The 288,358-nt window shown below is 40.3% G+C and overlaps 9 protein-coding genes and 2 long non-coding RNA genes across 14 annotated transcripts; 4 read left to right on the top strand and 7 right to left on the bottom strand.

The window, feature by feature from the left end:
* Positions 1–13,468: 13,468 nt before the first annotated feature.
* Positions 13,469–20,855, bottom strand: si:dkey-56m19.5 (protein bangles and beads). The gene is made up of 2 exons (XM_056248456.1): positions 20,647–20,855; positions 13,469–15,929 (listed from the first exon to the last, which is right to left on the bottom strand). Exon 2 carries the CDS (start codon positions 15,921–15,923, stop codon positions 14,133–14,135), a length of 1,791 nt encoding a protein of 596 aa, XP_056104431.1. The 5' UTR covers positions 15,924–15,929; positions 20,647–20,855; the 3' UTR covers positions 13,469–14,132.
* A 318-nt stretch (positions 20,856–21,173) lies between these two features.
* Positions 21,174–22,581, top strand: LOC130083443 (uncharacterized). Its single transcript, XR_008806835.1, has 2 exons — positions 21,174–21,316; positions 22,035–22,581. It is a non-coding gene; the product is annotated as an uncharacterized LOC130083443 (long non-coding RNA).
* On the bottom strand, positions 22,582–23,227 carry LOC130083442 (uncharacterized). The gene is made up of 2 exons (XR_008806834.1): positions 23,070–23,227; positions 22,582–22,657 (listed from the first exon to the last, which is right to left on the bottom strand). It is a non-coding gene; the product is annotated as an uncharacterized LOC130083442 (long non-coding RNA).
* A 1,531-nt stretch (positions 23,228–24,758) lies between these two features.
* On the top strand, positions 24,759–47,596 carry dync1li2 (dynein, cytoplasmic 1, light intermediate chain 2). 2 transcript variants are annotated; one of them, XM_056248460.1, is made up of 13 exons: positions 24,759–24,914; positions 25,555–25,628; positions 26,189–26,305; positions 26,594–26,824; positions 32,967–33,133; positions 36,846–36,939; positions 38,291–38,426; positions 38,575–38,686; positions 38,781–38,840; positions 40,680–40,721; positions 40,978–41,095; positions 41,722–41,856; positions 46,410–47,596. In XM_056248460.1, the coding sequence occupies exons 1-13, from the start codon at positions 24,820–24,822 to the stop codon at positions 46,424–46,426; spliced, it is 1,398 nt and encodes a 465-aa protein (XP_056104435.1). In that variant the 5' UTR covers positions 24,759–24,819; the 3' UTR covers positions 46,427–47,596. The 2 variants fall into 2 exon arrangements, with proteins under 2 accessions (XP_056104435.1, XP_056104434.1); XM_056248459.1 differs by having other exon boundaries at positions 46,405–47,596.
* Positions 47,597–51,406: 3,810 nt separating this feature from the next.
* cmtm4 (CKLF-like MARVEL transmembrane domain containing 4) lies at positions 51,407–84,449 on the top strand. The gene is made up of 4 exons (XM_056248467.1): positions 51,407–52,073; positions 64,235–64,411; positions 73,234–73,332; positions 82,294–84,449. Exons 1-4 carry the CDS (start codon positions 51,888–51,890, stop codon positions 82,456–82,458), a joined length of 627 nt encoding a protein of 208 aa, XP_056104442.1. The 5' UTR covers positions 51,407–51,887; the 3' UTR covers positions 82,459–84,449.
* Positions 84,450–89,009: 4,560 nt separating this feature from the next.
* cmtm3 (CKLF-like MARVEL transmembrane domain containing 3) lies at positions 89,010–95,682 on the bottom strand. The gene is made up of 5 exons (XM_056248468.1): positions 95,335–95,682; positions 90,334–90,489; positions 90,140–90,235; positions 89,881–89,995; positions 89,010–89,165 (listed from the first exon to the last, which is right to left on the bottom strand). Exons 1-5 carry the CDS (start codon positions 95,449–95,451, stop codon positions 89,137–89,139), a joined length of 513 nt encoding a protein of 170 aa, XP_056104443.1. The 5' UTR covers positions 95,452–95,682; the 3' UTR covers positions 89,010–89,136.
* Positions 95,683–96,335: 653 nt separating this feature from the next.
* Positions 96,336–97,655, bottom strand: LOC130083441 (chemokine-like factor). The gene is made up of 4 exons (XM_056248469.1): positions 97,446–97,655; positions 96,918–97,073; positions 96,727–96,822; positions 96,336–96,548 (listed from the first exon to the last, which is right to left on the bottom strand). The coding sequence occupies exons 1-4, from the start codon at positions 97,515–97,517 to the stop codon at positions 96,435–96,437; spliced, it is 438 nt and encodes a 145-aa protein (XP_056104444.1). The 5' UTR covers positions 97,518–97,655; the 3' UTR covers positions 96,336–96,434.
* Positions 97,656–99,661: 2,006 nt separating this feature from the next.
* On the top strand, positions 99,662–103,359 carry tk2 (thymidine kinase 2). 3 transcript variants are annotated; one of them, XM_056248462.1, is made up of 10 exons: positions 99,665–99,912; positions 100,189–100,226; positions 100,338–100,412; positions 100,518–100,571; positions 101,406–101,495; positions 101,663–101,736; positions 101,838–101,926; positions 102,017–102,096; positions 102,278–102,358; positions 102,520–103,359. In XM_056248462.1, the coding sequence occupies exons 1-10, from the start codon at positions 99,759–99,761 to the stop codon at positions 102,598–102,600; spliced, it is 816 nt and encodes a 271-aa protein (XP_056104437.1). In that variant the 5' UTR covers positions 99,665–99,758; the 3' UTR covers positions 102,601–103,359. The 3 variants fall into 3 exon arrangements, with proteins under 3 accessions (XP_056104438.1, XP_056104437.1, XP_056104439.1); XM_056248463.1 differs by lacking the exon at positions 101,406–101,495 and having other exon boundaries at positions 99,662–99,912; XM_056248464.1 differs by lacking the exons at positions 99,665–99,912; positions 100,189–100,226; positions 100,338–100,412; positions 100,518–100,571 and adding an exon at positions 100,663–100,742.
* A 98-nt stretch (positions 103,360–103,457) lies between these two features.
* On the bottom strand, positions 103,458–106,615 carry si:ch211-189a15.5 (uncharacterized). The gene is made up of 2 exons (XM_056248458.1): positions 106,087–106,615; positions 103,458–105,209 (listed from the first exon to the last, which is right to left on the bottom strand). The coding sequence occupies exons 1-2, from the start codon at positions 106,423–106,425 to the stop codon at positions 103,956–103,958; spliced, it is 1,593 nt and encodes a 530-aa protein (XP_056104433.1). The 5' UTR covers positions 106,426–106,615; the 3' UTR covers positions 103,458–103,955.
* Positions 106,616–115,030: 8,415 nt separating this feature from the next.
* bean1 (brain expressed, associated with NEDD4, 1) lies at positions 115,031–179,983 on the bottom strand. The gene is made up of 5 exons (XM_056248466.1): positions 179,872–179,983; positions 178,872–179,000; positions 144,520–144,720; positions 142,136–142,277; positions 115,031–116,615 (listed from the first exon to the last, which is right to left on the bottom strand). The coding sequence occupies exons 2-5, from the start codon at positions 178,894–178,896 to the stop codon at positions 116,258–116,260; spliced, it is 726 nt and encodes a 241-aa protein (XP_056104441.1). The 5' UTR covers positions 178,897–179,000; positions 179,872–179,983; the 3' UTR covers positions 115,031–116,257.
* Positions 179,984–219,877: 39,894 nt separating this feature from the next.
* Positions 219,878–231,834, bottom strand: cdh5 (cadherin 5). The gene is made up of 12 exons (XM_056248455.1): positions 231,511–231,834; positions 228,239–228,463; positions 227,758–228,040; positions 227,316–227,429; positions 226,669–226,836; positions 226,379–226,563; positions 225,257–225,513; positions 224,987–225,123; positions 224,050–224,162; positions 223,849–223,951; positions 221,961–222,203; positions 219,878–220,959 (listed from the first exon to the last, which is right to left on the bottom strand). Exons 2-12 carry the CDS (start codon positions 228,461–228,463, stop codon positions 220,475–220,477), a joined length of 2,313 nt encoding a protein of 770 aa, XP_056104430.1. The 5' UTR covers positions 231,511–231,834; the 3' UTR covers positions 219,878–220,474.
* Positions 231,835–288,358: the final 56,524 nt, after the last annotated feature.

Below are 288,358 nucleotides of genomic sequence, written 5' to 3'. Positions count from 1 at the left end.
GGTTGCAGGAGGCTTGATAGATGTGGATTTTCCTCTCTGCTCCATCCTCTGCTTTGCTCTGTGCACCTGGGGGCACGGCTGTGTGGGCATATGGCTGGGTAGCAGAAGAGGAGGTAAGAAGTGTGTGAGGTTGAGAAAGGAAGAGGGAGTGACAGAGAGAAAGGATTTAATGAGGCCCAACCACCAGACTGGTAATCAGTGATCGCACTCATAGTGGGCCTTTTTGTTTGAAGCTGCACCGCAGGATCTCCCTCCCTAATGTGCCAACTGCCTTCCTCTCCATTTATTCACTATACTCTCTCGCTCTCTATCCTGTTTCTTCCTTAAACCTCTCCTTCCTCAATGACACTGTCTCTTCCTCTCTTTCTGTATCAATAATGAGACATACTGACATATATTCCAAATACACTCACCTAAAGGATTATTAGGAACACCATACTAATACTGTGTTTGACCCCCTTTCGCCTTCAGAACTGCCTTAATTCTTCGTGGCATTGATTCAACAAGGTGCTGAAAGCATTCTTTAGAAATGTTGGCCCATATTGATAGGATAGCATCTTGCAGTTGATGGAGATTTGTGGGATGCACATCCAGGGCACGAAGCTCCCGTTCCACCACATCCCAAAGATGCTCTATTGGGTTGAGATCTGGTGACTGTGGGGGCCATTTTAGTACAGTGAACTCATTGTCAAGTTCAAGAAACCAATTTGAAATGATTCGAGCTTTGTGACATGGTGCATTATCCTGCTGGAAGTAGCCATCAGAGGATGGGTACATCCTGGCCATAAAGGGATGGACATGGTCAGAAACAATGCTCAGGTAGGCCGTGGCATTTAAACGATGCCCAATTGGCACTAAGGGGCCTAAAGTGTGCCAAGAAAACATCCCCCACACCATTACACCACCACCACCAGCCTGCACAGTGGTAACAAGGCATGATGGTTCCATGTTCTCATTCTGTTTACGCCAAATTCTGACTCTACCATCTGAATGTCTCAACAGAAATCAAGACTCATCAGACCAGGCAACATTTTTCCAGTCTTCAACTGTCCAATTTTGGTGAGCTCTTGCAAATTGTAGCCTCTTTTTCCTATTTGTAGTGGAGATGAGTGGTACCCGGTGGGGTCTTCTGCTGTTGTAGCCCATCCGCCTCAAGGTTGTGCGTGTTGTGGCTTCATAAATGCTTTGCTGCATACCTCGGTTGTAACGAGTGGTTATTTCAGTCAAAGTTGCTCTTCTATCAGCTTGAATCAGTCGGCCCATTCTCCTCTGACCTCTAGCATCAACAAGGCATTTTCGCCCACAGGACTGCTGCATACTGGATGTTTTTCCCTTTTCACACCATTCTTTGTAAACCCTAGAAATGGTTGTGCGTGAAAATCCCAGTAACTGAGCAGATTGTGAAATACTCAGACCGGCCCGTCTGGCACCAACAACCATGCCAAGCTCAAAATTGCTTAAATCACCTTTCTTTCCCATTCTGACATTCAGTTTGGAGTTCAGGAGATTGTCTTGACCAGGACCATACCCCTAAATGCATTGAAGCAACTGCCATGTGATTGGTTGATTAGATAATTGCATTAATGAGAAATTGAACAGGTGTTTCTAATAATCCTTTAGGTGAGTGTATATATTTATACACTACAGTTCTAAGGTATGGAGGCAGTAATGTTTGTTTTAGAAATGAATACTTTTATTAAGCAAGGGTACATTAAAGTGAACAAAAGTGACATTTATAATGATGATGTTATTTTGAACATTATATTAAACAAAGAATCCTAAAAAAAATTATCACAGTTGCCACAATAACAATTTCCAACATGATAATAATAAGAAATGTGGCCCCCAGAATTGTTGTAGGCTATCAATATCTGAACATGCAATAGGCTATATCAAAATAAAGAACTGACCCTTTGCTTAAAAAAAAAAAAAAAAAAAAAAAAAAAATTTTATTCTAGCTTCATGGATTCTTTTTTAATCAACATTTGAATGTGGGTAAATTTCATTTAAAAAAACACAACCTACATTTTGAGGAAAAAGCTTAGAAAATTTGGTTGTCAAAGAATATGCTGTGTGGATCGGTTTTAGAAGGATGAACATAGATGGAGTAAATCGAGTCCATCACCCCTTACGATCGCATTATTTTACATATCTGCACTTTCACTTACATATCGCTTTGTTTCTGCTTCTTCTTCACCTGTGTTTTGATCAGGAGATTCAGTACTCTATCTGAAGGGTGGGGAAGCTGTGGCTGCATGCAAAAGGTAACGCTTTAGATTACAGCCCGGAAAGCACTGCGTAATTAAGATGAATTTATAACGTAACTTTCGGTAATTATAGTGTACCTATAAAGTACTTACATGTAAGTATAAGGGAACAATATAAGTTTGGGGAATAAAGGGAAAACAACCTTATAGAAGGGGTACATATTCTACTATTATGATACAACAATCTTACTTTTTTTCATGTTTCAAGGCAAGTAAAGCTAAAACGATTGCAATTTTTTTATAAATACTGGGAAATATACTCTTGTTCCATGTAAGTGGTGCTTGTTGTTACCCTCTTGTTTCATGTAGTTACAGGGTAAGCAATACAAATACATACACACAATCTAATATCACTGACTCGGAAACCTTTATTTGAAAAACAACTTATTACAGTTGGTCTGAAGCAATAGTCTACAGTTTAAAATATTGTACTTTTTCTTACAAACACTTATCGTTTCCCTTCAGAAGACATTGATCCATCCATTGGGGTCGTATGGATACAGTTATTGCAGTATATGCTGTATGATGCTCCAACTTTTAGAAACACATGAGCTTGCATTATAAGTATTCCCAGAGATGTATTTTTTATTTTTCTAAAAACCTTCATTTGTGTTAATCTGAAGAAGGAAAGTCGAATACATCTTGGATGGCATGAGGGTAGAAGATGAGTAAATGGTGAGGATGTATTTCTGGGTGTACTGCATTTTCTTTTAATACATAATACAGAATAGCAAGAGACGTGATTTATTCTTCAGATTCATCAGTGGAAAGAAAGAAAAAGAAGAAGAGAAACAAAAGGAAGAAGCCAAGCAATAGAAAAAAAGGGGGACAAAACGTGCTACTTAAGACTTAAAGGACAAGTTCGGTATTTTACACTTAAAGCCCTGTTTTAAGATCGTTTCTGATGAAATAGAACGGTTAAGATTAAAATTTGGACACATGCTGCTGGCCCGAGAATTTTCAGTTTCTGTGGTTATTTTCAGCTTCAGTTACTTCTGTGTAAAATACCGAACTTGTCCTTTAAGCATTTGAAATGAATTGTTGATTAAAAAAAGCAGTTTTAAACTAAAGAAATGTGTTGTAAATCTGTTTTGAATTAAGTTGTCAGTGATATAAGATTGTGTATGTATTTTTATTGTACTTACCCTGTAACTACATGGAACAAGAGGGCAACAAGCATCACTTTAATTTACGGCCCGCAGTGTCACACTTACCCTGTAACTACATGGAACAAGAGTGTATTTCCCCAATATTTAAGCAAAAGTTGCAATAGTTTTATTGAGCTCTCAAAATGTATGATTGTTGTATCATAATAGTAGAATAAGTACCCCTTAGTTCTATACTTACAGTATAAATATTTTTTTTATTCTCCTGGGACCTGGGTGTTACCCCTTTATTCCCCAAACTTTACATATTGTTCCCTTATACTTACATGTAAGTACTTTATAGGTAGGCCCACACTATAATTACCAAAAGTTACACTGTAAAATCACTTTAATTACGCAATACTTTCCGGGCTGTAATCTAAAGCGTCACCGACAAAATAATTACGTCCGAATTCACAGCACTCATAAAAGAGTTAAAAAAATATCCGGATAACCTTATTCTTCCGCTGAGATTCTGAAGTGTGCATACGATGGGCACTTTACTATCACATGAAGGGAGAGGATTTGTGACTGGCTACGCCCGAAATCGCATACTCTCTTGGGTAAGTTAGGTACTTATTGTGAATAAGTAATTACTTCATGCCAGCTAAAAAGGTATGGTCTGTAGGCCTATATTATGAATGTGTGTAGTATGAATTTAATATTCGGCATGTTGTCATGTGACCTATCAGCATCAGTGGCGTCGCTTCACTGCCATTCACTAATCCTCTCCCGTGGCCTCGTGAGATAGTACAGTGTCCATTGTATGCACACTTAAGAATCTCGGCGGAAAAAGTCATCCGGGTACTTTTTAGCAACTCTTTTATGAGTAACTCGAATCATACTTTTGTCATACACTGATTTTTTTTTGTTTTTTTTTTTGCCTATTATAGTAGGGAAGTGTGCGATTTCAGATGCAGCCAATGGCAGTGGCGCGACGCAACTGATTCTGTAGGTCACGTGTATAAATACACATTTAGTAGATGTGAAAAATACTAACCATGATTATCAAGATAATTAAAAATGAATTATATTTTATAAATAGAACCCCTACCAGTCACACTGCTATTTATCTCATTCATTGGTATGGCAATGGTGAAATTTAAGGTAGTTTATTTTATCGTCAACAAACTTATCTTTTCTTGCACAATCTAAGGGGAAGAAAGAGCATCACACAATACTTCAGGTGTGTGTTTCATGGAAAAACATGATCCTGTTTTCTCTCTTGAGACACATTTGTTTGTCTGTTTATGTTGAGTGTCACTGCAAAGAGCGCTCTGAGCCTGAAAGACTGTAATCATCTAATGGACTGCGGTTAATATAACCAGAGGACATTACAACTCACTTTGAGGTTTGTAAACATAAATATAAGAAATATGCTTTCTGTTGTTGCCAGTGTGTTAGTACTAACCCTATAGGTGGGGTTGTCACATTCATTTAAAACTCTTCAGAATCAAATGTCTGCTGACGTTTCAAACACAGATTCGCTTTGAGGAGGTGAGAGCTTCAAATCCAGCATTATATCTCATCTATGTCTTGATGTGTTGTTTCTATACACAATCAGGGGCATCACTAATATGAACATCTAGATTGGACGAAATAAGGAAAGACTGAAATCTCCAAAACTGATAACCAGGAAATTTTCTAATCATAAAATGTAAAATTAATAATAATAATCTGTCAATGGCATCGTAAATTTAGCTTCTTAAGCTTAAATCATGGTAAATTGAATGTTTTCGATTAATGCACGATTGCACGTGTAGTTGGGGGAAACAAAAATGATCAAAAAGGCAACTTTTAACTGTAAAGGTTTGTGAAGTTGATTGTAATGTCGAATTGCTGGAGTGCAGAACAGGGTTTGCAATGGTGTACGAGGTCTCATGATCTGACCGACAGCTTTCTGTTTCACTCAGACTCCGTTAGTGATGGTGAAACTGATAGCGTTGTTGAGCTGTAACATCCCAGCTTTATCAGCGTCAGTTAGTGTCTATGTGAGATTATGTATAGCTTGTTAGCATGTTAGCTTAGACAGGCCACATTTGTTCTGTCCTAAAGGCCTTTCTCTTTCTCTCCTCCCCACATCTACACACACACACACACACACACACACACACACACACACACACACACACACACACACACACACACACACACACACACACACACACACACACACACACACACACACACACACACACACACACACACACACACAAATACAAAGAAACTCTGTACATTGTACCTGCATCAATGGGAATTAGCATGTGTGTCCAATGACAAGGTGTGACAGACCATAATAAAGAAAAAAAAGCCCTGCAGAACAGATAACTGCATCACACACCATACAAACAGACATGAACTCTTATCTGGCAACACACCCGGACACATATTTCTCTCTCTCTCTCTCTCTCTCTCTCTCTCTCTCTCTCTCTCTCTCTCTCTCTCTCTCTCTCTCTCTCTCTCTCTCTCTCTCTCTCTCTCTCTCTCTCTCTCTCTCTCTCTCTCTCTCTCACTCACTCACTCACTCACTCACTCATAGACTGTTATTTTGCCTTGTCTCCCTCGACTCCCCTCAACTCTCTTCTCTCTGTCCCCGCCATCTAGTTGATAAATAATTCAGTGCGACAGGTTCTCTGGCAGCCCTGTCTTAAGTAAGCAAAGCCTCTGATTTAGCAGTGTCATCCTCATGCTTCTAAAATCCAAGGTCATCTCTTGTAAACTACAAGCGCTGCTGGACAGAGTCATACTGCTGTTGCTTTTTTATGGCTAAAGTCAAACTGCTAGTGCTTCATGTTCAACAAAGGAGACTAGTGAGTTTGCTCAGAAATTACAGTATAGGCTACAAACATAGTCTTATTGGAAAAACATGCAAAAAACAAAACAAACAAATACCTCCGGTGTTTATCGACCCGGGATGTCATTCACTACCCTTCTCCTCATTCATTTTTTTAAAGTTAGCTATCAACCTTCTTAGTATTCCTCAATCTATTCATTGTTTTCTAATACATTTTTTGCAAAAAGTGTATAGGGTCGCTGACGTCCCGAGGTATGTAGTAGTGCAAGTCTATTTTTTTTCTGTGCAACAATAATTAAATCTCAGATTATTTCTTTATTCCTCAAGGTGTAAATGTCTGATACACAATAATGACATAACGCATAATTCAAGTGCTTGGGTATGATTTCGGAGACTTGTAGAAGCAAGCTAAAATAGCAAGTTCCTTTTTTATCTCCCATATGCTTTTGTCAACACTAACCGTTTAGGGTAGGGTTTATGGTAGGTTAAGTATATTATTTTCAGACATTATTAAGCATTAACCTTTTAGCGCCCCTTACTGGAAATTTAATTTCCAAACTGCCCCGATACCTACAACAATTGTATCTTACTAAATGTAACAAAACGTTGCCAAAATCTGTTTTGGATAAAACTGAGCATACTTTGAAAGTGTCGCAAAATGTCCAAATGTTCTTTTTATTGTATGGGCAAAAACAGTCTAAAAATTCTTTAGAATTTATTTTATGTTCTTCAGAATTATACAGGTTCGGAACAACATTGTCTGCAAGATCTGATACCATCCCTGTAACTTATAGGTAGAGCTCACACACACACAGGCTAAAATAAACAATTATGCATTGTTCTTTATCTCACTCTTTCTTGCTGCCTTCAGGCCATGTTGAAATGATCTCATAAGAAAAGCTCACAATGTCATATTTACCACTGGGAATTTCTTTAAGCCCAGACTTTTCAAGCTGTTTCTGTGCCATGTATGAATCATGGCGGAAGTGAATTTGAATTGGGAAAAATGTAGTTTCAATTAAATGTAAAGTTTTTGTGTATTTTTGATGAATAATAGTGATAAAGCCTGCCAAATAAATATATTTAAACTGAAAGGCTTGTGTGACATTTCAGTCTTTGTGGCAGCACAAACACGATATAATTCGCATATATTGCAAAGTTATGCAGAGCTCTTTATATGCATTTGCTTTTTATTTTGTTGAACAAGTGCCGAAAAAAAAACCTTCCTGTCTTCATCAGTAATTGAAAAGGTAATAAAGAAATATTTTTTAAACCAAAATCACACCAGTTCTGAGTTTATATGTGAGTATGATCTTTTCAAGATGACTTCACAAAATTATTTTTCATTGTGTGATAAATTCAGTTTGTCTGGAATAATCTAATCACTGGCCCTGTTTACACCTGGTATTAAGATGTGTTTTGGTCGATCGGATCACACGGAAGACACATAGGCCTACATGTTTATACCTGTTTGTATTTTAATCTGTCTGTTTTGTCCATTTTCAACCACCTCTGTCCTGATTTCTTTGAGGGGAGGGTCTATGGGTGGGTAAATGTATGTGATCTTTCAGATCTTTCGATCTAATGGACAAAATAAGCTTGTGCAATTTACATATGTGCCTCGGAGAGAACAGAAAAACATACAGAGAGCAGCAGCTTTCATTTAGAAACACAGGAATGGTGCAAGAACATTGTGCTTGGTATGTTTTTTGTCTTCAAACCAAACTTGGGTCTCCAGCCGGCAAAGTTAGAATCCCGTCCGGCTAGCACACTTCCCATAATGTTTACGTGTTAGGTCAGTAGGCGGAGAGCAAGCAGTCTTTTGTGGCTGTTTGAACACATTTTGACCACATGAGCGTTTACACTACAAAAGCAATCCGGTGAAATGGTTTTTCGACTATACCTCTGGAAGTGGTCGAAAGTGGAGAAGCTCAAACTGTTTTAGACCACGTTTAGACTTGTATTTAGCGTCATCCACTTGTGATCCAATCGACCAAAATGCATCTTAATACCAGGTGTAAATGGCCATTGACATCCCAGTTTATTAGGACGTACATTTGACTGGCCAGCATGTGGATGTGGTTGTTTTGTTTTACTTGAAGAAGTAGTTCTGATGAGAGAGCAGTGATACTTCCCTCTGATTACAAAATGACTGTACTGTAGGTTTCGAATACATTGTAACCAGTAGACTGTTTTCTGCATGGAAGGGCAGGAATGTGAGATTTCAATGGCTCTCTGTTTCTAACCTACCTACATTACTGAGAGTTTTCTCAAGGTGACTGAGCTCAACATAGTTTTAATATTTAATCTTACACACACACACACACACACACACACACACACACACACACACACACACACACACACACACACACACACACACACACACACACACACACACACACATGCTTACATACCCAGTGCCACTGTTCACCTGGCTGTGTAAGGGAACGAGCATGCTGGACACACACACACACACACAGACACACACACACACACACACATGCTTACATACCCAGTGCCACTGTTCACCTGGCTGTGTAAGGGAACGAGCATGCTGGGTCATCCAAACTTGTTCAGTGTGCTGATTTTAACATTGCAGGATACAGTTTGAGTGAGGGGCATCGCTAGACCTTTTAAATACTGCTGTGCCCAAGTAAAATATTACTGATAAATCCTTGTCTGAAGGTATGATTACCATACCAGTCTGAGAATCATTTTCCTATATAAGAATTCAGCAATCATGTAACATGTGTTTTCTCTCTGCTGTTTATAATTAGAACTAGCCATAACAAATTTGTGCATTGGGTCTGTGCCCTAATACGGACAAAAGGCTAGAAACACTCCATGTGTGTGTTTGCATATCTACACCTAAAAATGTCATTTAACTTTATAGCAACTGGCAAATGTATGATTTTACAATAATGACTGGAAAGAGGAGTGCAACATCAAACACAATCAGTTTGGCTGGATTGTTGCGCTGTTCGGGGAAAAATGAGCTCTGCTTAGCATGTGGCTTCTGGTTCCTCCTTCCTCTGTTTAATGGTCTAGAATGATTGAGTGTTAGGGTATAAAATTCTCTCTCCTAATGGCTGAGGGTAGAGGGAAGAGAAGAAGGGGGTTGGGCGGCACGACAAAGACACATCTTCCCCCATTGAGGCTCCATGCTGGGGCTGTCACCAGCACACATACACACACACATACACACAACCTCCACTCTCACACTGTTTTCCCTTTCCTCACCTCTCAAATGTGCATTTGGCTGGGTCTGTTACAAAAGTGTGCTGCAGAGCTTGAATAGACAACAGGCCAGGCCGGGGAACTGTGCAATCTATATAGGCAGGGGGAGGGAGAGAGAGCAATAGAGGGGAAAGGGTAAAGAGGCAGACCCAGCCCTCTCGGTGGCCATTACGCTAACTTGTGGATCAATACTGGTTGTAAGTATGACTGAGCTCACGTTGAAAGCCTTCTGCAGACCCGCATATAATGACAGCCGTATAGAGCAGCAGCACAGATGGGCAGAGCATTGCCAGGCCATGAATCACAAAGGGAGCGAGAGAATAAGAGAGGAGTAGTAAAAACAATGGGAATCCCCCTTGGAGTTTTTGTGGCATTTTTTAACACTTTGGTTTTTCTTTTTCTCCTGCATCTACAGCTGCAATAGCCTACTGATGTGACTGGACCAAAGTCATCCATTGACTTTCATCTGTAGAGGTCAAAAAGTATTCTTGTAGTCATGTGATATGGATTTCGAAAGAAACCACACTTTCTTTGTCTATGTCAGGGCACTGATTTTTGTTCACATTTCTCTCTCTCTCTCTCTCTCTCTCTCTCTCTCTCTCTCTCTCTCTCTCTCTCTCTCTCTCTCTCTCTCTCTCTCTCTCTCTCTCTCTCTCTCTCTCTCTCTCTCTCTCTTCTCCCTTTCACCACTTTATCGCCATTCAAATCAAGACATCTATGGGCATTTCCACCATACCGTTGCAAAAATCTAACAATTAAAAGTAAATATGAAAGAAAGAAATGAAAGTAAATATTTGGTATTGTAGTATATTATTTTCTCTGAAATACTCCAGAACACAAGAACATCAAACTATCACACAACGACATTTTTAGCAACACATTTTTAGCACATTTTGTGAAATGCTGAAATGCTCCCACTGTGTCTATTTGTGTGCGTTCCAATTTTTTAACACCCCCAAAAATAAAAAATAAAATAAAAAAATGTAGGGCAGGTACTTTGGTTGTTGACTTTGGTCCATTAAATTTTGATTTGGATGGAGGCAGATCATAATTCGAGTTGCAGTTGATTAAAAGGGGCAGCGTTTAAGCAATTGGACTAAATGATTGGGAAAGTCTTGCATACATCACCAGAGAGTCGGAAGATCGAGTTATGTAATAAACATACATAAATAAATGTAATAAAAATTACAAGATAAAAAAAAAAAGAAACATGCATGGCTGAATCATTAACAAGAAGATCAATAAGATGCATTTAGAAAATAGATAAAGTGAATATCTATTTCATGGCAACTTTAAATATATTTAAAGCTGCAGTCCGTAACTTTTTTGGATTAAAAATTATCCAAAATAAATTTTTGAGCAAATACATAACCAGCCAGTGTTCAAAACTATCTGCTTGCCTTAGCTCGATTCAAAATGGTAAGCTTGTAATAATGTTTTTAATTCCAGTGGGGTACTGGTGGATTTCCGCAGGAGATTCGAGCATGTCTTTGCGTCATTACGTCACATCTGTACACATAAAGAAGGAGTCTCGGCTAGTAGGCTATATTGCGTGTGAGGATGTTGGAGGTAGAGATTTATAGCCTTTTCTCACAGCTTTTCTCACAATTAAACTTATCAGTTTGATGGCGGATCCAGAAAGGTTCAAAACGACAATCACCAGTGACGACTGGAGATTCCCCCCACGTTGTAAAATGCAAAAGACTTCGGAGTGGCTACAGAAAAAAGAGACTGCAACCGGGCCCATGCGAAAACAAGGACAAATATCGGAAGGACATTACATGTAGTCACGCAATGCTGATGTTGAACATTAACAATTTGAGAACAAAGTATAATTTGCACGGTTTTACGTGACATGAAAATGATAAGCGATTGTTAGATTTAATCAGCGTGATTTACTGCAATGTCAGAACCAGAACAAAAGTGGATGTTACTTGTTCAGATCACATTTTCCGGTGAAAATTATTATGTTGGTCATACTTCCAAAAAGAATAATCTGTAATTCTGAATGCCAGTATCCACACCGGCGCGGCGACTGACAGCTGCACACTCTTAAGAATCTCCTCAAACATTGGATTCATCCACGCCGTGTCGAGGCACAACTCACGTAAAGTTGGTAATTCCACGAATAACTGCAATTGCAGATTTCGAACAGAGATGGCGACAAAGAGGAAAAACGGACTGCAGCTTTAAATAACATAATACTTTTAATACGTGTGCCAGATTTGGTGTTGATTTGTACCAATGAAGGGAATTTTATATTATGGGGAGGCAGGGAAGTGAACGATCAAATGTCCTAATGTGTCAGGAACAGGAAAACACGTTGAGTTTTGTGCCAAGGCTCCAGTATAGAACACATAGTGCTGGTGTATCCAAGCACTGCAGCTGTGGCTGCACAACTATGCACTGTGTAGAGAGCCTTTAAATCAAGATGCAAGCAGGGCCTCTCATCTCTTGTGCATGAAAGCTAAGGAAAAGAGAGGGGGAATAAGGGAGGAAGGGAGCGAGAGAGAAAGTTGAAGGAAGGAAGGAACCTTGCTCCCCAAGCACAGTAAGATGGGATGAGGAAACAGGACACCTTGTACTGAAAATTCCTCTCCCCTTAAATCTGCAAACCAGAGTTTATTTTTGATGACAAACAGTGGTTTGTGTAAAAAACCCTAAGAACTTATAGTGCAAGATATTATAGCGTTTTAATAATAATAAGTAAAATATTTGGAAAAATGTGTATAATGAACTTTCTTCAAAATATCTATATATTCTATATATAAAGTAAGTTATACAGGTTTGGATTGTCATGAGAGTGAGTAAATCATGACAGTTTTTCATTTTTGTGTGAACTACCCCTTTAAATGGGCAATGCAGCTGCACAATTTTTGTTTAAATAGCATTTTTTTTCCCCCACATAATACTATCCATTCTCATTTCACAAATGGTAAAGAGAATAAGGTTTTCAGTGACTCTAAAAAACACTGAAGCCAGTGAGTTCATTCACCCATCCCACCCCCCTCAGCTTTAGAGAACATTCCTTTCATAAATCTGTATGCCTGTGTGTTTTTTCCTTTTTTTTTTTTAAGAAATCCGAGAATTCGTGCTTGGTATGTGGAGGAGCTCATTATAGTGCCTGCGGAGGGCACTTGGGAACCTTCAGATATTTCCAGCATCTTCTCTCGCAAAGCCTTTCTCATGCTTCTCCAGACACACACACAGTGGTACAAACATACCCTGTAATCAGTCCTGTGCATTAGCACTTTGCATGTGCAAAAGGCCCTCTTTTCTTTTAGATAGTAGGTGAGAGTAGCATGTTTACAGTTCTTGTTTTTTGAGCTCTTCATATTCCATGTTGTTCATTTGTCCATGTGTTTTCCTTTCTATGTAGAGGCCATTATTTATGTGTATGTGTACATGTAAAAATATCTGAAGGTATTATCTTGTCTGTCATGGCCACTCTCTCCCTTTCTACACTGTGTCAGAGCTCCTCCTATCAAGAAGAGACCTTTCCCAGTCCTGTTCCCCCCACTGCAGTCTTCTGCATTGTGCAGCATCACCCTCCTATTATCCTGAAACCTATTTCCTCATGTGAAGAATAAAAATCAGTTTCCCTGTTCTACCACAGCCTGATTGCTGAGTTAAGCCTCTGAACAGACATTTGCTTTCATGGCCATGTTCCATGTTACTCAAAACAACACGTGCCTGAGGCCCAGCCCCACAGAACAAATTTACAAAGTCAATGACTCTTGGGACATTGTTGAAATGGTGACTTGCCAGTCAGATATCTACTATCACACAAAATGGCGGAAAACAGGCCTTGAATGTAACTGTTGCAGCTCTCTACAGAACACCACTTTTGTATCAATTTAGAGTCAACGCTGCACATGCTGAGCACATGCTATTGAAACAAAATGTGTTTGCTCTATGCATTAGATTGCATCATACATTTAATTGAAATACTCTTTTTATATTGAAAAACAGGTTCCACCCATTCAGCACAACATTCACAAAAGTTCAAAAAAGAAAAACAGTTTTTAAGGTATAACAGAGTGTTTTATTTTCTAAGCCAAGCCATTAAGTTAAAATGAACATTACTCACTGATTCTCCCAACATGAAAATTTCAAAATGCTTCATCCTCAAATCTCTGTATTACATGGTGACAGAAATGTGGTCTAAATTGGATTATATACTATTAAATGCTAATCCAATAAACCATTTTAATATGCATCAGGCTCAAACACAAAAGATGATTCTGTTCATTCAAATCATTTTTACCATTGTTACTGTCGTGCATTTCTGTTTTGCCATCTTGTTTTTTATTTTATGTTCTGTTCATATGTAATCATCATCTCTCTGGTTTACATATTCAGCCAGGCCTGCAAGCTCACCCTCTGCAATGACAGCAGGACACCGGCCACAAAGACTTCAAAGACCATCCGCTCTCTCTCTCTCTCCCTCCCTCCCATTTCCTTTTAGGCTTTCACCCTCACTGTTTCATTCTTATTTTGTTTCTCACACTTAGCTCTTGGGTGGTTGTATTTCTTTTTGGTTAACCAGAAATTCCTTTGCCTGAGAGAACACAACAGGCATTTTTCACATTTATTTTCAGAAAGCCCGTGTTGTCAGACGATTGTTTCATTGTTTGCATCAATATGGGATTCACATTTAAGGTTTGTTTCTCAGATTAAATCGACTCACTGTGGCACCTCTACCATGTCGCCAATCATAGCTGGAACCTGAAAGTCAGCATCCAAACTCAAGTCCTTTTTCATTTCACAGTCACTCAGCACTTGAGGGGGTTCTTTGTCCTTCACACCATTTACACATGCCTCAACCGGGGACCCAAGGACATCCAAAGAGCCTATGTCTGGTGCCTGCTCATGGCACTCCCCATTTACCTCAGGGGGAGCTGACACAGATTCCTCTGCTGAGCCAGAACTCTCACAGTCTCCATTATTCAGCTTCTCTTCTATGACAGTCGGGGCAGTTTCCTCAAGGCAGAGCTCATTGGTCGAGGTTGATTCCAAGATGACAATTGTGGGAATAGACTCCTCTGCAATCTTTTGCTCTGTCGTAGGTTCAGGTTGTGTTGGCTCTGCGGGTGGCTCGGGATCTGCTTCTGTTAGTGTGACCTCAGGAAGTGCAGCAGTTTCAGATTCAGGCTCTGTGACTGTTGGGGTTTCTTCAGGGGAAGGCACAGCTTTCTCGACCTCTGCCGCACTCAATGCCTCGGAAACAGGTTCAGGCACTGGGGTAGACTCGGCGACTGACTCTGGAGCTACTGCCTCAGTGACTGCCTCCTGTTCTGGTGTGACCTCTATGGTTTCACTGACATTTGCAACCTCCTCAACCACCTTCTCTACTGCCTCCTCTGTGATAGGTTCTACTGGCGAAGCTGCAAGTTGAGGTGATGATACAGGCACCTCTGGCACAGGGGCAGGATCCTCAGGTGCAGCTGCAGATTCCTCAGCTTTGGGGACAGTTGCATGTTCCTCAGGTGCAGCTGCATGTGGCTCGGCCACAGCTGTTGGTTTCTCAAATAGTGTTATCGGTTCCTCTGCCACTGGTGCCTCTGCCACATTCTCAAGTTCTTCATGTGTTGTTGGAGGTTCTTCTTTCACTGGTGTCTTCACTGGTTCTTCTGTTGCAGTCACAGGTTTCTCTGTCACTGGTGTCTCTGGTGCAGCAGCCGGTTCCTGGAGTGTAGCTGCAGATTCCTCTGCTGCTGGTGCGGTTGTTGGTTCCTCAGGTGCAGCTGCAGGTTCTTTTGTCAGTGGTTTCTCTGGTGCAGCTGTCGGTTCCTTAGCTGCTGGTTCCTTAGGTGCAGCTGAAGTCTTCTCAGCTGCTGATGCCTCTGGTGCAGCTGTCGGTTCCTCAGCTGCTGGTTCCTTAGGTGCAGCTGAAGTCTTCTCAGCTGCTGATGCCTCTGGTGCAGCTGTCGGTTCCTCAGCTGCTGGTTCCTTAGGTGCAGCTGAAGTCTTCTCAGCTGCTAATGCCTCTGGTGCAGCTGATGGTGGTGTCTCTACTGCAGCTGCTGGTACCTCTGCTGCCGGTGCCTTTTGTATAGCAGCTTTTGTCTCTACTGCTGTCGCTGCTAATGCAGAGGCCGGTACCTCTGTAGCTTGTGACTCTGACACAGCTGCTGGCTTTACAGCTGCCGGTTCCTCTGGAGCACTTGCTGGTTCCTTAGGTGCAGCAGTAGATGCCTCTGTTGTAGCCACTGGTTTTTCTGGTGCTGCATCATCCTTCTTCTCCTCTGCTTGTGCTGTTGAAGGAGATGCGGTTTTCTCAGCTGGTGCTTTAGACTCCAGCACTGGTGCTGCTGCACTCACTGCTGCAGCCTCCTGTGGTGCAGCCTCCGCCTCAGTCACAGGGCTCTCTGCCTTCTCAGATGGTTCAACTGCTGCCACAGCACTCTCCTCTTTCTTCTCTTTAGGGTCACTGACATCGTATCCCTTCTTCCGTTTGCTTAACTTGCCTCCCATGATGTCCTGTGGGAGCAGAAGAACATCTTATGTAAGCTATGCACATCACTGCGTTTCAATATATGCACATGTATTTGGCAGATACTTTTATCCAAAGCAATATCCATTGCATTCATTCAGTGAATACATTTGGTCTAAAACTCCACCGGGCAAATAACCAACCTTCTTAGAAGCTCATTATGGATATGAAATTGTAAAATGTAAAACTGCCAACATGACCCAGCCCATTTCTTCATTTAAAAATCCCTCACTCATTCATTTCAAGCAAATGCAACCTCTGCCAAGGACTTTGAATGCAGTCCAGCTCTGTTAAGGAGGAGGAGAATGTAGCGGACAAACAGTGACTGGATGGGAATGTCACTTAGTTCAATAATATTATTGAATATTATTATTGATTATTGAATAATAATAACTTAATATTATTCAAATACCCAGTCTTACAGTGTTACGGCAGCATGTGATTATTGTATATAATGGGGTAGAAGGATCTGGAATAGAAATACAGCACTTTTAATGTCTGAATCCTTGAAATATAGCACTTTTAATGTCCTAATCCTCGCCCTAACCTATTGCTAAGTTCAAAACCAACAGGTCAGTGTATTTTATTATATCTTAATTTTTAATTCTATCAGTTTGTATACAGTTTTACGACATTAAATAAAAACCAATATCATTTCATATAAAATTATCATATAAAAGTCATTCACTTCTCTTATGTTTCATGTCTGGTTTGGTTAGTATATACTCAAAAAAATAGCTATTGCTGCTTGGTTTGGGGAGATGGAAAGATAAGATTCAGGGAAAAGGCTGATTATAGATCACATTATAGGCCACATTTGTCAGTGCTACTGATGCTACTTAATTTGTTCTTTTGAATCCAATGAAAGCTTTCATCATACAACAATATTGTTTTATTGTAACTGGCAAGTAATCTAATTAAATTGTAGAAAGTTGATATGTTTAAATTAGGGCTGTCAAGCGATTAGATTTTTTAATCGAATTAATTACATGATGTGCAGATTAATTAATCGAATCAATCGCAAATTAATCACACATCAGATTTGGCTGAGGAATTTATCCCAAAATATGTTTTAAAGTCATTATTGTGTTAAATTAGAAAAGCATCAAATATACTACAAAAAAATAAATATTTTTATTGATTCAACTAGGAATTTATTACACACACACACACACACACACACATATATATATATAATAAACTACAGACCAAAACTATTTGGTTACCAACATTGTTCAAAATATCTTTTATGTTCTGCAAAAGAAAGAAAGTACTACGGGTTTGAAACGACATGATGCTGATTAAATGTAAATAAACAGATTCTTTCATTTTTTTTAGGCAAACTATTCCCAAAATATGAAATTATATCATTATTATTTTTAAGGAAATGATGCTCCTAATAACAAACTAAAACTTCCAGGTGGCGGTAAATGTCTAAATGACTAAGTTATTGAGTCATTCATTTATTTGATTCCTTGGCTTGATTTATTCAAGAATTAAGTAAATAGGTGTGTTGACTTAAGCGGTGTGCTTTTGAAACGCTCTCGCTGTAGGCTACTTTGATGTCATACACCGATCAGTCTGTGCAGCGCCGCTTCAAGTCATACACACCTATTATGAATGGGCCTTGGTTCACCCGATTGATTCGCTCAAAACGTTGATTTTTTTAGTAACGAAACACTGCTGTGTGTTGCTCGGAGAAGCACAACAGTTATGCTTTGGCTTTATAGGTAATATTTTAGTTGGCAAAATTGAGCAAAAAACAGACAATATTGTCTCTATAAAATATAACACAATATTGACTTCTTATTTATTGTTGTTTATTTATTTATATTGTTATTGTTTATTGTTGTAACTGTTGTTGTATAAAATCAATGTCACACTTCCACTTGTGCTATTCGGGACAAGAACAGCACTCGTTTGATATTGCTTAAAGGGATAGTTCACTTTGAAATAATTTTTTGATATTTTTTGATAGGGCATCCAAGATGTAGGTGTCTTTGTTTCCGCAGAAGTTTCAATTTTTATATTTTTAGGTCAAACTGTTCTTGTCTGTCAGTCATATAATGCAGGTCTATGGTCACCACCTCAAAGAGCATGCACAGAGAAGTCCAAATTAAACATGATTTAATGACTCGTAAATGTAAGTACACATTGATGGCCTAAGACACGAAACGAGCGGTTTGTGTGAGAAAACGAACAGTATTTATATCGTTTTTACCTCTTGTAACGCACAGACCGAAGCGCCCGCGCCCTCAGATCACTTGGACGTGGCTGTGGTTACAAGAGGTAAAAATGATATAAATACTGTTCGTTTTCTCACACAAACCACTCGTTTCGTGTCTCAAGGCTCGTACACACCGGGACGAATATCGGCGCGCGTTATTCGCCAGCGTTTTTCAACGCGTTTTTTGTGTTCACACCCAAGCGATTTTCGCTGACGATGAGCCGAGTGAACATGTATTCCCTGACATTAGATGGCGCCCATTTGCTCTGCAATACCACTCAATAACATTCTCTTTTATCAAGATTTTGTAGTCGCTGTCGCGTTTGTCATATAGTTCTTTATGTTCCGACACCAACGAGACCAGCAGCTCTACATTCATCTTGCCTTGCATCTTCCTCGTCTTATTTCTTCCCGGCAGTGTAGACGCTACTTGGCGTATATCTTCTTCGCCGTTACGTATGTGTGCTCGGCAAGACCGTTTTGTGTTTGAGCGCCCCCAAGTTGTGTTTTACTGTAACTTCAGAAGCTCCAGACATGTGAGCAAAAGCGCCAATCTCATTGGTCGGATAGTTTTTGACGCGGCGCGTCAAACTAAAAAACCGAACCCGAGGCGTTTTTTAAAAAATGACGCTTTTACGCGTGGCGTTTTTCGTGTCGTGTGCACACTCACATTGGCGCCCTTTGTTTAGTCACGAGGCGTTAAACGTCGGCGAATATCGCGCGCGAAATTCGTCCCGGTGTGAACAGGCCTTTAGGCCATCAATGTGTACTTACATTTACGAGTCATTAAATCATGTTTAATTTGGACTTCTCTGTGCATGCTCTTTGAGGTGGTGACCATTGACATGCATTATATGACTGACAGACAAGAACGGTTTGACCTAAAAATATCAAAATTGAAACTTCTGCGGAAACAAAGACACCTACATCTTGGATGCCCTTGAGGTAAGCTAAAACATATCAAAAATTAATTTCAAAGTGAACTATCCCTTTAACTAGCCTATTCCTACTGTATCATATGATATACATATGAGACAAAAACTCATATGATTTATAATAACATTGTAATATTTTGCCCAGAGATCTTGATTTTTAGGGGCATTCTAACTGCATTCTATAGGCTACACTGGCCTGCATCATGTTCATCACCAATCAACTGTATGAAATGTAAGACTTAGGTCTGGGGCGGGGCGGGTGCGTTAAATCATTTAAAAGCGTTATTTTTCCATAGCTAATTAATTAAATTAACTTGTTAAATCGACAGTTATGAATTGGTTTTAAATATGTGGAATTATGAAAGTGTGAGGTAGATTAAAAATGTTTTTTTTCTTGTAACTGATTATGGTACCATTTGCAACCTTTTACAAATCTGCAGTTATTGCAACTCAGTTGACTAAATATCACTTAAACTGCAGCATGGTGGGGTTACAATAGGAGCTGTCCGTAGTACTGCACTGGGGCAAACAAAGACCGGATACGCAGTCATGCCCCAGTCCAACCTGCAAATGAGTCCAGCTGCTGAGATGTGCTGTAGTGCCTAGTCAGCGCTCACTGAAGACAGTTTTTATTAGAGCCTCTCACAGCGCTCTGTGCCAGAATGCTTCACAGCCTCCATTAGCCTATTTCTGCGAATCTAGCTTGATGAAGTTACTCATTAATATGATGTAAATAAATCTCCTTAATGACGGTAGGCTATGAAAGTTATGTCCTTGAAGTCGTGGTGAAATAGTACACTGAGTCAAATTACCTATCCAATTGCTGCGGGTTATAACAATCAATCATCAATGTGTAATGATCAGTCCTAAAAATGAAAAGCATAACACGAAAAAGGAAAATATATATTTTGATTGGCTATTTAGCAGCCTATATTTTTAAGTAAGACACACTACCGCCCACCCCCACGCTAGCAACCCCCCTCCCCCCTTCATATCGATCAGCTCCTCCTTACGTCTGAATAAGAATTTTTTATTAGTGCAAATTAACGCTATTTCCTTAAAACACTGCTTTCCATAGCAAGACGAAATACAAGGGAAATCGAAATACAAGGGGTTAAACTGGGTAAGAGCTACCTGTAACCCACAGCTCCATTAAAAAGATAAATAAAATAAAAGCTTACTTATATTTACTTTAACTCATATTTTGATCTCTCATACATTTAGGAAACCAGTCACACATTCCCATGATAATTTAGAAATATTAAATGTGACATTTGTAAAGTGACATTCAGATATTTCTAGGAAATAAAAAATAAAAAAACACGTACTATAGGCTACTTAATAATCTAAATATGGTAGCCTATTGTGCATTTTTAGTTTTCATAAGTGACAAATCAGAATAACGAGAACAAAGAACGGCTCGTGCAGTCTGCATTGTTCAAATACCCTGCATATCTCCTGCACCAATAAAACGCTTTGTTTTATAAGTGATTTCCCCGTTATTTAAAGAGACTATAAAATTGAGACTAACATTTTACTAACCTGTCTCTCAGTTTCTGTTGAAATCCGCGTGAAAGAGCGCGTTGAATGTACTTTCTTTTCTCCTGTAGTAGTGAATGTGATTCAGTCAGAGCCAGTCCTACTCTCTCCCTGAGGTCCAATATGCGACTGGGCGTTTTTTTCTTCTTTCACCCCTCCTGTTAAACCCCCGGTTTGTGAGACATCTGTCGTTATCACAGCCTCTCCTGCCCACTGCTCATAATCCATATACCCTCCCTCTCCTCCTCCCTTCCCTCCCCCCTCACGTTGGGTGCATATTTTAGCAAGATTAGATGGGCTTTATAATGGGTTTTGGGAATAATGCCCCCTTTTCTTTCACTTTTTGAAGTGATCACTATAGCAACCGTATTCCTTTGACTTGAAGTTGCTGCCTTTTTTCCACCTGCTTGATTGGTTTTAGCATGCATTTCTCTCTCTCTCTCTCTCTCTCTCTCTCTCTCTCTCTCTCTCTCTCTCTCTCTCTCTCTCTCTCTCTCTCTCTCTGTGTATGTGTGTGTGTGTGTGTGTAAAGATGGGGGTTACAGCAATTCTCCACCCCCATGGCTGAAGGAGAGGAGAATGAAGTGAATTGTAAGCAGGGCCTTCGAATTCAGACGTCCACAGACTGATCCTGTCCTAAGCAGTTATTCTGTAAAAGGAAGAAAAACTTAATGTAACCATTGCTTAAACAGCAAGGCATTTCAGTTGTTCTTATCTTGATGACGCAGAATGAGTCAAATACTCTGTGTGTCTGTAAACCACCAGAATATTGTTTTCTGATTGACATTTGTGTCACAGGGCAGATAAGTCAAGAAAAGTGTAAGAGAGCCATGAGGTCATTCCTAATTATACATTCCACTTTAAGCGGTCTAATACATGGCACTCTTGTGTAATTTGGCTGCTTGGTGTTAATAGTAAAGGCAGAGGTGCAATGAAATTCTACTAGGCCCGTTCATGTGTACCCTGTATGTAAATAAAATGCTGAATACATACAAACGAACTTTTCATCTTCATCTTTTATAATAAGCTTTAGATTAGATTCAACAAGCATCTATTCTAAATGATAGTTCTCTGTGAGCTCTAATATCTTATGTGCCCTCCAACCAAGTATATTGAATATGTGTTTGAAAAGACCATCTGAGACAGACATCACAGTTGCAGTAATTTTTGTGATTTTTAACATTACAATAAACTTAGAATCTTCATTTTGAAGAGCAATGAATTATGTAGACCTAACTGTATTGCAAAAACAGAAAAATACAAAATTATGAATTAGACCTGTTTTGCACACAGGTGTACAACAAAGGTCGCTCTGTGACAATAATAATCAATCCTTATGTAGACAAGCCAATTCTATATATTTTATATACAGTTTTTTTTTCTCATCCCAGGCTCATGATTAAATCCCACTGAGGGGAGGAATGAACCAGCGCCGCCCTTTCATCACTGTAGACACATGGAATGCTATGAAACATGGTCGTGAGAAACCAGTTTCCCCTCTGTAGTTCTGCGTGTTTTACAGTACAGCTTGCATTTTTTGTCAAGATTAGAAATTCAACAATCTAACACAGGATTTTACAGTCAGATACTAAAAATATGAGCTTGTAGTGTCAAGTGAAAAGTGTAAATGTTTTGTTTTGTTTCTTGACAGTTTCAATTATCTACATTCATGTCTAAAAACTGCACAGTGTTTTGATTTTGGTCACACAGCTGGTTTGTTGGTAATTTGTTAAAATGCCCAACTATTCCAGGCAGAGAGTTCAAGGTTACAGAGTTCCCACAGACTCTGTGAAAGGCTGAAAGGTTTATGATCTGTGAGCTTCATGCCCTATAGAATGTTTGGCAAGCATTACATATCTGTGATTAATCATAAGTCTCATGTCAATGAAACAACAACAAAAATGTTTTTCCTCGTGATGCAGCTTTCTTTTGGGGGGGGGGGGGGGAAGAAGACAGCAGCCTCTAGTGTCTGAAGAATGATGGTGCATCAGGAGTAATGGCCACATCTCAATGCCTGTGAACAAGAGGATGCGAATATTGACGAGAGACAGAATGACAGGAATAACATTTCAAAATAATAAGTCATTTTTGTTGCACAACTTCAAGTGGAAGGCTTATGAAAGCTAGATAAAAAAGATGAATCTTGAGTTTAAGATTCACTGCAGTTAGTTATCATGGTTATTAACTATATGGACAATAACAACTAATAAAAATGAAAAAAAATACAAAACAAAAGGCATACAATAATTAATTCAAATGTGATGTTTACAGAGGGTTTGGTGCTTTGACTCTCAAGTCAGTAAAATAACTTTTTCTTGACAGCAGGGTGTTAATGGCTAAAGAATAAAAGGAAGAAGATCAAGTTACAGGCCTCTATATGAGTCAGGGTTTTGGCATGCTACTTTTCCCAGGAGACCCAGTCTTACCCCTCCGCTCTTGCCAGTGAAGCACAGTTTCAGTTTGCAGGGCCATATGGAGCAGCCTGAGGGAATCGCCTCTAGATGTAATTGTGGCAGTGCCTCAGCTGTCATCCCTTCACCCCAACACTTCATTTTGGGCCTGAATGATGTGGACCTTCATTATCTCAGCACCTATAAGCACACATACATTAGGTGTGGTGGTCTTTATTTTCTATTCTTTCCATATTTGCCTATTGTAGTTTTAGTTTACTAGTTTCTTCTTTGTACCGGTATGTTTATATACCTGTTTAAGGTCATAGTTTGATCATTTATTTAATGGTGTGATGCTCATCTTGTGTGTTCAAGTAGCTATCTGCTAATGGCACTTTTGTCTTGAGACACTAAAGAGAAAAATTAACATGATAAAAAAAAAATCTTTTATAACTGCATTTCTTTGTCCATAAGTTACTTTTTCATTTACTACTTTTACATTATATGAATTATTTTCGAATGTTTTTTTTACATACCAAAGTTTAAAAACGACGGAGGTGAGATTAATCTTAATTCCCTGTTGGAAAAATGATGGGTCTCACGTTGTCTTGTCATGTGATTGTTGCACCGGCAGATGTCGTCACTGCACTTTATTGATAAAGAACCTTTTCTTGCAAAAAAAAAAAAAAAACCTTAACCTGCACTAACGATTAAAACTCAGTTCTTGAGAAAAATTTGTTTTATTTGGTTAAAAAACGCAGTAGGGATTTACGTATTATTCAATTTGTTACATGATATTTAAGTGCATTTAAGATATAGCCTACTTCTCTAGATTTGCAATTACAAAAATGAATCGATACATTAAAACAAGACAAAAGATAAAATCTGCATAAAATAACATTTTAGGTCTAGACCTACTATAAATAGGGAGCCAATATGTGACATCTAAAGATAATCAACACTTTTTAAACAGTTATATTGTTTCTGTTTACATCTGGTACCAATACCCAAAGCGATTTGTTATTTAGAGTAGGCCTTCGTTTCCCATTCTTTGAAGACAGGTCCAAAATGACTACTTTTAGAGTAAATCGTAGGCTACGTTATAACTCGTAACAGGCCTATATATTCTGTAATAAAATGTGCATAGTCTCTAGTTCACTCTATATGCGTGGACCAGTTTCCTCTCCTACATATTTAGATCTTCACCATGAAAAAGCAAACCGCACAACTGACCTCAGATCAGCGCGCTAATCACATTTACGCGCGCGGCAAAGTCTGAAATGACATCATTCAAGCCAACGCGGATAGTGCTTGCCTTTTCAAATGCCTGATCATAATTACAAACATCAGGGCAAAAAGTATTTTATGATTTCATGTGTTCTGCATAGTATTTTAAACAAGCAAAGAAAAAAGTATGAGTTCTGAGGAACCATTCGGTGACATGTCCTGTTCTTCTTTAGGATTTTTGTTAAGCTGTATGTCTGTTTTTATATTTCTAAGAGCACTGTGCGATAATTTATGACTCTTACTACGGCGAAGTCGTTCTTCATGAATATTAATTTGGTCACGCTGTCTTTGCTTTTGTACAACCCGAACCGGTCATGTGCCTAATTAATATTCATGAATCCACTTACAAACGTCTGCTTTTACTGGAAGGACGACAAGGTACGTAGTTAATATTCATGAGCTAGTCCTTCGCCGTAGTAGGATAGGTAGTTCGCGGAGCTTCTCGTGTGAGGTCCTCAGGCGCTCAGTGTGCGCCTCCCTTTGTGCCTCTACACTCAAGATGGCTCCCGTTTTAGAGAAGAAGCTACTGGGCGCAGCTGGGACAGGCGACACTATGGAAAACAGTAACGAGGATGATGAAGGACAAAACCTCTGGTACGCTCGTACCCTCAAAGTGTCCAGAAGTGCAGCGGTTTGTGCAAGGAGTCCGTTTATTTGACAGTGTGAAGTGTTGCTTTGTCACCAGCCGGGTGCTGCCCTGTTCAGACGCCGGTCCCGGATGAGCCCAAAACACTTCACATAAACTTACTGCAAAGTCTGGATTAGGGTAGATTAGACCTTTACAGCGGGCTGAATAATAAAGAAAGTATTTGGGACGTTAGGACGCAGATTGTCTCGGTTTATATGCCCATGTCATGCTCACTGGTGTATGTTGTGTGCTATTGGCTAGCATTTAAACTCAACGGTTTTCATATTTGTAGTGTTCAAGTCGTTTCTCCTGAAGCTTTGCTTGGCTAATTAAATTGAAATGCGGGTGATGATTGTTGTCAGGAAACTGAATGTTGATTTGCTTTTCTGATGGGATCTAACGGTTGATTGACATCCATCTCTTGTGTGAGAGGTTCATTCTTGTAACGGCCTTTTTGTGTATGTTTTGGTAACATTATATTACCTAACTTAGTTGCAGGTATCTGCAGACGAAACTAAACATCCAACTACTTTCTACGCTTTAAAGCCCCTGTCTGCTAATGTCATGAATGGCAAGTGATCGGTGGTCATTTGTTTTGTTTTTCAGGTCTTCAATCCTCAGCGAAGTTTCCACACGCTCAAGCTCTAAATTGCCCTCTGGGAAAAATATATTGCTTTTCGGTATGTGACATTTGTTGTTTTCTTGAATATTGTTTTCAATCAAAATTCATAGTTTATTAAAAGTGCATTTATGTTTTGCGTACAATATCGACGTACGCTGCTTCATTTGAATGTGCAACCTTCAGCAAATTTCTTTGAATACAATGTATGAAGCTTGTAAAGGGATAATTCCCCCAAAAATGATACTTCTGTTATTTTTCTCGCCGTCACGTTGTTCCAATCCTGTATGGCTTACTGTTTTTCTGTAGAAGACAAATTAAGATATTTTAAAGAATGCTGGTATTAATCAAACAGTTTTGGTTATTGAATTCCATGGTATGGAACAAAAAACAACATATATTTTAATGTGTTCTACATACGAAAGAAAGTTATACAGGTTTGGAATGAAAAGAGTGAGTGAATAATGACTTTTTTCTTCTTCTTTTTTTTGTGAACTATCCCTTTAACTTTGTCCTAGGCATAAAGCTGAAATAATCTTCTTTGTCTTAACACTTAGGATTGTATTATTCAGTACACCGATGTGTCATGATTTATGAGTGATATGATTTCTGGTGTTTTAGGGGAGGATGGTTCAGGAAAGACGACACTCATGGCAAAACTTCAAGGAGCCGAGCACAGTAAGAAAGGTAGAGGGCTGGAATACTTGTACCTCAACGTCCAGGATGAAGACAGAGAGGGTAAGTGATTTAAACTGGGTCAAATAAGGTGATAAAATAATTAACAAAATAATATTTAAGGATTATGAAGCTTTGGCTGTTTTAATTGGCTGTTTTGTGTTAAAAGGCTGCACTATGAAATTGTATTGTTTTCCAAACAAATAGTCTAGCATGACATAAAAAAAATATGAATGATAAATACCAGTATTTTATTTTATTTTGGGTACATTTACTCCGTATGTAGAAAATGCAGTTTATTCAGTTAAAAAAAAGAAAAAAAAAAGATATATTTACAATAAACTCTTCCAGATTTAACTCGCTGCAGCGTGTGGATCCTGGATGGAGACCTGTACCACAAAGGCTTGCTGAAGTTTGCAGTGACCACTGAGTCGTTGAAGGACAGTCTAGTTGTGTTTGTGGTGGACATGTCACGGCCTTGGACCATCATGGAGTCGTTGCAGAAGTGGGCGAGTGTGCTTCGTGAACACGTGGACAAACTGAAGATCCCACCTGAGGAAATGAGAGAGATGGAGCAGAGGAGTAAGTGCTGTTTTGCTCTTTTACTACTAGGTTGTAGTAGTATTATTAACACCTTGGGCCGGTTTCACGGAGCTATTTTAGACCAGTCTATAGTGTTAGACAAGTCTAAAATTTGCTCATAGACTAGTCTAATGCAAGTTTCACAAAAATAAAGACTGACTTAATTTAGACACCTTACCCCTAGGCTAACTTAGGTCTAAGACTCTGTGTTACCTTGGCAACCAGCAGTAACAATCAGTTACATTACAAATAGCCAAAAGAAAAGGGAAAATGGCCCTTTCCAAATTAAACATTTCTTCTTGTTACTACATTCTCCGCAAAATTTCTCAGGTAAAATGTCCTTGTAACTGTTATACTCCTCCAACAAACACATATTTTCCGCTGGGGTAAACTGCACTGAGCGGTTGAATGCACTTACTCGATCCGCCATGTTTTTTGTTTTGAAAAGTGTCCTATTTTACCCAGAATGCATTGCAGTGTAGTCCTAAGATAGTCAGAGTCTTAAGTGCTTTGTGCAACCGTCTGATTTAGATGTCTATCTGAAGTCTGACTATCTACTATATCTAAGCCATAGTCAAAGTCTATCTTTGTGAAACCGGCCCCTTGCTGTTTGTTTGTAGGGGTCATTCAGATTCAAGTGATATTATGGGTGATTATAGCGTGTGCATATCGTCTACCTTCAGCTGTTTATGTTAGACATCTTATTCATGAATAGCTGCAGGATATCTGTTCAACTAGAGGAACTTTTGTGCAGCACCGTACATCAGGCAGGTGGGAATATGATACAGCAGCTTAACTTTTATGTCTCCGTTTTCAAATGTTCCTTCTCTGGTGAGAATCGTTTCTTGTCTTGTACGTTTTGATCATATGTTAATGTTTAGATTGCGACACTGGTTGCTACATTTACATATTGACAGTACAGTCAATGACAGATTGTGCAGAAAGTTGCGGTGCAGTAATAAATACACTAATAAATCCCTCGTAACATAGCAGGTGCAGAGGTTGATTTTGGTTGTTTGTTTTTGATATAGTGAAGAATGTAGCTTAAACATTAAAGGACTTTTTATGTTGAGAATTCGGTAGATAATATAGAAAGTTATGTGATTTGAATATAAGGTAACATATGCTTTTATTAAAATGGTTTTGTTCATGAGTCCTAATCTAGTTTTATTAGGAGGGTTATGAGAGCAGGAAGTAACGCCTGCACTGTAGGATGGTTTAATGACAGTCTAGATATGAAGCAGTCTTTGTGCTTTAAATTTGCATGACCCATGTTGTCAGACTCTTGCTGTTAGAATCAAAGTGGTCACAAATACTGCCTCACGAGGAAGTGTTACCTAGGTAAAATTAAACATTTGCTGAGAATCATCATGTTTAAAAAAAAAAAAAAAACCTTGGTAGTTGGATGATACACTGCAGTTCAAAAGTTTGATGGGGTCAGTAAGATTTTTTTTTTGTTTTTGAAATCAGCCTCTTACCAAAGCTGCAATTATTTGATAAAAAAATACAGTTAAAAATGTAATTTGTTAAATATTATTCCAATATAACTGTTTTTCTATTTTAAATCTGCAGTCCGTAACTTTTGGCACTCCAGTGGTTAATAAACAGAACTGCATGCGTCTGTCTTCTAAATGGTAATGTTTATCAGGGCTTGAAGTGAATATTTTGGATTTTAAAAAATGTCTAAAACTTTTGACTGACCATGCATTTGATGGCTTGAGGTGTTTTGCTTTATGAAAACATTAAGCCCACTAGCGTTTGAGAAGTGTGATTGTGAAGAGAGAGGCAGAGTGCTCAGACATGAAGTGAGAGGCTATTTCTGAGGATGACTGTTTCTGCATGTGCCCTATAAACAGGGCTGTGACAGCAGAATGGGGAAGTGGCTTGGCAATGGTATTGTTTTTTAGCTTGCATATGAAATACAGAAAGAAACCCAGTGGTTTTACAACACATTTGAATGGCAGTTTTTGAATCTCTATCTCTGTTTGTCCCAGACAGTATGACCACCTTATTGTGTGACGTTCATCCTTCTAATATTTTTTTTTATCATACAGAACATGCTTTCTGTGATGATTTTCAATGTTTTACTTTTACAGTTAAAACATGTGATTTTAAATGTTTCATGGAAACTGACCCACCCAGAAAAAGGGTCGTTGCTTCCTTAAAGGGATACTCCACTTTTTTTTGGGAAATAGGCTCATTTTACAACTCCCCCAGAGTTAAACTGTTGAGTTTTACCGTTTTTGAATCCATTCAGCCGATCATTTAGCATAGATCATTGAAGTGGACAAGACCATTAGCATTTCTCAAAAAAAAATGACCAAAGAGTATCGATATTTTCCTATTTAAAACTTGACTCTTCTGTAGTTACATCGTGCACTAAGACCGACGGAAAATGTAAAGTTGCGATTTTCTAGGCTGATATGGCTAGGAACTATACTCTCATTCCTGCGTAATAATCAAGAAACTTCACTGCCGTACCATGAGTGCAGCAGGCGTAATGATATGACGCAGCGCCTGAAAATAGGCCACCTTCCGTCAACACAACGGAACTATTTTCAGGCGCTGCGTCATATCATTACGCCTGCTGCACTCATGGTACGGCAGTGAAGTTTCTTGATTATTACGCAGGAATGAGAGTATAGTTCCTAGCCATATCAGCCTAGAAAATCGCAACTTTACATTTTCCATCGGTCTTAGTGCAAGATGTAACTACAGAAGAGTCAAGTTTTAAATAGGAAAAATATCGAAACTCTTTGGTCATTTTTTTTTTAGAAATGCTAATGGTCTTGTCCACTTCAATGATGTATGCTAAGCTATGCTAAAAGTGGTACCGCCAGAACCGGAGATCGGCTGAATGGATTCAAAAACGGTAAAACTCAACAGTTTAACTCTGGGGGAGTTGTAAAATAAGCCTATTTCCCAAAAAAGTGGAGTATCCCTTTAAGGAAGCACAAGCAGCCTCTGCTCACTCCTCCTCACATCTGACCGGATTCAGTGACGTCAGCACTCTAGTGGGAAGGACAGTTCAGCCTCTCTTACAAGGCATTGCATCATGGTCTGCTCACTCAGACGTTCCTGACATTCAACTCATTGTTTTTAGCTGGGCATGAGAGCAACACCCAAGCACAACTCAAACCACTGTGCTAAAACATACTGTCTCACAGCTCTTTAGTCAGCTAACACATTGACTGAACATTTTTTTTTAATTTAGAGAGAGACATCTGGATGTACTTTGGAAATCCTTTTTTTGTGTTGTTCAAATGTAGCCTTGTAACTTTTTTACAAAAACACAACTTAATTGGTATTTACTTTTTTGTTTTCTGTCATCATGTTTTTAGATGCACTTGTTAGCACTCTGATGGCTTCATGCCTGCAAATGCGCACTGGACGTGTGTATTCTGTTAGCCGTCCCCACCCTTGTTTGTGGAAGCTGGTCAAAGTCGACAGTAGAAAGTGATTGTAAACTGGTGCTTCTTTTGATTGAGACTATTACATTAAGTCATATTGATTAAGAAAGTTGCAGATTCAAATCTTTACCACAACTTCAATGTTGATTGTCTGGTGAAAACAGGCTGATCAAGTTATTAAAAAAAAAAAAAGTTCAAGGAGCCGAGCACAGTAAGAAAGGTAGAGGGCTGAAATACTTCACTAAGTTTGTTTAGAGAACTGTGGAGATTACATGAGGCAGTAGAATCAAGGGTTTTATATAAAAATGTCTGCAGACGGTGCCATGTGATATTGAACTCTTGCCTATTGGCTATTATCATCTTAAAATAATCACTAGATGCAGATGGTAAACATAGGCTTGCCTTCTGGAAATAATTTAGATTTCCTAATGGACTCTGTCCAAAAAGAACTCAGCAGTTTATTGGTTTGCAACAGATTATCTTGATCTCTGGCTCCTGTGGAAACATATACACTTCACATCGCTGGGTGTTGGTAACTGAGTGTGATATAACTAGTAAATAAAGAGATTGAATCCAGTTTATACACTACCATTCAAAAGTTTGGCGTTAAAGAGGCTGCATTTATTTAATCAAAAATACAGTAATATTGTGTCATACTGTAACATTTTAAAGTAACTATTTTCTATTTTAATATATTGCAAATGATTTTATTCCTGTAATGGCAAAGCGAAATTTTCAGCAGCCATTAATCCGGTCAAAAAAAATTGTAGTGACCCCAAACTTTTAAACGGTAGTATATGTTAAATCTGCTTTTAGGACTGGCCAGCAGCATGTTGTTCCATTAACAGTACGCTAAAGGAAGTTGTGCAGCTTGCCTGGTTTCTGGGTCATCTGGAGCTGCATTCTTAAGGTTCCTGAGGAAGTTCCTCCCCCTTTCCCTTCCTCACCACCTCCTCAATCTACCACCAATAAAAGACCATTCCAGCCACATACTTCCGCACATCACCACCATGCCCTCTTCATATACTCCTGTGTATTTAACATTGTTTTGGGTTGCTGTTCCTGTGTTCTGTAATGTAGAGCTCAGACAGAGTCTTGAGAATGTGCTGTCAGCTCTGTTCTCATGAGCTGCTCTTCTACAGGCATCGGCCACTCAAATGTGTCCATAACAAGTCATGATTTCAGGCAGTTTGAGTTACCCAGATAATGACCTGTTTGGGCAAAAAAACATGCTACAAATCCTTGCCAATGCTAAGATTTATTTATGTATGTTTTTCTTTTTTTAAATGTAATCTTTTTTTGGGACAGACTGTCTGTTTGGGTCTTATGTAACCTGACCGTAATGTCCTAAATATGTGGATGTTATCTATATTTGTATGGCTTTTTATTGGTCGAGGCTATTTAATACTTAAAGTGATAGTTCACCCAAAAGTAAAATTTCTGTTCATTTACTAACCCTCGTGTTTAAAAATAAAATAAAAATTCCATTGAGTTAACACAATCAATTTCCAAACACAATACACAAAGGTATCAAAATTTAAATTATGGTAAAATGTAATATAGTAAATAAATGGCAGCTCAAACGTGCTTGCTTGATGCACGAGAACAAACCTCATTGGTTCTTCTTGCATGTTAAGCACATTTAAGCTTCCATCTTTATAAAGTTATCTATGACATTTTTAAACATCGGTAATTTGATTTTGAAGTACTTGTACCTCTTTAAGAGCAGCAACATTAATGCATTATTGCTAATAAGCAAACATTAGCTTGGATGCAGTCTTTTAGGCCCTGTTTACACCTGGTATTAAGTTTTGGTCGATCGGATCACAAGTAGACAAGGAAGACACATACCTGTTTATACCTGGTGTTTTAATCTGTCTCTTTTGTCCACTTTCAACCACTTCTGTCCTGATTTCTTCGAGGGGAGGGTCTATGGGTGGGCAGGTGTATGGGCTTTTTCAGATTTTTCAATCTAATGGACAAAATAAGCTTGTGCAATTTACATATGCGCCCGGAGAAAACAGAAAAACATACAGAGAGCAGCAGCTTTCATTTCTGTTTTGATAGCCGCAAGACCACACTGAACGCGGTGTGTGTGTTAGAAATCAGGAATGGTGAAAGAAAATACTTGATACGTTTTTCCTCTTCAAATCAAACTTGGGTCTTTAGCCGACAAAGTTTAAATCCAGTCTGGCTACTGCACTTCCTATATTGTCTTTTGCGGTCGAATGTGTTTTCAACTACCTCTGGAAGTAGTCGAGAGTGGAGAAGCTCAACATGTTTTAGACCCCGTTTACACCTGTATTTAGCGTCGTCCACTTGTGATCCGATCGACCAAAACGCATCTTAGTAAACAGGGCCTTATATAATAACTTTTACAGGTCCACTAGAAATGCATTGTTGTGCCATTTAAAGAAATAGTCAAACTTGATGGAGGTTGATGATGGATGGATACATTATTTTGTCGTCATCATCAATCTAATATATTGTTTAAACCCCATTGTCGTCTTATTGCTAGAAATCTATCTCTGCATAATCTGTAGCCTTTGCTTATTTAAATGTTGTCATGTCATGAATTCGTTGTAAAAATAATGTTTTAAATTGCAATGTGATGTAAATTATAATGTGATGCTTCTGTTATTTTCACCTTATGATGTACCTACTGACACTGTTTACTGTAAATAAATGTGTAAAGGTTTGACCATGCTTGTGTGTTGCTCTCTTCTCTGCAGTGGTTAAGGCCTTCCAGGAATATGTAGAACCAGAGGAAGCCACGCCGAGCTCGCCCCAGAGACGAGGGCCAGCAGCTGCGGGTGAAGATGAGAGTGTGCTGCTGCCCCTGGGAGACAACATCCTCACACACAACCTGGGCATTCCAGTGCTCATAGTTTGCACAAAGGTAGGTGAAAGTGATCAAATCATTTGACCTGTCACATTGGGTCCAGTGTTTTATGATCTTAGCATATCAGTATAATAAATGTAATAAATACTTCAAAATTAATCACAATATTAAAGCACACTTTTTAATTAAGTTTTGGGAGTGTTTGTAACACAATGTTATAGTGTGTGTGTGTGTAAACTGTCACTTTTGATCAATGTAATTTGTTCTTGCTGAATAAAAGTCAAGACAGGTTCTTTCAAGAAAAAACAAAACAAAAACGTCTTACTGACCCCAAACTTTTGAACGATAATTAGAGATGCACCGATTGATCGGCTAGTGACCGGAATCGGCCGATTTTCACGTGATCGGCCATGATCGGCGACCGACCGGTCAGTCTGACATAATCCGGTTTTATGCCGGTCAAATGCACTCGGGCGCTGCATGATGAACATCGCGCAACATCAGCATCACACGTGCACACGGAACGCACACATGTAGGAAACCTCGTGAATTACAGCCGTTTCACACCGCAAGCGGGAGCAGCGCGTTATTTTTTGTTCGGCGTGCATGTTAATCAATGAGTGCATTCACACCGGGAGCAGGAGCAGCGCGTGAGCGTCGAGCAGGAGCGTCGCGTGAGCAACAGTGAAGCGCGGGTTTCGGCGCCGAGTCTATTTTTGCTGCGCTCAATTTAAGTGAAAGCACACTTTTGATGGACAAAATAAATATGATTTCATCCAAAAAGTGCCCAAAATGCACAGAATTTGCATGTCTGTCTGGTGTGTGAATTTGCATGCTAGGCTATGTCAGAAAGAAAATGAAGACTCAAAAATATTTATAGAAAATTTACCCATTTAAACTTGTTTTTATTATTTCCCAATCGTTTCCCTGCACATGCTCCACTTGTACTGTTTAGCTTGGCTGGACATGTGTCAGATGAGAGAAGAACTGTGCGAGAAATATAACTTGCCATTGATGTACAAGTGATTGCAATAGGCCTGTGTGAGAGAGAGAAATATCTTTCTTTATACTGCATTTTATATTATTTTTATTTGTTATTTATATATTATTTTATTGCCATTACCTGTTTTCATACAGAAGTTTAGTTTGCTAAATATATCAATTTTTTTTAGTTGGATATTGGATGTGAAAAAGAAATTTTTCTTCCATAGCACTGCACTTTAGATGTGTGTGGATTTCCCACACCAGGAGTAATTTATATAGTTCTATTTGATAGCGATTATCTGTTAAAAAAATGTTCTATGCAAAATGTTCTATTAAAGAGAAGATAGAAAATAAATATTTGTGTGTGCTGTAAAGTGGTTTGAAAAAATGAAATCGGAATCGGCTAAAATCGGTGTCGGCAGGTCAAACTCAAGGAAAAATCGGAATCGGGATCGGCCTAGAAAATTGTAATCGGTGCATCTCTAACGATAATGTACGTCCTGTGTATAAATAGGAATTTGTAGGTATACTGTTATTTGAGTGGATATTTTGAGTTGTTTTGCTCAGTGTTAAGGGAATTTTGCTTTGATGCATCGAGTGTGTTTATCCAGATGAAAAGCTCTCTTTATGGAGTCTCAGTAGCCCGCAGGTCCAGAGCTGCAGACTGACCATGCTCCCCTCACATGCTCTCTCAGATCAGAACATGCTCAATGTTCTCTACTATTGTTAGCCTCCCTCCAGCCCTGTGTGCATGCAAGACCACCTGTTTTTAAAGGGATAGTTCGGCCAAAAATGATATTTAAACCATGCATTACTCACCCTCAAGCCGTTCGAGATGCATATGTCAATTTTGTTTCAGACGAACACATTTTCAGTTATTTTAGAAAATGTCTTAGACCCTTCAGTGGATATAATGTGAAGCAATGGGGTCCACCTCCTTTAAGTCCCAAAATGTGCATATATCCGTCACAGAAGTAATATACATATTTAAAACTTTATAAATGAAAATATCTGACTTCCGGCAACGATCGACGCGCGTTCACGGGTGATGTTTTGCTCTGCTCTCTGCATAGCTCTCTGGCTGCGCGGGCGCGTTCGTTCTACGTCACGACGCTACGTCCTACCTCGTATGCCGACTTCCATCACCCGTGGACGCGCGTCGATCGTTGCCGGAAGTCAGATATTTTCATTTATAAAGTTTTAAATATGTATATTTTTACGACAAAACCGCACGGATTACCCTCATAAGGCCTTCGTTTATCCCCCTGGAGCCGGATGGATTACTTTTGTGAAGGATATATGCACATTTTGGGACTTGAAGGAGGTGGACCCCATTGCTTCACATTATATCCACTGAAGGGTCTAAGACATTTTCTAAAATAACTGAAAATGTGTTCGTCTGAAACAAGATTGACATATGCATCTCGAACGGCTTGAGAGTGAGTAATGCATGGTTTAAATATCATTTTTGGCCGAACTATCCCTTTAAATGAGGGGGTTTAGGTCTGAGAGTAAAATGTTCGCTCTTTGTTCTCTTCAACGTCAAGAGGCAAAGTGATCAAACTGCCTCACCCTAGAATAGAGCCTGATTGAATTTCAGAATTGCAGTTCTTTCCAATTTACTTGAAAGCACAAAATTCATTCTAATCAATATGCATTAGCATCATCGTTACAGATCTGCGGAAACGGCAGCATTTCACTGTAACACCTATAAGGGGATAGTTCACCCAAAAATGAAAATTGTCATTTACTCACTTTCGTGTTGTACCAAACCTGTATGACTTTCTTTCTTCTTTGAACACAAAAGATATTTTGAAGAATGCTGAGGTCCAAACAACATTGGATGCCATTGATGTTCTTTGTTTGGAGAATTTTTTTTTTTAAATTATCTTTTTCAAGATGTCAGGAGTAGGTTTAGCTTCTCGATTTATAAATTGCATTGCTTCGTCACATTTGTAACCTTTTAAAGTATTATAGACAGGATATGTTTATTATTGAGTGAGAGAGTATGTATTGTGGTTCAGTAGATGGTCAGTGGTGTCTGACATGCAGAGATGTGTTTGCATTTCCAGTGATGCTCATGGAAGCCTCCTGGATTTTTAAGCAGCCTAGTCGGCACCTCCTTTTCCTGCCAAAATGATTATGGCTGCCAACCTGAGTCATTCACAAATATGGCTGCTGCATCGTAATGAGTCCCATTGCGCATGTGTGTGCTTGTCTGCTATTTTTAGGATGGGATGTCTGCGTTACGCCCCGTGGCTCAAAAGGGACGCAACAAAAATTGGGACACCTGAGAAAGCCAAACCGTTAAAGCAAGTTATTTATTTACAAAAGAAACAACTATACAAATCTGTGTAGTGTAGTAGTCAGGCGTCAGTGGTGTCATGCTAGATGAATGCATTGGAATGTAATGTGCCGTGGCATCATGATGCATGCAAAAAAGAAACATAACCAAACAAATATCAAAAGCAATCAAATCAAATAGGCCGTGCACATCTACCATCCGTCTTGCTTCTTTTAGAGGTGAAAATGGAAGTTGGCATCAGGTGTCACCGATGTAATCATATGGGAGGGTGGAATAATCCGTCCAACACTGGGGAAAAGCCCATTAAAGACACAGGTCGTCAGTCTGTCAAACAAACAGTATCTTAGAGCTTCAATACATTTAAAAAGGGATGGTTCACTCAAAAATGTTCTCTATTGTTGTTCAGTTCATGTATGATGTTTTAAGACACTGCACCTAAGACACCCCCTCGATTGATTTATCTCTGTCTCTATCTCTTAGTGTGATGCAGTCAGTGTACTGGAGAAGGAGCACGACTACAAGGAGGAGCATTTTGACTTCATTCAGTCTCACATACGGCGGTTCTGTCTACAGTGTATCCTATACAAAATCAGTCTCAACATATTTGCTTTTGTAATATTATTCTTTCCCTATACAGTACACTGTAAAAAATCCATGTAAATTTACAGCAAAAAACTGGCAGATGTGGTTGCCAGAAATTCATCGTAATATTTCAGGTATTACTGTGTGGCATATTGGTCCAGTACATTTTCCAACTTCTAATAGTATATTTCATCAAGTTATTTAATGTTAGTATAGCAATCTACTTGAAGTACCAAAGACTATGTCTGGGCGCCGTGGGCGGTATATCAAGTTTGTATGATATATTGATATGTTTTTTATAAAGATATTGAAGGAGGCAATAACATTCATATCGATATATATACATCAGATATTTGTCTTGAACATGAGACACTTTATTTTAAGGCCTTTTAAAACAACTCGTAAGATATAGTTAGTGATAGTTCACCAAAAAAATGATTGTCGTCATTGACTCACCCTCAAGTTGTTCCATACCTGTATGAGTTTTTTTCATATGCTGAACATAAAAGAAGATATTGTGAAGAATATGGGTAACCAAACAGTTGACGGGCACCATTGATTGCCATAGTATGGGAAAAGATAATGTGGCTACAGTCAACTTTTTGGTTACCAGCATTCTTCAACATATCTTCATGGTTACATTCACTATATTTGTCTTCATAGCCTTCAGTATGAACATTGTTTGTAGGACATTGAACAGTATGTGAAATAACATTTTATTTTAAATACTGTAAGTACAGAATTTTTTGATCCAAATAGAAAAAAGTAGAAGACATCTAGATATATATCGTATACCATTCAGCCAAAAAATACCAAGATATGATTTTTTTTTTTTCGTTGGCCATATCGCCCAGCCCTACCAAAATCTGCTCTTTCTTTACCTTAAAATGTACCAATAACCACCATAATAATACAGATGGTAAAACGGAAAGCTACATGATGATGAGTGAGTTTTTTTTCAAAGGTGACCTGTTCGTAAAACGTGGCCACTGCTCGAAAACAGAATATGTAACACAATACTGCCCTAATGTTCTTTACTGATAACAATGAGAAGAAACCAAATTATTTACATAAAATATAATATGTGATGTATAATGCAGGTACTTCTGGGAATGTTCTTTCAGTTTTTCATTGTAAATTATATTGCAATTTATTGTTTTTACTTGCAAAAAAATCTAAATTAGTTTTTTTACATAAAAAAATTACATGTAATGCAATATTTGGCCATTTAGTTTTTTTACCATACATGGTGAGGTGAACTTACCATAGCATTTTTAGAGTAATTTTTATTCCTGTAAAAAAAAAAAAATATTGGTGTACTCATCCTTAATCAAGTCTCACAGATGGAGCTGGATTGATTTACACTTCGGTCAAAGAGGAGAAGAACATGGACCTTCTCTACAAATACATGGTGCACAAAATATACGACTTCCAGTTTACAACGCCTGCCTTAGTGGTTGAGAAGGACACTGTGTTCATGTGAGATCTCTGAAATCCCATAAAAACATTGCATTTATTTTTTTTATCTTATTTATCTATTTATGCAAGAAAACCATGTCTAATTCTTCAGTTTGGTGCAAGTCCGTCAAACTGGTTTCTATTAAAACAATTTTACATCTCTGCATAGTCCATCTGGATGGGACAATGACAAGAAAATTGCCATCCTGCATGAAAACTTCACAACAGTTCGACCTGAAGATCCCTTTGAGGACTTTATAACGAAACCTCCTGTACGAAAGGTGAGAAGAGAGAAAACCTAGGAGTGAGAATTTCACCTTAATTTGTTCTGCTTGTGTAAAATTTGCCTTTTTGTCTCCTTTTTTGTCTCTAAAGTTGGTGCATGACAAGGAAATTAGTGCAGAGGAGGAGCAGGTCTTCCTCATGAAACAGCAGGTAGGAGAACAGACTTCAGTTTTAAGATCAGGTTTTCTTCCTTCAGTGCAGAAGTTACATATTAGAAAGGCAGCCAGAACATACCTCCACCAATCAAGTGATCTCTTCTCTGACATCAACATGCATTTCTCACAGTGCCCTCCTGCTGTCTCTCATTAGTTTGATTAGATGCAGTGAAACCCATTTGACTCTTCAATGTTTTCATTGGCTGACCCAGTGTCAGCTGTGCAGGATACTGTTTAATTACACAATATTTGGTCATTTTAAAACAATAATTCATTTCTAATGGACATTGTACGCCAGCTTCTTGCATATTGGCACATTCTCTGGATGTTCACTGTGGGTCTTGTCAAATATCCTGAACAGCTCTGTGTGGTTTAATCAATTGTGAACAGTGTTTATGTGAGGGTTTTTTATTGAGAATGATCTTTAACCCTTAAATGCATGAATGTTTCGCCAATCATTATTACATATTCGCCAATCATTATTACACATTTAGCGACCCGGATCTATATCTAACATGGATGGATCTCTACCTGTCGCGATAATATAAAACTCTCCTGATATTAGAGTAACAATTACAGAAGAATAAAATAAAGCATATTTTGTTACTTTTTGGATCTTGGAAGGGTTCAGTTTGAGCAGATGTTTTACCATCATCACTGTCCTCATCAGAGCTCATTTCCCAGTACATTCAGCAACTGGCTCATATTCACAATCTCAAACATATTCTCAAAACTATAATTTTCAACATCTTCAAAATCAATATTTTGATCGCTGACAGCCTCTTCACCAGATCCACCATCAAGTGACAGTGACACTAATATTTGATTGCATTCAGTACTTGCTCTGCAGTAAAGCACTGAGCCATTTCAAGTTTTGCTGATGATACTTCCTATTCTTTTGTTTTCTGCCTGTGAGTGAAACGTCACTTCATCATTGTGTAAACTGCACTTATTCAGTTATCAAAGATTCAATTGTTGTGCAGAAAAAAAATATACTTACACTGTTACACACCTCGGTTGTTAGTGACCATATACAATGTTTTTACAAAAATTAATGGGAAAACAGCCAGGCATTCTTTTATAATTTTATTATTTTTTTCTTGTTATATTGTTTATAATGAATTGATTGAGGAATACTAAGAAGGTTGTTGTCTAACTTTGAAAAATGAATGAGGAGGAGGGTAGTGAATGACGTCCCGGGTCACTTAAGACCAGAGGTATCCGTTTAAGGGTTAACAATATTAAGCTGCATGTAAACACGGTCACCGCTGTTAATCGGCTCCTTTTGAGTTCACCAAGTACATTCATTTCTTTGTCTTTGAAATGAAAAGATCACTGTCTGTGACATGGAATACAAACAAAGTGTTGTGTATCAGCTATATAACTGTCGTTGTATAATACAAACTTCAGTACTTTTAATAAATGTCATAGTCTCAGTTATACTGACCAGTTATACTTATACAGAACACTATATTCTTGGACTTCTGGTCAGATGCTAACTGCATTTCATTAGCTCTGTACTTGTACTCTGCATAATGACAAATAAAGTTGAATCTGAATCTGAATAATTTAAAAAATAGTCTACCATTCAAAAGTTTGGCATCGGTACGAAAAGTCTATTATGCTCACCAAGGCATATTTATTTGAAAATGTCTTTATCATCAATGTCTATCAGTTTAACGCATACTTGCTGAAGACAAGTACTAATTTCTTGAAAAAAAAAACATCTTACTGACCCCAAATGTTTGAACGGTAGCATATGTATTTCAAAATAACGATTAAAGCTTTTTATTAAGGTTTTACATCTCTCATGTCTTCTCTTACTTTATTACAGTCATTGTTATCTAAGCAGCCGGCCACACCCACAAGAGGAACAGTAAGTGTGACTTCAGACCGCACACACCCCTCACACACTTAAGTGTGACACTGTTATGCTGCTTTGAGGATTTTGTGAGATAATATTTTGACACTTATGCTTTAGAATTTTACAAAAGCTACCGAATCCTTTTGTTGGTTTAAATTGCATTTTAGATTCCTCTTTAGTGATTTGTGTATTGAGAAATCTAAATCTCCTGAATATCTTTTGCATTTTCCTGACACCTGTTTTTTTCTTTGTGTTTGTGTGTGTATAGGAGTCTCCTGTCCGGACTTCATCTGGTTCACCCCGGCCAACAGGCCGAACAGGGCCTACAAACGTGGCTAGTGTCTCACCCATGACTGCAGTGAAGAAACCAGACCCCAACATGAAAGGTAATATATCTTGATGCAGAACTTAAATGAAGCTTTGTGGTCTCATGGCTCTCTGTTCATCAGTGCGGCACAAATAACACATGATTGTGCAGTCAAGCAAAAACAGTGTTTTCGTGAGTCTAAATATGAGCACTTTGTTCTCTTTCTTTCTCTCTCTCCCACACTCATCTCATTTTGCTGGATCATCCCTCTGCCTCTGTCTTGCAGTGTTCTTCTAACCTCTTTAAAACACTGCCCTCCTGAGGGGACCATTGGAATAATTCCCTAAACATTCTATTTCTGCTGGTTCCAGTTGGTGTGGGAAAAATGAAATGTTCACATCATTGAACATTTAATTGCTTTAATTAAATAAACTTTAATTGATTCTTAAACCTTCCCGCCTTGTAGGGTATCAGGTATCATATTGGAAATTTTTTTTTTTTTTTTTTTTCAGTTAATAGCCAGCTTGTGAGCATTGTAGTTAGTACCATTGAAACCAAGGAACCATAGCCCTCCCCTTTCGGTGTTATAATGGTGGTAATTCTAGTTCTGTATGTGCTTTTCAGTAGCTCAGTGTAAATGAATTATCAGTTGGGCCTCCCCATTGTCACTTGAGGTCATGATATTTAATTTATGTGCGTTTGTAGGAGCAGCAGCAAATGAGGGAGTGCTGGCCAACTTCTTCAACAGTCTGCTAAGTAAAAAGACAGGTGCGCCGGGCAGTCCTGGGTCACCAGGGACAGGAGCAGGAGCGGCTGTACAAGGTTCTGCCAAGAAAACAGGTAAATTCTTCCTTTGCCAGCCTCAAGTCTAGGAACAGGTGAATCTCACTAAATACTGCTATGTATGGGTCATATCTTAGCCCAAAGTCTTGATTTTTATAACGGCATTACTGTATTGCATTAACGAGAGTAATATTATTATTATTATTATTTTTAGCAGTGAGAATTTGGGAAAATGTTTATTTTTGAAAATAATGTAAAAATGCACATAATTGTCTCAATATTGACTTCAGTTTCTCTATGCAAAACACGTCGCCCCAAGCCATTTGTCTGAATTACATGAAATGGGGTATGCACCATCTTAAGATACTCCTGACAAAAAGTGATTAAAATTAAAGGGGTCATATGATGCGATTTCTTGTTTTCCTTTTTTTTTGTGTGTTATTTAGCTGTTTGTGCATATATATCTGCAGAGTTACAAAGCTCAAAGTCTCAAACCCAAAGAGAAATTCTTTGTAAAAGTTAAGGCTCAGCCACGCCTTCCTAAAACGCTTCATTCAAACACGCCCCCACAAATCTACGTCAGTGTGTGAGGGCAGAGTTTCATAACACCGCCCAAATGTATACGCAAAGAAAGAAGGCGTAACTTTTATTCTCGCTGTATTGTTGTTGCCGACATGTCGTGGAGACACTGTGTTTTTCGTTGCGAAAGCAAAACTACATTGTTTGGCCTTCCAAAAAAGGACACAATTAGAAAACAGTGTTTAAGCTTTATTAAATGTAAGATAATACATATAAGATGTAGTTACATCTTGCACTAAGGCCGACGGAAAATGTAAAGTTACAATTTTCTAGGCTTATATGGCTAGGAACTATACTCTCATTCCTGCGTAATAATCAAGAAACTTCACTGCCGTACCGTGAGTGCAGCAGGCGCAATGATATGACCAGGGTTCTAAATTAACTCCCGCCAAATGCGGGTTAAAATTCATTTTGGCGGGTGTTAATAAAAACTTACTAGCCAGTTTGGCCGGTGATGCATAAGGCTCTGTTCTCGGTCATTTATCCCTCTGGCAGTACTTCCTACATTTCCCATGAACACTGTGCCGTAATGCTACGTGATGACGTTCCATACGCCCATTGGCTGCGCGCAGTTTGCAGTGAAACCAGCGCGAGAAATGATCATGGAAACGAACGTCCGTCCACAAGAAAACACAAGGAAGATGAAGAACGAATGGAGCCAGAGCAGGGAGCATAGACTGAAAGAGGGAGCTAGTAAAGTAAAAAGTTAAGATTAAACTAAATGCGGAGGTGGTTGGGACAGACTTCTGGGTTTAAATTTAAATGTCGTTTAACGAGAGATACGTTATTTTTTTAAGTTTAAGGTTTTTGTCATTATTTCTGAACAAGCTTATACATTAGGCAATATACACAACAAGCTTACTATATATCTTAAGGTTTTCTTTTAGTTGAAAACATTAAACAATATGTGTAAACAAAAAAATATAAACAGCAAAAGCATTTAAGCTCAAGCAGCGCGAACGGGGAAAAAATGCTAAAAAAAGTAGACTGCGCAGTTATCGTACAGAACGTACATACTCGAGTAAGCATGATTATCGTGTTTATATTGTTTCACGTTCATGTTGAGAAAAACAATAATATCCACATGCTCGAGTGAGAAAACGTGCTGCGCTGACACAGACGTTGCAGAGACACGTTTGTGTGTGCAAAGTGAAGTAACAGCACTTTGCGTTTTCTGTTCTTAAACCTGTCTCCCTCAACGAAATTTAAAGGAAGCATATGTCTCAAAATCATTTTGCTACCAGAAGATATCATCTCGGATCATGATTCCCTTGGGGTACAGCTGTTGTCCTGCAGTCGTTAATGCAGTGATGGACAGCTGCTTCCTCAGTCGACTGGTGTTTCTTTGTATTTCATGTGATTTCTCATAGGCCTATATATTGTGGTGGTGATATTATGATAACTCAGTTTAATTAATAATTGATTAAAAGTAATTCCATTTTGTAATAGGCTATAATTTTAAGTAATTCCAAACTTCGTGAGGCAGACAACGACATTGTGATCAAATACAATCCACTTGTTAAACACGCTCCACTCAGTGCATTTAATTATAACTGGAAAAAAAAAAAAAAAAAATTTGAATAGTATTTTATTTTTTGAATTACAGATCGAAAATTTGAATATTCGTGCACATCCCAAATAGATAGATAGATAGATAGATAGATAGATAGATAGATAGATAGATACCAAACTTGAAATGAAATGTTTGCACTTTCTGTGTTGTATTGTACTTTATATGTGTTTTTCATGCCAACAATGTTAATAAAATGATCAAATGCATTCAGTGGCACTCATAATTTCTCTTATTTTCACCGGAAAAAAATTTGGCTAGTGGAAATTCTGATTGGCTGGTAACTTTAGAAAGTTACCAGCCACATTGGCTGGTGATCAAAAAAGTTCATTTAGAACCCTGGATATGACGCAGCGCCTGAAAATAGTCCCCAGCTCGGTAACTCCCAACGTGACCGGGACTAAGTGCCTGCGCCTGCTGCACTCATGGTACGGCAGTAAAGTTTCTTGATTACTACGCAGGAATGAGAGTATAGTTCCTAGTTCCCTAAATAGGAAAATATCGATACTCTTTGGTCATTTTTTTTTGAGAAATGCTAATGGTCTTGTCCACTTCAATGATGTATGCTAAGCTATGCTAAAAGTGGTACCGCCAGAACCGGAGATCGGCTGAATGGGTTCAAAAACGGTAAAACTCAACAGTTTAACTCTGGGGGAGTTGTAAAATGAGCCTATTTCCAAAAAAAGTGGAGTATCCCTTTAAGGTATTCGTGCCAATCACAATTCACTGGATCGCTGGCCAATCAGAGCACACTGCGCTTTTCAGAACGATGAGCTTTGTAAAAATCGACACGTTTCAGAAAGGCGGGGCATAGAGGAGCAACAATAATGTATGGTATGTGTAAAATAACCTAAAATCATATAAACATATTGCATTAAACCAAATACACACAATATTTTAAATGCAATGTCTCAATGTCTCAAAAATGTGGTAAACATGGATAACAGGACATTCTGAATATGTTTTTGTCCCTCTTTTGATTTTGGGTTGAATTATGACTTGTACAATCCTTCATGAGGTTCACCTGGTCATCTTCTGTCATAATGTTCTTTTGTTCCCTCTGGACAATGCTGTTTTTTTGGAGTTTTACCCTTAGAGCCAGAGAGAGTAACCAGAAGGAATGGGCTGAAAAGCCTGTGTGAGTGACGCCACCATGGATGGTGATATGCCATACTCTCTGGTTTTCACATTTAGAATGATGTCAAATTCATACCAACTGCACTTTTCTTTTATGATATTTTGTTACAGTTAGAGGTCGACCGATAGTGGATTTTACCGATAACAATAACTAGGTTTGTCCGCGCTGGCCAGTAACCGATTAATCAACTGAGATTTTTAAAATGGATACTGCATGAAAACAAACATGACACATAAAATAGCTCTGAACTTTATTACAAATATTGAAAACCAGGAAAATGTACTGTACTTTTTATATATAAAAAATATTAACATATTAATTATACTTTGATCATTATTTGTTAGGTCATAGTGCATTAACTAATGTTAAGAGATTTTAAAATGTAAAAATATATTAGTAAATGTTGAAATTAACAATGAACAATACTTTTAAGTGGAATCTTATTGTAAAGTGTTACTATTTCATATAAACCCAAACAGTCATGCTTACAGATGGCCATCTTTAAATATCTACTCAAACGCTATTGCATTGAAATTAGACGCATACGTATATTGTATATATACTCTCACTCTTTATTTGCCTCTATTTTAGAACATTTGATTATCTAATAAAAATAGCAAAATATGTTAGACAGTGACGATAAAAAAAAGAAATTAGTGTTAGTGTTCTCCACTAATGCAGCATCTAATCAACAAATTACTTTATAATGAGATGAAAACATGTACTGTATACATACCGTTTCGTAGTCTTTTTTAACTCCGCATTTGATGTTTGCCTCTCTGTGAGCGCACAGCCTCACGTGTCAAAACAAACTCCACGAAGCGTCAGTGATAGTTTTTATTTCACCTCTAGAGGCCGCTCTCGTACTGTGTAACGACAGCAAACTCTTCTCAGCCGCCCCAGCAACGGACACAACCCGGAAAAACTATTTGTGTGTATTTTTTGCCGATAACTAATTGTTCCAGCAATCGGCAAAACCGATCAATCGGTCGACCTCTTGTTACAGTGGTTTACATGAAGTTCTAATATATATTAACACTTTTCTGTTCTTTACCTGCCTTTATGGCCCCAGCATGTAAATTAAATTGTGCTTTGATAAAGAACCCCATGCGGTTTTGTTTTCTTTTCCTTTTCATGTCTGTGTCTTAGTAAGTTTGCATTTGTGTAGCTGCACAGCATGCTCCTTTTGAATACATACCAGCATGCAGCACTCATCCACCGAACTGGTTCCCACATAACCAACCTATGTTATTTTTATATACAACACAGAAACTACAGGAGATTACTCTGTTTTTTTTTCTCTCTCTCTTTTTCCAAGGGCAGAAGCCGGGTTTGACTGACGTCCAGGCGGAACTGGACCGATTGACTCGAAACCCCGACTCAATGTTAACGGCCAACAACACCCCAGCGACAGAGAATGAGGCATGAGCGCGTCAACAGCATTGTCCACTCTGGAAATCAACATGTAATGACATAAAGGAGAAAAAAAAATGCTATTCATGACCAAAATTCCCCCCACCTTGTGTGTCTATCAGCAAACAGACCGAAAGTGTTGGGATTCTATCAGATGTATAGGCTCTGATGTTGTGGGGGAAAGAGAGGTAGATATTTGAAAAGATGCAACTGCTTTTCTTTGTTTTCATTTCCAGACCCCTTTCTATGTTTGTTAGTTTATTTGTGGTGATTCATTTGGTGTGGCATGGCAGGTCAGGTAATGGGTGCTCTCTCCTTAAGGAGGCAGTCAAATCTCTAAAGTGTGGGGCCTTGCTTAGCTTGGGACACCTTTAACCGCACCCGTTCCCCTCCTCCTGACGAGCAGATGCGCACTGCTGCATTCAACGAGCAGTCGCTTCCAGTGTTGAAATCTGCTACAACTACTGCTAACAGCCTAAACATATTCATCGAAAACAAGCACCTGCAAAAAGTATATAGTGTGTACAAACATAATTGCATTTATGCTGATGTATTTATAAAGAAGCAAGCAAATCAAGCTGTTATTTTCTCTCTGTGTTTTATCAGTGAGACGTTAAGCTTCACTTAACACGGTTAACATCACTGATGTCACGACACTAATGACAAATACCCATTGGCCTTCAGCATACAGGAATGGCAGACATTGCCACACCGCCTCTGAATTATGTAAATATGCGCTAAATATTTGCTACACAAGCTTTGATTTGATTTGTGTATTAAATTGAGTTATTTTAACAATTTATGGAGAACTATTTCAGATGAAACAAGCATTGATGAGTATCAGGCTGAGATTTTTCTTTTGGCTATGGTTGTTTTTGGAGGAGAGGGGCAGGGCAGCATCTTTCCTAGTATAACTCCCAAGTGCCTGTGTCATAGTGGAGGTGCTTGTCTCTAAAAGAGGAATTGCACTGTAGCATCAACAGTCAATGGTTCTTTTATCTCTCTTTTTTTTTTTTTGGTCCAGCTTCATGTAATTTATTTTTGTTTGTCTGTGGTCATTGCTTTTTTTGCTAAAATTACACATTTTGCCTACTTCAGTGGCCTAGGTTTTTTTTGCTGCCATAGGGAGCTTGCCTTTCTTTTCGTGAATGTCACTGTCAACATAAAACTTGTTTAGCATATTGACGGGACATTTCATCCAACTCAAGTTTAAAATTGTGGCTTAAACCACTAGCACCATTCTCATGTGGCCAAGCGACCGACTGTACGTCGTGTCTTTTGTCAGTCCTGACAAATGAGATATCAGATTTGTTTGTTAGCAGTTTAAAAAAAAAAATATATATATATATATATATATATAAAACTTGAGGACTGATTCATGTTAAACATTCCCGGTTTCTGCGCAGTGTAGGTGTCTCTGTAAGCAATCGACGCATGTTTGTTTTGTGTGCCCTGCCTGAGTGCCCACTGGAAGTGACGACTTTGCCTTCAGTGTAGCATTCACTGTTGTCACTCCACATGCTCTGTCTCTTCACTCAGGGTAGGTTTGAGTCCATATAACAGCCTCGTCCGTCTTCATAGTCAATTTCTCAACATTTTCTTCCACTACTGATGCTGTATTGTATTGAATTCCTTGTTTCAAGCAAACTGTTTTCGGTTTTTCTTTTTTGGTCATTGAACATGTAACAAGTTTAGTTGGTTTAGCTTGACAAATCATCCACAGGCATGATGTAATGCTTTCCTTAAGGTTTTTAACCTTACTGTTGTTGTGGACACACTGTAAATGGAGCAGCTAAAGTGGCTTTTAAATAATCATTACATTTTCAGATGAAAAAGGAAAACGCAGAGAATTGGAATCTGGAACCAAAGATGTAGAATCCACATGTTATGTCTAGGTCGAGTAGCTGCCCTGAATTTCTCCCAGGTGGCCGTTCTTGGCCGAGCCTGGAGAAAGCCATCATTCCAAAACGGATCCTCTGTTTACTGTGGTGGTCTGTGTTCAATGTCCGATTTTTTTTATTTTTTTTTGTTCACTAGAGTTGGAAGTCTTTGTCCTTTCTTTTTAAGCTCTTCAAGGGAATAGACCACAAGACATGTCGAGTTTACTGTTGTTTTGCATGAACTTGTGTTAGAAATATGAAAAGAATAATCTCATACCAAACTAGAGATAAGGAACTCGAATGAAATTTACATTTATTCTGCATAATATTGCTTAACGGTTTCCATTTATGATGGGCAGGGCTATAAAGCATTTGCTGATATTCAAGCACAACATTAAGTCTGGACTATATACCTCTTGTTTTAGTGGTTAAGGTTTTTCATCTATACGGACTATGTGAGAATTTCTTGGGCTGTCACTAATGAAGCCTCCGATCACATATAACATTCTACCTGCTTTTAAAAGCGCTCATAGCCTTAAATGCACTTAAGATGCACTTAAGTATTTCATTGCATTCTGCATTTGCTGTGTGACTGAAATCTCACTGTGTGTACTGAAGTATCACTGACACATTCCTGTGAACATGGCTCATTTTTTCCACCGAAAGACGTGACGTTGTAACCGTTTTACTGGAAGCGAAGAACTGTTAATTCGTCTTAGTTAATTTTTTTTTAAAGCAACACATTGTTAGCATTTAAACATTTCATTGTTTTTCCTACACAAATTTAGCTGGTTACTGATTCTAATAGTAGCTTGGTGCAAATATAAGCAAAAACTTAAAGGACTAAGAAATTGAAGAACTAACAAGCTGCTCCTGAGATGCCTGAAGTACTTGAAAAAGCTTCCTAACTCAGAACCCATCTGTTTTCCTAAAGGAGACACACAATGGATAAAAGATCTAAGGGTGGCCACCAAAAGAAACAAGTTTACTTGGCTTCAGCTTCATTGATTTATTTCCCTCATTTGGGGATGATTGCAATTATATAACGAACAGCACATTTTGTATGTATTTCATTAGGACTAGGATGGAAGTTGACCGCTTTGTTCTGTATAATCCTTCTAATATGCACTTACCCCTGTAAGTAAGAAAATGTTGAGAAAATATTCTGGCTTCCAAAATTTTCTATACAGGAATTGAAAGACCTTTCTATTCACACAAATGACTGTGTGTGTGCTATACCGTAAAGTGAGTCTGATTGTATGGCTTTAACTTGATGCAGTATGTGGCCATGTGAAATCTTGCTTTTAATGCAAACAAGATAAGGAAATGTCTTTTTTTTTTTCAGTCCTGGCTTAAATAAAATACAAATCCAGACTACAACTATCTTGTGATAGTTTTTTGTTTGTCATGTCAATTCATTTCAGAAGATACACAGTATTACAGTACTGATTAAGACCTACAAATATTTAATGTTTTGTTTGCCATTACGTCTATTTGAGACTGATCATTCGAAACGGTTCAAGAGACGTCAGTTATCAGATGGTTCGGGAACCAAACCAGTAGGGGGCAGCGCTGTTCTCCCAATATCTATCTATTATTTGGTGTCAGATGTTTGATGAAAATGTGTACATGCAATGCAATTGGAAATGCAAAATTTCCTAAATATAATCTTAAGGCTAAACACATTTTATGTAAAAGTTCATAAAGTCATAGCCTATAAAAAACTTTTAAATGTAATATAAAATGTTACATGGACCTATATTTATAACTCTTTGTGTGTGTATAGGTATACTGTTACTGTTAGCGTATAATCTATAAACGACTTACTAGTCTTTACAAGCTGGTAGAAAGTATTTTTAACTTCAGAAAAAGTACCAACATTGCTGTCTAAAGGCTGCATACTAGGGTTTAAAAAACAGACACAATGTGGCAAGCTGATTTAACATTTATTTAACTAGCTAGTTTTTTGGTTGTTAAAGGCGTGCCTACTAATTTTTAATTAGTAGTAAGTAATCCTGTAACGACTACTGTCTTTTTCAATTAATTTTCGGCTATAAACAGGGAAGAGGGGTACAACCTAAGATTTTTTTCTAATTTCTCAGTTTGTGTAAATACATTTGGGTTTCAGTCTTATTTTTTCACATTAATTTCACGTGTCTAGTACTATTATGTGGTCTTGTTTCATTATTACAATGTATACTACTTTTCCTTATTTACCCAGAAATAATGGAAGTGAGATGTGTAACGACCTTATGGCAGCTTAAAATGTCACCTTATCTAATAAAAAATTGATACAAGTCTAATTAAAACGTCAACAAAATGCAATTGTTAACTTTCTCATATTACATTTTTTTTTAGTAATTAAAGCTAAACAAATTTTGGAGTTTGACAATGAATAGACTGCAAAACACAACTACAGCATAGCTCAAACAATGTAGGCAAACAGATGAAGACTCGCATTCAGACAATCAGAAAAACAGCTGAAGACAACACATCCCTCCCCTCCCTCCACACAGCTCTTAGTGTCTTCTGCTAGTTAGCTAAGCATTACATAAATATCTATGCTGCTAAATAACAGAATGGATATTAAAATAATAGCAGATATGTCTCATTTTAAATAAACACTAAAATCTTAGATTAATGAATTCAGTAAGATATTCACAATCGTTAAATGTTCAGCAATGCATTTCCAAACATTTTATTTTGGCATTCACCCCCCTCCCCCCTGTTTATAGTGTAGATAATGGCACAAGAAACAACACTAAGTTTTTTCATGCTAGCATGTGTGGAAACGTTTATGTGTGTTAGGCTACAACTAGCCCGCAGTTCCCTATTAGGCCTAGAAAGGCTGTAACACTTACCAGCAACAATTGGAACACAGTGGTGAACAGCGTGCCTGTAGAATTCAATGTCAAATGGTTCCAATAGAAGTTGGTTTTAAGGAATAAATGTTTAAACGGCTTGCCATAGCGACACATTAATCTAGCCTACTGTGTCGTCTCGCATTTGATGAATCTTATATTGCGATCTTCTCCTGCATAAGAGAAGACAGTAACTCAAAGCTTGACGTTATGAGTACAACTGTTTTGAGCTTTTGTTTCTCTGACATCAGCCGTAAAGACTTTACTTGAAAGCGTCTTTCCATGCAGGATTGTAGTTGGGGGCGGAGACTCGCAGCAACATTACATTCTGCATCCAGAAACTCTGAAATATGGACACTGCCATGAGAACAGTCGTGATCATTCGAGCTCGTTCAGCTCTATTCATTGCAGGATACAAGCACAACACAAATGCAGGAATGGGATTGGAGAGGTGGATGTAGTGTTTGGGCTCTGGATCTAGGTCATACAAACGGCTGGAGTTTACGGTGACCGTTTTGTAACGAGGGTTGGTCTTTGTTGAGACATTGTTTTTCTGCCTGGCAGTTTTCAGAGGACCAGCGGAACACTGTTTCAGACCCAAATCTGCTCTTGTATCTGGGAGGGAAGTGGAGACAACAGAGTTCAGCATGAGGAATAACGAGGATGCAGAGGGCTTTGATGGCGAGGCCTCCAACACCTCGATGATTTCAGGAGCCAATAGTCCGTATCAGCCGACCACCGAGCCCGTGCATTCCAGAAACGTGTTCAGGGCCATCAGGTGTGACCTGGACTATCTCAAATCACATTTCGGTATTTTAAAAGTTATCGAAGTGGTAAGTTCGAATAGTCACGGGGTTTCTCCTTTCCATGAAAAACTTATGAGCCTAGAAAGGTTTTCATTACTGAACTTCAGCAAGGTGTATTGCAACTGAATCAGTCAGTATGACTTCCCGTGAGCAATAATGACTTCATCAACAGAGCCATCGTTTATTGATCTTTCTTTCTTTCTTTCTTTCTTTCTTTCTTTCTTTCTTTCTTTCTTTCTTTCTTTCTTTCTTTCTTTCTTTCTTTCTTTCTTTCTTTCTTTCAGATAGCATTTTTTTATAGTTCCTCCCTGATTACATTCTTCTCATGTTAGACTTTGTTAGAGTAAGAAAGACAAATTTCCCATATGTTGGATTTTATTCAAGGTAAAATATTTAAGGCAAAGCAGATGTGTATCAAACAGTCATTATGATATAATCCCTTTTCTTCTCTCCACATATTTCAGTTAGATATTTAGGCTACTCCTGATAACATTCTTCTCATATTGGATTAGTGTGAGGAGGGCAGATTTCCTCTTTTTGGGGATTTAAAATAAAAATATTTCCTGTTGGATACATGCCGACAGGCATCAAAATCTCTGGAACGCATCGCTGACGGAGGGGAATGATGCCTGGAGTCTGAATGAATTAACTTTCAGATTGCACTTTTGGTCCACTTGATTGGCAAAACACCCAAAAATCTATAGTCATCGTGGTCAGACAAAACAGAAACTCGCATAAGAGCTTTCTGCCTGTGAACCTCTGCCAGATGTCGAGAGAGAGAGAGAGAGAGAGAGAGAGAGAGAGAGAGAGAGAGAGAGAGAGAGAGAGAGAGAGAGAGAGAGAGAGAGAGAGAGAGAGAGAGAGAGAGAGAGAGAGAAATGACTCTCTGTTCTGCTGGCTCAGCAAAAGCTAAGCATCTCAGATCAGGCCCTCATGGTGATGCACAGTTAAGAAACTGCATGCAGGGGGGAAAACAGAGTGAAACTAAGGAAGTCATTAGGTGAAACAAGGGCTTGTGTCCTCAGCCAAAGGAAACAACCTGTGTGCCAAGTACAGAAGATAGTACTGTCTGTTTAAAGATTGCTTAATGAATCAAGTTTTCTGCTTTTATGTGCGTCTCAAGGCTCAAATGACTCCACAGACAGATTTTAATCGGATTAAGTGATAATACTTGGAAGCACACGTACTAGCTGACATAGTGGGCATGTGGAGTACATGCACTTTTATCTTCATAAACATAATGAGTGGCTTTCTATGCTTTTTTATGTGAACCCAGAAGCTTCATTTGCCTGTGGAGTCAAATTACAGGCAGGCACGAGTTGTATAGTAAAGCTCTGGTTATTGCTGACTTAAAAACAGCTTCTTCAATCTGTTTGGACTCTTATGAGAAAGACTGCAACTGATCAGAGATTAGCAAAAATATCGACCGCATAGTCTACCATAGGGATCTAGGAACTACCTCTAGTAGTTTTTTTTAACATCCTGAGATGTTTGTTTTGTAATGCTCAGTGAAGGAGGCGTCTATAAGCTGTTTCTTTGCTCAGGTATGGTATGGTATGGGACGTTTTGTACTGCAGTAATAAACAGCTTAGTGAGAGGGAATTAATTAAAATAAAAGACTGAACTGAAAGCTAAACAGGATATGATTCAGAAAGTTCCCACAAAACTTGTAAATTGGAACATTCCAGTGATATCCCTTGGGGTGTTCTCTTTCATAGGTTCACTCAACGCTGCGTAGCTTAAGACGCAGTGGGAACGCCCTCTGGGTGTGCCGATTGTCTGAAGCCCTTATAGAATCACGGCAATTCATTGGCTGATGACGCTCTTGCGTCGTCATATTATATTAGCGCGCGCGCGCCATCTGCTTCTCAGATTCTCAGATTTCTCTGCCTTCACGAAACGGCCATCTTAAGCCCTTCGGTCTCGGTTTTTCTGGCCCAAATAATTCGGATTTATCATCAGCATTCTTCATCTGCACTTCAGCGACTGCGAATAGTGGAACTCAGTTCTCCTTGCGGTGAAGTGCCAAGGAGTTTCGTCGTTGCCCGCCGCCATGCGTTCGCTTTATTGCGAACGACGACCCTCACAGTAAGTGTGTTAAATGTATGGGTTTTTCGCATGCGCGCGAGGCTATTTTAGGCTTGTCTAAATGCAAGTTTTGTGACAATCTGCTTCTCAAAACCCTCCACTCTCGGCTCGCGTTTTTTGAGAAGGAGTCATTCGTTCCCCCCCGTCGCGCTCCCGAGGCTGCCGAGGCCTTGTTGGAATCCGCGACCTGGGGTTCGGATGTAGAGCTCGAGGATATAGAGTACGAGCAGACGGGCCAGGCCCTTTCTGTCCCTCCCTCTCCCGAGCACGCACGCGGTGTTCGGCCAGTCGAGTTTTCGCATGATTATTTATGCCCCAGCCCGAGAGCACGCGAGACGGTTTCTTTCGGGCTGGAAGATATTATTTACACTACAGCGTCCGACTCCGAGGATTTCAGGCCTGCTTTAGCTACTGACGGTCTCGCGCCTAGCGGCCAGGAGGCGCGGCCTACTGCGGCCTACACGGAGCTTATCGACGTGCTTTCGCCCGCTACAGAGAAGCTCTCTATTGACTGGCCCGACGAGCCCCGCGAGTCACAATCGTCTAAACTCGACGAGAGATTTTTAAGTGGCCCTAATTCTAGGCCTGAGCGGAGAAAGCTGCCCTTTTTCAGTGATCTGCATCACGAGATCTCCAGATCCTGGAAGTAGCCTTTTTCCGCGCGTCTAACAAACACGGCAGCCGCTGACTTCACCAAACTCGTTGGTTCTGTGGAGTAGGGCTATTCCGCCATTCCAGCGGTTGAGGACACGTTGGCTACTCACCTTTCTCCGTCGTCTGCTCCGTCATGGAAATCTCGCCCCCTCCTTCCCTCTAAACCGTGCAGGACTACTTCCGCCCTTATCGGAAAGTCCTACATGGCAGCTGGTCAGGCAGGCATGGCCCTACATACTATGGGCATCCTCCAAGCCTACCAGGCGGACGTCTTGAAGGAGATGGACGAGGGAACAGGAATTACGCCAGAAGCTGTCAAAGAGGTTCGTAAGGCGCACGGATCTGGCCTTAAGAGCCACCAAGCACACCGCACGTGCTATAGGTCGTTCTATGGTGGGGGCGATTGCTGCAGAGCGCCACCTATGGCTCAATCTCACGGAGATCCGTGACAAAGAGAAGGTTTTCCTCTTGGACGCCCCAGTTTCTCAATCTGGACTGTTTGGGGAGGCGGTCAACACTGTGGTTGACAAGTTTCGGGCCGCAAAATCCCAGTCAGCTGCCCTCAGGCAGTTTATGCCCAGGAGGGCCAGGGAATCCTCTAACCCCTCCCCGGCTCAACCCAGAGAACGTTCGTCTCATAGGCCGGATTTTGCCGCTAGGAGAAGTGACTCGGCTCATCCCCCACCTGCTACGGTTTGGGGAGCCCGCGGTCGCCCGTTTCCCCACCAGCGACCTCATAAAGCGGTCAGCCTCATGAAGCGGTCTAACAAACCCTTCGCTCCAGCCTCCTCGAATCGTTCCTGACCCGCAGGTCAGAAAAAGGAGAGCTTCCCCTGATTTACGAGGTTGGGACAGACCGCGCAAGCGTTTCTGCCCACCTCTCACTTGCTCTCCTTCTCTAAACCTGTCACTTTCGCCACCTAGCGTGTTTCGAAGTGCAGTTACTATTCAACCTCGTTCAAACCGTCTGGCGCAGGAGGACGGAGACGCGTTCAGCTTTCTCCCCTTGCCTCCGACGCGTTTGATACCTGCCGCTCGCATCCTCGGAGACACTTTAGGTTTTCCTCAGGAGCAGGCAGACCCTATGATCTTGATCAAACAGGCAGTGGTACCTCCCACTACGTGTCAGGACGTCAAGTGCTCTCCTTCATGTTGGACCACGCCACCCCACAGGAGTCAGCGGGTCACCCTAACACAGGTATATCCGCCGCATTGCAACACTCCACTTCCTCTATCTCATTTCTTTCAAGAATGGAGGCGTCTGCCAGGGGTATCGCCTTGGATCCTCCGCACGGTTCGGCTCGGCTACACACTTCAGTTCTGTCGCCCGCCCCCTTGCTTCAACGGAGTCTTTCCAACTGTAGTCAACAGCGCCTCAGAGGCTTCTGTACTATAGCAGGAGATTTTATCCGTTCTCCTCAAGGGAGCAATAGAAGAGGTTCCTCCGAAGGAAGTCGAGCAAGGCTTCTTCAGCCGTTACTTCTTGGTCCCGAAAAAGGGCGGAGGTCTGCGACCAATACTAGACCTGCGCCAGCTAAATTTCTCCCTTTACAAAGGGAAATTCAAGATGTTGACGCTGAAAACTATTATATCTCAAATTCGAGCAGGGGACTGGTTCGTGACAGTAGACCTGAAGGATGCATATTTTCATATTCAGGTCGTACGGCGACACAGGAGGTTCCTCAGGTTTGCCTTTGGAGAGAGGGCGTACCAGTACAGGGTCCTTCCCTTTGGTCTCGCTCTAGCACCGACAACGTTGATGGATTGTATGGATGCTGCTCTGGCCCCGTTGCGACTCCAGGGCATCCGTATACTCAAATACCTGGACGATTGGCTCCTTTTAGCCCACTCCAGGGAATTAGTGACTCACCACAGGGACATTGTCCTTCGTCACATTCAGTCTCTCGGCCTGAGGTTGAACACAGAGAAGAGTGTTCTTACCCCAACTCAAAGCACAGTTTTCTTAGGGGTGCGCCTGGATTCCGTTCTGATGCAGGCCCGTTTGGCTCCTGCCCGGATTTCCAGTCTTTTGACATGTTTGGCTCGCTTCACGCTCGGCCATCGTGTTTCTGTGCTTCTGGGTCTCGTGGCCGCAGCATCCCCTGTGCTTCTCCTAGGGTTGCTCCACATGAGACCGTTTCTGTGGTGGATGAAACTCTCAGGTGCCCGGTCCACAGGACCGGCTCTTCGCCTGTTGAAGGTGTCGCGCAGTTGCTTCCGCGCCCTTTCAATTTGGCGGGACCCTCTCTTCCTTCGGAAAGGGCTCGGCATGGGTGCAGTTTTCCGTTGCCAAATGGTTACGACGGACGCCTCTCTGACCGGCTGGGGTGCGGTTTTCGAGGGCAGGCCAGCATGTGGGGTCTGGACTGGAGAGACTCTCTCTTGGCACATAAACAGCTTGGAGCTGAGAGCTGTTTCCCTGGCCCTTCTTCACTTTCTCCCCTTTCTCGAAGGACACCATGTCATTGTCAGAACAGACAATATGGCGGTAGTGTCTCATGTAAACCGGCAGGGGGGTTCACGGTCGCGCACCCTGGACAGGCATGCGCGCCACCTTCTCCTGTGGTCTCAGGGCAAGTTCCTTTCACTGAGGGCAGTCCATGTTCCTGGGATCCTGAACCTCGCAGCAGATTTTCTGTCGAGGCAGAAGCTCAGGTCGGGGGAATGGATGTTGAACCGCCGAACAGTAGCCCTGATTTGGAAAGTGTTCGGAAAAACAGAGGTGGACCTCTTTGCATCACAGGAGTCGTCCCAATGCCCACTTTGGTTCTCCCTGAGCCCCCCAGCACCATTGGGGATAGATGCATTCGCCCACCCATGGCCGATGCAGAAACTTTATGCATTCCCGCCTGTCAAGTTGATCCAGGCAGTTCTGTCCAGAGTGAGGGAGAGCGGAGCCCGTCTCCTACTTATAGCCCCATTCTGGCCGTCCCAGCCGTGGTTCTCGGAGCTGGTTCCTCTTCTGGAACTCCCCCCCTTGGGAGATTCCGGTCAGGGAGGATCTGCTGTCCCAGCTTCAGGGCAGGATATGGCATCCTCGCCCCGAAATTTGGAAGCTATGCGTATGGCCCATTAGAGGCCGATTGCTTTGAGCTTTGGTCTTCCCGCTGACGTCCAGGAGACCATTGCGAGTGCGAGAGCCCCTTCCACGAGAAGGTTATATTCCTCCAAGTGGAGGGTTTTTGAGTCGTGGTGTTCGACACACGCTACGGACCCAGTCAGCTGCCCAGTCGGTTCAGTGTTGGAATTCCTTCAGGAGAAGTTTGCTTCTGGAGCGGGCGCTACTACTCTGAGAGTGTATGTTGCTGCTATTGCCGCTCATAGAGAGTCGGATGAGATACCCCTAGGTAAATTGAGGTTAGTCTCAGCATTTATGCGTGGGGTTAGGTGCCTGAAACCAGTACGCTCCCCTGGAATTCCCTCTTGGGACCTGTCGGTCGTCCTGGAGGGCTTAACGGAGGCTCCCTTTGAGCCCTTAGAGTCAGCTCCAGAGCGGATTCTGACTCTCAAGGTTACTCTTTTGTTAGCCTTGGCTTCTTTGAAGCGGGTGGGGGATTTGCAAGCTCTTTTTGTTAGCAAGACATGTATAGACTTCGCTCCTGGTCTGGTCAGGGTGACTTTGAGACCGAAACCGGGATATGTGCCCAAAGTATTGTCCACAGCATTCCGGTCTCAGGTTATTAACCTTCACTCTTTCCATCCTCCTCCTTTTGTCTCTGAGGAGGACAAGAAGCTTAATTTGCTCTGCCCTGTCTGAGCATTGAAGTTATACGTGGATCACTCTGGCGGTTGGAGAAAATCCAACCAGCTCTTGGTATGTTTTGGTGCTGGCCGCCGCGGGCTTGCCGCATCAAAGCAGAGAATTTCCCACTGGGTTACAGAGGCTATTTCACTGGCATATGAGGTGCGCGGTCTGCCTTCACCTCTTAGCATCAGGGCACATTCCACCAGAGGCGTGGCTTCCTCTCAAGCACTTTTTAGAGGTGCCCTCCTGGAAGATATTTGTGTAGCGGCAGGCTGGTCCTCTCCGCACACTTTTGTCAGATTCTACAGTTTGGATCTTGACATGACTCCAGGTTCCCAAGTTTTATCTGCTTGAACCAGTCGTGTGAGTTATCTGGTCATTGTACTAGTTACGGCAGCGATTAGCTTGGCGAGTTTGGTATTTCGTTCCCACTGCGTCTTAAGCTACGCAGCGTTGAGTGAACCTATGAAAGAAAACGTCTCTGGTTACTGATGTAACCTGTTCTCTGAATAGGGAACGAGACGCTGCGTTCGCTGCCAAGCTCCTTGCGCTGCCGACAAGCTTCCTTTTTCGGCAGAGAAATCTGAGGAGCAGATGGCGCGCGCGCGCTAATATAATATGACGACGCAAGAGCGTCGGGGCGGCGCCCGCGCCATCAGCCAATGGATTGGTGTGATTCTATAAGGGCTTCAGACAATCGGCACACCCAGAGGGCGTTCCCACTGCGTCTTAAGCTACGCAGCGTCTCGTTCCCTATTCAGAGAACATAGGTTAAATCAGTAACCAGAGACGTTTTGAGACGCGACCATAATATCACAGACTTGTTTGAATATGTGATCAATCATTCCTCAAAAGAGAGATTTAATATATTACCCATTGCAAATGAGAGAGGCTGTATCGAGCTCCGCTTTAGACTTTAGTTGTATTGTGTTCTTGCTTTTGTCACATTATTATGTTTTTGTGTGCAGTGACTCCTCTGGGCCTTGGATATGTCCTCATTCTGTCCTGCTAACAGTCTGAGTGCTATTTGGATTGTTTGGAGTTTTTTTGGGTTAAAAGGAGCAGATTGAGCTGTAGCACAGGGTTTTTCACATGGCTGCATGTTTCCTGCTGCTGGCTTGCCAAGAATATTCAACCATGGCTGTTTCTCCATGTCGTGGCCAATGATTTACCTAAGGCCCCCATGGGATAAGGATAAAGAGGAGACTTTTTGACTGTTTAATCTTTGTGAAAGGTTTTGTCCATCGGCAGATGTGGTTTTCTTGGCTAATATCAGTGAATCACCCATTCCATTCACAGAAGAACAAAAATAATCATTGGACTTTTGCATTCAAATATAATCTGTTGGGCTTCTACAAAAACATAATCCTTAGTGGGCGTTTTGTAGGCGTTTACATAACGTGTTTTTGCAAATCTAGACAGAAAAGATTCTATAGGGTGCAAGCTGTCTAAAAGCTTCAGTAAAGCAAAAGCATACTAATTAAAGCACTGCTGCTAAAAAAATAATTTTTAATATAAAGTAAATAACTATACAATAAAATAAGCATAATCTTGGTCAGTAAGGTTTTTTAATTTAAGGCTTTTGAAAGCCTCTAATCTAATGCGTACCAAGGCTGCATTTATTTGATCAATAATACAGTAAAACATTATTATTGCAGTTTAAAATTACTGTTTTCTATTTGAATATATTTTAAATTATTTATTCCTGTGATGCAAAGCTGAATTTTCAGCATCATTACTCCAGTCTTCAGTGTCACATGATCCTTCAGAAATCGATAATATGCTCAAGAAACATTTATCAATGTTGAAAACAATTGTGCTGCTTAATACTTTTGCGGAAACATGGATACTTTTTTTCAGGATTCTTTTATGAATTGAAAATACACAAGAAAAGCATTTATCTGAAATAGAAATCGTTATAATTGTTGCTATAAAAAGAAACTTACTTTTCTTTTCTGTCACACCCTTAATAAATAAAAGTATTTAATTTGTTAATACTTTTTTTTTAAAACTGGCCCTAAACTTTTGAATGTTAGTTTATAAGAAAAAATCTAGGTAAACTAGTTGACCTCACTAATCAATTAGTCAGTTGCTACCAGTCATCCCTAAATTAAATTCTTTTAAATGTCCTTTGGTAAAGATACTCTCCAACCTTTTGTTTTTATACGGCTTCCTTTCAGTTTAACCAAGAAGGACCTTGTCAATTTAGACTGTAGTTTCAGCCCTGAAGGGCAAAACTATTGACCTTTCCACTTTTTAAAAATTTTCAATAAAAACATAGATTGGCCTAGTTTGATACCAAAAAAAAGTAAGACTGAATGCCCCTTGTTGAACTGCTAGTGGGTCATACTAAATCTTTAGACACTGTCTTAACATAATGGCTATGTTTAAATGCAGCTGGCCCTAGGCAGGTGTTTTCACCTTGTGTCATCCTGACATGACATGAGTAAAATTATAGATGTTTTTGGAGCTGTCAAGTAGCATCATAAATGTGTCATTTTACCTTAAAGGATAGAGTTTTTCCATTTTGATAAGGAACGGTTACATATAATGAAAGAGCTCTCTGTAATGTAGTGAGTTGATGGACTCACCAGATGCTTTGTGCCTGTGTACTTCTCCCCTCGCTCTTGTGAAACTTATGTAATGTGGAGAGTTTGCTTTTCTGCGAACATCTCCAAGGTTAAGAAGCTTTGGAATAGTGGTTTAAATTTTGTGCAAGGAGCAATTCCCTTTAGGCGAGGAAAAGGCTGTTGGGTGGGAGCTGGAAGGCTCATTTCCGTTTAAGGAGGAACTCTTGGAACACAATGCAAGCTGTCAGACCACCCCTCCCAACATTCATTTTCTGGGCACAACAGATGGCGCGTGTACAAACTGGGGATTTGACTCCCTGTGGTCATTGCTACAAGGAACTTGCTGATTGCCTAAAGTATAGGGGGGCTCTGAAGGACAGCAGAAGGAGGAGGAGGAGGAGGAGGAGGAGGAGGAGGAGGGTGGGGAGTGACATATAAACATCACTTTCTGTGCGCCTGACACCTGCTGCCGTGTGGGACACGGTCTGTGCTGCGTTTATCAAGATCAATGACCTCATCTCCAAATACACATCTTTAGCCTGTATTTTTGATGGTGTGTGATGCTGGATCTGCTGGCACTGTGACAGGAACGATGATATGAGCAGGTACACACTTCCCTAATGTGATCAGTGCAAAAAAGCCGGATGAGATGAAGAAGGGTTTGTGTAAGTATAGGGGGAAGTGGTCAGTAGCAGTTGACACTTTGTGATAACATTCAGCCTTCCTATGAAATTCTGTAGAATATTTAATTACATAGAATTTTTTGAAGAAATCTAGTGCTGGTAGCTATTTTACCTGAGTGCATTATGATGTAGCAAATTATATGTGTTGCCAACTTGGGGGTCTTAAAGTTATAGTTTACCCAAAAATGACTCTCTTACTTCTGCGGAACATAAGAGATGATATTTTGAGAAATGTAATTTGTTTTCCATACAATGGCTGTCGATGTTCACCAAACCTGTTTGGTTACCAACTTGATTCAAATATGGTTGCACAGAAGAAAGTAAGTTATAAAGGTTTAGAATGACATGATGGTGTGCAAATGATGACATAATTTTTATTTTTAGGTAAACTGTCTCTTTAACAAGGCACCTAACCCCACCTTGAGATTTAATGTTGGTTGCTTTGATTAAACGTTTCAGTCAGAATAAACCAACCAATTGGAAGGGGAGAGAACTAGGAAGAAAATGCAAATCGAAATTTGATTCAGTGTTTTACAAGCTGCTTTTGACTCAGAAGTTAAAATAAAACAATTCATAGAAATCACATAAACACATCATATTTTATTTTAAATTATATTTATTTATATATTATTATTTAAGCCATTGTTAAAGCTATAAGAAATTACTTGTCTTCACAAAACTATGCTAATTCAGTGTATTTAGCATTTGTGCTCATAGATACTAGAACATTGCATTTGTATAACATTATGTGCTTTACCTTATTAAATGTTTTATTTTTGATATTTGTGTAAAGAAAAAACGAAACTCTTTGCATTGTAGATCAGGTGACTGATCTGTTCAGGTCTCATGTAATGCAGTCATGCTGGCTGATGCTTGACTCGATTTGCATTTCAAATGCACAACATGAGCTATGGAGAAAAAATACAGAATTTTATTTAGTCTTATTTTCTTTATTGATTGACAAGTTGACTGAGAGTCCCTGAGTATTCACTATTTTATTCCACAATATTAAAAGCTATTTTCTTGGTCCCACTCAAATGGGGCCCTCAGCCCTTTGCAGTTTTCCAAAGAGTGTTCCACTTTGGTCATCTAAAGGCCAATTGGCTTTATGCCGAGCGTCACGTGACCAAGCCGGAAAACAGATCACATCGCTTCCGATTCAGGTCTTTTGTATGTGCTTCATGAATTTTTTTGCGGTTTTACTCAAGATAACTTAAAAGGAGCAAGCAAAAATGAGCATAACCAATGCCCCTCGCATGTGCAGATTGATATTTAAAAGTTGTTTTAATTTTTCTTCTTCACACTAACGTTTAGATATTTAAATAGCATAAAACACCAATAACAAAGTGAACTTAGTAGGTTAGCTGATTACCTTAAAAATCCATAGATATCATAGTTAGTTCTTACGGCCGTTAACACTTTCTCTGACAAGCGGATGCAATGAGACCCGTTTTCCGGTTTGGTCACGTGACGCTCGGCATAAAGCCTATTCACAGCGCACAGACAAACACCAACAAACAAGTTGGCAGTTGGATTTCGAATTTTATGAAAAATAACTGTCATGTGTCAACTGTCAACAAACGTGTTTGTTGGTGTTTGTCTGTGCGGTGTGAGTTGGCCTTAATGCATAAACTGGTGAATAGCAGACCTAGCCATCAAGTTCATTCTAGTTGGATCCAATTGAATGCCCTACAGTGTCATGGTCCAGTGGATGGTTTTGCTTTTATTTCTCTGCATCAGGAGAGGCTAAAATTGTTGGCTGACTTTCACTGTTGTTCCATTAGCAAGCCAACATCCAGTTCTTTATTCATCACAGAAATCATTAATTTCATAGGGAGGTTTCCACATTGTACTTCCATATCTAGATGTGCATCTTCTGCCGTATGACAGCATCCGGCAGCTGGAAATGGCCGGCCGTCTGGATGTTGGAATGTTTTGTGGCAGTGGTTCTGTCTCCCCTGTTGGAGCGAGCCAACCTGTAATCTGTCTGAGGTTTTATGCTGGAGAGTCAAGGCTGCATAACACCTAAATAGCATTTTAACCTCAGAATTCTTCCCGTGCTGTGGTCTACTGACAAATGCGGCAGGAAAACATTGGTGAACCCTCTGTGACTTCAGTAGGGTTCAACACACTCTACAAGGCCCTGTTATGACCATGTGGAAAACGCATTACAAAGTAAGCGCTGAATGTAGATGAGTCATTTATTCCTTGAAAAAGCCTTTCGAGAAAAATACTTTCTTGTGGTTCTTCACCGCTCTTCACAAAGGACTACATTGTATTATATTGTGGTCTTAAATCAGAGATAAATCTGTATAGTTGTATCGTTTAAGTCAACATCAGATGCTGGCTTTGATTTTCTGCTCGATAAAATTAAGCGAGTTGTTTACTGCTGGGACAAATGCTTGTTGTGTTATTTTAAAATAATCGTTTTTCTCCTCTCTGTTGCAGGTCCTGGCTCTCATCTCTTTCATCTTTATTGAGACCGTAATGATGTGCTCGCCTTGTGCCGGCGTCTACCTCTTTGAGTTTGTCAGCTGCAGTGCCTTCGTTGTCACAGGCGTCTTGCTCCTCATCTTCAGCCTGAACCTGCACACCAAAGTGCCGCATGTCAACTGGAGTCTAACAGTATGTCGTTCTTATTACCTCAATGATTTGATTTCCACACAAAACTTCAAAATCCTTCACAACATTAGACTTTTAAAGGGATAGTTCATCCCAAAAATGAAAATTCTGTAATCATTTATTCACCCTCCTTTTGTTCCAAAACTGATTTTGCATAGCCTAGCTAAGCATATATATTTTTTTTAATCATTTTAAGTCGCTATTTAAAAATTTGCTATAAAAACAAAACACATTTTTTTTACAGTGCAACTATTTTTCATTCAACCCATTTTTTAATGGCATAATATAAAGGGTGTCCAATCCTGCTCCTAGAGGGTCATCGTCCTACAGATATTAGCTTCAACCAGCTCCAACACACTTGCCAGGAAGTTTCTAGTGCAGGGTTGTCCAATCCTGCTTCTGGAGGGCCACTGTCCTGCACAGTTTAACTCCAACCAAACTCCAATTAAACACACCTGAACCAGATAATCAAAGTCTTAGGGGCCATTTAAACGACACCGTTTTCAACTAAAAACAGAAAACTTTTATGCGTTTTGGCCTTTCGTTTACACGACAATGGCGTTTTGGTGGCCTGAAAACGCAAGCTTTTGAAATCGGGTTTCAAAGTGCAAGTATTCCATGCATAACACAGCGTTTTTAGTCGTTTTCACGGATCCTTGTGAACAGGGATTGTTTTGACAACGTCGTCGTCTGTTTGTGTCGTCCGTTTTTAGTACATCGTTGTCGTGAAAACATACCCTTACTAGGCATACTACAAACTTCCTGGCAGGTGTGTTGAGGCTAAACTTTGCAGGACAGTGGCCCTCTAGGAGCAGGATTGGACACCCCTACAATGCATAATATTTTAAGAAGTGCATGTGATAATAGATAATGAGAAAGCATTAATTATTTGTGGCATAAATGAAACAGGTTTTCTGTTGCCATGACATACTAGAAAAAAGCTGCTCTCTTGTGTCCAGTGCTGCTGAGGAGGAGGCCATACACACGGGGTTCGTATTGCTCAGAATGGGAGCTTGTGTGCTCACAGCTCTCATTAAACCCGCTTCTAGCAAACATGAATTGCTGCTCTTGGGAGATGAATTTACTGATTCACTGAAAGATTAATAAGGCATGGTTCCCTTTGTCCCCCTGCCTATACACACACACTCACACACAAAGCTCAGCATAATTGGACCTCAGTGCTGTGGATCTATTACAGAGCTGCTGTAGAGTTTTATTTCCAGAGCTGTGCATACGTACCAAGAAAAGTAACAGCAACTCACATCCAACCATAACTATCTCATTGCATTATGGTATACGCAAGAATATGTGCTTAACCTCACACAGACAAGAAGAAAGTACCTCTACCAATTTAAGTTCAAATTTCTGTTTTCTTTAATATTTCATTTGCCCCCAGACGTAAAGTAGATGGAGAAAGTTGAACCCTTGTTTGCAAACGGGTTTCAAAAAGTCCTTTATTTATGCTTTTAACATAGCGATTTTGCTTCTCTCATCTGCGTGAGATATTGCCCCACTGTTTATTTATCTTACTTTTTTTTTTCATTTGACATTTCTTTTATCTTGCACTGGTAACAATTCTCCACAAGCTTTCATGCTTGGGGTTGCCAGATGTCTAGAGTTTAAATCCCCAAATTTAAAGAGTTTTAACCTCTTAAATGGATATATTTTAGTGATCTCCATTGCGATATTCTGCTCAAATGATGAAATGTAATAAAGCTAAACATGAATCTTGCTGAATAGATGCATTTACACAAACTTTGTACTGCAATACAAAGTCTTTTTCTTGTTTTAATAGAAAAATGTTCACATATTTTGGAATTATGTTTAATTACTATGAATTCAATTGTTTTAGCTTTTATCATAAGCTTCTTATGGTTTTACCAGTTTTCATAATGTAAGGAGTGTGTTAATGTATATGATAATTATGATAAATCAGGAAACTTGATGAGGTCAAATAAACTGTTGTGAGTATGAAAATGAGCTGATGTTCTCTTAATGTTCTTCTCGTGTTTACTCAACTGAGAACAATCATCATTAATAATCGCAATTATAATTTTTGAGCAAAATAATAATGAGTATCAGTTTAACCATTTATTGTGGAGCCCTAATTTAACCAAGTATACATGTATATAAAAAAAGCTTAGAGCATTACATTTTGATTTAGGACAAGACCTTTTCTCTGTCTTAATTCTTTGACATGCTGCTTGTTTTGGCACTTTTTTGTTTGATTTACAGTGGAGAAATAAGAGGAAATGGTGGGGGGTAAAAGATGGAATGAGATCAGGAAATGTTGAGAGCTGGATTGTGTTGGTCATGGGGGAGATATTAAACAGGGTTTTCGAGATGTCCAGTCGATGCATGTGAGTGTGTACACTCTTGCTTATTTTGAATACTGATGAGTTGGGGTTTTCTTGGTATTGCCATGGCTCATTGGAAGAACTGTGATCTTTATGACCATTTCAGCTGTGGTGGAGCTTTGGAGGTTTTGGACTGAGCATGATCCTGCCAGGCAAACCCCATGGGCTCAGGCCTCTCATTTGTTCTGGAATGGATGCACTTGGGACAGGGGTTTGTTCAGCAACAGCCTTGCTCTCCTGCCCTCCTTCATGTTTGTATCTCTGGCTTTCGTAACTTCACCACTGCTGTGCTTCAGGAACTTTCACATAACACAGCGCTAAAAGTAAACGGTACTTTTTGGTCCTGTAATTGTGGTCTCAGAAGAGTTTTATTTTTCATTTTAAGATAAAACCCTTCCAAACCCAGCAGCAATTAAACTTCTCCCTCTAAAGAGCAGAACTGTGGTGGACGTTTTAGGTCTTAAAATCTTTCTGCGCTAAATCTGTTCATGTCGACTAACGTTGATTTAGTTTAGATGGCAGCAGATCGGAGCGCACACACAAAGCTACTGTAGCTATAGTTTCTTGTGGCAGTTGGTTCCAGAGGGGTTGTGTGGGACGGTCCGTCTATTGTACGGCACCCCTACTCCCACTGAGTGCTTTGATGGTGTGATTCAGTGCCAGGCTCAAAGGGGGCTGGCATGGTGACTGACATTATTGAAAGTGATAGGCCAGTAGAATGAGCGCATTCAGCTCACGGTGGTACGCTGGCACAATTGTACCAATTCACAAACCTTCTCTAACCGCACACATATACATATATACACAGAAAAGCACAGCCAGTATTCGCTAAACACAACTAGAAATAGATGGTGCATTTTAACAGGAGAGGAGGAGAGATTTGACTTTGTGAGGTGACAGGATAATGATTGGTTTTACATTGTGTGCTTTAATGGAATGGCCTCTTTGAGACTTGAGACGCATTGCAGTAAACCTATGATTATGTGTCATTACTGAACATGAGCTACAGGCCGATTGGGAGAGGGTAAAGATGCATTAAAGATGTGCAATTTGGAAATCTGACTCATTAAGATCATCATAAATTATTATTCAACTAACTATGGCTGCACTCGAAAGCTGAAAAAGGATGCCTCCGCAGGCAGCATATGGAAGGTAGGGAGGCAAAATGGCACGTCCGAAATAATCCCATGATCGTGTCACATCCTGTCTACTGAGATACCTTCATCTGAGCGATTTTAGAAGGCAGCATAGATGTATCCTTTACTGCCTATGATATCACACTATCTGGTGCTTTAGATTCAGTAACAGTTCGGCTAAAAAATAAAACTGGCATCTGAAAGTTGCTGTTGTTGGTCAGCTTGTGTGTAAATGTACGTTTTTGACCAACTTTTTCCACTTTCAATGTCTTTTTTTAGTTTTGTAGTAATTAAATATTTGCTTAGTTATCACCAAAGCTCTCTCTATTTTGTAGATCATTAAACCATTATGCTGCCTCGGAAGTCTCTGCGAAATCAGTTTTGAGAGGTACCTTTGGGTGCAAACGCTGCCTGCAAATGCATTGCCCGATAGGGCAGCCATGCAGGCTTTCGGACGCAGCTCTAGATGTAATATTATTTATTTATTATATTTTCTCATATGCTTGTATTATCGGGATGATTTCCCATCTACAACTTCATTTTATAGCGGTGGAAACTACCTGTATAGTGAGCATCAAGGGTCCAGATCAAGGACAATGGTTAATATAGTATCATGCTGTCTTTCCACACACAGAGCATCAGAGGCCCTGTTTACACCTGGTATTAAGATGTGTTTTTGGTCGATCGATCACAAGTAGACGAGGCAGACACATACCTGTTTATACCTGTTTGTATTTTAATCTGTCTCTTTTGTTCACTTACAATCACCTCTGTCCTGATTTCTTCGAGGGGAGGGTCTATGGGCGGGTAAATGTATGGGCTTTTTCAGATCTTTCAATCGAATCAGCGAAATAAGCTTGCGCAGTTTTCATATGAACGTGCCTGGAGATGACGGAAAAACAGACCACGCCAAACTCTGTGCGTGTTTGTTAGAAATCAGGAATGGTGAGAGAACATTGTGCTTGGGAAATTGTTTGTTTTCAAATCAAACTTGGATCTCCAGCCAACAAAGTTTGAATCTGGTCTGGCTAACGCGCTTCCCATAATGTTTATGCGTTAGGTCAGTAGGCGGAGAGCAGGTGGTATTTTTGTGGCTGTTCGAACACATGTTGACCACATGAGCGTTTACACTACGAAAGCAATCCGGTCGAATGCGTTTTCCACTACTCCTGGAAGTGGTCGAAAGTGGGCAAGCTCAAAATGTTTTAGACCCTGTTTACACCTGTTTTTAGCATCATCCACGTGTGATCTGATCGACCAAAACGCATCTTAATACCAGGTGTAAACAGGGCCAGCGAGGCCCAGCACACCAAAGGAAGTTCCAGGAAAAACTTTTAGCAGCTTAATTTAAAGCTTAAATCTCACCACCGAGGCAGATGAAGAGATATGACTGAAACTTCAGGATTCAGGTTATATTGCCCTGCAAACTTGGGATGGATTTTTTTTTTTCACATTTCCAAGATCTATGGGCCTTCTGTTACCTAAAGCAGTGTGTAACTCAGTATTAACGCACCACTGAGAATATTTGGCACAGACCGTATACGGCGCAGAAGCTCAGCTAAGACCCCGCCTAATTCTCTGTGTTTTTACATTGATTCTCTGCTTGGATATGGCTATTGTGCATAAATAACTTTTTTTGGCAACAGTTTGCTGAATGCTCTGTCCCCCATTAACACTCTCTAATGGGTATAGAAAATGTGAAGTCTTTTTTTGAAGGTGATGCTGCCCAAGTGTACACTATTCTACGCATCCTAGCTCAAAAGTATTTATTTCTTCTGAAAAATTCCTTCGTTAACAACTTGGAGGGCCGCAGTGGCTGTTAAATACATCAGAGATGTGAACCCAGTGTGAACACTACATTTCCCAGTTTTAGACCCCTCCTGAGGCCAGTTTGCCTTCTCTACATGCAGTCCGCCAGTACACACACATACACACTCCTGAGAGTGCATTTCAAGGGCACTTATGACTGCTTTTGTTTGTGTACAATTTCATATTACCTGCATTAACTTAAATGTTATATGTAAACCTCCATTATTAGATTTATGATGCTATTGTGCTGTATGTTCATCATTAAGTAATTCTGTGGACTTAGTACTTTAGTTTAACCTCAGGCATATGCTTTGTGTTCTAACACTTAGAATATTTTAAACACGTCAGCAGTTTTTCACATTATGTGTGTTTCAGAGTTTGGTTTGGCTTGCATTTGATCCATCTGTTGAAGTATATGTGAAGGCAAAGGCTGGCTTGGCATGTGTGTGAATGATTGAGACCGTATCCTGGTTTTGGGATATTGTTAGTGTGCTATATTGCGTGTGAGATGGGTATGGTTTCGCTTGAGTGTGTGTGTGGATGAGAGAGAATCATGTGAGACTCCCAGTCTCCCATCATGTCATTGTCACATGGGTGGTCATGCCTAAGTCACGCTGCAGTGCTTATTGGCTGCAGACAGACAAACCACCCAGCTCCTCTCAAAGTGTGTATAATGCAGATTTTAAGGATAAAGAGAGAGAAAAGGAGACTTTAATGTTCTGTAGTGTGGGAAATCTGGATGTTACCTTATTGCTTCAAGGCTCAACTTTTTTTTCCTGCTAGCCCAGTCAAATCAGTAGTTCATATATTTACTATCAATATACGTACATGGTCACACTTTATAATAGGTGTCTTTAACAACTATGTACTTATTTTTTTATGTAAGTGTACAATGTACTTATTGTGTTTATGTTGTATTGCACAACATTTTGCTGCTACTGAGGTGGGATACGGGTAAGGTTAGGATAGGTTTAGTGGTATGGGTAGGTTTTAGGGTGGGTCAAAAGGGTAGGGAAAGCTCAACAGTGTAATTATAGCTGTAATTACAGAAATTAATGGCAGATGTAATTACATTCAGATAATTATAATAATATAAGTACAATATAAAAACATGTATGTACATAATGTCATGTTTCAATGTGTTTAAGTTCTGTTTTGTAATCTGATTTCCCCCTGTATTTGTGATTTTGGTTTAGTCCTGTTATTAGTTCAGTTTTGAGATCTTGCTTCTCCCGTCTTTTGTGATTTTGGTTCAGTCCTGTTAGTTTTCCCGCTCTGTCTAATTAGTAATTCCCTTCACCTGTGTTCTGTTAATTATCCCATTAGTCCCTGTTCATTTAAGCCCTGTGTTTTCCCTCAGTGTTTGTTGGTCGTCGTCAATCTATGGTTGTGTGTGTTTTGAAGTCCTGGAGAGTTTCCTTTGTTTCTGTCTGTTCCTGTAAGTTGACTTTGTAAATAAATCAACTATACTTCAGTTCCCGTGTCCTCGTCTTCGGCAACCTCTGCACTCAACCCTGACACATAATAAGTGCATTGTATCAAATGATTACTTTAAATGTTAGTACGTAGTAGTTAAAGACACCTAATCTAAAGTGGGACATTAAATATAATCAATTGTATATTAAATATAATATATTAATATAATCATTTTTAACAAAATGCTAAGATTTATGTTTAAAAAATTGTTTTTATATTATATGAAAGATTCATATTTTCAACCCATTCTTAATGATGCATCAAAGATTATCATAAATAATTTTTAACTTATCTTAGTGCAAAAGTTTAATTCGCAACAACAGTGTTCAGTATCACAGACAACCAAATGTTTAATTTTCCTAAGGCATAAAAACATGCACAAGATCAACAAATGTAAGACAAATGTAGTGAATGCAGCACAGTTAAAACATTCTTTCACATTGAGTAGTTGAACCCTAGTCAGTGATCACATAGTCATAGTGCATCCCCTTCCTCATCCAGCAGATTCACTGGCCACAAGAGTCTTACTGCATGTACAACTGGAGAAGACTGTCTGTGTTCACTTGAAGACATCAAAGCCAGCGGTTCATGGTGCATCGGCCTGGGATGTGAAATTTGAGGTGCCAGCCAGTGAGGTTCAGTTTGTGATGTGCTTTGAAGGGCTTGTTACATTTCACCCCCCACAGAGCCAAGGCTCAGAAAAAAACACGTCTATTCCAGACTCTAAACGCTCAGCAGAGTCAATAAAGTAGGATTTGCCCTCTTCTCAGAAACCTCCAAATGGTTCCTCTCATTCTCACTCTCTCCTGAAAACGTTGACTCTAATTTGTGAAAGTATTAAAACTAAACTGTGACGGTATCGTTGCAAAGTGGTGGATGGATTAATTGAGGGAAAACTGTAATAGCAATAAACAACTTGGGAAAGAGACTTGCATACCTCTACCAATGCCCATCCGTCACTTCATAACTGCATGACTGTAAATGAATGACTTTATGGCCCAAATAAAAGGTACTCCTGTGTTTTTGTGATCTAACATTATTGTGCAGATAGCAAATAGGTTGCACACAGCTATATATTTGCACAAGTCTTTGCGTGTGGTAGTACCAGGGGTTTTGAGTTATGGCTTTTTAGTTATCATGAAAATAACAGGTTACTCTTGATAGACCTGAACTGGTTTCAGAATGATTGCCCTAAAGGGTTTGTTCACCCCAAAATAAAAATTCTGTCATTAATTGCTTGCCCTCATGTCGTTCCAAACCCGTAAGACTTTGGTTCATCTTCGGAACTCAAAATTATGATCTTTTTGATGAAATCTGAATAGTTGGTTAATTGTTGGTACTTTTGGCTCCCCCTCCCTGTCAAACTGCATCACTGCAGTCAGCATGACCACGCCTCACTGCCAGCTCCTCTCTTTTCACTCTTTGGTCATAAAATGGTTTTCTGGAGTACAATATAAATCCAAACTTGTGAATGTGTAAATGTTGATATGACCTTTTTTAAAAACAAAAAATTATTAACTAACATCCATGGCCACATAAACACTGCAGATAAATAGAGTTTTCCTTTTCTCTACACAAATAATGTATTGTTTGTATGAGATGTCTATTTTCTCCTGGATCACAGCAATGAAAGTTTATGTCTTATATTATTTGTCAATTTCGACACCAGTCCCACATTTCAATGTGGTAGTCATCCTAAAACTTTGCAGTGTATACAGGCCTGTGTCCTAACAGATCAGAGATTATTTTGAATCCGAGAAGTGCAAATTTTGTTTGTTTTTCAACAGCTAATATTCCAGTCTGTAGTATCAAATGATCCTTTAGAAATCAATCTAATATACTGATTTGAATCCCGTCACTCACATGAGACCAGCAATAGCAAATCACAATGATCCAATCAATTCCTGATGGACAAAAATCAACCAAGTCCCACCCTACAATTTTTTTTCCTGTTCGAGAAGCCGTTTCACTTGGATATATTTATGACACAACAGGGAAGAAAAAGCAAATTGTGTTTTTATTCACATTCTCTCTTTCTCTCTTGCAGGATCTAATCAACACTGCCACCAGCACCTTGTTCTTCTTTCTGGCTTCAGTGGTTTTGGCAGCCCTCAACCATCAATCTGGAGCAGAGATTGCAGCTGTGGTACCTATCAAGCTTACTCAGCTCTTTATTTCATGAATCCTGTCCCTGTGGTTGTGGTTGGATTCTAATGTTTAGTCATTTCTCAAGTATTTTAAGTGGGTCCTAATCTGCCCGGGCTCTGCTGCCCTCATGTGGCTGAAATGGAGCACATAGTTGTTCCTGGAGAGAGTCCTGGACAGGCAGACAGCGGGAAGTTTTGAGAAGTCATAGTCACGATCCATCTGAATGATTCACATTGTTTGATTTTCTTCTTTGATTTTTAACACCGAAAACCTCTCTGCTTCCTCCTTTCCTGTTTCTCCATCCCAATTTTCTTTTCACTCACAGTTTTGTTCTTCTCACATGTTGTTTCTATCTCAGAATTTAGATTGTGTCAAGTTTTGACTGCATCACTCATTACTAGATCCACAGAAGCACAGTTTGGACACATCACTTTTGTTTATAAAATATTTGAGCTAATTTGATCATGTGTTTAGCTGTCAGTAAAAGTGAAGCACTCTCAGCTCTGTTTAAGTCAATTCCACAGAATTTATGGAAGCCTTTTTCCTGAGGTCAGAGAGAGGAAAAAAAAAAAGATAACTGTGAGATAAAGTTTAAAATAAGAAAAAAGAGTCACATTGTGAGATATAAAGTCACAGTTACTTTTTTCTTTTCTTTTGTACTTTGAGGCAGAAAAAGACTTCCATAAGAATTTCATTGATTTTCCTACAAAATCCCCAAAGAAAATGCTAAAAAAAAATCCATCAGGGTTTGCACGTTACATTATCTTAGAATTGAAGCTGACAAACTAACAAAAGTTAGTTTGTGTGTTTTGGTCGAGGCTGCTGACCTCTTGTGTCTGTGAAGAGGTTTGTAAAGATAAGTAGATGATTCCCAATATTGTAACAGGATCAGGTTCTTTTACTCAGATCCTGACCTTTATGATTGTAGACACTTCATGTATGACCTGAGCTCAGCACAATATCCACCAACACCCTAGAAGTCAAAGGCTGGGGATTTGTGCTGAGTGTTTTATGATAGAGATGTTCTCAGCGGGAAACCACTTTAACACCCAGGGATTTTGCTGAACTACAAGGCACGGCAAATTCCTTTGGCTCTCACAGCTTGAGAGAGAAAGAGAGAGAGAGAATTTAGTATATTTTGGTAGAAGTATAGATGTTATATTTACTGTGACTTTCCAAAAATGCTTATTCTGTAATCCTTTTCTCACCCTCATGTCGTTTCAAATCTATAAGACTTAATCTTTGAAACAACTTTTAACCGTTAAAAGTACAGGTAACCAAAATTTAAAAGATCCAAAATGTTCATAAATGCATTGTAAAAAGTGAATGTGAATCGTCTCGGTTACGGATGTAACCCTCGTTCCCTGAGTAGGGAACGGACACGTTTTGTTGTGACGACGAATGGGGTTTCGCTTAGAAAGCCTATCAACTTCGAGTATTACAAAACGAGCCAATGGCAAAGAAATGCCATGGGTCTGCGGATTTTGCATAGCGTGACTCCGCCCTACCTCATGGGTATATAAGGAAGTATGTTGGCAACATGTAGTTATGTTACTTGCTGAGGAGCCGAGACTGAACTCAGGCTGTTCCAGCGGTACAGCGAAAATGGCAGGGAGACGTAACGTCTCCGTTCCCTACTCAGGGAACGAGGGTTACATCCATAACCGAGACGTTCCCTTTCGTAGTCACTACGAGTTACGTCGTGACGATGAATGGGGTTCCCAGTCTAATCACGCCACTCGGCTGTCTTCCAGTGCCCTGCGTAAGTCTGAGCTCCATGTTGTGAGACTAGCACGGACGAAGGACTCCTACTTAAAGGGTTAGTTCACCCAAAAATGAAAATTATGTCATTAATGACTCACCCTCATGTCATCCCAAGCCCGTAAGACATCCGTTCATCTTCGGAACACAGTTTAAGATATTTTAGATTTAGTCCGAGAGCTTTCTGTCCCTCCATTGAAAATGTATGTACGATATACTGTCCTTGTCCAGAAAGGAAATAAAGACATCATCAAAGTAGTCCATGTGACACCAGTGGGTTAGTTAGAATGTTTTGAAGCATCGAAAATACATTTTGGTCCAAAAATAACAAAAACTATGACTTTATTCAACACAATAATTGTCTTCCGGTTCTGTTGTCAATACGCGTTCAGTGACGCTGATGACGTAAGAAGCTGCTGACTTGTATCTGGTGGGTCCCTGTATTCGGGTTCAAATAAATATGGCTGGACAAAAAATTGCAAGTCTTCCTCTGTGTCGAAATCCTTAGACATGTTTGCGAAGATTGTTTTGTTTACAGCGTGGTCTTACATCATCAGCATCACTGAATGCGGCTCGACAACAGAACCGGAAGAGAATACAATGCTGAATAAAGTCGTAGTTTTTGTTATTTTTGGACCAAAATGTATTTTCGATGCTTCAAAGCAGGGTGGAATGTTTCAACCCCAGGGGTGGCAAGGTGGCTTGCCAAGGGAAAGACACATGCTCAGAGAGGCTTACAGTGGAAATACACATGTGGGGGTCGCCCAGAGGGGGAACCATGCACATGGCGGCACCTGGCCAACGTGAAAGCTGCCGGTGGCATAACTCTGGCGTTTGACGTCAACAGTGCTGGAGGAACTCAGGGCTTGTCGGGGAAACTCGCCTAAGAAAATATTGCACGTGTCCAGTCCGTGGAGTGGAATGGCAAGCAAGCGAAGACACCTGAGCCGATCCTTGTACCGGCTGGTTGAAGCAAGTACATGAGAGGACACTGGCTCCACTCGGAGATAGTAGAATCTGGCGAATGTGTTGGGTGTCGCCCAGCCTGCAGCTCTAAAGATGTCTGTTAGCGAGGCGCCATGCGCTAGAGCCCAAGAGAAAGCCACACTCCGAGAAGAGTGGGCCTTCACACAAGGGGGCACAGTCGACCTTGCTGCTGGTATGCCAAGCAATGGTGTCTACTAACCAGTGAGACAACCTCTGCTTGGAGAGAGCCTTTCCCTTCAGCTTCCCACCATAACAGACAAAGAGCTGGTCAGAGGTCCTGAAACACTGCGTTCTGTCTACGTAAGCACGGAGGGTACTGGACAGAGCAGTGCCAAGGCTGGGTCTGCCTCCTCCAGGGGCAGCGCTTGCAGGTTCACCTGATCTCGAAGGGGAGTGGTGGGAACCTTGAGCACATATCCAGGCCGGGGTCTCAGGATCACGTGAGAATAGGCCGGCTCGAATTCCATTTCCATCAACGGAAAATGCGTGCAGGTCCCCTACCCTCTTAATGGAGGCCAATGCAACCAGGAGCACTGTCTTAACTGACAGGAACTTAAGCTCCACTGATTGCAGAGGCTTCAAGGGGAGCACTCTGCAGGGCAGTTAAAACCACTGAGAGGTCCCAAGAGGGACGAGAGGAGGGCGAGGAGGATTCAGTTTCCTGGCTCCTCTCAGGAACCTGATGATCAGGTCGTGCTTTCCCACGGACTTACCCTCGATTACGTCGTGATGGGCGGCGATAGCGGCAACATAGACTTTCAGGGTAAAGGGAGACAGCCTTCGCTCCAACCCATCTTGCAGGAAGGAAAGCACGACACTGATCGGGCATTTTCTGGGGTCTTCTTGGTGAGAAGAGCACCAGTTGACGAAGAGGTTCCACTCCAACGCGTAGGCATGTCTCGTGGACGATGCTCTAGCGGAAGTGGTGGTAGCCACAGGGAGTAAAACAGGTCGCAATGGGACGAGTCGTGGGAGGCAAACAGGTCTACCTGGGCGTCTCCGAACTGATCCCAAATCAGCTGAACCGACTGGGGATGGAGTCACCATTCTCCAGGAAGAGGCTGAAACCGTGAAGCTCGTCGGCTGCCCAATTCAGGGTTCCCGGAATATAATGGCTTGAAGCGACCTCAGATGCTTCTGACTCCATAAGAGGAGGTGGCGGGCGAGTTGAGACATACGGCGGGAGCGTAGACCACTTTGTCGGTTGGTGTACGCTACTGTCGTGGTATTGTCTGATTGGACTAGTACGTGCTGGTTCTTGAGCAACGCATGGAAGCGGTGCAGAGCGAGACGTACTGCCTGCAACTTGAGGCAATCGACATGCCAAAGGCGCTGGGGCCCTGTCCCTGCTCCTTCTCCAGGAGCCCACGGCAGCATGTCCATTGCACATGGCACCCCAGCCCGTGGTGGAGGCATCTGTTGAGACAACAACATGCCTGGAAACTTGTTCTAAGGGCACTCCGGTCAGTAGAAAGCTGAGGTTCGTCCACGGGGTGAAGGTCTGACGGCAGGTCAGAGTAACTGGTACTCGGAGCGTGCCTTGTTGCCATGCCCACCTCGGGACTCGATCGTGAAGCCAGAGTTGAAGCGGTCTCATATGAAGCAATCTGAGCGGCGTTGCTGCGGCTGCGGATGCCATATGCCCCAGGCGCCTCTGAAATAACTTCAGTGGAACCGCACTCTTGCCCTCGAACTGTCTAAGGCAGGGGTATCAAACTCAACTTAACTGGTAGAGTCTGGGTCAGGCTGGGCCGCATCAAGTATTCCACAAAAAAAAATGTATTCAAGTATTCCAAAAAAGGAGCACAACTGATCCAATCTTCTCAATCTTTATTATTAACGTTTCTTCTGAACTGTTCCTCTGAATTTGAACATTCCTTTCTGTACATGATTGGTTCTTCATGAGCTGTCCTTCTGACAGTTGAAGTTCATTTTACAAACTTTCTTTGTCTTTTCCTTATACACAACATCTTTGTGATACTTCATTTTACAAACATTTTTTTTCTTTTTCTTATAACACATCTTTGTGATTCTTTTATTTGCTCATGTCCTTTTTATTTTCAATATGATATTGAATGTTTTTTTGGAAGGCACATTTCCTTTTATTATACTTAGAAAAACAATTATTGCTTTTGAAATACAAATATTTGCAGTCATGTCTGCCCGTCTTGTTGAATTCTTTCTACACATGTATAGTGTCTCAGGCAAATTACTGACTTTGCACAAATCAAAGCAAACCTTCTTATCAACCTGTTGGACACATATTACAAGCTCAAAATGATTATTCTCACATTGTTTTAGAGCAGGGGTCTCCAACACATCGCTCGCGAGCTACCAGTAGCTCGTGGCCTGATTGGTGGTAGCTCGCCAAGGGGCCTGTTCACATATCGCGCTCACATATTTTGCGCGCTCAAGTTTGTTATTTCAAATGCAAGCGCGCTCATAATTGAAGCGACGGACTCATTTTTTCCAGGCGCAGTATGTTTGTACTTCGCGGTTGTCTATGACAACTACTGACAACAAACCCACCGTTAGCTGTCACGATATGGTAGGTGCCGGAGCACTAGGTCCCTGTGTTCGCAAACCTGGTCTCGAGAGTGAGTTAGGATCAGCCAGTCGTCGAGATAGTTCAGGATGTGAACCCCGTGTTGCCGTAGCGGCACAAGGGCTGCCTCGACGACTTTCGTGCTAGCCCAAATGGGAGAACCGCGTACTTGTATGTCCGCCTCTCGAAAACAAACTGAGGGAACAGTCTGTGTCGAGGAAGAAAGGAGACATGGAAGTAGGCGACCTTCAGGTCGATCGCTGCAAACCAATCCTGTGGCCGCACACATTCGAAAATGCGTTTGGCCGTGAGCATCTTGAACGGAAGCCTTTTTAGAAGGGAACGGTTCAAGACGCGCAGGTCCAGGATTGGTCGAACCCACCGGTTTCTTGGGTACAATGAAGTCGGGGCTGAAGAAGCCAGACTTCATTTCAGCTGGAGGGGTGGTCTCGATCGTACCCTTCGCCAGTAGGGTGACGACCTCCATACGCATGACGGGCATTGCCACCCACCACGGTATAGCGGATTCCCCGGAGCGGGGAGGAGACCGTGCGAACTGAATCGCATAGCCGAGCCTGATGATTCTCGTGAGCCAGCGGGACAGATAGGAAGCTCCAACTGAACCAGCGGGGTCATGTGAACCACAGACATACCCACGATGGGGCAGCGAGGCGGAATGACCGGCCCAGGCGTTGGTGGCGGAGCGTCCCGATGTGGGGGCACGGTCATATGCCGCATCCTGACAGAGGAAGGTCAGGGAAGGACCAGCGTTCCACGGGGGCCTGCTCTGTCATGGGTCTGGCGACAGAGGGGGACGAGAGTGGCGAGGCTCGTAAGCGGCGCGCACTGCCATCCGCGCCCTCTGGGGGCTCAAAGATGGGATGTCAGTTCTTTGGAGAAGAGGTTCTCCCCCGGCCCTCCACCGGGGGTAGGAGTGGCCCTGCAACCACTTCCTGAAAGAACTGCAACCCATCTCTGAGCTGCCCGTAACGGGAGCGCCGCATCGCCTGGCGTTCGGCAGGCTGCGGTACTGGTACAGGCTGGGGCGCCTTCCTGCAAACACCTCAATGGCGCGGCCCGGTGCTGCTGGGGCCGAGCGGAAGGGGGCGGAAGTCGCAAGTGGGCGCGTTCGGCGGCAAGCGGACTGAGGCATCTGAGCCGGCGGCTGGGTGGCAGTAGCTGGCCGCGGGGTCATAACATGTTTGGTAGCCTCAGTCTGCTTCTGGGCGGCCGAGAACTGTTGGGCAGAGTCCTCGACCGCGCCGCTGAAGAGGCCAGCCTGGGAAATGGGGGAGTTGAGGAAGCGGGTTCGCTCAGCCTCACGCATATCAACCAGGTTAAGCCAGAGATGTCTGACCACGCATGTGGACATCACCTGACCCAGGGAGCGTGCGGTCACCTTCGTCACTCGTAGAGCGAGGTCGGTGGCGGCAGGCAGCTTTTGGATGAGCCCTGAATCAGCCCTACCCTTGTGCATGTCATTGAGCACCCTGAAGGATGGCAATAACATTTAGTGAGGCGGCAGCCTGCTCCGCAGCTCTCTAGGTCTTTGCCACCGGAGTAGACAAACACCTACAGGCATTGTAGGGGTGCTTAGGGTCGCCACGCCAGGTGGAGGCGCTGTGGGGACACAGATGTGTTGCCACAGAACACTCCACAGGGGGAACCCCAGTGTACCCTTGGCCACGGCCTCTGCGAGGGCAGAGAAGGTGGAAGAGGCCGCTGAGCAGTCGCGAAAAGTCAAAGGAGACTCCCACGATCTCATGACCTCTTCATGCACGTCCGGGTAGAAAGGATTTGGGTTCGCCTCCCCCAAAAACCAATCATCAGCCTTGAGTGCTCGGGACATGGCGGATGGTCCCACACAAGCCCGATACTCGCAGCGGCCCGGGAAAGCATAGCTGTCCACTCTGGATCAGACTCTTTATGCTAGCACACCCGAAAGTGGCAGCACAAACGAGCCCTCATCTCCAGAGGACTCCAGCTCACCTTGTGATGCGGCGATAGACATGATTTCATCAGCTGGGGAACCGAATGAGATCCTGGGCCCGTCGGCGTCCTCGAACGCGGCTCTGGTCAGCGAACTCATCCAGAACCACACGGGTTGCAATGTGACAGAGGGGGGTGTGGACCGAGGATATTTCATCGGTTTAGTTCCACAACAGCCGCCTTAGGACACCCTGGCCACCAGCCAAAGTATTCTCTCGCGTGGAGAAAATAGATCGGTGTGTGGATGAGGGGACTCTCGCTCTATTGAGCTCATCGAGTCTTGACCGTTACATTGCGATAGTCATGTTCCCGCGGGGAGAACATGACGCATCCACGAGCGTGACGCTGTCTGAGCGTGATCGAAGCCCAAACACGTCAAAACAGCGTTTGTGCCCATCAGCTGAATCTATCAAACTACCGCACTCAGAAATACACAGGTAGATCGTATTTAAAAAGACGTGCCACGTGCACGATCTTTTTGTGAGATAAAAGCTCGCAGCAGTGCTGAAGCGCCCAGGGAGAAACACACAGGCTGTTCAGTTCAGCAGGCAGAAATGTGAAACTTGCTAGAACACCGCATCACACCAACACTGACTGGAAGTTGCTCGTCTAGAAGATTCTCGAAGAATATGCTGCAGGAGTGAAGAGGACTTCTTGGCTCCAAAGCAAAAACATAACTGCATGTTGCCAGCGTACTAGATGGTCCTCACTGCAGAACACGAAATCCAGGGGGAGGAGTTGGATCCAGATCCAACTCCTCCCACCTTACATATACCTAAACCTACCCATCTCCGCCCCCTGATCCCTAACCCCACCCCTAATCCTACCCATCTCCACCCCTTAGATCTGGATCCAAGTCCGCCCCCTGGATCTCGTGTACTGCAATGACGGCGGAGTCACGCTATGCAAACTCCACAGACCCATGGCATTTCTTTGCCATTGGCTCGTTTTGTAATACTCAAAGTTGATAGGCTTTTTAAGCGAAACCCCATTCGTCGTCACAACGTAACTCGTAGTGACTACGAAAGGGAACTAGGGGTTTAATACAAGTCTTGAGAAGAGATGCGATTGCTTTATATAATGATCAGATTTAATGTAGGCTTTCATTTACATCTAAACATCAATCGACACACATACATAGGACACAACACATATGGTAAACACGGAAGATCATGCACTGTAAAAAATTATATGATCAATAAGTAATGACAACATATATTTTTACATTGCTTTAACATCAAAATAAGTTAAGCAATTTTGAACTTTTTTTATGTTAATACAAGATTCAACTAATTTTTTTAAGTCAGTTTAATGTAATTTAAGTTTAAATGACAAACATCCAAGTTGATTGTACTTAATTTGAGTCAGCAACATTTTTTACAGTGTGTGTGCATCACATGCATGTCATACGCTTGAACAAACATCACTGGTCCTCATGCATCAAGCACACTCGTTTGAGCTTCCGTTTATCAAATGTGATGTGCCCTATGTAGTATGTTTCGTTTTATAACATTTTTGGATCTTTTCAAAGTCTTAAGAGCTTTGATCGACATGAGGGTCAGTAAAGGATGACAGAATTTTTATTTTTGGGTGAACTATCCCTTTAAAGCTCATAGTTTAAAGCTGAAACCATCCACCTCCAGCCCTCTTACAGTCATATGTGTTTGTTTTCTCCAGGTTTTTGGGTTTCTGGTGATGGGAGTATATGGCGTGAACACGTATCTGGCAGTACGGAGATGGCGTCTCGGGGACTCACGAGACGGACCCCTGCAGACCAGCGAGTACATCCGTGCGCGCACAGCCTCGCGGGGAGAGGTGGAGTCACGGCCTGAACTACAGTAAACCACACAGACGGACCAATAGAGACTGAGACAAGCAAAGCCCCGTCTGCATTCCTGTCACAGTGTGTTCTTCTGTGTATCCTCGTGACGGTGGGCAGTTAAGATGAGCGCTTACAAACAAACAGTTGTGTGAACAGTCTGTCTGAAGTGGAACAAACTTCTGGCATCTTCATTATCATCAAGCCTCAGGCCATCGTCATTTGACTGTATACTTCAATCTTTCCACTAATTAAGGGCTTTACCTTACCATGATCTGGATGAATATTGACAGAAACTCACTTCACTGTGCTCCTAAACTTCTCCCAGCAGATAACCTGAAAGATTTTAATAATGCCTGCAATAAACCACTTGAACCCCCTTCAATTTAGCTCCATTCCCAGTCGGCTAATATGAAAGGATTGCAACTGTTTCTAAAATGTGTCTTATCAAAGATCAACTGATTTAAGTGATCTGAAGTGGAATGGGAATATGTGAGAGGGTTTATGAACAAAAAAAGATGGCTTTTTCTCTCTGCTATTGTGATCCTGTATCCAAACACATCTGAGAAAACTGCAGTTGGATTGGGCCGTTTTTCTGTAGAGACGAGGTTAGATGTTAGGAGCACCAGTATTTATTTTAATGTTAAATATTTTTTATAATACCACAGCTTTGGTAGCCACATTGTACCAAATGTAGTATTTCACCTCGTGAATGTGACCCTGCGTTAAAACAGACAACAACAGCTTTCAAATTGTGTGTGTGGGTGAAGGGGGGTGTGAGTTTAATGTAACTTTTTAGATACTTCCGATTTTTAGATACTAAATCTTGTGTGCATAATCTATTGTTTTTGTTCTTTGTGGTTGTTTCTGTACTCCACTGTGCACTCAACCCTGTCCAGTTATCTGTATATATCGATTTAAGCAAGGGTAGAGTTTTTGAAGAAGGTGTATATATTATGTATCTGTGTGTATATGACATGACATACATGAAGGGTTCCTGTTTGTATGAATTCTTATGACTGATACTAACAGACTGTATTTGAAGGAACAAGTGTACTGCAGTACATATGAATGCACTTGCTAAACTGTGTATCTTTTTTCTGTGTGCCTTAATCGTAGAGGCTTGACTAGTCAAAACACTCAAACTCCTGGACACTAATGTCATGACAACATTAGCAGAATAACAGCTTAAGTGGATGTGAAATTTGATGAACTGATCATTGGTATGAAGATGTTTTTCTAAAGTGCTTTATTGATCCTCTAATGGGTCTTTTTATAAGGAGTGTCATGGAACGACATTGTGGGGGGAATGAAATGTATGTTTTACCACAGATTTTAAGATGTAGTGCAATTGTATGATTTTTTTGCCCCTAGAAAACGATCGTTCGTAGTATTCATTTATTGTCATACTTAAGTCTTACTATCTGAAGTTCTTCAGTGAAGTCACATATGTTGTGGAATAAGACAATGTTGAAATGAAGTAATTTCGAGGTGTAGGCTCACATTATAGAGATATAACAACACTGTGGACTTGAAAATGTTGAAAGACAATCACAAGAACGATTTACGTCTTGGTGGACTCTGCATTAAAGTGCTAAAGTAAATTTTTTCCTATTTTGAAAGCAATACTGTCTGTGTGCTTATGCTTTAATAATGTGTAAAAGCTTTCACTGTGCTTTGACTATGCTAAACTTCTTATTGGAAGATTTTAGCATCTAAATAACTCCTGATTTTGACCATATGGTTTGGACTGTATTTTCAACTCATAAATCATTGAAGTATTCCAAAAGGAACTATGTTGACATTTTGAGGGACTCAAATTTTGATAATGATTGTACTGTTTCTTGTTGACATTTCCTGTATTCAAGAAAGCAATGTTTTAATCATGTAACAGTGCTATAAATTTGTATTTTTGTATTTATAGAGTTGTGCATAGACTTACAAAATGCTAATTGTTTGAAAATATTTGTGATGGCAATCTTTTCCTCAAATAAATGGATTTGGATGGACTGTTGATCTATAAATGGAAAAAAGCCTTACTATGGTACACTGCATTTATATGGAATCCACTGCATTTAAAGACCCCCCTGTGGTGAAAATCAAGTTTTAATGTTGTTTAAATGTCTATGTGGTGTTTTTAACATGCTTTAAGACAAACCATGTGCAAATTCATGTCAACAGCATTGCTGAGTATTTGTCTCCTTAAAACTGCAGTGAACCAAAGATAGTCTTAAAAAACTCGGTTTGAAATCGCTGGTGTTTCTTACATCACAAACTACATCACAGATACCTTGTAACCAATCAGGTCAACGTGCGGGTGGGCTTTAGCATATCATTAACTGGTGCAAAGCAAGAGTCTCAAGAGATCCCGGTATATGTTTCTGTTGATAGGAAAAATCGGGTACATTTAGCAATATAGCGGGTGAATTATGTATATGTTTATGTTATGATGAACTATATGCCTTTCTCCACTGACGTTCTATGATGTTCGAAGCGTTTCTAAGGATGTTGATTTTAAGAAGGCAGACTGAGATGGCGAACGGGAACATGATTTATGTAACATTAGCAACACATTATTAGCTGTTTGATAATGTAGTCAAGCAAAAGGCTAATCATATTAATAACAGTTATGAGTCTGACGTTGTAAAGAGTGATACAATTGTGCAGCATTTACTACAGTAACTTGAGTAAAAGCTGACCGAGTGAATCTCTTGAGCTGGTGCGAGTGAGTGGAGACGGGGCTACTTTGCATATTCATAGATCCGCGTATACTAAATGAAGCAAGGGTGTAAAGTTATGGCATGAAGAAAAACATTTCACAGGAAAAAAACTTTTAAATATGTCATTTTGGTGATCAAAATGAGTTTTAAGGGATACAATTATTGACTACAGGGAGACTTTAAATCAGATCTACTGAAATACACCACATTTTACCACTAACAAACTCTAGATCACATTTTGCTTCTAACATTCAAACTGATTGAGCAAAATTATTTGCTCAAAAAACAAACAATATTACAAAAATTCCACAAAAAATATGTATTGATTTGGTAATCTGACAGTGCATGTTATTAAAGCATATCCACTCTTCACAGAAACACTAGAAGGTGGAATGTGGATGAATGCAACATGCCTTAAAATACAATAGTAAACCAGGAGACACTCACATACACTGCTGAAGCTCACGTTTATAATACAGTTTCAATAGCTGAGCAGTGCCACTGTAAGAAAAGTACATTGCTAAGTGAGCACGATGAGACAAATCTTGCCTTTTTTGCAGTGCTTTGGCAAGACATTGGAATTATATCGATATTACAAGACTAATACCAATGTGTAGACGTGTGGAAATGAGACAGGTGACTGTGGCCAGCCAACCACCTGCCAATTTCATGTATGATGTAAACTTATTTTATTGCTACAAAACATTATTATTCCAAATCCAGGGCTTCATCACCACGTCACGGATAATTGTTTTAAAATACAATTTAAGAGAACATATTTTGAGAAAATATTCTCCCAAAATAGTTATAATTAGTAAACACACACAGCTCCCAAATAAAGAAATAAAAAAAGGCTCGTACATACTGTAAAAACTGAAAGCGAACTGAAGCTGTTGGAGGCAGTATAAACATGATAAATGGTACAATACAGCCCTTTCTTCCAAAAAAAAAAACAGTCAATAAGCTTGATTGATGTGAAACTATTTCACTGGAATAATTCACAGTTTTGGGAAAATAAAATGAGAGGGACTTCGATTGTATGGATGTATACAGTACTGTACAAAGACTATACAAAACTCTAAAGCCCCGGTTTCACATACAGGGCTTAGATTAAGCCAAAATCAGGCCTTAGTCCAATTAGAATATTTAAATAGCTTTTATAAACGTGCCTTAGAAAAAAAAACATTACTGGTGTGCATATTAAGACAAACAAATGGCACAGACATATTTTAATATACACTCACCTAAAGAATTATTAGGAACACCTGTTCAATTTCTCATTAATGCAATTATCTAATCAACCAATCACATGGCAGTTGCTTCAATGCATTTAGGGGTGCGGTCCTGGTCAAGACAATCTCCTGAACTCCAAACTGAATGTCAGAATGGGAAAGAAAGGTGATTTAAGCAATTTTGAGCGTGGCATGGTTGTTGGTGCCAGACGGGCCGGTCTGAGTATTTCACAATCTGCTCAGTTACTGGGATTTTCACGCACATCCATTTCTAGGGTTTACAAAGGATGGTGTGAAAAGGGAAAAACATCCAGTATGCGGCAGTCCTGTGGGCGAAAATGCCTTGTTGATGCTAGAGGTCAGAGGAGAATGGGCCGACTGATTCAAGCTGATAGAAGAGCAACTTTGACTGAAATAACCACTCGTTACAATCGAGGTATGAGGCAAAGCATTTGTGAAGCCACAACACGCACAACCTTGAGGCGGATGGGCTACAACAGCAGAAGACCCCACCGGGTACCACTCATCTCCACTACAAATAGGAAAAAGAGGCTACAATTTGCAAGAGCTTACCAAAATTGGACAGTTGAAGACTGGAAAAATGTTGCCTGGTCTGATGAGTCTCGATTTCTGTTGAGACATTCAGATGGTAGAGTCAGAATTTGGCGTAAACAGAATGAGAACATGGATCCATCATGCCTTGTTACCACTGTGCAGGCTGGTGGTGGTGGTGTAATGGTGTGGGGGATGTTTTCTTGGCACACTTTAGGCCCCTTAGTGCCAATTGGGCATCGTTTAAATGCCACGGCCTACCTGAGCATTGTTTCTGACCATGTCCATGCCTTTATGGCCACCATGTACCCATCCTCTGATGGCTACTTCCAGCAGGATAATGCACCATGTCACAAAGCTCGAATCATTTCAAATTGGTTTCTTAAACATCACAATGAGTTCACTGTACTAAAATGGCCCCCACAGTCACCAGATCTCAACCCAATAGAGCATCTTTGGGATGTGGGGGAACGGGAGCTTCGTGCCCTGGATGTGCATCCCACAAATCTCTAGGGCTGTAGTCAACCAAAGAAATCCTTAGTCGACCAAAGTCCTGTCCTGCAGTCAGGACTAAAATCCTGGACTAGGACTAGATCAGTCGACTAAAAAAAAAAAAAAAAAAAAAAAAGAAAGGCGCGATGTTTTGCATTTTGATTGAACATTTATTAAACAATTGTCATAGAGCATTTATAAAACAACGACGAAAAAACATAAATAATACATAAAACTATAATAATAATACAATTCTTTGAAAATTAAGTGATCTTTTTAACTGCAAAGTGAGGAGCTCTGTCCTAGGTCTATAGTGACAGTCACAATCGCGCACCTGACCACACCACACGCTACAAAAAATATAACTGCTAAAACTGCCAAATAATGCAAAATCCTAATAAAAGCTCTCGTTTATACAGGCTGTATATTCTTCTTTACTTTCAAAGCTATGGGTTAACTTTTGTCCAGTCGATCTAGGCGTTTTAAAACAAACACACAAAAACCCCAAATAGCCTAAAAAACAATCCTAATAATAATAGGCTGTAGGCCTATAGTAGGAAGGCATATAGGTTTTGTTACATTATTTAGGCTATTTTCAAATGTGTCAAGTGTACAAATAAAAACAAAAACATAAGAAAACACAATCTATTGAGTCAGCATAATAAAGCCGTTAAAGGGCCTGCTCACATATGGCGTCTTTTGCGCGCTCAAGTTCGTTATTTCAAATGTAGGCGCGCGTTAAGGTTGATTTATACTTCTGCGTCGGACCTACGCCGGTGCCTCTACGCTATAGACTACGCGTTGGTTTTAATTTATACTTCTGCGTCGTTTTCCGCGTTGACGCGCAATTACACATGCAGAGGGAGCATGTGAAACCCGGGGAGCGGTTCTAGCAGGCCAATCACAGCGCTTGCGGTACGTGTAGAATTGACGCGTTGTTACATTTTTGGAGAGGTGCACGTCAGGTACGCACGCTACACACAGCCTACGACGTAGCTACGGCGTGAGTTTGACGCAGAAGTATAAATTGAGCTTAAACGTACCCTTCGGCGTACCCTGACGTGCACCTCTCCAAAAATGTAACAACACGTCAATTCTACGCGTACCGCAAGCGCTGTGATTGGCCTGCTAGAACCGTTCAATGAAAATTTCTTTATATTGGTAAAAAAAAAAATGCAACTGGTCGACCAATGAGAATGTCAGTCGACCAAGACGGCATCGACCGATTAGTCGACCAAACGACTAAAGTTGACAGCCCTACAAATCTCCATCAACTGCAAGATGCTATCCTTTCAATATGGGCCAACATTTCTAAAGAATGCTTTCAGCACCTTGTTGAATCAATGCCACGTGGAATTAAGGCAGTTCTGAAGGCGAAAGGGGGTCAAACACAGTATTAGTATGGTGTTCCTAATAATCCTTTAGGTGAGTGTATGTCAGTGCAAGTTGCTTTCAGTTAAAACAGCTCAAACATGCTTTTTAGTCTGGGACTAGGCTTAAGCCTTGTCTGTGAAACCGGAGATAAAGCTTCTATTCTGTGATGTAACATTTGAAATACATTGTTTCAATCTAGTCACAAAAAGTTCAACATTTTGTAATGAATTTCAGAACAAACAATAAAAAAGTTATATCAAAGAGTCTGTTTTGGTTATTGTCAGGCACTGTAGTGGTCACACACGCCAGGATTTTGGACACAAACACAGCTTTAGTCAGAGTCAGAGTCTGAGTCATCATCTGTGAGGAAGAAGAATATGTTATTCTGGAAGAGAAATGAAGGAGGACAACCTCTGAATAACAACAGGAAAAAGAAAAAAATAGATGGGGAATTCCCAGTGAAAAAAAAAACTGCACTGTAAGTTCAATGCATGAGGATTACTACTAGAGATTGCTTGTAGCAAGGGATAATTCATATATGATACTGAATGAGTTCAGCCTGCCTAGTCACATAACTAGAGTAAAGGCTACACTGTGGATGATTATTTATAAAGTTATGAAACCACGTTTGATAAGAAACCCTTCACCCTTCCACTTCCATGACTGGTCTCACTAATTGTCTTGCTGCTTTAGTATGATGTGGAAAGTTTTGTGCAAGCAATCATTCCTGTGAATGAGACTTCAGCAGAGAAAAGAGAACTTTAGGTAATAATTTTTTTTACTGCTTTTTAAAAAAAGCTGTCTCTTACGCTCACCAAAGCTCAATTTATGTCATCATCATCATCATCAAAAAATTCAAAAGAAAAATTCAAATAATAATAAAACAGTAATAATTGTGAATTTCATTTTCATTTTAAAATAACTATTCATATTTTGTAACAATATAAATATTTACTGTCACATCGGATCAATTTAATGTATCCCTGCTGAATAAAGTATACATTTCTAAAAGCATTAAAAAGAACTAACCCCAAATGTTTGAAAGGTAGTATAAATAAGAGCTCTATATAAATACCTCGTGTGTTTGGTGGTTCCTCACTGGAGTCACCTCCCTTGAGGAAATTGGCCAGTTCATTAAAGATGAAATAAAAGTCCAGGGCGAAGATTATTGTGGCAACAAAGCCAAAGACCTAAGAAGTGAAAGAGAAAGACACATGAGACCAGTCTAAACATCACACAACTGAGTCACATGTAGCAACTATAAATCATAGATAAACAGTGTTGTCACTGATGGTGCCGATAAAGAGAATTTGACTGAACTGATGTGAGCCTACCCCAGCAGCCTTTGAGGCTCCATCCGGATATTTGGACACAGATATTATAGAGATGATGAAAAAGATGATGGAGGCGCTGACACAGCGCAGGAAGTCCTTGATGAAACAACAGACATGGAGATTTGGAAAGGAGGACGGAATTTTGGTTGTATAGTTTGATCCAGCACAGTCATTTTGTAGGTCAGTAAACTTACCACGAGGGGCCAGTGAAAGCCCTTAAATCTCTCATTGAACTTTGTAGAATAAGCAAACAGCAGGAAGAGGGCCGCCAAGAACTCAATGAAGGGAGCGGTGACGAAGGCAGCTGCTGTTGAAGCAGCAAAGCACACAAAGCTGATGAACGACAGCACCTGAGGAGACAGGAAACATGAGGATGCATTTTTATTTAAATATTGTTCCTAATCCTTATTATTTTGTTTATTTGTGACAGGGTGAGAGCACTACTTGACCTATAAGACCAAAACATCAGTTTGATCAATATCTGCCTTAACAGGAAACTGCTTCTGCCAATTTAAATACTGCCTGATTGGCTGTCAATGTTTTTTTTTATTTAGTTTTTTTATCATTCATTAGCTGGAAAAAATCAATCTGAAAGTGATTCCAATTATATTGTTTCTCTGTGTCATTATCATCATAGTTGTGGTGTGGACTTTCCTATTCTCAAAGAATTAAAAAAAATATATAGTTATTGTCCTTAGTGTAGACGGGCATTTATTGTACAGCCCAGTGGTTCTCAAACCTGTCCTGGAGGACCACCAACACTGCACGTTTTCTTTGTCTCCCTAATCAAACACACCTGATTCAACTCATCAGCTCATTAACCAATGTGTGTGATGCGTGTGACGTACAACCTAGAAGTGCTGCGCAGTTTCACTACGTGAACTATCTCGAGGCCAACAGAGAAGGAAATGAATAGCTGCGAATAAAGTCGTTATTTTTGTTTGTTTTTTGCGCACAAAAAGCATTCTCGTCGCTTGATAAACTTAAGATTGAGCCAATGTAGTCACTTGGACTATTTTAACGATGTCTTTAATAACTTTTGGGCCGGCCAGTTTCGATCCCTTAAGAAGCCTATGGAGGAGTGGTCCAGCTGTCACGATTTGGTCTTTCCTCTGTCACGTTTTGGTTTTGTTCATGTCATGTTCCATGTCTGTCATGGGATTCCCTGTTTGTCATGTGATCCTGCCATGTGTCTTGTCATTGGTTAACCGTCTGTTCATTGTTCACAGGTGTCCCTTGTCTTGTCATTGGTCTTGTGTATTTAAGCCCTCATGTTTGCCATGTGTCTTTTTCAAGAATTGTTTCCTGTGACCACTGTTGAGTAAGTCTTTGTCCACGGTTTTTGTTTCATGCCACGTCATGCTTTGTTTTATGTTTTGATCTTGTTATGTGTTATTCTGAATAAACTGCACTTGGGTTCTCTCGCTACAACTAGTGATGGGCAGATCGAGGCTTCGGGAAGCAATGAAACAGTTGAACCAAATGGTCCATATTGTTTAGAGGCTTCGAATCAATCCGACACCCGTCTCCACTGTGACACCTAGTGGTCACTTGCAGGTGTTGATCTGAAACAACCTTGACGAGCCATTAAAAAATGTTTTTTTTATTTATTATTGTACTTTTCTAATATGTGAATCTTGCAACCTATAGCCTCCTCACTGTGCATAATGTTATTTTGGTACTGCAAAATTAATATTAATAAAATAAATCAAGCCACAATGTCTCACTTTTTTACATATTTGTATTCAAAAATATTAATTTCTCTGCTGTGGAAGGACTTAGCCTACTTCTTTTTTTTACAGATAATTTCTCCAGCCTTTGAAAAAATCCTCTCACAAGGGACACTTGTTGCTGGCATGCAAATATATATTTTTAGCTAATACATACAAATGAGGAAAGATTACTGCTCTCTCTTTCCAGTAAGTTAGTGGATCATGAGTTCTGGGCAAATACGCATCGTTGATGTATTTTTTCACTTCCACTGTGGCATCAGCTGTAGCATTGTGTATCATCTGGGTTTGATGGATACGAGTATCAAAAAGTTCCCATAAACTGTCCTGTGTTTCAACTGGATGATGTATTGTTGCAGTAGGCGAGCTGCCGATCACAATACACACACATCTCACTTTATTTGGGGTTTCTAAATGGAAATGCTCCCACACCACAGATGTACGGCATCTCTTCTGGGGAGCCTCCATTTTATCTATCTATCCAAATCTATCTAGATATGTATCTCTAATCTATCTATGTAATTAGATATATGTATCTACAATCTATCTATGTATTTAGATATGTATATAATATGTATCTATAATCTATGTATTTAGATATGTATCTATAATCTATGTATCTATAATCTATGTATTTAGATATGTATCTATAACTGTATCTATAATCTATCTATGTATTTATATTATGTAGCCAATCTTTAATCTATCTGTATCTATCTATCTATTAATCTAGCTGTCTATATATATTTATATCTATGTATCTATTAATGTGTCACTATACTCTGTGTCTCTAGCCTATCAGTCAATGTGTTGTGTACATTTAAGACTAAATATAACTAAACAAATCGCACTATAAATGTCACTATATCACCAAAAATCCGCTATCTCAAAATCAAACTCCTCTCACAAAAACCCACGAGGTCAATATGCGTTGATTTCACTTTTATACAGATGTGCGATTGTGTGGTCTGTTGTTCCCGACCGTGTCAATCAAACGCTGATTCGGCGGATCACACCTGATGAAACACTTAGTAGTGAAACACTTCGAGGCTTCGTTTGGCCATAGTCACGTGACATGGGTGTTTTGAATCACGCTTCGAATCAGTGTTTCGAAACATCTGCGCTTTGGGATCTCGCAAAGCTTCGGAACGACTGTTTCGCGGCAGCCATCCCTAGCCAGGGGTGCGGCCAGGGATTTTGGGCCCCATGAAAAAATATGAGGTAAGGCCCCTACAACTGCACCCGTTCAATTAATAAAATCGATCTCTGGGGCCCCTAAAAGTGTGTGGGCCCTTAGAATTCTCCTAACTTTTCCCCCCTTAGCGGCGCCCCTGTCCCTAGCTACAACTTGCCTCCAGTGGATCCCTTACACCAGCTTTCAGATTTAATCAAAAATATCTTAATTTGTGTTCCGAAGATGAACGAAAGTCTAACGGAGTTGGAACAACATGAGGGTGATTACTGACAGAATTTTCATTTTGGAGTGAACTAACGCTTTAAAAAAAACAAGGCCAAAACAAGCCCTATATTATATTATGTATTATCAATAAATGAGCCTGCTACATATTAAACTGAAACCACTCAGATTTGGAAAAGCAAAAACAGAAGTTATTTTACAAAAATCATCACATTGCAACAAAGCGGGAGAGCATGCACCATCCTCCGATCACCTGTGAGGAGAATAGGTTTGGAGATGAAAAAGACAAGCACTAAGGAGGAGCTGTGATATAGCCAAATTCGAACCATATCTACTGTTAGTATTAGTATACTTTTTTATTATAGCCTGTAATGATTAATACATAATAAAAATATTAAAAAATAATAAATTAGGTCCATCTCCTCCCCTGCACCGTCCATTATCTCCCAGGTTTCCTCTCCATCTCTGTACATCTCTTTTGGTGGCATTGTTTGTGAAAATGTACATTTGTCTATTTACTATCATCGCTTCGATTACGACATCACATGCCTGCATGCCATGCTGAACGTGATTTTTATCCAATGAGGGTGAGGAGGGGACAGGATGTGGGAGGATGAATTACGCTACAGCACTGATGAGCAGACCGTGTCAATCAATGTATCAAAGAAAACAGTAAATATAAATTTAAAGAAATTAAGTTACTTGTCAGATTTTCCTGAACCATATTTTTTTTAAATAAGCCCAAAAAAGTGCGACTTACCAAAGAAAGAAGCCTAAAGTCGTGTTTTATAAGCAGAATTGGCAACTCTGGTAACGCCTTATTGCAAAAATACAAAATGCAGGGCGGTGACTTGGTTCTATCCATTGGTTATTGATTGGATTTTGAGATGTGGGCGTTTCACTAAAAAATGGAGGCAGATGAACAGGAGTTTGGGTTTAAGCATGATTGGAGAAGTCCGGTATACGTCACCATAGAGAAGTCTGTCGTTTTCACCAGAAGATCAAGTTATGACATTCTGATTGAAAATTATGAGGTCAAAAAAAAAAAATGCATGGAATCGTTCACAATAGGATTTATAACATGATTTTGGACAAAAAAAATCCATAAAGGAAGAGAAAAGTTGGCACACCACAGCTCCAAAAATAGAAAAATAATTAATTTATGTTCTCACCACAGGTGACGTTTCGAGCCTAAAAGCTTTTCGCGCCTGGAGCTTTTAGGCTTCAAATGTTACCTGTGGTGCGAACATATATAAATATGTTTCTATTTTTGGAGCTGTGGTGTGCCAGCTTTTCTCTATCTTTTTGCAACTTTTTGTGGTTGAGCACCCTCATTAAGCTTTTTTTTGCCCTTTGGATGTGCACACTTTGTATTGAATCTTTGTAAAAAATAAATTTCCATTAAATTTTAATTTCATGACAACCTTTTTTAATTTATTTTATTATCCAACTCTTATGGAACTAGGCTACTTGGCATTGGCAGATAACAAATAGGCTTAACTGGACACATTTTTGACTGAACTGTAAATAACACAATATTAGCCTAATTATTTGTTTAGCACATCAAAATATTTAGCATACAATATCAAGGAGAATTGGTGACCTCTATAAAAAACCACTAACGTTACTAGCCTTGATAAAACTCCCCCTTCAGATGAAAGAGGAACGTTTGAAAGCGTTTGACCTATCATAGCTAGCCTACTGTAGAAAACAGCTAATTTGCTCATTCTCATTTACTTCATTCATTCAACAAAGAAACATAAACTTTTCAGAACAAACATATTAAAAGACAATAGGCTTAGGCCTCAAGAATAATCAGTGAAAAACGGATCGATAAGAAAAATAAACTCAAATCAGAAGAATAAAAGATTTATGTCGCAGAAAGCACTATATGTGAAGTGTCTGCATCCAGCTGAAAAAAACAAACACACAAACAGACAATAACATTCAACCGATAATAGAAATCCATAAAACAATGCAATTATGATTTAGGCTACACTAGCTATCATGGGTGGATAACAAATAAAGGTCTAAAAGCGTAACGTTACCACTTCACCGAGCAGCAGTAGTCCTTTTCGGGAGGAGATGAATTCTTTACTCGGGAGAAGAGAATGAATTACGGTCTGTCGTGACCGATTACTATCCGACGCCTCGATGTCCCCCATCACGCTGACGAAACTCTTCTGTTCCCGAATAAAGTTCACAGTAGTGATGCGTCCCACTATCCGCTATGAGACAGCTACTCTTCGCAAATCGGCATAACTTTCCACGGAGTGGAAACGGAAATAATGACTGCGGAAACGAACACACAAAAGAGCAGCATCTGCATTCCCGAAATCTGGAGACCGTTAATAAGTGAACAGAAAATGTGGGCGAAACATCTCTCACATCACAGGAGTCTCCAAGTTGCAACTCTAAAGATATTATGTGCAACATAATTCAGACTGTAGCCTACAGTTAACCATTATCCTCTGTTCGGGGTCTGGGTCTGACAGACTTCAAGCCCCGCTAGTAAAAACAAGTATTTGATACTTCCCAACTTTGGCTATGTTGTTCAGAATACTTTATTTCGACCTTCTGATAACTCTAAATTGTAATGTAGACATGCATTTTCTGTAAAGCTGATTTGAAACAACATGTATTGTGAAATGTGCTACAAATAAATGTAAATTGAATAATAACATAATCAAGTTTTCAGAATGTTTTTAGAAGTCTTTAATGAAAAATGTATTTGCGGTCATAAATGCATCCACTGAATAATTAACCTATTTTTTGAACATATCAACATATATAACGTAGGCTACTGTAGACCTGTTTTTATATTGAACATGGTTTGAAGAGATTGTTCTTGCTGGGATCAACCCCAAATTTGCATAATAATTCTTAATTGTTAGCAACAATCTTTAAAAAAAAAAAAGTACATTTTTACTTGTGGAATAAGGAAATTAAATCAATCAGGGTTATTTAAGACAATAACAACAAGATCCTCAATTTGATCCATATATTTCCCTTAGGTTTAACATGTATGCATTGAAAAGACGTGTATGCATGAAAGACGTGAATGCATTATTACTATACAAGTATTTTACAATCTTATTTTGGTGAAAATGGTCCGTTCACAAAATGAGAGAGCTGGTCCTGCAGAGCTTTAATTTCCCCCTGTTTGGGCCTCTGTGGTGGTTCTTGGCTTGTTGAATGTGATTTTTTTGAAAAGGATATAGCCATCCAAAGACAAAACGGCTGCAGCCACAAAGCCCACAATCTGTCAACCAAAAGACTCTGTAGTGAGAAACTTGTTGTGTCATAATACCTGGTTCATTCACAATGAGTATTCACAAAGATGGAATAAGTTTGAAAATGTCTGATAGATTCAATAAGGCCTACACAATCACTGAAAATATAAAGAGAGAGTTCCACGAAGTGAGGATGCGAATTCTCACCCCTCCGCTCAGTGTGCCCTTCACTGTGTACGTAGAAACTGCTACCAGGCTAAGAATACACATCAGTGTAGCTGCAAAGAATGAGTTGAACACATCCTGTGGAGCAAAAGTGCATTATCAATTGTTTGCAATAACAACTGCAGTTCCAGGTATATTCGCATTAATTCAATCAAGTGCATAGATGCTCTTACAATAAGGGGCCAGAAGAAGAAAGTGAACATCTTGTTGAGTTTCAGTAGGTAGAGCAGAAGAAATCCAAATGTGATGAAAAACTCCATGCATGTTGCTGCAATGTATGGGGGCCTAGAAGCCACTGCATAACACACAAAAGCCACAAAAACACACACCTGCCAAGACAGTACTCAAGAGTTGTTCGAGGAATTTCAACAAGACATTTAGTAAGATGGTAAGTAAAATGGTTTTAGACTATATATGTTGCATTATTGGAATGTAATGTGATTTTGTGAATAATGTTTTTCAACATTCTTTGAATTTACATTGTGTCAAATCATCTGTGCGATACCTTGTTTTTTGTTGTTGTTGTTGGTTTAAGCAGGTTTACATTGTTTCCCTTTCTAACCATGTTGTATTCAAAGTATCAAGTCTGTTCCTTGTACTATTTAAACAAGTCAGTGATTGTCTGAGCATTTGTCCTTCCCAAAAAGTATTTTAAAAAGTGTGCAGTAAACTACCATGTAAAATTTTCACAAATGTCTCACCATTTCTGCTATTTTCAGTAGACCTTTTGTGGACTTCAAAAAGGCCAAATCAACTTCCATTGTGGCATTCATATGATCTTTGTTCGTATGTTTTATGTCGATGAGTTGTTCTCAAAACACAGCTTGACACTTGACAGACTTAAAACATTACTTCCTGATTGAATGCTTCCTCTTAGTTAGTATCAGGAAATGACTAATTTCACATCTTTTCTTTTAAATGCACTCAACAGTTTTTCATCAGTATAAACGTATTCTCTGCAGACTTGTTCAGATCTCATCAGATCTTTCTGTCTGGTGATAATATTCCTGGATGCATTGAAAATTATGTAAAGTGAATGCTAAAAGTGATAAACATTCTTCAGCATTTATATTGCAGCTGGTCTATGATCTAGACTCTAGCCCTCAAGCGTCCTTCGTATAGCAACCCTTAATTGGTCCTTCAATTTCTCTCAGGTGTGGTCCAATTTTTTTTTTTTTTTTTAAATACATGTCATGTCATTATCTTTGATCAAATAAAAACAATTTATGCACTTTTTTGTGATTTTTGGGGTATTTTTGATTTTATTTAGCCTACCTCTAAAAATACAATATTTTTATTGTAAAATATGTTTATTTTATATTTAATATTTATTTTACGGACGTAAAAAAGTGTCACTTTGGTGACATGATGGTATAAAATAGCAAAAGAGCCAAAATATCAATAGCACTAGATGCTGTACTCACTGGCTGCATATAGGCTGAAATCTATAAACCATTGTTGTAACAAACTTAACCTATTTAACTTCTTAACCATGTCCATGTTTAGTTAAAATTGTAGAATTATTTAACAACCATTTGTGTTGGGTGAGACTATACAAAGATGCCAAAATATACTTACAGACAAATATGACCATGCTATAAGGAAAAGGCAAAGGAGAGTAACCCTTTAATTCTAACACAAAACATCAAATTTCAAACTCAAAGTACCAAACAGGTAAGAATAAACAATAAACGTAACAATAACTCAATACAAGTAAATGGTAACAAACAGGTAAGAATAAACAATGCACAACATGTTTTGTTTGGAAGCATCAACAAATCATGTGGTAAGACTTTGATCTGACTTTGAAGTGTGTGTGTTGCACAGTGGCTGATTGGCACATTTAAAAAAAAATTGCTCAGTTATTATTGGCTCATTCAATTCTTTGTTTGTGTATGCGTGAGTGACTTTTTATTTGACAAAATAAAAAAATAAAAAAACTGCTCTGTTATAGGCTCATTCAATGGCTTTCAATGCAATGCTTTTGTGGATGTGTGTGTGTATGAGAGAGTGTGATTGTTTGCCACATTGAGAATGTTGTATACCCCTTCATTTGTGTGCATGTATGATCTGCATTGTGGTGTATTTATTGATTTTTATTGGACATAAAAAAATTGCTCTGAATTATATAGTATTTCCTATTTATTTCCGATGGGTGCCCACTTTTGTCCACGAAGAACCAATTAATGAGGTTCTTCGTTAACAAGTCAACTTGTTTCACTCTTTTATTTAAGCAGCCACACATTATTTTACAGACAATTTCAATTCAATTATATTGTGACAGTTTATCGCCTGAGGTTAGCTTTTTATTTCTGGAGGTTGTATTTAGGCTTCACAATTCATAAAAGTTGTTTTTATTTGTGAAAGTTATCTCGGTGGACAAAATGTGCAAGTATCAAACTTTTGTTGATCACAAAGCTTATTTTTTGCAATAATTCAAAAGCCTATGGACAAATCCTATTGGGTTTTCGTCGAGGGAACCAGTTTGATACTAACTTCTGGGTTGGCCTACAAAAATATGTCATCACTGCAGCATAAATAATAATAATAATTTGGTTTCAAATTAGTTTTGTAATTTGGATGTCTGAGATAGCATCATGTTCTGATAAGGAACAAAATAACAAACAGGCTTCCTGAAGTGAACTAACCGAGAGAACATCCCATAATGTAATTGTGTGTGTAATAAGAAACACCCACAGTATTTATAAGTGTGCATAACAAAGGCATAAACTCAAGGCATAAAGAGAAAAGTTTCTTAAAGTAAGATAGCTCTATCTCAACATTTCAACTACTATCTGTAGGCAAGTAAAGTGTATAATATTATTTGTATTAATAATAATGGCTTATTTTGTAATAATTACATAATTTGTGACCATTTTAAAACTGAGACTTTTATTTTGACATGTTTTGGTTGCTCATTAATGTTGCACGTAACACTGCAAGTTTTGCGCATCATCACACTTGCTTATTTGTCTAACGTTATGTAACTACCAAACGTCGATTAAACTAGCGAGATGATTGTTAACTCGTTAAAAACGTTTTACCGTGTTGTCTTACCTTTGTGTTCACACAAATCTCTGTCGACAAATGTACTTGTCCGACAAACACCTACTCTGGGAAAGCATTTAATCGGACATCCGCGTAACAGCAGCACGTCTCTCAGTGACAGTAAGTTCTGCGCCAACTTCCGTTCTACGCAATATAACGGCGACCACAACTCTCATTCTTATCTGTTTTTGTAACATTTTTAGTTCTGTTCATATTTTATTCAAATCTTCACTAACCGAGCTACATTATGCACAAGCAGCTTTGCAATAACAGTAGGCTACTGACATAAGCTTAAGCTTGTTGCCTTGTATCTTACACCCTCGAACCTTTGACTGATGCCATATTGATCTAACGCTGAATCCGAGAAGAGATTCATTATGTTGTCTTCTTCTGAAGGAAAACTGGCTAGAAACGGCGAGGGGAGGAAATCAGTGGTAAGTTACGACTGATGAATAGATCCTCTTCTCTGAAAGGCTGATAACACAGTGAACATAATATCGTTAAAGATGTAAGTTGTTTTGAAATTTGTATCCACTTTTGTTCAGATTTGGTTAGAGGGAAATATTGCAAGTGGAAAGACAACATGTTTGGAGTACTTCAGCAAAACCAGTGACGTTGAGGTAATAAATGTATAACATTTCTCACAGTACCTGTAATCTCTCTCCCTCTATTCTTAATCTTATTAATTTATTTAATAGAAAACTAAAACGTGTCTTGTGTTTCAGGTGCTGACAGAGCCTGTCTCTAAATGGAGAAATGTGCAGGGTTGCAATCCATTGGTAGGGATCCAGTAGCACTTTACTGTGGGTTTAATGAGCTTTGTCGTTCTCCCTATCTTTTCACAGCTGAGTTAAGCCTGCTCAAAATTCTGTGTAAAGATGCAATGCAGCATAAAATACTAAATTAGGCCTGCTCCAACCCAGCTAAGCCCCTTCTATACCAATATGCAGGTAAAATTGTTGTGTAAATGCATTTATGCCACCTCTGAGCAGCATTAAACAGCCTGTGTAAAGACACCTAATTTTCACTTCAGAGACACTTCTGTGCCACCTTTGCACTGTAAATGTGGCACAATTGTAGGCTATAGCCTACTTTATTGCATTAAGGCATCTTTACACAGAGAAGTTAAAGCTGCTTTGTGCCTGCTCAAAATTCTGTGTAAAGATACTATGCCGCCCCACCTCTGACCCACCTCAGCCCCTAGTATCAAATCATACAGTGCATTTGACACCTATGAACAGCATTAAACAGTCTGTGTAATAGCACTTAAATGCCACTTCAGAAGTGCCCCTGCGCCAGCTTTGCAGTGTAAATTTGTTATTATTAGACTTGATTATCTTAATGCATGTTTACACAGATGAGTTAGGGCTGCTCTGTGCCTGCTTAAAATTCCGTTGCCACATAAAAGCCAGACAAAATTATGCCTGCTCTGACCCACCTCAGACCCTGGTTTAAAGGTATATGGATACAATTCCAGTGTAAATGCATTTATGCCACCTTTGAGCAGCATTAAACAGTCTGTGTAAAGACACTTAAAAGCATCTTCAGAAGCTGTTCTATTAAACTTTTGCTGTGTAAATTTGGCATTATAAATGTATTCTATTCTGTCGCAGGGATTGATGTACCAGGACCCAATCAGATGGGGGCTCACCCTTCAGACATATGTGCAACTCACAATGCTGGATCGCCATGTCAAACCAATGGCATGTATAAGTCCTCTTTCACATCCCTACAGTCAGTTTTGTTCAGTTGCTTTACATGTAGCAGTTTCTGTTCTGCAATACAGAAATGAATCACCGCCGTCTGTGTGAATAGAGGAAATGGAATGCTAATCATTCATGACCTGTTGTTTTTCTTTCTATCATCACAGTCACTGCCAATCAGAATGCTGGAAAGATCTATTTACAGCGCTAAGTACATTTTTGTGGAAAATCTTTTTAAAAGGTAGATTTGATCAGGAATCTGAAATAACTTTATATGTCAACTATTTATTATTAAATGTGTAGCTGTTATCGTTAAATAAAACCGTATTGTTTGGTTGACAGTGGAAAGATGCCTGAGGTGGACTTTGCTGTTTTAAGTGAATGGTTTGAGTGGATCATAAAGAACATTGCTATTCCTGTGGACCTTATTGGTATGGCAAATATTTCTGTATTGCACTGCATGTTGCTTGTTATTGTGTAATGTTACTAATACATGTGTGTTCACATATATTTTTACTCAGTTTACCTGCAGACCTCTCCACAGACCTGCTACGAGAGACTAAAGCAGAGGTGCAGAGAGGAAGAAAAGGTTATTCCCTTGGTGAGCTGTTGTTGAGCTATAATTCAACTATTGTGTGCATACAATCTGAAACAAAAAGCAAAGTTGAGTCTCTACTCCTACTGGCAATGGATGACTTCATGTTTTCAGAAGGATAGATTACTAATATTTCACATTTTATCATATTTTTTGAGAGATACTTTCACTGATTTGCACACTTTAGGAATACCTAGAATCCATCCATAACCTGTATGAAGACTGGCTGATTCATCAGAAGTCATTTGAAGTTCCTGCTCCAGTTCTTGTGAGTTTCTGTCAATATTTGTTGGTTAAAAAGCTTTACTGCATCAAATGATATGTATTGTGACATACTGTATAATCACCTGTTGACGAGCTGAAATCATGAATAATGTTCCATGCAATATGTATTGAAGTTATTTTTTTTTTTTTCACATTGGTGGGCAGGTAATCCCAGCAGATCATGATCTTAAGAAGATGCTGCATAAGTACGAGGAGAACAGAGAGAAGATACTAATGGTGCATTGATCTTGATTCTTGAGTAAAGGATCTCAGAGAATGATGGTTTTATTGGTTTACAAATTTCTTCAGCTCTCTCAGAGACAGATGAAGCAGGCACTTTGTGCAAACATTCCTCCTGCAATGGAAGTTGATTTAGGAAATCATAGTAGGTTTGGTAAATTATTTTATATCAGTGTTTTATTTGATTACTGCTTTTTATGGTTATTACGTGTATTTGCATTTGTATTCCTTGTAAACCTGGTTTAAGCATTTAACAGAATATAAAGTCATTTAATTGTTTAGTTTTATAGAATCATTCCATATTATCTGAAACTACTGCACTTGGAAACATTTCCATTGGTTCTTTTGTTACATCAGTAGACATTTTAAATTCAGAATGGCCATTCGAGGGCATGTACATGTATTCTATGTGATTTGCTCCTGCATTTTACATTTACATCATCATACTCAGGTGTAATGAAAGATCCCTTTTTTATTTTCATGTTCATTCTGCCACTTGCAGATACCATCACTAAACAAGTACAGATCCTGATGGTAAATGTATATTACTTAAGGTGTTACTGAGACCAATGTATTTTAAACTGCACAAGACATCGTTTTAAATAAACTACATGAACAATTATTTGAAAATATTGATTTTATTACATTTCAAATCTAGTCACATAATTGTATGGCATGTTCCACTGTAGCCTCAGTAGTACTGTAAGATTAATACAAAAAAATGTACGACCTTATTACTTTCAATAAAAGGCAGTATAAGAGTCACCAGAACACCATATTTTTTACATTTATATGAACCTACATGAATCCAAGGTTAAACAGTCCTGCAGAACAAGTGTTCTTCCATTAAGACATGTAGGTGCACATTTAGTAAGGCACAGTACCTAATAAATCAAGCTCTAAGAATCATTTTGACCCAAGCAAGCTCCCAGGCAACATTTCATGGTGGGGCCAATGTAGGCGTGATATGGGCTTGAGGTATGGGTTTGTCTATGGGTTCCTATTCTTTCCTATCTGAATTGGCACCAGTATAGGTTAATTCAGGTAGGGTCAACATGGAACCCATGGACAAACCATGAAATGTTAGCTGGGTTCATGAAAATGATAGCAGCAAGAAACCTTCCTTCACTTAAAAAAGCTAAGATAAAAGGTATGGCACACAGACATTCTTCCTGTTACCTTCAGAAATTGTAAGATGCCAAAGCTAATCAGAAATCATGGCTTTATTAACGAGAAACTTGGTATCAATAAAAATGCTTCATACATCATTACTAGCACAAAGGTATTATTTTAGTCACTGCACTGCCACACTAGCATACTTTAAAATATCTGGCATGGATGAGGAAAAAACCTTTGTGTCTCTAAACCATCACGTATGTTTGGTCTAGCTCGTCTTCTGGTTGTTGAGATATGGGACTCTTGTGTGTGCTTGCACCCTCATTAGCAGTCTGACTGTGGTCAGTTGGTGGTCCAAACACTGTTGTACATTCGTTCAGTGCGCTAGGGATGTAGATTGACTGAGGAGGCTCTTTAATAGTGCCGTCCTGTGTAAGAACGCCATCAGATCCAGCACAGCTCCCGCAACCTGCAATGTTGCAGACAGGCTCCTGGGATGGGCTGCACAAGATGGGCAGGCTCATGCCATCTGAGGATTTTGTGGGTGGGGTTGTGATGACGTCATTATGTCCACTAGATGGCTGGGCCTGTGCGGTCTCCTCTATGGGGTATTTAAGGGGTTCATCTGCACTGAGGTCCTTCACGTGCATTTTCCCCATTCGCTCAGTGAGGTCAAGCAAGCAGTCTTCTGTTGAGCCTTCACGGTTGCGTCCTTGCAGCAGTGTCCCGACTTGAAGCACCAATAGGTTGTCATCTAAGGCCTGGGCTTCTACAAGTGGATTTGGGATGTGTAGCTTTCTATGACCTGGGGTGGTCTCATTGTGTATGGCTATAGACTGGGGTCCACTCATGTCAGTACTGACCTCGTGGAACAGGGCTGCATTGTGGCCCCTGCATCCAGCCTTCTCCTGGGCCTTGAGAGGCTGCATCATTCTTTGAGACTTTTGGAAAATAGGCTTTTGTCGGATGGCCAGGTCTGGGTAGTTCTCCCGCATCTCCAAGATAGACTTATCATCAGTCATGAATGAGCTGGATGGTCTTTCTACATCAGATATAGTACTGTCTAGAGACTTGTTGACTTCCTGATTATGAGGTTCATGACTTTTAAGTGACACTTGCTGCTGTTGTTCCCCTGGGTTTACCAGTGAGCCGCCTTCAACATGCCCATCATCCTTAAAAACATCCTCATTTAGATTACAGATGTCATTGATAGGTTCTGAAACTTCTTCCCCAGCACTGAAGGTCAAAGGAGAAGCTCTCGTTCGGAGGATGTCCAGACATTCTACATGTGATCTCTGGTTCATGAGTTCGAGAAGATACTCGCACTCTAACTTGGCAAGGAAAAGGTCGAATCCCATACTCTTGGCCTTTTCAGGGTCAAAATGATCAGACAGTCTATACTCAGTGTCTGTTTCCACACAGTATCCGATAATCTGAAGAATACTCCTGGCAAAAGGCAATACTGGCTTGATGTGATAGACAAAGTTTCCTGTAAATTTCTGAGAGAACAGGGAAAAACAGTACCAATTAATGATATAGGAATTTATAGAATTTATGACATGTTTTAGGCCTCTTTTCACTTCTAAAACAATTCGACCTTTTGTCCTGACTTTGTGTTCAATTAATTAAACTCATGTTCTTTTGAGACTGAGAGTGTGTACACCAGTCTAAGAAATTTGGGATTTGAAATTTCACTGAATGTATTCTTTATTTTTATACCCAGGGTCTTTGAGACCCTAAATAGAGGTAAATAATAGAGGACTGTTGAGATAGGTTATGTCAATTGGAAATTATATAGAAAGATATAATAATATAAAAACAGAGCAATTCCAGGAGGGTTCTCACACCATCGGTGCTCGGGCCCTAATTATACAATAATACAATGATACATTTTATGCTATAAAGGTTTAGTTTTTAGAACATTTAAGGTGTATTCATCAGTTTAGACTGGTCTAGCAGGTCTGCCAGTCAACAGACCAGCCTGGGAGACCAGCAAAACCATCTTTAATCCCCTCTAAAATCAGCCAGACCAGCTTAGGAAATTATTAAAGAACAGCAAACCACCTGAGACTGTTTAAGCTGTTTTTAGCATTATCAACTCTCAGACTATTGGCTATGGCAACATTTGGTATAAGGTTTCACAGACAAGGCAGCCTCAATCCCAGACTAACATGCATGTATGAGCTGTTTTAACTGAAAGCAACTCAGCTGTCCTGACCAAAGGGAAAGTATAGCCTACCCCAAACCCTTCTAAAACCAGAAAACAGACTGGCTATGAGACCAGAGAAGAACAGCAAACCATCTGTGGCTGGCTGTTATTGCCATCAGCTGGAAGAGAGAGAACAGACCTATCGAATCGATAAAACTTTTATTTACCTTTAATGTTTTAATCTCTTTCTTCCACGGAAACAAAAACAGGTTGACACAGAACATCTCCAGTAACTCCGCGGCTTTTCTAAAGTCGTGGACGTGTCTCTGGCAGTCTCTGTATTGTGCGTACTTATACAGAGTCTCGTAGAAGTCCAGCATGGTGTTGAATCTCTTCCGCGGCTCTTCCTCCGGCAACAGCAGCACGCGCCTGGCTTCATCTGTCACCTGTGTCTCTGAACACACTTTCACATCGCCTTCACAACTAACTTTGTCGTAGTACTGTAAATACTTAACGAACACGTCTTTCCGCGAAACCGGCGTTTGATCGTCGACGCTGTTGGTCATGTCTGTGATCAAGTTGATCAAGTTGTCTCCCGATGAGGAAGCGAAAGTAGTATGCAAATAATAAGGAGGGATGATGATGCATGCAGGTATCGCCAACGACGCAAATACGGAAGAACCTAACCTATATTTTCTGATTCTATTTCAATCACGGTCCAGGATACTTTAATAGCCATAATGTCCATGACCATAAGCAAAACGGTCCTGTATCGCAGGCATAGAGTTGTTCATCTCAGCCTTAATAGACACGTATGCAATATATTAAACATAAACTCAATTATACCAGTAGCATTTTTCAATGTTTTGACCGAAAAACGTTGATGATATAGCCTACCTATATGTCACCATTGTTGTTATAATTTTTTTTCGAATGTGGGAAACATTACTGACATCTAGTGCAGAAAATAAGTAATTTTCATGGCTTTTATGTAAGAATGGCCAGAAGACGGCGATGTAATCATACAGTTGACTCTTATTCAAGTCAAAAACACTTTTTCGTAGGCATACGTCACAAAGGAAAATACCTTGGGTATCTCTGGGGAAAATCCAGCTTTAAACGTTATGGAACATTTTAAGTAGACTCATCTTGTGTAAAAAAAAAAAACACTCTTGGTGTGGTAAACATTCAGTAGGCCTACAATATAGTAAGGTACCATCTGATGATGGCCACAGTAGGCTAGCCTACTTATTGTAAGCTCAGCGTGCAATAAAGGAAATTCCATGTGATACAGACCGTGAGTATGGGACATGAGCAAGGAATAAAGCAGGAGCTCCTGGAACTATGACTGATCTAGCCTGCACGGGGAGATAAGTAATAAATAAATTATATATAATTGATATTATATTGTGATTATATTATTAATATTATAAGATATTGAGATATTATATTGTTGAAAACAGTTATTTTAAATTATATATTTTACTGTATTACTCTTTTTACTGTATTTTGATCAAATAAATGCAGCCTTTCAAAAACATTTAAAATCTTACCGACCCCAAACTTTCGGATAATAAATGAATTTGTTTGGAATATGAACAACATTAATAATCAAAATTACTGAACTCCCTTGACCTGCAAGACATTTTGTTGCTGAGATTTTATGAAAACAATTCAACAAAGGCATCAGTTATAGAAAATATATTAATACACATTTGAGTGATTCTGAGAATGTAAAGTTGATGGAAAAAAAAAAAATCAAATTGACTTTCACAATTATTCAACCCCCAAAAGTGAAATTTTGTGCAGAATCTTTTATTCTTTATAATCTCCAATAAACGCAGCCTGTAAGTGCTTAGAAGCTTCTGTCACATGATCTCTACTGTAATCTCGGCCCATTCCTCGCTTGAAAAAGCTTCCAGATCAGATCACTGATAATCTTTGGTTTTCACATTACCATGCTTTCTTCAAATTACACCAACTATTTTCAATGAGATGTCATTTTGAAGACTGTACAGGCTTAAAAAACATGATAGGCTACGACTGATCCCTGAACCAAGCTTAAGTAGATCTAGATGGATACTTTAGGATGGCTGTTCTGTAGGAAAGTCCATTGATCATCAAGCTTCACGCTCTGCACCGAAAGCACCACCATATTTGCTAAAATGGCTGATACTTCAAAAAATGAATGATGTCCTTCATACAGCTCTTTTGACTTTACCATATTTGCTACTCATCTTTAGCACATGCATGGGCTAAATGTATGTATGTGTAACAGCACATGCTAATACAGTTTTGTTATAGTTTCCAAAGGCTTCATTTTGTTTTAACACAATTTTGAAGCATACCACACAAATGAGTGACTTAAAAACAGCAGCGTTGAATAGGGGTTGAATCCTAAAAAAAACATTACATTATATATTGACATTATCACTTTTAATTTGCCACTAAACTGTTATAGATGCAATTTTTAAATAAAAAACTCTGTAAAGCTTATAAATTATTACAGTCTCCGGGGGTTAAATAATTTTGATTGCAACTACCAACACATAACAATCAAGTTAACTAACGTATACCAAAACATACGGAATGCAGCAAATATTACAGGATCACAAAATGCACAAAACTTGGCACTTATGTCACTGAATAAAGAGTTATTGGTGCTGGAGAATAAAAAAAAAAAATTATAACAGGAACTAAAGGGAGAAGAAGCTACTTCCATTATCTCACTTATACCTTATCTGACCTGATAAGGTGAAATATTCGGTAACACTTTATTTTAAGATGACATAATTTCACAAGTTACATTTGCTTACCATATAAATAATTGTAATGTAACAGCAAATGATGTGTAATTACTTGCAAGTTGCAACTAACCTAAACCAAACCTTATCCCCAACCCTATACCGTAAGTACATGTAGTTAATTACCATTCCTCAGTACTTATTACACTGTAACTTCACTGTAACACTTTTAACCAAATAATCCTTGTAACCAAATAATCAGTAGATGGTAAAATACACATTAATTACATATAACAGTACATGTTTAAAATAACTTGAATAAAATGTTTCAGATGTTTGTTTGATTCTGTAGTGTGATAGAGTTGAGTGGCTTTGCATGGATGAAATGAGCATTCTCTGGTATAGTTTAATAGAAGAGGATCTCTGGGACAAGAGGCTAATTAAGGTGAGAGCTATGGCACAGGCCATCTGTTCAGGGCGCTTTCTGTGAGCCCACCATGCAAACAGGCAGGAGAAAGAGAGATGAATATCCACATCAGTGCTAGCGAGAGGCTTGTAATGCATTATGAATGACAGGAGTCAATGAGCAAAATGGTTCAGGAAACATTCTGTCCACCTGGAAGCCTTTAGTTTAAAATCAACATCTGTTCCTAAACTGCACATTCTTCTCTGAAACTTGCCAGTGGTAACTGCACAACAAAATCTTACATTGCTATCTATACTGAATTTACTACACCCTAAAAATAATTCAGTGGCTCTGTAAATCACAATAATGTTACATTAATAAAATCTCTGATTGTTTGAGCTGGACATACCAAAGTAAATGCTTAAAAATCCAACAATTTTGTCCTAATGTTAATCAATTATTTCAGTTTTTTTAACAAAATAAAATTAGCTTTCAGTCAAAATATTTGAGAATGAAGAAATTATACCATTTTGTTTAGTTTTTTTTTACAGAATGTTATTCATTTTTACTTATTGTAACGGGTGTGTAGCGGGCAGAAGAAGAGTCAAAGTCAAAAGGCTCCAAATCAGACAGTTTTACTAATATAAATCACTGGTACAAACAGGCAGGCAGGATAACACACACGTTGAATACAACTAAATGCAAATAACAACGACAAGGACTAACTGAACTGAAGGGAACTAAATACAGAGACTGATGAACATTGATTAGTGAAGACAGGTGAAACAGATGATGATTAACAAGACAGGTGCTACAGATGAACTAATAAAGACACGTGACATGAAGACAGCAGACAACTGTGGCTGACGTGAGGTGAAGGCTCTGTGCTGGGCGGGACCAGCGGTGAAGGCTCTGTGCTGGGCAGGACTAGCGGTGAAGGCTCGGCAGGGCTGGACGGGACCAGCGGTGAAGGCTCTGTGATGGACGGGACCAGCTGTGCTGGACGGGACCAGCGGTGAAGGCTCTGCGCTGGACGGGACCAGCGGTGAAGGCTCTGCGCTGGATGGGACCAGCGGTGAAGGCTCTGCGCTGGACGGGACCAGCGGTGAAGGCTCTGCGCTGGACGGGACCAGCGGTGAAGGCTCTGCGCTGGACGGGACCAGCGGTGAAGGCTCTGCGCTGGACGGGACCAGCGGTGAAGGCTCTGCGCTGGACGGGACCAGCGGTGAAGGCTCTGTGCTAGACAGCGGTGAAGGCTCAGTGATGGACGGGACCAGCGGTGAAGGCTCAGTGATGGACTGGACCAGCGGTGAAGGCTCAGTGATGGACGGGACCAGCGGTGAAGGCTCAGTGATGGACGGGACCAGCGGTGAAGGCTCAGTGATGGACGGGACCAGCGGTGAAGGCTCAGTGATGGACGGGACCAGCGGTGAAGGCTCAGTGATGGACGGGACCAGCGGTGAAGGCTCTGTGCTGGACGGGACCAGCGGTGAAGGCTCTGTGCTGGACGGGACCAGCGGTGAAGGCTCTGTGCTGGACGGGACCAGCGGTGAAGGCTCTGCGCTGGACGGGACCAGCGGTGAAGGCTCTGCGCTGGACGGGACCAGCGGTGAAGGCTCTGCGCTGGACGGGACCAGCGGTGAAGGGTCTGCGCTGGACGGGACCAGCGGTGAAGGCTCTGCGATGGACGGGACCAGCGGTGAAGGCTCTGCGCTGGACGGGACCAGCGGTGAAGGCTCTGCGCTGGACGGGACCAGCGGTGAAGGCTCTGCGCTGGACGGGACCAGCGGTGAAGGCTCTGCGCTGGACGGGACCAGCGGTGAAGGCTCTGCGCTGGACGGGACCAGCGGTGAAGGCTCTGCGATGGACGGGACCAGCGGTGAAGGCTCTGCGCTGGACGGGACCAGTGGTGAAGGCTCTGTGATGGACGGGACCAGCGGTGAAGGCTCTGCAATCTTGTTTGGCGACAAGGGCTCGGGCAAGACGTGGAGATCAAGGTCAAGACTGCCAAGAAGATCCGGCATGGCGTGGTGATCAGGCATGACGTGACGATCTGTTAGGGCTGGCTGTGTCCCGGATCGAGGCCCGACACTCTCCAGACACCGGATGACGGTCGCTCTCCAGTCCGGTGGTGTCTGGGAGGTCTATACGCTGGTTGAAAGTGGCCCCGATCTGGAACAAAGTACACAGTCTCTCATCGTTGAGGTCGCTGTGGGCAGCAAGACGGCAAAAGCCTAGAGAAAATGTTAGGAGATCTTGGCTCTCCTTGGCCAGGACGATAATTTTCACCCCGTCATCCATTTAGGGCGGTCGGTTGCAGGCAGGATAACAGACACGTTGAATACAACTAAACGCAAATAACAATGACAAGGACTAACTGAACTGAAGGGAACTAAATACAGAGACTGATGAACATTGATTAGTGAAGACAGGTGAAACAGATGATGATTAACAAGACAGGTGCTACAGATGAACTAATAAAGGCACGTGACATGAAGACAGCAGACAACTGTGACACTTATATACTAATAGATATATTTTTACTTACATTTACTTTTCTGATTTCACAACTTTAAAATGTACTCAATATTTTTAAGTGTTAAAATGTTTTACCAAAACAATGAGTTCATCATAGTTTAAAGGTACACTATGTAACTTTTTTTGTTCAAAATTAACAAAATTTAAATAATCAATAGTATCAAAAATTTAAAGAGTCAATACATCATCATCATTAATGCTTCTTCCAAACTTGTTTTTGTCTTACCCTGATTCATTGTAAGCCTATTTATTAAGTGTTTATATTTTAGAACTGATGGGATGGTTTTTCGCGGGAAATTACGTCACTCGTGTTTCGTCATGTTGATTCTCTTTTTATTACAAACTCTGTCGCATTCTCTTTTTGCCAGCAGACTCTCCTCTCCTCTGTTCTGTTTTTTTTTTTAAATGGGTGATTCCCCAGAGATTAGTTGTCACAACAAACGATAAATCTCTAACCTCTGGGGAATCACCCATTAAAAAAAAAACACAGAACAGAGGAGAGGAGAGGAGAGTCTGCTGGCAAAAAGAGAATGCGACAGAGTTTGTAATAAAAAGAGAATCAACACTGACTTGGCTTTTTGGTGATAGCGAGGATTGAGGGATTTGAAATGTTGTTAAAGCGACACAGATGCCAGGGTTTTTTTTCCTCAAGAGATGATTTATGTATTTTATTGAATAGATAAATTGCCATATGTAGCTCTCTAACAGACTTCATATAAGCATTATATATTGTAAAGGGTCATATGGTTGTTGTAGCACTGTGCTGGAATTTATTTTCAAGGAAGTACCAGGTATTTTAATGGGTGTATAGCTAAAGTCTTCAGCTGTCAACTTGAGATCCTTTCCATCTGGTTATCTCTTAAAAGGTTATTTCACCTCAAAATGAAATTTCTTTCATTAATTACTCACCCTCATGTCGTTCCAAACTCTTAAGACATTCGTCCATCTTCGGAACACAAATGAAGATATTTTTGATGAAATCCGAGAGCTTTCTGATCCGACAGCAAAATCATTGCAACTTTCAAGGCCCAGAAAGATAGTAAAGAGATTGTTAAAATAGTCCAGCTGAAATAGTCCAGTGCTTCAAATGTAATGTCATGAAGCGATGAGAATACTTTTTGTGCTAAAAAAACAAACATCTTTATTCAACAATTTCTTCTCTTCTGTGTCAGATCTCGCTATTCGCGTAGTAAACAGTGCAGCACTTCCGGGTTCTACACCAGAATGCCGCATCACTATTGGCCGATGCTGGTCATGTGAGCACACGACAAATGTGTGTAATGCTGACACAGGAGCTGGCCAATAGTGAGGTGGCGTTCTGATGTAGAACCCGGAAGTGCTGCACTGTTTACACCACGTCAACAGCGTAAGAGAATGATGTCGCAGGTAAGAGATTGTTGAATAAAGTTGTAATTTTGGGGGGTTTTTGCGCACAAAAAGTATTCTCGTCGCTTCATAACATTACATTTGAACCACTAGACACATGGACTTTTTTAACGATGTCTTTACTACCTTGCTGGGCCAGTTGCAATGCCAGTTGAAAGTTGCAATGAAGTTGCTGTCTATGGAGGGATCAGAAAGCTCTCAGATTTCATCAAAGATACATTTGTGTCCCGAAGACGATTAAAGGTCTTAAGGGTTTGGAACGACATGAGGGTGAGTAATTAATGAAAAAAAAAATCATTTTTGGGCAGACTGTCCCTTTAAGCCTATAGTGAATGTTTTATGAGTAGTTGGATAATCTTCACGCAGAGCTGATACAAAACTAAAACAATTTTATTCTGCAAATGCATACCGTTTTATTTTTTAACCGCTAGAGAGCCAAAAGTTACATAGTGTACCTTTAAGTTTGTGTGTGTGTGTGTGTGTGTGTGTGTGTGTGTATCACTACTCTGTATTTACAAAATTGACAATTTCAAAATTCTCCCAGAAAGCATTCAGATATGAACGTGTCGATAGATAGAAGTCTGGTGTTTTTATTTATTCAGAGGATACAGTGGTAAAGGAATAAAGACTATACAAAACATACATCGACATCTGCAGCTCTATGAAACAGCATTATCACTTTGGACAACTGACCAAAACATTATGACAGTGAAATAACACACTTGAGATGTAGATTCATTAAATGTAAGTCAACATTTACAATGGGTTTTGATGCTAGGGTGCTATTCTGGTGTAAGAATCAATATCCATGTGGTCTAATGAAACTGGTGAAATAGTTTAGCACACAAACATAAGCCATTTGAAAGTGTTTTTCTGGAACATCAACTCCATAGATGCAACTAAAATGCACAAACCTCTAAAAACAGACAGAAAATATGCAACGAATGGGAAGTAGATCTTCATTAATAATAATTTGGCAAAATTCCTTTTAATCTGACTTGTGTTAATTTTATCTTTATGCACACAGAATTGCTACAGTCTCGTGCTAACAAGTGTGACTTAAACTCGAGAGTTTACAGATACAGTACTAGTTTTACAGTGTGGTGGCAACAGCTAATACACCTCTACTCATTACATCATATAACATCTGGAGCATTTCTTCATCTAAGGTGTTGACCAATACAGCTCATGCCTTTACAGAGCTATATGACCAGAACGAGACAAGCTCGACATTCAAAGTTCAAACTACAATAAATAAATAATAGTGGGCCATTTAATATTCATTTCTGTTTTGAGCTGCTTTTCACGACACAAGAAATGCATTCATGCACCAAATTCAATTGAATAAATCCCTACAGACCCTCTTTTCTATAAGAATATACTTTCGTGCGGTGAGGGGAGCGTGAGGAGAATTAGAGGTGAGGTATCATGCAGTCATTTTATGGGACACTTTTACACTAACACACACACACGCGTGTGTGTGTCTGTGTGTGTGTGTGTGAAGGTAAGACAAAAAAAAAGTGAGTGGAAAAGTTTCTTCACTTTAGCATGTTAATCTAACAGTCATGATGATTAATAGGCACATTGTATATAACATGCATGTGGGGGAAGCCACTGTGTTATAGTAAATGAAGTGGGCAATGGGCAACAAAAACAGGAACAAATCTGATACATAATTATTTTGGAAGCACAGAGTGTGTCCAGCAAGAACTATCTTATGTTTCATTTCATATTGACATCAATGCTACAATGGCTTTGCTATTGAGCTACTTAGTTACCAGTCTCAGCTCTTCTGTTATAATGTACACAGCATCAATGCAGTTTAGGAGAACAATGTAAAATTGTTTAACACCCTTTGGCAAAGTGTCCCCTACAGCCCTTTCTAACTATAGTTTGTATTTGTCATATGCATTGATATCATACATATCGCACATCTGTTGTTTTCTTAATAAGATCTTCAGATGCATTTGAAAACTAGCATTGCCAGGAGACTTTAGGAAAACAGTAGTCTCTGCAAAAAGAAGGAAATATAAAGAAATCACAGTGATCTATGAACTAGCTGGAAAGCAGTGGTTCTCAACCTTTTTGACTGCAAGGCTTCTTTGTCCAAGACAATAATTAAACTTAATATGGCATGAAATGGAAGTTGCGATAGTTTTTCTTCCTTACTGTGACATATCTGAGGGAAATGGCCTATTGAACAAGAAAAAGGGGCAGGACTTGATTTTTGTCCATCGGGAATGGATCGGATCGTTGTGGTTTGCTATTGCTTTGACGTCATGTGAGTGACAGATTGTCCCGCTCTCGTCATCAGAGAAGAGAAGAGATGTTGCTGCAAGAGGGAGGGAAAGTTATTTTGATTAAAGATTAAGGGGGCACACAAAATAAAAAAATAATTATAATAATGATGTGCACGGATAAATCATGTGTAATTAATAGAGCAATATTCCATAAAAAAAATGAATTGTCAATTTTGACTTCATGGTGACTTTAAAAAATATATAATGTCAGTTTAATGTTGTATATCAAATTTTTTGTTTGTTTTTTTCAATATTTTAATTAATATTATGTTAATATAAATAATTATAGGACTTTTGGGGCTGGAATTTACCCTCTGGTTGAGAACCACTGATAGCAAATAAATTGTGTGTAGAAAAGTATGGATAAAAAGCATATATCGATCATCTGATGACATTCAAATTGCTTTAAAGGTAATTTCTCATATTTGCTAGTTATTCTATGAAATGTACAAAATATTGTCTTAAAAAAAAACTTTACAGATTACAAAACGTAAATAGTTAAAACCAACGCTAAATTGGGAAAAAAAGAAGAAAAAAAGGTTGTAAGAGATAGTCATGTGGAAATAGTCACTCATGCAGGGACCACGCTCAAATTGTCACACTAAAAAAGAAAGGTACATTTCTATTCCCACGTAAATTTCTCCAGGTGATGTTTATTGGGAGGCTTTCTGCTCTTTTTTAAAGTCAGGCCATCCAAAATTAGCTGTGGTGTTTGTGAAGTTGAAATCATCAATAAGTCTATCAGTAAGAGAAGACGCACGTTGACATATAATTACACCATAAGCAAAAGGTGAGGTGACGCACAAAAAAAGTGGTCGATAGCCCTGTGCTCTCATGGCGGCTCCCGCTTTGTCAGATAAAACAGGAGGTGCAGTGTCTGCGTCAGGTGAAGTGAGAGGTAATTGTGGGCTTCTGCAGGTGTCGGTTTCAGCTCTTGACTCAGGGAGACCTCAGCCACACAAAAGAGTCCCTCTCAAAGCTGGTTTGGTACAGGTGACGCATGAGTGTGCTAGAGAGGTCAGGATTACAGGATCCTGTGGGAAACGCTGTCCTGAGGACTGCTGTCCGCTGTAGTGTGTTTGAGCAGATCCAGGGGCATCAGTGGAAGGGGCTGGTTTTGTTCACACACTACTGCTTCGTATGGGGGCGCTTCTTCAAAAGGTAAGGCTGACAAAGAGATGGAGGCGATCGGCTGGGGTCTGAAGTCCTGTAGTCTGGTTGGGTATTGGGAAGAGCTGCTTGCAGACACCCAGGAAGCACCAGCGGGCAGATCCTCCGTCTCTCTGTGATAGTGTGCACGACACGGGTCTGTGAGGGAGTAGGGGGGTGGATCGTCCGTAGGAATATATATTTGCGTCCCTTGTCCCACACATTCATCGTAACTGAAATAAAAATACCATTTTGATTAAATATGATTATATACATTTCAAAACCTTTCGACAACATTTCTATCAATATAATATCAAAGTTTGTTAAATATAGGAGGATCCTGTCGCACACCTTTTTAGGGAACCACAACATATGTACTGTAAACTTGGTAGGTTAACTATTCTAACCACTAGAGGGCAGGACATGTATTGGCCCAGGGATTTTACAAAAATGTTTTGCCAAGAACCCCTAAATATGTTGATCCCCTTGCTAATATATAAATACATATAATCTGTATGGGGGAAATACATAGTGTGATATTATAAAGAAAACATGTTGTCTCCAGAATAAAAAAAAAATACTTTTTTTACTGTCATTATAATAAAGACACACACAAAGTATTATATGATAAATATTAAATATACATTTCAAATACACCTAAATGTAAGAAATCTTTCAACAATATTGTTAATTAGGGCTGTCAACAGAACGAAATATTGTGATTAATCTAATGATAGGTCAGAATTCTTTATTATTATTTTGGGAATTTTTTCTTGGACTCAGCAGTGGCAATGACACAAATAACATATTCAAACAATGACATGCATCTAAAATGATAAATTAACCCTTAAACGCATACCTCGGGTCTTTAGTGACCCGGGACGTCATTCACTACCCTCCTCCTCATTCTTTTTTTTTTAAAAGTTAGACATTAACCTTATTCATGTGTTCTTAAATCAATTTATTATAAACAATATAACAAGAAAAAATAATAAAATTATAAAAGAATGCCTGTTTTCCCATTCATTTTTGTATATTGTATTGTATATGGTCACTAACAACTGAGGTGTGTAACAGTGTAAGCATATTTTTTTTCTGCACAACAATAATTGATTCTTTGATAACTGAATAAGTGCAATTTACACAATGGTGTCTGATACACAATGGTGAAGTGACGTTTCACTCATAGTTACCGGAGGCAGAAAACAAAAGAATGAAGTATCATCAGCAAAACTTGAAATGGCTCAGTGATTTACTGCAGAGCAAGTACTGAATGCAATCAAATATTAATGTCACAGTCACTGGATGGTGGATCTGGTGAAGAAGCTGTCAGCGATCAAAATATTGGTTTTGAAGATGTTGAAAATGATCATTTTGAGAATATGTTTGAGATTGTGAATATTAGCCAGATGCTGAATGTACTGGGAAATGAGCTCTGATGAGGACAGTGATGATGGTAAAACATCTGCTCAAACTGAACCCTTCCAAGATCCAAAAGGTAACAAAATATGCTTTATTTCATTCTTCTGTAAATGTTACTCTAATATCAGGAGAGTTTTATATTATCTGGACAAGTAGAGATTCATCCAGATATAGATCCAGAATTATTGCGCTGGGCATATTTAATATTTAGCACAATCTTTAAACGCTCTAGTACTATCTTTTCTAAAAAAATCTTTAGGTTTTCTGTGGACCCTAGAACACTCCCTTCCAGCGTCTTGTGACTCTAGGCCTGTTTAAAATATAACATAAACTTAAAATGTATATAATATATCTAACAAAATTAATACAATACAAATTAATATAATACAAATATTATATAATAATAAATTAATAAAAAATTTAAAGTATAGTTTAAGTTGAGAAAAAATGAAAGTGTAGCTAAGACATTTTATGCTTCACCACATGTACCACAAGTGTCAGATTTATACAGCTGAGCTCAGAGCTGAAATTTTACTTATGCTATTATAATGTCTGAATGCAAGATCTTCTTGGCTCATGCTAAGTATCATGCTTGACTCAGGGTGAAGCATTAGAATTGATATTCAATTATCTTTTTTCTTCTTCCCACCACATCAAATTGCCAATTTTACTTTCTCTTTGCGATACCCTGCTACACAGCAAACAAAGCTCAAGTGAAGCATATCAGATTCAAAGCCCGATGTTTCCATCCAGGAGAAAAGCAAACAAAAAGATAAAGAAAGGGAGTGAAATGGCCTACTTGCTTGCTTGAGTTGTGTGTGTGTGTGAGAGGTGAGCTACATTAACCAGGGTCATGGGCACTTCCAGTAGAAGTAAAGCAGTCATCTGCCTCTGACCTCAGCAAGAGCAGGGCACAGTGTTAGAAAGAGAAAGAGTTAGCAGCAGGGTAATTGGATCTCGGCATGGTTAACCATATCAGACTGTCAGAGAGAGCGGAAACGGGATGCTAGAATTGGTTTAGGCCGCCACCCCAGGCTTACGAGAGGGGGCTTTGTGGTGGGCACAAAGATCTCTGTCATAGATGCATCTTTTGTCTACACAAAAGATGTGAATTTTTTAAAAAGAAATTAATACTGTTATTCAGCTAGGATGCATTCAATTGATCAAAAATGAGAGTAACGACAATTATAATGTTACAAAAGATTTCTATTTAAAAAATGCTGTTATTATGAACTTTCTATTCATCAAAGAATCCTGACAAAGTATTACAGTTGCCACAAAAAATATTAAGCAGCAGAACTGTTTTCAACATTAATAATAATAAATGTTTCTTCAGCATAATTATACAAATTTCTGAAGGATCAGGTGACACTGAAGACTGCAATTATGCTGAAAATCCAGCTTAGCCATTACAGGAATAAATGACATCTTTACATAATTATATTAAAGTAGTACAATTATTTTGAATTGTAATAATAATATTACTTCTTACAGTATTTTTGATCAAATAAATGCAGCCTTTCTGAGCATAAGTGACTTTCATGACTCTTAATGTCTTCCATACAAAACACTAGACAGATGTAAAAACAACTTTTAGTCATTTTCACTTAAAAATAAACACATTTATAACATTATACATTTTCAGGCAATATTAGGCTAAATAAATTATTTGAATGTGTTTTATTGAATTTTATTGAATGTGCCATTTAAAATGAATGCAACAAATGTGTCAGTTAAAATTAGTTTTTTGGTTAATATGGGTTTCTTGGAATTATTATTATTGTTATTATTAAATTAAGATATTAGAAAATACTAGTGAATCCAAACAGAAGGCAAGACCAATAATGCAAAATTGTGTGAATACAACATTAAACAGTGGCCTTATTGATTTGTTATATTTATTTTGATACATTTTATTATTTGTCAAATTTGTTTTTGTTGATAACTTCAACTGTTTGATGTATCTCTGGGTTTTTAATCTCAGCCAACCGGAGATGCAGTGGCAAAACTAAAGAATGACCTTCAAGCATGACAGATGTTATTAAGAGTTCACGAAGAAGCGTTTTGTGGTTTGATCACCATCATGACAAGAGAAGAGAAACTGAAAAGACAGAACCTCTGAGAGAAGGAGAGAGAGACTAGTTTGATTTAGTCTGAACCACTTAAAAAATAAACTCTTTTTACTTGCTCCTTTAATGGGTCCCAGTCATGCTTAGCCATTTTCCCCTGGTATCATTACCTCTTCCAGTTGAGCAGGTGGTGTGTTAATTAGCCCTCATCACCTTAATGAAGCTTGACGAAGGATGAGAGGGAGTAGATCTCAGAGTATATGGGAGACCCCTCAATACAGCTGCTACTGCTGATATTAGATACGTTTATATGATCAACAGTTGTAAAAGCATCAGAAATAATTAATTTCCACCTATGGCAGCTTAATTTAACAGACGGTTCCATGAGAGATCCACAAGATTTCTGTAAATAAAACCCATTTTATATTTGCAAATGAACAGCCATAAAATATCTTTGTACACACGATATACTACAATTGAAAATGTTTCAGCACTAGCCTTTTAAATTATATTCGTTCAGTTTTTAAACTTCAAGACTACAAAAATGGCTTTAAAATGGCCATAATAGTATTTTACAGTACTTATGTGTACAGTGGGGATTTTTAAGACTGCAAGGGAAGCTCGGCTTCTCCTATAATGTAAAAAAAATAATGGTCAAATATGTACTATTTTGTTAACATTTTAATGACTAAAAATGCATTAGAACACGTTCATCTCGAAGACGAGTTCGTTCAGAATAGGTCGGCTGACTCGATTTCCTTCTCATACATTCCCGTAGTGTCACAGTGCATTTCCCTGTAGCGTCCATTGACTTCTTTGAACAGTTTTTTTCAGTGCTTCGAAACTAGACGGTCATTGGATAAATGGTGCGATTACGTCCCGCCCACGAACGCTCAGCGTCTCTGGGGAGGAGTGGGCTGGCCTGGACTCCGGGCTTCTGCGTGATGATTGGAGGGTCTGTCGAAAGACTGCATCTCCTTTTGATTGACAGCGATTTTGCACTATAAAAAGTCGCTGACACTGAAGCTATTCAAGCTCAGTCCCATTGGAGATTTTGCAAGTGTAGTCGAAAGACAAACTGCTGCAACCTATTTCTTGGTATTTGCTTGGCGAAATTGCTAGCCAATTTTCATCATACATTTCACACAATTATACACCACATTCCTTGTTTCAGTTTAACCTAATTCCCACATTTCCCCCTGCTGGTCATTAAAGTAACAACAGGTAGTTTTTTGCTCTCGGGCTCCCCCTACAGTTGGGAAACAGTATTGTCCTCTACTACTGTCGTAAACTGTCATCCTACATGCACGTGCATTTGTTGACAACCATGATAGCCCTGAACACTGTAGGAGGAGGTCACATGCAGGTGTTCCCGCGTGTGTGAAATGTCTTCATCCCAGGTACAGTGGCATATATTTCAGCATGTCATATGAATATAATTTCATGTGTTTTATTTTTTTTATAACGACAAATGATCGCGTTTACAAGCCAGCGTCATTATAGTAGCCTAGTCTATTGGTTACCGTTTTACTGAATCTATATGATACTTCAATGCAATGTTTGAGTGGTTGATAATAACCATATATCGTCAATATTATAATATCAAGCTACCATAAATGAATCTGCAAATTTTACAAATCGATTTGCATTATAGCTTGAGGCAAGACAAATAAACAAATATCATCGATTGCAAAGTTCAAATCAGAACAAGAATACTAGCGATAGCTAACCATCAAAAACTAGAATATCGTTTACTAGCTACCAGATTGATAATTCGCTACTACTCTAGCGAATTAGAGAGGTTAGAGAGAGGCATTCTTTTTTCGATGGAGGGTTCGATGCTCCCTGCACACGCAAGGTCTCTCGCTCGCTTTCTCTCTCTGCCGTCCGCGCGCGTTGGAGCACAGTCTCTGTCTCGCGTGCGCGCTCGCTCTAGATTCCGGGAGATTTGAACTAATTTGCGGTATAACTTGTCGATCACGAGTGGCTCAACAGGTAGATCTATAGATAAACTCATCTTTCAGGCATTTGACCGACCGGGTTGACAATTTAGCGTGAGAAACCGGGGGTGTGGCGTGTGAGCGTGTGAAACCAATTAAATGCGGGTGTCTCACGGCCAATGCGTGAGAGTTGGCAGCTCTGCAATGTTGATCCTCGTTCTGCCTTTAACGCGATCACTTTCTCTTTTTCTCTTTTTGCTTTGCTCCGATAAAACCTTTGCTTTCTTGTTTTTCTGTGCTGCTTCGGCCATGACTATAACATTTGGCTCACAAGTCCGATTTAAGGAAGTGGGGGTGGTGGTGGAAGTGACGTATATGCCGTAAAGCAGTCGAATTTTGTAGTTCTCTTTGTTCGCCGGTTACTACCCGAAACCCGAAGTTTAAAAGTACGATTAAAAACGCTACAGACCCCGTCAGGCTATGGCAGACGTGTCATTCAACCTATTGTAAGTCGATGTACCATCACAAGAGACTTGGAAATATATTATGAAGGCTGAAAAGTTACCTGTTGTTACTTTAAGAGGACACTGGTCAAGTCACTGGGAAAGACGGTTAGTTGGTACGACAGGGTCACAGAGCATTTTCTTGGAAGGGAACGTAGGGCAGAATTTACGTATAAATAAATGGACAATTTTTATGATGTAGGCCGAAAATGAGCTTCCCCTCTTTGAAAGACCAGCAGCCACCACTGACTTACAGTGTACTTACGAAACTGGGTAATCCAAAGTAACTACGGGTTAAGGTTAGGTTTGGGGGTAGGTTCAGGGTTAGAACCTAGTTATTGCAATTTCTATAATAAGTACATAGTATGTACATGGGGAACAGGTCTGTAAAATAAAAGCACTACCTTTTTTGTCAAGCTGTGAAGCTCCAAAAAGGACAAAAACCTAATTGAACTACAAATGACTTGTGCACTCACACCCAAGTCTCCCCTTCCTCCTCTTCTTCTACCTACTCCCTTTCAGTCCTACACTTTTTTCATTATCTTTTCAAGTCTTTTTCTTCAGGCTTCATCTGCGAGTAAAGTTTTGCTTTAGTTCACTGTTTTACTAAAATTCTAATCATGTATGCAAGTCAACATTTTTATTTGACTTTGGTTACACTTTTTACATAATTAGTATGTCATAAATATATTATTTTTTTCTACCTAAAGTGTCTGATATGAGGATGAAATAAATTAACTTTAAAACAACAGCTGACATTTAAATCGGTATTAACCATGTTTTTATAAGAATTATTTCCCCCCAGCCCCTGAAAACCCTGTGACAATGCAAGATAACTTACATAACAGCACATACACAGTCATGCACATCAATTCAGTATACCAATCCAGATGTCAGCACATTTTGCTACAGGTGGGGACCACAGCTAACATGACTCCATGCCTGGACACTTTACACTGCCACCTTAAGCAGGTCAAACAATATTGACAGCTTGACTGAATGCTCATAACCCCGCAACGCTCTGGCACACGTCTCTGATAATTCTGCACTCAGCTATACTGTGGCGTCACCGGGTCTAAGAATTACACACTTCAGCAGACACCGCTACTGAACTTGGCAATGATGGCCAATGACTGCATTCCTTGGATTGTACACAAATGCTTTATGCAGTCTTTTCATTAGGTTGTACCTTACATTGCATTACATTATGTGATTGATTTGCAGACATACACAAAGCCAAACAGCAACTTCCTCTGCAGAGCAGCATTCGGAGTACAATTCAGTCCACATTAATATATACTTAGATAAAATGAGGCTACTGTGTAATGTGTTATTCACCCAATTCTGCAACAAGATATTAGAGACTTTAAGGAACACAAGGTGCGTTCCATTCGACCGTAAGTGGACTGCGAAGTGGACTTCACAGTGTATTTCGCCATCTTAAGTGAGATTCCAATCCGAAGGGAACGAACATGTTCAGTTCGAAGGGCACTGCAAACGGCATAGGGAATAAGGGAACATCGATACATCACTTCACAGGAAGTGGAGAGCGAAAATCAACCAACTGTCATTGTGCACCGCATCATCAGTCGGAACTAACCATAGAGCAGAGAACAAAGAACAAATAAATGGAATAGGGGCCGGTTGCACCAGCTATGCGTAAGTTACAACTTAGCCTAGTTTTGAAGTAAATGGGCACTAAGTTACAACTTACGCACTACTAAATATTTTTGCGTTGCACCATTAAACTTTAAACTAAATATTTATGGAAGCCACCTAACAGGCTTGGCAGCCACCAACAGACTAGGGAGGAAGGGGGTTCCAGAGGTGGACAAGAGGCAGGCGGAGGGCAGGAAACTGATGGATCCATCAGAGGCAAGAGCAGAGGAGGAGGGAGTGGGATGCTGGACAAGACAAGATGAAGAAGGAGACTCAAGGCTGGAGGGGACCAGCGGCGACAAAGGAGACTTGAGGCCGGGCAGGACCAGTGGTGATGAATGAGACTCGAGGCTGGGCAGGACCAGCAGCTACAAAGGAGACTTGAGGCTGGCTGCAAACAGTTTGACGAATGAGACTGGAAACTGGATGGGACCAGTGGAGATTGGAGATTTTGGGGAATGATATCATCCAAATCATCATACCATTCCTTGTGGATATGTGGATATTGTGTAGCACAGTGGTGGTAGTATGGGCGGGACTCCATTCCATGCTCTCAAACTATACTAACACTCACTCAGAGATGAACAGAGATACCGGCTCATACACCTGGTCTGACTGGCAAGGCTTTGGCTCAGGGTCTGTGGTGGGCTCTGGTTCGTTGTCCATACACGTAGAGAGTGTAGATTCAGTCTCTAGGACAAACGTTGGCTCAGTCTAGAGCTCCTGGACGGACATACGGGCTGGCTCACACACCTGGTCAGACTCGGTTGGCATAGGCTCTGGGTCTGCGGTGGGCTCTGGCTTTGGGTCCTTAGCGGGTATGTAGAGGTGTTGTCTGGGTTCTTGTTCTGTTGTGGTCAAAGGCAAGGACATCAACACTAGACTTCTTGACATAGGATTGTCCACATCAAGCAAGTCCAGTGAGCCTTAATTCGCTCCAATCCAAAAAAAAAAAAAAACCAGCCAACAAACAGAACCAGGCAGATTATTCGATTAAGGAAGATTCTCACAGTGCTGCAATATCCATTTAAAAAAATATTTTGCAGGTTCGGCATTGTCACGTAGCACTGTGTATATTAATCCAATGAAGAGCGAGACGCAGGAAGAATGACATACAAGATAATTTAACAACTTAAACTTGATCACAGAGAATCAATGAAGCAACTACATGTTAGTGTTCAAGTTGAGACCAGGCCAATACTTTGAAGAGTTGGGGTTGAGACCAAGACCAGAATCTTGCGCACTTACTTCATGTCGCATGCACGCTCTCTCAAGTGGCCAAGGGTCAAGGCTGACAAGTGTGGGTATTTGGAAAGGCCCAAAGAACTGAGGGCTTATACAGGGAGATACATAATCAACGTAACATGGAACAGGTGTTAATTAGCAACCATGGCAACAAACAAGCAATGAGAACTCAGGCAAACAGAAAACAGGGAAAACTAAACTAAAGAGAGCATTATTGTTAAACCTTTATCATGCAACTCCAGGAACAAGCAGAGTTACCATTAAATAATCTGTTCATCAGATTCTAATTTTTTTTATAACCTTATGCCAAATAGGGTGTGTTTGTTACTTAGCTCAGATTGGTGTTTGTAATAAGTATATACTTTTTTTATATATATTTTTAATAAGCATTTAATAAAATAAAAATTGAAAACATTTTACTTCTACTTTGTTTTTGTCTATTCACTATTTCATCTTTGAGTCAAATCACAGCACTGTAAAACTACATCTGCAAGTATCCATGCACCTGTGTTTGATACTCCTGTTACAAAAGAAGTGACAGACATATGTACATCTGAGTGAAACAGATTATTGAGGAAAAAAAAAATGCAGGGCAGGGACATGGTTCTATGCATTGGCTGTTGATTGGATGGACACACAATGGAAGATCAAGCTGTGATATTTTAATGAAAAATTACGAGGTCCAAAAGCTGAAACTTATTGTTCAAGATCAAAAACAAGCATTTAGAAAACAGATAGGGTGAATTAAAAAAAAAGGAATTAGAAAGACAGATTTTTTCTTACAGGTAAAGTCTGGTCAGGTCAGAAGGTTCATTTATGGACCAGGTTCAGGCTTTAACTTTAATTTCCATGTAGACCTCTACTCTATAGCCTGACAGTTGTGCTCATTTAAAGGTTCACAACGCCTGCTGTGTAACCTATAATCAATATGAATAAGATATCTGTTGTTACAGTAGTCACATTCAAATCCAGACTCAAAACACATCTGTTTAGCTATGCATTTACTGAATGAGCACTGTGCCACTGTTCGTACGACTGTAGGCTACTGTATTATATATACATATTTTATTTTTTTATTCTAAACTGTTTTAATTATTCTTATTTCTTTTGATTATTTTAATTTATTTATTCTAAACTGTTTTAATTATTGTTATTTCTTTTGATTTTTTAAATTTCTTCTATGTAAAGCACTTTGAATTACCATTGTGTATGAAATGTGCTGTATAAATAAACTTGCCTTGCCTTGCCTACCCTGGTTACCCTCAGCGGTGTGTTCCCCTACTCCTCATCCATAAATAATAACTCTGATTGAGAATCCTCCATGTGCAGGTGTGTGTGTGAGGTGCTATCAAGATAAAGGCACATTCCAAATGTCGAAGCCTGCACTGCGATGAATCACAGGAAAACTAATTTGGCCTTTTCTGTATGATAATAAGGTACAGTGCAGAGGTCTTTCTGGGCTATCTATATCCTTCTGTGTTACATAAATATGTTCGCTCTCTTCAGAAAAGGCCAACAGGGCGAGAAATGTTTTGCACCACACCCTTCTTCCCCTGTTAAGGAACCCGGCTCCTCAGGGACTCCTCCACACACACACACATGAGGTGCAACCTCAACTGAGAATAATTTATTAATCAGGCTATGCAAATGTCACAGCCCAGCCATGACTGTGTCTCTCATCTCATCTATGCATTTCCTAAAATAACAAACAGCCTGTGTTTTCTTTAATGTGTTTTTTAAACACACTATTGTTCTTCTCAGGAACATGAGCATCAGTTGTTTTTCCACCTTGGTCTAATGAAGACAGTTCACCCTTCCCCAGAGAACATGATGAAAAACACCTGCAGAGGTCTTTAATATAGTATCATTCCACAACCAAACTTTAAATAATTTTGTATATAAAAATAATATAAAATATTAAAATACAACATATATGTATAAATAAACGGACTATAAACGGGCTGTATGTAAAAATTGTCATGTATTAATTGCTTTTTTTATTGCCAATGTGTGAACAGCATGTAACAAAACTTAAATATCAATACCTTTCCTGATTTCCTAGATTGTCCATAAATGTTCTAAAAGGTGATCCAATGGAGGCAAGTTGTAGAACCCAAGTGCAGTTTATTCACACAAAACAAGATCAAACATAAAACAAAGGCATGGCATGGCATCAAGCATCAAACATCAAACCATGGCATGGCATGGCATGGCATGAAACTCAAAACATGGACGTGACGCTTACCAACGGTGGTTACAGGGAAACAATACTTGACAAAGACACGTGGCAAACATGAGGGCTTAAATACAGACCAAAATGACTAAACGAGACACACCTGTGAACATGATTTAGACAATTAAGCAATGACTACTTGACACACAAAAGACTAGGGAAGCACAAGACAAGACATGAAACATGACTGACATGAAACATGAACCAAGACGTGACACATGCCTACAGACTTGTTTTTATGTGGTTTAAGGACTCGGGCCGGTTTTCGCCAGGAAAATCAAAAGGATGTGACGTTTACGTGCGCTCCCGAGAGCCTCTCTTCCATTCTATGACACATTAAATGAATGTTTGTACAATGTTCAGGATAATGTCGAAAGAGCCATTCTGTACTGTAATGTAAACGTGTCATGCAAAGAAAATTGATTAAATCAAACTTTAGTCTTGCATAGCCAGATCTATATAGTCTATAGTCTCAAATACAGGCTACTTTATAATCAAACTATCATAACAGTGTAATTTTAAATTTCATTTGTCGACATGATGCCGTTGAATTGCAGAGCTTGTGTTTTCTTAACTGCCGCTTTGTCACACTGTCATAGTTTGTTGTGTGTTTATTTTGTTATTGAGAGGAAAGCGCACAGCACATATTTACATATTCATCTAAACGTCACTCTCAGCAGCATGGACGGCGTCTGGATGTCCGTTAGCAGTATATCACTTTAAAGGTATTTCCAACTTCTTTTTACTTCTAAGCGAAAAACAAAAAAGAGTGTCGCCATGAGTATATCGGGGCATTGAATGACCTTCAGTCTCTTGTACATTATGTGTGTAAACGGGTGTGAGAACTGGCTGCAGTTCACTTAACAGCCACCAGTGTTGCTAATAACAAGGGTTTATGAATTCTACATAGAACCCCTCAAAATATTTATTAACATTTATAATTTAATATAAATCAATTTGTATGTATAATTAAACATTGTATTTATATTCAAATGGATTTAATATATATATACATATATATACACTCACCTAAAGGATTATAGGAACACCTGTTCAATTTCTCATTAATGCAATTATCTACTCAACCAATCACATGGCAGTTGCTTCAATGCATTTAGGGGTGTGGTCCTGGTCAAGACAATCTCCTGAACTCCAAACTGAATGCCAGAATGGGAAAGAAAGGTGATTTAAGCAATTTTGAGCTTGGCATGGTTGTTGGTGCCAGACGGGCCGGTCTGAGTATTTCACAATCTGCTCAGTTACTGGGATTTTCACGCACAACCATTTCTAGGGTTTACAAAGAATGGTGTGAAAAGGGAAAAACATCCAGTGAGCGGCAGTCCTGTGGGCGAAAATGCCTTGTTGATGCTAGAGGTCAGAGGAGAATGGGCCGACTGATTCAAGCTGATAGAAGAGCAACTTTGACTGAAATAACCACTCGTTACAACCGAGGTATGCAGCAAAGCATTTGTGAAGCCACAACACGCACAACCTTGAGGCGGATGGGCTACAACAGCAGAAGACCCCACCGGGTACCACTCATCTCCACTACAAATAGGAAAAGGAGGCTACAATTTGCAAGAGCTCACCAAAATTGGACAGTTGAAGACTGGTGGAACGGGAGCTTCGTGCCCTGGATGTGCATCCCACAAATCTCCATCAACTGCAAGATGCTATCCTATCAATATGGGCCAACATTTCTAAAGAATGCTTTCAGCACCTTGTTGAATCAATGCCATATAAGGCAGTTCTGAAGGCACAGTTCACAATATTAATATGGTGTTCCTAATAATCCTTTAGGTGAGTGTATATATATATATATAGTATTTAATTTATATATTTATTTCGTATTATTCTAAACACACACTTCATGCACTATCCATTGCTCAAAAATATACACGCACACACGCACACATTTCTGGTGGATATTTTTGAGCAGTAGATAGTTCATGAATTGTGTGTATAGAATCATGAACACTGCAGAGTGTGTGTGTGTGTTTCTGGGATCTGCCTAGTTTTCTTCTGCTCTGCGGAAGTGGCACTTCACAGGCTCCACAGGTGAGAAGCTCATATACATGCCCTGAGCACTAAGTTCCCAGGTGCCATCTGTGGCCATGGCAGCCCTGGCGTGAGTCACATGCCACAGCCCCTCCCTGTCAGCCCCACTGCCACTGTGCTAATAGCTCCTCTTTCCAAAGTCCTGAAGACATCAAAGAACAGCATAGCGGTGGACTCCATGTTAGAGTCCACATATGTGCATGTAGAATAAACTGGCATGGTCCCAAACGTGGCATGCGGAAATGCCTGGGTAGCCCAGTTCCAACACAGCATAATGGTCCTTTGCCAGTCCACATACACACACGAAAATAAAAAAATTTATTCCTTTAAGCACATATTTTTTTGTAGCCATTTTGCTTTAACTGTGAAGACAGAGAGGCCTGAGTTTGTAACAGTGGCTGAAAGGGCAGGCTGCAATGTGCCAGTGGTGATAAATGCACATTATGATGTGAATGGAGGCTCATCTCCTCTGATCTGAAGAGTGATTCTGCACCCACTCATTTCTGGCACAGATGAATGAACGCTAGTAGAGAGGCAGGCAGTGATGGAGAGCTCCGTTCGGCTTCGATGCCTTAGCATCTGTAAGACCTCCCCTCTCAAACGCTTTAAATTCACAGATACCATGACACTATATAACCGTATAACAGTAAACCATAGAACCCTGGAATTGAGGTATTACAATGGAAGATGCAAAAATAAATAAAAATTACAATAGGGTTTCAGCACTTCGTGCTTGAACCCCTAATAAAAAAATAGCAAAATCATATTTTTAAGTAATGCAATATCACGCAATAACACATCCATGCTATCAGACACATCAGACCAAAAGCACGATTATCACTATAAGTATGATGAATTGTATAACAGTTAAATAAACTACATTTTAAATTACTTAAATTGTAAATTACATTTTAGACACAATATTGCCGGTTCCTTTGTCTATTTTTGCTCCATCAACTAAAATAGTTCCAAATGAGGACTTGTTCCGATCCTAAATGAATTAATGCTGTTGAAATAATCGGTTGAATGAATGATTCAATCACTCACCCATAAAAGGTGACTTTTTTTGTTCCTGAATGATTCTCTTATACCAGTCCTTCTGAGGCTTCTTAGGCTAGACTCCTCCTCAGCATTGAACGCTAGAATGAGACGGTCTAGTAAGTGCGCATGGAACATCACACATGTTCCTGCCCCCACGGTCATTGCACGAAAATACTATTAAAACTTAATTTTGGAAAAAATACTTTGTATTAAAAAGCTTTGTATTGAATTAATAAAAAGCCGGTAAATATAGTGAATGACAACTGCCAGTGGTCTCCCAGCGGCTTACATTATTACCAGTTTAGTGTTCATTTAATAATTTACAACAAAACAAAAGATAACATGTATGCCTTCATCTCCCCAAAAATTTTTTTTGTCTTACATTTCATAATGAACTCAAACAAGCTCAGTTCGTTTTCCGTCAGTTCTTTTTCATGAATTGGAATGTGTGCAAGGGATTGTGGGTGATTGAAGGACGCGAAGGATACTCTTGATGCATCCTTCAGAATGAGCTGACTGAAGGACACGAAACGAAAGCTGCCTTCCAAAGATCCTTCAAATTGAGATGGCCTTCAGCACTGACGTGGCAGCCGAGATATGCAGCCTTACTAGGACACAGCCTTCCATTTGAAAAGCACCCTCAGTGTTGTTGAACAAATCGGCTGAATGAATGATTCAATGATTGTCTCGAAAGGTCACACATTGCCACCTACTGGCGCATAGATGTAGCCTGCAGAAAGAGTCAGTGAAAAATCCCCATCACTAAAGACCTAGGTATACTTCATTTTCCACATTCTGCTTCGACTTGCGCACAGTTGAGTATACGAGCATTTCAAAGTACACTCCCCTTGGCCATGAGCGCAGAAAGACGTGTTCGGTGCGTGCACACTATCTAGCGGATTTTGTTTTCAAGTGCTCAAATCCCTCAGGCACACCATCCGCACGGTCACAAAAATTGGGCTGCATGCAGATGGACTGCCGAAATATACTTTGGGCTTAACACAGCAGCCTATCTGGAATGTGTAAACACATATAAATAAAATATCAGCACTAGGGCTGTGCAACGATTAATCGCAATTAATCACATCCAAAATAAAACTTTGTGTTTACATAATATACACTCACCTAAAGGATTATTAGGAACACCATACTAATACTGTGTTTGACCCCCTTTCGCCTTCAGAACTGCCTTAATTCTACATGGCATTGATTCAACAAGGTGCTGAAAGCATTCTTTAGAAATGTTGGCCCATATTGATAGGATAGCATCTTGCAGTTGATGGAGATTTGTGGGATGCACATCCAGGGCACGAAGCTCCCGTTCCACCACATCCCGACTGTGGGGGCCATTTTAGTACAGTGAACTCATTGTCATGTTCAAGAAACCAATTTGAAACGATTCGAGCTTTGTGACATGGTGCATTATCCTGCTGGAAGTAGCCATCAGAGGATGGGTACATCCTGGCCATAAAGGGATGGACATGGTCAGAAACAATACTCAGGTAGGCCGTGGCATTTAAACAATGGCCAATTGGCACTAAGGGGCCTAATGTGTGCCAAGAAAACACCCCCCACACCATTACACCACCACCACCAGCCTGCACAGTGGTAACAAGGCATGATGGATCCATGTTCTCATTCTGTTTACGCCAAATTCTGACTCTACCATCTGAATGTCTCAACAGAAATCGAGACTCATCAGACCAGGCAACATTTTTCCAGTCTTCAACTGTCCAATTTTGGTGAGCTCTTGCAAATTGTAGCCTCTTTTTCCTATTTGTAGTGGAGATGAGTGGTACCCGGTGGGGTCTTCTGCTGTTGTAGCCCATCCGCCTCAAGGTTGTGTGTGTTGTGGCTTCACAAATGCTTTGCTGCATACCTCGGTTGTAACGAGTGGTTATTTCAGTCAAAGTTGCTCTTCTATCAGCTTGAATCAGTCGGCCCATTCTCCTCTGACCTCTAGCATCAACAAGGCATTTTCGCCCACAGGACTGCCGCATACTGGATGTTTTTCCCTTTTCACACCATTCTTTATAAACCCTAGGAATGGTTGTGCGTGAAAATCCCAGTAACTGAGCAGATTGTGAAATACTCAGGCACCATGTGGTCTGGCACCAACAACCATGCCATGCTCAAAATTGCTTAAATCACCTTTCTTTCCCATTCTGACATTCAGTTTGGAGTTCAGGAGATTGTCTTGACCAGGACCACAGCCCTAAATGCATTGAAGCAACTGTCATGTGATTGGTTGAGTAGATAATTGCATTAATGAGAAATTGAACAGGTGTTCCTAATAATTCTTTAGGTGAGTGTATGTGTGTGCACTGTGTATAATTATTTTGTATATATGAATACACACACATGCATGTATATATTTAAGAAAAATGTACACACATATTATGTAAACAGAAACACAAACTTTTATTTTGGATGCAATTAATTATTGCACAGCCATAAGCACTCTTGAAACACAGCTCAGCCAATAAGATTGGAGGACCGACACTAACTGTAGTATAATAAGTTTCTTTCCATAAAAATAACTGCATTATTAGATGCAGACTTTTCACTGTAGGATAAAATGTGGTCAAGAGTGTGTGGTAATCTTTCATCATCTTGCCACATCATCTCAACAGAGGTGTGCGGGTATGGACCGCCTGTCTCTAATTAAATTTAGTATCTGGACCGAGGGTCGGATATATCTCTCCCAAATAGAATTACACACCATTCAGTAATTCGTAATAGGCCTCCAGGCCAGCACTAATATTCTATATCAGTCATAATTTACTTTTTAATAGGAGACCCTGCTCTTTCAGGTAGCTCTTGCTTTTGTGGAAAGGTAATTTCACCCTGTTAAAAAGCTCCTTCACAGAGCTTTACCAGAGGGCTCTGCCAGCCTAATGGAACTGTCATAGAGATGTAAATACCATTGGCACTTTGTGAAACAAGCCATGAAGGGCAGGCAAGTTGAGCACAAGCATGACCCTAACTAAACCTTTTACTCTACACACACACACAAGCACAAACAGACAGCCACATGCTTAACAATTTAGGCATCTGATGCAACCAAGGAAGCACTTCAACACTGAGAAAGAATAACTACAGGAGTGATAAATAACCTAACTAACACTACATAGACAAAGTCACTTTGAAAGTAGATTAACTGACTCAACAGTCAGGTCAAACAGAAGTGATTCTGCATGAAGTCACAAGTCAACCTTCACTTCAATCAGGTGGAGTCAACATCTTTGACAGCAGCACACCACGGTTTATATTTAAGAGCAGGGAAACATTTACACACGCACAATCAATTCGATAAGGTTCAAAATATTCAGGCAGTGGCGCTACAATGCATTTAAATGGGGATTAAAGGGAAAGATGGGCTGGTTATGACATCATCATGTTCATGAATTATAATTGGCTCATACTGACATTGCCAGGTAATTTTCCTAGACTGTCCAGCCATGTAACTTAATATTCATGAGCTAAGTCTTCACCTTGGTTCACTTCATAAATATCCAGTTCAAATATATTCGAATTCCATGTTCTTGAAGAATGTTCCACGCTGTCATGATATTGACATGTAATATCAGATCACCTTTACATTTGCTCAGCTATTTTCACACAAACTTAACTGTACTATTTTGATGAAGTGTTTAAGTCATGTTAATCTGTAAATTGGGTCTATAGCTCATACACTGTTAAAAATTGCTGTAAAAATACAGCCAATTTCCAACAGTAAAATACTGTTATTTCAATAAACAGTTTTATCCTGTAAATTTACAGTCTATGTTCCATAAATTAATTGCTTGCTGTAAATTTACAGCATTTATGTGTTAACCAATTTGTTCCTGGAAAAAACAGTCTTGGACTGTAAAAAATAGCACGTGTGGGCGGGGCATCTTCAACGCGGTCTCTTTTCGAACAGAAAGCAGTCAAAGAACAAAATGGTTTCGCAACACTCCTGCTGTCTTAAAGAAGGCCACTGTTCAAGGTAAGTTTATTTCTTTGCTGTTATTCTATTATGTTGCTCCAGAGTACCTGTAAAATCGCCTTTTTCATGAGGTATTTTTTTTAACTGCTTACTGAGCGCGAATCGCGTTTTGAAGACAGAGCTCGACGGTTGAGACATTTCGCTTAGCTGCTAATGAATGCTCTCTGAGCTCCGATTACTAACGTAAATCTATGCGATTATTACTGCGAATTTTTTGCTTGGCTAAAGTTGTTACCATTTAGAAATTAGTTGGGCTTTCTTTTGTAGTAGCCTAACCCTTAACTCGATTTATATGAATTTGTGATTCAGTAACGTTACACGGTGCGAATCTGCAGATGCATCAATTCGCATAATATCATGCACATAAGATGGAGAATAATTACAAAACAACTCGAAATATCCAGATCCAATGTTGTAATTAAAATGTAGTGGTCAATTTGTTTAGTTTCCATGCAAATAATATTAAAATTCCCAAAGCAAATTAGATATGTTTTTTTTTTCGATTTAGTGATGCAACCTGCGTTTTTGTGAGATTCACATGTAGTTAGGCCTAACGTTATAGTATTAAGTCAAAGAGGTTGTGTTTGAAAGACGAGGCAAAGACGAATATTCTTTGCGGCGCGAAACACGTTTTTGCAGACAGACAGTTATCAACAGCTGAGGCATTTCACTATTCAATGTTCTCCGCACTCTGACGTCGATTTTCTTTGCTTGGTTAAAGATTTCGAAATAATTATTTTCTTCTTTTTTCCTAGGAATCCTTCACTTGATGTAAATGTTTTACTGAGACAATTTGCCCTAATCTTTGGTGAGTTTCACGCCATGTAGGCCTATAACTTACTTGCAAACTTTGTGCACAATCATGCAGTAACGTTACCATTTTTGCATTTGATATTCCAGAAGTAACACAGAAGCAAGGATGACCGACACGTGAGCTTCACAATTCTCTGTCACGTCACCATGTCCCTGGTGAACACTCTTATGGCAGTAGATCGTAAGTAATGATTTATAGTTCATTTAGTATTTATTTTATTTTTGTTTTTCTTACACAAAAATAAAATGAGTTAAAACGATTAATATTTTTATTACACACATCTATCGTTTGGCTTCAGATTTAGAAGACATTGATTCATCCACGGTGGTCTTGTGAATTAATGTTACGATCGTGGTGTTGTTTTTTAAGTGACAAAAGAATTAAGATTAGTTAAGTACATTAACATGATCATTTTATGTTTCTTTTAAAAGTGTTTGCAGAGTATGTGATCACTTTTTGCAATGTGCTTTATTTTAGCACTAAGATTTTCTTGATTTTCTTTACTCTCAGACCAGGATTTCCTCTCAGACCAGATCTGTCAAAAGCTGATGTGGGACGTATTGGCTGTTTTTTGCCTCTTCCTACATTTCTTCACCCATTGGTTCTCGTGATTATGTCCTCTCAGATCTGGACTTCCTCTCAGGCCAGATCATTCAAAAGCAGGTTTGGGATATTTTGGCAGTGTTTTTTTTTTTTTTTTTTTTTCTCTATCAAGGATTTTTCATCCATTGGTTCTCAATGTTTTCCTCTCAGACCCAGACTTAATCTCTGGCCTGGTTGCTGATGTGACATTTTGGCTGGTTTTAGTGTTTTGTTTGTTCGGGTTTTTTGGTTTTTTTTTGCCTCTTTGTAATGTTTCTGTGTTTGCCTACTGGTTCCTCTCATTGAATTTTAAAATGTATTTTCTGTGACTTTTTTTCCTTAAATACTGTTAATGTATTGTTAAAACCTGTTACTTATTTTAAATAAATGGCAAACAATGTACTAATACATAATCTATTTTGTCTTTATTTTTTCCATTGAGTAAAAAGTCTGTTTGGAATGTCTGTATACATTATGCTACATATAGGGATGTTAATAGATATCAGACAATAGAGTAAATAAAAAACAGTATTTATATTCTAACTTTATGCTGCCAGTACTTTGTGAAATTACAGCACAGCCTTAAAATTAAAAACTGTAAAATTACGGTAAAGGGCTGGAACCACAGCTGCCAGTACTTTACTGTAAAATTACAGCATTGTTGAAACCGTAAAATTACGGTAAAGGGCTGGAACCACAGCTGCCAGTACTTTACTGTAAAATTACAGCATTGTTGAAACCGTAAAATTACGGTAAAGGGCTGGAACCACAGCTGCCAGTACTTTACTGTAAAATTACAGCATTGTTGAAACCGTAAAATTACGGTAAAGGGCTGGAACCACAGCTGCCAGTTCTTTACTGTAAATATACGGGTGAATTTTTTACAGTGTATAAACTGAAAAGTAGACTTGAAGTCCACTCTCCTGACATCTGAAAGCAATTATTCTTTTTTCTCAAGTCAAGTGCATAAATGAATGACAAACATATCGCACTTTCCAGAAAAAAACAAACTCAAATGAAAGGTTTGTTTTGGCATGTTAGATGCATGTGGGTGTAGCAATGCACATTTCTTGATTTCCCATCTACTAAAAACTGCCAGTGTGCAGTGTGTGCTGTCAAGAGCGCACACTCTCATTCATTTCATATCTGGGAGTCTCTCGGTCCAATCATTTTGTAGGTCAGTGGATATACACATGGGTCAGACACCTGTAGTTTTTTTTTCTTTCCTAATGTGGCGTAAAGATAAAGGTGCCTTTTGCCCCAAAATATACAAAAAGAACAAAACTGTTCTTTTTGTATATTATATAAACCAGGTATATAAACCAGGTACTAAAACTACAGCAATGGGCTATATGCACGCATAACTTCCGCGTTTGATGCAAGGATGCTCTTGCGTTTCCGGTTGGGGAGATTTAAAGCGGAGGAAAACCGAGGAAAACGGGATTATGGCAGAGTCTTCAAAATGTACTGTCCTCTCGTCTTTGAAACGAAACTTTAATACGTTTAGATGTAATTTTATATATAGTTATGTTTATTTAATATAATAAACAAAGAAGCATAAACAAAATGAGGGGTGTCTGTTTTGTCTGTTTTTGTGACTAACGTTTCTTTAGTATAGCAATAGAGTATAAAAACCTATATAAATTCTCGGTATAGCATTGGACTCTACGATCGGCGAAAGTAATCCAGCATCCTTAGACCTTCACCGGAAATACCGCCGTGCATAGAGCCCATTATAGTCTATTGTTCTGTTCTGTTATGAGTGCCATGTTTTGGATGCTTAATTTTTCTCTTACTTTTACTCTCCACTATCATAACTCTCAGGATTTTTCATTGGTCTATCATCATCAGTAACACTATACTAGAAATGCAATTTTAATGCAAGCCAACAGCATATTTTAATACAAGTCTATTTGGTTGAGTAGGCTAAAGGTGACGGTTCGTGCAATACATTCCACAATCACAATGACCTTAAAAGTGGTATTTGAGTTCTAACATCACTGACTTCATTAAGGAATTCATTACTGCTTAATCAGAAGCTACACACTTCAAAACGATTTTGACAATTTTAGAATTTTCCCAATATGTTCATCATGATTTTGAATTGTACACTACTGTTATGACATCACAAAGACACCAGAACTGTATATCCTATCCCCCAAAAAGTTATAATTGTTTTGGAGTCAATAGTTTCTTAAAATAAAGTAATAGAATTTATAGACTCATAGATTATAGTTACATGATACAGAGTATAGTTCTAATGATTTCAGGATGTATAGATTCCACTGAGGTCATAATCATTTTGAAATGTATCGCCTCGGATAGTGTTTTAGCATTGATTTATGTAATGTATTAGTGAGGTTCCTTTACACAATCAAATTGCTCTCGTGGAGCTCTTATGAGAAACAAATGCTAAAAACAGCAAAGGCCACTACTCATTGGAGCTACTCAAATTTTTTTTTGTGTTAGAATCTGGTTTTTGCATCCAACCTATAGTCATTGTATTGAAATGATCTGATAAACAATAAAACCTTTCTCACTCTGAAACATCCCTCTGTGATGGGCTCCTCTACCTGAGAAGAGTATTTTATGGGTCGCTGTGTGAAGGCAGGCAGGCTAAATGGCAAGGAAGGGAACTGACAAATTCTTTGAAGATGCCAATTAGACAAGCTGCCATTTAGATCAAACACACCAAGCCTTTTTCAGTGCAAAGCCATGGCATTTATCAGCAATCCCTGCTTGTTAGGAGAACAGGCTGAAGGCTAAAAGTTGAAGGTGTCCAACCTTCCTAACAGGATGAGAGAACCTTCTGAACAGAGAAAGGAAAAGGACTGAGAGCTGAGAAGAGTGAATACAACTACCCATCTGGTTATTGCAAACTCTTTTTCTTTTTTTGACCATTTCTCTTTAATCCCTAAACTTTCAAGCAATAAAAAAATAAAATAAAATAACACAGACTCTAGTTTTAGCCAACACATGTCCCTAAAGAGGGGGGTTTGTGTCAACACAAAGCAATTCTGTTTTTTTCAAACTTCACAACTCATTTAACTAGAATAGGTTTCATTTTTTTCAAACAGACAATTTAAGACTGAATGTCTGCATTCGGTAAGGTGGGTGAAATTTAAGGCTCGGCGAGTGTCTGTCGAGCTATAGTTTTTGTGGTGTGTTCCACATGTCGGCTCAAGTCGTGGCAGTTTGCCCAATTCAGCATGTTGAATCGGCGTCAGGGCCGTCGGTGAGAGGGGAACTCTGATTGGGTGTTCAGTTTAACGAATGAGTCAGTGCATGAGAATTAAAGCGAAAGTGATGAAAGAGTGCAAGTAAGTCAAGACGACACAGACAGAAGGCTGATCAAATGTTATGTTACCCTACCCGAGCATTCCAAAACTTGAATATTCTCATAACAACATGAGTCGCTTAAAATGAAGAATGTTAAAGGCACATTATGCAGAAATTGTGTTTTAGTCAAACAGTGACCCCGCTGTGGAACACTTACACTGTCGTAAATAGCTATCTAGACATATGTGGACATTTTTGGACTGGTCTAATTATCAACAATGGATGAATGAACAGCATCGTAAAAAAATGGCATACTACAAGCAAGCGCAACAACATAGAACGCAATCAAGTTTAGAAATAAGAGATTTAGGCTACTTAATCCATCAACAAGATCGCCAGGTCAGCATCGCGGTTGAATCCAGTGCTGCTTTTTAGCTCGCGCCAACTAGTGAAAGCCCGACCGAGTGGGACTGTCACAAGGAAATAGTCAAAGGATTCAGTTGCGAGTAAACAGTGATTTATTGAGCACAATAGTAGATATCCGTGTGGGTCAAAATGGAAGCAGACAGAAGAAGACTCAGGCTCGGCAACGCAGGGACGCAGTGGGCAGACACAGATGCAGGAACAGGTAGAAATTCCTCCGGGAAAATCTCAGGAAACCACTGCATGGGTACAGGACTGGAATGCAGGAGAACACGGCGAGTAGAACCTTGGTAGCCTCAACAACCAACTGACAAAGACAGGACGAGGTAACAAACAATATATCGGACATCCTCATTCAAAACAGCTGGCGCTGATCAGCTCATCAGCCGCGCCCGCCCTCGCGCTCACTCACACAACACGCACACACATAGCGAGGGCGAATCAGGGACTCTTTTCCGGTTCCTCACGCGGTCAGATTCTCTTTTCCTTTTCCAAGTCTCTTCCGACCGCGTTTTCTTTGCTTTTTCCATCGTCAAGTATCACGTCTGAAATGCGCGCAAGTGTCTTCGTGCTTCATATGTGGTTGTTGATGTGTGTGACGTCGTTGCCGTAAAGCATGTCGTGATTCTCGCGAGATTTGTCGGGGGCGCTCCTCTCAAACTTGCATTGCTGGTTTTTCCAGCGGCAACCCCGCCAAGCTTTGTTACCAGGATGATTCGCCCCACTATGAGTTTGTTTACCACCGAAATGACTTTGAAGCTGTTATATCAAGGTACAATTCTTGCATAGTATGCCTTTAACAACATAACTGATATTCAAAATGGTAAGCAAAATGGTAATGTAATGCTTTGTTTACGTTTCAAATATCTTGTATATCCTTGTTTCGGTTTCTCCTTTTGAATGACGAATATAGACTACTGATACCTGCTGATATTTAGTCAGTTAATTCCTTACACGCAGGCGCAGAACGCACGTGCTAGTTTGCAGTTTGCAGGCTGTAGTCTGTGCTGTGTGTTCAGGCGCAGCTTTTTGGTCCAGACGCAGCCGACGAGAGAGTTCTTTGAAGTCGGCTTGGTGTGTCCCAGGCTTTACACTTCAAGTGAAATGAAATATGGCACATTATGGTGGACTATTTCTATCTTCATCTTCTCAAACTGGCTTTTAGCTTAGTTATCAGCCCATGCTATGCTAAAGCCTTTAAAGACTGTGGAAAGGACGGCGGAATGGAATCCATTAAAGAGGCAGTGTGCCTTCTCTGTCACAGCTGATAAAAGTGATCTCATTACTGATTACACACGCACACGCTTCCTCCCCTACCTTCCACTGTATACCATATATATAGGGTACCACGAGGCTAAAGGCACACCTTAAGAAAAAATTGCTTTTCACTATTCTCATAGTGTATGATTGCAGAATAAAATTGAGAACAAAAACAGATTTTGTGTGTAAATAAATCATAAAAGTGGTTTATTTGGTTTAAAAATCGTCGTATAAGTGTATGAAGTGGCAAGGTGGGCCTTTTACCACACACAAGGTAAAAGGCTCACCAGCATGGGGCAAAAGGCACACATTATTTATACAATACTTTAGCTAAATAATATGTTTTTAATAATGTCTAAGTTGATACTTGTTCAAAACAATCACTTTAGCAAAGTTTGCACTATTTTCTGTTTCTTTTGATAAATAAAATGATTCATTTTTGTTCAGTAAATACAGTATACTGTCATTAAAATATGTTAAGGGGGTCATATAATGGTACATGCACTTTTACAAGTTGATTGTACTGAAATGTGTGTTGGCAGTGCCTGTACACAACCATCATATAATGATAAAAATCCATCCAGTGTTTTTGTTTTAATCTCCTTATATGTTTTCCCCTGCCTCAAATAGACCCCTTTTCAGTTAGTAAACATGGTGACGTTTTTTGTGGGCGGAGCTTAGGTGGAGGCAGAACGATCCCTCTGGCCGCTTCACTAACGTTAATTTGCAAGTTTTGTTAGCTTGTTTTTTTAACCATGAAAATCCGATTTTATCTTATTGTGCAAGGTCACTCGGTGTCCAGGACCGCGATTGTTATTTGTAAAAGTTAATTTTAACGGACTGAACCAGATTGGCTGAACCGTACACGCTCACTCAATGCATGGACGATCTGACAGGATTAACGTTAACGCTACCTCCGGTTGAGTGGCCTGACTTCTACACCTATCCGATAGATAAACCGAGCGTAAAACGTAATTCTCATTTGCTACTTGAATCTACAACATTTTAAAAAACATAAAATGTTAGATCAAAGTAGTGCAGAATCAACTTTGCACTGCTGCCCGCGATCGTGTCAAGGATCAGCCAAAAATCCACATTAATCTTGAAAAGCGGATGTTGTGGAAAGTGCTGCATGCAGCAAGTTTATGTGGAGGAAAATAAAATCAAAGGAGCCTTTTACCCCGTAGAGCCTTTATGTTGTACCCTATCAATCCAGAAGTAAAATGTTACTCACTGAGGTGGGGAATCTGGGTACATGATGTTGACTTGAGACAGTGTCTCCACATAGGAGTCAAAGTCAAAAGCAGGGGGAAAGTCCTCAACACAAGTGGACCTCAGCTCTCCAATGGAGCCACCATATGAGAGGCCATCTGGAGCTGTAGAAACAACAACAACAACAATAACAAAACATGTGAATTTCTGTTTCTTATATTATAAGTTTGAGAACTTTAGTTAGACTTTCATACATTGCAATGCAAATTGTTTTGTACGTTATGTATTGCCAAAACCAATATAGTACGGAGCCCCTAAAGGGACCTTTGCAAAAATAAAAATATACAGACTTTCACGTGCTAAAAAGAAATGATCACTTTATGTGATAAACAGATTTAATTTTTAGCTTTTATTCACATATATATATTGATCAACACAAATACATTCAACACATCAACTATAGTGGAAGCTCAAACAGTTGATTGATGCTTAAGAACAAAAGAGATATGTTCTCACATCACACAAGCACATTCAAGCTTCCATTTTTAATTCCTAAATTAAATCTGTGTATCATATAACGCGATCTTGTCTCTTCAGAATACTGGGATTAAACCGCTATCTCTTTATGCACTTTTTGAACAATCAACGTCTTTGTTGTGAAGACTTTTAATGGAGGGACAGAAATATCTCAGATTTAATTAATAACATCTTCATTTGTGTTTCGAATATGGGTTATGGGTCTGGAACGGCATGAAGGTGAGTAAATGATGACAGAATTTTCATTTTTGGGTGAACTGCCCCTTTAAAGCATTGCACTAGTGACAATTTAATATGCATAAAAATGTGGTTATGACATAAAACCATTTTCTTTAAAGTGTTAGTTCACCCAAAAATGAAAATTCTGTCATTAATTACTAACCCTCATGTTGTTCCATGGCAGTCTCTTACGCTGTTCATGTGAGCACCGTGATGCAAGCGTGTGGTGCTGTGCTGACATAAGAGCCGGCCAATACTGAGCCGGTGTTCTGATGTAGAACCCAGAAGTGCTGCACTGTGTTTACAACGTGGATAGTGTCAGAGACTGACACGGAAGAGAAGAAATTGTTGAATAAAGTCAAAAGCTCTCAGATTTCATCAAAAAGATCTTCATTTGCGCTCCAAAGATGAATGAAGGTCTTACGGGTTTGGAACGACATGAGTTTTTTTTTTTTTTTTTTTTTTGGGTGAATTAACCCTTAAAGGTCTGCTACACATAAAGACATCAAGGTAAAGGAACATACAGAAGTCCAATCTAAAAGATTTAGTCTAAAAAAAATTTATACCTCTGCATAAAACATACTGCTACATAATAGCATTACAGACACTACCAGTATTTGTAATCGTTGAACAGCAATGAGAATGTGAATGTGTTTTATTTATCAATAATCGCCTGGATTAACAAAGTATGCATTACATTGTGACACAATCACAAAACAAACTGCAGTAATGTGCCACATAAATTGTAAAGATCAGACTAAAATGATCATACATAAAACAATAGTTAAAGCTTTTCATAGTACAATTAACTCAAACAAGAATCTAAAAAATCAACTATTTTCATGATATAACTGAACATAGTGAAAATGTCACTGCATAAGATAAAAAAAATAAACCAAACGGTGACATAAAAAAAAAAAATAGCACAGAAACACAACATCATACAGTAAGTTTGTTAGATTTCAGTAAAAAAACAACAAAAAAAAACAATATGCCCATAACATGATAAAATACACCAGTGATTTCTCTGCTAGGACAGTACAATCCAAAGTACTGTATACCTAAATCTTCAAAATGCTGCAGTTTATAATACAGTCAATGCCATATAGAAAGAAGGTCTTGCTGGCATATCACTAACTACTGGGTAAGGCTAACTGATAGACTCAGTAGAGCTATACAAGGACAGGCTTTCGGCTGGCATAATTCCCCAAACTCCACAAAAAAAAATGCATTGAAGGGATGCTTAAGTTTCAAATTTTCAGAATAACATTAACAAAATAGTATGACAAACCAACTTGCCATGCATTTCACACAAATACAAATGCCACAACACAATACTAGACAAAACCTACACACAGTAGCTTCACAGACAAGGCTTAAGCCTAGTCCCAGACTACAATGCATGTTTGAGCTGTTTTAACTGAAAGTAACTTACACTGACATAATATTAAAATATGTCAGAGCCATTGTTTTGTCTCAAGATGCACATCAGTAATGTTTTTTTCTATAGTGCATGTTTATAAAAGCTACTTAAATTTCCTAATTTAACTAAGGCCTAATCCTGGCTTAATCTAAGCCCTGTCTGTGAAACCAGGCCTATGTGTTTTTGATATTGATATGTTATGGAGCCCATGAAGTTAGGTCACTGACCGTAGCTGGCACGCAGGTGGGGGTTGCGCAGTCGGCTGTCTTTGCGCAGACTGCCCACAATGATGGTGACGCAGGAGAGGAAGAGCACCAGCCCGATGACGATGCCAGCCACCACCAGAGGGGACACCAGCAGGCTGGCTTCATTACCCCCTTCTTGGCAGTCTGGGTACTCATGAGCATGACTGCTCTGGTTTGAGCTCGCTGAATGGAGGACATGGTAGAACCAGAGATGGGATTGTGTGGAGGTTCGAGAGAATGAGGAAAATGGGAAGATGATATGAGAAAAAGAAAGAAAGAAAGAAGGGAAACAGGAGAGAAAGATGAGACGGATGGTCAGTTTTTAAAGCAGTTTCAATAATTTACAGTAGCAAGTGTTACATAAAACACAAAAGAGACATTTTCTTCTTTCCCACACAGATCATAATGGTGTGGGATTATGTCATTTTCCATATAATAACCCTTCTTTGAGACACACAAACACACTCACACACCTACCTCTCTGTGTACCGCAGATCAGGAACGCTCCCCAGACTTTCATCCCTCAGTGGATTAGATTCTCAAGTCTGCAGCGTTAAATTTTTAATCCTGACCCGTTTTAATTTTTAAATATGCGGGTGGAAGACTTTCATTCTCAACTCACGAGAAGCCTAACTTCAGCCATTAGCTCCCCTCTGTCTTCCTTCACCCTTTCCATTCAGACCAGAGAGAAACCAAAATAAGCCCCCCCCCCCCCCACCCCCACACACACACTACAGAGATACAGTCAGATTCAATAAAGCCTATTGGGAAAGATGATGATATTAACACTCTGTGGGCTTGAGGCCTCCAGCCCTTCCGGAGATAAACAAGACTGAAATCAAATCAGTGAATCTGTGGGGCCAGCAGTGCTTGAATGGTAACCATATTTATTCTAGGGACAAAGGAAACATTTGGAAGTGTTTAGTGTGATCAAAAGGTCGCACAAGGTAAAAAAAAAAAAAAAAAACACTTCGATTTTCTCAATACATTGCACATCACCTAATTTCTTAAAGAATCTGAAAACAGTTTGTTCGAAGATTTAGTCTCTCTAAGCCCCTCCTTTCCCAGAGCTACTCTATTGGTCAAATGGCCCAGGCTGTTGCGACTGGTCTACTGCTTACAGCGCGTCAGAAATGAAACGGCCATTACCATATCTGAATTTCAGCTCCAGAGGCTTCATCAGCACTTGTATACACAGTGATGCGAACAGGAATGATGGCGTCGCTTTTCCGTATCAATTCCAGTGCAAGTCCTCATCCTTTTGAAGAGCATGCAAAGTGAATCTGCAGCAACACGAACCAAACTCTTCCAGGCCTCAGCTATAACTACAGTGTTTGAGGGCGGGTCAAAGTAGACACTGTTCAAGGAAAGCCAATGAAGCCCATAGGCTGGAATTATGCAAATATATCACATTGTTACTTGAGTATGACAGAAATTGCTGATGACTTGTTTCGGCAGTTTAGAATTGATTCTTTCGTTTAGGAGACAGCAACTTTATTTGTTGTGCACTTTGATCTTTAAAACTTTGCAGACCTTTTAGATTCACAAACAGCTACATTAGAGCAATGTAATGTTCAAAAAAGCATAAAAGGGGCAACTTTAATGGTTGAGCTATATCTTGATTTAATTGATCACATTTGAAAAAAAAGTTTTCTGCCTGGAATGATTGAGCAAAACACCACACCTTACTGATACCAAACAAGGCCACAGGTAGTTCAAAATAGAAAGACTCAACACAAAATAATCACAGTCAATCAAAAGACCTAGACATCAATAATTTAACACTTTTACCATCACATGTGCTTTCTCACACAAGGAGCAACAGAAAGAGTAACACAAAGGGTGTTGAGGTCACCTGAATATTTGCTATTCTGAACTTCAGTCAGTACTGTTAGCAATTATTACTTATTTTTTTACTGAATATATTTAAACTTTATAAAGTTCCTGAATCTTTTTAAGGACAATGTGTAATATGGGTTTAAAATATAAATACAATTTCAAAAAAAGTTTTATATATATATATATATATATTGTACTCAGGGAATGAGTGAATATCACCTGTGCTGCGTTGCAAACATTTGGAAAAGAAACTGAGGTGCTAAATGTTGGTCTGTTGTTATTAAACTTTGTGAAGGTGGAATACAGCAGTGTTGTTAAAACACCTCAATGCTCATGAGAGTCTTTAGAAACGAGCTGTGAGAAACACGGTTGTGTATCAGACTCGGTTAATTAGTATTAGTTCACAAACCTTTACAATTCCTTAAACAACAGAATAAATAAAGTAAGCAGTGCTATAGTCAAATAGTCATTCTTTCAAAGACACTACTGTTAAAAAGTTTAAGGTCATTCATTTCTTTTAAAAACAGTCAATACATTTATATATCTTTTGAACATTCTATTCATAAAAGAATCCTGAAAGAATATATAAAAAATATTAAGCAGCACTGATTTAAAGACTTATATTAGACTGATTTCTGAAGGATCACGTGACACTGAAGACTGGAGTAATGATGCTGAAAATTCAGTTATTATAACAGAGTTATTTTAAATCGTAAATATATATTACAATATTACTTTATTTTTCATCAAATAAATGCAGCATTGGTGAATGGTGAGCATAATAAAAACATAAAAAAAACATAAAAAAAAAATTTTGATTGGTATGAATGAATATATTTGCTGTCACAGTCATGTTCAGTCTGTTTTGTTTTCATTCATGACATGTGTTCCCTTTGTTCTAGTTTCCCGCCACTTGTCAGTCACCATGGTCAATAACTACATTCATAACAACTGTTTGTCGTTTAGTTAATCATCACTGTGTATTTAAGTTCCTGTCTGTGTTCTGTTTAGTTGTTTGGTAATGTTTGTGCACAGCACACTGTCTCACGCGTTAAAGGGATAGTTCACTTTGAAATTAATTTTTGATATGTTTTAGCTTACCTCAAGGGCATCCAAGATGTAGGTGTCTTTGTTTCCACAGTATTTTCAATTTTGATAATTATGATCTCTCGCGCGTGTACGTCACTCATTGTTTACACAGTACAGAGATTGTAGGTAAGACGGCTAATTAGAAGGGTACTAATTTGCGCTTATCCGGGATGTTTAAACCGTTGTAAAAGAAAACAATAAAAAACAATAAAAAAATCAAACAATTGTATGAGTGACGTACACGCGCGAGAGATCACTTCCGGCGCTTTCCGGCGCTTGCCAGAAAAGACCGAAGCGCCCGCGCCCTTAGAACTGCATTATATGACTGACAGACAAGAACGGTTTGACCTAAAAATATCAAAATTGAAAATACTGTGGACACAAAGACACCTACATCTTGGATGCCCTTGAGGTAAGCTAAAACATATCAAAAATTAATTTCAAAGTGAACTATCCCTTTAAGTATCTTGTTATGTGTTGCTTAAATAAACCCTGCGCTAATACCTGATCTTCTTCATCTTCCTTGAATCATTGCATTACAGCTACAGACTAATTCGAACCTAAGTTATTATTCTAACTCTAATTATTTTTGTAGAAGTGAAAATATAACTAATGTAGTGTGTGAATTTAGTTTTCTTTTCTCCTGGGTAATTAGCAGTGGTTAAACTTCACTACTTTGCATTCAACTCATTCATCTAAGTGTTCAGATCTGATTTATTAGCATTACTGTGTACTAATCCATGGGTTGTCAGTGCTGGTTGACAGTGAGGTCTCTAAAGACCACATGGTTGCGTCTCCAGGGCTACAGCAGCATGGTAACCTCCAGGCATCCAGCTGGTGTATGCTTACATGTCTGCTGTGTCCTCTTCCTCAATATGTGTGCTATTATGTGCTGAATCTGACTGAGATTGCATTTGGGAGATCAGTTCACTCCGGTCAGACTGGATTCAGTCAAAGTGTGTGGCTTATGTAAGTCGTCATGTCCTGCTGTCCTTCCCTCTAGCCCTTGCATCCTTGTCCTGTCTAAGATAAAAATCATGGCTTTATGCAGAAGGTCGCAGCAGACTAATAGGCAACTCTATTGCATAATCACAACAACGTATGCTTTTTATGCCCCTCTTTAGCCTCTTTTTCACACACACACACACACACACACGCACGCACACACACACACACACACACACACACACACACACACACACACACACACACACACACACACACACACACACACACACACACACACACACACACACACACACACACACACACACACACACACACACACACACACACACACACACACAAACGCACGCACGCACGCACTTCTTCTCTTCCTGCTCTTGTCATGCTTCCCACTGGGAACAATCCAATTTTGTGCCACATATTTCCAAAACTGCAGCCCACATTTTGTGTTCAACATTCTCAGACTCCTATTTTCAGTTCTACTTCTTTATTCAGTTCGTCTTCTTTAATGTCTTTTTGTAGTAAAAATATAAATAAAATAAATCTAGGCATTCTTTAAACAAGATATATTTTATAAATTTACTTTTTTTTTGACAAGACAGACAAAATATACTACAATATACGAGGTGAATTCTTACTCAGTTTTTCTGAATTGCTAAAACACATTTCTTGAAACCATGCATCGATCACTTTCTCAAAACCTTAAACATTCAAAGAACCTCTGACTCTTCTGGCAAGATCAAACTATTGCCTCAAAACCACATCTGTGCTCAAAATCAAACAATGCTTTCAGATCACACACACATCAGTCAATATTATAAACACTACAGACCATTCGTTAGACACTACAGAGAAAAATGGAGAACACAGAAATCCAAAGCATGCAGTTACAGAAAAAAAAGTATATTGTAACAAAGTAAACAAATTCCACAATTACATAAAAAAGTATAGTATTCAAAACTTACAGTAGTAAGGTGAATAAGTTGTATACTGTATGGACTGCAAATATAGTATTATACTGAATATATTATTGAATGTCTGTATATTCAGCTCTTGCATACTGTGAAAATACAGTGACCCAACTGCAAAAGCCAAAAAGGTTATAGTAAAAAACTCTAAATGAAAAGCATGTTACAGTCACTCAGAAGAGTTGTGCACCAGCAAAAGCAAGGTCAGTAAGAGAGATTTTATTCTGCTTCAGCATCATGTCTTCATATGGGTCCGGCCGGAGGAGTTTCTCCACATCTCAGACAATAGCTATGTTTCCATCCACACGTTTTTATCCGCATTAAGTGATATTGAATGAAAAATGCCTTATGGAAACAGTAAAATTCGATTGAATTTCATGAATATCGACTCAAATGAAATACGATCGGTCTCATCGGATTTTATCTTGATCGATATACGGCTTATGCGATAAACGCGGATGGAAACGTTATTATGGTGCAATCCATTTTGCCTAGTAAAACTTTGTTCGCAAATGTTGGCTTGAATGTTGTGCAATTCGGTGAGAAAATGAATGGAAACACCTTAACATGTCTCAAATCAATTCGATATACCAATTTGATCGCAAAACAGCATGTGACGTCATTACGCACAGGTTTTTATCCGCTTTAAAGCCGTTTGATGGAAACACACTTTCACCAGCTTTATTCGCATGAGGTTTTTTAGATGTTTTACTGTTCATCTGGGACAATATTCATCCACTAACAAACACCTTGATTGAGGTGTTCCTCAGGGATCAATCCTTGGGCCTATGTTGTTTTCTTTGTATTTGCTCCCCGCGGCCGCTATTTTTAAAAAAACATGGTGTTTCTTTTCATCTATACGCCGATGACACACAGCTTTACCTGCCCTTGCAACGTAACAACAAATATACTCTTCAGCCACTGTTAGATTGTCTAAACGAACTGAAGTCATGGCTTTCAAGGAATTTTTTCAACTTAAATGAAAACAAATCTGAGTTTATTATTTTCGGCCCCAAAGATAACTGTGTTTTTGATTTTGAGCTGGGTTGTCTCTCCCCGTATAACACAAAGAGTGCCAGAAATTTGGGCTTCCTTTTTGACTCCAGTTTAAAGTTTGATAAACAGATCTCAGCTGTTATCAAATCATGCTTTCACCAACTTCGCCTTCTCAGTAAAATAAAGCCTGTCTTATCCAGGAGAAATTTGGAAACAGCTATTCATGCGTTCATTACATCGAGGCTTGATTACTGTAATTCTCTGTATTATGGTATTTCTCAGGCTTCCATCTCCCGTCTACAGCTGGTTCAAAATGCAGCCGCTAGACTACTTGAAGGGAAGCGAAAGTTTGACCACATAACACCTATCTTAATGTCTTTGCACTGGCTTCCAGTGAAGTATTGGGTTGAGTTTAAAATTGTATTATTTGTCTATAAAACTCTGAATAATTTGGCGCCACAATATTTAACGGATCTTCTGACTCCATACACTCCTTCTAGAAACCTGAGATCCTCTGACCTTGGCCATCTTACAATCCCTAAAGTGAAACTTAAAAAAACGTGGTGAGCGTGCTTTTGCTGCTGCTGGGCCGAAGCTGTGGAATAGCCTTCCTCTTTTGATTAGGCAAGCTCCATCTATTTGTACTTTTAAATCTCAACTCAAGACTCATCTATTTACCCTGGCTTTTAACACTCTGTAGTCTGTTTCCCTGTTTTCTTGTTATTATTATTGAGTGCCTACTGGCCTCGTTAGGTTTTAAGTATGTATAGTAGTTTTATATTTGTGTTTCTTTGATTCCTTGTAAAGCACTTTGGTCAACTTCGGTTGTGTTTTAAATGTGATCTATAAATAAATGGATTGATTGATTGATTGATTGATTGATTGTTTTTTACCGAACTTCAGATAATTCGATTGACAAGTGGATGGAAACATGGCTAATGTCATCTCTGCAGCCAAAGGGAAAACCCCTAAAGCAGATCCGGCCTTGACAACATTCTCCACACTTTACTCTTCCTCGTCCTCATCCTCTACCTGCTTTTTCACCTCCTCTTACTCACCCTCTTACTTCTCTCCCTCTTACTTCTCTCCCTCTTATTGTTTCCATTGTTCCATCATTTTGAGTCAGTTTTGGCTCTGAACTGACTTTTATTACAGTTTGTTTGGTCACATCATTAGAAATAAGTGTGAACTATTTTGAGTTGTTGTGTGTAAACGATGACAACTGTGTTGCAGTTGTGTTTAACTTTTGCCTGCCTGTGTTTAGCGTTTTGAAACATAAGTGCATCAAAGTGCGAAATGTGTTTTAGTGAGTGAGAATTGCAAAAAGAGTGCATGAGATTTGCAAACAGTGTTTTAACTACCTGACCTTGTTTATTGTTTTACAGAAAGAGAGATTTATTTGACAAATTGTTTTAGGCTATTGAGAATTTGGTTCAGAGAATGAGGTTTAGTGTTTTAGAAATTCAGAAAAAACTGTAAAGCAAGTCTTGCAAGGGTAATACAATTTTCCTTTTTCTTTTTGTTCCCTGTAAAAATACCGTAACTTTTCAAAACTCTCTACTGAAAAGTCTACTGAAACTGAGTGTTAAAGGGGTCATATAACAGCCTGGTCTCATTGTTAATACGTAGTATTAATACGTAATTTTCAAAGATAGAAAACGTACGTTTTATACGTTTGGATAGATGCTGAAACGTATGATATGGACGTATCTGCAACAATTAAACGTAACAATATTACGTTTTTACAGCTACAAAACGTTACATATTTACGAATCTTTCATATCATTAAGATATCTGTCTAATTTACCCTTTACCGTTTTATAGATAAATGGAAGATCCCTTAACCCTGCTCCCAAACCTAAACATAACGTTACCCATTTTATACAGAATATAAAAAGGACAGAGATGTGTACGTTAGGGAAATGGCAATTTTATTAACAATAGCATTAAAAGATTTTTTTAGCAGCTAATCCTACTCCTATCCCTAAACCTACCCATAACAATTTCTTAAAACTATATAGGCTACAATTATGAAGAAAAACAACATACGTGTAATCACAATAATTTATTTATTGCGAAAATGTCAAAACCGGTACCAAAAGTCGTTCAGTTGCAGTCACAGTCCTCTCTTTCATTATAAAATAGTTTTGAATGAGGTATAGAGCAGAATTTAAATTATTAATCCATGAAAAAGTTAACCCGGCTTCGCTCTGTGTGAAGGCGCGCGCGCTTCTCCATTTCAAATGTAGTTTACCGACTGAAATACGGCATGTCGCAATCTGTGGCGAGAGCCAATGAGCGTTTGATATCACTGCCGTAAAACATGTCGTAACGCTTCTTGAGGGCGCAATTTTTGAATTTGAATTCATCACGAGCGCGGGACAGTTACCGACTGCGCTGCTGTGATAGCCTGTGTGAAATGAAGATGAAGATCACTCACTGGATAAAGGGCTGCATTTGGATCTCTTTCTTGCAAACGTATGGATTCTAAAGATTTGGATTATATCAAGCTAATAAAATTGATGTCTTTTGTGAATTTATGTTGGGTTTTGGTGTATTATTGTTCTATTGGAGAAAACGCATTTTGTGTCTCACTGTAAATGACGTTAAAATAAATATTACAAAATGGTTAAACGATTAAAGAAGGTATTTTTAAGGTTTTAAAGTGTATTCTTGTTTAACTGCATGTAGGCTAATCCTCCGAAACGAGTTTGCAGCAGAAAGCACAAACAAAGCGAAATGTTATTAGCCTATTTCTTGAGTAAACTGCATTTAATAAATGCGACTGAAAACGTAGGCTAATTGATAAGACATTTGAATGCAATGGAGCCAAAACATTAATGCCACGATTTTAATATGCATAAACAAGAATACGTACAAATATGTACGTTGGTAGAGTTGTTCATACGTAAATAATTTACGTTTTTGTGCTGTTAATACGTAAATATTTTACGTTTTAGTGCTGTAAATACGTCAGTATTATACGTTTCTGTGTGTATAAAACGTAAGTAAATGTACGTATGGTAGAATTACACTTTACGTAAAAATAGACACATATTCTCATGAGATCACGTTGCATGTAATCCCATTTTTGTACAAGTTAATATGAATGTTTAGGGTCTAAATTAAAACTTTGTAACATACTTTTATTAAAAATTCTCATTAGTATTGTAAGAAAACACTAATTTTACCTGGTCAAAAACAGCTCTGTTTTCAGCACGCCGTTTCAGTGCCTTTAAATGATAATGAGCTTCGCTCACTCCGCCCGTCTGTTCTGCGGGCATTTTGACCATAGACTGTAAGGTTTCGACACAACGCACGTGGAGTGTTGCCTTGACAACATTTGAGGGTATATTTTGGAGTAAGAATGGCAGCGAGAGTCTCTGAGGACACATCTGTGCAATCGTATCAGTTTGAACCAGAGTCGCACCCGGAACAAGATGACGGCCGCAAAGAAGTTCGACAATTCGAACAGGACGTTTCTGAATGGTTGGTTAACGTAATGTCACTTTGATCTATTTTTGTATGCACTGGCAGGGTAGAGTGGTGAGATACGAACACTATGTGTTTACTGATGTATAGGTTAGATACAGATGTTGACGTCACAAAAACGAACGGCTCAAATTTGAGGCAGGGAAAAACGTATAGGGAGATTAAAACAAAAACACTGGATGGATTTTTATCATTATATGATGGTTGTGTACAGGCACTGCCAACACACATTTCAGTACAATCAACTTGAAAAAGTGCTTGTACCATTATATGACCCCTTTAAAAAAGGCTTGGGCTCAAACCCAAACTGTAGTTATAAACTGTTTAAATAATCCAGTATTATGCATGATTCTTCATAAAAGGGTACATTGCAAAATACAAAAAGGCTTTTCCATGTTGCTGAAGTGTTCAGCATGCTATGCAAGGCAACAATAGACTCAGTGCCGAAACTGTACTTGGACCTACGCTCCTGCTACACGTCACCACTCTGCTCACGTGGGCAGTGTGAATAACCTGTTCATTTGGACTGCTTATGTGCTGCTTTGCGGTGCAGTGTGAAAAATGTTGAAGGGTCAGAGAGAGGGTGGAAAAAGTTTATATAAAATGATGTAAGTACAGTAAGTATACGTGTATGTTCTTCTTCGCATAGATTTACTTGGTAGCCCTCAGTTCAAGATTTTTCCTGTCATTTAGAATCATTGTATCATCTCAAGCTGACACCAAGAAACCAACCAAACACATATTTGAGATCATAAGATGAAATTCCAACACTTTACCACCTCTCTATGTGAACAAGCTAAACACGATTCAGGAAATTAGAAATTAAGTATTGCAAACAGCTTGCAAACCCTCTTTTGGCATTAAAAAACTACTACCAGGATTTACTAAAGACACGCAGTGAAAAATTAGCACTGAAAAGGCTTGGGCACAGTTATTTTTGCGGCTGACCTTATTGCATATGCATTTGTAGGAGTTTCGTTTTTAGATGTTACATTTTTGGGAGGAGAGTATTTAAATGAATCATGCAGGGTGATTTACTAAGGTTTGCACTAGTCAAATTACTGGTATTTGCACGATTATTTACCATTTTGTGCCATTTTGATTTGCACTGGATTGACACAATATCTTGCTTGATTAATTCAAATTAGTTCAAGAACTGAGAGACCATGAAAATAGGATCAAGTCTCATTTCAGTATGGTCAGCAGCAAACAATGTCCAAGTTTTGTAAGGGCTTTTATATTAGGGAGAGTAAAACCTTTGAGTGAGATTTTATCTGAGCACTTCTCAGTGTGATTACTGTCCACATAAATAAATACTTGCAGCAGCATTTACAGAAACATAAGGACTTCATTTAGATCTCTCAGAAACCAGGATGAAAAGTGTGTGAAGAGAAGGTCACTCCTACCCACACATCCAGCAGCACACACAACACACACACAGGAACAAATGCATACAAGCCTCTAGAAAGCTGATTCTAATAAACACAAGCCCTGGTTTGTCTCACTGAATATTATATGAATAACAAGGAGAGCACAAACAGTTCTACAAATCAAATGTGATGAATCTAAACAAATGATTAGTCCAACCATAGCTCAATATTAGAGTAAGAAAAATGCAGTACATACAGTGGGGGTCCAAAAGTCTAATCTAGTTAGACTAACTCTCTCTCTCTCTCTCTCTCTCTCTCTCTCTCTCTCTCTCTCTCTCTCTCTCTCTCTCTCTCTCTCTCTCTCTCTCTCTCTCTCTCTCTCTCTCTCTCTCTCTCTCTCTCTCTCTCTCTCTCTCTCTCTCTCTCTAATTAAAGGAAGACAAACCAAATAAGACATTCTGAAATTCATGTCATTTTTTTCTCAATTCAACTTGTAATTCTGGTAATATACTTTGTAATTAAAATGTTGTATGAAATAATTGTCAGACTTTTTCCACTGTTAGTACAACTAATGCACATATTTATACATGATATTCTGTAACCTATAACACACACCCCTAAATAAAGCATAAATTCTCGCAGGAAGAATACTAATGTGGCTCACTGCGTCACAAAATTGAGTGCAAAACAATGTTTGGAAGGTGCTGCAGTCCTGTATGTGAAGCCATTGTTCTGGAGTGTAAAGAGAAAGCATGTAAACACAGCAGGAGAAACTGTCAGGATGTCTTGGTCAAAACATCTGTAAATACCATTGTCGTGATCATTTGGCCCTCTAAGAGTACATGTAACTGTCATAATATGGCTTGTTGGGTTGCTATACTCTGCAATGATATGAAGTGGCAGGGGTGTTAGAGGCTAAAAATAACAAGAGAGAAAAATTTGATGTAAGTGACCTGAGCGGAAAATGGTAAGTAGAAGGAAATATAGAATCTTATCATATTATGGGGTGGCTGGGTGTTTGAGTATGACCCATCTAAAACAGAGCAGGGTGATAATCCATGTGTGATGCTCTTAGTTTTGAAACTGAAACAACTGAAATACATTCAAATATTTGGGGTCAGTAAGATTTATATTGTACTAACATTTCACAATATTACTGTTTTTGAACAAATAAAAGCAGCCTTGGTGAGCACTTTAACTTCTTTCAAAAACTTTTTTAAAAATCTTACCAACCCCACACTTTTAAATGGAGATGTATGTGTACTTTTTTTTTAAAACTGTCGAGAAATAAATTACTGATCAAATAAAGCTTTTACTCTTTACAGCATGCCAATTCGGAGGCAGCTAACCCCATGAAATGTTGTATATATGGACAAGTACCTCATAAGTACACTTGTAAATGTGCTTCACACCTACAGTACAAGACAAACTTGCCTCATACAAGCTTCTCTTGAGCCTCATGAGAAATGCCATCTGCCAGAGTCGTTAAAAGTTGACATAACCTTTTACTCATTTCCACTTCTGGGTCCTAAGAGATCCAGCTGGGAAGGGCATGACAGATAGTGCAAGCCTTGACACATCCTTCAATCTCTCCAGCTGACCCAGATAACACAGACCATGTTGAAAAAGTCTACCAGGCTTCTAAAATGATCAAAAAAGCCTATTTAATATTGTCATATTAGTCACATTTAGGGAAATTTTAGTATACACTTGTCACATGTATGTTCAGTTTAGTTCAGTTTCTGTCTTGTCTGTATTAGTTCTCGGTAGTCACTATTCTAAGTAGTTAAGTCTTATCAGCTTTTCCCGTTTAGTGTCCTCATTTACTGTGTATTTATACAGCCTTTTTTGTTCTGTCCATTGCCGGTTATTGTTTGTGTTAACGTGTCGTGGTCATTATCTTCTTGAGTTTGTTATTAAAGACATTGTATCTATCACCATCTCCTTCGGCGTGTGCTTTCTACAGCCACCTGACCGTGACAACACTGTAAAAGTGGCTGCCTTAAATTTTTAAATACAATCAACTTGGATGTTTAAGTCATTTTAACTTAAATTGTATTAAACTGATTTAAAAAATGTGTTGAATCTTGTGTAAAAGCTGAAAATTGCTTAAAAATACCTAGTTCTGGCATTAAACTCTATATGGCGCAGGCTGATAAGTCTTTGACTCATTTGGTAGCAATCATATCATTATCTACATGGCACAGCTGATTAGTTGTGCTGTTGCATCTGCGTCCAATGAGCTGCGGCTCAACATTCAAACAAATACCGGTTGTGTTGCTGTTAGCAGTCTGCAGCGCGCTTTCAGAAACCCTCCAGCTTCCCCAGCTCCACTATAAATCTGCTACGGGGTTTAAATTATCTATGTTATGAGAACATGCATGCTCTTACATCTTACATGCTCACAGCAATGTCTGTGATTGGCAATAGCAAGTCTCAGTTGCACTGCAGCAGCAGCAGCGTAGCAGATCTATTCCACCAATACCAAATACATTAACATTGCCATAACCAAAACCATGCCAATCTCCCAAGAGTTGTCATGACAGAACTTATTTTTATGAGTTAAAGCAATGTAAAAAAAAAAACGTTGTTATAACTTATTGATCATATAATTTGTTACAGAGTAGAATTGGTTTATAATTAGATTAAATGAGCTTTTGAGGAAATAAATGGCATGAGAGGAGTGTAAAATGTCTAACATCACAGATCTTATGTTTTCAAATCTGTGATGCACAGCAGGCAAAGGACTGATGAGATAAGACAGAGGGAAGAGCCCTTAGTGACAAGGTCACAGGATGGACAGACATGTTGTCAAGAACACACAATCCATTCTCATAAAGCTGGAGAGGGCCGCTCCAAGGAACAGCTAGGGTTTGGTGTTTTGTTTCCTTTTAAATCAAGAGAGGATTTTCATGCTTTGATGCCTCGGTATTATCTTCTTTCCAACAGCCCATTTAAAATCAGACAAGCACTTGGAGTTAAAATAATAAAGATTATTTACTCTAACTGTGGATAATACTGCTATAATTAATATTTGGAATGAAAATTATCACAGGGCTTATATAACCAACAGAGGAAAAACAGTAATAAAAAACTAATAAGACTGCAAAAATGCACCCAATTATATCATAATGAAATAAAGAAGCTAATATTAGAAACAAATAAAGTGAGGCAAATTATTGCAACGGCTGAGTTATTACTGCTATAGTCTCTTGTGCACATTAATTGTGCATATTATTGTCTTTTCAGCTCTCATAAATATCTGAATAAATCTCATTAACATCAGTTTATTACCCTCAGAAGAAGCCAAACCTCTAACCGCAACTATTCAGAGGCCTTTATAGGGACACGTCTGCAGAAGCAGCAGTGCTAAACTGTCACTGTTCAGTTCAGGATTTAGCAGCAGCAGTGCAGCTTCCAAGTATTGAGCAAACGTCAACTCTGATCCAAGATCAGCACTGTGGAAAGCATTAGGCAGTCATGTCAAATGAGCCACTGAGCGAGGGGAAGAATGGAAAGCCATTAACACACAAAAAAAAACCTGCTGTTCCCTCATGCCAAGGGCAAGTCTGGGCATAAACCTTCCTATAAGAAAGACTTACGAAGTAAGGAAGAGTTCATCACAAAATGAAAACTATTATAAAAGTAGTCCAAACAGTTGATTAAATTATATAAGTCTTCTGGAGTCATACGATAGCTTTTCGTTATTAAAGGGGGAAGAAATCCCTCTCTTGGTGTTTTCAAAGGCTATTCTTCAAAATGGCACCATATGCCGAGAAACGACAGATATAAACCAGTGAGATTTGGCATTAATGATTGTAATCCTGGCGCCAAGAATGGGGCTGATGTGTGAGATTCAGTGAAGGGAATGCTCCTCTCAAAGCCATCATATGTCTTCAGAAGACTTAGTAAAAACCTAGTGCATGAGTCATATGGACCATGCCTACTTAAAAAAAAAATGTTGTGCTTACTAAATAGATCATCTAAAAATGAAAGATACGCCATCATTTATTCACCTTCATGTCATTCCAAACCTGCATTATTTTCTGTCTTTTTTTGTGCCTATAATGAAAGTCAATGTTCTTCCAATTTAATCTCATATGTTCCACAGCAGAAGAAAGTTAGTCATACAGGATTGGAACAACATAAGGTTGAGTAAATCATGACAATAATATTCATATTGGGTGAATGGTGCCTTTAAGCTTGACGGACATGTTCATTTAACAAAAACGCATACATTTTTTTCACAAATTCTCCTTTTGCATACATAAAAATAACAGCATACATATTTGAAATGGCTCAAGGGTGATAAAATGAATGACAGACTGTAATTTTTTCGGTGAACTATCTCTTAAATGTTTACTAACACCGGAACACAAATAAATCCAATGTACATTGTGATATAAAAAATTGTTGTTATTGTTCCTATAAAAACATTCCTGTCAATGAATTATAGCTTTAACACTGAGAAAACCAGCGTTATACTTGTATGAATCATGTTGTTATAAATGCAATAAGATGTTTAGAATCTACACAAAACATTCATGCTTTAAGTCAAGTCAAGTCAGCTTCATTTATATAGCTCTTTTAACAATATAGATTGTTTCAAAGCAGTTTTACAGTGATAATAGGAAATTAAAGTAACAGAGATTGTTTTGGCTTTACAGCAGCTCTAGAATAAAGTTATTGTCCAGCTAAAGTTAGTTTTGATTGATTCACTTAATCACTTCCATTGCAAATATCATTGGTTATTAGGGGCCGCTAGTAATGCGCTCCAGCCCGCTCATTCGCACAACAACAGTGCCTGGTGGCTCGAGAGCGCAAACCTTGAAATAGGTTCCAAGGTGCAAGCCTTGAAAAAAAAAAAAAAAAAGTTATCTCTGCGCAAACTTGAAAAACGCAAACCTGTGAAAACGCTGATGGCATGCACATGCGTATTACTTGTTTAGTCTATAGGTATGCGTGTTTGAATCTATATGTGCGCAGGCATGTATTCTTTCTTTACAAATTGACCTCAACAAATTACTTGTCTAGCCTTAAAAATGTAAATACAGAATTATTCATCGAATTTCCGCGTAGCCATGTGAACTCGTGGCTAACGCAGTCTTCACATGCACGCGCGGAGACTTTTTGTTCGTTTCGGTGAAATCACAAAACAAAAATGTACACAAACATGTCCCTGCTTAATATAATACAACCACTGATGAACATATTCGGTTTTGATGAAAAAAAATGGAAAAAAAAACTATACGAGTGCGGATTAGAACCCCGAACCTCTGACATGCTCAGCAAAAGTTCTACCACTGGACCATTAAAGGACTCAAATATATTTATTCACGGGATTCATTCATTTATACACACATACGCGCACACACATACACCTGTCCCACCCACTTTTTAAAACAAAGTTAAGCCACTGTATATTCATTCAGGTAATTTAGCAACCCAAGTTAATATCAGGCATCATCACATCGCTGCCTGCATACAGAGCAAAGTCAGAATCGCGGATTGAGTGAGAGCGAGTGGATCACGTGATATGAAGCAGTCTCGGTCTCTGCCTCAATGTTGATAATTCAAAACAGCATGAGAACTGACTGCGCATGCGCAAACCTCCGTAAACTACGTTCTATGGACCAAAGAGGCACTGCGAACCTCTGCCTCAATGACCATGGCCTTGAATTTCCTGCATGAAACAATGGTTTTTAGGAGCAAACTATGGCAAAATGAGTATTATATAAGTATTCCTGATTATTTTTGTTACAAAAATTAATATTTGGAATAAAATAAATGCAATTAATAATGTGGTGAATTAATAAAGCTCTTGGGATTAATAAATGTAATGTCAGCATTTCCTTTGGTGAGGCACTGCCTACCCTGCCTACCCTGACCGCACGTCCCTGTTCACAGGGGAGAGACTAGTTGACACTTCAGGACTGCGTTGTTGTCGTGTCCAGGCGGAGGTCCTTAAAGAGCATATTGCAGGTAAAAAAAAAATCTAAATTAATATATAACCTTGTATGAAAATACCATATGAAAAGGTAATGCAGGATTTAAAACGTTTTAAAACGACATAAGGGCACTAATTTAGTAGATAAAGTGAGCGTTTCTTGGACTGCTCGTAAAAACGGCTTTTTTTTCAACATCGCGTCATTTTACGTCACGCTAGGGAGCCTCAGCCTCGCCTCAGTGCAGAGTAGGCTGGCATTCAGTGAGAGCGGCCGTGAGTCAGTGTGTTTTCGGTAGTTTTTGTATTTCAATCTATCATCGTCATGGTAAATTATTGTGTTTGTGGAGGTTGCAAAAACTCCGGCCTGTCAGGACATCGAGTCCACAGGTTTCCATAACAAGAAAAAGGACGGTGCTGTATATCTTTCGTGCCTGGTGCGGTTTGTGCAGGTGAAGAGACGGGATTTCTCTTCCGCATCGGCTTCGAGAAACGCGGTCGTGTGTAGCTTTCACTTCAGATCGTGTGTAGCGTTCACTTCAGATCGGAGGATTATCATCCCGGCGATATGATGGAGTTTAACATGGGATGCCGAAGCAAGAATATTGATCGTCGTATACTGTACCAATGGCATCAAATAGTGTGATATAGGTAGTCATGCCCTAAATAGAGGCAACTTGTAATTGAAAAACAAAATTACTAGGTTGTTTAAATATTCAAATCTTTAATTTTCTGTTTATGTTATAACCCAGATGAAAAATATGTTTTAAAAATGTACTTGAGTATGTTTTTAGTAACTTACAATAGAAATATACTCAAGTATAGTTTTTATACATTTAATAGTATACATCTACCCTAAACATACTAATGTCTGCTGGCCTGATATACGATGGTAATAATCTGTACAACAACATTGTGAGCACAGTGTGTATCGTTAGCGAACGTGTATCTATACGCACGTCTCTCACCAAGACACCTGTCCTGTTCTCCACTGGTTCTCCTCACACCACAACTCAATGTGTCTCTGACCGTTCTGTCTAACATTAATCCTGGCCTGTCCCTACTCTCTTGGCAGCATAATAGCAGGCTCATAATTGTATGGCTGTAGTCCGTCATACGAGTAAGTATTTCCTCAGCGTCCGAAATGTCATTGCGATCCATTGTTTTCCTGTTGTTTGAATCGACCGCTCTCCCGCCCGTTACGTCACGCCCGCCACACCCATTTTCAGACGCGGAAGTAACATTTTCTCACAAAAACGACTCCAGAAGCTTATGTAGCGTATTTATAAGAATATTTTAATGAAAATCTAGTTCCTACATTATTTTTCTATACATTGACTCGTTGGGTCCTCTAACCTGTTTGTACACTGTATTGGTACCTCAAAATGTGTGTTCATACGCAAACAAAACATGGCAAAACCGGATATAACTGACATTAAAATTTCATAATCTTCTGATCTATGTTCATTACACTGGTGTATTTCCTCTAAACTGTGTGCACACACACACACACACCGATGCACACCCACACAACAGTTTGGATGAGCTGTTCACAGCTGGCGTAATGCATTCATAATATTTCCCCTGCAGGGCCTTTAATGTGAGTGCGCGGATAAGCAGAAGAGTCAGCGGTGATCCTGCGGGCCTGTAACGGATGCTGGCTGTTTGCTCTGTGACGGATGGGGGATAATGGATCTGATTGTGGCAATGATGTTTGCTCCCGTCCGCCGACTGTGCTGAAGGCGGTCTCTGGGAACACGGTGTCACTGTCTGGCCTTGTTTGATGAGGTTTGTTACTGGGCAGTCTGTCTGTCAGCACGCTGGTCTCATTCTAACCACCCCAAATCGACAGAACAGGACTGTGGGATTCAGCAGCTCAAGGTCAGTCTGTACCCAGCGCCATCTGACTCGGACTGGACAACAGCTGCTGACCGGAGAGCAAGAAACTATAAAGCATTGGGGCAGCAAGCGAACACGTAGACGATACCGCTAAAGATGAATCACACTGACACAATGCATGCACACATTAGGGTAAAAATAAGTAGTAGGATATCTGCAACAGGAGGGCATAGCTGCAACCTTTAGCTTTAGTTGTGTTTGTGCGGAATTTAACAAAGCCCCAAGAACACTGTTCTGTGTCATGCCTAACAACACCATTAGCTGTTCTAAAATCACTGTAAACCACGGATTCACTGGGCTTATTGCTTTTATAAACCGGCTACATATACCTGGCAAGATTTCATTCAATTAACACAAAGCAACAAACTTGTAATAAATTATTAATATATATATATATATATATATATATATATATACTATAATTTTTTATCTATGGTCTTTCATAAAATATGCATCAAACGGCAAGTGACCCCAGGAGCAAAGTTGATATGTACACTAATGACATGACTTTTCATGAATAAGTATCATTACACCTAGCTGATATATCAGTCATCCCATTTACCCCCCCCCCCCCAAATAGGTAAACTTGCAAGACATGGAAAAGCAAATGCATGGTAGTAAATGTTGTCAATTATCGTGTCAAAATCATGCCAAGCAATTCCTCCATACTATCTAAAGACTAAATCATTGCTTTTGGTTTGCACGTCTAGTCCAAAGGGGGTGAAAGAATGCAACATGCCACAGTGAGTTTTTCTAATGGAGATTCATAACCATTTATTCCTGTATAATGGAAGAGAAAGAGCCTGCTGTACAGTACACGGTGGAGCCTGTAGTGAATTGGATGTGGGTCAGAGAAATGCCGCATATCTAGGCCATACTGAATCGTACAGAGGCTTAAGCCTTCTCTCATTCTGGCTCACCTATTAATAAAGCCCATAGGGGAGACACAGATTACAATTCTGCCTGTGACGCTCCATATTCACAAATCACAATCTCATTATTTAGCCAGACAACAAAGCTCAACTGTGCAGTGAGGAGGTAAATCATAGGGAATAGCTATTATATAGTGGCTACTCTCTAATTTGTTCCCAATCTGACGCTGGATGAGTGCTGAAGATTTGCATTAAAAAAAATTCTGTCATGATTTACTCATCATCATGTTTTCCAAACCTGTATGATTTCTTTCTTCTGCGAACACGGAAGTAGACATTTTGAAGAATGTTTTGTAACAGTTTTGGTGACCATTGACTTCCATTGTACGGAACAAAAAAGAAATTCATACAGGTTTGGAACAATATGTGGGTGCCAGCCAACTCAGGTCTCCCTTTCTGTGCCAAACTCACCTAGTCATTGGGGGAAAAGCTGTAGATTGTTGCAACTGTTGGTATGAAAGTTCCCTTGGTTAACAGGGAACTCTGATAAGCAGGACAGAATGAGGTTGTAATATATCCTCTGGAGAGATGTGTTTCAAATGTGGGTAAAACAAAGGAAGTGTCAACAGCAGCAAAACAATCTTTAAGGCAAAATGAACCATGCCCTGCCATAATCAGACCTAAAGTCAGCATGAAACGGAAGTTGCGTTAATCTTTTCTTTCCCATTTTAACATATATCCGAGTGATGCTTCTCAAACGAGAAAAAAACATAGGGCGGTACTTGATTTTGTCCATCGGGAATTGATTAAATTATTGTAGTTTTCTATTGCCGCCCTCACACAGAGAAACACGTCATCAGAGAAGAGAAAAGATGTCATTGCAAGAGGGAGGGGAAGTTATTTTGATTAAAGATGACAAGGGCACATGAATTAAAATTTTTTTAAATAATGATTATTTATAATAAACACTGCAATATTCTATAAAAAAAAAAAAGAATAGTCCATTTTGATTTCATGGTGACTTTAAAGCCACACACGTCATCCGGTCCGGTAACTTTTTTCCCTGGATCTTCCTTCATTGATGACAGCAAGGTAACAATCGGGTTCACCCAAAATCACGTCACTGTTTGTCATTGCTGTGAAATGAAACCACTAAAACATCTCAATACAATCAGCCTGACTTAGGCAATAGCTCTCAATTAAGATTACAAACAAGCAAGCTAGTCTGGTGTTGGCATAAAATAGCACTGTGCAAGGTCGAAAATGCCACTAAAAATAATAAAAATGCCCCAAAATTCAAGATATGAATTGCCCTTGTATGAGTTCTTGTTTTTTGTGTAATATAGTTGAGCAATATTACACAATCTATGTTCTATTGATATTTTCCTAAATATCAGCATGATTGCAAATTATACAACAGTTAAATAATAAGTGTATTATATTAATGTATTATTTTTAGACACAATATTATCAATTTGTACTGTTGTTGGTTTATTTTACCAACAAAAAATATTTACAAACAGCAGAACAGTTGTGTCTCCCTGGAGCATAAAGTGATGTTTCATTCTTGAATTATTTTTTTATGAGTTTTTAAACAAATCAGGTGAGTCAATGATTCAATGACCCATTTATAAAGACAGTTGCTCAATTCGGAGCCACATACTACTAATACTATTTTTTCCCATATCAATAAGTCACTTGCTTCGTTCATAAATGAATCAGCCTGTTTGAACGAATCGGTTGAATAAATTATTCTATGATTGACTTATTAAGACTTGCCGCCACCTACTGAAGGTTTTAGTTTCATATAGTTTCATTTTATTTTCCCCAAACATTTCTATATTTAAAATGCTACGTTTAGAACATTCATCTCATAAGATCTCAATTATTTGTGCAATTGTAATTGCAGTGTAAATGGATTTTGATAAATGGTAAGATGGATTTTATGATACTGATTTTGAATTTAATTGGTATGAAAGCCATAAAGTTTATAGTGTTGATAAGTGTTAAGTTATTAAATGATGTTCAACAGTATGCAACTTTATTTTTTGTAACTAATTATGAGAGGGGTGTCACGGCCCTGTTGACAAGTATGTATATATTTGTGGGATCTTGTTTACCAATATTCAGTTTAAAATATGTTAAGAGTAATCCATATTTCAAATATTGAATATTTATCAATAAAAGTGTGCAACATTTTACTTTTAAAGTGGACCTATTATGCTCCTTTTTACAAGATGTAATATAAGTCTCTGGTGTCCCCAGAATGTGTATGTGAAGTTTCAGCTCAAATACCTGACAGATCATTTATTATAGCATGTAAAATTTTCCCCTATTTTGATATGAGCAAGAATTATACCTTTAAATGCAAATGTGCTGCTGCTCCCCGCCCCCTTTCAAGAAGAGGGCGGAGCATTTACAGCTCCTGCTTCGGATACTCCAGCAACAACAAAACTGGAGAATCTCACGCGGCCAAAATGTCAGAAATGGTCAGTAGCTGTGCTAAGCCTTATACAGTATGTTCAAACCGGAGACCCAAGAAGAAGTTACAAGTTGACGAGTTAACTTTATCAATTAGCATTTTCTGTCATGATCATCAATAAATTGTTGTGCTTATGTGGGAACTGTAGGACGCCTACAGAGCCAGATAATAAATGCTGCATGAAGATAGAACATGTTTTGTTTAATTACAGATAATGTATATATTAATCTTTATCCACATTAGCCGTACAGCATGCTAACAAGCACATTCAGAGACGCGATTTGGAAACATTCACAAAATATGAAGTGCGATACTTACTTGTTCCGGATATGAAGTTTAAGCACAAACAGTTGGTATCGAGCCATCTTTCAGAATCAACTTTTGCAAATCCAGTGTTGAACTGACCTTCGTTTGCGAAGCAGTCCGTAAAATGGTTTGCACAAACATAACACTTTACCTAATTTCTTCTGCACATTTCCTTCATAAATTAAATTCATCCACTGTGTCCTCAGCGGCTCAAATGCCGGGAGTCTATGGAGACTCTTATGTTCATTGGTCCATCCATAAACAGAACATTTGTAATGTTTATGTGGCGCAGACATTATATCAATAGGTGCTTTAGCAAGGATATAAACACGGCGTACTATGTGGGGCTCACTCAGGGCAGGATCTATGCTAATTGATCATTTTCACATTTACGGGTTTCTCAGAAGCGGAAGTCGTCATAGTTGGATAAACTTCTATAGCGGTGAAAGAGAGACTACATTAAATATATATTTTTTTTGTGTTCACATTTGCTCAAATAGCAAAAGAAAAACTCCATAATAGTATTTCCACAACTTAAAAAAAGAGTAAAAAAAAAAAAAAGGAAGAGATTGATACAGGCAGTCAGAAGAGAGAAAGATGTCAGCTTTACCGTCACTCCCATAGCAATTGTATTAGAAACCCCATCACAGCAGAAATCTGGAACAGCGTATTTACAGACACTGCTTCTGATTTATGGGGATTTAAAAAAAAAGAAGTGGGTGGATTTTTACCATTATAGGCTGGTTGTTTACACATACTGTGGACACACATCAGTGTTTAAACACCATGAACATGTATTTTAACAAAAACACTAAGTATTTTAACATTTAAAAAAAATAACACCACCTTTAATAGCTGCATACACACGAAGAACATGAGAAATTAATAATTTGCAACAGTTGATAGAGGGTAAACTTTATCTACAATAGATTACAATAGTTTCCCCCAGCTATTGCACTGCAATATGAATACAATTTAGTGCTTTTTGCTTAGCCATTGTGTATGAGGCAAAGACAGCTGCCTCAGTCGGCTACACTGTCATGGGAGCTGTCAGACGGATTTGGTAAACAGAGAGAGAGAGTACAGCAAGTCAGTGTCAAAATCTCCCCGCTCCACTGTCTAATTCAAGAAGACTAAGTGAGAGTGCAACTATCCACTTTCATGTTTACTGCTCCTGAACTTTATTATGAATCTGTGAGATGTTTGTAAAACCGCAACCACTCAAAATAACAGAAGACACAAAGAATGACAACTGTGCATCTATTATAAGAATTTGACAATATTCACTGTCCAACACAAATTTAGCAAACACTGTTGCAGTACAAAAACTCTTCTTTTATGTTCACAATAGCATACTTCCATACAACTCTTACTATTTCTGCTGTATGTAGCATGTAAAATGTCAAATGTTCTGCATGCGTAAAATACCTACATTTATGCCAAATTACATGGGAAAAGGTGCATTTCTGACTGTGGTGAGAATGCGGAAAGACATCAAAAGCTGCAGGAGGGCAGAGATAGCCCTCAAAACAATTTACAATTGTGAAACAACTACAATATAATTTGAAGATATTAATATGTTGCTTGCAAAAAATAAAAATAAAAAGTAAAAAAAATATATTAAAAAAAAATTACTCCCCACTGAAGTTCTGAATCCTTGTTCTTCCATATCATGAACAAAAAATTATCTTAAACATGACTATATTTTTTTCCCAATCATTATCTGCCTAAACTCTAAAAATGCATGACATTTTTACAGCAAAAAAAAATATATATATACAATTTGAATTTTTCCAGGAGTATATACTGTGTACAGCATACGTTACACAGTAATTTGAAACAGCATTAGTCAGCTTTTTTGTTTTCAAATAAGTAAAATATAAAAAAAATTAAATATATAAAAAATCCAATTATTGTATAGTTGTCATGTTAGGTTGTTGCAAGGAATGTGTACGACAAAGGAGATTAGAACAGGGAACAGACTTTAATGATAAATCCATGTAGCTTCAACATATACATAAACGAGATCGGACATGGAACTGAACAAAACAGGGACTATATATACACAGGGATACTGAGGGAAATAAATAGCTGAACAGAATGATAAACTAATGAGTTATCAAGGAAACAAACTATAAACTCAGGTAGGCTTAACAGGAACTAAACAGAACATACATGTTACAGGGTTCCTGAGGAGGACGAGAAACAGTCCATGGGGGAGTGGAGGGTGGGAGGAGCCAGGAGCAGGAGGAGTTCGGCGGAAACCCAGAGTCCAGTCAGTACAATGCTCCAGAGCGGAGTAGAGGGACGGATGAGCCATTGTGGAGATTTCCTCGACGAAGCCATGGGGACAATGGGTGGAGACGTTGACGGAGACGGTGGAGAGGGAGAGGGAGAGGGAGCCCAGAGCGTGTGGACCAGCATGACACCACAGGCTTTGGAGGCTGCAACGGATCCGTAGCGATGACCCCCCGAGGTGGAACCAGGATCCTGAAGAGCTGAGGTGGAACCGGAGTCACTGAGGGCCGAGGTGGAGCCAGAGGGAGGGCGGAGCTAGATGGAGCCGTAGGGGCTGAGAGACGGGGTGCAGCAGACCGTGGTGCAGGCGAGGTGAGGGGATCTCCGATGGAGGTAGAGCCGGAGGATCAAGGGAGCCCAGTGGAGCCATAAGTCAGATGGTCAGAGGTGGAGCCGAGGGAGGGAGGAGCCAAGGCAGAGGACTCAGGGCGACGGGCCGAGGGACGGGAACAGCGGCTGGAGGCGGAGCCGGGGGATCTTCTTGACTGGGTGAAGCTGGAGGCCTGAAGACCCAAGGCAGATCCACACAGAGAGAAGTCGAGGGGCTGAAGGGAACAAGCGGAGGTGGGGCAGAGGAACTGGCTGATTTTGGAAGAGGAGGTGGGAGAGAGAGGCTGGGAGTGAATTCTGGGAACACAGTAGAATCTGAGCTGGGCAGGGCCAAGAGAGTTCATGCGGGGCGGGACCATTGGGGGCACAGGAGAGTTCATGTTGGGTGGGACCAGCGGGGATGGGAGAAACAGGGAAATTTCAAATCATCCAAATTCTCAAAATATCCACCAAAGGTCAGTAGCAGCTCACCATCAGTGGTGGGAGTGTGGGTGGGGTCTTCCTCTATTCCCTCATACTACACAAGCATTCCTACGGCGGACGATGTTGCCGGTTTACACACCTGTGCTGCTTTCCAGTCTAAAATTGTCATGCCCTTCACTCGCTAAATTCCCTCCGTCTCGTTCACTCGAGATATGCGGTGACGTCACAATCGTGTTGCATTGTGGTATATGGAGCTGCCTGAAGTGTACATATGAAGTAGACTCACTCCCTCGGTCAAAATCGAGGGCGCGAGGGTCTGTCCATATAAACTCCCCTCGTCCACTTCACAAAGTGGAAAGCACTTCAAAATGGCAGCAGGCATTCCCCCGAGGGGAAGTGCTTAGGGAAGTTCGCAAGTGCGTGTCTAAAAGCTGACTGGAACGCAGCACTGGTCAGACATCTTGTGAGGCTCCGAGGCGATGGCTTGCTCTGCCCTATTCTTTGGCATGGGCGTGTGCTCTGGCGTTCGCTCCGTGCAGCTTGGCTGGCTGGGCTCTGTGCTTGGCTGCGTACCGGATGTGAGGGTTAATCCACCGTAGAACATACAAATTACAATAGTCTGTCTACAAATGCTGTACTGATTTAAAAGGCATCAGATTACTCACATTCATTGCCTATTTTAAGTATTTTATCCTCCTGCCTTTATGAGCTTCATGAGTTAGAAATGCCACTTTAAAGGGCATATGGCGGGTTAGAGGACCCAACGAGTCAATATATAGAAAAATAATGTAGGAACTAGATTTTCTTTAAAATATTCTTATAAATACGCTACATAAGCTTCTGGAGTCGTTTTTGTGAGAAAATTTTACTTCCGCGTCTGAAAATGGGTGTGGTGGGCGTGACGTAACGGGCGGGAGAGCGGTCGATTCAAACAACAGGAAAACAATGGATCGCAATGACATTTCGGACGCTGAGGAAATACTTACTCGTATGACGGACTACAGCCATACAATTATGAGCCTGCTATATGCTGCCAAGAGAGTAGGGACAGGCCAGGATTAATGTTAGACAGAACGGTCAGAGACACATTGAGTTGTGGTGTGAGGAGAACCAGTGGAGAACAGGACAGGTGTCTTGGTGAGAGACATGCTTATAGATACACGTTCGCTAACGATATACACTGTGCTCACAATGTTGTTGTACAGATTATTACCATCGTATATCAGGCCAGCAGACATTAGTATGTTTAGGGTAGATGTATACTATTAAATGTATAAAAACTATACTTGAGTATATTTCTATTGTAAGTTACTAAAAACATACTCAAGTACATTTTTAAAACATATTTTTCATCTGGGTTATAACATAAACAGAAAATTAAAGATTTGAATATTTAAACAACCTAGTAATTTTGTTTTTCAATTACAAGTTGCCTCTATTTAGGGCATGACTACCTATATCACACTATTTGATGCCATTGGTACAGTATACGACGATCAATATTCTTGCTTCGGCATCCCATGTTAAACTCCATCATATCGCCGGGATGATAATCCTCCGATCTGAAGTGAACGCTACACACGATCTGAAGTGAAAGCTACACACGACCGCGTTTCTCGAAGCCGATGCGGAAGAGAAATCCCGTCTCTTCACCTGCACAAACCGCACCAGGCACGAAAGATATACAGCACCGTCCTTTTTCTTGTTATGGAAACCTGTGGACTCGATGTCCTGACAGGCCGGAGTTTTTGCAACCTCCACAAACACAATAATTTACCATGACGATGATAGATTGAAATACAAAAACTACCGAAAACACACTGACTCACGGCCGCTCTCACTGAATGCCAGCCTACTCTGCACTGAGGCGAGGCTGAGGCTCCCTAGCGTGACGTAAAATGACGCGATGTTGAAAAAAAAGCCGTTTTTACGAGCAGTCCAAGAAACGCTCACTTTATCTACTAAATTAGTGCCCTTATGTCGTTTTAAAACATTTTAAATCCTGCATTACCTTTTCATATGGTATTTTCATACAAGGTTATATATTAATTTAGATTTTTTTTTTACCTGCAATATGCTCTTTAAATAGATTCTTTGTCACTTTTAAAAACACAAAAGCTCTTCCAATGAGAGGATGTTGCCAAAAAGAAAGCCCCCAAACAAGGGTAATGACTCATTGGGGTAAAAAAAAAAAAAAAGTGGTTCCTATTCTCACCTCGAAGACAGTTTCCTGTCATGGATGGGCAGTCATTTAAAGACACCATTCCCATGTCATTTAACCCAGATTAAAGGGCACAGTGGCGATAAACCTGGGTGCTTTGGATACCACATATCCCAAGCAAGTTAAGCTAAGGGGAGATTAACGCCAGAGATCCGCATTATCTAGACCTCTAGGGTTTTAGTGGGTCAGGGGATGCAATAGTAGGGCCCATTTCTGCAGGATTTTCCAGATTTGATCCCACTCTCGCCGTTATGGCTGGCAGGCAGAGCCCATGGGATAAGGCATTGGCCCTGTGGCTTAATCTAGTTTAAGTGGCACCCATGAACCACTTCTGTATGTCTCACTCAATCAAAATGAATCCACCCATCTCCCCTTTCAAACCCAAATATAGATCACCTAAAAAACATTGACAAAGATTATCACTTTGGGATAATACGGACTGCCAGGCACAGATGGAAAGCGCTGCAGGCTGGAATCATTGTGCTGCTGTTGAGTAAAGCTGAATGCTGGAACTGCAGCTGTTACCGAAATGCTGTATACTCATAGAGCAAAAATAAAAATGGGATATCTTATTTTATATTTGACCCCTTCACTATGGTCTGATAAACTATATAAATGACAATCTATAATTTAAAATTACATGAACAATTACAAACATGCACATTTAACTATGGCATGCACAATACAAGACCATCAGTATTAGACAATATTCACATATTTTTGGTATGAAATAATTAATACAATACTGAAAGTAAACAATATAATATATATATATATATATTTTTTTTTACATTTTCTTTTCTACTATATCTAATAAAGTTAATGCTTGATTGCAGTTTAATATAAAATTGGAGATTTTGTGAAATATTATAATACACTTTCTTTCTTCTGTGGAACACAAAATGTCAATTTTGTCAATATACACTACAGTTCAAAACTTATTGACCATCACATCAATTATTGATCATGAAAATAATTATTGGAAATGGGTCAATTTCTTATACTGGTGTGTTTCCAAATTCATAGTTCTATGCCAACTTTGTAAACTTCTTTATGAAAGAAGACGTGATTTAGTCCCAAAGCAGTAGAAGGACTTTACAGCAATAACAATCTAGGGATCCAGCAGCAATTGTGAAAAACTCATAAGCATTACTATCATGCAAACTCCGACTTCTTTCCTCTCACTCTCGTATATAGCTCATATGCATATAGATGCATAACTCTTGCAAGGTTGCTTCTTTCCAAGAGTGAAATTGTTAGTCATGCTCGCATAAGGATGCAATCTCACATCAATTTTTCAAAATTCAGGCAGAAAATGGTCTGATTTTGTCTGATGGTTGGAGTTGGTGGATATAGTTTGATAAAAATTCTTTGCACTAAAATATGAGCAGATCACATGAGCATTTAAAACAGAGCCAGACTCATTTTCCACGCCAAGTGCTATTTGTCTAATGTTTCACATTTTGTAGGAATAGCAGTCTCCACAGGGAAACGATAATATCTCAGTCAGAGCAAGATCATATGTTTAATAGCAACAGAATTCATAGTTTGTGATATGAAACTGTAAAATATACGGTTATAAGCACTTTGGCTATATCAGATGTCTCAAGAATCACAAGTGAGTTAACTTGATAAACTGTACATTATTATCAGTAGAAAGGAGACCTGCGATGGACTAAAGGTCCTTGCACACTGAGTCCGAAATTTTCGTATGTCTTTTTTCATATTCGTGATTCGGTGAAAAACGCAGAAAATCGAACCCGATCCGAATGTTTTTATGACGGACGAAAGTTTCGGAGGCAGTGTGCACACGTGATTGACAAAACATGAGGTTGTATTTATTTTTTAACGTGCGAAAATTTCGGACGCGAATTTTGGACTCAGTGTGCAAGGACCTTAATACTGTTTTAATGTGGACCACTGACATTGACAACTGTGCAAAACCACGGCCAACTCAAGGAAGTATGTCAGTGTGGGTACTCTTCCTCAGGAAAGGCTGCAATAAAGTTTATTTTGATAACCCAAAACTCAGAGCCGCCCATTGCTCATCTAATTGAAAGCGTTTATGTTAGCAGCAGCAGGAGAGACCTTCGTTCTCGCTCTAGAATTAAAATACAAATGCACTCTAAACAAACAAAACAAAGCCTTTCTACAACTGGGATTTGCATGAACTTAAAAGTAGCCATGAAAGTCACCAAGTTTAGGGCACCAAGTTTGCAGACAGAGCATTTAGCCAGCGTACCACGCCGTGCAAAGCCGTCTGACAGGAATAGAAGCAACCACACATGAATCTAAAGGACTGATGCAACGACAACGGCAAAAATTTTCACCACTTTGAATCTTGCTTTCTTCTTGTCTTCTTTGCCGCTTCTTTTAGCCTCCCTCTGGGATGACTGTAGGAGGGCGAGTGTTTATGAGTGGGCTGTAGTAGCAATAATGGTGGATGTTGTCTGTGCCAATGATGCAGGGAGAGGTATGATGGGTGTGCTATTCCACACACACAGCAGGGGCATCCCCAGTGGGCTAGAGCCAGCGTCAGCAACCTGGCTACAACACACAGATCTAAGCAGCTGAGACACTGCCTGACTGAAGGTCACATCAGGAACAGAGGAAATGGCAACACAGCAGGCAACCTGCTGATCAAAACTAACTCTAATTGGTGAGTAAGTAATATGAAATACAGTATGTACCAGGTAAAATAATATGTCATTCTACAAAAAAACGACATATCCATAAGATTTGATGATGATTTTTTTCAATGAATAACACCCTAAATTTGGTCTGTTGTTTATACAAAGCTTTTGTATTATTTCAGAATACTTGCATTATGATGCACAAGTTCTTTGGCCTACTTTTATGATACTTTTATAGTGCTTTTATAGTTACTTTTTGTCCTTTGGTCCTTGACAGCCAAAACAGTGTAGGTTTTTATCAGTATTTATTTCTTGTTATTTTCTTCCACTGTGGGGGCTGGGAGCTTGGAAAAAAGCTGGCTGCAGGGACCACAGAGCTACTGTGACATTTAAAGTGTTGGATAGATGAGCAATGTATCATGTATCAGAGTGAATTGAGGGGAGGGACTAGAGAGCACTACTCTATGTGAGTGCATTTTTAAGGAGTCCTGCGACCTGCAGGCTTCTGCATTGTACATGAAATTATAACATCTGGGGAAAGCAGCAAGACGCATCCGGTACATTTCAATATTTTAAGTGATCTAACTCTAAGGTACCACAGGTTGTCTTCATGTGCCACGCACCACTACCTCAGGAAAATATCATTCTGAAAGATTCTGACAATACTAATGATGAAAATTATTCATGTTAATGAATTCATGCAGGGGGTTCTATACATTACATTAGAAACTGATTATATTTCAATATAATATTTCAGTCTGTCTCATCCACTACATTACATTTGTCACAGAGCATCATTCCTTACCCATTTCTATACATAATTCCTAACAAACACAAGAAGATGCAACAATTTCCAAAAGACAAGCAATTTTTTAAATTAATGAGGTAAGGTTAAACAAAATACAACGTCGTGTTCTTTTGCTACGTGTTGAAAGCCTTGTGACATCATCAGTGTAAGTAGATACAATTTCCTGTGTCGGTAAACAGTTTAGCTAAAGGTCAGTCCGAATTAGTAGATGCCCTAAACGCGCTATGGCTAAAGGGACTGCCTGTCCCCTACGAAGGTGTTTAAAAGAGGATGGTGGCCACTTAGCGAACAAGATAATGGCCTGGTTTCACAGACAGGGCTTATATTAAGCCAGGATTAGGCCTCAGTTCAATTGGGACATATAATTAGCTTTTATAAACGTGCCTTAGAAAAACATTACTGGTGTGCATCTTGAGATAAAACAATGGCAGTGACAAATTTTAAGATATACCAGTGCAAGTTGCTTTCCGGTAAAACAGCTCAAACATGCATGTTAGTCTGGGACTAGGCTAATTCTGATTAAAAATTTGCAAGGAAATAAGTAACTGCAGTCCCTTGAGCATGCATTAACATTCAAGAACCATTTCTCTAATATTGAATCAACTAGCAAAACAAATTTTTTATTGGATTTGTTTGCCCAGGTTTGAGAATGATCCCCTATGGCTGACAACCTGCCTTTACGTAATTCAACGAGATGATGTATCGCTCTCAGTTTATATGTATGAAAACATTTAAATTCTCTTAGATGACATTTCTGGCACTCTGAGTAGTGGTTTACATGCTTTATATTTTCTTGCGCTGTAACTCTGAGCTCTTTCAAGCTGCCAGACAAACTGAGGAGAAAAGTGCTCTCTTTAAAACAACCCTGCTTAATCAATTCAGTGTCAAGATAGCCCAGTTGAATCACAACTTGGAGCCACGTTGCCATGGTTTCTGTCTCGACCTCCAGCTAGCTGCCTACAGTTTGGTTTGTTTGTTTATTCCTCAGGATAAAACTGGTATCAACATTACAAGTGTGTGAAGTATGGGATGTCAATTTACATAAATTCCCATAATCAATTGTTGTTTAAATTAACGATCAATTAATCGTTATCCTTAACTTCTTAAATCCGAAGCCAGGGACGCTACTAAGTTAGGTATCGTTTTAAAGTTTAGAAGATTGGCATTAGTGAATATAGGGAATATGACCTTAACAAGTGCTTTTAAATGTTCTAATTTTTGAAAGTTCAATCAATAGAAAATGGATCTTGGGTATGGTGGGTGGATATAGAGGGTAGGGATGATTTGTAGAGACCAAACGGACACTGTTTTACAGCTGGAGAGCGCTCAGATTGGTTTGATCGCTCAGATTGACAAGTCTTGATTTACCATGCGCCATAGAATAGGAGCGCACAGCTGAAACAGCGCTGGAAAATCATCACTTCTCAACCAGGGTATTATTACTTGTTTATTCTATTTACATTCATTGTGGCGTTTACACAAGCAAGTAGTTCTCATGTTCAGTAGAATCGATTGTTTGGTGGTTTTTTTGGACCCTTGTTTATGCAAGAATTGAGAAATTAGAACATTCCGGGCAGTCTGGTTGAGGAACGACCACTCCCCGAGAAGACAAAGGACCTTTCTCGAAATTAACATTCGACTCTCTCTTGAGAAACTAGCATCCCCGAGTCAATCACCTCCCCCATGTTGTCTCTCTCTCACACTGAGATCACCAGATATTCACCCAAAAATCTATATGGTTTAATGTGAATAATTATCATACAGTATTATTCATGTTTGGTATCATTTGAAATGTCTCTGTGCGACTGGTACAAATGTCTCATTCCCAAAGAAGTAAACCAAAAGGTGTAAAGTTTCTGAATGCAAATTCCCATTGTTAGCAAATGTTTCCATGTAAAAAGAAGTTTCTGTCTATATAAAGAAATGCAACAAGAGACTTGTAACTCAAATTAGCCCATGATGTGGAGTGTATGCAAGCATCATGTATTTTATAATGTCAGGTTCACATCTTCTTTCTTTATTCCAGAGCAATTGATGTTTTGTATTTATTATCTTTGAACTGATTATGAAATTGGCATGATACATTTACCTTACATAATAAATTGTTACATTTGATTTTATTCCGACTGACTCTGAAACTAATGACAACTAATATTTGGCGGTAATTAAAGTGTACGTGGTCCGCAAAGACAAGAAGTGAATTTCCGTTTAGAACAGCAAAAATGCTGCTTGACCAATCTTAATTTGGGTTTGTCTTACCTCTGTTTTAATTTAATGTTACTTTAGATAAGTGTATGTGGGAAACCACGGCATGGCCAATCCAAAGCTATTATAAGAGGAGTAATGTTGGTCAACTTATATCTGTAATAGTGGCCATTCCTCTGCCTGAAGTAAACGTTACTTTAATTTCAAGTGTATGCAATCACGGGGGCTATACCAAAGTATCTTTGATTGTGTAAGCATGCATGCGACCAATCTCAGGTATATAGCCAGTTACCTCTGTTTGGTGACCAAAACTGGCGAGCTTGTGATCGTGAGACCCGCGCTAAGCAGAAGGCGTGAGGATCTCAGAGCGACATAGCTTCCTAATATGAGCGGGTAAAATATAAGTAAAGAGTTAAAAGGAATAATCAAACATTCGCTCACATTTAATGATGCTCAATATCATTAAAACCTTTTTCATTTATGGAGTCAGATGAAATAACGAGGTAATACATATGAGAAAATGTATTTCATTTAATCTTGTTGTGTTGCGTGAAAGGAAAGACAGTGACGCGCAGAGACCTTCCCCCGTTCTATCGGATACCGCCATTGGACAGATTTAGACGGGCTTACAGTTAATTATGTTTCTAAATAAACTACTAGCCAAACTAATCAATTGCATGGCTTGAAGACATTAGGTGTGTTGGGCTTGCTGTGCAGACCGATCAGTGTATGACATAAAGGTATCGCAAAGAGCGATTAGAGAGCAGATGGTTCCGTATGCTTTCTAATTGCTCTCGCAGTACTTTGATGTCATACACAACTATCAAGTCCAACACACCTATTAATACATTTATAATACGTAACTAAGGTCGCGTTCTTCATTTATTCTCGTGTGTCTGCTGCACGTGTTTTGCACATGAGCCTCACGCTTCTCAAAACTACCTCTCTTATTTGACCAAATTAATTATTATTGACAATTTATCTATCATTGTTTAATTGTTAGCATCCCTAGTGTGAAGCCTCTGTTCTATAAATGTGTGTAAAATTGTGGTCTGTAATATGTGTTTGTAACCAGCAGTAGGTGAGATACAAATCATGGACTGGAAGAGACAGTAAAGGATGGTAGAAAAATATCCACACTCTTTGAATACATTTTATATTTACAGATATTGAAAACTGGATGTTTTACTTACCTGAACAAATCAGTTTCATCAACATGTACTCCCTGCCACAGTCTTTCTTATAGTAACATCCTAATCGATTGGCCAAACAAGTTCCAATTTTGATCTTCTCCTTTTTGCAAAGAAGGATGATGGTCTCATCTGCAGGAACAAGAGAGAGATTAAAGGGAGAGAAAGAGGGATAGAAAGAATGTAATAAGTATGAAAGCGACGATCAGCCAGATGTTTAAACGCCCTGTGGCTACATCCCACCTGGGACCACCCACCCTATTTCAATCATATGACCACAGACCCTATATATTATTTATGACAAAGGGCATCTTCATTCAAATAAAGCCAAAACACAAGTCAGTTAAGAGGGCATTTTTCCAGACAGATACACCAACTAACCATCTCTTAAACACTTTAGCTCGTATACAATACAAAAACAAGCACAATTTCAAATTTGCAGTATTTACGTGGGGTGATTATAAGACTTATTCTTGTATTTTCAAGTCCAGTTGCACAAAAAAAGAGATGATTAGAAAATACTGTATGCATTGAGTTGTAAACAGTTTGATTGATTTTGAAATGGTTCATTCAAGTGCAAAGAACAATATCTACAACTTGATGACTTCATGAATACTCTGGGTTATTTAGTTTATCTTACCATTGATTTGTGATGATTTGCAATGTTATTAACAATTTGCACTTGATCACACTCAATACTTCTCAAAAACAACAGTGCCATAACTTTAATGAAAATTGAATTTAAACAGATAATAAAAATTATGTAAAACATAACTTTATTGTTCTGGATGATTCCCTGGGCAATAACAAACAGAAAACCACTTCAAAGTATAGATTTTTCCATTGGACTGCAGCCAAATTGTGTATATCTTTAAAATGGAACAACAGCTGATAATCGAATGGCATAGGTTACATAAAGTGTACACTAACCTCCAGATAACCTAAAGCAACTATGCCTAATTATACAGGATACATTTGAGAAAGCATGCATAAAAGTACTCACATGCTTTGGTGTAATTCTTGCCAGTCTTGATTATATCAGAAGTAGTGAAAACAAGAGGACAGTGCAAGAGGAAAACTGGAAATTAAAAGGGGCAGAGAGACAGAGAGAGTGAAAATGAAAGGGATGACATTTTAATTTCATTATCATAGACTATTATTTTATTTTAATTCAGCATCCCTGCTTGCAGAGTTGCCTCTGACAGCATTATCTCATGGGATCTTGGGATCTCAGATGTGTGTGCAGGTGCAATCATTCAGAACCAAGGGAGACCAACTGACTAGAGCAACAAGCTACCATGGAGCATGGCTAATAATTCAACAAACTAAGAGTGGTACATAGTGACCTTTATGTCGTAACATTATTAGGTTACGAAAATAGCCAATTTTGAAGGGGATAGATAGATAGATAGATAGATAGATAGATAGATAGATAGATAGATAGATAGATAGATAGATAGATAGATAGATAGATAGATAGATAGATAGATGTTACAACATAAAGCCATTTTTATGTTACCAGCCAAAATATTTTTACACTTTACATTTCAGCGAAAGGAGACCACAGTCTCTCAGAGTACAGCGGAAACTGTCGTGTCAGTATGACTTTAAGATAAGGAACAGGTGAAGTAACCTACTTACCCGCTCGTAAAGAAGAAAATAGACCCATGCAAGTTAAACGTCAGTGGTTCTCGGATTGCTCTGCAAAGCCCATATGGACTCAAGAGTTGCAGCTGAATGTTACTCTGCTACCCTCCTCAGACGTGTTTCAGCCTACCTACCACATCCCTGCAAATTCAGCTCCTCTACATGTCTAAATATCTCTCGCGGTCGATTGTCTCGTTCACTGCATGCATGTGCCGCACATCAAATCATCTGGCAGAGCTGCGCAAACGCCGCTTTAATCCGAATCCAAATTCCAAAACGATTTCTTACTTGATCACGGCGCTTTCATTACAGAGACTGTTAAAATAACGGTTAACAATTGCTGTATGAGTATCCTCGCCTGCTCGCCACCTCATGGCTGAGTCTCCTGGCACTTCATAAGGCTTTTTGAATAAAGAAATGAGGGCAGGTGATGCTGTGCCATTACAGAGAGAGAGAGAGGGGGAGAGAGCACTGCACTCGCGATAGACGAATACTTGGAGAGTAAATAATACGTCAATAGAATAGATATAAAAGAGAAAATCATAATCTTGCTTGCTTTTCTCTTCTCTCTGCTCACTTTCCTGTTGAGCTTCTTGAAACAACAAATTACTTAAACACGGTAGGCCTAGGCTACATTTGTTATTATTGTAGGCTAAAGAGTGCAGATTTGTGTGCTGTATTGTTTAGGGATAATCACAGAAAGCAACATACTGTACACTCAAAAAATTATTTGACTGAACTTACTGTACATTTTTTAGCTCTATTCACTAATTTGTTTTCACTATACACACAACTGGGAGAAAGCACAAATAAGGACAACAACAGCAGTGTCACTGACATTTCCATATAGAAAAATTGATAGACTAGATCACCAACATAACCATCTACACCCTCTTTCGCCTCTCTTGCTCAAACGCAAACACAAAAAAATGCTTAATTTCAAATATATATATATATATATATATATATATATATATATATATATATATATATATATATATATATATATGTGTGTTAATGTATAGTTTTAAAAGCAACAAAAAATATATAGTGAATTTGTAAACATGGCCACAAATTTGGTCAACCTCACTTTTACTGTAGCTAGAAAAAAGCTGACACACTTTGACACACTTCTCCAAATGAATGTGGTTGCTCTTAAAACAATTAACACAGCAAACTAAACACACTCTGTTGGTGAAACAGTTTAATATTCACTGCATAATGAAGCACTGCATTTAATGCATTTATCAAAAATCAAAACTACAAGCATGTTCTCTGTTGATTTGATAAATTCAGCTCAAATACATGAATGAAAATACAAGTTTTGCATGTTCTTTAATCATATTCTTCAAAGTTTAGTTGTATAACAATGAGTTTTCATTTGACCATAGAATTTTATCAACATCACAGCATATATTTTCGCAGTGAATGCTGAATCTATCCTTGACATTATAGTGCCTCAACTTCTCCACAGGCCTCTTGCATGGCTTGAAGACGACTGGTTGTAATGGTTGCAACTTGCATTCATATACTCATGTCCAAGAGAAGAAGAACTCCTCAACTGGATTCCAACTCTGGATTTAGGAAAGGAGAATATGGTGGAAGGAACACCATCCTGAAAAGTGGGGGATGCTCAAACTACTCTTGCACCAGAGCTGGTGGGTTTGGATACTGTCTCAACTACAAAAGTTTGCTCCATTTGCTCTTGATCAACCTGTGGAAAGTGGATTTCATTGAGGGAGTTTAAAAAATGTAGGAGCCTTTCTAATGTTGTATGTCCCGGGACATTGACTGTGGCACGATGGCCGATCACATCCTCTTCCTACATCCTTAGCTCTTCTTGCTTCGTCTCCTCTTCCTATACCCTCTATTCCTCTCCCCTCAGCTCTTTCTCTTCTGTTCCTCTCCCTCTCATTAATTCCCTTCCACAACCCTCTCCACCACCTCTCACTGTTACTTCTTCTTTTTCCCCTTCTCATTATTCTTCTGTTTTATTGTTTTTCTTAACCCCATTTTTTAGTTGTTGTAATTGAGATAGCTGTGTAAACAATTAGGAAATTCGCATTTCGTATGTTGTGTCTATTACTAACTCGGCAGATTTCTGGGGCTAATTGAATGTGCAATTGAGAATTTAACAAATAATAGATTTTTGTTTGTTGTGTTTGTAAAAATGGTACACAAATGATTGTGATTTTTGTAAACCCAATAAAAAGAGCTGCAACTGTTTTTTTAGGACATTAACAGAGTGTTCAGATCACTGTGTTAACGTTTTTGAGAGAAATTACCTGAGTTGGGAGAAATGTGTCAAATCAATTAAGAAAAACTGTAATTCCAGTAAATTTTGAAATAAAATCAAAGTGGTGTCAAAGCTCATTGCACTTTTTGACAACTTTGAATGGCTCTATACTGATGAACAAAAGCAAGTTGAAATTCAGAAAACAATTCTATACATAAAAAAGCACATACTCTATGACAGACAATGTTAAATGGATGGTATAACATGATGACACTGTTTTTTTACACTAAACTGACTTAATTTACTCTTCACTGTTCTTAATGCCAGAAATAATAACATAAACATAAATATTTATATTAAATTTATACTTGTATACTTATATTAAAATTGGTACTTGACATGTCGGTTTATGACTGTGAAAGAGCTTCAGAACAAGAACTTGTCCTTGATTATGACATGTGTAGAGAGACTATCAGAGGAGGGTGCTTATGAAAGTGCCATGTATATTGGCATTTAAATAAGTCTTGGGATTTTAGTTCCCTGAGGAAAGAGTTTAAAAGTAGATAAAACAGTCACAAAGGCATAGAATAGTGGGCAAGAGGAACAACAGCATACATGTGTGTTACAAGAGAGGCTCTCTCTCCGCTTCCTCCGGATCACCAGAGGGAGCTCTCACCAGAATATTGACTGGACTACAATCCCCACAGGCCCTCATATATGGGACTGATTACACACACACCTGCAGTTCATCATACAGACACTATTTCAACACTCCACACAAACACCACCCTGCGAAGTCTTGATTTGCCGTGGTGATCATTTCTGAGTGTTTCTACTGTGGACTATTATTCTGTTTGATCTTGGACTGTTTCTCGTTGTTTGATTCTTTGCCGCCTGCCCCGACCTTTGATTGTCTATTGGATTGTGATGGTCAGCTACATGCCCAGACCTCTTGCATGTCCTTTTGTACTGTGAATGTTTGCTGTCTGGCTCAACCTAGCCTGTACCTGTTTTCGACTCTGATCTATTAAAGCTGCAGATGGATTCTCAATCCAATGACTCCTCATTACAGAAGACTTCGCCTCTCAGCGATCCAGCAGCTATCACGCAATTATCATCCAAACTGTCAGCTCAAGCCCACCAACTCACAATGCATCAGCACCAGCTAACTTGTCTAACCTCCCTGACTGAAGAACTCGTTCAAGCACTACAAGCCCTCCTTCCACCAGCGTGAACCCCCGTCTAGCATTCCCCAAAAAGTTTGACGGAGACCCAACGAAATGCAAAGGCTTCCTGTTACAATGCTCTCTGTTTGTAAACCAACAACCTACCTTGTACCCTACGGATTCGAGCAGGATATCTTTTGTCTGCTCATTGCTAACCGGAAGGGCTTTAGACTGGGCCACCGCAGTATGGAGAGATGACGGAACTGCTTTCCCTTCCTTCAATGTATTTCTTCAGCGCTTCAGAGAAGTATTTGAACATCCGGATGGAGGTAAGAGTTCTGGTGATCAGTTGCTCGCCCTATGCCAGGGGAGGAGAACGGCGGCAGAATATGCCTTGTTATTTCGCACTCTCGCGGCACAAACCAACTGGGGAGAAGATCCGTTAAAACTGCTGTTGAGAAAGGGATTAAATCTGGAACTCCAAGCTGAACTAGCGTGCCGCGATGAGGGACGATTGTTTAAGTTCAGTGAAGTTCATTGAACTAACAATCCAAATTGACAATTTAATTCGCTCACGTCGTCCTGCTCGCACCCTGTTCGCCAATACACAAGCACCCCCTCCAGAACAGATGCAGCTTGGTTACACTCATTTAACCCCCGAGGAGCGGGAACGACGAATTCAACATCATCTGTACGTGTACTGTGGCCAAGCCGGACATCTGAAGACGGCATGCCCCATTCGCCCCAATTCATCTAGCTCCAAAGCGGTGAGTGCAAGTGCGCAGCTAAATTATTCCTCTTCATGTGTTAAAACTCCAGTGAAAATAACGGTTCAAGATAGAACTATTTCCACGTCTGCTTTGTTAGACTCAGGTGCTGCTGCATGGCAACTTTGTCACATGAATTTGCCCAACAACATAAACTCACTTTAACATTATGTTATTCTTGTCTGGCAGTGGAGCCGCTAGATGGCCGTCCCATTAGAGAGGGAAAAGTCACATACATCACTTAGGAGGTCCGTATGCAGGTTGGAGTTTTACACAGGGAGGCCATTAGACTTTCTATAATTCATTCCCCTCACAATCCCATTATACTTGGTCTGCCATGGCTGCGTCAACACAATCCTCATATTTCCTGGAAGGAGTAACAAATCATCCAGTGGGATCCTGCCTGGCATGTACATTGTCTAATCCGCATTAATCCCTTGGCAATGCACGTAATAACCGTTAACGAACAAACTCCTGTAATTCAGGACTTGCCCACTGAATACTCAGATTTAATTGAAGCATTCAGTAAAACTAAAGCATCACAACTGCCACCTCATCGTTCCAGTGACTGTGCAATTGATCTGTTTCCCAGCACAACTCCCCTTAGGGGAAGAATATTCCCATTATCACAACCCGAATCAGAATCCATGAAATCTTACATCAAGGAAGAACTGGCTAAAGGCTTCATCAGACCCTCTACATTCCCAGCATCAGCTGGGTTCTTCTTCAAGAAAAAAGATGGCGGTTTGAGACTATAAGAGATGGCCCCAGTGGTCAGAGAGAATAATTTTAAAGAAGCTGGAAAGAGGTTCAGTGGATCCCCAAAAGGTGGTTTATTACGATGAAAAAAGAAAAAAAAAAATTACATGGTCAAATACTGAAATACACACAACCTGAACAAAACAAAACTGCAACATTGTGCAAAAGAACGGCTGCACCAAATAATTTGGTCCAATTTGCAACAGGGTCTCACCTTTGGCCTTAAACAAACCAAGACTGACTTGATAAGCTCTATAGCCCCCTATTTATATGGGCTAACTCCACCCTCGGCCTGTACCAAGTGAACAAGCAGGGACCAAACATACAATACATTATACACAAACATAAAAATAATGAAACACTAAACATACTCACAAATAACACTGTGTAAACCCATGGGTACTTAAACACACAAAAAAAAAAAAAAAAAAAAAAAAAAAAGGAAATGAAAAGGAAAGAAAAAAGGAAAATTACAAATGGTTCAGTCCAATTAGGGGTATGCTAATGCTACAAAAACCTGTTTGAATCAGACAGACTGTTTGATGGTGCAGCATGAGACTAGAGGGCCAACAGCCAAAACAAAGTTTGGGGGGGAATTCTTACAAGAAATAAAAGGTAATTCTGACTACAATTAACTGGGTTGTGAAGTTTTGGGCTCTGTTAAAGGAGAGGCTCTATCTCCGCTTCCTCCGGATCACCAGAGGGAGCTCTCACCAGAATATTGACTGTTACAATTCGGACTACAATCCCCATAGGCCCTCATACTTGGGACTGATTACACACACACCTGCAGTTCATCACACAGACATTATTTCAACACTCCACACAAACACCACCTTTGCAAAGTCTTGATTTGCTGTGGTGATCATTTCTGAGTGTTTCTACTGTGGACTATTATTCTGTGTTTGATCTTGGACTGTTTCTCGTTGTTTGATTATTTGCCGCCTGCCCCGACCTTTGATTGTCTATTGGATTGTGATGGTCAGCTACATGCCCAGACCTCTTGCATGTTTTTGTACTGTGAATGTTTGCTGCCTGCCTCAACCTAGCCTGTACCTGTTTTCGACTCTGATCTATTAAAGCTACAGATGGATTCTCAATCCGATGACTCCTCATTACAGTGTGATGCAAAGTAGCTGTTTATCTGTCATTGTCTTTTATAACTTTACTTTGGTTTACGTGCAACTCAGGAAAGCCCCATTCACTTTACTTGTCTTTCTGCAGCTGTTAAATCTCAGTGGAGGTAAAGTACAGCAGGTCAGCATTTTCTAAGTGCAAGTGTGAATCACTTTCTTACACTAGTACAAGATCACACCTCTGGGATTTAAGAATGCAACAGCTCAGCAGATATAAATGGGAACAGAATGTGCATAAGCCATTAGATGAATTGCCATTGCTTGTTTCAAATCTCAACAGCCCCTTTTTTTTGGCATGAGCTGTGCTGCGCCATACATCATTCGCTTTGCATAATTTACTGAAAAAGACGTATTATTATTATCATACTTAGTCCTGTCTTTGTATTTCAGAGCTGTATATGTGTTTGAGTCACCCTGGACTGACACACACACCCCACCTAAATATGTTCTGTACACACAGATGGATATTTATGCAAATGACAACCATAGTCTACAACCGAATTCACTCTTGAAAACTGCAGAAAATTTAAAATCATGATGTTATGGTTATCCCCATATCAGCAATTTCCAGAATGGCTCCTGCTTTCAGTCCTGGATTTCAAACCCACAGAACCGCACATTTTGTACGTCTGTCATATATATATATATATATATATATATACTCATTTCAGTTCATGGAGTTCTCTCAGAACAAGCTGATGATCCTAATTAGGTGTGTTAAAGTCGGCATGAAATGTACGTTGTGATAAGCTGAAATATGAAAATCTGAAATCACAAACTTCCCCACAATATAGATGAAGTATGTCTGAATTCACTGTACTCATAAAAGATTAGGCAAAAAGTGTACCTGGATGACTTATTACTTCCGGAGAGATCCAGAAGTGCGCATACGATGGACAATGACAACGACAGCATGGCGTAGTCATGTAGTACATCCAGATTACATTCATACTTCACACATTCATACTATATATAACATTTTTGCGGTCACAAATTTATTACTTGTTAAAAATAAGTACCTGTCACAGTGAGGTTCTGTGACTAGAGACTCTTATTTTGGAGAAGACTCTTGTTATGACGCTGGACTGAGAAAATGCATACATACAGACACTTTTCACACTAACATCCTAACACACTATTGCTGCGTCCCAATTCGCCTACTTATACTACGCCCTAAAAGTATGTACTCTTTTTGTGAAGAAAAAGTACATACTTTTGAGTGTGTAGCAAAAGAGTAGGCAAGCTTTGGGACATACTACTTCGTCATCTTTAACGGACAGATCTGTCGCGTGCACTGCCCTGTCAATCATCTCGTCACAGTTAAAATCCTCCATTCAATCTAATATAACTTCGTACCATTTCGGAGAGAAATGTTGTCGCACGTTCATCTGCCAGTCGTGGGTCTTTCATGCCAAGACTCTCCTCATGTGTTTGGAATTTGAATATAATAAAACATTTCAAAGTTAATGGCTAAACGTATCTTTGCAAAAGATCACAATGCTGCTGCAGATGCAATATAATGTGGACAACATTGAATAAATACATTTTCGTCAGGTTAGATACTGATAATTAATCACTCAAACCCCTTTATCTAAACCTCTCTACATTACCGCCGGACTCGCGCATTCTCCATGTCTGTAGTTTTTAAACACTTTTTACTCGTGTTTGTAGTTCTAACCGAATCCTCGTCCAACGCGCGATGGGTTGTGGGCAATATCAGCCGTTAGAGTGCGCATCGATCTGCACTTCGGATTCTGACCGGATATAGTAGACCATCCGGGTCTCTTTGGAACACTCATTTTAACATACTACGATTTGGGACGTACTAATTCTATTTTCGAATACTATTTAGGACGGATAGTATGCGAATTGGGACGCAGCATATCTGTTTTGCGCATGTTTTAACATCAGTTAAGGCAGACATAGGTGTGTCACTTATTGTGGATTGTTTCCTGTTGTACCTGTCTTCACCATGCCCTTTTTCCATTTACTGAGTTATTAATTTCTCTTTGTTGATTTATGTATTGTAAAGAACTCAAACAAGACCGGTAACCATGTTATAAGTTTATTGATTTCAATTAACCACTTACATAATAATAAATTGTCATACTTACGTACAGGAACATTTTACTTTACCAAACAGACGAAACCCGGTCACAGTAACTGCCACCATTTTGAATGCCTCTTTCCCGCCAATAGGCACGGTTAATTGCTGTCATGTGTGAGGGGGAGATTGGAGTTCTGTTTGATTCTTTGTTAAACGTTGTTCAACATTAATAATTAATTGAGTTGTTTTGTTTTCAATGTTTATATATTTTTATATTATTCTAACTGTTTATTGGTTTGTTACTGTTAAATATATATATATATATATATATATATATATATATTTTTTTTTTTTTGTCTCTTAAATTTCTTTATTTCCTTTAATTACTGAATGGTTTAGTCCAAGTGGGAGGGGCTTATCATTTTTAAGAGGGCCTCTCAGTGTTGTAAGGAAGCTCGTATATTTGTTGCTCTATTTTGGGTCAATTTATTGACATAGCCAAAAGTTTGGGAACGGATAACTTTGAACAGTTTATTTTATTTTTTGTTTTGGGATTTTTGTTTTTGGGAGATTTCCACTGTAAATATGCACTCTATTGGAATAAACACTGGACTTTTTTGACTTAATCTTCACGTTACTTCATTTTTTACACCTCCATCGGCCGGTACATTCAGAGCAGTGGTACTGCTACTGATTGAACATCTTTGGGGCCTCTTGATGTCAGTTGGCACACCCCTGTCTCTGTTACCTAATCAGCAAATTTGGATGCAGCCATAGTCTTTTCAGGGACAGGGTCTAGTGTTTCTGTATGAGGTTATATAACATTCTTTTATCAGGAAAATCATCTTTAGTGTAGCCAAATTTTCATTAGTGTAAGAAGAGGTATGTTCCTTAAAATACACTCAGAGTGAAAGTGCAAGAGAGAGAAGACATACAACACGAGAAGGTTAAAACATTTCCTTGGATTTGATGACCTTTATTAACCTCACTTTCACTCCTCAATTCTTTCACTCTTGAAGCCATTAAACTGAATTTATTTATTTTCCCAATCCAAATGGTAGAGACAAGGGGTAGATGAAACAGTCGCACTTAAAGATTTTACTGACCTCAAATTAGTGTAACTGGGTGTTGTCATGATAAGTGTGTTTTACTTACGTTTTCAATGTGCTCTTGGAGAGTTGGGATGTCATTGCACATGCACAGTCCTTTCAGTTTCAGTTTTAAATCTCTCGATCGGATTAGAAAAGGAATAAACCACCCCTTTCAATCGGATTGAAACTTCATTTGGATCGAGCTCAATCGGATTGATTAAGGTGTTTACATGATGGCTTTTCAGTCTGATTGAGCCATCATTCCGATTACTAACAGATTATTTGGTTGCATGTAAATGTAGCCATTGATGTTCACACCCAGCCTTCTCTCCTGCCTGCTCCACCGAAGCCAGCCATTCCTTCAGCCCCGCATCCGCTGGGTTCCTTTAGCCATTTGGCTTTTCTATTGGCTCCGCCATGGAATACGGATCCACCTTGGGGCTTCCAGTCTCCACCTCAAGATTCCTTGTCTCCACCTCGTTCCTCCGAGCCCATAGCTCCACCTCAGCCCGTCAACCAGTAGGCTCCACCCTGACTCCTTGCCCACCGGCTCCACCTTTGTCAGTCGTTGCTGAACTGTCGCCATGGACTTCTGGACCTTCGGCTGCACCTCATTCCTCCACCCCTACGGCTCACTCGGCCTCCTCCTTCCCTCCGTTTCCACCACTGTCCTCACTCACACCGTTGTCGCCTCAGGCCCTGTTTACACTATTAAGTTTTTGTTTTAAAACGGTGATTTAAAGCTCCAGTCCGTAACTTTTTTGGGTTAAAAATTATCCAAAATACATTTTTGAGCAAGTACATAACCAGCCAGTGTTCAAAACTATCTGCTTGCCGTAGCTCGATTCAAAACGGTAAGCTTGTAATAATGGTTTTAATTCCAGTGGTACTAGTGGATTTCCGTGGGAAATTTTAGCATGTCTTTGCATCATTACGTCACATCTGTACACATAAAGAAGGAGTCTCGGCTAGTAGGCTATATTGCGAGTGATGATGTTGGAGGTGGAGATTTATAGCCTTTTCTCACAGCACTTGATATAATTAAACTTATTAATTTGATGGCTGATCCAGAAAGGTTCAAATGACAATCACCAGTGAAAACTGGAGATTCACCCGTTGTAAAATGCAAAAGAGTTTGGAAAAAGAGACTGCAACCAGGCCCATGCAAAAACAAGGATACATATCTGAAGGGCTTTAAATGTAGTCACGCAATGCTGATGTTGTTAACATGAACAATTTGAGCCAGAGTCACTGTCAAACCCTCTTGAGGTGTCGTGGGCTAGTCGACGAAACACTGAGGACGGAAGGTGCCCACTTGAAGACCCTAGAGATGTCCCCTACTTGGTTCAATCCAGACGGTTGTCGTGCTGGTCCACTAGGGAGACCACACTGTAGTTGCAGCCGTCGTTTGTGCTGACGCGCCAAGTACACTGCAGTCGTTAAAAATTTTTTAGGTGAAAATTCTTATGTTGGTCATACTTCCAAAAAGTAGAATCTGTGATTCTGAATAACAGTATCCACACCGGTGCGGTGATTGACAGCTGCACATTCTTAACCATCTGGGGTCTAAGGTGTTTTTGGGGTCACTGAGATGTTTTGACATGCCCTGACATTTGTGCTTTTTTTCAGTTGCTTATAAACATATTAATGGCACAGGTGAAATTACACTCTATTTAGCACAAACATGGCTACCATAATATGTGAGCAACATGTATGTACATGTTTGTATTTTTGAGAGAATATTGTGTATGCATGGTTATTGAGAAAACTAAAAATTAAAGTTTCTGAAATAAGGCCACAAAACACATACTAAATATCTGTCCACAAGACTTTTGACTTATGGCTGTTGTCGCATAGATTTTTTGCTTCAAAATTATCTGAAAATCATCCTGCCTAATCATTCACATTAAACAATAGATTGTTTTAAATTGTGAAAAACATTTTTTTGTTTGGAAAGGCAATATGCGTGGGGGCGTGAACGGCCCAACCCCTTCATGAATAATTAGGTGGTTCTCACCTGAGAGCCTGCATAATGAGCCTTTCATTCAGGTGTGTCACACAAGAAAGAATGCAAGGACTATATATATATATATATATATATATATATATATATATATACGTGTATGTATGTATATATAAACTCAGCAAAAAAAGAAATAATGTTGTAAAAATCCAAATAACTGTACAGATCTTCATTGTAAAGGGTTTAAACAATGTTTTCCATGCATGTTCAATTAACCATAATCAATTAATTAACATGCACCTGTGGAATAATCTTTAAGACCTTAACACAGTGGCGTAGGTTTGATAGCGTCCCTACTAAATTCTACGCCCCTGCCTTAACAGCTTACAGAGAGTAGGCATTTGAGGCCCTGTCCACACGGACACGGGTATTTTTATAACCATGACTTTTTTTACGCGGTTCGGCCGTTTGTCCACACGAAAACGCACTGAAACTGAACATTTTTGAAAACCCCTGCCAGGGTGAGGATTTTCAGAAACGCCAGTTACAGTGTTGTCGTGTAGACAGTGAAACCGGGGTTTTTGCCTTGCGACGTCAGAGTGTGCGCCGTTATCCGCTGTGTTTGACGTCAGATTTGCGCTTCTGATTGGCCAACGTAGCTTTACGGTTAAGGTTTATATCGCCGCCTGCTGGCGTGGCATGCTCTTGACCGCACTTGATAGCGTGTTTTTGCGTTTTCATGTAGACGGAGACCGAGCATGTGTAGACGGGATTTTTTTTTAAAACGCTGTAGGAAAAACTCCAGTTATAAAAATACCCGTGTCCGTGTGGACAAGGCCTAAGGTCACAGTTCTAAAAACGCAGGACACTAAAGAGACTTGTCTACTGACTGTGAAAAACACCCAAAGAAAGATGCCCAGGGTCCTTGCTCATCTGCGTGAACGTGCATTAGGCATGCTGCAGGGAGGCAAGAGGACTGCTGATGTGGCCAGGGCGATAAATTGCCACGTCCGCACTGTGAGACGCCTAAGACAGCGCTACAGGGAGACAGGAAGGACAGCTGATCATCCTCGCAGTGGAAGACCACGTGTAACAACACCTGCACAGGATCGGTACATCCGAATATCACACCTGCGTGACAGGTACAGGATGGCCACAACACCTGCCCGAGTCACACCAGGAACACACAATCCCTCCATCAGTGCTCAGACTGTCCGCAATAGGCTGAGAGGCTGGACTGAGGGCTTGTAGGCCTGTTGTAAGGCAGGTCCTTACCAGACATCACTAGCAACAACGCCGCCTATAGGCACAAACCCACCTTCGCTGGACCAGACAGGAGTGGCAAAAAGTGCTCTTCACTGATAAGTCACGGTTTTGTCTTCACTGATGAGTAACGGTTTTGTCTTACCAGGGGTGATGGACGGATTCGTGTTTATTGTCGAAGGAATAAGCGTTACACCGAGGCCTGTACCCTGGAGCGGGATCGATTTGGAGGTGGGGGGCCCGTCATGGTCTGGGGCGGAATATCAAATCACCATCGGACTGAGCTTGTTGTCATTGCAGGCAATCTCAATGCCTTGCGGTACAGGGAAGACATCATCCTCCCTCATGTGGTACCCTTTATGCATGCTCATCCGGACATGATCCTCCTGCAGGACAATGCCACCAGCCATACTGCTCGTTCTGTGCGTGAGTTTCTGCATGACAGCAATGTCAGTGTTCTGCCATGGCCAGCGAAGAGCCCGTATCTCAATCCCATTGAGCACGTCTGGGACCTGTTGGATCGCAGGGTGAGGGCTAGGGCCATTCCCCCCAGAAATGTCCAGGAACTTGCAAGTGCCTTGGTAGAAGAGTGGGGTAACATCTCACAGCAAGAACTGACAAATCTGGTCCATTCCATGAGGAGGAGATGCACTGCAGTACTTCAAGCAGCTGGTGGCCACATCAGATACTGACTGGTACTTTTGATTTTGAGCCTCCCTTCATTTCATTCTATTTCTGTTAGTCACATGTCTGTGAAACATTTTATTATATGTCTTATGGTGTTGACTCTTTTAGTGTTCATACAAATATTTACACACATTAAGTTTACTGAAAGTAAAAACAGTTGAAAGTCAGAGGACATTTATTTTTTGGCTGAGTTATATATATATATATATATATATATATATATATATATATACACACACACACACACACACACACACACACACACACACACACATATATACATATATATATAAGTCAAAAGCATATAGTTGGAAACATCTTGAAAAGAATATTGTCTTTTTCCATAAATGTCTTTATAAAGTATTATTTTTTAAAGTAGGCCAATACATTTTATCATACATATTTCAAAGTTAAGGATTCATTATTTTGATATAGCTTGCATTGGAACAAACACTATAACAGTTGATTAGTTTATTTTTGACAAAACATACTATATATTTAACATATGAGCAGAAACTGTCTAACAAAAGCTTATTTGATGTCTATTTTATAGTAAAAACTTTATAATCTATCCAAAACTAGTCAACAAAATGTTGTCATTACAGACACTATTCTATATCGCGATTAGAATAAATCTCAGTAGGCTATAGCAATATAGTTTGAATGTGTTCATGTAAAAATAACGTTTACTAATGTAGGAGCAAGAGTGAATGAACGGCACAGATGAGATGTACACTCACCGGCCACTTTATTAGGTACACCTGTCCAACTGCTCGTTAACACTTAATTTCTAAGCAGCCAATCACATGGCGGCAACTCAGTGCATTTAGGCATGTAGACATGGTCAAGACAATCTCCTGCAGTTCAAACCGAGCATCAGTATGGGGAAGAAAGTTGATTTGAGTGACTTTGAACGTGGCATGATTGTTGGTGCCAGAAGGGCTGGTCTGAGTATTTCAGAAACTGCTAATCTACTGGGATTTTCACGCACAACCATCTCTAGGGTTTACAGAGAATGGTCCGAAAAAGAAAAAACATCCAGTGAGCGGCAGTTCTGTGGGCGGAAATGCCTTGTTGATGCCAGAGGTCAGAGGAGAATGGCCAGACTGGTTCGAGCTGATAGAAGGGCAACAGTGACTGAAATAACCACTCGTTACAACCGAGGTATGCAGCAAAGCATTTGTGAAGCCACAACACGCACAACCTTGAGGCGGATGGGCTACAACAGCAGAAGACTCCACCGGGTACCACTCATCTCCACTACAAATAGGAAAAAGAGGCTACAATTTGCAAGAGCTCACCAAAATTGAACAGTTGAAGACTGGAAAAATGTTGCCTGGTCTAATGAGTCTCGATTTCTGTTGAGACATTCAGATGTTAGAGTCAGAATTTGGCGTAAACAGAATGAGAACATGGAACCATCATGCCTTGTTACCACTGTGCAGGCTGGTGGTGGTGGTGTAATGGTGTGGGGGATGTTTTCCTGGCACACTTTAGGCCCCTTAGTGCCAATTGGGCATCGTTTAAATGCCACGGCCTACCTGAGCATTGTTTCTGACCATGTCCATCCCTTTATGGCCACCATGTACCCATCCTCTGATGGCTACTTCCACCATGTCACAAAGCTCTAATCATTTCAAATTGGTTTCTTGAACATGACAATGAGTTCACTGTACTAAAATGGCCTCCACAGTCACCAGATCTCAACCCAATAGAGCATCTTTGGGATGTGGTGGAACGGGAGATTCGCATCATGGATGTGCAGCCGACAAATCTGCGGCAACTGTGTGATGCCATCATGTCAATATGGACCAAACTCCCTGAGGAATGCTTCCAGCACCTTGTTGAATCTATGCCACGAAGAATTGAGGCAGTTCTGAAGGCAAAAGGGGGTCCAACCCGTTACTAGCATGGGGTACCTAATAAAGTGGCCGGTGAGTGTACATCTGTAGTAAACAACATCGCGCGCGCGTCTGTGCCATTCATTATTTCACACACAGACACACAATTCATATTTAAACAGTCCTTGTGCAGTTTACAGACACTATTCAATAACGCGATTAGAACAAAGCACTTAAGAATAAACTTACTTCATCAGCTGAATCGGTGCTCCTCGAAATGAAACTACCAGCACTTCTGAGGTAACTTTTCCAGGATTATTATGATAGTATTATTCCTCACAGCGCAGCAAGACGAGGTAAGGTACAAGATTCTTATTAAACTGGATGTTTTATCCAGCTGATGTCGGCGTTGGCATGGCTTGCCTCAACATTTGCGTAGCGCACGCTCTCCGTGGGCGTTGTCAGATTAACACGTAATAAACTATAATGAGCTGAAAGGAAATAGACTGACATCTCTCTCTTTTCATACAGATGACATAAACTGAGAATATTTGTTTTTTATATAAATTACTTCATTTAAAAGAAGAGAATTTCAGCTTCATAAAGATAAATCTTTTGTGTCTTTGTGACAAGCATTTACTGAGTTACAGTTCATTTTCGGACGCGTTTCAGAATGGACTTCGCTGACAGAGAGAAGGCAAAATTCGCATCATCTTTATTTTTCTTCATTTGACAAAAAGCACAACACTTTGTTTTTATTGTGAGTATACACAAAAAAAATAGACACTTAACAGGATCGAATGATATATAACACTTATATGTAAGATCAAAATCAGCAGAGTATTTTGAGTCTCTTTTGCACTTATAAGAAAAAAAGTGAGCTGGTATCGCCGGCGATACCGCCGACCCCACAGGGTTAAGAATCTCCTCAAAACATTGGATTTATCCGTGCTGTGCCATGCCGAGGTACAACTCACGTAAAGTTGATAATTCCGTGAATGACTGCAATTGCAGATTTCGAACAGAGATGGCGACAAAGAGGAAAAACTGCAGACTGCAGCTTTAAAATGAAAACGATCCTCATTTATACTGGCGTTTCCACTGCGTTTCAGAAACGATCTCCGTCCATACTACTCAACTGAAAACGCATGTCACATGACCGTTCATGCAAACTGGGCATGAGCATAAGTGTAAACAGTTGCCTCTTTCGCATGTATGTAGCTGCAGTATTAAAATGCAGAGTTTAACTGCACAATGGCTGCTAAAAAGGATCTCAAAGTCAGCAAAGCATGCAGTTCCATCTTCATGTTATTGCCGTTGAGGAAGGTATGTTAAAGAGGCATTGATAGAGATGGCTCTGGGCTGCGTTTCCCAAAAGCATTGAAAGCCTAAGTTGATTGTATAACAATAGCCACCAATGGTCTCTACAATCAACTTAAGCTTACGATTATTTTCCGAAATGCAGCCCTGGCCTGTCATTGTCTTGTTCTGCGTAATGTGGGAACCCATGCCTTCGTTTTCATAAGTCTCCTTTTTGGTCCTTCTACACTGAAACGTAACCCTGGAGTTCTCTTACGAGAGGTTCTCTCGTATTGCGTAAGCTAGCTTACGCTGCGGGAAAGATTCATCTTTGCTGAGATATTGAAGCCAAAAAATTATTTCATAATTTGTATCCATACACAACGCAGTTCCTCTGCTGCAGACCTAGAGCAGGCTAGCTAGCAGCTCATTGGTTCGCTCAGAGAGAACTGCTTAAGCCTATGGGAGAGCGGGGCTGAACCCGCTTCCAATGAGAGGCGCCCGCGCGCTCATTGCGTCATAGCCCGCCAGAATGGGCGTGGCTATGGTGTATATAACAGTCTCTCCCAGGCTTATATGTTGATTCATTTCATCTTCAGCAAGCTGCACGCTTCTGCTGTCCTGAGAAAAGCCGTCGCCGTCGAGAAGGCATCACTCTAGCGAGCTCCCGGACCCTGAAGAAGCCGGCCGTCTTCGCCACCTTCAGCCGCCCTGCAAGCTAGCGCCATCCGACGACTGTATCCTTCTCTTTTCTCTATTTATATCTAAAAGAGCCGAGCGTCTTTTTAAAGATGTCTCGTTTTTCCTGCGGCTCTTGCCGCGCTCGTCTCGAGGACGGAGACCGCCATGTCATCTGCGCTCTCTGCCTGGGACTCGAGCACGCAGAACTCGCCCTCGCGGATGGAGGATGCGACTTCTGTGAGAGCCTGCCGTTGTCGTCCCTGCGGGCACGACTTCTGGCAGCAAAATCCGCTCCCGCCGCCTTCCTCTTCGCCGCGTAAGAAGAAACGCCGCTCCCAGAGGCCGCCGGAGCCCCCAGCGGAACCATGCGGGCCGCCGCCGCCGCTTCCCGCTTCCCGCTCTCCCTCCCCGCCCCTGCCGGACATACAGTTGCCGCCGAGTGGCCGCTCTGTCGCTTCCGATGACGCCGCGGAGGAGAAGGACTCATGTTCACTGCTCGCATCAGACAGTGAAGATTGGTCATCTCTCGGATCCACGAGAGAGTCGGCGGGGATCCGCGCCGGGATAGAGGAGGAACTAATGCGCCTCCTCTCACAGGCCGTCGAACGCCTCTGTCTCGAGTGGTCTCCTCCACCCGAGCAGGCCCCGAACCGGATGGACGGCAGCTTTTTTCATCGGCGCTCGTCGCCCGCGTGTAACCGGGCCGCCCCATTCCTGCCTGAACTTCACACAGAGCTGACGAAGTCCTGGAATGCCCCGCTCTCGGCTAGAAACCGCTCCGATATATCCGCCTCGCTGCGCTCGGTGGACGGAGCCGCCGAAAAAGGCTACTCAGCCATGCCGCCCGTCGAGGACTTGGTCGCCGCACACCTCTGCCCGCCCTCTGCTAGATGGCGCTCTTCCCCCACGCTTCCTTCGAAAGCTTGCAGAGCGACCTCGAGCTTTCATGCTCGCGCCTACGCCGCCGCCGGTCAGGCCGCCGCAGCGCTGCATTCTATGTCTGTCCTCCAAGTATTACAGAGCGATATTCTCCGTGAGTGGGCCGAAAGCGGTAGAAACCCCTCCCCCGCTGTCACGGATCTGAGAAGTGCTACGGACCTCGCCCTTCGCGCCACTAAAGCCGCCGCACAAGCTCTGGGGAGATGCATGGCCAGCCTTTGTGTTGCCGAGAGACACTTATGGCTCACGCTCGCCGACATGGGAGATTCTGAGCGCGCCGCGTTTCTTAACGCGCCCCTCTCCCCGACGGGCCTTTTTGGATCTGCTGTCACGGGAATCGTCGATCGCTTTTCTGAGGTCCAGAAAGCTACTCAGGCGATGAATTTGTTTCTGCCCCGCCGCGCTAGCTCTTCCGCGGGCCGCTCTCGCGAGCCTCCTGCCAGAGCTCCACCACAGCGCCCCCCTCCGCAGACTCAAACAGCCCAGCGCAGACAGGGCGGCCGCCCTCGCTCTCGCTCTGACAGCCGCCGCAGACCGCCGCCCCCTCGAGGCCCGCGACCTAAGATCACGCTGAAGCCTGATAATCAGAAGTCTGCCTAGCAAAGTCAAGAAAACGACGGTGCTCTCCCGCTGCGGCCGGACCGCCGTCAAAGCTTCGCCCTCTGCCAGTCCCCGTTATTTCGCCGACTGCTGTAGTGTTGACCGCCACAAACAAGCCGGTGTCCCAGCCCGCTTGCGAGCGACAAAAAGCCGTTTTTACGGCTACCCAGAGAAATCTCAAAAAGAGAAAATTTGCCAGTTGTGTAGAAAATGTGCCCACAATCATGTGCTCACCCATACACACAAGCATAACATATCCCGTGTCTCTATCAGAGCCCCATCACATGAAACGGGCACAGCCCGCTCTAATATCAGAGAACATAAACACGCCCACGAGCTCGTGCGCGTGTCCCCTCTCTGCTCGCTCTGTTTCACGGCCCATAGACTCCTCTCTGAGTGCAAATCCCGTTGCCACACACATTCAAAGCGCGCCCACACACTGTGTCCAGCCCGCTATGTGCAGCAATCAGGGCGATATAGCCATTCGGCCACTAGCCGCATGCTCCAAAGCGTGGGAAGCCATTCCAGGCATTTCCCCGTGGGTACTAAGCATTATAAAGAACGGCTATCTGCTACAGTTTCGCCGCCGCCCGCCTCGTGCGCGCGCGCGGCTCGAATCTACTGTCAGCCCGCTGGCCGCCGGCACGCTCCGCTCAGAAATTGCGACGCTGTTGCAAAAGGGCGCCATAGAGAGAGTCCCACCATCTATGACCGAGTCGGGGCCGTTTCTGGTTCCCAAGAAAGACGGCGGCCTCAGACCGATTTTAGATCTCAGGTCTTTGAACAAAGTGCTCATGAAGAGACCGTTCAAGATGCTCACTACCAGGAAACTCCTCGCGCAGGTGCGCCAGGGGGACTGGTTCATCTCTCTAGACCTGAAAGACGCCTATTTTCAGATCCAGATAAATCCCCGTCACAGGCCATTCTTACGTTTCGCCTTCGAGGGTCATGTTTATCAATACACCGTTCTCCCGTTCGGCTTATCCCTGGCGCCCCGCACATTTACGAAGTGCATGGATACGGCGCTCGCCCCCCTGCGGAGCCAGGGGCTGCGCATATTGAATTATCTGGACGACTGGCTGATTTTGGCCCAATCACAGACGGAGCTTCTGTCGCACCGCGCAGTTCTCCTCGACCATCTGAAAACGCTGGGCCTCTCTGTCAACTGGACAAAGAGCTCCCTTCAACCCAGTCAATCGATTTCCTTTCTAGGAATAGATTTGAACTCGGTCACGATGACGGCTCGCCTGTCTACACAGCGCGCGCGCAGTGTACAGCGACTGGCCGCCTCGTTTCAGATGGGCACCCGCTCACCTCTGAAAAATTTTCAGAGGATGCTGGGTTACATGGCCTCAGCCTCCGCTGTGCTTCAGCTGGGCCTTCTGCACATGCGTCCGCTTCAGCTTTGGTTAAACAGCCGTGTACCCCACCGCGCGTGGAACACGGGCCGCCAGCTGATCAGAGTTACGCAGACATGTCTCACGGCGCTGCAGCCATGGACAGTAGCAGAATGGTTTCGACAGGGCGTCACGATGGGGACCTTTTCCCGCCGAAAAGTCATCTCGACAGATGCATCCAACACGGGTTGGGGTGCAGTCTGCGAGGGCTCACCGGCCTTCGGCCATTGGTCGACACAGGAAAGCCCCTTACACATAAACTGTCTGGAAATGCTTGCGGTCGAGAACGCGCTTTCGCGCTTCCTCCCGCTCATTCGGGGACACCACGTCCTGATCCGTTCGGACAACATGGCTGTGGTCTCCTATCTCAACCGTCAGGGCGGTGTCAGGTCCAGGAATCTCTTCCTACTGACACACCGCATTTTAGTTTGGTCTCAGAGCCGCCTGCTTTCGCTCAGAGCGACGCATGTGCCGGGCCATCTGAACGACGGTCCAGACATACTGTCCAGGAACCTCATCTCCTCAGGAGAATGGTCCCTGAACACACAAACGGTCCAAATACTGTGGCGGCTATTCGGCAGAGCAGAGGTGGACCTCTTCGCGTCAGAAGAGAACGCTCACTGCCCAATATTTTTCTCAAGGAGCGAGGACGCGCTAGCCCAGGAATGGCCTCGCCGCCCGCTCTATGCATTCCCTCCGATCGCTCTGCTACCACAGGTAATTCAGAGGATCAGGGACACACGCCACTCGGTGCTCCTCATAGCCCCGCGTTGGGAGAGTCAGAATTGGGTTCCGGAGCTCACTCAGCTGTCGCAGACAGCCCCGTGGCCCATCCCAGTCAGAGCAGATCTCCTCTCTCAAGCTCGCGGCACGATCTGGCACCCCCATCCACGGCGCTGGGCGCTACATGCATGGGTGATCAACGACTATTCGTCGATTTGCCAGAAGGAGTAAGAAACACTATCATACAGGCTAGAGCACCTTCCACGAGAAGGCTCTATGCGTCGAAATGGTCTGTGTTCTCAAAATGGTGCACCGACAAACATCTGGACCCACGGTCATGCGAGGTGCCGTCTTTGCTTGTTTTCCTTCAAGAGATGCTGGACAAGGGCAGGTCCCCCTCCACTCTCAAGGTTTACGTGGCAGCCGTCGCGGCGTTCTCTGAACCCCGACGCGCTCAGTCCCTGGGCAAAGACGAGTTAGTCATCCGCTTCCTCAGGGGAGCTAAGAGGATGAACCCTCCGCGCCCTGCTTCGGTTCCTATCTGGGATCTTTCTATAGTTCTCGAAGCTATGAAAGCACCCCCGTTCGAACCGCTCGAGTCTGTGGACCTAAAATACCTCTCGCTCAAAACCGTTTTTCTGACTGCTCTGTCCTCAGTAAAACGCGTGGGGGATCTTCACGCGCTCTCATCCAGCGCCGCGTGTCTCGAGTTTGGCCCGAATGATTCTGTTGTCATTCTCAAACCTAGACATGGCTATGTCCCGAAGGCGATTGGTACCCCGTTCAGGGCTCAGATTATTTCCCTATCGGCTCTGCCTTCATCCGATAGTGAGCGCGACGCCAATCTCCTCTGCCCGGTGCGGGCTCTGAGATTGTACACTACGCGCGCTGCCGCGTTCAGACGCGCTGAGCAGCTTTTCGTGTCGTTTGGGGGGCGCACCAAAGGTCTGGCCGCCTCTAAACAGACACTGTCTAGATGGATAGTAGACGCTATCGCCTCTGCTTACGCATCTAAATGCCTGCCCTGCCCTCTGGGCATCAGGGCGCACTCCACTAGAGGCATGGCCTCATCGTGGGCATGGTCCTGTGGAATTTCCATTCATGACATTTGTGTGGCCGCGGGATGGGCCTCCCCGTCCACTTTTGTCAGATTTTACAACTTGGAAGTTCCCGCCTTGCAGGCAAAATTACTAGCTGTCTAACGACCAGCTCCCTAAGAAGCTGCATTACTGGGAGTCCCTCACACAACCGGTTCGCCCCTTGTGCTCTCCTTAAATGCTTATACACTTCATGTGCCCGCTCTGCCGGCCTCATACATGCTTATGTATACACTTCATGTGCCCGCTCTGCCGGCCTCATATTACATTCACTCCACGTTAAAAATCCCCCGGTATCACCCTGGGATTCATGAGTGGATTCATAGCAATACGCAATACGAGAGAACCTCTCGTAAGAGAACGAATCGGTTACCTAACGTAACCTCGGTTCTCTCTAGAAGAGGGAACGAGTATTGCGTTCCCGGCCGTGCTTGCGCTACTAGCGTTTCGCTTCACGCTGAAATAAATCAACATATAAGCCTGGGAGAGACTGTTATATACACCATAGCCATGCCCATTCTGGCGGGCTATGACGCAATGAGCGCGCGGGCGCCTCTCATTGGAAGCGGGTTCAGCCCCGCTCTCCCATAGGCTTAAGCAGTTCTCTCTGAGCGAACCAATGAGCTGCTAGCTAGCCTGCTCTAGGTCTGCCGCAGAGGAACTGCGTTGTGTATGGATACAAATTATGAAATAATTTTTTGGCTTCAATATCTCAGCAAAGATGAATCTTTCCCGCAGCGTAAGCTAGCTTACGCAATACTCGTTCCCTCTTCTAGAGAGAACCGAGGTTACGTTAGGTAACCGATTCGTTTTCAAACTAAAGCGCGGTCTGCAGCATTTTCGAAAATCTCTGTTTTCGAGGGTCAAAAATGGCAGAGTAGTGTAGACGGCAAGTGTTACCATAGTGAAATGAAAAGACACTAGTGTAAAAGTTTGCAAAATACACTAAAAACAGTAATATTGTGAAACAGCCATTACTGCAGCGTAACATGATCTTTCAGAAATCGATCTATTATGATGATTTGATGCTCAAGAAACATTTATTATTATTACCAGTAAATAAACAAACAAAACACAATTGTGCTGCTTAATCATTTTGTGGAAACTGTGATATATTTCTTTGATGAATGTTTAAAAGAACAGCATTTATTCAAAATAGATTTTTTTTGTAACATTATGGATATCTTTACTGTCACTATACTGTATGTTCAATTTAACCCGTCCTTGCTCAACAAATGTTAAAGGTGCAGTGTGTAGATTTTAGCGGCATCTAGCGGTTCGGTTGCGAGTTGCACTAATGGCTCAGCCCACTGCTCACCCCTCCCTTTCGAAGAAGCTACGGTTGCTAAAACGGGACAAACATATCGTCGTCTGAGACAGCAGAGAATAGCCAGAGTAAGCCAAGTTTCTGTACCACAGTCCATTATAAACTACATCATAGATAAAGTTTACAAAGCCATAGTCAGGTGAGGATCAAGGGTCTTAATATATAATATAATAATAGTAATCAGCTGATTGTCTCACGAACGTAACCAGCACATTTCTCCCCACATAGCAAACCCATAATACAGCGAGGGAGAAGAACCACATGAAACTATCCAACTAATGTTACATATTTTTTCTAACAGGGTAAAGTGAGCTGTTATGCTGTATAGGGCTGTGGCTGAGCTGGTAAAGCGTAAAGCATTGTTTATACTCGACGCGTCCGCATGAGCGCAAAGGTGCGCGCGGCAAAAATTACGTGATTGTAACAGCGCGTGCGCCTCCGCATCCCCTAGACACCATTTACTACACACAAATTAATAAATAATAATGAATAAAAATATATATATTTTTTTCTCTGGTTTTGAAAACTCTTCGCGATCGACTTAAAATGCTGACAAGATTGATTTGTCGACCACGATCGACGGGTTGGTGACTCCTGTAACGTTACTGTTTTATGGTCAGTAGTACTAATCAGCTGATTGTCAAAGCCATAACACAGCGAGGGAGAAGAACTAAGTTACATGAAACAATCCAACTACATATTTTACACCACTGACAAGGGAAAAGTCACTACTCACTGTGTCTATGGCTAGCTTCTAGCTTTCTGCGGCTTCTCTTTCAAGGTATGAACGAAACGCGCTCTGTAGCGCTGTTTGATCGCTGTCGGCTTCATAGAAGGGGGTGCCCGCGGTTATGTAGATATAAATGTCTCATTCTAAGGTAATAAAAACATAACGGTTCATTGAGTAAGGTCTTTATACACCACTGAACACATAGTTATGGATCTTATATTGCATTTCTGTCAATGGATCCTCAGAAATATTACACATTGAACCTTTAATAATTTTGTTTCAAAATGTATGCCCATAAATCACAAACCAGCCAACTAACCAAACAAATAAATAAAAATCCCGAAATAGTCCTGATGCTCCTTAAGTTTCGTTGTTGTATAAAATAATTTATTTTCGTACTGCATAAGTAAAATGGATTGTCTGTGCTTTCAATGTGTTCAAAATGTTGATATTGTGCTGTCCTCTTGTGTTCACGTTGTCAAACTACACTTAGAGTGAAAGCTTCATTTCTTATTTCGAATCCTCATTTATTGTTTCAATAAAGCACTAAATGATCCACAAATGATGAAATGTGACAATGATGTGATTTGCATGTATATTCTGTATATTTCCTTCGTATCTCTGTTCATATCTGTTTGAAACTGTACAGGGCTTGGATGGGGAGTGTGTGAATATTATCATGTGAGATTGTGATTTTGTATTAGCCCATTCTTCTATACAGAATATATATATATATATTTAACATGTATTTCTTGAATGTTTTACTTGAGCACCATGAAACAAATTCAAAATGTGTGTATCTATGACAGTGTTAAGTAAAAAAAAATTAAAACCAAAGTTAAATCCAAACTCTGAAACAACCCATCTGACAATATTGCAGTGAAGCTCTAAAAAAATAATTTTATCATTCAGTTAATCAAAAAAAATTTTTTTTTCATTTCCGCCCTGTCCAGTATATTTGTAGGCCTACATTTGTCTGCACAAAATAATGCATGGACAATTTTTTTTTCTTCAAAAGCACATTATTTTTCATGATCATGAAAAATATATTCATGAAAAATGGGATGTCTATTTGTTCTGATGTTGTTACTTTTAAATCTGGGAAATTATTTTTGAGAAATCTAGAGTGGAAATGGGGATTTACTACTTTGAACTTACTACTTTGGATGTAGTACTTCTCCAAATTATACTACAGTTAAAAAGTTTGGGGTAAGTACTTTTTTGTTAATTAATACTTTTATTCAGCAAGGACAGATTCAAAAACATTCATAATGTTATAAAATATTTCTCTTTAAAAAAATACATATATTATGTGACACTAAAGACTTGAGTAATGGCTGCTGATAATTCAGCTTTGCCATTTACAGGAATATATTTACAAATTACATTTTAAAATATATTAACATAATTAAATACATAGTTTTAATACATTTTAAAACATAACACAGACATTGTAGTGGCTTCCGGTCCCGGTTGAGTGAATGCTGTGCGTGTGTGTCTGCCGCTGCTCACCGGGTGTCTCTCCTTCTTTGCTATCGCTGGATTCCTTCTCTGTGTCATTCTCCCCTGAAATCTAGTGGATTACCGCATCTCCTCCTGGTGTCTGCTGAACCTTCCTGCTCTGTCGCTGGAGCATTGTTGCTTTGCTGCTGTTGTATCAATCCGTGGATTAAAAGTTGTATCAGTGATTTCAGGCCCAAAAATAAATGATCACATTCATCTAATTTTTCCTAACGATCCGTTAGCTGCCCGCCCCATAAGCAGTCACATGCTGTGTCAAACTAAAACAGTTCAATGCAGAGTTAAACTCTGAGGTGTAAGAACAATTAGTATCCACATGAATGTTAAAATCCCCTAGCATAATCATAGCAGAACAAAGAGATGAAATAACAGTGAGAAGTTCATTCAATTCAGAATGAAGGCTGTCAAAAAAACGCGTCTCTGTAGGCAGCCTAGGCTCTGAGATCTGCACACAAAAACATTCGGGTACAACCACTCAAAACCAAAATAAGTGTTCCAACCAATCACCGACAGGGGCGGGTTTTGCTCCAGCTTGACTTCGCGTCCAGCCGTGCCAACCCAACCGCACAAGCGCAAAACCTCACAACACCCGCCCCTGTCGGTGATTGGTTGGAACACTGTTTATTTTGGTTTTGAGTGGTGGTTGTACCCATTTGTTTTTGTGTGCAGATTTCAGAGCCTAGGGTGCCTACAGTTTTTTTGACAGCCTGCTTATGGGGCGGGCAGCTAGCGGATCGTTAGGAAAAATTAGATGAATGTGATCATTTATTTTTGGGCCTGAAATCACTGATACAACCTTTAATGCTACAAACTTTGCTACATACTTGCTCCTCCAGTTCTGTTTGCCACTGCCCGGCACGCCTACTCTTCCCCTGCATGAGCTCTCTTCCTCGCTCCCCTCACATGACTACTACGGTGGTAAGTGTGTCTTTACCCGCTTGCCTCGTTGTTGTCCCCAGTCTGTTCAGTGGTTGGCGTACTAAACTGCGCTAATTACATTGCGGACTGGGTTGTGTTGTGAGCCTGGTTGGCTAACTTGTAGCATTAGCGTGGTGTTGCTGTGTCACTTGTGGCAACTTTACTGTGTCGATGTCATGTTTCCCGTTGGCAGCTGGATTAATGTCCTCTCAGCTCACCTTATATTGTGCTTGTGTGTTATTGTAACTTGGCAATGGAGCCAGTTTACACCCCTGCTGCTCTCAAACTTTTTCGCTGCCACACCCCCCTCGACCCGACACTGTATAAACTCTGCTGCTCGCTTGGAATTATTCGTCGTCCACGTTATGTTCATCGCTCCAAAAGACAATCGACTCTCATCTATGGACATGATGCTCAAATCCCAACTATTTACACGTCCGATCGTTGTCGACGATAACAGGCAAAGAACAGGGGAATTAACCTTGACAACCTTCGTCGCCCTACTAGTGTCACCGGGTCGGGGGAGGAGTGGACGCCAGATGACCGGCCGTCCCAGCCCCCGACTCACGTACCACCGCGAGGAGCCAACACCACAGAGGACACAGAGGCAAAGTAATGCAGAAGAACACAGAATCTTTATTGAATAAATTAGGTAAAAACAACCTCAAGCCAACTGGAGGAAGGTGAGGTTTCAGCCGTATAACTGGTCCTTCTCAGGACTCTGGAAGGCCAGGAACAGGTAAGAATTATCAGCGGAACTGTTTCTCTCGGATTCACAGCAGAACTGTCTCTCTCTTCCCAGGATTCGGATGGACGGAGAGGAGTACGGAATCAGCCACAGAACTGGCTCTCTTCTCGGGGCTCAGACAGGTAGAGGACAGGTAAGAATTATCAGCAGAACTGTTTCTCTCGGATTCACAGCGGAACTGTCTCTCTCTTCCCAGGATTCGGATGGACGGAGAGGAGTACGGAATCAGCCACAGAACTGGCTCTCTTCTCGGGGCTCAGACAGGTAGAGGACAGGTAAGAATTATCAGCAGAACTGTTTCTCTGGGATTCACAGCAGAACTGTCTCTCTCTTCACAGGATTCGGGTGGACTGAGAGGAATACGGAATCAGCACAGAGCTGGCTCTCTTCTCGGGGCACAGGCAGGCAGAGAACAGGTAAGAATTATCAGCGGAACTGTTCCTCTCGGATTCACAGCAGAACTGTTTCTCTCTTCGCAGGGTTCGGATGGACGGAGAGGAGTACGGAATCAGCAACAGAGCTGGCTCGCTTCCCAGGGTTCGGATGGACGGCGGACACAGGTGGGCGTGCAACAGTATAACGACTTTACTCACAGGATCCAGATGGATGGAGAGGAGCGAGGATTCGACAGCAAGGCTGGCTCTCTTCACAAGGCCCGGGCAGACAGAGGGAAGATGAAGGTTCAACAGCAAAGCTGGCTCTATGCACAGGGCTCAGGCGGAGAGAGAGAGGATGAAGTTTCTACAGCGAAGCTGGCTCTATTCACAGGGCTCAGGCAAACAGAGAGAAGATGAGGTTTCCACAGCAAAGCTGGCGCTATTCACAGGGCTCAGACAGAGAGGAGATGAGGATTCAACAGCGAAGCTTGTTCTACTCACAAGGCTCAGGCAGACAGAGAGAGATGATGAGGATTCCACAGCAAAGCTAGCTCCATTCACAGGGCTCAGACAGAGAGAAGATGAGGATTCACAGCAAAGCTAGTTCCATTCACAGGGCTCAGACAGAGAGAAGATGAGGATTCAACAGCGAAGCTGGTTCTACTCACAAGGCTCCGGCAGACAGAGAGAGAAGATGAGGATTCCACAGCAAAGCTAGCTCCATTCACAGGGCTCAGACAGAGAGAAGATGAGGTTTCCACAGCAAAGCTAGTTCCATTCACAGGGCTCAGACAGAGAGAAGATGAGGTTTCCACAGCAAAGCTAGTTCCATTCACAGGGCTCAGACAGAGAGAAGATGAGGATTCCACAGCAAAGCTGGCTCTATTCACAGGGCTCAGACAGAGAGGAGATGAGGATTCAACAGCGAAGCTGGTTCTACTCACAAGGCTCCGGCAGACAGAGAGAGAAGATGAGGATTCCACAGCAAAGCTAGCTCCATTCACAGGGCTCAGACAGAGAGAAGATGAGGTTTCCACAGCAAAGCTAGTTCCATTCACAGGGCTCAGACAGAGAGAAGATGAGGATTCAACAGCAAAGCTGGCTCTATTCACAGGGCTCAGACAGAGAGGAGATGAGGATTCCACAGCAAACTAACACTTCACAATGCCCCGTAACGATTAAAGAGGAGAAAAGGAGAATTTCCCCACTAGATGACTTCTTCCAATGGTCTCCATCCAATGAGTCGCGGACGATGTCTCCACAGCCAGGACCGCTTCCCCAATGTCACTGCATTACACCTCCACTCGTGCTCAACTGCAACTCGCACAAATCTGCACACGTGTTTACATTAATGAACAACACTGCAAAGTCTCGTCACTCACAAACTAGGGCGGAGACAGGGGGTCTGGTCCACTGCACCTCTCACAATCTCTTGGACTTCTTCCAATGGAGCGTGGGACATTCAACTTCCTCCAAAAAGACAAAATTACACTTCATGCAGCCTCATCACATCCTCCAAACAGATTTCTCATATCACAGTCCAAACATCAACAGCACTTATCCTCTCATCACGTCCTCCACCAGATTTCTCATTTCTCAATCCAAACATCAACAGCACTTATCTCTTATCCACCACAGTTCTCTTCCCCGCATCTCCACATCTCCAGATTCACCCGAATATCTCCCGCCGCTATTCCTCTCTCCTTCCTTGCTTTTGTTGAAGATGAAATGTCCTTTTATCCTTCCCAACTGACAACGCGTCCCAATCGCGATCGCAATCATCCTCTCCCGCACCTGTTTTGTATCAACTAATCATCCTCCGTCTCTGCTCGGAGTTTTCCGGAACTGGAGTCTTCCGGGTCCCACACCGGAAATCCCTCCCCTCGGAAACCCGGCCGTGATTAAAAGGTTCCGCCTGCCTTTGTCACCCCGGTGACATCCCCCCCTGCCATTCGGGACTAGTCCCTAGGACCGGGAAACTTCGGCCCACTCGCCGTATCGCTGGGGTGGCCTCCCCTGGTTGTCCCTCTGGGAACGTCGAGGTGGGGATAAGGGGACTGCTCTTGCCGCCTCGATTTCGGGGCCCCTTGGGACCACGGCCCATCCCACTGATGGAGCTACTGGGGTCATAGACCGTTCAGGGGCCTCTTCCATCGGGGCCAAATAATTTGGGCAAGGACGAAGCAAATTCCGGTGGAGTACCCGCTCAGGGCCTAGCCTTCCTTCAGGGCGAACGGTATACACAGGTAGATCAGGCTTTTGTTGGCGTTCCACCACATACGGTACAGTCTCCCAACGGTCGCTGAGTTTGCCCTTCCCTGGGCGTCGATTGTCTCGCACCAATACTCGCTCTCCGGGCAGTAGGGGGGCTTCTCGAGCTGTCCGATCATACAACCGTTTATTTTTGGCTGCTGCTGCGCTCAGATGGTCCGTAACCCGACGGTAGGCGTAATGGAGCTGCCGATGATGACGACCCACCCACTTCGTCGTACTCTGAACTCCCTCCGTAGGCTTAGTCCCCAGCAACAGATCAACCGGTAACCGCATGTGTCTCCCAAACATCAAGAATGCCGGGGCATAACCTGTGGTGCTGTGTACACTGTTATTATAGGCTTGTACTAGGGCAGGGAGGCATTCCTCCCACTGACTCTGTTGGTCGGCTTCCAAGGTCCCGAGTAACCCCAACAGGGTCTGGTTGAACCTCTTGCACCCCCCGTTACCTTGGGGGTGATACGAGGTAGTGCGAGTCTTCCGGCACCCATAAAGGCGGCTCAGTTCTTGTATGACCCTAGCTTCAAAGTTCGGGCCCTGATCCGAGTGAAGAGTCTCGGGGCACCCGAAGGGCTGGATAATAGCTCGCCAGAGTACACCGGCAGTGGTAACAGCTGTTTGGTCTGGAGTAGGAATAGCCCATGCGTATTTTGTAAATAGATCAGTTACTACCAAGATGTTCTGGTACCGATCCGTGGGCCGACCCAGTGTTAAAAAGTCCATCCCCACGATGTGCAGAGGTGCTCTAGGGCACATGGGGACCAAGGGAGCTCTTGCCTCTTTCCTGGTCTTAAAAAGTACACACCGGGGGCAGCTTTGAACGAACACCCTGACCGTCGCCTCCATCCCTGTCCAGTGAAAATACCTCCTTAACAGGGATAATGTCCTTTCTTGTCCTTGGTGTCCTGTGTGCGTGTGGTAGGCTTCCAGCAGGGCCAAACGCTGTTCTTCTGGCACCACCACCTGGTATACCGCCTCCTGGGTTACTGGCTCTTGAATAAAACAACAGATCACCCCCTCTCTCAAACTGAGTCTCTTCCACTGCCCCATGAGTTTCCTTACTGCCACGGTTTGAGTCTGCCTCTCTTCTACCCCAGGCCTAGAACCTTGTTGCAGGTAAGCATGCACCCTTGCCAGGTCAACATCCCTCTGCTGTAACTCTTTCCACCGGCCTGGGTCCCATCCCCAGCCAGTGGGTACTCCCTCCAACCGGGTTCCGGGGGCTTCCACCACTCCCACTAACAGTCTTTCCTCCGGTTCAAAAGTAGGGGATACGGTTCGCCCACTCTCGTTAGGCACAGGGAGTCGGGACAGCGCATCCGCATTAGTATGCTCTCTACCTGGTCGATATTGAAGCTGGTAATCGTAATTGGCCAGCTGGGCCACCCAACGCTGCTCCACCGCTCCCAATCTGGCTGTCTGCAGATGAACCAGGGGGTTGTTATCGGTCACCACCATCACCTTCGCTCCCCATAAGTAGTCTTTAAATTTTTCCGTCATCGCCCACTTCATTGCCAGAAGTTCTATCTTGAAAGAGCTATAGTTGGAGGCATTCCGCTCGGCTGGGTGGAGACTCCGGCTGGCATATGCAATAACTCTCTCCTCTCCCTGCTGTCGTTGTGCGAGTACAGCTCCCAATCCTGCATTACTTGCGTCGGTGTATAGGATAAACGGCTGAGTAAAATCAGCATACGCCAGGATCGGGGCCTGCAGGAGTTCCCGCTTGAGTTTTTGGAAAGCCGATTCACACGCCGAGTCCCAGTCCACGGAGGGAGATCTCCGGGGTCGGGAGCGTCCGGTACCTTCGAGGAGTCGATTCAGGGGCTTGGCAATCCCCGAAAACCCCTTGATGAAACGTCGATAGTAGCCTACAAAGCCCAAGAAGGACCTTACTTGCCGGACAGTTTTTGGCACCTCCCAGCCCTGGACGGCATACACTTTCTCCGGGTCAGGGGACACCCCTGCAGCGCTGACCCGATGGCCCAGAAACTGCACTTCACTCCTAAATAGCTGGCATTTATCCGGCCGCAACTTCAATCCATATTTTTCCATAGCCTGGAACACACGTTCCAGGTGGAGCAGATGGGAGGCGAAGTCTGGCGAGAATACTATGACGTCATCGAGGTAGACCAAGGTTGAATCAACTAACTGCCCTCCCAAGCATCGCTGCATTAGCCTCTGGAAAGTCGCAGGGGCATTGCACAGCCCAAACGGCATCCGCTCCCACTCAAAGAGCCCAAATGGAGTGGTGAAGGCAGTCTTCTCCCTATCCCTCTCGTCCACCTGCACCTGCCAGTACCCACTGGCCAGATCTAACGTGGAGTACCAAGCGGCCTGAGTCAGACTAGTGAGGGAATCCTCAATGCGTGGTAAGGGGAATGCGTCCTTTTTCGTCACGTCGTTCAACTTCCGATAATCAACACAAAATCTCCAGGCACCGGTCTTTTTCCGGAGTCTCGGAGTTGGAGTTGTTGTTCCTCTTCCAGGCCCTCTCCTTTTAAGGAATCTCCTGCCACATGATCCGGTATTCCACCTCTCTGGGGGTCATTCCTCGGCTCTACCGATCTAACAGCCACTTCCACTACCACAGAGCTCACTTGACGGAAGCAAACGTCTCTCTCTTCCCTCACCTGGTGGGAACGCACGGCGGTGACTCGGACCAGGCGTTGATGGCGGCGAAGGACGACAGGATACGGGTTAACGTTCCGTACCCGCACCGAGACCCGGCCCCGATGGACCACAGCCAGCCCTCGGGCCACTCCGATGGATTGGCAATCCCAATGTGGTTCGAGGAGGACCCAGTCATCCGCGCCATAAGACCTTGGAGGCAGCCGGGCCCATATCACTGCCTCGCTTCGTGCTGGAACTGTCAGGCCAAACCGGCAAATTACTCGCCCAATGCTTTCGCGATCCTCCTCGCGGTTAGCCGCCTGAATCCTACGGCACTTCCTGTCGCTCTGGGACCGAAGGGGCCTGGGCCGGCCGGTTTCGGAACAGCTCTTCCCAGCATTCCGAAATGACATTCATGCCAATCAATGCTCGATGTGAACCCAAGCAGCGGTCTCTAACGATAACAACTCCTTTTTGTCGTACGGGGACCCCTTGAACGTGGAAGTCCACCATCACATAGCCGGTATAGGGAATGTCTAGCCCGTTTGCTCCTCTCAACACAAGGACTCCGCCTCCTGAAGTCGTCGGTTTTTAAAGAGTTCCCTGGACAGGCTCTCGGAGAATAACGTGACTTGGGAACCGGTATCGACTAAACCTTCAATCTCCACCCCATTAACCTGAATCTTCACGGTTGGACAACGTCCAACCCAGTCGTCTCGGAGGATAGGCATAGAAAGGGGGTCATTTAAGGGGGTCCCGGCCACTTGAGAATAACGAGAATAAAGCCACTTCACAGGGCTCAGACAGAGAGGAGATGAGGATTCAACAGCGAAGCTGGTTCTACTCACAAGGCTCCGGCAGACAGAGAGAGAAGATGAGGATTCCACAGCAAAGCTAGCTCCATTCACAGGGCTCAGACAGAGAGAAGATGAGGTTTCCACAGCAAAGCTAGTTCCATTCACAGGGCTCAGACAGAGAGAAGATGAGGATTCAACAGCAAAGCTGGCTCTATTCACAGGGCTCAGACAGAGAGGAGATGAGGATTCCACAGCAAACTAACACTTCACAATGCCCCGTAACGATTAAAGAGGAGAAAAGGAGAATTTCCCCACTAGATGACTTCTTCCAATGGTCTCCATCCAATGAGTCGCGGACGATGTCTCCACAGCCAGGACCGCTTCCCCAATGTCACTGCATTACACCTCCACTCGTGCTCAACTGCAACTCGCACAAATCTGCACACGTGTTTACATTAATGAACAACACTGCAAAGTCTCGTCACTCACAAACTAGGGCGGAGACAGGGGGTCTGGGCCACTGCACCTCTCACAATCTCTTGGACTTCTTCCAATGGAGCGTGGGACATTCAACTTCCTCCAAAAAGACAAAATTACACTTCATGCAGCCTCATCACATCCTCCAAACAGATTTCTCATATCACAGTCCAAACATCAACAGCACTTATCCTCTCATCACGTCCTCCACCAGATTTCTCATTTCTCAATCCAAACATCAACAGCACTTATCTCTTATCCACCACAGTTCTCTTCCCCGCATCTCCACATCTCCAGATTCACCCGAATATCTCCCGCCGCTATTCCTCTCTCCTTCCTTGCTTTTGTTGAAGATGAAATGTCCTTTTATCCTTCCCAACTGACAACGCGTCCCAATCGCGATCGCAATCATCCTCTCCCGCACCTGTTTTGTATCAACTAATCATCCTCCGTCTCTGCTCGGAGTTTTCCGGAACTGGAGTCTTCCGGGTCCCACACCGGAAATCCCTCCCCTCGGAAACCCGGCCGTGATTAAAAGGTTCCGCCTGCCTTTGTCACCCCGGTGACACTAGGCTGCCTCCTCCTGCCTTGTCATCATGTCAGAACTTTAACATTGGCCACCTAAATGCGCGCTCAATCACAAACGAAACGGCCCTAATAAACCATATCATCGTGGACAAAAAATATGACTTGTTTTGTCTCTCAGAGACCTGGCAACAACCCGGTGACTGCATTAATTTAAACATGCTGAGTGCTGACCCCCCCTGGCTACTGCTACTTATCCAAACCCAGATCTGTAGGGAGAGGGGGTTGGTTGGTTGTAGTGCACCACTCAGATCTGACTGTTAAAGAACTTAGGCTTATTTGAAGTGACATCTTTTGAATATATTGCTGTGAAGGTTGTTTCTACCCTACCCCTTTTACTATTGCTAATCTACCGCCCCCCTAGCCTGGTTAAAACCAGACCATTCTCAGTTGTAACTGAGTTATGGTCTGGCAAAGCGTCATAGACAAATCCTTTCCAGAGGGGCGTCACCAACGGACGTCGCGGATAGACCTAAAACCAATCAGAGCGATGAAGGAGATGACGTATGCAGAGCGGCGGAGAAACATCTCTGAGTGTTGTTTTTTGCTCGATTTTTAACAAAAAGGAAACGTTTAAATCGCCAAAAAACAGACGCGATAGCCGATTCGAACGAGATGCGGCATCCATCTTTGTAAAATCTGCTTCAAAATCCCAGCGCTGTCGTCATCGTGTAAAGCCCGCCCCAACGTTTCTGATTGGTGCCGCGATTTCGACGGATTGGAAATGGGCTTGAATGAGCTCTTTGCCAGACTAACTTTCAGAGCAAATCTAAATTTGCCGGAAGTTGTCTGGGTTTTCCCAGGCTACCGCCCCCCTAAACCATCTGTAAATTTTCTGTCTGAATTGAATGAACTTCTCACTGTTATTTCATCTCTTTGTTCTGCTATGATTATGCTAGGGGATTTTAACATTCATGTGGATACTAATTGTTCTTACACCTCAGAGTTTAACTCTGCATTGAACTGTTTTAGTTTGACACAGCATGTTGGCTTTCCTACTCACACTCATGGCCACACTTTGGATCTGCTTTGCTCTTCTGGTCTAAATGACATCTCTGTCTCTGGTTCCATCTCTGGTGTCTCCGACCATAAGCTCATTGAATGCCGTTTTCATATGAACACTCCTACTCCCTCCTCAGAGAAAACGGCTATTACATGTCGTAACATCAGGTCAATAGACCACAGCATGTTTGCTGCCTCTATACAGGCCTCGCCACTGTTTGACCTTGACGAGCGCGGATGACTTGGTTGCTATGTACAATGGCACCCTGACCAGCCTGCTTGATAGCTTAGCCCCGGTTAGGACTAGGCTTGTACCAGTAAACCGTTCATGCCCCTGGTTCACCCCTGAGCTCAGAAAACTTAAGGCCGCTGGCCACCGTCTTGAACGTCTATATAAGAAAACTGGCCTTACAATTCACTCCATGCTTTACACAGAACATACTCAGACATATAGGGATGCCCTCAATGCTGCCCGCTCAAACTATTACTCATCGCGCATAACCTCCTCCACATCCAGGCCTAAAACCCTGTTCAGGACCTTGGACAAACTCCTCAAACCCCCTGTCACTGCCTGTCCCAAGACCCCTGAGCAGTGCCAGGCCTTCTTTCACTTCTTTGATGACAAAATTAGCCAAATCTATCACTGCTTCAACCCCAATGCTATCTCTCTCTCTTCTTCTCCTCCCTCTCTGGGCCCTCAGCTTTCCCATTTCACCGCTATAGACTCCCTCACTATCACTGACATTATAAACAAGTCCAACTCCTCATCGTGTCAACTTGACCCTGACCCCACCCCTCTACTTAAAGCTTGCATCAAATCCTTAACTGAACCCATTCCATTGATTGTAAACACCTGCCTCAACTCTGGTGTTGTGCCTGCTACCCTCAAGACTGCAGTCACACCCATTCTCAAAAAAAAAAAAAAAAAAACGGACTGCGACCCAACATCACTATTAAACTACCGCCCTATCTCCAACCTCCCCTTCCTGGCCAAGGTACTGGAAAGAGTGGTACCAGCAGATACTGACTGGTTTTCAGACCCCCACCCCCAATACAGTAAAACTGCACATTTTAGGGTGGCCATTTATTGTGGCCAGCCTAAGGCACACCTGTGCAATAATCATGCTGTCTAATCAGCATCTTGATATGCCACACCTGTGAGGTGGGTGGATTATCTCGGCAAAGGAGAAGTGCTCACTAACACAGATTTAGACAGAATTGTGAACAATATATGAGAGAAATAGGCCTTTCGTGTACATAGAAAAAGTCTTAGATCTTTGATTTCAGCTCATGAAAAATGGGGGCAAAAACAAAAGTGTTGCGTTTATAATTTTGTTCAGTGTATATTCTCCCCTATGTTGGGGTCTAAAGTAGAATTGTACACTCCCCTGGGAATGGTTTGCTTGGCAGATACCCTCTTAGGATTGATACAGGTTAAACGGATGAGCAGTTTGCAAGTGCCCCCTGTATTTTGTTTGCCTCCCTTCCCAACTATTGTTGGATTTTGAAGTAGGGATATATGCTCTCCCCTGGATGGGTGCTTTTATAGACAAGTCAGGGTATGAGCTGCTCTCCCCCAGTTAAATTGAGGTCTTTAAATAGGGCCTAAGCTTCCCTGTGTTTCCTTGGGGTATAGAGCCTGGTTGATGAGTGTTATTGGGCAAACTGCAATATGTCCTTCTCTTGCTTGCCTCCCTTTTCTGAATAATGGTAGGGACGTTGGCAATACTGAAGGTTGTAGCTTGGGCATTATGAGTTGGACTACATTTAAGAAAAACAAGTAGTTGTCCACTGCTTGTCTACACTGAGGTTCTAATTAATGAGCTTTTTTTTTTCTTTCTCAGGCAATATTTGAGGGATACCAGAGCATACCCGAAGCCATGTTGTGTATCCCCCCTTATGCTCTTGGGGCTTTGAGCAGAGGTCTGGAAGGAAGGTTGTACTAGCCATGACTTCCCTTGCTATGGAGCATAGAAGCTTGCTATGGAGCATAGACAGGTACTCTGCGTGTGATGCCATAGACTGCCGTCTGCCAATGATTATTGCTGTGTGTTTACACATGCTTCAGACACTGACCACGCTGATGCCATTCCCCATAGCGTCAACAACAAGATACAGCTCCTCGTTCCCCTTCTCAGGGAAACGGTTTGAATACGCATTCTAATATGATTTTTGATCAAATAAATGCTGCATTGATAAGCAAAAATACTTATTTCAGTCTTAATGACCCCAAACTCTTTCACAAATGTGTAACTAAGATTACTGAATATAATACTCGTTTAGAAGACAGTACAAGAAAATGGTGATGATAAATCATATACATTTTTCCTCATTATATAGCATTATCCCTGCAGTGTTCATTGTAAGAAAGCCCTTTGATCTGTGAATACTATGAATGGCTGAGTCTGAAGTCTCAGAAAGTCCCAGCTGGGTGTCTCACAGATGTGTTAGGCGTGACATCACTGTGGAATTTCCGCTAACGTGCTGCTATCTGTGTGATCTGTTTGTCTGCTCGATAAACAACAGACATTATGAATTTTCACCTCAAGGCACATTCTACCCAGACAACATTGCTTTAATGAGACACACACACTCTCCTATCTTTACACTTTATTGTTCAGAGGTAAAAGAGCCCTTATTTCATATTTTTTTTATTTCACACGTTTTTCTCATTAAACTGTATTCTACAATTTATTTTAAATTAAGGATAGTGAAAGCATTTGATGGAATATGAAGTTTATTCAAATACAAAATTGGCAGTTTTAAAAGAGAAAACAAAAAATTATATTTTAACATTAGAAACAATAGAAAAAAGGCACATATTGTTGACCCTCTGACACATACAAAAGAACCACATACTGAAATGTTTAGTCTGACTGCCCAACACTGACATCTACTGGAGCTCCTCCTCATCAAATCTCAGAAACATCTGTTTGTTTAGAAAAATGTTCATACATAACTATACACTTGTAAACAGGCCATTATGTCAAGAAGCGCTAATTCAAAGCATACATACTAAGATGAAATATGATAACAATAAGGAACAATCACATATACAGTCTACTGAAGGCCTCAACTTATTTCAGTTAAACAGTTCCAGTTTTTTTCTGTACATTGTTTTACTTGAGAAATATTAAACATCATTTCCTTTATGAGAATGAGCAGTCTATGATTTTCACTTAAGTAATAGTATTTGCCCAGCAGTTATACAGTATATTGATTAAACATCTAATTCTACAACCAGAATGATAAAGATACATTTAGAACTATAAGATATTCCCCTAAAATAATTTAAGAAAAAGATGAAAACAGATGTACAGTCAAATTAAATAGTATGGTGGAAAAAAAAAACATTCAAGAGCAGCACCTTTTGTCTTGAAGGACAATGTTTTATGACCAAGACAGTGTGATTTATGTTGTTCTTTAGCATTTCCCTCCTCTCCTAAGTTTTCTTTCTTTATCCCTTCAAGACAAGAAAACAGGAAAAAGGTTTCAATCTGTTCCAACACTTGAAAGATAAGGGAACAGGAAGTGGGTTTCCTTGTGCTCACACAGACAGGAAGTTGACATTTCAGTGATGAAGCTGGTCATTTTAAACAAGACGGTAGAACAGTTCTTGGCGTGTAATTCCCTACAGGAAAGGGAGAAGGTGGCTTCCACATATTGTGCCCATGGTTAATGGGGGAAATAGGTTTGTGCACAGAGGTAAATTGTTTAAGGTATAAAGACAGTTTACAATTTTTTTCAATGGAAGGAGATCCTTTTGTCTATTTAGTCTTGAATGAAGGATGAACAATATTGTCAAGACACTGGCTGGCCTGCAACATGTTTTGGTTTTAACAATCATCAAAATAACATTTAGCAATTTCAGCTTTGCATTATTCTCGTTTGATGCTGTTAAATAGCCACGCTTATGATTCACATGGTAGTACAGTTATTGAGACCACTTCTCGCATTTCAACAGGCATACAACTCACTACACATTTCCTGAGACGTCTGCAATTGCCTTATTATGGTTGACCTTTGAGATTTGGGCTTTATACATAACAATCGATGTGCTGATGATTCCTGTCAAATAAACTTGGAGTAGCCTTTAATTCTTTCAAAGTACTGTTATCACCACTTCCTCTGTTGCTCCCATGGCAATACAGTAGTTTTCCTGATGAGAAGAGTCTGCTGAACAATGCTGGCTTCACAATTACTCTGACTATGAGTCCAGAAAACATTTGTATACATAAAAAAAAAAAGAGATAAACACAAACTGAGGGTTTTTACAGAAACATTGCAACTAACTTTCACGTTTTGGTGCAAATTTGTATTAATTTGTATGATCTCATTTGTAATTGTATGTTTTCATGCGGTCTATTTACCACTCCCTGACAGTTAGGTTTAGGGGTGGGTAATGTTTTCACCCGAATCTTATCATACTAATTCATACAAATTCTTTATCAATTTGCCAAAAAGTAAAATGGTTACGCTTTTCATGAGATTGGATTGAGTAATACAATATAGGCAATAAGAAAAAAAAAATCATCCACAAAATGGTGAGCAAGAAAGAACACATATATTGTGTTAACACAAATTCAAATCTGCTATTAAGATAATAGAGCCTAAAAGTGAGTTTGTCCAACCAGTGTCCAATGCTGTTTTATAAAATTCCAGCAGACAAAAACCAGTCTAAAATACCAAGGCAAGTTATTCTACCAACATACACTTATTCTATGAAAATTACAAATACAGTAGTAGTGCTCATCATAATTTCATAACAATGCTTGAAGGAAACAAGTATTGGCACGTCTTAATCACTTTCTTAAAGGGACCCTTACAAAAATTCCCTTGAAGAGAAGACAGCAGTCTCCATGTGTCTTCCTAGGACGATCACCTGATGACAATGGGCTTCAGGATCAGTAGGAGCTATCGGTATCAGAGCCGTCTACTCCATAGAGCTGAGCCAGGGTCCTGAAACGAGGTCCCCACTCATTTAAGAAGTCGTAGTCCAAATTGGATCCACTGGAGGACGAGTCCAAAGAGCTGAGGGAACCGGCCAGGGATTCAGATCCCTCATAACCATAGATGTGTAAAGTATCGTAGGGAATCCCATCACGGTCATGGTCCGCCTCATCCTTCTTCACCTCGATCATCATGGCCATGTCACCCTTACAAGCAGGAGGTTTCTTCACTATAGCATAAAGCGAAGGCCCCACGCCAGGCCGAAAGCTGCTGTCGTGACAGGCGGAGGTCAGGATGGAGACGTCATAACCATTTGTGTCCATCTCTCCACCGCCCTCTTCGTCATATCTCACCAGCTGCTCGTGGATCTCGCCAGACGACTTGGTGACCAAAACGTCATTCTGATAGCGCCTCCGCAACACAATGAGGATGACGATGACTAATATAAGACAAATAAACACAATATCAATATAATCTCTCTTTTTTGTCTTTCTTTCACAAATAATCATTTTAACATCTTCCAGTTTATTTCTGTAATCTAAACTCATTATGAAATTTGTATTGACAGCGCAAGTAAAAGAACATAAAGTGGAACCTGTGAGAATTTTAAAATAGCCGTAGTATTGAAAGTCAACACTTTTCGTCTATCTCATGGTGTGACTGCAGATGAGTGGATTGTTTTTTTAATTATCATCACTATTGTTTCTCACATATGCAAATGCAAGCGTAAACTTCTACTTCAGAATGGTGTACAGACGCAAACAAAATCTCTTCATATCACACTCACACAAAATCTGCTATCAGTACCATTTAGGTGCCATTTACACTTATACATTTAGCAGATGCTTTTATCCAAAGCAACTTACAACAGCGGAATACAGCGGTGTCTGTACTAATATGTACCTTTTAGAGTTAATAATAATGTACAAAAGTGTAACTTTTAAAAAAAGGTACCGCACCAGTGACATCTTTTGTACCTTTATTTCTGAGAGTGCACAACATCTCATCACATACAGTGAACTAACCAACAATGACAATGACAGAGAATATGGAGCTAAGTGCCTCTCTTACATGCTCTTATTTAGACTGTTCGGTCCCTGGGTTATTTATACAATCGCACCACTTAAAGGATTCAAAGATTGTGAATTAAATAAACACCGTCCCCATTTGGGAAATTACGGAGAAAAGCCTTTCCTCAAAGACAGGATTTAAAATGTTTGCATGTATTATTAATATGACAACTCTCATGTCATGTCATGAATTTTCATAACCTGTTTTGCTGGGCCTAATTAAATGATGCCTTTGGTTTTTAAAAATGTGTTTCCTTTTTTTGCCTTAAAAAAACACAGAAGAATAAAGAATGTGTCGTTGGCCTTGCAAGGATATCGTTGCAACAGAAAGAAGAAAATCAAATGAGATAAGAGATGTGTGTAAACGTACCCAGGATGGTGACGATGCAGAGAAGAATGGCTAAGAGGGCGCTGACGCTCATTCCGGTCTGGGCGTAGGCCATACAGTACTCCATCCGTCGTCCCGGCTGACATTTGCACACTTTAATCTGGAGTAGGTTAATGCTCCTCTTTTCTGGTGTACCTCCATCAGCGATTTCGATTTCGAGCACATGTTCCACTGAGTGCTCTGTACTGAAACCTCCTTGCTTCAGCACAATGCTCGAAGTGTTGTCTACAATGAATATTAATAATTGAAGAGATGCAGTCATTCATTTTGCTCTTATTCAAGGGAAATGACTGACTATGTTTGCCACAGGTGCAAAGCACAACCATTTTCATCAGCTGTGCTATTGTTGTCATTGAACTCTGCTTTTGTTTTCTGTTGATGCTGTGAGGGAAATGTTGCTGAGATTCTTGTGACAATTCAATGCAACCAGGCCTAAAAATATCCCATTTCACACAATAGTAGGAAGAGTAAATCTTCACTTTGGCATTCATGTGGCATGAAATGAAATGCTCTTCCAGCACATTTTGAGGAAAGCCAGTTGCAGTTGTAAAAAGAAACATTCTGCTGTCACTGAATACATGGCTAGGAATAAATAATAAATAAAAAAAATTCTAGATTACATTAATAAATAATTTAAAACATGTACACTACTGTTCAAAAGTTTGGCATCGGTAAGATTTTTCAACCCGAACACGGCAATTCGTAAAATTTTTATGAGGTGGCTAATTCATACGAATTCATACTACCTCACTCGACCGAATTTGTCCGATTTTTGTTAAATCGTAAAAAATTTACAAGTTGCCCAAATTCGTGTGAATTTGTACGAATCACCTAGCCCTGACCCCGCCCCTAAATCTACCCATCACTGGGGTTTACATAAACCGTACGAATAGCCACCTTTAACTCGAATGAATTCGTTCGAATTGGACGTGAGATAGCGTTGGATTTTTGGTAACGCTTTATTTCGAAGGTCCACTTTAGACATTCTACTACTTTGCAACAACATGTCAGTCATTAGAGTATTAGTAGACTGTCTGCTTAATATCTGCTAACACTTTATTGTGATGGTCCTCAACAGATATTCTACTGACTATAAGTAACTTTGCAGCTACTTATACTAACCCCAACTTAAGTTAAGTTAGTTGACCTGTAGTTGCAAAGTTACTTACAGGTAGTAGAGTGTCAAAAGTGGACCATTGAAATAAAGTGTAACCATATTTTGTACATGTTTTTTTGAAATTAACTGTTAATTAACTGTGATGACAAAGCAGAATTTTCTGTATTCAGTCAGTGTCACTTCAGTCGGTGATCCTTTAAAAATCATTTAAACATGCTGATATATAATTTTTTAATTTTTTTTAACTCCAAGACATGTTTATTAGTTCCAGTCAAGGCACCTTTAACAACCTACTTTCCGGTACAAAATCTGTAATCCAGTTTAAAATTAGTAATCTGTCATTTTAGTTCATTATACAGCTGCAAGGAAAGAAACCAGTGTTCTGAAAATGTTCCTCAGTCTGGCACATATAGAACATGGAGTGTCAGATCATAGATTTATTGTGCAGGGCTGCTGCTTTTAGAAAGCTTGTACCCAATGCATTTTAGAGTACTTTGGTGGGTTTATTTCTATTCTTTTTATGCCTGATTACACTAAGAATGATCAGCAGTTAGTTTGCTTTGGAGTACTTCAGGGACTAAGGATAAAACAATCTTGATGTCTATCACGAAGAAAATGTATACCTGCACTAGAAACACCCTTTTTAAAATCAATGTTACAAACATTATCCTATATTTATAATGGTAGAGAAATTGGTTGAAGATGATTAGCACTACTCTATGGATCAATTTTAGTGAATATAATTTTTCTTACCTTGGTTATCATGAAGGGAAAAGTTTGAGCTCTTTTTCGCCAGGGTGAAGCGGAACCTGCCTGAATTTTCATCCTTGTCGTAGGCACCAATAGTCCCAATGATCTGCAAAAGTGTAATAAATTAAGGATTATGGAAATAGATATCTAAAGGAAAGTCATTATAAATTTAATAATGTGAAATGTATTTAGGTAATTCCTTACTGTTCCAGGTTTATCACTCTCACAAACATACACGTAGCTCCCATTAGTTAGTTCTGGTTCATTGTCGTTAATGTCAAGAACCTTTAGTTTAACCATTGCATAGGACTTTAGGCCTGAGAAATCAGAGAAGATAAAAAACAAATTAACAAATTGTCTGTGATGATGATAATAATGATGATGAATAGATGCCTATTTTATTTAATCTTGTCAAACCTATTATTAACTACTTCTATTTGTCTATGAACTCCATCAAAAGTTCATACAGTATTACTGCGGCTTGTCTAGTTTTTTTTTGTTTGTTAATCCTTCTTATTTAAAAACAATTTAACTACCAATTTTTGCTACAGCGTTCATTTTAATTTAACCGAAGTACTAACCAAAGTTGCAAACAACAACAACAACAACAACAACAACGACAATAATTAGCACAGCAAAACAAAACAGTATCCAGAAGTCATCCAGTTTGTTGGATTTCTTGAAACAAATCCTTGATTAGATAATTTAGCCAGAGCTAATTCAGTGACCTTGTGATGACCCCAGTATATTATTAACACTGAAATCACAATAGCCCAAGATAGTTTATATTTTGGAAACACAAATACTAAATGTTTTGACACACTTACTGTATATGCATTATGCAAATATTATGTTAATTGAAAGGCTTACACTAAAATTCTTAAATTATTTGTACAAAAAAAAATTGTGCTTGTGCATGAATTAAACATTTTATTTAATAATACTAATAATAATATAAAAAGTGCAACTTATTTCCTGAAAAAAATAATTCCCATACTGGCATTTGTGTTATGTGCCTTCACTGCTTTTCTAAAACGTGGAATAGAAAATATATATATATATATATTTTAAATGAAGATCTGTGCAGAATTTTGATTGATAGTGCAAATGGGTAAGTTGTGAAAGCTTGTTTATATCCTACCATTTGGTTTATCCTCTTGTGCTGTAACCTGAAATGTGTATGAGGATTCTTGCTCCCTGTCCAGTTGCCACTTCAAAGACAGATGTCCTTGAACAGGATCCACAGCTACAGGGCAGTTTGGGTCTTCAATAGAGTACCTAAAGGGATCATTAGATTCATTTTCAGTCTTATTTCCATCCGTTTACTCTATAACCCTTATGACAGTACAGCAGAACACAGAAAGCCTTTCATCTTTTTGATACATGAATAAAAATACAGGTCACTTTTTACCGTATTTTGAAACCGGTACTATCTGGATCCCTTGCTGAAACAGCCCCAATGCGCGGGTTCTTGAAGGGGCCCTCGTAGATGCTGAACATGTATTCAGTTTGGCTGAAAACAGGTGGTTCGTCAACATCAATTACATTGATGGAAACTTCGGCTCTCTTCAGCAGGTTTGGTCCTTGGTTATCTGTTTTTGTAGACACTGTGTGCTCGTCCACGTTTACACTAAAAGTGTACGTCTTTACTTTTTCATAGTCAAGAGGCTGTAAGTGATTGGAAAGAAAAATGAGCAAAATAACAATTAAAGGCACAAGTGCTTAAATTTCAACTTTAATTCAAATCATTAACAGCACTGCACAGTCTTAAATATTCATATCCCCTTCCCTCTGTTCTTTCAGAGATTGACTCTACATCACATGACTTAAAACCAGTTTATATTGCTCTAATGCTTTGTCAAGAAAGCTTTTCTTCAAAACTGGAAAACACAACAATTACCTGTATTAAACTTCAAACATTGGTTAAATTTACTATAGAACACATGGCAATGGAAAAAGCTTTTATAGCTTCTTTAGCAAGAAAGAGCACTGGAGTCTATTTGGAAATGTGGTGGCCCTATAGAATGCATTTTCTTTTCTTTGGGGGGGGGGGGGGGGGGGGGGGGGGGGGGGGGGGGGGGTGGGAGTAGAGGATTTAAGGATTAAGTTTCCTTCTGATTGTTACTTTTGCAAAAACCCTGTTCAGACATATGTCTCCGTCTTTGTACTTTACATTCTTATATAATAGGACATGCTGGAAATCTGATAACATTCTTTGTTTTATTTATTAAACTGAAGTACATTATATATTAATCTGCAGGCATATTCAGAATTACAATGCACCAGTCATACAGTAAAACTTAACTTAACTTAACTTAATTAATTAAATAAATACATTATTTTTAATATTTGGGTATTAATTATTATTTATTTCAGGTATTATTTTTTGATCTGTAAAATGCAGAATACATTCAAAATGGCAGTATGTTTTTGCTAAACTGAGAAAAAAAAACAGCATTCTAAAAAAACAAGTTGGTTAATAACTTTCGTGGAAATTGGTTAATTTACACGTTTTAAAGCTTGAAATACTTACCACTTTGAGGCTAAGAATTCCATCTTTCTCATTACTTCGTTTGATTTCAAACATTTCATCATCATATTGATGTTGTATAGTAAAAGTAGGATCTTTGTTTTGTGTCTCGTCTTTGTCCTCCACCTCTAATATGCCAATTTTAAATCCGATTTCGCTGTCTTCTTTCACATTAAAATGGTATTTTCCTGCAGGAAAAAATGACGTTCTGTTGGCACTGACTTTAAATGTACTTTAGTCTAACGCAGTGAGTCTTTACAAAATATTCAGTTTCAGTTTTTAAGTTGACTTACCTTTCTTGAAGGTGGCAATGTTGTCATTTATGTCATTAATGTTGATGGTCACAATGGTAGTAGCAGAATTCCCAGTCCTAATACTTGGCATATCTTTGGCTTGTATAGCAATTAGGTACTGACTCTGTTTCTCACGGTCCAGGTCACTTCTCAATGTAATGATTTCACCTACAAAAAAAAAAAAAAAAAAACAAATTATAATGTTACAAAAATATTTCAATTTCATAAACTTAGTAAATACTGTTGCTTTTGAACTTTCTGTACATCACAAAATACTGAAAAAAAAAAAAACTGTTTTTAACATTGATAATAACAATAAATGTTTCTTGAGCAGCAAATCTGCATATTAGAATGATTTCGTAAGGATCATGTGACACTGAAGACTGGAGTAATGATGCGGAAAATTTTCTGAATCCCCTCATAGGAATAAGTTACATTTAGATAGATTAAAATACAAAAAAATTAATTGTAAACAGTTTAAATTGTAAAAATATTTCACAATATTACTGTTTTTAATTGTTTTTTTTTTCATCAAATAAATGTATCCCTGATTAGCATAAAATACTTAAGTTAAAAACTTTACAAAAACCTACTGACCCCAATCTTTTGAATGGTAGAGTGTGTGAATATACTGTAAATATATATACCTTTATTGTTGATGTTGAAGAGGTCTGTCCCATTTAGCAGTCTGTACTCAATCATTCCATTTTGAGTGGTGGGATCATCAGCATCAGTCGCATTTACTGTCATTACTATCGATCCTACAAACATAATGTAAACATAAACACAAAAATAAAAAGTTCCAAAGAACTTTTTCTTAGTGTAACTTTTAGTTTTAGTAGTTTAGTAGTTTTAATATATATATAAATGTGAGAAGTGTACTGATTTTTATATTTTTTTTATCTTGGATAAAATAAAATAGTGCTGTTATTTTGTATTGTTTTAGACTATTGCAACATCCACATTTCATAAATCCATGATTTCAAGCTCAAGTAGTACCACATCATCTGTCTTTCTTGGTGAATCTGTCTGTCCACACATCTGGCCACCATGAACAAAAAAAAAAAAAAACGTATAATACTCTGTTACCTGCTATAGAGGACTCGCTGATAGATCCAGAGAGGTCAGGTGGAAAAACAGGGCTATTGTCATTAATATCCAGGACCACTATAACAAACGTATCATCTTTGTCCATCATCTTCCTGTTTTTAATGTTGATTATTGAAGCTGAGAGTGTGTAGGTACTTTTCTTCTCCCGGTCCAGCATTGCATTGACCAAGATATCCCCATTGTCATTTACAGAAAAAATGTCATAAGCACCTTCTCCAGAGAGATTATATCTTGTGGACTCAGAGAAAAGTGTATTCTCTAGCTAAAAAGAGAAAGAAAGGGAAAAGAGGGATATAAAAAAAGAAAGCATAATGTCAAACAAAGATGATAAAGATTATGTTCATTAGGCCTTTCTATATAGTAACACCTCAGAAGACTCTTCAATAACCTTTGAAGTAAATTTGAAAAAGTAGTCGATTAGCATAATATTCAAACTAGCACTATGGTTTAGAACCTTTACCTTTCCAATTTTTTCAGGTGGGGTTTTTGGAGGTGTTTCCTCATACACATAAAGTTTATCCCATTTCCAATCTCTCTTATGTCTTTGGAGTACTGTGCTCGGCATGGAGGGTGTTTTCAGAGCTTGCTGGACATCAGCTCCCATGCTGAGGGTACATAAAACGACCAGGATACCTGCCCAGCATACAGGCTCAGTCATCTGCCCCCAGGCAGACAGTTTCATCATCTGCGGACCATGTGAATGGAACAACAGAACACACATATATACATTAATTCATGTCTTTCAAACATGGTTAGCCTCACAAACCTAGGTGTGTTTAATATTGCAAAGAAAGAAAGAAAGAAAGAAAGAAAGGAAGTCCTTAATTATTATATACTAACATTTTAAATTAATCAGTTGATACAATGCAATTATTGTGAACATACATTTTACTTATATGTAAAAAAAACTACATGTAACCACATCTGTAATTAATTTCTGCAATATACATCAATTACACTGTTGACTCTTACCTTACAACTTAACCCACCCTTAAACCTACACACACTGTAAAAAAGTTGCTGCCTTAATTTTTTTTAAGTACAATCAACTTGGATGTTTCAGTTATTTCAACTTAAATGACATTAAACTGACTTTTAAAAAATGAGTTGAATCTTGTATAACTTGTAAAAAAGTTTGCTTAACTTATTTTGATGTTGTCGTAACTTATTTTTCATATAATTTTTTACAGTGCATACCACCAAACCTGTCCCTAACCTTAGCAGTATCACACCTCAATAGCAAGTGTTTTTGCGTAAACACAATAAGTGCATTGTACCTAACAACTTTTTTGATGTTAAAGACACCTAATATAAAGTGTGACTGAAAGAAAGAAATAAAGAAAGAAAGAAAGAAATCCATTGTTATCTCCAACTATAAAATCCCTTCATTAAATTGTCTGTCTCATTAGGATTCCTCCTGTCGCACAATCTTTCGACTGCATGCTTTTAAATCATGGGAAACTGCACACTCTGTGTGACACTGTAAAAGCCTATACTAATACATTATCCAGACTACTATGTGCCTGAAAATTTCAGAGGATATTCCCATCCCAGATAACACGCTTTAGCTTGATGGACCATTCTTATGTTAGACTCATTTAGATGATTATATTAAGATGAGGTGGATCTTAATGCTTCTTAAGTGTTCCCAAATAGCTAAATCTTGGGGGTTTTGCTTGAGACTCTTTCACTCAAAATGATTACTTTCACATAACGTATAAAATGCCATCATTCATAACAACAGGCTCAGAAATGTATGGGCATTGCATAAGAAATGTACTACACTTTGAGTTCATTCCTACTCAGATGTTCCTGTTTATTCATGTTTATTCATGTCTGATTTAAAAAAAAAAATTCAAATTAAGGACAAAAGGGAAATGCTGTTCATTATCCACTATTTTGCTAAGCTATAAGATTCAAAACAGTTATTATACTTAAATCTGCAAATGTAAATGTCAAAATGCCAATGTCCCAGCACTCAATGGTTCAATGGGATTCTATATAGAACTCAGTTTTGAAGAACTTTTTATGCCAAAAAAGTTCTTTATAAGAAGAAATCTATAAATTAAATAAGTATAAATGAAGTAAAAAATAATTTCGTTTTTAATGGGTTATTTCAGATTTAAAAAAAAAAGTATTTTAAGTATGTTTGAGTTAAAAAAAAAAGTTAATTAAAACTTTTAAGAGTATACTTTTATTGTACAAGCAGTGTTCCATAAGTGCTAATATTTGATGTAACAGATCACTTGATGTAACAGCACCACTTCACTTGTCTGTGTTTGCTAAACTAAATTCCAAATGCTGATTCTGCTTTGGCTTCTTTCTGTTGGTTTCATTGATACAAAATATTGTACAAGCCATGTTGTTTTCAAAAGTTTGGTAACTCGATTTTAACTTCTTGTCTGTAACTTTTTTGTAACACTTTTGACAGGTGTCTATGGCTCATATTCAGTTAGAAGAACTTCTGGTTGTTTTATATTGTGCAATATTAAAAACAACAGCCTTACTGCAGTTTAGTTCTAACACTCTCTCGACCTTCATTTGTATTACATTTTTCATAGGAAACAAAGTAGATCATTTCCAATCAAACAAGTCTGAAGTTAACCATCACATATTTTTCTTCTAATTCCCACCCACCTCTTTCAGCACAAATATTTTTTTTTAATTTAATGCAGTGCTATCAACAGCTTTCTAGCTGAGACTCAATTTAGTCTCATTACATTGACACTGAAGTGTTTAATACAAAAATTGTTTTTATCATTTGACATTACTAAAAAGCACACCATTCCCAAAACAATTGTTGTTTAAACCAGTCATTTGATACTCCTTTTCTCTCTCTCTCTCTCTCTCTCTCTCTCTCTCTCTCTCTCTCTCTCTCTCTCTCTCTCTCTCTCTCTCTCTCTCTCTCTCTCTGTGTGTGTGTATGTGTGGGCTTTAGATTAAAATAGGTTTAATCATGGAGCAGCTTCCAGCAATCTGCAGTCTGCCTACTCTCTCCTCTAGGAAATTTAGCCTGACATACATCAACTCTCCCTTCCATTATATCCCATATCTTCCATGTCAGAAGTTCCAGAGACCCGCTAAAGGTGTCACTGTCTGATATGTGCATTGCACCTGTTCCCACCTCTGACTCATCTGGTACACCTCTCTTCATTTACAACTATATGCATAGCGTAAAGAATGTTTTATATTATTTATAGACTGAACTGTGGTGTTTTACGTGACCTTTAATAATCTGTATCATCGGCTTTCATTGTCTGATGAGATAGAACTGATTTCTGCATCTCTTAAAACATTATTCCTACAGGGGCATATGGGATAAGACATTAAGAATAACCTGTAACTGCTGTGCTGTTTCAAGAAAAAGCAGGACAGATGGTGTAAGGATTTATTATTGTTTCTCTGTCCCCAAGTAAAATGTTACATCCAGATAAGTTCAACGTCTTCCCATGGGCAATCAGTGTTCCTTGGGAATTTCCTTCCTATTAGTCCAGGAAGCATCATTCAAATCAGAGTTTTTGTTTTGTTTTGTAAAGATACATTTTAGAAATATGACTTAATATAATTTAAAGTAAATCACACACATACAGTAAATATTATACAGTCGTTAAAAGATGTAAACATTTTGAATGAACTTCATGGCTTTGACTTGAAATATATCAATAGAAAGACAAATATATATGCATAATATATATAAGCCTATATATAACATATGCATAAAAAATCACCTACCGGAGTCTTGGTCCCTTCAACAGTCGTTCTTGATTTGAAAATCCCTTTTGATTTGAAAGTCGAGTTATATCCTCAGGTCAGCGGTGTCTGTTTCCAGCTGCATGTGAACCTGTCTGAGCTCCAACAGAGCTGCTCACTGGACAATCAGGCCACTCCACTGGCAAAAGTGATCAGCCCAGCCCAGCCGTTCCTCTGGCCGCTTCCTGTTATTGTCCCAGCCTCTTTAGTCCAGCTCCAAACCCCTCTCTGGAAAATCAGATAACATTCGCAGCCCCCTGACCACCAGTAGCTCTGTGAGGCAAGCGGCGCAGTACGCCACTGAAAGAGGGAGAGAGAGAGAGAGACGAGGAGCGAGTGCAGAGAGTGATACTGAGGGGGTCGGAGGTGGGAGATCATTAAGTTCCAGCTCGCTCACTGAGAGGAAAGCAAAAGTGATTTATTATTCAAACCTATAGAATAAAGAGCACGATAAACAGGTTAACGGAGTTATAGTAATCCTGAGAGATTTTCCTCAGAGTGGTATTACATTTTTCAGAGGCTGTGACTGTCATATCTGAATCTGTGATCTTGTCTAAACGAGTAAGTGAGAAAGGGGCGGAGGACCGGGGGACTGCGGGGTCTACTCGTGCGTTCAGAGTTTAGGGACTGGGACGTGCTGCGGATGTATGCATCTGTCAGAAGTGCTTTGCGTCGTGCCCCATTGATCTAAGTGGAGAGAGTCAGTTTAGTAGGATTAGTTGCAAGGAATGGCCGAGCCGTTTTGACAGGGGACCTAAGATAAATACCCCTGGGTGCTTAGACAGAGAGGCAATTTCTGAAGTGCAGCCCTGCTTGACATTTGCTTTTGTTTGTTTGTCTGCTCCTTGGCTTTTGTGAGGATATTCTTATTTCTTCGAATATGTCTATTGGCCTTCAATTTGGAAGACATGGTTGACAGACTTCACCACGACAGGCCTCAGGTGAAAATGCCTGTCTGACTTTTGATCCTTTTTAGCCCTCGCTCAGACTACCCTGCAGAACTATTGTTAAAATTTGGTTGACTTCAAATCTGCTTTCTGTCTTTGAAGTATTCTTGTCGACCTTGTTTTTATTTTAATGTAACAAACTAAAGCATGACAACTGTTTTGATTATAATAATGAGAAGAAAGAGTTTCACCCCATAGTCTGGAAATAAAACTGTTTCAAAATTCAAAATGGCATGAAGTGGAAAATGACTAGTGTCCTTTAGCTAACATGACTAAAGAAACACTTCATTCTGTGATACCTGTTCAATTCAGATGGTACCTTGGAAAGTTAGACTTATAAAAGGTTACATGATTGTTTGGAGACTGAGGCAAGAATTTTATGCTTATTGAATGTCTTACAGAAATGGTCAAGGTCAACTCTCTCCACATACCTTTTTTATTTATTTTTTTATTTTTTTATTGAAGCTATTTTATACGGTATTGTCACCGTATACATTCAGTGCAATACAGAACATTGCTCAGGTGTCAGGTATGTTTTAAGAAATATATCCTCAGGTTACATGTAGCAATTATTTTATGAACTTCAATAATAATAATAACAAGTACCTTCGTGATGGAATGGCCACATGTCCAGGATGCTCCAGCACTCCTTAACCCTACACAGGAAAAGATGACTAAGAAAAAATAACACACCTGTGGACATTTAAAATCATAATGTACTCTCTATGAAAGTATTTACATTTAATCATTTAGCAGACACTTTTATCCAAAGCGACTTACAAAGGGCCTGACTCCACACGACACCCTGAAAGAGGTAAGATCCTGAGATGCCCTTCGTCATGAGCGTTGACAGAAGGATCTGGTGGTTAACTGTGTCAAAGGCAGCAGACAGATCCAGCAAGATGAGTAGAAGCTGCTCTTGCCAGTCTCAGAGATAACCGAGAGCACGGCAGTCTCAGATGAGTAGCCGCTTTTGAAACCTGGTTGTTGTCCATGAGGTTGTTCTGTGTAAGAAAGGCAGAGAGTTGGTTGAACACGACTCATTCAAGTGTTTTAGTAATAACCTTCGAGGTTATCTGAAATATATAAAATATATATTTCTATACAAATAATTAAATATCTATTTAAATGGACAAGAAGCTCACTTAAAGTTTCTTAGCTGTGGATTTCTCATTCCAGAAGGTAAGATGAACTTTATGTTCCTCATTGTCATCTGAGACCTTTCCTTATGCCTCCTACAGGCACGGCTGTGGTGTTTAACCCTGCCGCTGTCCAGCAGAGATTCTTTGCACCATCACCCAGCAGACTGCATGAGACAGTGGATGCCTTGTGAAGTGTGTGCTTTAAAAATAGCAGGGTTCTTGTCATCTCTCATTTGCCCTGGGTGAGCAGCCAAGCGCATCGAGGCCCTCCGAGAAAGCTGATGTACAGCATGTTTGAGGCGTTTGGACTGATCTTAACGAGACATTAATGTTCACTTAACGTGATCCTAAATTCACCCTGGGGCATGGTTTGGCATGGTAAGGCATGTGCTTGAATCACCCTCCTTCCACTTTAGTCTAACTGAAAATGGACCCCTTTAAAGAAATAAGACTTTCATTCCGAGTCCAAATGATTTGGTGCCACAATGGGGATGAAGCAATGAACGTATAAAAGTCTGTAATTTTTAGCTTTGGCAACATGTCTCAGAATAATTGTGTTACGGTCATACCAGTGAAAATTTGTTTTAATAATGAAACACAAAGAACCCCTTCAAAAGCTAATGAGAAGAGCCTGAGGAATATGCATTGAATGCATCCTGCTGTTTGCTAGACTTCAGCTAAATTATGCAGTATGAAGAACACAATAGCATCAAAACTCATTCAAGTTAAAAATGTTTTTTGCTTTTGATGGCGTCTGAAGTTTAAAAATGGCTTTTGATTTCTTTGTATTTGGGGAACAATGGAATCCGTATTGTAGTAATAAGTTGTCAGTATTAGAGATTCCAAACTTTTTGCCTAATGCAATAACAAAGAAATAAATACATAGACATATCAAAGCCGCTTGCTAATTTACTTTTCAGGAAGCATTTTAATGCTAATTTTATCACCCCATTCAAAGAGGCAGCTAGACTAACAGAGCCAGCACTGGCAATGCAGCATCCAACAGCCAGTTAGTGCATTATTTTTGATGTTAAGATGTGTGAAGAGACGACCTGGAGCAGAGAGCTACAAAATAAGAATGCAGCCGCAGTTGTAAGAGAAAACAGACCCGGGCGATACTTTCATGTCGCTTTCCTTGCACTCACATGTTGAATTCATTAATTCCCGGAACATATTCCCTTCAGGTTTAAGGACTTGAGAGAGTCAAAATTGCCAGAGAGTTTCATCATGGGCCTACTTGCCCTTCATACCTCAATAACAAATGGGGGAAGCATATTCAAGGGTGGGTAATTGCCTCATAGTGGGAAGCCAGAAGTGTGATTTCGCAAATATGATTTCAAATACAACAAGGTATTTCACAAAATATTAATTGTACTTTGTAACATCAGAATCAAAATATAAGAACTGAGGTGAAAGATTGAGTGCTTCCATTCCCCTGTGACTGCGTTTGGGTGTGAGATTCACATAGGAAGGGCTGTTAAGCACGACATCGGTGACATGCTACCGGAATTAGTCACACGGAATGTATCATGTTTCATTTTTTATATCTGATATCATAACCCCATGTATGGTATACAGAGTACCACGCCCACCGTGATTAGTAATGCCAGCTTCAAAGTCGTTCTCCCCTCCTACACCTTTCCAAAATGGAGAGGTCTGCTAATCCCATCACTTCAGTCCTAATCAAGCAGCTCCAGCCCTGCAGTAATTTCCGTAACGTCAGCCCCGGCTTCCTCCCAGGCCCATACTAATCTTCGGCTCATGTCCTGTGTTTGAACCTTCAGAAACATAGCTGTAGAGGCTTGGACCAGCACCCCTGAACTTTTAATCACTGCACAGATTTGTGCTTTGCTAACCGATTACACACACATGCTGAAACATGCTGTTAAAGGGCAGGGATGGCGCAATTGAAAGCACATTTTGGTCACCTTGGTGTTCATGGCAGGTAATCGGGGACAATATGAAAAACAATTCGGTTTGTGAAGTAGATTTTTTTTTTATTATTTCATAACTCTTCTTAGCTGAGGGGCAAATGCTATTTGAACTTGATGCACACATCTCACAGTCACACAGAGACTCATTTTTGTCAAGTCTCCTGTGTGTAATCATCTCAGCGTGAGCAGAAAGAAACATTCTCAACTGGCCAGCTGTGTTGGATCCATGGGATTTCCATTCTGTCAACAGGAAGCTCAAGGTTAGGGGTTTAAATGGGGATGTTGCTACTGTTTCAATAGGAGGAAGTGAATTGACCTGAGGCTGAATGAGGCATTCCTTAGCCTGAAGAGAAACGCAATTCCAGTTTACCGGGGACTTTGAGCTCTGTCTAGGCTTTTTTTTTTTTTTTTTTTTAGCACCAGAATTCCTTATGGTCAGCAGATTTCATTTCGATCAGTGTTTTTCACAGAAGCAACCATACATATCAGATTGAAAGAGGTTCTGTATTTTTACTTGTTCAATTAGTCTCATTGTGGTTCCAAGAATGAATCAAACTTAAATATGTTTAATGTTGAGTGGTTCTTTGCCTCCATGCAATGCATAAAAATTGTGCACACTCGTGGATTTTCCCTTATGTAATATTCCAGGTTCAATACAAGCTAAGCTCAATCAACACTACATATGTGACCCTGGATCACAAAACCAGTCAGAAGTAGCACGGGTATACAGTATTTGTGGCAATAGCCAACAATACATAGTATGGGTCAAAATTATCGATTTTTCTTTTATGTCAAAAATCATAGTATATTAAGTAAAGATCATGTTCCATGAAGATATTTTGTAAATTTCCTACCATAAATATATAAAACATTTATTTTTTTGTGAGTGAATGCAGCACAATCGCGAACATAAATGGGAAGGCGTTTAAAGGCGATTTTCTCAATGTTTCGATTTTTTTGCACCCTCAAATTCCATATTTTCAAATAGTTGTATCTCAGCCAAATATAGGTCATCCTAACAAAACATGCATCAATGGAAAGCTTATTTATTCAGCTTTCATATGATGTATAAATCTCAATTTAAAAAAAAAATGACCCATGTGTCTGATTTTGTGGTCCAGGGTTACATATGTCATAATTTGCATTACACTGAAAATTCATTTTGACTTGTCCCTCCTTATGTAAAAAAAAAAAAACAAGGTTACAATGAGGCACTTAAAATGGGAGTAAATGAGGCCACTTTTTGGAGGACAGAAATATGAAGCTTATAGTTTTATATATATATATAAAGATTCCATTAATTCTTCTGTAAAACAATGTGTACTATTCAAGCTGTAAAATTGTTCCAGTCATTTTTATGTTGTTATGTTGTCATGGCTGTCGAGTTTAAAATAGGATAAAACTTTACACAGAAGAGGTTAGTAAAAAATTTTCAATAAATTATGGTAACATCATATTGTTTTCATATTGTGGTTACACTAAATGACATTTTAATTATGTTAACTTAATAACTTTTATGGATTGGCCCCATTCACTTCCATTGTAAGTGCCTCATTGTAAACCTCTCGTTTAAAAGAAAAGGAAGGACACGTTTAAATGATTTTTTTTTTGGTCATCAACATTATGCCACAAGTGCTGAGTTTAACTCGCATTGAACCCAGAATATACTTTTAATAGTTATCTGATTTAATGTGAGATGATAGGCAAATGATTCAATAAAGCTCTTCCTTTCTTTCTCTTCTTTCTTTATCCCCTGTATGCCCTGTTTATCTGCTTATGCTTTCACTGGTAGCTTTGGTTTAATCTATAGCCTTAAGAACCAATTTAGTGGCCCAGTCAATAAAAACACAGTGTTCAGAAACTTCCATCTGGGCGATGGGTAACAGGGGGTCATGTTGTTAGACAACACCCCACCCTCTTGCAAATCTGCACTATTTGTATTTTCTTTCGAAGTAACCAACCTCGTTGTTAAAAACGACAAAGTTGTCATCTCAGATCTTCTGCTGCTATAAGGAAGATAACAAAGACAGCTGAATATCAGGTGGGGCTGGAAAAAAAGCAAACCTAACAGATATTTTCTCTACAGATTTGTTTAGAGAAAAGTGTTTGTTATACAGAGTCATTGGCGATTTTTGGTTTTCAAAGGCGAACGACACGGTTGAAAATGGGACCTGAGAGTACACACTTCACATTTCCTGAAAATGTTCTCAGGCCACATTTTGAGGAAGTGTTTGCTGAAGGGCCCCATTTGCCACTATACCGAGAACTGAGTCAGTGCAATCCAGCGAGAGATGGTAATATTGTTCTGAAAGCCTCTGTAACCCCGAGTCACTTGCTGGCAGCTGATTGTTTTCTGAGAGAGCGTAATTTGGTTGAAGCGCCTTGCCTTATAAGAGATGGACGGGATCAGCTCAGATATCCATTAGTAAAGACTTTCTAAGCCTGTTATTAGAGGGGAGAGGGGGATCTATTAAACGATATCAGGGAGATTTTGAGTTTTTAGTGAGATTTGAAAGCCACCCCCCCTTCCCACACCTTCTTAGCGATTTGCATTCTCTTTTGTGATATTATCAGGCACATTGTAACATTTTCCCAGGACTTCTGTCGTAAGCTGGTCCAGGCATTTGGCCTTCTTTGGGAATTATGACTTTAATTTGGTCATTTAAATTAGCTAAACATTGCCTCTGACGGAGTTAATTATAGCATCCATTTTAAGGACTAAGTCTTTTAGTCACACATACAAATGACATGAGTGGGCAAACAGGCACAATAGCTATTCCTGTAACTATGCTATCATACCCAAAATAAGAGGTACGGTTCGTTATACCGCTGCAGGCTAAGTCTTAATTGAAGCATGATTAATGGATGAAGTTCACTCCCACATATTATGGATTATGTCAAAATATAGCTACATTGGTTCCGTACATTACATTGCAGTTGAATGTCATTAGCTCATTTGTTTAGTTGTCTTTTTGAAAAACAGTGTAAACATTTCAGTCCTGCTTTGATGAGAACAATAGACCTCATCAATAGACTATTAGTGGTTTGAGAGGAATCACAGTTATGGTATTTTCAGTGATTCCATGCAAGTTTTGTCATTGTGCCTCTGAAAATTTGACTGTTTCCTTAATTTTGGAATGGAATTACACTATCATTCAAAAGGTTTTTTTTTGTACTTGTTTTTTTTTTTAAATAAATTTTTACTTTTACTCAGCAAGGACTTAAAAATACATTTATAATATTTTCCAAATAAATGCTTTTGGACTTTTTTATTCAGCAAAGAATACTGGGAAAAAAATGTATCACGGTTTCCGTCTGTTTTTAACATTGATAATAATAGGAAGTTTCTTGAGCAGCAAATCAGTATATCGAAATGATTGCTGAATGATCATGTGACACTGAAGACTGAAGTGATGCTAAAAATTCAGCTTTATGAGCTCACAGAAATAAATTACATTTTAAAATTTATTCAAATAGAAAATAACTTTTACAAATGTATAATATTTCACAAAAAAATACTGTTTTTACTGTATTTTTAAACAAATAAATGCAGCCTTGTTTAGCATACGAGACATTTTTGATTGATAGTGTATGCTAATTAATATTATTTATCTATGATATATATTTGTATTTTGTTTTTGTTTATTTTGATCCTGGTTTTGAATGTGGGTCTTGCAAGTGAGACTGAGAGACAAAGGGAGTATGTGTGAGTTGTATGTGGGGGAAATGAGGGTGCAGCACTCCAGTCAGTTTATCCATTCACCTTGAAGTTACAGCCATGCAAAACAAAAACTCATAAATGATGCATACCAAACATAGAAATAAAATTAACCGCTTTCAGTATGTCTGTGCCCTTAATGTCTGGCCCTGAAGATAAAATGGATCTGAAACAATGGTGTTATGAAAATATGTCAGGAATTAAACACAGAATCATATAATAATAATAATAATAATAATAATAAATAGCAAAGCTAGACACGATATAAAAAATGACAATTGAAAAAAATATATAATTATGAAGAAATCAATCTTTTTCTAAAATGGCGCGACTTTATGAGCTCTCTGTCTGGATGGATGAATAGATGGGTCTAAGGCTGCTTCACTCAAATAAAGTATCTTTGAAATGATAATTACTTTTTCTTAATTACCTTAATTACTTACATAACTTACTAACGTAGTTCATACTAGAGGCTGAGTTTGTAACTAACTCTGTACTTCATTCGGTTGCAGAATTTGTTTTTAAGGCAGAACGTAGCCAAGTCGTAAAGTAATGCATAGGCTATGGGTGGCAGTCTAGTTTCCATTAAATATGATAGTACTAGTGGCCCCCTACGTGAAGATCATGGCGGCTGGAGAGGCTTGATGAGGAGACTCGTGTCAGGTGGTGATGAGTGAGATTGTGGTCTGTGATTGAGACACGCACTGAAAAGAGGGATTATAAAAGCCACGCTGCTGGTGATAGAAGTGCGCCGTTTTGGACACAGAAGAAAACAGGTAGCAGAAGAGAGAGAGAGAGAGAGAGAGCGTGGAGACTTCTATCAGCTCGGGTGGGTGAAGAGCTGCATATATACATTGGGGGAATAATGAGGATCACGGAAGACATGATGTGAGTTTGGCTGAGCTGCGACCGCCTTCAGCTTGTTGACGTCTGACTACAATTGTGGATCGCTGGCAGTTAAGTACCGTCTTTGTATTTCTTTTGCCGTTTTCTGAATGAAGATACTGAGTTATAAGCCTGAGGACTGGAAGTAACTAAATATCCATCTGATTCTTTGTATACTCGTGAAGACCTGTACTTAAATTGATTCCCATGCAGCCCCGGCCTGTTAGACCCATCGGGAGGGAAGACGCCAGCTGGATTGTGGGTGTAAGCCTTGAGTGCACCGTGAGTCTGTTGATTTAGCAGTTTAATTGTAGAAGTGAACATGAGTGATTTTCTGCAGTGTCTTGGTGAATATACAAGTGTGGGATTTGTGGTTCTGCTTTTCACTCGTAAATCACAGCTGATTATTTTCTCCCATGCTGGGGCCGCTGAGCGATATGGTCTAAGCAAATTAATGTGCCATGTTCTGTGTGAGAGGCTGTCACAGTCTAGATTGCACTGGTGGCATCACCATAATCCTGTTAGGTTGTATACTGCTAATTGACTTCGCATGTGTTCCCCAGCAGAAAGCTAACACTGGAATCCAATGTCCACCGAAGAGGTACTGTTATGTGTTACCTGCCTCCTACCTGAACCACACTGCACCACTATCGAAGCTTTGTTGCACGGGTACTTACCTGTCTGAAATCCAACGCCCACCGAAGAGGAACCGTTATCCGCTGCCTGCCTCCTACCTGAATCACGCTGCCCCACCGTTGAAGCTTTGTTGTACTGGTACTCATCCGTCTGGAGTACAACGCCCACCGAAGAGGAACCGTTATTCGCTACTTGCCTCCTACCTGAACCACGCTGCTCCGCTATCGAAGCTTTGCTGCACGGGTATTTATCTGACTGGAGTCCAACGTTCACTGAAGAGGAACTGTTATCTGCTACCTGCCTCCTACCTGAACCACGCTGCTCCACCACCGAAGCTTTGCTGTACGGGTACTTACCTGTCTGGAATCCAACGCCCACTAAAGAAGAACCGTTACCCGTTGCCTGCCTCCTACCTGAACCCTGCTGCTCCACCGTTGAAGCTTTGCTGCACGGGTACTTATCTGTCTGGAGTTCAATGCCCATCGAAGAGGAACCGTTATCCGTTACCTGATCTTCGTCCGAGGAGAGTGGAGTATGATACCTGTCTCTTCCTCCCTGGAAGTAGGGAAGAGAGAAGTTACGCCCATCTGCTTTTAGTACACTTGCTCTTAACTTAAATATATAAATTATTTTATACTTTCATCTTTGTGTACTGCCTTTTGGGTTTTCCGTTTTTTTTTTTTTTTTTAAACAACAGATTTTAGCGCTAGATCTCTTATTTAATAGCGAACTATGAATGTGTCACCGGGTGACTAAGCCGTAACTAAAATTCGGTGCATGGTCCCCCGGGGGGAGCACTTCCGGTGATATAGCCAGCTGCCATATCACCCTGTAGCCCAAGACTGGTTGCCCACTGAAGCTAAGCAGGGCTGAGCCTGGTTAGTACCTGGATGGGAGACCTTCTGAGAAAACCAGGTTGCTGCTGGAAGAGGTGTTAGTGAGGCCAGCAGGGGGCGCTCACCCTGTGGTCTGTGTGGGTCCTAACGCCCCAGTATAGTGACGGGGATACTATACTGTCAAAGAGCACCGTCTTTCGGATGAGACGTTAAACCGAGGTCCTGACTCTCTGTGGTCATTAAAAATCCCAGGATGTCTTTCGAAAGAGTAGGGGTGTAACCCCGGCATCCTGGCCAAATTTGCCCAGTGGCCTCTGTCCATCATGGCCTCCTAATCATCCCCATATATATATATATACACTGATTGGCTTCATCACTCTGTCTCCTCTCCACCAGTAAGCTGGTGTGGTGTGAGCGTTCTGGCGCACTATGGCTGCCGTCGCATCATCCAAGTGGATGCTGCACATTGGTGGTGGTTGAGGAGATTCCCCCTTCCATGTGAAGCGCTTTGAGTGCCTAGAAAAGCGCTATATAAATGTAATGAATTATTATTATTATTATTATTATTATTATTAACATCAGGCCGGTTCCGGTTTGCCGTCATGGCCGATCTAACGGGAAAACGCGGAGGAATTGTTTACAGCTGAATGAAATGAGAGTTGATTACGGTGGCGAGCGAGAGTGTATGTTTGCAGAGGATATAAATGGAGCAGTTGAAGGAAGGAGAGGGAGACAGAAAGAAAAAGGGCGAGGTACGGGGAGTGAAGGACTGGCCAAAAGTGAGCAGACGGGCGAGGGAGAAGATTGTCCCCGTGAGTGTGAAGACCAACAGTTAAGTACCCAATTTCAGCTTGCTGTACAAACATTGTGATTGAGTTGATGAAGGCATTGTGAAGATCGTCTTTTATGAAGAGTTGAGTGCCCAAATCCAGCTTGTTGTACAAACCTCGTAGTCGAGTTTGATGAATGCATTATGAAGATCGCCCTTTACGAAGAGTTAAGTACACAATTCCAGCTTTCTGTACTAACATTGTGATTGAGTTTATGGAGGCCTTGTGACCTATTAGAAGATCTGTCCATGTTCGCTGTTCTATTTTCATGAGGTTGAAGCTGGTGATGGGAACGCACGTTTGTGTTCCCGAATAACCCCCCTGTGCAGCCGCCTCATCATTGCACTTTCTCTACCCCCTTCGGTTGGAACCCGAGCAGCAGTTTGGATGATCCAGGTTGAGTGGAGTGAAGGCTTAAACCCACTGTGAGGTATTTGTGGAATTGCAGTGCTTACAAGTTGAAGTGTGCACGTGTGAATTGTGGAGGGATTGCTGTATACACAAGTGTGAAGAAGATTTAACCATTCCGTTCGCTCCAATTTTTCCTGGGATCGTCCAGCCCGTGTGGGGTGGGGAAGTTTGTAGTCCAGCTGTATAGATGTGTGCAGGTGCCGATTGACTCTCATCTTCAGGAACCGAGAAAGCCAGTCCCTCACGCTGTCCAGGACTCACCGACCTCGAAGACCGCCACTTCCTGAGTTCCTCACGAGTCCAAAGCTCCTCTATTGCAGGTACTTCAGCTCTATTGCTGTGTTACAGGAACCGAGAAAGCCAGTCACTCACGTCGCCCAGAACTCACCGATCTCGAAGACCGCTACTTCCTGAGTTCCTCACGAGTCCAAAGCTCCTCTACTGCAGGTACTTCAGCTCTATTGCTGTGTTACAGGAACCGAGAAAGTCAGTCACTCACGTCGCCCAGAACTCACCGATCTCGAAGACCGCCACTTCCTGAGTTCCTCACGAGTCCAAAGCTCCTCTACTGCAGGTACTTCAGCTCTATTGCTGCGTTACAGGAACCGAGAAAGCCAGTCATTCACGCTGCCCAGGACTCACCGACCTCGAAGACCGCCACTTCCCGAGTTCCTCACGAGTCCAAAGCTCCTCTACTGCAGGTACTTCAGCTCAATTGCTGCGTTACAGGAACCGAGAAAGCCAGTCACTCACGCTGCCCAGGACTTACCGACCTCGAAGACTGCCACTTCCTGAGTTCCTCACGAGTCCAAAGCTCCCCTACTGCAGGTACTTCAGCTCTATTGCTGCGTTACAGGAACCGAGAAAGCCAGTCACTCACCTGAAGATCCCCTTGCCTGAGCTCCCGAGATCCACTGCCGTCTGGAAGGAGTAGGAAACGCCAGTCCTCACGTTGTATGGAGTTGCTCTTCTGGAGACACTTGTAGCCCGTCTTGAGCTCCACCGTGATCCTATGGAAACAAGAGAGGTCTGTTACTTATCCACTTTGAGTCACTCACCTGAAGGTCCCCTTGCCTGAGCTCCTGAGATCCACTGCCGTCTGGAAGGAGTAGGAAACGCCAGCCCTCACGTTGTATGGAGTTGCTCTTCTGGAGACACTTGTAGCCCGTCTTGAGCTCCACCGTGATCCTATGGAAACAAAAGAAGTCTGTTACTTATCCACTTTGAGTCACTCACCTGAAGGTCCCCTTGCCTGAGCTCCTGAGATCCACTGCCGTCTGGAAGGAGTAGGAAACGTCAGCCCTCACGTTGTATGGAGTTGCTCTTCTGGAGACACTTGTAGCCCGTCTTGAGCTCCACCGTGATCCTATGGAAACAAAAGAAGTCTGTTACTTATCCACTTTGAGTCACTCACCTGAAGGTCCCCTTGCCTGAGCTCCTGAGATCCACTGCCGTCTGGAAGGAGTAGGAAACGCCAGCCCTCACGTTGTATGGAGTTGCTCTTCTGGAGACACTTGTAGCCCGTCTTGAGCTCCACCGTGATCCTATGGAAACAAGAGAGGTCTGTTACTTATCCACTTTGAGTCACTCACCTGAAGGTCCCCTTGCCTGAGCTCCTGAGATCCACTGCCGTCTGGAAGGAGTAGGAAACGCCAGCCCTCACGTTGTATGGAGTTGCTCTTCTGGAGACACTTGTAGCCCGTCTTGAGCTCCACCGTGATCCTATGGAAACAAGAGAGGTCTGTTACTTATTCACTTTGAGTCACTCACCTGAAGGTCCCCTTGCCTGAGCTCCTGAGATCCACTGCCGTCTGGAAGGAGTAGGAAACGCCAGCCCTCACGTTGTATGGAGTTGCTCTTCTGGAGACACTTGTAGCCCGTCTTGAGCTCCACCGTGATCCTAAGGAAACAAGAGAAGTCTGTTACTTATCCACTTTGAGCCTCTCACCTGAAGGTCCCCTTGCCTGAGCTCCTGAGATCCACTGCCGTCTGGAAGAGTGGAACGAGTTTAGCCGTCCAGGCGGACGCCCTTTTAACCCTGTTTTAATATTTAATAAAGACAAATTACTTACTGTACCTTGTGTCCAGCCTCGTGGTGTTCTTGGTGTAGCTCCTCAGAGTGGTAGTTGGTACGGGTCGTGGTTTCTCCCCACCCCCGGCCTGTGACAAATGCTCTGCTAGTTAACTGGAGATGTTTTATTTATTTTTGTATTAGGTGTACAACTTTCCCCCCAACTTTCATAGATAACATTAATAATTTGCAAGCTGCTCAAATAAAGCATACAAAACATCAGCTAAAAATTATCTATAGGCTATATATGAATACAATAATAGCATGTGCATGTTTGTCAGTGATTTATTTATATTAGGTTATTACAGCATTTAAAGAGCACAGACCTACGCAAAGGAGGTGCATGTGAAACGCCTTGTAAGAAATAATTTTTCTTTTCAGGAAAAGTATCGAAAAAGTATCGAAATCGCAATTCTTGACTTGATACTACCTAATCATGAATAACATATGTATTTTTTATAAATAACATGTAAATGTAAATAACATTCAGAAGAGTTCTGGGTAACTGTCTCGTCTAGACGCCATATTAGGCAGCCCAGTCTCATCCCAAGATGTCATATGACTGACGCTTTTGACCATACGTCAACATCCGACGTTTTAGGGTACCCTTTAACGTCAGTTAGATGACGCTATCTAATCCTAACCCTGCCTACCCCAGACCTAAACCTACCCGCGTCATCTAACTGACGCTAGAGGTAAAGCATCAGTTAGATGACGCCCTAGGATCGTCATCTAACTGACGTTAAAGGGTACCCTAAAACATCGGATGTTGACATATGGTCAAAAGCGTCACTCATATGACGTCTTGGGATGAGACTGTGTTATATTAGGAGGATCGTGCTGTCTTTCTGTTAGTGAGTTTAAGGCAGTGTTTTGATTTTCTGACGTGATTGTCAAACACGTCGCCATTTTAGGTCATTCAAGCGGCATCGAAAATTGCCATAGTAATTCACATCCTCGTTCAGGGAGAAAGTTAGCCTGGTTAAAACCAGACCATTCTCAGTTGTAACTGAGTTATGGTCTGGCAAAGCATAATAGACAAATCATTTCCAGAGGGGCGTCACCAACGGACGTCGCGGATAGACCTAAAACCAATCAGAGCGATGAAGGAGATGACATATGCAGAGCGGCGGAGAAACACTCCGAGTGTTGTTCTTTGCTCGGTTTTTTAAGTCAAGTCATCTTTATTTATATAGCGCTTTTAACAATGAAGATTGTTTCAAAGCAGCTTTACAGAGATAAACATACAATTTACGGTAGCAGAGATTGTTTGGCTTTATAGCGATTTTTGAATAATGTTATTTCCAGCTAAAGTTAGTTTTGATTGATTCTCTTCTAGCAAAATGATCATTTGTTATCAAATTGGGGGCCACTAAGACGACGGCGTTCTCTCTAAACAGACTTTAAACGCGAACCTGTGACCTGATGGCGTTCACATGCGCATTAAGAATTGATTCTATAGTTATATTCGTTTGAATATACGTGTGCAGGTTTGTAATTTCCCTACAAACCATGCCTAAACAAACTACTTGTCTTGCCTATACATTAGATAAATCGTTTTGTTTTATTTTGTCACTTCGGGGTACGGATTTTCAACAACGCTTTATCTGTAGAAATCCCATAGGAGGATTTCCAGGGATCCTCCATAGGGAGAGAATAGTTGACACTTCAGCACTGCATTGTCATCGGGTCCAGGCGAAGCTCCTTCGTCAGATCTGGATACGGCCTGGATCCGGCAGGCTGCGGGAAAACCTCGGGATAAACAAAGACACTAAAGTAAGCGTAGTTGCCATTCTTCTTATGATGTAACGAGTACATCTGGATTTAAGAAAAGTGTTCCCAGTTCCGGCTGACCTAATCTATGCAGCCTAACATTGAATTATAGAAGTCTATAATGTATTATGTGTATGCTAGGTCAAAGAGATGTGTTTTTAGTCTAGCTTTAAACTGACAGAGTGTGTCTGCTTCCCGGACAATGGTAGGAAGACTGTTCCAAAGTTTTGGTGCTAAATAAGAAAAAGGATATACCGCCAGCAGTCGATTTTGATATTCTAGGTATTATCAACTGGCCGGAATTTTGAGATCGCAATAGACGTGAAGGACTATAATGCTTTAAAAGCTCGCTCAAGTACTGCAGAGCTAAACCATTTAGTGCTTTGTAAGTAATCAACAATATTTTAAAATTTATACGATGTTTAAAAGGAAGCCAATGCAGTGTTGACAAAACCGGGCTAATATGGTCATATTTCCTGGTTCTGGTAAGAACTCGAGCTGCTGCGTTTTGAACTAGCTGTAGTTTGTTTATTAAGCGTGCAGGGCAACCACCCAGTAGAGCATTACAATAATCTAGTCTTGATGTCATGAACGCATGAACTAATTGTTCTGCATTTGTTAATGAGAGCATAGGGCGTAATTTAGATACATTTTTAAGATGGAAAAATGCAGTTTTACAGATATTAGACACGTGACTTTCAAATGAAAGATTGGTATCAAAGAGCACACCCAGGTTCCTAACCGACGACGAAGACTTGACAGAGCAGCCATCAAGTATTAGACAGTATTCTAGGTTATTACGTGTGAAAGTTTTTTGTCCAATAATTAGAATCTCTGTTTTTTCTGAATTTAGTAGTAGGAAATTACTAGTCATTATTTTTTTTATATCAGATATGCATTCCGTTAATTTTGTGAATTGGTAAGTTTCGTTAGGTTTTGAAGAAATATACAGCTGAGTATCATCGGCATAACAGTGAAAACTAATTCCATGTTTCCTAATGATATCTCCTAATGGTAGCATGTACAGAGTGAACAGCAACGGTCCTAGTACTGAGCCTTGTGGTACGCCATAGTGAACTTGTGATCGATAAGACATCTCTTCATTTATTGCTACAAACTGATAACGGTCAGATAAGTATGATTTAAACCATGCTAATGCAATTCCACTAATGCCAACAAAATTTTCGAGTCTATTTAAAAGAATGTTCAAAATGCAGCACTAAGATCAAGCAACCCTAATAGAGAGATGCAACCACAATCGGATAATAAGAGCAAATCATTTGTAACTCTAACGAGAGCTGTCTCGGTACGTACGGTCTGAATCCTGACTGAAAATCCTCGCAGATATAATTTCTTTCAAGAAAGGAACACAGTTGTGAGGATACTGTTTTTTCTAATATCTTTGATAGAAAGGGCAGATTCGAGATCGGCCTGTAATTGACTAATTTTGTATGATCAAGTTGCGGTTTTTTAACACGAGGTTTTATCATAGCCAGCTTAAAGGTTTTTGGTACATATCCTAGAGACAAAGACGAATTAATGACAGTAAGAAGAGGATCTATAACATCTGGAAGCATCTCTTTCAGTAGCTTAGTCGGTATAGGGTCTAACATACAAGTTGTCGATTTAGATGAATTAACTAGTTTAGAAAATTCTTCCTCTCCTATGGCAACAAATGAATCAAATTTTTCCTCAGGGAGACTACAATGCAATGCCTGATGCGATACTTTGGTAGACGGTTGCATAGTTATAATTTTGTCCCTGATGATATTGAAATTATAAGTGAAGAAGTTCATAAAGTCATTACTGCTGTGTTGCTTGGACACTTCTGGGCTTGAAGCTTTCTTTTTCGTTAGTTTAGCCACTGTTTCAAATAAATATCTAGGATTATGTTTATTTTCTTCTAATCGGGTTGAAAAATAAGCAGATCTAGCAGCTTTTAAGGCCTCTCTGTAAGCAATCGAGCTCTCTTTCCATGAAATCCGAAATACCTCTAGTTTAGTTTTCTTCCAGTTGGGCTCCATTTTTCTGGCTGCTCTCTTAAGGGCCTGAGTGTGCTTGTTGTACCACGGCATTGGACTATTTTCTTTAATCTTCTTTAAGCGCAACGGAGCAACTGCGTCTAAAGTGCTGGAAAAGAGAGAGTTAAAAGTTTCTAGTGCAATATCAAGTTCTTCTAAGCTATCTGGGATGCTGAGATGATGAAACTGATTAGGAATATTATTGATAAAGCAATCTTTAGTGGCAGAAGTAAAAGGTCTAAAATAGGCCTATTTATAACACGGAGTCGGCTTTGCAGCCTTGGCTAAATGTAATTTACATGAGACTAGATAATGATCTGAGATGTCATCGCTCTGCTGCAGAATTTCAACGGCATCAACATCTATTCCATGTGATAGTATTAGACCTAGAGTATGATTACGTCAATAAGTAGGTCCTGACACGTGTTGTTTAACTCCAATTGAGTTTACAATGTCTTTAAATGCCAATCCCAATGCATCTTTTTCATTATCTACATGTATATTAAAATCACCAACAATTAGTACTTTATCTGCAGCCAATACTAATTCTGATAGAAAGTTCGCAAATTCTTTGATAAAATCTGTATGGTGCCCTGGTGGCCTGTATACAGTAGACAGCATAATTCTCAAATGTGATTTATCGTTTACACTATATATTTTTACATTAAGCACCAACACTTCAAAAGAAGTGCACTACAGTAGATTTCTTAGTGGTTTTGAAAATATTACTATAAATTACAGCAACACCTCCCCCTTTGCCTTTCAGACGAGGTTCATGTTTATAACTGTAATCTTGTGGGGTGGTCTCATTTAAAGTAATATAATCATTTGGTTTTAGCCAGGTTTCTGTCAAACACAGCACATCTAGATTATAATCTGAAATCATATCATTAACTATGAGTGATTTTGGAGTAAGGGATCGAATATTCAGCAACCCAAACTTTATCATTTGCTCATCTATATTATATCTTTTTTTTTAATCATTTGTTATTTGTTGAACATCAATTACATTTTTAACCTGACGTTTTTTGGATTTCCAAATTCGGGGAACAGACACAGTCTCTATATGATGATATCTAGGTGAAAGAGGCTCTATGTGATGGGATTTATCTGACCTTGGTGACGCGAGGCCGCTAGCAGACGGTCGGTTTAGCCAGTCTGTCTGCTTGATTGACCTGAGCCCCAGATTGTCATTTTTTAGCTCTAAGACTATGAGCCAAATTACTAGAGAGAAGAGCAGCACCAGCCCAGGAGGGATGAATACCATCTCTTTTCAACAGGTCAGGCTTGCCCAATTGTCTATGAATTCTACATTATTTCAAGGACACCACTCAGACAACCAGCCATTGAGCGAACATAATCTACTAACTATCTCATCACTCCTTCGAACAGGAAGGGGGCCAGAGCAAATTACAGTGCCTGACACTTTAACAAAAAGGAAACGTTCAAATCGCTTAAAACAGACACGATAGCTGATTCGAACGAGTGATGTTCGACGGCGGCATCCATCTTTGTAATGTAGGCTACAAAATCTGCTTCAAAATCCCAGCGCTGTCGTCATCGTATAAAGCCCGCCCCAACGTTTCTGATTGGTGCCTCGATTTCGACGGATTGGAAATGGGCTTGAATGAGCTCTTTGCCAGACTAACTTTCAGAGCAAATTTAAATTTGCCGGAAGTTGTCTGGGTTTTCCCAGGCTAGGAGAAAGTGGAACTATGTCATACTTTTTTTGCCTTTTCTACGAGTAAAAACACTAAGGGAAGCAGGTTGAGGGGGTGACGAGAAGATGCCGGATAGTAAATCTATGATCAATATCACCGATTAAACCCACTGCCTATATCTCAATACAATAATCCCATTGGTGAGATTTACCTTTGTTAGTATGACTCTCACAGTTTATCGGCTTTTGAATTAGCAGAACTTGCAGGCAGCCACTACAAAACTGTTCACAAGCTTCAAGGGTTTTGATTTTGGTTGTCATGTGTTGAAATAAATATAGAAAAAAAAAAAAACAGTGTGTCTGTGTCTGTCCGCTGAATATGACCCTCAATCTCTGATTCCCCTCCGTGGCACTGGAAAGCGAATATCTACAATGACAATAAACATCAAATGATCATGCAATGCATTAAAAGAGCTTCTCTTACCTTCAAACGATACCATGTAAAATGTGAATATTTATACTACAGGGCTGTTGAATGCTTGATTCTGATTGGTTGAGAACGTTCTAAGGTGTGCAATTATTTTCAGGGAAACGCACGGCTAAAGTAGTTCCAGGCAGGTTTGACCGCATTACAGTTCCATATCACTGCGCGTAGTTAACTGTAATAACGGAAAATAGGATACAATTCATAACAAGAAAAAACATGCAGCCCCATGCGCTTGATCTGCAATTTTCTATGTCTAACTTCACAATCAATGGACACATACAGTTTAATTTTAATAAATAAAGTATGTAGTCCTATCTATAGGCTAAATAGAAAATTAAATTGAATAGGCTATATAAATAAATTGATAGTCCTGCTGGGTTTTCGTAATTATTCCAGATATAATATAACAAATAAATAATTATTGATAGGCCTACTTGTTAAAAGGGCTTTGTGTGTTTCATTTATTGGGTTATCTACTGTCAATTATAGAAAACAAGAATGAACGAATTAATTAAAACAAATTTAATTAATAAATACATAATAATATTGACGCACATGCTTTTCTGTCTCATTATTGCAACATCTCTCTCTCTCTCTCTCTCTCTCTCTCTCTCTCTCTCTCTCTCTCTCTCTCTCTCTCTCTCTCTCTCTCTCTAATAACGGCATTAATAACTGCATAAAGCCGGGACACACTGACTAAGGCCAGAATGTAATTTGATACTTATGACTGATCATGCCCAAACGCGTGTTCAGCGCGTTCAGTCTGTAGCCTATTCACAGTCTGTGTTTAAGACCTGCTACAGTCGATGGAAACAGTCAGTCTTCGAATGTTTCAGCAAGTCGTAAGTGTGTCCCCATCATTAGTCTGCTATCAGTGGCTCAAACCTCCGTTACTAACTCTAAAATGACGTTTTGGAATTAGCAACGGAGGCATGGGATTAGATGCGTAAGAAATTAGTCCTACATACAAGAGCGTTTTAATGACAAAAACTTGACAAACGTCTTGAAATGCATCATCTGAACAATGTTTTGAGGTGTGGTAACTGTAGTAGCCTATAAGCGGAATAATTGACTTCAGGCCGTTGAATTATTAGAAAAATAATGCACACCCGAGGTGTAACGGCCACTCCGCTTCGCGTCGTGACCGCATTACCACCTCGGGTGTGCATTATTTTTCTAATAATTTAATGGCCTGTCGTCAATTATTCCTTACTTAAAAGTGCAAAACGCAGGATTCTGAGTTTTTGCAGAACTACGCCCCCTCTGGCGACAAGCGAAACTGCAACCAGAGTTGTGCACGCTCATAGACGCACGCTCATAGCACGCATGCACGAGCTGTTCATAACTAAAGGAGCATCTGCTGTACAGATCTTTGGTGTACAGTACAGCCAAAATGTCTTCAGAGGTAATAAAGTTATAAATCTGCAAGTCATTTCAAATATATGGAAGGAAAGACATTTGAGAAAATTACTCTTATGTGTGAGGGGAAAACGGGGGTAGTAGAAAACTTTGCTTATGTGTTTACTGTATGATTGTATTGTTATGATAACACGTTCATGAACAATATAATTGATTACTTCGCAATAGTTCAAAATAATAATCATACCGTACACGGTTGGTCAACAACGTTCACTCAAATGTCTCAAGGTAATAAACAATCAAATGTCACCATGACATTTTCATAAAAGCCAAAACAGGCTAAGCTGCCGAAGACTTGCGGGGTTCAGCCTGTTGTATTGATCTGAGAATATTCCAATAACAATACATCCTTTTTCTGTTAGAATTTACTCAAAATTTGTGTCTAATTATCGGTCATATTTTTCAGCATGTTATCACACTCAAGAATCTTGAACTGTTTTGCTAATCACTAAACTACATGTAGCGCTGATTTATTTAGTAGATATTTTGACAGGGACAATAGGCCTACACACTGACAAACATTAATGTGAAATGTGTCAATACTTGTATTGACACATTAACATGTATTTTATCACAATACCAAAATATTTTACGTTTTCCTCGTTTTGATAGAATACGAGCTCTGACCAATTTGATGTTACTGTGGAGAGAAGCACTGAGGATAGCAGTGACAGCTGTGAAAGGATTTACAATTTACTATTTTTACCGAAAAAGACAATATAGCCAATGCAACGGCGTTCTTCCTTGTTGGTCCGAACACAATTCCTAGTTTATGAAACTGTTCACTGACAATGGTATAAAATCAATTCTGATTGTATATGTATCTAGCTTACGCTAAAGCATTACACATTTTACGCATCGTCATTTGTTGTCATACATAGATTGGCCGTATCAAACATTAGAGACTGGGCTATATCTTACCGTTTTATCAAGAAAAAAGCCAACTGAGGATCCCGTTTGAGACCAAGAGCAGACCGGAGATCTCTCCATTTCCCGAGGTTGACTCTCGTCTTACTCCGACGCCTGTCTGACTCCAATTTGGCCCTTTTGGTGGCACTAGACACTTTTTTTTTTTTTTTTTTACTTTACGTGGAGTTTGCGTTGGGGTTTGGAATGGACTACAAGCCGGTCTCTTTGAATCCATCTTCTACTTTTGACGCACGAGTTGTCCGCTGATGCGGAGAATGGCGGCGCCGGCGAATACACAAACCTGCGAGGCAGCCTGGTGAGCGTGAACGCGCATGACGTCACGCCCAGTCTCAAATTCGAGCCCGAATCCCTATTATATATTTTACTGTACAGGATTATAGAGGCAATCTCAGTAAGCAGAGAAGGGCTCATTCAGCCCATCAGGCAGTTCTTTAAGCATGTATAGGAAGAAAAACAGGTATTTTTAACATGAAAAGTTGCGCAATGCACCTTTAATTTAAAGGCAAAAACAAAACGAAACAAAAGGTGGATGTATCGGTATTAATTTTCGTATCAGTAGTAGAAGGCGATCCACTTAAGATGGAGGTGCCGTCCCAGCATGCAATGCAGCATGACGTACCTTGAATGAATGAGGCATTTTATATAGCGCGTTCATGTGTACTGTACACCCAAAGCGCTTTACAATCATATCAGGGGGTCTCTCCTCAACCACTACCAGTGTGCAGCATCCACTTGGATGATGCAACGGCAGCCACAGTACAACGGCGCCAGTGCGCTCACCACACACCAGCTATAGGTGGAGAGGAGAGAGAGTGATAGAGACAATTCAGTGGATGGGGATTTATTAGGAGGCCGTGATTGGCAAGGGCCAATGGGTGGAATGTAGCCAGGGCACCAGGGTTACACAACCTACTCTTTACGAGAAGTGCCATGGGATTTTTAATGACCACAGAGAGTCAGGACCTCGGTTTAACGTCTCATCCGAAAGACGGGATATAGCTTAGAGCTTCACATTCTCTATACTAATACAAAAACATAAGAAATTATGATTATGACTGATTTTATTTGACATGCACAACACAGACAGAAGCACACAGAGGAACGTGTTGAGCCACTAACAAAGTATATCTACACATATTTTCTATCTCTTAAAATGTAAGTGAGTGTAAATGTCAGCATTACCATAAGCGCTTTTTGATTCAGTCAATCTATTTTATTCCAACCATTTCTACTGATCGGAGGCTTCCGTAAATATTTAGTCTACATAGAGTTACGCTTCAACTAAGTGTAATGGTGTAACTCAATTGCATATTTAGTAGTGCATTAGTTGTAACTTAGTGCCCATTTAACTCAAAATTAGGCTACGTTGTATCTTACGCATAGCTGGTGCAACTGGCCCCAGGTGTGACGTTAGGCGCAGTTAAGTTCCTAACTCTTCTTAACAATGATAAGCCCCGCTGCTGTAGAGAAAGGGATTGTGGAGAAGTCAAAACAAATCAAAACAGAAAAACAAGTGCATTCACATGGTAATGCGAAGTGCGAGATTATCAAGGTTAAAAATCCAATCCCTTTATCTTTCTCATCTCTTGATTGCTTCACCAAAGCCACTTCCCCTGACTTGGCACAGTACACACCTTGCGACCAGCTTTTAGTCTAGATTAAGAGATGCTCTAATCCCATTCAGAGGATCTGATTAAACCGCTGCTTCGTGAAATCCGTCACGCCTTACTTTTGTTCTATCCCTCTTCCCCCATATCATAACATATAATAATTCTCTTGTTCTCACTTATTTGCCATTATCTTAGATTTGTCTTCTTTTCTTTGTAACATTGCAGAGATTGAAAGAGAACAGAAGTTTTTCTAACTAATTAAAATTGGACATCAAACTACTTTAAAACATAAATAGCCTATTATATATTTAGATTATGATCTAAATATGTATTGTGTAAAATCGAAATTAGGGTCAAAATGTGCAACAACAACAACAACAACAACAACAACAAAACATATAAAGTATGATATACAATTGGCCTATACTATACTAAATTGAACATTTCCCCAAATTTTTGGATTGGATTATTATATACTATAAAAAATATACAACAACAACATACATGTTAAACATTTGTGACATGCAGTGTTATAACTGTAGTGTTCTTCAACATAAAAGAGGATGTTTATCTGTTTTTTTCTTGTTTATCTGATGACTAACAGATTACTCAACTCAAGGAATTAAGGGGTCAAGATTTGGCTGGTTAGCATGGCCATGTTAGCCCCTGCTGGTAGAGGCAGTGACTACACCATCTGCTTCCAAAAAGTTACTTTATCCACTTGATGGTCATTGCGAAGTAGCCATGTACTCTGATGGACGGCCAGTTTAAAATCGCATAGGCTACTTCTAATCTTGTGGCAGCCGTGCAACAGCTAATAACGACACTATTGTTTACCATAGCATATAGTTCTTTTACAGCAGTAATTGAAGTTTGAAAATGAATGAGGGGACATTAATGTTGTCTTGCATATTACTGGGACGCTGCTTTAAAACAATCTGTATTGTACAAAGCGCTATATAGATACATGCGACTTGGCTACAGTACATGCCAACCGATAGCTTTCTTCACAGACCTTTTAGCAAGGAATCACAAAGCTGAATGTCTGTCTGTGAGATTCCCGAGAGCTTTTTTTTTTTTAGCTCTGTATCACCATCTTGTGGACAAACGCGATTCTGCATCCAGTAGCCTATAAGAGCATGTTCTCACATGACAGAAGGGGGAGAGTGCTGAAAATTGTAATCGTTGTAATTTCCTTGTAAAACTAATAATCAAAGACTTTTTCAAGAAAGACAGTGATAAGTCTGCAAGTGACTATGTGTCTCTATCAAGGCTTCTCAGTCAGCTTTATTTCCATGGCCCTCGTTGGAGCATCTCCAAATGGCATTGGCTGCCATATTTGAAGAGGCAGTGAGCTATTCTGTGTAATTATCACTGATGTGTATGCTTGCGGTGGAGTGGCTCATTCCAAACTTGGATAACATTCAGAGGTAGTTATCTGCACAAGCTCTGGGATATCACACAGACATGCAGATCAGATGCACACACTCGCACACAAGTGTTCACACACAAACACCCACACGCAGAGGATTTGTTTCCAAAATAGTGTACAGTATGCCATCTCTCTACACGATGCAGCTTTGATCTGTGCTTTATTATTTTAGTAAATTCATCTTAGATGAATTGGTTCATGGCCGCATGCACATAATACCTTCTTTGTTTATGTTCAAATGTTTGGAGAAAAAATATTAAATTAATACTTTTATTCAGAAAGGTCACATTAAATTGATAAAAACTGAAAGCAAAGACATTTATAATGTTACAAAAGTTTACAAATAAATGCTTTTGAACTTTCTATTCATAAAAAAAAAAAAAAAAAAAATCCATAATGGTTTCCACAAAATTATTAAGCAGCACAACAGTTTTCAACATTGGTAACAAGAAATTTTCATCAGAATTGTTTCTTGAGCATCAAATCAGCATATAATGATTTCTGAAGGATCATGTGACACTGGAGATTGGAATAATGGCTGAGAGAGAGAGAGAACGTTTTTATAAATTGTATACATTTTACTGTATTTTTGATCAAATAAAAAAAATCCTACTGACCCAAAAAGTTTGCACGATAGTGTACACATAAAGTTCTCCACCTTTTGTCATCCCTCATATTCTCTATTCTCTTTGAATTCTTAATCTGTTTCAATGGCTTAAATTAAAATACTTTTCATTCAAGTTTCAAGTAGACTCCTAATTACCATTCAAAATCATATGATAAATTATTATGACATTCATCACACGTCTCCCATAGCAAATTTTAGCCTACATTACATGAATAAATGCAATTAACTTCCACAAAACAACATTCTCTGACAGTTATGCACTTTCCTGTCCATTGTTTACATCAATTTGTTTTATTGTCTTTTTTTACAATGTAATTTTGCTGGGGTCAAACACATCCCAAACAGACTTTACCAGTCACATTTCTGTTAAGTACATCCCAATGTAGTAAAACATATGGATTTATTTAGCTTCAATAATATCATTTTTTTAAAGGTTAGTCCACAAGTTTTTGTGCCCATATATTCTTAAGGTGATGATACACAGGGCAACTTTTTGAGCAATGTTGCTGGGCAATCTTGCCGAGTGATTGTTGCTTGGGCACTTTCCCATTGAAAATGGGCAATAAATGTATATCTGGATAATTTATATCGGTCGTGGGCCCTGTGTCTCATCTGGTTGCCCGTTGAGGGCAACATTGCCCATGCAGCAACATTGCCCAAAAAGTTGCCCTATGTATCATCACCTTTAGAGCAAGTGGTAAACAGATTTGGCTTGCTGTCTGGTATAGAGGGGCTCAGAGAGGATATTCTACTCGAGCTCCGATTGCCACCCTTTTACATAGGCAAAATATACATAAAGGAGGAAAAAGGGAGGATGAGGAGGGATGCCAAAAGAACTGACAACGGGAAGTAGTAAGAGGCTGTTTTTATACCTTGGTATTATTTAGAAGATTAGATGGGCGTACTCCTCCCGAAATTACATTTAATAACTTCACATGTACTCAGAAAATCTAAAGGCAAAATTTTTTTTTTTTTTTTTTTACTAAAAAATTCTATTACTCATTTTTACACGTATCTGGGACCTAAACCATGAACATATTAAAGTTAATCTCAACTGAAGGTGAGGAACAACTGTATAATTCATCAAGAAAGATTCATAAAGGGCCCTGGTTGTGACTCGTGAGGCCTTCACACACTGGATCATTAAACAAAAGAATTACATTGTGAGATTGCATTGCATCATGGGCAGCACCAAGGCCAGAGGATGACTCACATTTGAAAAGGACTCCACAAAGACCTAATTAATTAAAACAAGTTAAATAATTTAATAAGCAAAATACAAAATGTTTGTCATGTGTGCTTTTGTAGAGAAACATCACTATAATTAATGAATAAATAGGAACTAATGGGGGTGAAACAACACCATCAAAGTTATGTTACGTTCATCCTCATAGACCTTTTTATCACAGAATTATGAAGCACAAAAACAGTCTGTGTCTTTAATTATCTTTTGTTTTGTCATTATTTATGTAAACTGCTAGGGTAATGACTCACAAAATCATTAAAAAGCATTTGCTAACGATGCTATGTCTTTAAGACAGATGTGGTGACTGTGGGGAAAGTGAAGTCATGGCTGTCAGATATTTCTAATCTCCAATTTCTAATCTACGACTTGCATAAGAATCATATTTTGAGCATCTAAATGTTTTTTTTTGTACACTTACTTTAAGAATTTATGATACTGCATACAAACAGTTAAAGAACTGGAAATTTCGAATTGCGGCAGGACTTGATATTATCCATTGGGAATTGATTGGCTTGTTGGATTGCGGTTGTTTGCTTATTTGTTTATTGCCTAGCCCTTGTGCCAGTCAATCCACCTTACCTTTATTTATATAGTGCTTTATACAATACAAATTGTTTCAAACCTGTAAAGCAGCTCTAAAAAAAGTATCTAAGTAGTGTAATTATTCAGTTCAAGTCACTTCAGTTCAATAACTGTGTAAATTTCATCAATTATGAAATGAGTTCAATTCAGCAACATAAGCAGCTCTATAGACTTGTTTCAACCCATGTTTTGGTCAAATAAGGACAAACCTAACCGTTAATTAATTAAACAAATTAAAACAACTGTTGGGTTTGTCTATATTTGACCAAAAACCCAGCATTTTTAGAGTGTAGAAGACAATAGTGTCGTTTGGCACTTCATAATTGATTAATTTTGCAAAGTGAATGTGTCCACCCCATTAGAGAAGAGATGCCATTGCAAGGGTGAGGGGCCGTGAATGTTTTTGATGAAAGATTATGAGAGTATATGAAAAAATAATAATAATTGTGCACGGATAAATTATTTATAATACTGCAATATTCCATAAAAAAAAGAGAATTGTCCATTTTGATTTCATGGTGACTTTAAATGTCTTTCTGCACTCATGAATTCAACTCAGTTTCCCACCAAATTTAGTTTTTTATCTTTTTCTCTCTCTGTCAGAGATGTATCTCTGTGTTTGGCACTGTGTTGTTTTGATGTCATGATGTATGCAGTTATCTGTCAGTGACAGCTAGTGGGACGTGTTAACTTGAGCTCAACAGGAGCTGACTCATGTCTGTACGTACATGTCACCTCTTTGCCATGCCATGACTTAATGAAACTTTGGGAAACTCCACTGTGATGTGCTACCAGAAACATCCTGTCATAAGGGAACCCATATGAAAGAATCTTTCATAAAATCTTTCCAAGCAATGCAATGAAGCAAGTTTGTAGAACAGATGTCTGAAAGAATAAGACATCTATAAGATGATGAAGAAAACGATCTGGCTGTTTTCCACAGCACACAACCTTTGTTGCTTCCACTGTGGCTACATTCAGCAGCTGAATAAAGTTATCAGTCTCGTTCCTGACTACAAGTTGTTCCATGAAACAGAATTTTGAGACTAAGATTAAGTTCAGTTTTTTAATGTCTGGTAACTCCCCCTCCCCCCCCCCCCCTCCCATTGAATTACACCCTGGGCGAGACCCCCTTCGAGCCCCCCCACCCCCCCCCCCCCCCCCCCACAGAAAAAAAACCCCAACAATAAAATCACATACCGTTCATTTGAAAAAAAAAAACAGTAAGAAAATCCAGTTATTTTGCTATATTAATCTAACTTTCAGGGAGGAACCATTAGCTCATTGGTTACTGCCTCGAATTCTAGGCATGGCACACTTTTAGTTATGACTTAATACTTAAACTATACTTTGTCACGAAATAGAGTTTTTAAAAGTGAAAGTGGCCGAGAGATACTTATGTAGTAACACAATACTTATCTCTTAAATAATTTCTAATAACTCTAATATTAACAACTATCCAAACTGTTTTAGACCTAAAATAGCTTTTGTAGGCCTGCTATGTCACTCTTAAATGTCAGAGAAAAGGACAGAATCAGAGATTATTTTTTAATAGAAAATTTACTTTGCATATTAGAGGCTACTGTAAAAACACATAATTATAGTTTTAGTTGATCATTATGAAAATTATTTTCATTTCATGAATATAGTGACCAAAATTATCACGGTTAAACACAGAATCTTGTTAAAAAAGTAGGCCTAATACACAATGAAATCTATTCACCAAGTTAATAACATTAAAGATGATGGCCAAATTTTAAAGGAGTGTGTTTTATTTTATCTACTAACATGTACACGTTCAAATAAACTTTTGACAAAAAAGGTTTTATAAAAAGATAAACCTCACATATTTAAGCCTTTAAATCTTTCTTTATAAAAAGAATGGGTCAATAAAGATAAATTCCTGACATTTATAATGGACAGTAGCTTATTTTTTATTATTAATAGTAAAATTCGGTCCGATTTTCCCATGGCTGTCGTTGCTATACAACCATGCACTGCGCTCTCCACAACGACAAAGAAGTTTTAGTAGCTAATGGATTTCCACCACAGAAAAACGCTTGCTGTAGCTCTGCTAAAAGATTTATTTACGGAGAAGAGAAAAACACCCACGTGTTTGGGTGCACCCCCATATTTAAAAGTTTAAAAATGTTCATCTCGCTGCTCCTGGAAAAAATGAGCGCGTCGCTTCAATTATGAGCGCGCTTCCCGTGCGCCTACATTTGAAATAACGACCTCGAGCGCGCAAAAGACGCGATATGTGAACGGCCCCTTGGTGAGCTACCTCCAATCTGGAGACCCCCTTGACATAGCTTCTGTGCACGGCACCTTCTCAGCAAGCAGGGGCGCCATTGCCAATAATTGAATTGAAATGATAGAAAATAGAAAACCTTCACGGCGCAGAGGATTTTTTTAACTGCTCGTGCCGCCCCCCATGTGACATGAAAAAATGCCGCCCCGGGCGACTGCCCGGTTCGCCCGTGCCTAAAACCGCTACTGCTTAAACCTACCCGTCACTGTAACCTTAACCAATGAAATCAGCTGCAGGGCGGGATTTCTGACAGCTTTAAGAATTAGACAGCTTTAAGTGTTTGGGGGAAAAATGGAACTGGAACTAACACAAGAGAGTATGCAGACTTAAAGGTACACTGTGTAGAAATTTCACCCATCTAGCGGTGAAATTGTATTTTACATTCAAATGAATACTGCTCTCTAGCGCCTCACTTTTTCAAATGCGTGTTGCAACTACGGTAGCCGTTATGTACCAAGAAGCCATGACAACATGTCTTCCAATAGCACTTCATCGAGTTTTCTTTCCAACCCGATCTCACGACCAATTCGTCCGAATTTGACGAGTGATTAAAAGATGGCTAATTCGTAACAATTCGTACGACCTCACTTGTACGAATTAGTAAGATTTTTGCTAAAACGTACATATTTGACGAGTTGCCCAATTCGTATGAATTCGTACGAATGACCTACCCCTGACCCCGCCCCTACACCTACCCATCACGTGGGTTTAGACAAATCGTACAAATTCGTACGAATGAGGTCGTACGAATTCGTACGAATTAGCCATCTTTTAATCACTCGTCAAATTCAGACGAATTGGTCGTGAGATAGCGTTGTTTCTTTCGGGTGATGAGGTTCGTTATTTCAAACAAACTGCAACTTAACACACAACGAACAAGTGAATGTTACAGTATGATTCACAGACTGTAAAAAGCATGAACTATGCTAATTAGTAGTGATACATTCTTTATTAGTTTATTTTTCGATGTATGTGCATTGTTAGACATCAGGTGATTTAACGGTAAGGAGAGTTAGCTTAACTATACTATATCAGCCCGTTCTCAACCCAAAGCATCATTAATGTGACGCTTTTGACATTTCGTCGAAATCTTACGCACATGGCATCCTTTAGCGTCAATATGAGACGCAGAACCCAAGGCGTCATAACCGTACCCTACCCCAGACCAAAACCTATCCATAACAGTGCGTGTTATATTGACGCTAAAGGATGCCATGTGCAAGATTTCGACGAAATGTCATATGGCGTCACCTATATGACGCCAAATGATGAGAATGTGTTGACTATATAGTTTAACTATACATGTTCTACTGTTATGTTGCCTATATGTGATGCGATCTGGGAAAACCCACCACATGGTGAAATTTGACAAATTACAGGTTTTGAGACCATGTTTAAGCTGGGTTCAAGCCCTTTCCAAATCTGTTTTTTTTTTATTTTTTATCGTTTGTCTGTAACAAAAGTTATGGTTATCTGAAGTCGGCTGATCGCTATGATTTTCAGAAACGGAATTTTGAGAAAAACCGGTTTAATTAACTGTCACGTCCTGCTAGCGGGACGACTGACGCTCTTTTTCTATTGCCTTTTTTTCATATCACATAGTTTAGTAATCATCATAGATTAGGTATCATTCGAAAGCTTACGAACTCAAAATTCATCCTGTGAAAACCGTTTTGAAATTGGACGATTGAGAGGGGAGCAAAGTCTTTTAAGCGAGCAGCTTCAGACTCTGTTGTTCTCTTGTGCTCCGCATCACACCACACGATAACGCTGGATAAAAATAAATAAATAAAAACGTGCGTGCCGTTGTAGTTTACACAGGACTGGCGGGACCTTTATTCTGTTATGTGGTTTATTTTGATAGGCGAAAAACTAGTAGTCTTTGTAGTGTTAAGAGAAGGTATTGATTTTTTGCCCCTCTGCTCCGTCATGCGTGTTCATAAAGAGAAAGACAGTGTTTTCAGCTTGCCACTATAAATCACTATTTTTCTGCACTAAACTAATGAAACATCATGTGGAGAGGAGGAACTAATTTCCCCAAGATATATTCAGAGATGATAAACAATATGTTATAGAATAATAATTTATTGAAAACCCAATTTTGACAAAAAACTGACATTCAATCTATTTTTAGACCTTACTGAAAACGTACCAGCACGACATCCGACGGGTTTTCCCAGATCACATCACATATAATGAATTACACAACCAAGCAATGAAAAAAAGCTTGTAATTTAGACCATAACATTGACTTACCTGTCGAGAAGAAAGCATGCTGCAGGCAACTTCAGCGTCCCTTTCAAAGTCTTTCTCCTTCATTCGCTCTTTCCACCTGGGAAAAGCTATCCTGATATTTACCCTCGTTTTTTGGTTTAAAAAAAATTGTTTTAGTTATAATTAATCTTAAATTACATTGTTGACTTTTATAAAGATACAAACAACAAAAAAGTAAAACATAAGTTTGACCATTAGCCTAACTATTAAACATGGTGGTGACTTATGCAGGACTTCTCCAATCGTTTTGTCTGCTTAAACCCCACCCCTGTGAGCTTGCATTCATCTGCCTCATCATGCATTCATTTTTGAGTGCAGCTCAGAAGAAAAGATCTTTCGCTACCTCTTCCTCATCAATAATTTAACATATTTGTAAATGCACAAATATGATTTCTACTGTAACTCCCAAGTCATAGTAATTTTAAGGAACAAATGTGGAGGCTATCAGGCAGGCCAGCACAGGGACTTTAATTTGGCACAAGAGGCTATCAGTTGGATGCTCATAGCATGATGCTACAATAAGAGGCTTTCCTTTACTCCGCGTCCTACCGTTCAATCAGACTGCATATCTGAATCCAGCTGATATTTCTCCAGAACAATGAATTATCTCTTTAAATCCCCATGAACACAAGCACCATGAGAAAGAGGTTAATCATGGTCACTAACCATGCTGTGCATTGTCCAAAGGAGAAGGTTGTTTGATTGTCTTTAGCATGCTGTGTTTTCTTATCTCAGGAATACATGAGCCTGGCGAAACCATTCGTGTGCAGCTGACTGAGATGCACTTTGTAGTAAATCTACAAACAGGGGCCAGAAGAAGAAAACATATGCTGTCTCTTGCGTTAAGGAGATGGTGATAACCATCTGTGGTGAGCACAAAAAGTAATGTTAAAGAGAGGCTGTTTGATGATTCCTGATGCAGGTCTGTTTTATCAGGTCTATCAACATGTACAGAATATTGAACTTCACAGTGAAATGGATTGCATCCACCACATCTTTGAGTGGAAAATGGCTTTTGCGAAGATGACATCCACGTGACAGACATAAAGCACGTCAATTTGTTCGTCTCAGAACGTCATGTTGAATCCCGTCAAGGTTTTCCTCAGAATTTGTCATGTCTACCTTGATTACTTGAATCATTTGTAAGTTGGTAGACAACACAGCATGACAAGTCAATTTCAATTTAATTTGAATCAAAAGAGCAAAGCCTGTTTTTACATGTTTCCATTAAAGAGAACAGCTGTGGTTTTCGGAACACAATAGTGGGCACATTTGCTAATAGGCGTCCCACGGCTTACAGGCGCATGTTTAAGCAGCGTCAAGATAAAGTAAAAGACGTGCAATGGCAAAACACACCTTAGAATGCGAACAAATGTTTAACTCGAAACATTTGCGAATCCAGACAACGTCCTCGCTCTGTGTTCTACATGGCTGCTTACGTCTTCACTGTAGGGGTTTTCAATAATGCATATCTGAAGCCAACATGTGTTAGATGAGAAAACAGCATGATTCAGCTGCTCTCGCTGATGTATTCTTTTAACATGCTATGTCCACTATGTCTTATTAGAAATTAAGTTGCTTTGTTTCTGAAGTCGTAAAAGTGAAGTGAAGACTCCGAACAGATCGTCCGTTCAGGATAATATCCCTGCACTTTTAAAGCAGGCAACGTTGATGTCGTGTAGTAAGTGCTGCAGATACAAGCTGTTCCCAATTAACCATTTGAACGTTTAATCCAGCAGGCCTCCCATCCCTGAGCTGGATGGGAGGGCCCCTTTCCCAGCATGCACTATTCCAGATAAGCAGAGATGGAGATGCAAAGCTGCCTAATATAATTGCATATTAGCTGGCTCAGGCCTGGGCTCCCAGTGGGGCTGTTAATTTATCGCAACCAATTTAAATTCCTGCCACTTTCTAATAGCACTAATGAAAGGCCTCTCCCTGCACTAAGAGTACATTTGAGCTTTCTCATTCAGGCACAAGGTGCATTAAACTCAACTAAATGCACAGAAAGCAAGCGGGAACAAATCGGCGGCAAATGTTTACCATATGTCACCTAGGCCCTAATTAGTGCAAGCAGAACATTGGCCAAAAGGGTAAAGAGGAAAATGTTGGTTTGTTGGAGTGTAGCACACAAGGGTGCTTTCACTGGGATTCATTGTAGAGGCATAATGTGCACAATTAAGCAGTTTTAATTCTCCTTTGTAGCATGTTGCAGCTCTTCAGAGGGCTATAAATAGAGATCTTTCAGAAAATTGGTCGCCACTGCATGTTTGCAGGAGGTGCGTGTGTCAGCATGAGCTCTCATCAACAGCATGTGGCTTACTGAAGGTGGCAGGCTTCACCTTTGCAATATTTTGTTGTGGATGCTTATAAAACCGAACGGAGGATTCCAGAAAGAAAAGTTCTCATGATATAAAAACCAAGATTTATATGCTCCGTTTAAAACCTGCAGTATTTACTTTCTGCTTGGATGGCTGTGCCTATACCTTCAGACATTTTAGTGCCCTGAGAGGGCAGCATGGGTATGAAATGGCAGAGAAATGGTGACATAAAGGTCTTCGAAAAATACTCTGCACCAACAGAATGTTCTCCATTTAGATTGAAATAAGAAATAGAGGTGAGAAAATCAATAAATCCAGTCTGGACTTGTCAATCTCACTAAAAAGAACGAAGACATGCTTGTTAGCATTTTCTCGCAACAGAGAAAACAGAGCAGGCTCCCTGGAGACCGGCTTCACGCAGGGTCCTAATAGTGTCAAGGAAAAATAGCAGTTACTGACTATTGCTTGTTGATTTATTCTATGCGATCATCGTTCCTGTGATCATAATTGGTTTTATGAAGTAAATTAAGCTTGATAAAAATAACAGATGAAATGAAAAGACCTTTTGAGTTGAGGCTAAGATGTTGTAAGTGGTACTTTGAGATGTATCAGGCCAAAACCAAACTCATTTAACAAGCCTTAGTTTGAATTGGTAGACCAGTTGGCAAAGATCTCTCAATAAAGTTGTCAAGCTAACCATGATTTCTTGAGCTTCAAAATAGGTTTTCTGGTAAATCTGATCGATACTTAACTGTATCTAGCCATGTGCTTTATATTTATTGCTTAAGTTACTTAGACATCTATGAAGATGGCTCCTTCTCCAGTGAGTGCATCTGTTTGCATGCGCTTCATATCCCTCCTCCATGCCAAGGCTTCTGGGAAGGGGCACAGCGAAAGTGCTTAGTTTCCATTCTTGTTATCAGGAAGGCAGTGGGAGATGATATATCACAGGCACTTACCCAGTGAAACTGACAAATGAAATGGCATTGGGCTGTGGACAAAGCCTGTTGGATAATGGAAGTGGCCCTCGGTCTAACACCAAGCTGCAGAGACATTACGCCACAAGATGAAATCTGTAGTGAAGCCTTTCATGCAGATGCTGCTGTCCTTGATAGCGAATGGCAACTTCTATGCAAAGAAAGAAAGGAATCTGAGTCAAATATATATATATATATATATATATATATATATATATAGTGGTCGACCGATATATCGCCAAGGCCGATATTTTGCATTTTTTAAATATCGGCATTGGCCGATAAGTTTTTCTGATTGGCCAATGTGTTGGAAGCGGGACTTTTATTTTGAGAACACCAGCCTGAGAAGAGAATGGCAGCGCCTGATCACACAGCACGCACTCACTCACATTCTCCGTCTTCAGTAGTTTACGATCTCTGTCAGTGATATCTAATACTTTGTTAGAGAGAACTGGTAAACAAAGAAAGTAAATGGTATGCGAAAAAGTAAAGCGTTTGCTTTTATATTATTTGTTACAGAAAAGGCAAACAATTGGGCTATACTTTCTCATATACCGTCAACATTCAGCAAATGCACATCTACATCATTTAAACAAATCTCTGAATATCTAATAAACTTTTAATTTCACAAACCTTGCAGATTTAATCAAATCCAGCTGTGATATCTTGTGAAGTGTGCATTCGGTCAGACCGCGTGAAGTGTGAGTGAAGATCAACTTCACAGGAGACGCGATCAAAAAACTTGAAATCAAGAATTCAAAAAGTTGCCATCTAAAGTGTAAGCATGTTAATTTTTTAAAGTTTTTATTTATTTATTTATTTATAATTGATTAAATATTGATTAAAATTAATATAAAGTATAAATAATATAAAGTTGATACCGATTCTTTTTTCAGGAGCAGCTTCTTAGCAAAACTAGCTTTATACTGACCCTCGTTTATAAAGCAGTCTGGTGAGAAATGATTCGCGCAAACATGAAAGCATTGACGTTGATTGTGGGTAATATTCCCTTCGAAAAACAAAACTCAGCCACTGTGTCTTCAGCGGTTCGGGTTTAGGAACATCAGAATGACTGCTGTGTTCGTTATTACACCCAAGAACAGAACACCACAATCGCTTAGACACCATTCTGCTCCAGTATATCAACAATGACGGACTATGATGACAGCTCGCTCAGGGCGGGTCTGTGTTGAGACGCTGCTGTCAATCAACTATTGTGGGAGGGGCGTCCGACTGTGTGACGTCACACGGTCGAACGGCTCGATTTGAGGCAGGGGAAAACATATAAGGAGATTAAAAAAAAAAAAAACACTGGATGGATTTTTATCATTATATCGGTTGTGTACAGGCACTGCCAACACACATTTCAGTACAATCAACTTGAAAAAGTGCATGTACCATTATATGACCCCTTTAATGTTGGATAGTACCCTTTTCGTGTGATTGCAAAAGATCAGCAGCCTGTTTTTTTAAGAGCTCTGGAACAAAACAGTTAGCCTTTCCACCCGCTCAGCTCTTAATTTTAATGAGGGTTAATGATTTGACTATGCCAGGAGAAGTGAAGTGCGAGAAACTATGACCTGTTGTGGAGATCTTGGATTAAAATACAATTAAGCTAAGCTCTCCACAATGGGCCTGGACCTCACATTGTCACGCAGTGTTCAACGAGATGAGCCTAGAACAAGCTCTTGGAAATTCAAAGCAGCATATTTTAACCTTGGACACTCTTCCCTCACCATAAGTAATGTCCGGCTCCGGCTTCTTAAAGGGAAAGCTCACCTGAAAATGAAAATTCTGTCATCATTTACCATCATAATGTTTGACCCTGTTTCTTCTGCGAGTTGTGTGTGTATATATATTAGGGCTGTCAGTTAAACGCGTTATTAATGGCGTTAACGCAAACCCATTTTAACGGCATGAATTTTTTTAGCGCAAGATTAACGGTCTTTTTGGCCTAGCAAACTTTGTAGTTTTTTTCACATGCTTTTGCAACAGGACGCGGCATGCCAACATGCCACGCTATGAAACCCATTCATTTCAATGGCTTGCGCAGCACGAGGACGTTTTGAAAGCGCAAGCGGATCTAGCTACCGGATATAAAACAACAGGCACGACACCGCACACACTTGTTTAGGCTTGCGAGCCGGCCAAATAGTAGGTTAACGTTACGTTTTGAGTGGATGACGAGCGCGAGACGCCTAAATGGATGCCAATAAGATTCTGAATGGAACGTTTACTTTTAAAAAGTTGCCAAATGGTTCCATTGACAAGACCAAAGTGATCTGTGTGTTTTGTCGTTGTGAACTGAGCTATCATCATCGCAGCACGTCCAGTCTGAAATACCACTTGATGATGGCCAAGCACACACACACACACACACACACACACACACACACACACAGCTGATGCGAATTATCCGCCCCCTCGTCAATATCAGGACCTCGTAAGTATTTATTTCACCCTTTTATTGATGGACAGTGTTACATTGTGTGAGAGATTATTTGCTCCAAGTGAGAATGTTAGTGTGAAATTGAACACTGTATTGTCAATGTTGTTTTCAATAAAAAACATTTGCACAAAGCAAGCCGATCCACTTTTCCATGTTGATAAGAGCATTAAAATGAGAAAAAATAATGGGACAAAAAGAAATCAAGAGACATTTAGAATAGATAAAAATGTGCGATTAATCGCAAGTTAACTATGACATTAATGCGATTAATCGCGATTAAATATTTTAATCGTTTGACAGCACTAATACATATATATATATATACACTCACCTAAAGGATTATTAGGAACACCTGTTCAGTTTCTCATTAATGCAATTATCTAATCAACCAATCACATGGCAGTTGCTTCAATGCATTTAGGGGTGTGGTCCTGGTCAAGACAATCTCCTGAACTCCAAACTGAATGTCAGAATGGGAAAGAAAGGTGATTTAAGCAATTTTGAGCATGGCATGGTTGTTGGTGCCAGACGGGCCAGTCTGAGTATTTCACAATCTGGGGCCGTATTCACAAAGAATTTTAAGGCTAAAAGCAGCTCCTAACTGGCGAATTTAGGAGCAACTCCTAAAAATAATGGGCGTGTCACTCCTAACTTTAGGACTCCTCATTTTTTTCACTAAGAGTAATTAACGAAGCATTTTAGCCCTAAAAGTAGCACCTAAGTCTGGGACAGCTTAAAAGAAGTCGAGAGGACTCCTAACTCACTAAGACCTATTCACAAAGGATTGTAGCGCATACCACCGCCTCTCGCAGTTGCCCGGGGTCCGCGACACAAGCGGGAATGCTGCATTGATCTGCAAACAAATCCTCTCCCATGTCTCACGCTTAGTTTTGCTTGATATCCCAGTGTCGAATTTCACTTTTATTATTATTATTATTATTTTTATTTTTTTAGCACCAACTCGGCCAGCAGCAGTAACTGATCCTGCGTCCAGTTGGGCTTTCTTTTACGTTTTGGCGACTTTATAATCCTCTGTCATTCAACTATTACATTACTTCAATAAGAGCAACATTTCCTTGCTTTTAAGTAGTCTATTTAGGCTAGGATGTCAATTAACCAAGTAAGTGTTAATGCAAGTGTTGTTTTTCATTATTAGGCAAGTGACGGTTTTCATTGGGGTATTAGGCTACCTTGATTTAATTTATTTTAATTCACGACTTTTCTCTCTCTCTACCTTTTTAGAATTACACTTCACTGGGGCCTGCACAAACATGTCATTATATATGCATTTCGATGACATTACTATTATTATTTTGTGTAGGACATAGACATATTTAGATGTCGTAATTCCATGATTTGTTGCGTCTGTGTTATGTTCCGCATGATCGCCCTGTCATCTAACAACCAATCACCGTGATCATTGCGAGGAAGCTCGTGCATGAGAAGTGACGTCATCCATAGCAACGAAGACTCACTCTTAGTTTAGGAGTTGTCATTTTTCCTTACTAAGAGTAGGTCTGAAAGGCGCTGTGAATAACTTTTAAGAGAAAACTCCTAGCTAAAATATTTTAGTGCGATTTAGGAGTACACCTAGTGGTAAGATAAAATTCTTTGTGAATACGGCCCCAGCTCAGTTACTGGGATTTTCACACACAACCATTTCTAGGGTTTACAAAAAATGGTGTGAAAAGGGAAAACATCCAGTATGCGGCAGTCCTGTGGGCGAAAATGCCTTGTTGATGCTAGAGGTCAGAGGAGAATGGGCCGACTGATTCAAGCTGATAGAAGAGCAACTTTGACTGAAATAGCCCCTCGTTACAACCGAGGTATGCAGGAAAGCATTTGTGAAGCCACAACACGCACAACCTTGAGGCGGATGGGCTACAACAGCAGAAGACCCCACCGGGTACCACTCATCTCCACTACAAATAGGAAAAAGAGGCTACAATTTGCAAGAGCTCACCAAAATTGGACAGTTGAAGACTGGAAAAATGTTGCCTGGTCTGATGAGTCTCGATTTCTGTTGAGACATTCAGATGGTAGAGTCAGAATTTGGCGTAAACAGAATGAGAACATGGATCCATCATGTTACCACTGTGCAGGCTGGTGGTGGTGGTGTAATGGTGTGGGGGATGTTTTCTTGGCACACTTTAGGCCCCTTAATGCCAATTGGGCATCGATTAAATGCCACGGCCTACCTGAGCATTGTTTCTGACCATGTCCATCCCTTTATGGCCACCATGTACCCATCCTCTGATGGCTACTTCCAGCAGGATAATGCACCATGTCATAAAGCTCGAATAATTTCAAATTGGTTTCTTGAACATGACAATGAGTTCACTGTACTAAAATGGCCCCCACAGTTACCAGATCTCAACCCAATAGAGCATCTTTGGGATGTGGTGGAACGGGAGCTTCGTGCCCTGGATGTGCATCCCACAAGTCTCCATCAACTGCAAGATGCTATCCTATCAATATGGGCCAACATTTCTAAAGAATGCTTTCAGCACCTTGTTGAATCAATGCCACGTAGAATTAAGGCAGTTCTGAAGGCGAAAAGGGGTCAAACACAGTATTAGTATGGTGTTCCTAATAATCCTTTAGGTGAGTGTATATATATATACACTCACCGGCCACTTTATTAGGTACCCCATGCTAGTAACGGGTTGGACCCCCTTTTGCCTTCAGAACTGCCTCAATTCTTCGTGGCATAGATTCAACAAGGTGCTGGAAGCATTCCTCAGGGAGTTTGGTCCATATTGACATGATGGCATCACACAGTTGCCGCAGATTTGTCGGCTGCACATCCATGATGCGAATCTCCCGTTCCATCACATCCCAAAGATCCTCTATTGGGTTGAGATCTGGTGACTGTGGAGGCCATTTTAGTACAGTGAACTCATTGTCATGTTCAAGAAAGCTTTGTGACATGGTGGAAGTAGCCATCAGAGGATGGGTACATGGTGGCCATAAAGGGATGGACATGGTCAGAAACAATGCTCAGGTAGGCCGTGGCATTTAAACGATGCCCAATTGGCACTAAGGGGCCTAAAGTGTGCCAGGAAAACATCCCCCACACCATTACACCACCACCACCAGCCTGCACAGTGGTAACAAGGCATGATGGTTCCATGTTCTCATTCTGTTTACGCCAAATTCTGACTCTAACATCTGAATGTCTCAACAGAAATCGAGACTCATCAGACCAGGCAACATTTTTCCAGTCTTCAACTGTTCAATTTTGGTGAGCTCTTGCAAATTGTAGCCTCTTTTTCCTATTTGTAGTGGAGATGAGTGGTACCCGGTGGAGTCTTCTGCTGTTGTAGCCCATCCGCCTCAAGGTTGTGCGTGTTGTGGCTTCACAAATGCTTTGCTGCATACCTCGGTTGTAACGAGTGGTTATTTCAGTCACTGTTGCCCTTCTATCAGCTCGAACCAGTCTGGCCATTTTCCTCTGACCTCTGGCATCAACAAGGCATTTCCGCCCACAGAACTGCCGCTCACTGGATGTTTTTTCTTTTTCGGACCATTCTCTGTAAACCCTAGAGATGGTTGTGCGTGAAAATCCCAGTAGATTAGCAGTTTCTGAAATACTCAGAGCAGCCCATCTGGCACCAACAATCATGCCACGTTCAAAGTCACTCAAATCACCTTTCTTCCCCATACTGATGCTCGGTTTGAACTGCAGGAGATTGTCTTGACCATGTCTACATGCCTAAATGCACGTAGTTCCCGCCATGTGATTGGCTGCTTAGAAATTAAGTGTTAACGAGCAGTTGGACAGGTGTACCTAATAAAGTGGCCGGTGAGTGTATATATATATATATATATATATATATATATAATATAGGTTATACATATACGGAGAGAGAGATATGAGAATGTCTTGTAGGGCTGGCTATGAATACAGATGTCTCGATTCAATTAGATTATGATTTGATTTAAATGGATTCAAATTAATTTTGTTTTCTTTACATATGAAAGAAATTTTCCCTTTTCTAATGCTGTAAATGATAAAGGGCAGTGTTTCAGTGGCCCTGTTAACACCTGGTATTAAGATGCGTTTTGGTCGATTGGATAACAAGTGGACGACGCTAAATACAAGTGTAAACGTGGTCTAAAACATTTTGAGCTTGTTTACTTTAGACCACTTCCAGAGGTAGTCGAAAACACATTTGACCGGATTGCTTTCGTAGTGTAAACGTTCATGTGGTCAAAATATATTCGAACACAAAAGACTGCTTTGCTCTCTGTCTACTGACCTAGCGTGTACATATTATGGGAAGCGCAGTAGCCAGACTGGATTTAAACTTTGGTTTGACCCAAGTTGGGTTTGAAGATGAAAAATGTACCAAGCGCAATGTTCTCACACCATTCCTGATTTCTAACACACACTCACCGCATTCTGTGTGATCTCGCTGCTATCAGAGCCAAAATGAAAGCTGTTACTCGTTTATCCGACGTCTCTGGGGTGCGTTCATATGTAAAATGCGCAAGCTTATTTTGTTATTTGAACTAAAGAGACAGATTAAAATACCAGGTGTAAACAGCAAACAGGTATGTGTCTCCCTTCCCTACATATGATCTGATCGACCAAAACGCATCTTAAAGCTGCAGTCCGTATTTTTTCCTCTTTGTCGCCATCTCTCTTTTCGAAATCTGTAACTGCAGTGATTCGCGGAATGATTATCTTTACGTGGGTTGTAAATCGGCATGAAACAGCACGGATGAACACAGTGCTTTGAGGCGAGTGCTGCTGTCAGTCACCGCGCTGTGTGGATACTGTCATACAGAATCAGATTCACTTTTTGAAAGTTTGACCAACATAAGAATTTTCATAAGAAAACGTCTTCTGAACAAGTAAGTAAAATCCATTTTTGTTCTGACCAACTAAGGGGGAAAAAGCATTCGACATGATAAGCTTCGTTAGATTTAATCAACGCGATTTACAGCAACCGTGCAAATTATAGCCTACTTTGTTCTCAAATTGTTCATGTTAACAATATCAGCATTGCGTGACTAATGTTAAATTTAATGTGTTTTATGGTTACCTGTGTAGTTCAGAATTCATATTCTCCATAATAGCAAAACGAGAAAGGCACAACAAAGGAAACTCCATAACTGTGTGAATTAAGAAAACGTACTGTTACACGATTGAACTATTAAAATGTCTTACTTGTTCAGCAGAAAAAAGCCGTCTCTTCTTCCGTTTTGAACCCCTTCAAAACACGGAGTTCACGCACTTTTCAAAAGCCCCGCCGATGTTTAAATCCTTGTGTTCGCATGAGACGGTTTCTTTCTCTTTCTCTAGCCACCTTAAATCCGAAGTACGAAGTCTTTTGGGTTTTATAACTGCTGAATCTCCAGTTGACACTGATGATTGTTGTTTGGATCTTTCTGGATGCCATAAGTTTAATCATGTAAAGTGCTGCGAGAAAAGCCTATACATCTAAACATCTCGTCACGCGCAGTATAGCCGGCTAGCCGAAACTCCTTCTTTATGTCACGGTTCATGAATTCGCTGTTTTCTTCATGTCTCGTGTAATTGTTGTTATGTGTGTGTGAGCGTGTGTGAGTGGGCGTTACCGCTCGTTCCGCTGATCAGCGTACCAGCTGATCTCAGTCTCTGCACCAGCTGCTGCAAATCATCTCTCCTATTTATACTCATCACACTCTCCTCTCTTTGTCAGATCGTTGTTTGGTGTTCACAGTGTTTGTTCCTCGCGTGTCCTGTCTGCAGTCCTGGTCCGGTTCGAGTTCCTGTTCAGTGTCTTCTCGGTTTCGTCTCGTTTGGATGTTCACCTGCACTTGGATTCACGACCAGCACTCTTCACCTGCACGCTGACCATCTAGTCCCTGCGCCACCAGCCCACCCGTGTTGCTTGGACATTTATCTTTTCAACCTCTCAATAAAGAGATTACTTGCATCATTGCTTCCGCTTGTGATTGTGACAGAACGATCTGACCAAGAATGGAAGCAGCAAGTGAAGCCTCCTCTTCCTTAGAGGAATTCGTCAAGACCAGCATTGCACGGATGGATTCCCAGGAGAGGCACATGAGTGAGTCGGGTCGGGCTATTCAAGCTCTTGTGGCGCAGGTGTCCGAGCTCACCCAGCAATTCCAACTTATGCGAGCTCCCACTGCGCCACCCACACCGTCTGCTCCCCCCGTACCACCAGAGAGCGTCTCCCAGTCAGAGCCCCGCCTACCTGTTCCTGAGCCTTACAACGGTGAGCCGAATTTTTGCAGAGCATTTCTAACACGCTGTTCGATGCACTTTTCTCTACAGCCCAGGACCTTCGCTAACGAACGAAGCAAGGTCGCATTTGTGCTCACGCTACTGACTGGGAGGGCAGCACTATGGGGGACGGCGGTGTGGGACAACCAAGATCCGTGTTGCGCCTCGTTCCAGACACTCGCCGCCGAGATGAAGAAGGTTTTTGACCGTGCGGTCGCAGGAAGAGAAGCGGCTCGGATTCTCGCAGACCTCAAGCAAGGCGAAAGATCTGTATCTGATTACTCCATCGAGTTCCGGACGTTGGCGGCTGAGTGTCAATGGAACGAGGAGGCGCAGTGGGACATGTTCCTGCATGGGCTGGCTGACCGCGTCCAAAGAGAGATTTATGCCCTGGACTTACCAACTACTCTCAATGGACTGATCGAATTAGCACTTCGTGTGGATTCCCGACTTTCCCGAGTCGAACGTAGGAGGTTACCCGCTCGGATGTCTGGAGCAGTGGAGACCCTGCGTACCAGCGGCGGAGACGCGGTCAGCCCCGTCTTCAATCATGAGCCCATGCAGGTCGGGCGAGCTCGGCTTTCCCGGGAGGAGAAGGAAAGGCGGAGGTCCCAAGGCCTTTGCCTTTACTGTGGCACAGCGGGACACTTCGCGTTCAACTGCCCGGTAAAAGGGCAAGCCCGGCAGTAAATTTGAGGCTACTGTCGGGTGGGATCTCCGCTGAGAAGACCTCATCAACATCTACGCTCCTCCCGGTAAGACTAGGATGGTCAACCCACACTCACGACTGTCGAGCACTACTGGACTCTGGGGCAGAAGGTAACTTCATGGACTACACATTCGCACTCAAGATTCAGGCCCCCCTTCTGCCTCTCACCCGTACCATCGCAGTTCACGCTCTTAACGGTCAAGCGCTTCCCACCATTTCATTCACTACTGAACCCATCACACTCAGCGTGTCTGGCAATCACACTGAAACCATCACCTTTTACATTCTGGACTCCCCTCTTGCACCCGTTGTTTTAGGACACCCCTGGCTCATCAAACACAACCCCAAGATAGACTGGCAGCAGAGATCAGTATCTGAGTGGAGCAGTGAATGTCATGAGTCCTGTCTTGTGTCTGCTTGTCCGTTTGTTTCTGTCTCTTCGTTTCAGGAGGAAGCAGTGGATTTATCAAACGTGCCCACGGAGTATCTAGACCTGAAGGAGGTGTTCAGTAAGTCTCGTGCTGCTTCTCTCCCTCCACATCGTCCCTATGACTGTGCTATAGAGTTACTGCCAGGTACGTCTCCGCCTAAGGGCAAGTTATATTCACTTTCTGTTCCAGAAAGAGAGGCCATGGAGAAATACATTTCTGATTCTCTAGCAGCTAAGTTCATCCGTCCCTCCTCTTCTCCAGCGGGGGCGGGGTTCTTTTTTGTGGGGAAGAAGGACGGATCCCTGCGACCTTGTATTGACTACCGGGGGCTGAACAGCATCACGGTAAAGAATACTTATCCTTTGCCGCTGATGTCTTCAGCCTTCGAGAGGTTGCAGGGAGCGTCGATCTTCACGAAATTGGATTTACGTAATGCTTATCATTTGGTTCGCATCAGGAGGGGGGATGAGTGGAAGACTGCATTTAATACCCCCAGGGGGCATTTTGAATACTTGGTCATGCCTTTCGGCCTGTCCAACTCCCCAGCAGTCTTCCAGGCACTCGTCAACGACGTGCTGCGAGATATGGTCGATCAGTTCATATATGTCTACCTGGATGACATATTGATTTTTTCTTCTTCTCTCCAGGAACACGTGCAGCACGTTCGACGAGTGCTTCAGAGGCTGCTAGAGAATGGGCTTTTTGTCAAGGCGGAGAAATGCGCTTTTCATGCACAGTCTGTTCCCTTCTTAGGATATATTGTGTCGTCTGAGGGTATGCGTATGGATCCTGAAAAGGTTAAGGCTGTGGTAGATTGGCCAAGTCCAGATTCCCGTAAGGCCCTACAGCGGTTTCTGGGGTTCGCCAATTTTTACCGGCGGTTCATTCGCAATTTCAGCCAACTAGCCTCACCTCTGACCGCCTTGACCTCCCCCAGAACTGCGTTCAGGTGGTCAGACGCAGCTGAGGCTGCGTTTGCCAAACTGAAAGGCCGCTTTGTTTCAGCCCCAATCTTGGTTACCCCTGATCCATCACGTCAGTTCGTGGTGGAGGTTGATGCGTCAGAGGTGGGGGTAGGTGCAGTGTTATCCCAACGCTCCCCTACAGACGATAGAATGCATCCGTGCGCGTTTTTGTCTCACCGTTTGTCTCCTGCCGAACGTAATTATGACATTGGTAATAGAGAGTTGTTGGCAGTCAAGTTAGCGTTGGAGGAATGGCGCCACTGGTTAGAAGGGTCGGGGGTACCTTTTATCGTCTGGACCGACCATAAGAATCTGGAATATATTAGAACCGCTAAAAGACTGAACTCTAGGCAGGCTCGGTGGGCACTTTTTTTCGGACGTTTTGACTTTACTCTCTCGTACCGCCCGGGTTCTAAAAACATCAAACCCGATTCTTTATCACGCATTTTTGACCATTCCGATCGCCCGTCTACTCCCGAGTGCATTTTTCCAGAGACCTTAATTATCTCTACACTCACATGGGAGGTCGAATCGAAGGTCAAGAAGGCCTTACAAGGGGTAACGCCTCCGGTCGATTGTCCACCGAACCGGTTATTTGTGCCAGAGGGATTACGGTCTGAGGTCATTCAGTGGGGGCATTGTTCCAACGTGGCTTGTCATCCAGGAGTTAGTCGCACTACATCTTTAGTCAAGCAACGATTCTGGTGGCCACGTATGGCTCGCGACGTTCACAGTTTTGTTTTGGCTTGCTCAGTTTGTGCCACTGGTAAGACTTCCAATCGACCCCCAGATGGGCTCCTTCAACCGCTGCCGGTTCCTTCGAGACCCTGGTCCCATATCGCTCTAGATTTTGTCACCGCCCTCCCACCCTCTCAGGGTAACACGGTAGTTTTGACCGTGGTGGACCGGTTCTCGAAGGCGGCCCACTTTATTCCCTTGCCCAAATTACCCTCAGCCAAGGAGACAGCGTTAACAGTCGTTAACCACGTCTTTCGGTTACATGGCCTCCCGATGGACGTGGTTTCGGACAGAGGACCCCAATTTGTGTCCAAATTTTGGCAAGAGTTTTGTAAATTACTGGGTGCGACTGTTAGTCTGTCCTCAGGGTTTCATCCCCAGAGCAATGGCCAAACTGAGAGAGCCAACCAGGATTTGGAGAGAACGTTGCGATGTCTGGTCTCCAAGAATCCTTCCTCATGGAGCCAACAACTGTCAATGGTGGAGTACGCCCACAATTCGTTACCAGTGTCATCTACGGGCCTATCTCCGTTTGAGTGTAGTCTAGGTTACCAGCCACCAATTTTTCCTAGTCTGGAATCCGAAGTCGCGGTTCCCTCCGCTCACGCTTTCGTCCAGAGGTGTCATCGCACTTGGACTAGAGCCCGTGAGACTCTACTCCAAATGGGAGCGCGCACCAAGGCCAAGGCCGATCGCCACCGGTCTAGACCTCCCGTATACGTCGTCGGTTCCAAAGTGTGGCTTTCTACCAAGAACATTCCTCTCCGCTCCGTTTCTAATAAGCTTGCTCCCAAATTCATTGGCCCGTTCACTGTCACCAAGATCATTAGTCCGGTGGCAGTCCGCCTCAATCTTCCTCCAGTGTACAGGAGAATTCATCCCGTTTTTCATGTATCCAAAATTAAACCCGTTTTTCACTCTCGCATTAATCCGCCTGCCCCGGTTCCCCCACCGCCGCGACTCGTAGAAGGGGAACCAACATATTTGGTTAATCGTATTCTGGACTCAAGGCGGAGGGGACGCGGAATCCAGTACTTGGTGGACTGGGAAGGTTACGGTCCGGAGGAGAGAAGTTGGGTGCCTGCTAGAGACATCCTGGATCACTCCCTTATTGATGATTACAATCGACAGGTAAGGGAGTCTGGGGACGCCAGGAGGCGTTCCTAGGAGGGGGGGTACTGTCACGGTTCATGAATTCGCTGTTTTCTTCATGTCTCGTGTAATTGTTGTTATGTGTGTGTGAGCGTGTGTGAGTGGGCGTTACCGCTCGTTCCGCTGATCAGCGTACCAGCTGATCTCAGTCTCTGCACCAGCTGCTGCAAATCATCTCTCCTATTTATACTCATCACACTCTCCTCTCTTTGTCAGATCGTTGTTTGGTGTTCACAGTGTTTGTTCCTCGCGTGTCCTGTCTGCAGTCCTGGTCCGGTTCGAGTTCCTGTTCAGTGTCTTCTCGGTTTCGTCTCGTTTGGATGTTCACCTGCACTTGGATTCACGACCAGCACTCTTCACCTGCACGCTGACCATCTAGTCCCTGCGCCACCAGCCCACCCGTGTTGCTTGGACATTTATCTTTTCAACCTCTCAATAAAGAGATTACTTGCATCATTGCTTCCGCTTGTGATTGTGACACTTTATGTGTACGGGTGTGACGTCATGACGCAAAGACATGCTCGAATTTCCCGCGGAAACCCACCAGTACCACTGGAATTAAAATCATTATTACAAGCTAACCGTTTTGAATCTAGCTATGGCAAGCAGATAGTTTTGACTACTGGCAGAATAAGTTTTTTTTAATATAATTATTTTGGATTATTTTTAACTTAAAAAAGTTACGGACTGGAGCTTTAATGCCAGGTGCAAACAGGGCCAGTGTTTCCTCTTTTTGAACTATTCATTTAAAGAACAGGCTTGTATAAGAGTCAGTCTTTGAATCGGCTACACTGGTCATGCTGTATATTTTGGGTTTTCTAAAAAGAACCAGATAATCATTTGTATGTTTGATTTGTATTCAGCCCGCAAGAAATCTCAGCAAGAAAGCAATGCCATTAAATCACATTCAGTGAAGACTCACAACTCTGGTGGCATATGTTTACTTTTGCTGTAGCAATGAAGATTCAGCTTGAAAGTGGTGCATGCAACACTGACAAAGGGAATCTGCTTACTTGGTACATTGCAAAAATGTTAAGCGCTGTACAAATATGTTTTCATGTAGCCACTTAAAATAGACTTACCCGTTTCAAGGCTTAAGCCTAGTCCCAGACTAAAATGCATGTTTCAGCTTTAACTGAATGCAACTTGCACTGACATATCTTATTGAACTAAGGCCTAATCCTGGCTTAGTCTAAACCCAAGTCTGTGAAACCAGGCCATAGGGTAAAAAAATCAATCTTAAGAATTCAAAAATTAGAATTGTTCATATAAAGACTGTGATTAATTGCAAAATCATTTATTATTATTATTATTATTTGTTTTTTGGTAACACTGTATAATAATAAGTATGGTAACAAGTATACAGTAATAAAGTACTTACAAAGCATTAACAAACCATTAGTTTATAATTGTGTTTATAACAAACACAATTATTATTGTTTAATTAGCTCATAGTAAAGGAAATGTTATTTGGTTATTTATTAGGAGTAAATAGTTAATATTTAAATAGTTTAAACATAAATAGTTAATTAGGCCACGGAAAATGGGACAATTAAACAATAATAATTTGGTTTATTACTGTGATAATGAATGAATAACTCACTATTTGTAAAGGCCTATAGCTTAATATATTAACAATGTAGAGACTACAATATATTTACTATGAATTAACTATAAAATAATAGTTTGCAAATGATCTATAAGTACTTTATTATCATAAACTTCTTAAAAAGTGTTGCTTTTCTTCTTTCTTACCTGATATAATATCCTGGCTCTTTTTTAAATTGAATGCATGTGAAAGGGGACTGAAGCTATCAAACTACAAAATAAAGCACCTTCATAAAATAGTCTGTATGACGTGTGTACTATATTCCAAGTGTTCTGAAGCCACAGAAAACTTTGTGTGGGGAAACAGACCAACATTTAAGTTATTTGTTCAATGGTAATTATTTCAGTTTCAACTGAAGTCAAACTAAAAATAGCACATTGATGCCAAACACCATTGGTTCTCATGTATGCGACATCAAATAATTCAGTGCATCTAGTGCCAACACATTTGATTTGAGTAAATTATGACACGATTTTTATTTTTGGGTGAACTATTCCTTTTAATTGTGCATCGTTAGCTATTGATTTCGCTAGACTAAGAATCAGAGCTTTCATAGTCCAAAGAGGAAGAGAGGAGCCGGGCCTCCTGTTGATCGCTCTGAAGTCTGTTCCTCCAGGGTTTCGTGATAACAGATTCTGTTCCCCCAACATCACACACAGGGGGCCTGAACAGGAAAAACAAACACGCAGTTTCCTCCTCAACACACCAGTCTAAATCTCAGTCACCTCTCTAATTTGTCTAAATTTACTCAGTTATCAATAATACAACGTGAGCGAGGCTTACTAAAAAAAGCTCTGTGGTTTTTAATTGCCTTTCATTTGTAGATCGATTTCAATTCAAAGTTGGAATAATTTAAAATTAAATTACTTGTGAGGCTAGAGGGAGAAAAAATGGTGACTTCACTTGGATGATGCAAAGGGATGAAATACATTATCTGGTTTGTGAAAGAAAGATCAATGAGAAGATTATTTAAAAAATGAGATCTTTCTACTATGTATCCGTTCCAATTTCCTCATCAACCAGAATGTTTGATCACGATTCATAATCAACGATATGCCTATGCCTAAAAAGGCTTGATTTTTCAATTAGAGATGTTGTTGTCCTTGCATAAAAACACTGCCCTAGCTAGAAGCAGTGGAGAAATGAGGAAACATCTCATTGTACGAATGAGATGAGATTGGCAAAGCAACGAGACTGCATTCAACAATTTGATATAATGTGCTGTGTGTTGCTATGCTTGGATGCTAATTTTGCACCAAAACACATGGCTCTTTGTTTAGTCGGCACTAATGAATCCTCCTGCTGTCTACCCATCTTGATAGATGAGTTGTTGATACGGTGTGATATCTGTCGCAGACCCAGTGGAAGCTGTGTGGGACCCTCCTCATGAAAGTGTCCCTTCGGTACTTATCAAAGTTCCTGTTGAAAGGCTGCCCCCTGCTGCGCTCAAGCTGTCCCTGAGAGGGAGGGCCCTCAGTCTGGGGCCCAACTCACCCAGCAGGACCCTTTTCTGAGTCTTCTCTCTGATTAAGGTCTGACTTGTTTACTTACTCGACTGAATCGGTTCCACTGAGCTCCCTCAACCACAGCGCCCTCTGCTTCCACCAAAGAGCCACAATGAGAAGATGAAGGACAGGAGAAAGCCAAAACTTGAACGAAGAGAGTGGAGTGGATAGGCAGAATGCTGCACAGGGAATAAATGCAGCGAGAGATAAATAAATAATCACAGTCAGTGCAGCCATGTGTAACGAGCGTTATGCCTGTGTTCCCTGGAGAGACATAAGGCTTCAAGGCTGTATCACAACATATATGATGGGGTGTGGAGTGGACCTACTGTATCACCTGTGCTGATGTGTGCAGATGCCATTAGACTTTATGTGCCAGCCAGATGATTAAACGCTTCTCACTAGAGATCTGCTTCAATATTTGTCAAAGACAGCCAACCAACAGGCCATGATTCTCTTTTCAAATGGTCCTGAAACGACACCAGGATGTTAGAGCAGGTTTTGTGAGATGGTACAGTATGTTCAGTGCCATATTTTTTATTTTTATTTTTTTATGAACAGACCAGAGGTTGCGTTTCAAATAATCCTATTCCTTAAGTTACCCATCAATCTGATGGATTTAGTTTAAAATCTTTCCTCATTTCATTTGTCTATTTTTATCCGTCATGTTTGTTTCAGATTTCTGTGATTATTATAGATGTATACCAGTTCATCCTAATATACCCAATTTTAATATTTGTATAATATAATAAAATATATTTTAACATTACAAACTTATATTATTAAACAAATGTAATAATATATAATAATTTTAATATAATTATAGTAAATTTATACTATTTTCATTAAAATTACTTTTTAAATACATTGTTGAATCATATAATAATTTTAAATATATATTTTTATACACAATTAACATAATATATTATTATTTATTTATTATTTTTATCCCATAAGAACCCGGACCAATTTCCCCTTATAGGAAAATTATGGGGCATATAAAACAGACTAATTGGACCACTTAAAACATGTTTCTGCCGTTGTTTTTTAAAAACAACCACTCCTTGTCAAAGATCTGTAATGTGACATATATGTCACATTGGGCGTTTATGGTGCATTTTTAATGTGACATATATGTCACATTGGGCTTTTATGATGCATTTGGAAAAAAAATAATTTGGTCAGTTTTCTTGCTAAATAACATTTTTTTTCTGTTTATTTTCTTTTCCACAACATTTTCTAAATTATTACTTTTCTGTGAAGATAAATAAAAAATTTTTTTTTTCAGAAGTAATAGTTTTTGCATTTTATTTGCTTTGCCACATATTTCAAAACCACACAACTGTGACCATTACATTTTACAACAACTGTTTTGTAACTTCAAAAGTTAACCTTCTCAGTTATACGGTTTAATCATAAATACATTTTTAGATTATTTTTTCACAACTCGAAAATGTGCAAAATGAATAAAAATAAATAACTATACCTCACACCGGAGGTCAACATGTTGAACATGCATGTAGTGCAATAACATTGCAAAATTCTACCTTTTCAGGTATACGGTTTAACCAGAAATACATTTTTTGATTATTTTTTCACAACGCGAAAATGTGCAAACTGAATAACAATAAATATGGTGTTTTGTACCATATGTTGCATAGCTGTTTTAGTTACAGGTATGCAACATATTTTCAAAATACATTTCATAAAAGGGTAAACCCTAAACCAACTTTCTTTAGTTAATGATCTGTAAGACTGGGGCTTTATTATTGCTGTTCATTGATTCAAGTCATTTTTTAGACATTTGGGTATAAAGTGTTTTAATTCTACAATATATGGTGTAAAAACATCTGAGTGCTGTCCTCTTCAGGTTGAACGGTGGCTACTGCAGTTGAATTTTCAATTTGTGGTGCCCTGTGAGGTAAGCAGGCACCAGCTAACCACACCCATGCCTACAGAGAGATGCGTCTCAGGTGCACGCCCCTCCGTCCGCTGGGCTCTGCCCACTTTTACAGCATTTTTCAAATATTGCCAGTGGGTGGAGTCAGGCTCTGATCAGGGGCTTAGTTACCCTTTAACAATGTTATTAATTTGACATTTTTTTGTTTAAAATATGCTTTGAATTGAGCAGCAGAATATATATAATACTAAAATAATTGAATCAGCTAAATTATTTGAGCAGTTCATTAGCATTTTTCTTAATGTGACACATACGTCACATCAAAATTCCACCTACTGTTTTACTGTTAAAAGCCCGATGTGACACATATGTCACAACAACATTTGCAAAACTTGTTTTATATCAATTTGTACAAGAAACGTTTTAAAATCAAGTCAAGTGTAATCTAGGATATGTTATTAAAACATTAGAATTGTTGCATGGGTTGAAACATACCTTTAGTAACAAAAATAAGCATCTTTAAAAAGTGCTGACACTGCAACATGTGCACACAAGACAGACCACCATTTTGGAAATGTTACCATGGCAACAAAAATGCACACATTGTCACATGACTGAACCTGGATGTTCCTTATATGTCCCTTAGGGACTTCCTGGGTTGAAAGTGAGGTATAATCGTTTAAAAAAACCTTTTCCAATGATCATTAGTGTTTGTGACACCCACGTCACATCGGGTTCTTAAGGGTTATAATTAAAAATTACAGTTACACATAGAAGCCACAAATACCTATGTACCAGGCGAAGATGCTAATTGCCTTATGCTCCTTTTTTACTGTCATAAAGATTGACAGTTTTTAAAATTCAATAAATGACAGGCTGTTTCCAGTTAATGCAACCTTTGGTATCGACATCACCAAAAGCCACTTAATTCTAAAGGACATAATAGAACTACTAATATAATATAATAATAATATAATATAATATAATAGTACAAATTTGTCTGCAGCGGTACATCATTGTGTATATGCGGAAGGCTATGTTTTTATGAAGACTCTCATTCAAGATATGAGATGTGTACATACAAAATAAATGAAAACATACATGTACAGTGTAAAGAAATACTTGTTTGTTATTTGTTGTAAATATATATGATACAACTGATGCAGAAAAAGATTCCTGAGGGGGTTCCTTATTTCTTAATACAAGAATACTTTGAACCAATCCTTTCCTTTGGTCCTCAGTAATGCACTCTACATGACCATGCTTGTTTTTCTCTCTCTAATGTTCTCCTATACTCTGTATAAAAGCCTTGACTAACAGCTATAGCCTGGTTTCCTTCCTGTACAGACACTTCCTGTGCTCTGTGATCTTAAGATCTGCATAATGCATTTCAATGTTTGGCAGGTGGAGACATGGGATGGTGTCCTCCTCTTTCAAAACTAGGCTTAACGTCCAAATCCTTTCTCATAAGATTCATCAGCCTTTGCAGTGGTGATCCGTGGTGGTGTGCGTTGCCATTATGGGAGGTAAATATAGGCTGTGTTGAAGCACACTGGCATGTACGAGGTGTGACATTTACGAGTGCTGAGAGAGTCGCAAGAGCCCCGGCTGCGAGACAGCTGGAAATCAGTGCCGGCATGCAAAACCTAATAACAACACTGATATTTACTCTCTCTCTCCCTCTCTCTTTTGCTCTTCCTTCTGTCTGAGTGTCTCGCTCTCTTCGATCCCTTTGATTTTCATCTTTCCTCAGGGGGGCAGCACATCTCCACATTTGACGGAATCTGATAATCCTTTCGCCCCCCACACACAGATATATTTTATTCTTATTTTCTTTTTTTTTCTTTCTGCATCTTCTCTCTATACTCTTCTAAAATCTTTTTTCTTTTCTTCTTCTTTTGTGAGAGGGCACAGTGAGTCAAGCTCCACTGCTTTACCAATTCCATCAAAAGGCTAATCAACAATCTCAGAGCGGGGCAGTTCTCAGAACAGTCATTCTTTCTGTGCCCAACCGGCAATCCAGCAAAAGCAAGCAAGTGCTGCAGTAATAGACCTTGAATTACAATTAATCCTGCCTGGCTCGATTTGCCAATAGTAATTCCAGTGCTGCGAGAGCAGGACCGGGTTCGGGCTCGGCTGGAGACTGCAGGGGTGGAGAAATGAGACAACTGGAGTGAGAGAGAAGGAGAACGAATGATTTAGAGCCATGTTACCTGTCACTCAGGCAAAAATTACAGCTTTTTTACGGCCTCGGCAGAAGACCGGGCCATTAGTCTTTTCAGGTGCTTATTTTACATTTGTCACCGTGTGTAGCACAGCACCCATAAAACACTGTTGTTTTGGAGTACATTTCGAGGATCTCTGCATTGCCTGTGCTGGTGGTATAAGTTGTTTGATGTGTAGGCCAAGGCAGAGGGTAGATGAGAAAAGGTAATGGGAAAGCTCTGAGCAGCAGGTTGGTTTCCTGCCAGGTGTCTGGTGAAGTGCCCAAGGTGCTCTCTGGTATTTGGATTAGGAGGCAGAGAGGGATTTCATTAGTTGTTTATCTAGAGTCTGTGAATATGTTATACCGCTCATGAGGAATAACCTCACACACGCTCAAATGAAGATCAACGTACACACACACTAAAACACACACACAACACATAGAACAAGGGATTTTCTTGCACAGTTGGGCAGCAACCTGCATTTCTCCCCACATATTCTCTCTCTCTCTCTCTCTCTCTCTCTCTCTCTCTCTCTCTCTCTCTCTCTCTCTCTCTCTCTCGCTCTCTCTCTCTCGCTCTCTCTCTCACACACACACACACACACACACACACACACACACACACACACACACACACACACACACACACACACACACACACACACACACACACACACTATACCCAGATCCACATTTCAAGAGGACTCAGTCAGCAGTGACAGACAGTAGCAGTCAGCAGGCAGATGTCATTTAGTCCAAGGGCAAACACGTTACGGCTGTCTCCAAGCCACGTCATGCCATCCTCACAAGCCCGGCATCAGCACCAATGTCGGTTTTGCTCATCTTTGATACACAAATGAAGATATTTTTAATGAAACCTGAGAGATTTATGTCCCTTCATTGAAAGTCAAAGCAACCAAAATGGTATTCTTTGAAACGTTTATAAAGACATTGTACAAGTAATCCATATGAATCAAGAAGTTTAATCCGAGTCTTCTGATGAGACGAGATTGTTTTATATGATTAACCGATTTCATTTAGGCTTTTATTCAGACATTGATCAACACACATAGATAGAGCATGTCAAATATGGTAAACGGAAGCTCAGTTGTGCTTGATTGACATGCAAGAACTGATAAGGTTTGTTCTCATGTCATGTAAGCACGTTCGAGCTTCTACAACAACACGTGAGGATTGTTCTCTCACATCAAGCAAGTACGGTTCTATGCTTACCAAATTTTTATTTTATTTTTTATAACAAGACAAGCTTCAAACTCCCCACCCGTACCATATTTAATGCAGTGTGCGCGCGTTGATCAATGTTCACATGTGAATAAAAGCTTAAATATGTTCAGGATAGAAAGCAATCGTGTCTTTTCAGAAACAGTTTAATTCAAACTTTATGATGTCTTTTTGTACTTTTTAATGCATGAAAAGTTTGGTTGCATGGACTTTCAATGGATGGACACACCATTATTTAGATTAACAAGATAAACGAAAGATGAGGGTGAATAAATAATGAGTTTTTTGGGGGGTGAACTATCCCTTTAAATGAGATGAGATGGTACTGGTAAGTCTTTTCTGTTCTTATCAGAGTCATTCACTTGTCAGGTGAACTGTGGGAACAGTTAGTGTCTTTTTATGATACCTTAGGTAAAGACACATTCTGGCTCATAGAAGAATCAGGTTATGCTTTTGTGAGCTGAAGTGGTCTGAACAGACAATGGCATATTTCAGATCTAAACCTTTATTCCCTCTCTTCAGTTCTCCTCCTTTCAACGTAATAATGACTCCTTTCAGGCTATGGATAATGTACAGGTTTTTTTCTTTTGAAGAGAGATTTTTTT

This window comes from Rhinichthys klamathensis, unplaced genomic scaffold, assembly GCF_029890125.1.
Source record: "Rhinichthys klamathensis goyatoka isolate OS25496 unplaced genomic scaffold, OSU_Roscu_1.1 h1tg000055l_1, whole genome shotgun sequence".
Lineage (NCBI taxonomy): Eukaryota > Metazoa > Chordata > Actinopteri > Cypriniformes > Leuciscidae > Rhinichthys > Rhinichthys klamathensis.
The sequence above is the reverse complement of the archived record's forward strand: the minus strand, read 5'-3'. Positions and strand labels throughout refer to the sequence as shown.

Excerpts from the sequence above, each read along its gene's own strand:
- si:dkey-56m19.5 (XM_056248456.1), bottom strand. The coding sequence starts at position 15,923 with ATGGGAGGCAAGTTAAGCAAACGGAAGAAGGGATACGATGTCAGTGAC.
- tk2 (XM_056248462.1), top strand. The coding sequence starts at position 99,759 with ATGATTGTTAACTCGTTAAAAACGTTTTACCGTGTTGTCTTACCTTTG. Across the intron at positions 100,572-101,405 it reads TGCAGGGTTGCAATCCATTG|GGATTGATGTACCAGGACCC; the intron begins GTAGGGATCCAG and ends ATTCTGTCGCAG. Across the intron at positions 101,927-102,016 it reads TATTCCTGTGGACCTTATTG|TTTACCTGCAGACCTCTCCA; the intron begins GTATGGCAAATA and ends ATTTTTACTCAG.
- bean1 (XM_056248466.1), bottom strand. The coding sequence starts at position 178,896 with ATGTTGATGAAACTGATTTGTTCAG. Across the intron at positions 142,278-144,519 it reads CCACCTGCGTGCCAGCTACG|CTCCAGATGGCCTCTCATAT; the intron begins GTCAGTGACCTA and ends TTGTTTCTACAG. Across the intron at positions 116,616-142,135 it reads TACCCAGATTCCCCACCTCA|TTACGATGAATGTGTGGGAC; the intron begins GTGAGTAACATT and ends TTTTTATTTCAG.
- cmtm4 (XM_056248467.1), top strand. The coding sequence starts at position 51,888 with ATGAGGAATAACGAGGATGCAGAGGGCTTTGATGGCGAGGCCTCCAAC. Across the intron at positions 52,074-64,234 it reads TTTTAAAAGTTATCGAAGTG|GTCCTGGCTCTCATCTCTTT; the intron begins GTAAGTTCGAAT and ends TCTCTGTTGCAG. Across the intron at positions 64,412-73,233 it reads ATGTCAACTGGAGTCTAACA|GATCTAATCAACACTGCCAC; the intron begins GTATGTCGTTCT and ends TCTCTCTTGCAG.
- cmtm3 (XM_056248468.1), bottom strand. The coding sequence starts at position 95,451 with ATGGGGGACATCGAGGCGTCGGATAGTAATCGGTCACGACAGACCGTA. Across the intron at positions 89,996-90,139 it reads GAGCCTCAAAGGCTGCTGGG|GTCTTTGGCTTTGTTGCCAC; the intron begins GTAGGCTCACAT and ends TTCACTTCTTAG. Across the intron at positions 89,166-89,880 it reads GGAACCACCAAACACACGAG|ATGATGACTCAGACTCTGAC; the intron begins GTATTTATATAG and ends TCTTCCTCACAG.
- LOC130083441 (XM_056248469.1), bottom strand. The coding sequence starts at position 97,517 with ATGAATGCCACAATGGAAGTTGATTTGGCCTTTTTGAAGTCCACAAAA. Across the intron at positions 96,823-96,917 it reads TCTTCTTCTGGCCCCTTATT|GATGTGTTCAACTCATTCTT; the intron begins GTAAGAGCATCT and ends TTTGCTCCACAG. Across the intron at positions 96,549-96,726 it reads AGGGCACACTGAGCGGAGGG|ATTGTGGGCTTTGTGGCTGC; the intron begins GTGAGAATTCGC and ends TTTGGTTGACAG.
- si:ch211-189a15.5 (XM_056248458.1), bottom strand. The coding sequence starts at position 106,425 with ATGACCAACAGCGTCGACGATCAAACGCCGGTTTCGCGGAAAGACGTG. Across the intron at positions 105,210-106,086 it reads AAGAGATTAAAACATTAAAG|AAATTTACAGGAAACTTTGT; the intron begins GTAAATAAAAGT and ends CTGTTCTCTCAG.
- dync1li2 (XM_056248459.1), top strand. The coding sequence starts at position 24,820 with ATGGCTCCCGTTTTAGAGAAGAAGCTACTGGGCGCAGCTGGGACAGGC. Across the intron at positions 26,825-32,966 it reads GAGAGAGATGGAGCAGAGGA|TGGTTAAGGCCTTCCAGGAA; the intron begins GTAAGTGCTGTT and ends TCTTCTCTGCAG. Across the intron at positions 41,857-46,404 it reads AGGTTCTGCCAAGAAAACAG|GGCAGAAGCCGGGTTTGACT; the intron begins GTAAATTCTTCC and ends TCTTTTTCCAAG.
- cdh5 (XM_056248455.1), bottom strand. The coding sequence starts at position 228,463 with ATGATGAAACTGTCTGCCTGGGGGCAGATGACTGAGCCTGTATGCTGG. Across the intron at positions 226,564-226,668 it reads CATTGCCACCTTCAAGAAAG|GAAAATACCATTTTAATGTG; the intron begins GTAAGTCAACTT and ends TTTTTCCTGCAG. Across the intron at positions 224,163-224,986 it reads ACAAGAGGATAAACCAAATG|GCCTAAAGTCCTATGCAATG; the intron begins GTAGGATATAAA and ends CTGATTTCTCAG.